This window comes from Cricetulus griseus, chromosome 3 (genome assembly GCF_003668045.3).
Source record: "Cricetulus griseus strain 17A/GY chromosome 3, alternate assembly CriGri-PICRH-1.0, whole genome shotgun sequence".
NCBI classification, from domain to species: Eukaryota; Metazoa; Chordata; class Mammalia; order Rodentia; family Cricetidae; genus Cricetulus; species Cricetulus griseus.
This window is the reverse complement of record NC_048596.1, coordinates 219,044,406-219,276,651: the sequence shown is the minus strand read 5'-3', so window position 1 is coordinate 219,276,651 and position 232,246 is coordinate 219,044,406. Positions and strand designations below refer to the sequence as shown.

The 232,246-nt window shown below is 39.1% G+C and overlaps 1 protein-coding gene and 1 long non-coding RNA gene across 3 annotated transcripts; one reads left to right on the top strand and one right to left on the bottom strand.

Moving 5' to 3' along the window:
- Positions 1-5,574: 5,574 nt before the first annotated feature.
- Cubn (cubilin) lies at positions 5,575-215,360 on the bottom strand. Of its 2 annotated transcripts, none has more exons than XM_027405242.2 (67): positions 215,245-215,360; positions 214,730-214,859; positions 213,688-213,783; positions 213,159-213,197; positions 210,886-210,987; positions 210,196-210,299; positions 205,793-205,919; positions 204,727-204,889; positions 202,518-202,649; positions 202,004-202,099; positions 199,495-199,613; positions 198,529-198,715; positions 197,311-197,423; positions 194,891-195,125; positions 187,112-187,293; positions 184,505-184,667; positions 183,509-183,699; positions 175,667-175,811; positions 174,699-174,874; positions 173,816-173,981; positions 173,087-173,303; positions 169,335-169,465; positions 161,800-161,989; positions 159,583-159,743; positions 158,789-158,970; positions 157,928-158,084; positions 157,176-157,363; positions 135,606-135,756; positions 118,489-118,670; positions 112,905-113,079; positions 111,190-111,359; positions 93,834-93,993; positions 91,742-91,855; positions 89,479-89,589; positions 88,112-88,240; positions 87,143-87,275; positions 83,202-83,407; positions 82,131-82,315; positions 80,728-80,923; positions 80,161-80,358; positions 76,649-76,795; positions 74,593-74,783; positions 74,277-74,460; positions 68,889-69,063; positions 67,700-67,878; positions 66,348-66,557; positions 65,584-65,724; positions 64,522-64,703; positions 56,894-57,065; positions 55,627-55,833; positions 53,058-53,207; positions 50,750-50,871; positions 49,929-50,154; positions 48,478-48,665; positions 43,182-43,338; positions 41,099-41,248; positions 37,372-37,572; positions 35,275-35,404; positions 31,036-31,253; positions 17,939-18,147; positions 14,409-14,571; positions 14,081-14,286; positions 11,641-11,785; positions 10,600-10,781; positions 9,237-9,402; positions 7,402-7,637; positions 5,575-6,025 (listed from the first exon to the last, which is right to left on the bottom strand). In XM_027405242.2, the coding sequence occupies exons 1-67, from the start codon at positions 215,355-215,357 to the stop codon at positions 5,918-5,920; spliced, it is 10,860 nt and encodes a 3,619-aa protein (XP_027261043.1). In that variant the 5' UTR covers positions 215,358-215,360; the 3' UTR covers positions 5,575-5,917. The 2 variants fall into 2 exon arrangements, with proteins under 2 accessions (XP_027261043.1, XP_035298709.1); XM_035442818.1 differs by having other exon boundaries at positions 201,974-202,099; positions 215,245-215,357.
- Positions 104,350-124,372, top strand: LOC113834627. Its single transcript, XR_003483294.2, has 3 exons — positions 104,350-104,899; positions 110,157-110,243; positions 122,329-124,372. It is a non-coding gene; the product is annotated as an uncharacterized LOC113834627 (long non-coding RNA).
- Positions 215,361-232,246: the final 16,886 nt, after the last annotated feature.

Sequence of the window (232,246 nt, the reverse complement as noted above, 5' to 3'; positions counted from 1 at the left end):
AATGGAAAGTAGCTTGTGTTGAGGGGTGGGAAGCTGAATACCGGGAAATCCAGAATTCAGTTATTCTCTTTGCCCTGCATCTTTCATTGCGGCTACCCTCCCACGGCGGGTTATTACCCTGAATTCCTCTTCATCTGTGGCTGGTGAAGGCATGAGGTCTGGATTATGATCCAGTTTCTGAGGACAAGAATTCGGTCAAAAGACGTGTCCTCAGCTGGAGGCTCACGGGTTTCTATATCTGCCTGTTTTGCCTCTGACCTTTGTCTTAAGCAACTGGAATCTCCCTAAGGGTTAGATGCTAACAGTAAATAAGCCTCAACCATGTCAGAGTTCCACCAGAAGATGAGGAGCCAGCTGCACCTGAATCTCCCCTACCATCGTTGTCTGAGAAGATCTGACACTGTGAACCAAAATAAATTCTCCCTCTATTAAAGTATTCCTGTCGGATGTTTTGTTACAGCGATGTGAAGATAACTAATACAAATTATGTCATTAAAATGTAAAATAAAAGAGCAGGTGGACAGCCTAATGAGGAATTATGAGGTTTGGGAGAGTCTGAAAAATAGTCTGGAAGTGGAAACCCAACCCTCTGGGTCTGTTAGTGTGCTCACCCACAAGGAAACTCTCTGAACCCAGTACTTACTTTGGGATGTGGCCCACGAAGCCCTTAAACTCACTGGGTTGCCAAGGCTGGCCTTGAGCTTGTGACAATCCTGCCTCTTAAGTGCTAAGATTTCAATAGTACATGATTTCTTCATCCTGCTTAACACCATTGGATTTTTCAATGGAGGAGCAAGAATGATGGCTCCATGGTTAAGGGGGCTTGCTGCTCTTTGAGAGGACTGAAATTTAGGTCCCAGCCCCATGTTGGGCAGCTCAGAGCAGCCTGTAACTCTAGCTATAGGGGATCAGATATCTTCTGGTGTCCAAAGTTACCAAGACACACACACACAGAGAGACACACACACAAATAGATAAATGCATCTTTAAAAACTTTCCAATGGATCTATGGCTGCAGATTAACTACCATATTTAATTAGTCATGACTAGTCCTTTGGGCTACATAGGAGACGCTTTTCCCCATGGTTACAGGGATTAGAATCTCCACTCTGTCACTGTGAGTCCATATTTGCTTTCTATTACTCATTTTTCTCATCTGTAAGGTGAGAGTGATGGTTCCTACTGTTCCAGTGAATTATATATGTCACATGGGGAATGTTTGTGCCTGGCACAGTGCAAGGGCTACACTAAAATTCTCTCCCTGGAACTACGTGGAAGACATCTGAAGAAATTCTTCCTGTTAACTAGAGTTTACGTAAAATAGGGACTTTTGAACAGTAAAACCCACATCTATGGCATTTTTTTATCTCAGACAGTCATGGCCTATTTGTCCACTGGATTGTTTGTCACAAGAATGCCTCAAGTCTCAACAGATTCCACTGAGCCTATCTTTCAGCATTTCTTTTGCTGTAATAAACACCATGACCAAAAGGAACTTCGGGAGGAGAGGGCTTATTTTATCTTACAATTCTCTGTAAGATAGGTCACAGTTCAGCAGAGAAGGAAGTCGAGGCAGGAACCTGGAGGCAGGAACTGAAGCACAGGGCATGGAGGAGTGCTGCTTACTGGCTTGCTCCTTATGGCCTGCTCAGCCTGCTTTCCTATGCTATCCAGGCCCACCTTCCCAGAGGTGCAACACTCACAATGAAGTGGGCCCCCATACCAATCATTAATCAAGAAAATGTCCCCACAGGCTTACCTACAGGGGATCTGCTGGCAGAATTTTCTCTCCCCGTAACTCTAACTTATGTCAGGTTGACAAAACAATCAACCATACAGGGCCCCATGAGACTCTATAAGCCTCTGAGATGGGTATCCCAACCAGTTCCTAGAGGCCAAACGGAGACACTCTAGCCAGACACTGCACTTTATCTTGGATATTAAAAGCAAGCTCAAGTTAGTTAATGGGGGAGGGAGATCAGAGGGCAGTGGAAGGCTGGTTCCCTCCAATACCACCTGCCTCAGACTATGACAAAAAAGGTTGGACCTCAGAGGAATGAATTAGAGAGCTGCTTCCAATTCTGTATGGCTGCTTATTGCTGGACTATGAGGAGGCAGGAAAAGGAAGTGGTGCTGGTGGTGATATCTTGTTTTCTGACCGGCTCCATCTCAGATAGGATGCTGTAAGTTCCCATTTTCCCCTCAAGTGAGTGGTTTATCTATGACCTTGGGATTTTCTCAGTTCTGTGAAAGCAGACACTTCCTTTTCTCTACATTTTATTTTACTTTTTGAACTACATCTGTATCTCTTTTGAGTTCCTTCAGAGCCACACAGTGTACAACTTTCCATTAACTCAAGATAAGGCTGCCTGCCACCACCTCGTGCCCATGCATTTTACATTTGGGCTTTGTGGTCTCCTCTGCCTGGGTTTTGGTTTATGGTAATGAAGCTTTAGAATGACACTCTGGGAATGAGAAGGGAAAAAAGTCCCTTGCCACTTTCTCTGAGGATCTGACTTAATGTAAGTTTCAGCTGATAGGAAAATTTAAGGCTGAGCATGGTAGCACATACCTGTAATCCAACACTTGGGAAGTTGTTTAGTTTGAAGTTACAGGACAGGCTGAGACCAACATCAGCTACATTTAAAGAGCCTTTAAAAATAATGGGAAAAAGAATAAGGAAAGGAGATGTGTGAGGGAAAAGCAGGGAAGATGAGAGGGAAAAGGATGTTGCAGGAGATTTGATCACACTTTGTGAAAGGTGCCTTCTGATTGGTTTAATAAAGAGCAGAATGGTAAGTAGCAAGGCAGGACTTCTGAGGAGAGAAAGGAACTGGAGAGCAATCTAGGATCATGAGCGACAACAGCGAAAGGCAGAACAAATCAGACATACAGAATGGGAGAGAGATAAAAGCCATGTGGCAGAATGTAGATTGATAGAAACAGGTTAATTTGAGTTATAAAAGCTATTTGGGAACAAGCCTAACTGAAAACCAAGCTTTCATAATTAATAATAAGTGTCCGTATCATTATTGGGAAGCTGGCAATTCTAAGAAAGTCTAATTCCAAAAGAATGAGGGAGGGAAGGAAACTGGAGAAGAGAGGAGGGGAGGGACACACAAGAACCCAGGAAAGTTGGAACTGGGAAGTCTGCATTATAGAGAGATATCAGCTGATAGAAAACTATGTCTGTCTTCATTTACTTCTCAGTGTGTTTAGTGTGTGTCACAGGGTAGAAATTCAATAAGCATTTATAAGTGAACAAATTATAAAGTAGAACCAGTGATGAGAGATGGGCATTTCCCAGAGAAAGCTAGCTTTATCTCACTTGGTGTCCACAAAGCAATGGTATCTGTAAGAGTGATTTCCACTCAGAGGGACCCACACTTTTCTAAGATGCATGCTAGCATGTCCAGGAAGTGTGACAATAGAATTAAAGAAAGCATACTCGATATTATCATGTATTTGGAAAGTTGAAAACTTATCTTTTAAAAAAAAAAGGAGGCACAGCTCTCCATCATTTCCAAGTCCAGGGCTACAGGGGTGCTTTTAGGTGGTCAGGCATAAGCTCTGTGTGCACAGCAAAAGGAAATGAACTCTGAGTTTTCAAAGGGTTCATCTCCTCGAAGATGGTTGTGCTTTTCTCCCTTTTTAGGGATGAATGCATGATCTTGCTCTTTCTTCTTAAATGCATTGCAAAGATGCAGAATGTGAAAAGGATTGCAGTCATGAGTGGCACATGTATGTCCTGAAAGTCAGATCCATCCGATGTATCATCATAGATGAATCACTTTTGATTTCTGGTCTTCTTGCAGTTGGTCCTTTGTTCCAGCTTGTCAAGGTCCTCTGAATTTGGTGTTATCCATTGTTTTACCATATTTCCAACACAGCATTATCCATAAACTGGAGATATATGCATAGCTAATGGAAGTAGGGCTTTTTAAGTTGATAATATTTCATCGATGCTGCTGTATGTTCTCTACAGAAACAAGTGCTTCAGTATTGGACTGTTAAAGTTAGATGAGGCAACACTCTCATTCAGTGCAGGTCTTAAAGACTTTACTTTGCATAGTTAACCTGTAGTAAGTTTCCTTCTGTGAAGTCATCTGCTCTGCTGGAGGCATGGAAAACTCCAGAAAGCCCTGGTTTTCATGCAGAAAGGAAGCTAGTAAGCACCTCCCTTAGATATTCATCTGGAAAATTAGGAGGTGACAACATGCTGTGGGGGTATTCTCATTCTTGACAAAGCCACATAGTGTACTTCGAAGCTAAGGCACTTGAGGTGATGGTACCTACAGGTGCCACACACCCGAAGACATCACATACAACTTCAACACATCTGTGATTTAGAAGTGTTCATATCAACCACTATTCACGGGCAAGCTGGCATATGCAAGGCTTTGTTTTGTGGGTCTGTGCAATTTTATAATTGATAATCATAAATGAAATTGTCTACAGTAAATGCTCTATATTGTTGACTTGACTTGAATAGAAATATGTAGAATATGTTTCAGAACTAGAACATGGTCCTTCTTAGAACATTATTTCTTTGAGAGTTTGCTTTTACTAACAACTTTTAAGCAGACAGGAACAACAAACTTTACAACCAAGTATTCATTGATTTCTTGCCACACAGTAGTAGCTTCAAATATAAAGGGAAATATGAAGTTGCTAAATAAAACACACACACAATAAGAACTAATGACCTGCGTGAGTTGAAGGTGTAACTGTAGGGCTAGAAATATGAAACATGTTTCTGTTATAGCAAGCGCAATGTGTGTAGTGTGACATGGAGGGCAGCAGGGCTCTCGTGGTGTGAAGAGAGCGTATGTAAGGTTAAAGAGACAAATAACTGCTGTGCGATGGGGATAAGGATTTTTTTTTTTGATAATTTAATGTGTTGTGATTTGAGTCTGACATGACCCAACAGGCTCATGGTTTTAAACAGTTGATTCCCATCTGGTGGAGCTGTTTGGAGGCTGCAGAACCTTTGGTACCCAGCTGGTGGCGCTGTTTAAAAGGCTGCGGAACCTTTGGTCTCCAGCTGGTGGTGCTGTTTCAGGAGGCCATAGAACCTTGGGCTGGAGGAACTGGGGCAGCAGGGCAGAATCTTGGAAGTGCTCTGCTTCCTGGTTTTCTGCAAAATAGGTGGTTTTGTACATGCTCCTACTGCCTGTTTTCAGTGTGATGAAAAGAAACCTTCTAAAACAGTGAGCTAAATAAACTCTTTCTTAAACAAATGTGTGAAGGAAGAAAGGAGTATCTTTAGTGTACGGAAGCACAACTGTGACAAATACCTGACAGATGCAACCCAGGTAAGAAAAGTTAACGGGGACATTCTAGTACTACAGAGCCATGAATAATAGTGAGTAGATGATATGCAGGGATTCAACAGCCGCATTAGCACAGAGTCCTGGGAGTCGTCACAGGGGAAGACCCGGCACAGCCAGAAATAGAAGCTGGAGAGCTCACGATGGAGAACAGTTTCAGAGGTCACAGAAAATTCTTCCACCCCAAGTCACAGTGAAAACCCACGTTGCAATGGGTTAAAAATGAAGACAACAGAGCTGTATATCATTTTCAGTAACATTTACTACCTTGACTTTGGCTTTTGAAAACAATGCATGTATTTGTATCAGCAGCTTTTTAAAATGTATATCAATATGCCCCGTTGTAAACTTCCACCCTTTAAAGAAGTTCTTAAAAGTTGTCAACTAAATGGGGCATCCAGTTAGAATGGTATATCCACCCAAAGTTATACTCTGTGTTCAGAACATCAAATGTACAAAATTGGTTCCACACTGTGTCTGGTAAAGTTCACAGAAGTTCAGTTCATGTTTGGGGGCTCAGGCAGGGATGGGGACGAGGAAGGCAGAGTTCTGGGCAGGGTGGCATCTGACGATTGGTCTCTCCCCATTCAGCTGTCCCACAATATCTCGAACCCCGACAGCTGTGTTGTATACTCGGCATGAAATCTGATGAAGACTTGATTTGATGAAGCTGTGAGGGGGGCTAGCCTAAGGTCCTAAAATTGAAGGAAGGGGGAGAGATTAGTTTTTAAACTGAACACATTTCTAGAAATGTCAGCCTACTTAAAGTATTACCTGTAGAAGCATCATAGAGTTTACATTCTGTAAGTCGTGATAGCAATAATGAATGCATTAATTAATACAAAAGAATGCTTCCAGGGACAGGAGGCTGAGAGGTGATGGGTGGGGAGGTAATGATGATAAAGCCCCATTTGTCTTTCATTTTCTAGATATCTGAACAATGGCGTGCCTCTACCACTGCATGAAGAGTATGCAGCCCATCACCCAGAAGCTAGCTACTGGAGGGGCATATGTGACCTGACATTTTATGCTAGTGTGTTAATTTTTTCTTTTATTCCTTTGCTTTATATTTTGGGTTAGCACTGTAAAATATTAAATAAATTGATAATGCCTTTCGTTTAATGAAATAAAGGGAAAAGTAATTACACATGGGAGGGAGTATATTTTGAAAGCACCAGCATACCCAGGTATATATTTAGATTTAATGTGACACTGGTCTACATGGGAGTCTTCTGCCTCCTAAAGGCCCAGTTCTCCTGCAACTACCAAGTACAGAGTACACTGTACTTCCTGCAGCACAGACTGTCCACTGCAGGATCAAATGGAGCTGAATGCTTAGAAGACACTGAACTACATGGGAGCCATACAAATATCAATTAAAAAAAAAGTGTATCTCTTGTTTTATCCTGGGCATAATAGTGACAGGGTGCCTTCTGGTCCCGAGATCAAAATTTCTCCCCAAGTAACTAACTTCCTGTGTGAAGATATAGTTAGCAAAATGTTTCCTAGAGCAGCAGCTGTAGTAGTGAAAAGCTGAGAGCAGAGGGTCTTTACTGAGTAACCTGGGCTTTACCCGGGTACTTAGAAAAACGATACACTGAAAATGTATCTAAATCCGTGGGGGTGTGGCAAGATATTAACAACAGATTGGTAAGTGACTAAACAGTATAAAATATGCATATATTTGTATGTAGTCAACGAAAAGTTCTGGTAGTAATAGGTAGCATTCTCAAGCTTTTAGATTTTTGATGTACTAACTGATATTCCGAAAAAATTTTACAACAAATTTTAAAATAATGTACACATTTTTAATTCTTTAGATTTCCAGTGATATAATGCTTTTCAAGTTTGATTCGAAGAATCATATAAATAAAGAGAAAAATTAGAAGCATAATGTCCTAATTCTATAGGTTTCTGCGGGGAGTGTAATGTAACATGTCTGCCACCAGATAGCGCTCATGGTCCCAAATAGAAAATCACTGTCTTCCAACTTTTTTTTTTTGCTTGTACCTATACTGTTACTGTCTATGTTTAAAAATCACATGTGAAAGTCTAATAATGCTTTACTCACTGCTCCACAGTACGGTCCAAACGATGGCGAGCTGGCATCTGGCCCATTATAGACAATGAGGTAGTTGTGGCCACAATCTCCTGGAGGGTTAATACTGACAAAAGGAAACCTGATGGTAACAGGTCTTCCAGAAGGAGCAAAGATGGACCATTCACAGTGAGTGTTGTTTGAGTAGCTGCCAGGGTAGCCAGGGCTGGTGAATATACCATCATCACCAAAAAGAGTCCCTCCACAGCCTGCAAGGAAGGAATAGAAAAAGGTCCTGTTTAGCAAAATGTAAACCATCCGGCCTGCTTTCCCACACATGCAGGCAATGGAAGGGACAGCTTTATCTTCTTACGGGGACAGAGAATCTGCAAAAGTATTCAGCCAACACAGAAACCCTCCTCTTGGGTGATAGCCCCTCCAGGCTCACTACCCCAGATATTCCTTTCTTAATGGTCTGTGACGTAAGGTGACTTCTCCTGGGACTGCCCCTTACTAACCTCAGGCTGGGAACAAGCTGGCAAACAACACAATAGTTACCCAGAGAATCAACTTTCTGAATGCTTTGAGAGTGCAGCAGGCTCCACAGCAGAGTAGGTAACCATGGCCAGGCAGCCAAAATCAAGTTCCATGTCGCACCCAGACTGATATTGCAGCTTAGATGCTACAAAAACCTGATTTTACCAGGCTCAAGTTGACCTAATCAACTTCTAAATCTGGTGTGATGCCTTTACCAGGGTCTTTTTCTGTGGGGCTCCTGTGTATAATAGCAACAGGATGCCTATTGGTCCCAGGACCAAAATTTCTCCCCAAGTAATCAGCTTCTTGGGCAAAGATAATAGCTATCAAAATGTTTCCTGGAGTGTGAGCTGTAGTAATGAAGAGCACACTTGAAGTCAAAGCTCTTTAGGTTTTGGTGCCGCTTTATTTGGTTTATTTGTTTATATGCCAAGGCTGCCATTAGACTTGACAAGAGGATCCAGAAGAAACTGCCTAGGGTAATTTTTTCAAGATCAGTTCTTACTAAGTAGGTCAGGATGGCCTCAAACATTATGACCACATTGCCTCAGCTTCCCAAGTGGAGGACTGCAGGCCAGGCCAGCATATTCATCACGTCCTCCTTTTGTCTTCAATTGGGCAGTTATTACTGAGCTGCCTTTGGGTGTAGAGACTTTGGTACTGTGATTATTGCATGGGATCCTTTCTTATGCCTGAGTACACTAAAAAGATTCCTTTTATGTTTCCATTTTGTAGGTTTTCAGCTATTACAGACCCTTCATAAAGGTATCCCTCCTTTCTTGAGCTAAATGTGCTCACATGACTTATATTTCCTGCTACTTAATAAATAGGCAACCAAACATTCAGGGAGATGGTTATTATCCAAAGAAGCAATTATGACACAGGACTGCCACCAAATGACAGGAACCGGGCAGGCCACAGATACTCATATGCGCACACCATCAGGAGCTTCTGTGTGCACACAGTGGGCTGCTCATACACACGTGGATATGTTCCTGATTCGGCCTTCTTGTAATTTCAGTCACTGAATTCCCCAAGAGAATTCCTTGGTGATCAAACCAGAAGAACAAGATAATGTTTATATGGGAATGTTTACAATGTTTACATCCTGAAGCCTTCTACATGTAAAATGCAGTCTTACATCATAGGAATGATATCATAATTGTAGGATTTTGAAAGATTAGAACTTTCAGTGTTAAAAATCTGAAATTTTTTCACAGAAAATCATCAGGTGCAGATCTAATGTGATAAAGACCTTTTAATCTGTAATCCTATTTCCTGTGGACACTTTAACTAGCCTCCGGCGGCTTCCCTCACAGTGAGTATCTTACCTGATGGAGAGGAGGTCCAGATAATGTCATATCCAGGTAAGGTGACTGAGGTATCGGTCTTAAACCTCAGATACAGTTCATTGCTCTGAGAGAAGACGGGGGATGGCAGTAGTGATCCACAGTACTTGTTAAGGAGCGGTGAACTTCCAGTGCTGCCATTTCGTACCTGTTGAAACCAGTCACTAGTTATCTCATCCATATTATTCCTGCTTCGGTTTATCATTAACCCATGAGGCAAGTCCAATAAGTGTTTTGTTTTGAGGACGGGCAAGCATATAAGTTGGAGCCTAACCCCTGACTAACAAACAGCATAGCTTTTCTCTCTTCATTCCTTCCCTCCTTCTCATTTCCTGCCATAGAAAGTATCCCATGAGGAAGACATGAGCTTTCCCTGGGAATTCACTCTTTGTTTCAGGATAGTGATTAGCAACAGATTTAGTTTAATTCTATATGGGAAGCTTTCCTACATATCAAGCCATTGGGGAGCTTGTGGGAGCTGAATCCATGTGCAAAGACCATCTCCTGGGACACCATTCTCCCCCAGGTTGAGGACCACACACAGGGGTGGGTGGGACAGGATGGTACAGAAACAAAACAGCTGGGGATGAGCTGGTGAGTAGAAAGACAGGAAATCTGTTAGCATTAAGAAGCAGCAAAAGCTGATGGAAAAGAATTATCAGAAGGGGCAGCATGAGCCTGAAAATTGTTTATCCCATGACGACCAGACAGTTCTGGAGACTTTATTTGGAATATAAAGCTAATCAAACACAGAAATTTTAACTACCCTGAGTTGATTAATATGCATGGCGTATGTGTTTGCAATATCATATTCTACCCCAACTATGTGCAGTTAAAATAGTGATTAAGCTTTTAAGGTCCTGATCAAAGAGGCAGTAGCAAAAGAAATAAATAAATCTTTGAGCAAGGTGTGGAGGTTGTAGACATCTTTCAGAGCCTTTTCTGTGTAGCTACACGGGAAGTTTTAGATTCAGTGTTGACAGACACTGGTGTGGCACCCATTTAATGGCCCTGGGAACCAATGTGTAAAAGCCTTCACACATAATTGGTGTTATCTGCACCTTAGTGTTCCCACTCATCCTGCAGATCAGAACTCTAACTTCCTTGAAGAACTCTTCTCTGTTCCCTTCCTGAATGGTGTTTCAAGTGACTATGACACTGTCACCCATACTCTACTTCCAGTACTGAAACTAGAATATGCTCAGTACACATTTATAGAATGAAAAACAATGATTAACTTAACAAAAGGAAGAGAGACATTGGATTAACATCATTATAGAAAAATTCTTAGGAATCCATCATCTTTTTACATCATCCATTTAAATTACATTCATATATATATTACCTCCAAGTAATCATGCTGACATTGTGTTGAGTCTTCCAGCTCAAACCAATAGAAAAAGAGGGAAATGGTGTGGTTCTGTGGGGCTCTGAGAATAATTATGCAGTCCAAGTTATTATCATATTCTTGAGGCCACCCAGGACTCTTCAGATTGCCAAATCCTTGGTTGTATTCTCTGTTGCAATCTAAGATAAAAACAATATTCATAATTAATGTGCACACCCACATATTTAGTGTTCTTTCATCTTAACAATTCAGTGTTTAAAGTCTACTGAATCTGAGCAAAGTTCAGAAGCTACTCCTGCCTCTTGGCTGATGTTTGAAAAAACTGGGACCTGAGAGATGCCAAGAATTTGAGAGATGCTGAGACTTGCATGTGCACAGTTGCAGTGCCATGTCTGGATAATGTGGAAGCCCCCATGTGAAAAGTGTGAAATGCAAGCACCCTTTGAAGAACATGCCAGCATCTTTTGGACTCTCCTACTCACATGGAGGAAGTCAGTGACTGACATTTAGACTTTTTCTAGACCCAAAAGTTCAACCTCCCAGACACTATCCACATAAGGATTTGCTTTGGTGAATTTTTAGTTCTGATACAATTCACATTTTTCATTTTACCATTTTTTGGTAAAATAAAAACCAGGAGTAACTATGTCTTTGAATCGAATTCTGCTTTAGTTTTAATTAAGTTCAAAACAGTCTTTACCGGAAATATTCTGTGCAAACGTTTCTTAGTCACCAAATGCAAGTAATTTCTTCATTAACCATGCTATTTATAAAATAATTTCCTAAGACAGAGTGATTCCCATCATTTTGGCCACACCAAAAATCACTGAACTGTGAACTTCAGCAAAGACCATGCTACTGGAGAAACCTTGAAAAGCTTGGTTTTCAATTGACTAAGTTAGGCCCAAGTCTCAGTTGAATCTTACTTCTGATGGGTATGTGTTACCTTAACAAAACCTAATGTATTCACACGAGTCAGTTCCAGCAATTCTTGTCATCAAATTTGCTTTTCCCATAAACAAGAAGTTTTCGGCTCACCTGCAATCTGATAGGTGAAATGCACTCTCGAGTTTGTGTTTAAAACTTCAGATTTGAAAACGACCTTTGCAGTCCTCCTTGAAGAATAAAATGCTGGCAAGGCTGTGAAGTTGGCACTGCAGAACTGAGTCACTGGACCATTTCTCTGAAATAAAACAGAAGCCACATTGCCTGAGATTTGGTTTCAGAAGAGGGTACCCAAACCAGATAGTAAACTGTATGTATCATGTGACTTCAGTATCCAGCCATGAGAAACAGCTCGTGTCTCAAGTGCCCTGCAACACTTGGCATTAGCAGTGTCCCACCTTCCTAAAGGGGTTGGAGGTAAGGAGCAGAGTTTCTGCTAAAACCATAAACAGATCACTTCTCTACAGAAAACAAGGTCGTTCCCTCTCAGCCATATCACGGAGAAAGCCTGTGTTTTGCTGGGAGCAGAGCAAGGCTGTGTGAGCACCCTACAGGTCTGTTACTCCAGCTTTTCCTAAAGTCTAGAGTTAAATTTAGATTAGCCTGAGCTAGTCGTACTCGATAGAGCATCCCCTTCCCTGTCATCCTGGGCAGTCAGTGCCTATAATAATGTCCCTGTTCTCTTTGGCAGCACTTTGGAGGCCTTGTTCCCTCTCAAATGCGTAGGGTAAATGTCTAATAATTTCTACAGATATAAGCAAGTACCCAAAGGCAGCACCCGGTAGCCCCTGTCATATTATGCATGTGGATGAAATACATGTGGTACATGGACTCTGAAGGCACATGCCCCAGCTCTGCTTCCAGACTCCTGTGATTGGTCTGTGCTCCTACACCTACCCTTAGCCTACTGTCTTCTGTATTGACCTCACCTTAAGTTTGTCTAATCTTTAACAGCATTGCTTAGCCCTCAATGTTTACATCCCAAGACTTTCAACTTTGTAGTATTATATGAATCTCAGGTTCTCCAGCAGCCTCATGAAGGCTTTCTTCACAGTTCACTGGGTGAAAGTGGTGTAGAGTGGTGGGGAGGGTCCTTCAGTGTTCTTCATGCTATCGTCTGTGGTGTCTTAGCTCACAGTAACCTTCTATGTCCTAGGTTTGCTCTGAGCCCTTAGAGGCTTTGAGTATTTTTATTCTCCTTTATTCATTCAGTTTGAGCATATTGTTCAGTGATGAGAAATACCTATTTCTCATCATTGAGACCCTTAGAGGCTTTGAGTATTTTTATAGACAGTGCATTAAACACCCTCACTTGTATGATTTGAAGCCAGTTCATCTGCTCTTGTACAGCTCAGTTCCCTCCATACACCTTTTATGTGCTGATGAGGAATTTGCCCTGATGAGGAATCTGCCCTGATCTCCCTTTTTCCAGCCTCATAAAGTGATGGGAAAATGAAAGACCTTTCACCCAAAGGGCCTCATTTTACTTGGCTCTAAATCCTTCTTGTGGGACTTCCACTGGGAAATAGGAACTCTGTGTTGACCACTGTCAGTGGGATGTCGCTAACCCAGTATCTCAACTACCTCAGGAGCCTAAGAATGACCTTGGTCTCTAGGATCTACATGGCACTCATCTGTTCTCTAGCATGTGCATCTCAGCCCCTCTACGCCAAGTCAAACTAGACTTTTGTCTCCCCATCAAGTTAGGGACATGTAAAAACCAGGGAACCTGGCTTTGTTATATAGAGGGCGTTGGAAACTCAGGAGGAGAGCTGTGTTACTGCCAGGTCTTAGGCACTTGAATATTGGCCTTCTGAGAGTAAACGAGTTAGCTGTTCACCTAACTACAGACACCATCCAAATGCTTCCCAATAGTTTCAGGGTATGAGCTCAGCCTATGAGCCCTGAATTTAAATATTTTTTTTTCTGGCCACCTTGTTACTCTCCTCGTTCCAACTATCTATCAAGGACATGACACTGCTCAAATCTCTGGGTCTTTCACACACCAGCTGTCTCATCATCTTTGCCCATGTGAAATTAAGACTGGGATATTTATCTCCTTGAGCCCAAACAGCTTCTGTTTCCCCTTTTTAATTCTCTCACATTACCATAAGTGTAGCAACATTCAGCCCAACGGACTCAGTTGATTTTCCTGTATCAGTTCACCTTGTATACACCCTGTTAGCCACAGATGTGGTTCTCCAGGTGTGGCCCATGGAGCTCTAGGATTGGTGGCAGAATACAAGACATGCTCATCACACTTTGATTAATGTGTGTTTCGTAGATAACTTGGTGTCTAAAGGGTGCCCTAGAAATGTGCATTTTTAACAAGATACCCAGATGACTCTTAGACAGGATATTTTGAAAGCCACTTTCCCACAGGACTACATTTAACTTTCTCAGTATGATGGAAAGGATGGCTTTGTCTCCTGCTGAAAACAATACAATTCTAGAAGTAACGGGACTTTATTCAGGTTGGCTTCATCACTTCCAGTGTTTGCAGATGTGACGGCCATTATCCTGAGCTCTTTACCTGTGGTGAATCTTGAAGTTCTAAGTAGTTCTCTGAGCAGTCTTGTGAGGTCAGCTGTAACTCCCACACAGTTATCTTAATCTGCTTGTGGGGAGGAGCCACAATGATCCAAGTACAGGTGGAATATGGACGTCTGATGTTTGACAAATGAGGCGATGAAACGTTTTGTGGGGTCAAAGTTGCAACATGTGTTCCCCCACAAGGCACTGAGGAGAGGAGAAAGGAAAAATACAGATATTTTAATCCTGTCTTATTACACATACCATCTTTAAAATCATGCTCTAGACTGGCCCACAGGAAATATTTCATTATGTGTCAAAATACTTACTGTCCACAAAGGTATATGTTGCATTAAATCCTTCTCTTTCAAAAGTTACGTCAGAGACAAACTGTAACGTAAGGAAGTTTCTCGAAGAGATAAAAGGTGCAGGTATTTGGGAACCACAAAATTTTCCACCTAAATCTGACGTCTCACTCCTGCCATCTGCAATCTGGAAGAAAAGGGAGTTTATAGTAGCTAATTAATAGAGGAATTGTTATTTTACACTAAGGTTACCATAGGTCAGCACTAAGGGTCTTTATATTGGTGTTCTTACAGACGGTCTTAATTTAGATTGATAATACTATAATGGCTTTCAATAAAAATCCAGTATGATGCCAAATATATTTTTCTCTAGGAAAAGTAGTATACAATTTAAAAAAAAATGTCCATGGGTTCCTCAGACCATCCCTAGTATTGTTATTCTGCCTGAATTATTACCAGAGGCACTTCCTGAGGCTTCCTGGATATGTAAGCTCTTATTTCTTCTCTTTACTCTCAAGATGTCACCCAGAGGTTGCTGCTAAATGAAATCAGACCAGGAGCTGTCTAACTGCTTCCTACTCTCTTAATACAAAGACCATGCTCATGATAACAGTTGTCCAGGCCTAATGGAATGGGCTCTTCTCCCACCTCAGACCTCATGGGTCTCTTTTCTGGATATCTTTTGTCTGAGCTCCTTGAGCATCCCAGGGTCAGTCCTGCTTCACAGCCAGCCATAGCATCTGCCTTCCTTTACTGGACCACTCTTCCCTGTATCTGCAGTCTTTTCTATGATTCCCTCAGGTCTTGCCTCCTATATCACCCACTGTGTTCCCAGACTTTAATAGTATGTAAGGCATAAACAATGTTTTATCAATACCTAGTAAGTGCTTTGATTATGCCTCCACTACCCTCCTGCCATGTTTCTTTTGTCTTATTGTTCCAGAGTACCATGGACAAAGTCGTTTATAAACAAATAAGTTGATTTGGACAGTTCTGGGGGCTGAGAAGTCTTCAGAATTCCAGGGCTGCCTCCAATGAAGACCTTCTTACCTTCTGACATGAAAGCATCATCTGAAGAGATAGCAGGGGCATGCCAGCTCTGCAATAGCTTCCTAGCTAGTCACACCATCCTAGGAACCCCACTGGCATGACTTCGTCTAACCCCAATTATATCTCAAAGCTCCCCCAATACCGTTAGCATGTGGATTTGAGGTTTGTGTTTCTAACACACAATCTAGGATGATATGCTCAAATCACAGCACACCCTTCCCCAGAATGTTCTCCCAAAGCCTTCTCTATCTCAACAAAGAGCTCAAGACTAAACTTTAGTCATGCCTAACTCTTCTCCATTCCCACTACTACAACTACACCTGCTTCTTTCCACCTCCTAAATACACCTGCATCAATGTCACATTGCCCTGTGCCTTTAGCACACGGCTCCCAAATCAGCTGCACAGAGCAGTCACAGAGTTCTCCAGCATGCTGCCCAGGTGCGTGATGACTGAGATTATGCTCTTGTTCTTCCTGCAAAGCTACACCTTGCACTTAACACAGAGTTTTCACTCTTTACCACTATCTGCAAGCCCTGGCCAATAAAGATGCTATGCCTTATCTCACATTCATCCCCTCACTGCCTCTGGCAGTCTCCTTCCTTGGTGGCATAATCTTTCTTGAAGGATTGATAACTCCTAACCATAGAGCCTCAGCTCCATAAGTCACCTCCTCAGAGAGGCCAACCCCACACAGTGCTACCCTCCTCCAGTATCATCCAGTTTTATTTTACTGCAATCGAACTGTATCCTATTTATTGCTTATTTGCTTTTAGTGGGCTCCCTCTCTGCGAGAATGTGAACTGCACAAGTAGAGGCATGGAGCTATGCTCAGAAGTTGTCCAGCACCAAGAACCATTCATGGCTCTCACAGCCTTTTACAAACACCCAAGGAAATAGTGATGTATTAGACGTCCCTCAAACCTTTTATTAAAACACAACATAGGTTTTACTTTTTGTTTATATTTCATCGATCTTAATTATACTTTAATAATGAGTTTCTGTGTTTGTGTAGCTCAGATATGAGCTCATAACAGAACCATATCAGATCAAAGATCTTAGAGCAGTGCTTCTCTGACATTGTTATAAAATGAAGATGATGAATTTCAAAATTAAAAGTTAAACTCACCACTAGATGGCACTGTCTCTCCTATATGAACAATTTCAATTTTTGCAGAGTGGAAAAGTAAGAGTTCTGCAATCTAACATACTCGATTTGCAGAAAGGAAGAGTTGCAAGTTTAGGAAAATGTACTTTTTCTGATAAAAAATGGAGTTTCATTACACACACTACGGTCTTCACGATCATCAAAAGTTTTTTTCACTTTTTCACTTTTGCATCATGTGCCTGGCTTGTGTTGGGTCTTTTGCCGGTTGAGGCATCTTGCCTACCCTTATTTTTGGTATTTTTAAGAAAAGGAAATCCCACAATCTCTATGCCTACTTGAAATAACCAAAGGGGGGAAATGGAAGTAAATTGGTCAATGACTCATTATATGACACTATGGGCAACACCCTAATATACATCGTTTTTATTCTCAAAGTAGCCTTGCAAAGCAGCTACTATTGTATGATTATTTTAAATTAAATTAAGTGACAAGAAATCATGTTAATTAAGAGTCTCATTTGGTAATAAAACTGGGTTTGAGTCAACCTATTATCTGCCTTCAAATTCTATTACTTTCCAGTAACCTAGGGAAGTGGGTTTTAAATAACATCTTAAGCTGTTCTGGTTACTTGGTCATTTTAAAGAAGGATTGAGTTTGAATTGACACACATCATACCACACTTTGTTATCTCTAGTTCCTCCTGAACTCCCTCGGATCAAGTGGCTTCTATCCCAATGTCTTATTAAAATGATTCTCATCCAGCGAAATAACTTTCTTCATCACAGACTCTCTTGGCTGGTAACCCAGCTTAACAGCACTGGCCACCCACACATCACTTAGAAAATCATCTTCCCTTGACTTCAGTGCATTGCACTGTTCCCCGATGTCACATGCTTTTCTCACTCATCTCTTTCCTTCCCCTCATCTTCTGTGGGACACTGCATCCCTGGGTACCTTTCCTAGAACTGAACGGGAGAATGGCTGTCTAGCTTCATGCTGTCTAAGGAAGCATGATTCTTTGAATTTTTTAGGAAGCTTTGGATGGCATCTACATAAATAGAAAAAGCATACCAATTAAGGAGTATTTCTTTTTGCATTCATATGTTATTTATACTGGGAATTGTCAAATTCCTTTGAGTATCTCATTCCATATGCCTATCTTCCCATTGATCACGCCTTTCAAGGCACTGAACAGTAGAAAGCTGAATCTTGAAGTGAATGTTAGAAGTCACTTGAAGTTTGAGTCATGATAACAAACATGAACTTGAATAGGAAACTCGAATCTGTACTGTATACTGAAGCCACTGTGAGCAACAGTGCTGCCATTTTGAATACTTCTAGATGGTAAGCAGGAACGCAGTGTTTTAGAATAGATTCTTATAGTGTAGCAGTCTTACCAGCACATAATCATAGTTGCAGCTTCCCTGTGCTGTTGCTGCCTCTAGAGAAAACTTAGTGAAGGTGAGATTAATGAGTTTGTTTTCAGGTGCAATTATGTACCATATGCAGTTTAGACCTTTGTCGTAGTATCCATTTGAATCAGAATCAGGAGAGACAAAGGTATTGTTGTCATCTGTCAGGTATCCACCACATCCATGGTGTGGTCCTGTGAAAACAAAGGCATAACAGTGTGCAGATGGACAAAAAGATCTTAACTTTCATGTGGAAGATTCGAAAAGGGGGGTTACATTTCCTATCATGTATTTGTGAACATTATCAAAAGGTTTCCAAGCATTGGCAGGGATGCACATGCATTTCTCAGCTTTTCTTGACTCCTTGCTTATTGTGGTCACTTGAAAGAAAATGGCCCCCAAAGGGAGTGGCACTATTAGGAGGTGTGGCCTTGTTAGAGGAAGTGTGTCTACTTCCTCTGGGGAGGCAGGCTTTGAGGTCTCATATATGCCCAAGCCAGGCCCAGTGAAAAGACCACTTCATGTTGCCTGCAAGTCAAGATGTAGAACACTCAGCTACTTCTCCAACAATATCTCTGCTTGTGTGCTACCATGTCCCACTGTGATGATAATTGACTAAATCTTTGAAAATATAAGCCACCCCAGTCAAATGTTTTTCCTATATAAGAGTTGCCATGGTCATGGTATCTCTTCACAGCAATAGAAACCCTAACTAAAACACTTACTCTCTTTTTATTCCGATCATCCACTGGGAGTTGCCTCCTTTTTTAGCATGTGTAGTTATCTGAGAGCAAGTATCCACATTAAGGTACATGCATGTGCCTCTCTGAAACTATTCATGTGATTTACTCAAGCTTTTCCCAACCTTGAAATACTCAATTTTCTGAAAATTGAGTATTTTGCATAACAAAGCTGGTGGAAAATGTGCACATGCCTGAGTTTTATGCTCTACTTTTGTGAACACTGCCAAAACTGAACATTGAATTTATGAAGATTTACCCAATACCTCTAAGAAAATTATCTCCCAACCCATTTTGCATTTAAATAGTCTGACAGAAAGAGGCTGTTAGCTCTGTAGTCTAGTTTACATTAAACTACCTTCTCTGTATTTTTTACTTTTCCAAAATCAAGTCATGAGGAGACTGGAGAACAAAAGAACTTCATTAGAGAAAAATTGCCCACACTTAAATTCAACAATTAGTAATACATAACCAATTACAGGACACAGAGTATTCTAATGATACCTTCATGAATACAGGGGGAAAGAATAGGAAACTGAATCCTCTGGATTTAGGCTCTGTCTACTCCACAGCCTAGTAGCTATATCAGAAATGACATAGGAAGAACATAAAATGAAGGAAAACTTACTAATAATTTCTAAGAAGGAGTTAGATTGAATTAAGCTCAAAGTAGCCACAGTAAAAATAACATTAGTGTTCAAATTGATGTTCTACAACTTGTGTTAGACACAAACACAGCTAACTTCCTCTGTCATTGCCTTCCATTTGTTTCACTCCAATTATTTCTCTACTATCAGTGAAAAGATTGCCCTCCACATTAGGGGGCATTAAGATGCTTTTGGACTTGACGAGAAGTAGAAACAATGGTAGCCTTCCTCATCTCCAACCACAAAGTACAGAGAGGTTTTCAGCACAGGCGCATGCCTTGGCAGGCCAGGCTGCCCTATCCACAGCTTCTGAGCCAGGTAAAGCTATAGAGTATTTGCATAGCCAGGTAATCACTGGCGTTGAAAAGCTTCCAAAGGCCTGACCCCTAATATATATGCATATATATATATATATATATATATATATATATATATATATATATATCAAAATGAATCTGAAACATAAGCACTGCACATAGCCACACTGTGTGATGCTGGTGGGTCAGGTCATGAAGCATGCTTGCAAAACACAGAGAGAACTGGAGCTTGAACAGCTTTTATCCTGTTATGGGCTGTTACATAAGGAAACCAATTAAGCTTATTGGCTTGCATAGCAGGGAGCAACAATTACATTATTAATGAAATGGAAAATATATGTTTATTTAATATTTCCTTAATACTCAAGAAAGTACACATAGCCTTGAAGTCCATAGAAGTAATAACGTATAAATAGTTATAATACCCTGAAGAGAATTAGATGCCCTAAAAGGGAAAGGAAAAAATTAATTTTGCAAGAAGTCACCGACTAGTTGCAATGAGGACATATAATGCTCCAGTACCATATTCAACTCAGGCCTGAGGGACGCATCGAATAAGAACATGTAGAGATACGATTGAGATCATCTAGTCTAGGCTGAAAGAAGCTCCTCATCAATGTTAAATGAAAAGTATGTGTAGGAAGACACAATTTTGTTATGAAAACCATAAAGCAAATGAAGAGACACAACAAGGCTCAGGACTAGGACATGAAAAACCTTTGATTTTATCCTATGGATGGTGGGGATCCACTTGAAAGCCTTTTTTGGTAAGATTTATTTTTATTCATATTTATTGTATGTGTGAGTGAAAGCTACATGTGTGCGCGTGCCTGTCAAGGCCTGCGGAGTGCATAGTTAGATATTTTGGAGCTGGAGATACAGGTTCTGTGAAGCGCCGCCCTCTGTGGATGTTTTGGATAAGCTTGAATCCTCTGGACAAGTAATAACCACTACTAAACTTCAGCTCCTTGAAAGGCTTTTTTGATCAGAAAAGTAGCAGTATCATTTGATGTGGAATTGTGTCTGATAGTAGCATAGTACACGTAAGGAGAAGTTGACTAGAGGTGGTAAGGCCAGTGGTGAGACCATTGCTGCAGAGTACAATCGGCAAGAGGCAGTGAAGAGTCGGAACTTAATATACATTACTCCTAATGTATCAGCTTCAAATATGAAATGTTACTTTGAGGAAGGTAACCTATAGGTTTTATTACTATTTGCATGTTAGTTATTGTCAAAAACTTCTTAATAAGCGAAGAACGATGAGGTGACTCTTCTCACAGTGAACGGCATTACACACACTTACCACTCAATAGCAGCAATAACACTACTAATGAAAGTAATGCCATAAGGTATAAGGTAGGTATTCCTAGAACAGAGATGGGCATGTGACTGCACACCCATAAATGATAAAAAATAAATGTTTTAGTTGTAAGTAACTGACATCTGAATGGCTGGCTACACAGTGCCACTGTTGTAATAACACACACACACACACACACACACACACAGAGAGAGAGAGAGAGAGAGAGAGAGAGAGGGAGGAGGGAGGGAGGGAGGGAGGGAGGGAGGGAGGGAGGGAGGGAGAGGGAGAGGGATAGGGAGAGGGAGAGAGAGAGAACTTTTTTGAGTTATCAAACTACTATAGAGAACAGAATTCATAAAATACAGAGAACAAATAAGATGGGAAGCTAGCATTACTTATTATTAAACAATATTATCAGATAACCCTGGCCAAAATAGCCAAGTAATTTAAAGAAAAATGATATTATATGAGTGGATAGAAGTTTGTAGTGTTTTGGAAATGCTAATTGTAGAAAGTGCCCCATTTTAGTATTTAAACATAGTGCAGCTTCCCCACATTTCAGATTCTCCTAAGGTAGATAGGAACTCAAATATGCATGTCTTTGGAGGCAAGCAACCAATAATCTTAGCAAAATGAAGATGCAATGTCAAAAAGTGCTATAACCACATTGCTGTGCCTAAATATCTATAGTCACAAGATATAATAGGATCTGTGACTGTGGAAGAGTTCCATATATTAAAATATCTCTATTTTCTGTAGTGGCATTTTGAAGTTCCTTTTCTTCTGATAAAGACATCATAACATTGTTCTGCTTAAACATCACAAATCCATCATCTTTTCCATTACCACATATGGTTCTACCATTTAGAAAGTGCTTATCCACCAGCACCTGCTTTAGCAGCTGTACTCTGTCAGAGCCACTTTGATGACCTGTACCAAAGAACAAATGTCACTGTAGCAGTCTATAGTAAATTGGAAACATTTAACTCAAAAGAGCGATTTCTCCAGAGAAAGAAAAGGTTTCGAGTGGGAGACCCTACTGGAGACTTAATCCCACATTCAGCAGAGAGATTCCAGCCAGATCTACTTAATTAACTCAGTAACTGAATCCTGAATGATTAAACTTCTGGGTGAAGCACAAGGCAGCATCAGTCTGATAAGAGAAAAAATAGCTGCCCTATCTAGGAGAAACATCTTAAGAGGCTTCAGTGGAGGGAGACAACTTAATAAAAAGTTATTGTGAGGACTGGCATTTTTGTGACTCACACTTTCCTGAGGCCTTTGGGATGCTATCTCTCTGTCCCTGGACTCTTTCTGCTCTAGAGGTTGGTGACCAGCTGCCGTTCAGATAATGATGACCCTGCCTTCAGCTTATTCCTGCTGCCTAGTACCATCTGTGGCTGGAGGTGGCAGCCAAAAAGCGCTGGAAGCATAACACAAATGCATCTAAAAATTGGTGCCCTAATAAAACAGGGCATGCCACGGTGGCTTATCTTCAACAACTCAGGCTTGAGCTTCACAATCCTAGTCTGGAGTAAAGCTCACTGTGACTTACACAGCTCCAGTATCAACTGATCCAGGCTTGTGAACTCACTTGAAAATTCAACATGGTTTCTTGATGAACCTGCTGTGCCTACTTCTCTAAAAGGGATTTCAGAGAAAACATACAGTACAACTTCATGATTAAAAACCTTCAGAAAACTCAAATTAGAAGGAAAGTTTCTCAATTTGACAAAGAATATCTGCACAACTTATAGCTATTAGCAAACTTTTAAAAAATTGTGTGCTTGTGTGTATGTGTGTTATGGTTCACACCTGTCGAGGCCAGAGACTAATGGCCAATGTCTTTCACATTGTTCTCCATATCTTGAGATAAAGCCCCGCACTGAGCCTGGAGCTCACTGATTCTGCTGTAGACTTAGAGTCATATAAAAAGGGGGTTTGGTGAGGAAAATGAAGCCATCTACTGTTGTTTACTTCTCTCCGCACATCAAGATAAATTTGTATGAGATATTCTTTGGTCTGTAAGTGTCATACCAGTTTAAAGGGAAGTAAAGAAAGAGATGAGTAATGTAATCTGTAAGGTAAGAGCTAAAATAAGTAACAGATCATGTGTGTAATAACACAAAAAGAAGAGTGATAAAAGGTGATTACTTTTTTGTTTGTTTGTTTGTTTTTCGAGGCAGGGTTTCTTTGTGTAGCTTTGGAGCCTGTCCTGGAACTAACTTTTGTAGATTGGGCTGGTCTCAAACTCACAGAGGTCTGCCTGCCTCCCGAGTGCAGGGATTAAAGGTGAGAGCCACCACTGCCCATGTGATTACTTTTTTTAAGAAGCAGGAGAAAAAGGAGCTGGAGAAGTGCAAAAGCACCTGCCACCAAGACTGAGTTCAATCCCCAGGACCCACATGGTGGCAGGACACCTGCAAAGTTCTCCTCTGATTTCCTGTGCACTGTAACACTCCATCCCTAAACACAGGCACACAGAATAAGTGAAAAATAAAATGCAATAAAAAGTTTAAAGGCAAGAAAGGATGGTTGAGGGAACACAGGATGAGACATGAAAAAATGGAAAAGAGCACAAAGGTTGAGGGAAAACTGACAACATCAGTCATTTCATTGCACACAAAATATTAAATGTTAAATTCCCCAATGGGAAGAAAAAACCAAACACCAAATATGCTCTTCAGGATAGAGAAAGGTTAGAAGTAAAGGGTCAATAAATGTGCTGTGAAAATATGTGCACATGTATAAATAAAGTTTTTAAACAAATGCCCTTTGGGCCCAAAAGAAAGGAAAAATGAAAATTATTATTAAGATGTTTTCAAAAGTTAATGTATAATAATATGAGCTAATCTCCCAGGATAGAGTAACTTTAGGCATGATTGCTCTTTATAGAATGCCTGGATCCCAGGGAGTGCCTTTCTCAACATCCCAAGATAAACCTACCAGTTAGAGCTGGGATTCCTTGACTGCCAAATGAATATGAAGGATTTTCCAGTTTAATCAACACTACAACCCTATAAAGTATTAGTGATGAGCATGCCCATTTTATAAATTAGAAAACCAAGACAGAGTAGCTAAGCACATTGTCCAAGGCCAAACTTGTTAGAATTATAAACTGGCTCTGATACTCCAAAGCTTATACACTATCCAGGACAGCCATTTTCACAGTTAGAATTATCATACTGAATTTTCAAGGACTCATTGACTTCTGGCTTTGAGTTTATCGAGCATAGAACTTGCTAAACTCACGATTTCATTCTTGCAATCATTGTCTGCCCAATAAGTAGATAGGGAATATTGTAAAAACAATGGAGGAATACATAGAACACAAACAGCTATTAGATGGATCTTTGCCTTCTAGTATATGGTTAGGAAGAGAATTTTTATAATTAAATCTATTTCTTGATTTATAAAGTTGTTGCTTTATTTTAAAACGTGTATATGCACACATACATATACATATATATATATACATTAGCAAAATGACTTTTAGCCTTGAGTTTTTTAGCCTGTTTTCAAAGACAACTTTTTTAATTTTCATGCCATATATTACTACATATTTCAGCAGAACAGCAGTAAAAAGATTACCAAAAGACACAAAATAATGACTATATAAGTCAGTATAACAGGTAGTCTCATAGTAAGGAACTGCTTCTTTTACAACAACAAATGATGCCAGCTCTATTACTTAAGGAATTTCAGTCTCTGAGTATTGGGATAGGATGTCAGTAGGTAGAACACATTCATTAACTTGTAGAATTCAGGACATATTGATAGGCATACTCCCTTTTTAAAGGGAATATGATTTAGCTGACTACTGACAATTATATAAGCAGAAGGTTTAAAAGGAAAACACTGTTTAAAGAAAAGCAAAGTCAATAGTCAGGCACTACTTGGATGTCATAAAATTGATGATGATATGAGGTGAAATTTATAAAATCAAATCCAACAGCCAACATTTTATAATAATAATTTAAATAAGGAAATGGAGATTTTGTTTTCATTAACATGTTATCTCATACTAAATATTTGGCTTATATTTTTTAACTTTCACTACCCTGGTGTCATGCTACTTGATGGTGACAGAGAGCCATTCCCTTCCTCTTGGAACTTCCTTAGTGACCTTGACAAGTCATTTAATTCCCTTGTGACTTAGTTCCCCTACTTTTAAACATGACTATTTGACAATTGTACCAATCAGGGTTATACCAATAGAATAAAATATCTAAATCCCTTTATGTCTTTCAGAACCCTGGGGTAAAAAACATCACTAAATTGGAGCCCATAATTTGGAGCTACTAATTTTTTGTCATACATATTTATTATCACTTATTAAAATATAGATAGACTCCCTTTATATCTGTGCTTAACTGTGTTTGGGCCTCACCTTTATGCCATACAAAGACAGCATGACAGATGTAACATTTTTCTATCAACACCAAAACGGTTGTTTTTACAATATATATTCATATCTATGAAATACATATATTTACTATATTTGAAGTCTAATTTTATTTATATGAATGTTAAATAAATCATATGTATTTAAATATCACATATTATAACATATTATATAATATGTGATTATGAATAGAAATATATAAATGTTATATATGTTTATGTTATAAATACACCATATATAAATATATAACTATTCTATGTGGTAGTATTATATAGCAATAGTAAAAAATTAATGTACCATTCAGGACGGGCATCTTATGATTTAAAAACAGAATCAAATGTAAAGATGAAAATAGCTTGGTTTCTAAAAAGCCATCTATCTTATTTGCTCAAGGACAGACAATCCTATTCTTCCAGACTTGGGGTGGATGTAGTTCTTCAGGGGGCAGGGAGGAGGGACACTGGACGTAGATGATATTGGAATATGTTTATTAAAACATTTTTCTTGCTTTATCTAATATTTAACTCCTTTCTCCTATGTGGTTCTATAAGGTTTTGATGAACTCTGCACTAGCTGCTTTCTTTATCCCAGTCACACATTCTAAGCTATGCAAATTCAAATGCTCTTTTCGGTGAGTCCCCAAAGAATAAGCTGCAGATACCCTTGTGTTTAGCTTTATCCTCAGGGGACAGCTAATCAACAGTGAAAACAAGCAGGCTTACAAGGGGCTGAAATGAGCTTAGTCTAGCTTTCTTTAAATGGGTTTATAGTTTCAGCTCATCTCATTCTTGGGCTTTGTAAAAGGAAGCAAATGACATTAAGAAACCAGACAAATAGCATCCCCTGGCTGCTTTCAAGTAATAACCCACCTTTGCTTCCCTGAGAGTCATATGAATAGTGATTTATCAAATTATTCAACTTATAACCCAGCTATCTGACTGCACTTGTCTTCTAGAAGTCGGGGCTGTTGGCAGCCTGTGTCCAGCTGCTCAGAGCCCCCCACATACACACACACACACACACACACACACACACACACACACACACACACACACACACACACATGCACACACACACACACACACACACACACACATGCACACACACATATTTTTAATGTCAGTGAATGTTTGAAAGTGCATTCTTTTATTGTCACACTAAAGAATTTCAGAGTGCCTCTCAGAGTTTAAACTTTACACCACAACTGGGAAGGCAAAATATAAACTAGAAGTGGAATTCTCAAGTGGGCATATAAGCATCTCCTCCATTTGCTGAGACCATGATCATCATTTCTGTGGCCCCAGGCTCCCTGCAACCTCTGGCTTTCATTTCCCCTTTGGAAGTCAACCATTTTTTTATCTCCCCACCTTATTTCCACCCCTCCCATTGTCTGCACTTCGCCCACATTTGAGAGATGTTTCCCAAGAATATGATAATAGGTCCAGAGACCAAACTCATTGGATCCAACAATATTGAGTCAGATCCAGTATCTCCAGAACTGGATGAAAGGGATTCCATTCTCTTCCCTGTAAAATAGCTTAACTCTATCAGTTGTGAATCAATTGTGAGAATAAATAGGTATGATATATAATATTGCATAATATATAATATCAGGCACATATAAATGTAATTTCAAAGTAGGCATAATTGACCTATTTATTCTTCAACTCATTCACACAGTCACTATTGATGGAGTAAAGTTTGTTTATGTCAGAGGCCTCTACAAGCCTTAGGATTTAATTAGAATTTAAGTTCTAATTTGACTTAAGTTATAAAACATACTTTAGGGCAGCTATAGTATGTTCCAGGAACTAATCTACTTTACCTCTAATTGATTCTTATGAAATAGAAAATGGTAATAGTTCAAGCTGATCTTCTTTGGTACATAAAAATTGAGCATAGAAGGTTAGGGTTTCTCTAAAGCTCCTTCACAGGCAGTGGTATGATGAGTCATCTGCATCCTGGGTACCTGAATCCTGCCAGGCACACAGCTCTTCCCCTTTAGCCACACTCCTGCCTTTGCTGACCTGTGATTCATTCTGTCCTGGCAGCACATGTGTTTTTGTATTCATGCTTTTCCCTCACAGCATCCCATGAGTTTGCCCTTAATGCTCTCTGACTCACCTCCACATGACTAATATGCCAGGTGAAGAGAGACAGATAGGGAGTGACTCCGATCCTGGGCATATTTGCTATGACCAACAGGAGGCAGGGAGCTTAAACATGTGATTCTGGTCATTGAGTCCCTGATGTAGTTTTTTTTTTTTTTTTTTTTTTTCCCCTAGGGACAGGGATTTCTCTCCTTGTACTGCCAGAACTCCCAAATTGTTTCAGGGGCTATTCATTGATTCCTATGTCCCCAAAACCTTTTGGGGCCAAGTTTAGTATTGTGCATTTAGAGGGTAAAAGTGAGAGCTAGGATGATGGCTGAGTAGATAAAAGTGCTTGCTATGCAAGCATGGGGCCTGGAGCTGGAACCTAATTACATATAGCTGCTGGGCTGACAAGGTGGCCTGCCTGCAATCACAGCCCTTGGGAAGACTGAGTCTAAAACAAGCTGGCTAGCTATACTAGCTACACTGGTAAGCTATGAGCCAATTGAGAGACCCTGTCTCAATGGAAAAGGTAAAGAGCTACTGAAGCACAGTCCTGCCTCAATCTTGGGCCTCCATATGAACACATATGTGGATATATATCATACCTGTACACCACACACACATTCACACAAACTGCTCAAGAAAAGAGAGGAGAAAAAGGAAATGGCAATGGTACTGAACATACACACCTAGCTCTGTACCTAGAAGATCTGTGTGTGACATAATGAGTAGTCATGAAAGACTCCATGAGACCCTTGGGTATGAGGTCAGTATAGTAAGAAATGGAGATCATGAGCTGTAAAAACACGTGTTTAAAGATGAAGTGTTTCATTTTTATGACGTGTAAGTTAGCCACAGCTGAGGTAAGCCCTACTGGCAAAGGAGAAGCTAAAACTAAAGCTATCAGTAAGTTACTAGGGAAAAGCAGAGTGTTTTCAATGTCAGTTCTGTCCTGTGGAGCTGACACACATCACCCAAGGCCACAGAAAGGGTGGGATTTCAGAGCCATTGGTGGGCTGATAAAGGATGAGCACTTGGTCCAGAAAAATGCTCATCTTTTTAGATAATTTCATTTTCCTGGGTCCTGGATGCTCAGCACAATCATTTCTCTGACTCCCCTCCTTTCACCATCAGTTACCCATGCTGTATTGACACTCACGGGAAATACGAGAAAATTTTATGTCATGGTTAGATGCCAGTTCCTGGTGCTGGCTTTGCCTTCACCTACCCTCACACTTGAACAACAATTCCGAAAAAGAAAGGAGTCTCAATTTCACCATCTATTTACTAATTACCCACTGTGGATAGCTCCCCCGGATTCCCTCAATCTACAAGAAATACGAATGTAGCAAGTGCACAGGGAGATGCTACACTGTCGCATAAGTACAGAAGCTGGTTTTACTGAATTTTTGGAAAATTAAAGCAGGTATGCATAAATTATCATCAACTGATCAACTGTAGAATCTAAACAGCAAAACTGCAAAAGCTGTACTAAGGGATCTAGTTGAGATAAAACTAAACAGAAATGTCAAGGGCTACAGTGGTCTCCTCTTTACATAAGTTATTTACCAAGGAAAGGGGTTGTTTTCCAGGCAGATCAATAGCCTTGGAAATCAACAGTCAGTCTGGTCCAGAGAGTAGCTGTCGCCTTACAGAAAAGATGGGGTGTTTTAAATGGATGAGGTGAAAGAGAAAGGTGTATGCTATTAGGCAAGCTGATCTTATTTTTTTTATTTTTTATTGAATCAGTAACGAAAGGATTGTAGAAACTCTAGAACTGCAATGATATTTGTTACTCCTTTTTCCTCACCACAAAACCAAACAAACAAACAAAGCTCTAAGTTATTTAGACTGGCCAATACACTTAGTGTGAGCTACAAAGCTTTGTAAGACCCAATTAAAACTTGTAATACCCAAGTTCTCACTGAAAAGTACAATTAATAATTAATTGTTTCCTGGATGGCTTCAAGTGGACAATGGCATTTATACAGATAGGAAAGTAGAAAAATTTTTCACATGAAGTACAATGGCAGCCCAATACATGAGATCCTTGGTGCAAAGTTAAAGTACCCAAAGGAAAGTGGCTTTTTCTTTTCAAATAGCCTTCAGTGTTTTTACATATCGCTTCCCCTATGCCAATCTAATAAGGCTACACTCTGAGTCCTGTGAGACTTTTTTTCAAGTCATTCTCGTGACAGCTGAAATGGGTAAGTGACAAAGCACCTTTCTCATGCAACTGTCACCATGTCTGCCGTTTATGAGGAGCTTAAGAAACATCAACGTCATTCTGATAACTTCCCTCCAGGAAAGCGTTAATGGGGCTGCAGAGATGGCTCTGTAGTCAAGATCTTGTGCTGTTCAATCACAAGAATCTGAGACACAGAGTTTGGATGCCAGCATCCACATGGTGCAGCTCACAGATACCCATAACTGCAGCTCCAAGTACCTTTGTCTGGCCTCTGAGAACATCAGCACATGCATGTGCATATATACTCATACAAACACATGCATACAGGCACACACATTAATAAATAAAATAATTTTTAAAAATAAATTCAGAAAAGCATGACATAGAAAATGTAGTTTAAAGTATTCTCTGTTTTCATGCCATAGAGGTGGTGGTGAATCAGGCCATGGGCAAAGAGAAAACCTTGGAAAAAAAGAGCCTAAATGATTTATTGTGACAAAGTCCTCCTATCTTTCTGAATCTTCTCAGAGAATGGGATTTGTTTGAAGACCTGTTAGATCTCAGAACATTAATCACAGCAATATTCAAGGGAAAATCAAAATACTTCTCAGAGTCAAATAAAAAAATTACACCACTTACACAATTAGTATAAAAAGAGAGCTGATTATTTTAAATGACTGACATTCCTGGGCTCACGCAGACAGATAATAATTATCTTTCATGTGCAGTGGCAATAAACTGAGCTTTTCATTTTATCCTCATACTTAGCCATCCTGCCATCTCACAATGACTCTGAGACCACCCTATCTGGGCCAAATGTTTTTTCAACCATCTCTTAGATATCTCTACTTATGTACATGACAGGCCCACCAGCTCCAAATCTGGCAAACTAAATACAGTGTTCTTCCTGTACTAAGAATAGACTTAGGTACCACCTGAGTAGACAAAGATAACATCGTCCAACAACTTGCCCTTAAGGCCACATCTTCATCTTGCATTCCCTTGTAATGTCCCAGCATGCTCCAAATGCTACATTTCTGAGGTATTTATCCTTCTAAAGACCTTTGGTACTTCAATTCTTTCTTTACCTCCATTCCCACTGTGCTAGTTAGAGCCTTGGCCATCTGGACTTCTATCCTAAGTTCCTCTTTCCTTCCTTAGGTTGTTGGGCTATTGAAGCATTCCTTTTTTACAGTCATAAAATTATTACATACATTCTCAAGACTCTACCACTCTAGTAATAAAGAAACCATAGTCAATGAGCCTTCCATTTGGGCTTCCTCTATGTTTAAGTAAAAATAATCTGGAATTAGCTGCAGGAGGGGATTAGATAAAGCAGAAAAGTAGGAATAACAAGAAAAAGAGTTTCATGTCTCAAATGCTCACCTAATGTCTCCCAGAAATACATTTCCCAACCTCTTGCAGTTTGAGAAGAATCTGTCTTGAACAGCAGGGTCAGGCTGTTATTGGTGCTCTTAATATTTTGTGGAATTCTGGAACCACAGAACGTTCCAAGAGACCGATTTCCAATGCTAGGACCATCAAAAACCTCTAGGTGGTCATTTTTGCAAAAGAAGGAGGGAGCCACATCAAAATTATTGAACCTGTAAAATACATCTGGTTATTACTTATGCCCTCTTTTGTATTCCCATAAAATTGTACCCATAGTTCTTTTAAAAAAATTAAAAAACATAAAACAAAAGACTGACAACACAGTATTCAGGCTTCACTTGGAAAGAAATCTCATAAGCAAGACATTACTGATGTATTCAAATGTGAAGCCAATATTTGCTGGGTAACTGTAATATACTAATAGCTGTGATAGGAGCTGGGGGTGTAAAGGTGAATAAAATATAGTTCTACATTTCAAGACAGTCTAGGCCTAGGTTCAAGTGAGGTCAATTTTTAGATAAGTTTTTTATTCTTTCACAATTCCATGCATACATAATATACTTTGATCATATCTTTCCCCATTGTTCTCTCACCTACCTCTCTCCTTCTGAATCCCTCCTGTTTCCAGCAATCATTTCACTATGTTCATATCTTTTTTGCTGTGCTCTATAGCATTTAACTAGAGTTGCATAAGTATGGGTGGGGGAGTTATTTCTTGAACAAGGGCAACTTACTGGTGGCTGCATCTTCAAGGAGCATGAATCCTTCCAGCATTTCTTACCATTTACCCACCTACACCTCCTAAGACTGAGTATTGACAAGTTGACCTGTGTTATCACCCTAATAATATGCTAGTTTTTTTTATCTCACCTAAAATATACTCTTCCTCTTTTTTTCTTGTGTTGTATGATAAGTGTCATTGCTGCCTTATTTTTTATTTATATAAATATATAAATATAAAATATATAAATATAAAATATAAAAAATATATAAAGAATGCTAAGACAAATGGAAGAAATTCTGGTTTATATAGCTTGATTGTGGTTCTTTCAGTCTCTTCTTTCCTTCTTTTAAAATGAAGTTTATAAAAACACCAAGGCAATAATATGATACAGCCAAATTACTGCATCTGGTATACAGCATGTCCTCAGTAAAATTAAGCTATGATTTTATAAAATAAGAATATGGAATAATTTGATTCTTATAAAATATGAAGTGGTGATAACAAGGAATGAACTATATTCTGTTGTGTCATTGGACTGATCTAAAAAAAAGTTCACACATCGATCACTGGATTTATGACTGGAGGCTCCTGACAGTCCCTGTCCTGCCTTTCTAGCACTGGGTAGGGATAACTGAATGTGCACACGCTGAAGGCTGGCGTGGACACAGGACTTGCCCTGGCTACAGAAATGCCAGCAGAGTAAGGTACTACTTGTTTTAATAAACATCCTTTCTGCTGCAGTGGGGATCACAGGAGCAAACACAAGAGTGAAGCTCCCTCCTGCCCTGGCCATTGAGTGAGCAAAGTTGGCCAAGTGTCTTGTCAGCTAGCCTGAAACTACTCATACCAAAGAGAAAGTAAAGTGTTAAACCAGCATGCCTCAGGCTGCTTTCCACCACATCCATCATTCCTGACAAATTCATCCTGCCTTTTCCTCTGATGGTCTTAGTTAATGTTTTATTCCAGACCTGTGCTCTGCCATAGTTTTTTGTTGTTGTTGTTGTTTGGATGGTTGGGTTTTATTTTTTGTTTGTTTGTTTTGTTTTTGAGACAGGATCCTGGGACTTGTAGAATAGACTAGGTTGAACTTGAACTCACAGAGATCAGCCTCCTCTGCTTCCCAAATGCTTTAAGTAACTATTCCTATATACTTGCAAAAGGAAGAAAACTTCATATGTACTTTTATCTCAGAACCATATGGTAGGCTTGGTTCTACTCTCTCAATAATTTTCACTAGGGGATTTAATGAACAGTATGGCAATATGGAATAATTATGAAATATCAAATAGCTAAACATTTCCTTTTTATGAACACTAAAACAACCCTGAGTCTTCCCCTAAAAGATTTTGGCTAGTTAGATGAATGTTTTCAAACAAATGATGAAGATCCAGGCCAAAAAAAATTTCTTGATCCCTTGCATCAAATCTAATATTTACTGTTATCTTTAAAAATGTTATGGCAAAACGATAGAAAGACAATGTCCAATGACATTTTTATTTATTTTTAATTGTTATTTTTGACAGATTTGATTTTATTAGGTAGAGACAAATATTTACTTTTTTTTTTTTTACCAAAGAAGAATCTAAAAAGAATGACAAAATCTGAGTTTTCAGGGGCACTCAAATCTGTCTTGACTTTCACCCCAAAAGCATGGAAAATCCTTAGAAAAGCCCATTTCCCCATGTGTGTCCAGCCCACTTTCAGAGCCTGTGTAGAAGGCTTTGTTTTACTAGTATGTACCCCTTCACAATCCATGTAACACTATCTGTTTCATAGAATGAAGGCTACTCAATGTACAATGTAAATAATTTGTCAAAAATGCAGAAAGACCTGTGACCATGGATCTCTAGGGTCAGGCTGGAAATGGAAACTTGTGTGTACATTTTATATACATATTATGTCTCTGTCAGTGATGATCTTGATGTTTCTCCTCCAAATTCCTATGCTGCAATCTTAACTCTGAGTTGACAGTGTTATAAAGTAAGGGCTCTTGGAGGTGACTGGGTTATGAGAGTGCAATCTTTGTGAACGGAATTGGTGTTCTTATGAATGAGTTCTGAGAATGCCCTCTGACCCTCCACCGCTGAAGGACAAGTCTGGCACAGCTAGGAGGAATATTCTTCTATGAGCCAGAAAGTGGATGGCCATGTGATGCTAAAACTGCCTATCTTGAACCTTCCAGAATCTAAAACAATGATAATGTTTGTTGTGTCAGTTGTCTCATGCCATGATGATACAGCAGCCTGTACATTGTATATATGTGAGAAGCAAACCCTACCACATGCAGCCTGGACAAGCTGTGACTATACTTCCATTCTGGGATGGGTAATTACTCTTCCTCCTAGTAGTCTGGTAAATTTTGTTCTTTTAATCCTAAAACTTACAGGACCTTTTTTCCTAGAGCACATTTTCTTCACAAATAATCTCAGGCGGGATTGACATGCTGTTTCTTCTTGAGGAGCTAAATCAGTTTGATGAGTCCTGCTTTATACTTCACGGACCCAATGGACATACAAAAAGCTAAATGTAAACTTCGGAGTTCATAGTCATCTGGGGAGAAGCTATCATTGGCAAATAGGGGACAGATAAGTAGCCATTGCCCCGGCTTGTCAAGCTTCTATGTGGAAAACTCTATACTGCCCATCAACTAGCCTTTCAGGTTTCCTATTACATGCTGAACATTTTAGGTATCAGTGAAATTGAAGAGATGGAAATAAACCATCTTAGGAGAAAGAAGCCTAACATGCTTCTGGACAATGGAGGCTGTATTCTCTTTACCAGTTTCACTTGCAATAAGTTAAATTAGAAATTAGAGAGATAATTTACTAGTGACTATATATATATATATATATATATATAATATATATATATATATCACATAAGGCAACAATTTAGAGTTGCTTTGATTCATAAATTAAAATAAACTTTGTGGGATAAAGTTTTATCTTCAAGAGACAAAGGGTGGTAAAATTACTCAGGACATGGCTTTGGAAGGACATTTGACGTGGGTCCAGATTTTCACTCTTCATTTAAATATGTGTTATTTTGAGGAAGCTGTGTGACCTTTTCCTAACACATATACAAGTATGCTTGCATATTTCTCACGACTGTTTTAACAGTACAATAAAACATTTGAGAAAAAAATTGAGCGATGCTTCTTGTGTATAATAAATGTTGAACAAATGGCAACCTTTTTTTCCCTAGTCTGTATCCTCTTTGATGGAAAGGAGGGATTGTAATTTGACAGCTATTATATGAAGCTCTGTTAAAACTGTTGAGAAGTTACAAGGACTGTTTTAACCATTCAAGTTCACATTGCAACCCCAAGCTCCCTGGATTGTGTAGAGGATTAGAAGACCACCTGGTTGGCTTTCCTGCCGTATGGAGCCCTTCTACTTTTCTCTAGATTCTAGCCAGGACACTGTGAGAACTCATACTCGCCATCAGTAAGGTAGCTTTCCTGTGATCAGAGCTGAAAGTGTTTCTTGAGGCAAATGTGTCTTACATACCTAAGCAGAATCACTCTGTTGCTTCTTACATAGATGGTGTAGACACAGTAGACATTGTTGGGGTAGTTGGTAGATGAGTCTGAAGGACTCCTAAGGAGCCCAATGGATTTATTGTAGATTCCACCACAGGCTGTAACAGAAGACAAGCAAAAGTGCACATAATGATTATTACTCATAACATGGGCAAATCTTTTGGGGCATAGTCTAATCTATTGTTTGCTAAAACAGCAAGAGTTATATTGATTGTTCTTTAGACAACCTCCACCTCCTTCACTGTGTTTATGAATCACCTTGAATTTCCTAGGCAGGAGAAAAAGGACAGGGAAGAAGTCTAAGAAAAAAAAACAGAATTAAAGCAACAAGAATGTACATTTCATATGTTGGGCTATGTCTGTCCCTTCACTCTAAATGACAGGTTGACAGAGAGATGGTACAGCAACAGGATTCTCAAATAAGGCAGGGAGAATTCCATGTGTGCTCTGTTCATAGAGCAAGACTGCAATGTAGAGACCCGAGTCAGCACAGGTCCTCTCAGGTAGAGACACAATGTCATACATGACATGTTAGAAGTCGGCTAGAGGTCAAATGCCTCACTCTTAGATTCTACAGTTTTGTATTTAGTTGTAAGATTAGTAAAGCTTTATACTTGCTCAAATTTGTGTTATTTATATTCAATAAACATGAGGACATTTGTCCCACTCCCTGCTCTAACTCCAGCCATTAACAGCCATAGCCCTTTGTTATACCCAGCAGTCAACAATGTAATCACCACAAAATGCAATGTTCCATTGTAACTAATGAGGTATCATTTTTCCATGGATTGTACCTAGCAAGGATCAGATGTTCCCACCTAATGACATATTCCCATGAGCATGTTTATTTGTTTTATAATCCTAAAATTATACGAAACTTTTATGTTTTGGTGATGTTTCTCTAGTTACCAATGAACACACTGTCCACTAACATATCACCAAGATTAGATACAATTTGTGGCTATTATTTAGGGCTTTTGTTTATTTGGTTTTGCCTCAACTCTGCCCATTCACAGGGCAGATTCTTTTCTGTGCCAAAAGTCTTCATACATTCCAGTCTCTGGACATAGCAGTCATAAGTTAAATGTCAGATGGGTAGAAACTGCTTTATTTCACTCATTGTCAATTACATGATCTCTGAAAACTTATCTGTGGCCAAACAACTTCTCCACACACTACTAAGAAGCCAGTAGCAACAACATTCTTTAAGTAAGTGACACTGAAAGGGGAATTGAACTGTGCTCACAAACTATACTTTAGGAAAATAAGGGGTAAAGGAGCAGAAGAATAGACATCAAGCAGTAGTTGAGAATACAACAAATCCCCTTCCTATTTATCCAGACTATGAAGGAATATGTTTTTCTATTTTATTGATGTAATCAGGCATAGGAAATACCACAGAATCACGATTCCTGGTTGCCAGGGGTCAGGAGCAAGACATCAGTGACTGAGAGTAAACCATGAGATTCTTTCTGTGCATAAATACATGTTTTGGTGTTCTCTGTAGATGGTCAGAATACTTTATTTGAAGACAAGCTACTTTATTTCCTACCATTAGCCATTCACGTGGCCATGCAAAGACAAAACAGACCCAGGAACAGTTTTGTGTTCTGGTTTCACTGAAGTGGCTGTGCTGGATAACATACTTACAAAACAAATCTCAATATTATGTTTTATTTTCAGATGGGGAAATGCCTATTTTTATATAATATATATTTAGTTTATGCATGTATGTTTGTGCCTTCATGTCTGTATGTGCATTACATGTAGATAGTGCCCACAGAGTCTAGAAGTGGGCATTGTGAGCCGCCATGTGAGTACTGGGAACCCAACCTTGCTTGAAAGAGCATCAAGTGCTTTATCCACAGAGCCATCTCTACAGTCCCAGTGGTTTATTTTTAAAAGAAAAAAATAACTACTTTTGTCTCATGTACCTAATTGATCATTTTTTTGCCCTAATGCCTCTGAATCTTTAAGTTGGTAACATATGATGAATCATAACAAAAATCTCCTTATGTGAATTACATAAGAAAAAATTCCAAATGACATTAGTATAGTTACTCACTGGTGACTCTGTAGGAAATCTTGAACCCAAAGTCCGTGGCATATGCATTAGAATAGAAGTTAAGCAATACTGGGCCATCCACAGTGAGGGGATGTAAGGCTTCAGAACCACATATGGTCGCAAGAGGAGTGGAAGACAGGTTGTGACCTTTGATGATGTGCAAGCCGTCATGATCACAGTTTCCAGTGATGGCTGAGCGATCTACACAGAGCACAGAATGACCAACATCAGAGCAGAAATGCTGTAGACACATGATGCTATAAACAGATAAAATACTACAATTCTGTAATTGATTCAGAAGATACAATCAAAATTAAGAGGTGGTTTTCTATATCAATATGTAACTTTAGTTCCAAGTGAAATAATATTATCCAAGAGATAAAACATGGACAGAAAAGAGAAAGCAGACAGAACTCCATAATAAGCAAATTCAGTTGTTACTCATAATTTCCTTTCTGTACAGAATCATTCTATTTATCTAGGAATTATAAACCAGAGGCAACTTGACTCCAAGGGGAGGTGTGGTGTCTGAAGATATTTTTGTCGCAATATTGGAGAATGAGTTAGAAGCCACGGAAGCTGTTAAACAGGCTTTAATACACTGGGACCATTCCCATACTCTGAGCCCTCCTACCACAAAAACAAAATATAAACTAACAAAAACAAACCCCCCCAAAAAAACCATGCAGCTCACAACGTCAACAGTACTGCTCTTGAGAGAAACTTTACGTAGAGTGACCATGAGCAGACCCATGAGAAATCCCTTGATGTTTCCTGAAAGCCCTTTCCAATGTTCATGAAAACATCAATTTCAGGGCTTCGGTGATTGTAAATTTGCATCAACACTGTCTTCTAATTTAAAGCAAAAGAGGTGCTTGATCTCCTCCCTTCCTGCAAGACAGCATAAAGCAGCTTTCAAAGGCATTAAGGGAATGTTTGCTGCTGTGTGCTTGTGTTTGTAGGTGAGCACTACTCTCCAAACGTCATGGGAGCACACTTACTGTAACCTGATTTTTAATAACATGAAACAGCATCATATGTAAGTATATAGCCCTCTAAGACATTTTACCAATGTATACATTAAGTTCTAATGTAAAAGTTACCAACCCATTCTCAATAAAACCCTTATGATCAATGAATTTTTCAAACCCTCTTGTGACTCTTGTGACTAAATACATTGTAAAAAAATCATCCTTGTGCATAAATATGTGAACAATTTATTTCAGTAGAACACGATTTTAGAGTTTGAGTTCTCAGAACTAAGGCAGGAATGTCTTTCAGGTTTCTCCAAGGGCTCTTTGGCAAGGTGTTCCAAGTTGACGCTCCCACAGCACTTTAAGGATGTGATGGTCTTCCAAATTCTACATTCTGACCGCACTACAGAGAGACCAATGTCCACTGACAATCAATGATTATCTCTTCTGCTCTTCATACTACAGTCGTAGCCCCGTGAGACTGCTTTCTGTGTATATTATTTCTTTATTCTGGACTTTTCACACAAAAGAATCATGGAATGTAATCTTTTGTGTTACATTTGTTTAATTTAGTCAACCACATTGACTTTAGAAATATCTTTAGTTAGCAAAAATGTAAAGTCACACAATGCAGGGAAACATTACCAATACTGGATTTGATTCTTGATCCACATTAGTTCAATGTGCCTGCTGTGCATGTATCCTTTCAGATTTGAAGATGCAGAAGCATCTTGACAGAATTACAAATTAATTACTGTCTATAAATATATGATTCATGAGAAAGGACAATTATGACCAAGAGTAGGTGAAAACACCCATCCACTTGAAGGGATTTTGATTCTTGTCTTCAAAATCATCTAGTGTGTATTATCATAGCCTGGCTTGAGCCAACCTTACTATTTATCTACCAACAGCCCTTACTCTTGAATTGGAAAGTGAGCAGAGAAGAAATGCATGTGCTTAGGAACCTTCCCACTGAGGAATCAGAAGTCGGGAGGTGAGATCACAGAACATAGATGAAGGGATACCCCATGTTGCTATTTCATAAAAGCAGAGCTGATTCTAATCTTACTACCTACTCACTCATTCAATATTGATTGAGTGCCTATTATGACTTGAAGAATTGCTTCTCTCACTGGATAGTTTCAGTGATTCTGATTGTAGATGTGTATGTTTACATGCATGTATGTAGAGCATAACTGCAAACGAATAAATTAAAAGCCATGAGCCTGACATAATGGCATAGGATTCCAGCTACTTGGGAGTCTGAAGCATATTGTAAGTCTGAGGCCATTAAGTCTATAGATCAAATTCATGGCCAACTTGAGAAGTTTATCCAGACTTTATCTCAAAACAAAAAGTGAAGTAGTCCTGGTGACTTAGTTCAGTGGTAGATCACTTGCCAATCTTGGTATGTATCCCTCAGTTTAATCTTCTCTGCTTGGGAAAAAAAACAGATACTATGTAAAATATAACAGGCTTCAGGTGCATTTTCTTTAATCAAATTTATGTGGTGCCTGTGTCTTTAAAGTTATTATTTTAGTTTTTCAGTTCTGGATGGATTATATTAAATGGCACTTTTGCTCTTTACAAACCAGAAGGAAGCCAGGCCTATGACCTCAGCTTCTCTTAAGACTGAGGCAGGAGTTATAGGCCTGTTTGATTTACATATGAGTTCAAGATCAGCTTGGGCAGTTCAGTGAGACCTGTTTTCAAACAAGAAGTATTGAGTGTGATTATAGCTTAGTTATAGGGTGCTTGCTGCTCCTGCTCAAAGTTCAGTCCTCAGTATGGAGATAAAAAAGATTTCTTTATTTGTAATTTTATTTGCATTTACATTAGTGTTCAGAACATGGTTATGTCTTCAAGTGGTGATTTTAGAAACTACCTACATCTCTCTCATTAATGGCATAATTATTTTTTGTTTGCTTGAAATAAATAGAATCTTTGGCTATCATCAAAAAACAAGAGATGATTAATAGTGAATATGTGAGTATTTAAACTAGTGAAACCATTATGAGAAAGAGGGCCTTCAAAAAGTTAAAAATAGACCTATACTATTCAGCAATTCCAATCCTGGGCATACACCCAGAGGAAATGAAGTCAGTGTGGTGAAGACCAATCTATTCTTCCATGTTTGTTAGAGAATTATTCATAATAGCCAAGACATGAAAATCAACTCAAGAGTTCTTCTCCTGATGAATAACGGGAATGACACACATAGACAGACTGCTGAATGAGAATAAACACAATGAAGTACTATTCTGTCTTCATGGAAAGGAAATACTGTAGTTCACAGCAATATGAATAAATTTCAAGGCATTATGCTAAATGAGAAAACCATGCACAGGAAAAACAAATAGCACATAATCTCATTTCTCTGTGAAATCTAAAACAGTTGAACTTGTAGAGTAGAACAGTGGTTACTATCTTAAAGGATGGGGAGATATCTATCAAAGATCATAATACTTACCCTTATTCTAGCAAAAGGAATAAATTCAGAAAATCTTCTGTACAACATGGAGATTATAATTAATAATGATGTGTTATCTATTTGAATATTTCTATGAGAATAGATTCTAGATGTTCTCACAATCAAAAATAGTATATTATTAGGTATTTTAACTAGCTGGGCATAACCATGAGGTAAGCTATCCTTATATCAAAATCTTTATCAAAGCCCTATATCAACACTGTAGATATATGCCTTTATCAGTTAAAATTAACTAATTTTTGGAAAAGAATAGACATACCTTCCAAATGGAAGGACACAAAGGTCAGGATGACCAGAGACTGAGGTTCAACATCTATGAAGTAGGTGCAGTTCATGTTGTTGTCATATGGCTTTGGAAAGTTTGGAGAGATAATGTCACCTCTGGATCCATTGAACCTACGTCCACATCCTACACAAGAATAAATAAATAAATAAATAAATAAATAAATAAATAAATAAATCATCAGGACATTCATTGTCATTCAGACCAACTATGACATAAAGAGAAAGACATAAGACTGCCATTTTCATGAAGTCTCCACAGAAAATTTCTCATAGTACTCCAAATGGAAGAGGAGCACCAAGAGAATAACTTAGATTTATAATTCTATTTAGGAACAAAATAAAAACTGATAAGAATATCATGAGGAATTTTAGATGCCAAGTAGTAGATATTTTGTTGCATAATACACTTCAAGTCTCAAAATATTTTTAAGAAGATAAATTATCAATATACACATATACACTTGCACACATATGCACAAGCACACACATGCACATGCAGTGTGCTATATCTCTGAGTATTACTTTATGTTTTATTTGAAAAATATTATACCAATCGCCTAAAGAGTTTGTAAAGTCTCCTTGTGGAACAGGGATGTATCCCCATTGCACAAACCGACTTCAGGGGTCCATTTTCCATGGAGGGATACTCTCTTAGCTTAGATACACAGGCGAGGCTCTAGGCCCTGCCCCAAATGACTGGACAGATTTTGATGATCTCTCATGGAAGGCCTCACCCTGCCTGGGGAGTGGATGAGGTTGTCAGTGCTGCGGGACATGGGAGGATGGGAGGGAGAGGGAACTGGGATTGATATGTAAAATAAGATTGAAAACATAATTAAATAAAAAGAGTTTTTAAAGTGTTTTCTAAATGTCTATTAGAAAAGAGTTATTCCCTTACAACTTTTAAATCTAAGCATAATAACAATGATCATTACTTTTAAAAGGCAGTTTAATATACTAGTCATGATATTTATCAGATTGTTGCATGAATCCAAGCTGCCCAAAATACAGATACAGAAGGCAGGGCAGTAGTACACATCTGTACTCCCAGCTGGAAACAGGCTTCAGGAGTAAAAGTTCAAGAAAAGCCTGGGCTGCACTGGAGCTTCGGGGCTGGCTTATGGCAATTTAGCTAGACACTGTGCCAAAACTTAAGAAGTAGGGAGGAAAGGGCTGGGAATATACTTCTAAAGTAGTGCTTTTCTAAAAAGCCCTAGGTTCAACTGCACTACTGCAGGCACTATTATCTCGCAATACTAAAGTGGCATTTGTTTTCATATACTTCTAGCTGATGTATGTCACCCTTTGGCAATAAATTATGACATAATTTTGACATGATTATGACATAAATTTATTGGCATATATGGCAATATATTATGAATAAAATATATCCTTTTACACTGAATCTCTCTCTCTCTCTCCCTCTCTCTCTCTCTCTCTCACGCACACACACACACACACACACACACACACACATCCACAGGTCATCTGAATACCCAGGCTATGTCAGAAGTTGACCATAATTACTCCCTATCCATCATCCTTGTTCTTTAATTCATGTCTGAAACATCTGTTTACTGCATTATTCCCTCCAATAATTTTCCCCAAGCTTTACCTTGAACATTGCTTTGCAAATAGTGTCCATCTGATTTAATTCAGCCAAATGCACAGGCCCCAGCATCTCAAGCTTGAAAACGGCTCCAGTTCCCATTAACCTCATTTGTGCTCAGCAGTCAGAGCAGTAGAGCCTTTTGGGGGTCATACTCAGTTGACCTGTCCTTGAACTCAGCTCCAATAGCACTGTAGTTCCCCCCAAACTGGTTTCAAAGTCCAGTTCATGCTACCTTTGCCTTCTCTATAATATAGACACATACAACCATGCCTGAATTTCACTGACTTTCGAAGGAAGGGTGTCCCTCCAGAATTAGGTAGCTCACTCATGTTTCTTCCCAGGATCCTTATCGAGCCAGTCTTGGTGGGGCTTGATTCCCACTGTTCCCCAAGGCAGTCTGAGGTACCTGCTCTTCCTCAATGGTTTAGACTCCAGTGTTACTTACGGCTTATGAAGGATGCAGAGAAGCCCTGGCCTGGCATCTCCTCAGACTGGAAGACAGCAGTGAACGTGTTTCCTGTTGTGACAATGGGACTAGGAGCCACATCCCCACAGCTTGTTGCCAACAGGGTATCGTTGGTCTTCAAGGTTCCTCCCCAGACCTGATGGGGTAAAAAAAAAAAAAAAATGACTTAATGCTGTCAAGTTTTTACCTGCCAATATTTTAACAGGTTTAGACTTGAATATAATTATATTCAATTCTATAGAAAAAAAGGAAGATAATTATATTCAATTCTATAGAAAAAGGGAAGATTAAATAAGTCACATGCAAATATGGAATATTTTCTTTGGAGAATGATTTGAAAGTTGGTTTTTAAGTCGTTTATTTCATCCTGGGTGCCCTAAGGAGGTTGTGTTTGGTTTTTGTAGAGGTGGACAGTAAAGTTTTCCTCCAATTGGTCAACTTTAGATAACCCTGCCTTCTACATGGGCTTTTGGCCATTAAAGTCTTGGATGGTCTGAAAGAAGTGACTAGAGTAAATGAGCGGAGGATGCTGTGCACAGTCTCAAATCTTCTAGTGGCTACAGGAATATACTGATCTCTCTTAAATTCTAACTAAGATCCCTATCTGATACTGGTGATTTGTGTTACCCTTTTGATTTTTGTCAGCCTTGCAATGAATTTATCAATTTTCTTGATTTTCCTATTGTATTCCTATTGTCAAGTTCATTAATTTCTATTTTCATCATTATTTTCTTGACTATATTGGCTTTGACTTTACTTTTAAAATGTACATGATGTCTTTATACCAGTTTACTCTTAAACCAAGTTTTTGCCATAATCTATATACTTGATTGGTCTTATTTTCTTTGATTTCCTTCTATGTGTTTTTAAAATTCCTTTGAGACATCTTCTTTGACCCATGGGTTATTTTTAGGTGTTAAATGTCAGTGTATTGTGTCATACGGTGTGTTTTGTCTTTGTCAAAAATCCTTTCTGAATTTTTAGTCCTGACCAATGACAGTTACAAAAGTGTGACCTGCCCTATGTCTACCTCCTGAGCCAACATGTTCCAGTCACTGAAGTGAGTTACTGTAAGGGATTCGTGCCCTGGTGGCCAAGTAGACTCTCATATAGAGGTGCATTCGTAGCCCAGGCACCTTCCTGGGGAGTCTTTTTCAGCAGCCCCTAGCTGGAGGCCTTCACAGGCACCTTTGCCAAGACCTCTTGTGAGGGGAAGGGAGAAAGTTGAAAATGCTTTAACTCAGTCCTCGGTATTTTCTGGTTTTTTGTTTTGTCTTGTTTTTTTGTTTTTGGGTTTTTTGTTTGTTTGTTTGTTTTTGGGCTCACACAGCTGTGATCCCCTTTCACCTCTGTGCTGACCTCTTGACCCTTTCCATGCATGAGGTGGGAGGAGCCCACACTTTTGCCCTTTTTACGTCTTGATTATGCCATTTCAGGAAGCAATTAATGGAAACTTGATTTCTATGCTCACTCTGGCTGGTTGTTTTAGCTGACTGCTTATTCTGATGTGTGGAAGGCAGGGCCTTTTCTACTGTCACTTTGTAGTTTCTACCATCAGAGAAATATATTCTCTGCAGTTTAGTTCTTTGATTTATTGAGGTTTTATTTTTTTTCTCAGTATGTGGTCTATCCTGGCATGTTACAAAGACATCCAAAATGTGCATCTGCCAGTTTTATCCTATTGCTTCACAGTTTCAGAGCTCCTTGCATCCTGGTACATTGTCTAGCTGGCTCCACTATGAGCTAGTGAGAGCAGAGTGTTGAAAACTTAACCCAGCTGAAGAGCTATCTTCATAGCACTACCAAGCTTTGCTTTTTGTGCTTCTGTCTCTATTGTTTCAAGAAAGAACATTTAGTCTCATTTTGTCTCGCTGGTAGACTGATTGTTCTATTCTCATGTAAGATGTCTCTTTTCTACAGCGATATATTAAAGCTTTGGATTCCATTTTAGCAGTTAATATAGTCATTACTGCTTTTTAAAAAATATTGTTTCCCTGATTTATGATTTTATATCCTTTTCTTTTAACCTACCTGTATGGTTGGATTTGAAGTGAGTTTGTTTCCACATGCATCATGTTTTAACTCCATTAATCTGTCTATTTTAATTGGTTAACTAGGTTATTTAAAACACACAAATTGGACTTCCACTTTTCTATTTGCATTCTGTTTTCTTCTTCTACTCTTTGATCCACTGTGTGCTTTTTCTTGATTTCCTAGATATCCCATGTTTAGTGAAATGTAGTGTTTTTCATAGGCCTTCATATCCTTTATGATATTTTTTTATTTTTCTGGGTGTTAAAACATACATATATAATTACTTAGGTCTACTCCAATATTCACACTGGGCCATTTTGAGGGGAGTGTTGAAATACAACCTCCACTTAGGTTCCTTTACCGCTTTCCATTGTCAGATATAAGCTTATATTCCATTATAAGCTTTTTTATAAATCACTAAATATAATTCATAAACATATATTCTATGTATAGGTATATTCTAAACAGATGCACACTTTCTACTCATTTCTTGATTCCTTCTTCTTTATGCTCCAAGGTTCCTTTCCATACCATTCTGTGTAGTTAGAGTAAGTTCCCTTAAACAATCTTTAATGGCAAGTACTTTGTGGATGTTTTCTTTTAGCTTGCTTTTGTAAGGGAATTTAAAAATTCCCCCTTGATATTAACAGCAATTTTCAAGATGCTAAATTTATTGTTGGCGATTCTTTTATTTTGGTACTTCATTATTTCTTTAACTATTGTCAGTTGAATTATTGTCTTTCCTTGTAGGACCGCAGTGGTATGAGTGTTGGATAGTTTGTTATTGTTCTGTTCATGATTTTTTAAGTCTATTTTCTCTTTATTGTTCCAAGGGGTAACTTCTGTTGTTCTGTCCTCAAATTTACTGATTCTGTTCTCTATCATTTCCACTTAACTATTCAGATTAAATAGTAAGTTGTTTCCGCTGTGTTTTTAGTTCTATAATTTGCATTTAGTTCTTTATCAGAACTGTTTCTTTGCCAAGATATTCTATTATTCATTTGGTTATGACAATGCTTTAAAGAGAACTTGTTTGTGATCCCTGAGGTACTTTTATGACCGCAGCATTGACATCTTTGTCACATACATCCATTATCTATTTCTCTCAGGGTTGACTTGATTATTTTTCCTTACTCCAGTTGTAATAGTCTTTGGTTTTTTCTTGTTGTGACCTAAACATTTTATCTATTATGCTAGTAAGCTCCGAGTTTTATTTTGAAGAGTGTTACCATGTTTATGTTCAGTATATAGTTTTGCATGCATTCTTGGGCTCTGTTTCTAATGGCAATTTGATTTTCTGAGTATCTGTAGTGTAATTTCCTTCACCTTGGTTTTTATGGTACTTTTGGGATGCTCCTAGTATTTTCTTTCTCTCTCTCTCTCTCTCTCTCTCTCTCTCTCTCTCTCTCTCTCTTTTTGAGACAAAGTCGAATGTGGATCAGGTGGTCCTTAAACTCGCTATGTAGCCAAGAATGAGCTTGACACTCTGATGCTCCTGCCTCTACCTCTGAAATGCTAGGATTTTAAGTGTGTAAAACCATGCCTAATCTAGTATAGTTAGTGCTTCCCAGGGGTACAGAGAGTCCTTCACCTGGTTTGGCTTCTGTGTATTTCTCCATCAAAGTAGGAGGGTTGAGTAGGATTTCCCTTAGGGTCTTTGGGAGGAGAAACATCTCTAATTTTGAGAACAAAGAGGGTTTTTGCATCTTTGACCATTCTGTCCATCTTCCCTCTTGTCTATATGACAAAGAAAAGAGTCCCTGACTTAGAGACACCAAGGACCTGCCCACTCCAGGTAGTTTGCTGTCACTGGGTCTCTTTTCTCATTACTTCCATCTATACAGAAGCATCCTTTGACATAAACAAGAGAGTCATAACACAGTTATCACAGTCTTGTCAATGGAAAGTCTTCCATTCAGTGAAATATAGTGTTTCTTCCATTATTTATTTTTGGCAATTGCCAATTGATATCATTTTCTTTTGGCACTGGGCTTGTACGACAGTTTCAGAGGGACTTCCATTCTACCCAGAGGAAGAACGATCCCGGTCAGTTTACCAGATTAACTTTTTCCCATTGAATAACTTATAAGATTTCATGTAAGTCTGCACACATCTTATGAAAAGAGAGCTCTCTTTATGGGAAAAAGCAATTAAGAGCAGTATATATTAACTCCATTTTATTATGTGCATATTTTGTAAGGATTAGATTTTCATTTAAATAAGATGAACAGATCAATGTGAAATAAAACAATTTGAGAGATAATATGAAATAATAATATTGATTTTAAAAAGGCATTTCCATTCAGTAGGTGAATACTTTTATATTCCCAAGTACTAGGTAGTTTTTATACTATTATGACATATTCTAATGTTTAATACAACCCTACTGAAGTAGGAATCATTCTCTTTATTTGCTAGTTAAATAATTTGAAGCTAAAGAATTAAATTAATTCATAAAAATACATATGGGTGACAAGTATGAAAGAGTTGAAAATATTTCTGGCTAATGGGACTTAGGCCAATGGGTCTTTCCACTAAAAGGCATAGTTTTGCAGTGATGCAATATACAAGATGCAATATAGATAGCACAGCTAAAGTGAACTTATGATATAGTTATGGTGGTGTCAATAGGAACTGAAAATCAGTGCTCTGTCAGCAGGAAAGCTGCCTTAGAGGTAAGCTCTTGTCTAACTTCCTGAACCATTATTTCTTAATTCAGGTCTCTCATGGTTGTTTCACAGTATGGGCTCTTAATATCTGGAACAAAGGTTGTCATTGACTACTTCAATATCCTGTCATTTTTATAGCATACATTAAATTTTCCTTGTGATGAGACCTTATGCTGTTTATACTCTATTTTCTTTTAGTAAAGCAAGACAAAAATAGGAGAGAGGGAGAGAAAAAGCAAGGATGGAAAGAAGAAAGGAAGGAAAGAATGGGGGAGGAAAGAAATGAAAGAGGAAAGGAAAAACTATCCATTAATGCTCATGACAATTTAAGAAGACCAGAGAAAAATATTTCCTTCATTTAGTCACTCTGCCCAGAGCAGAAGATAGAAGACTACAGGACAGCATCACTTTGTGTTTCAAACCTTATCTTTTAACAGTTGAGGTGTCTTGCTTCCACATCTAAGCAATTCAAGCAGTAAAACTGTACTCTTTGCACCTCAAGAAACAACTGAGTCCTCTGTAGCTGAAATGCTTACATTCACAAAACCAGTTAAAGAAACAAGCACACCAACCTTCACAAAGCTGTTCCCACACTGGCTGTCACTGCTGGGGATTCGGAAATTGCTGTCAAAGCTAATCTCCCAGTGTTTACTCTCATGCGTGATGGCTGTCCAGGAGCATCTGCTGTTCGTGGGGAATGGCTGAGGCCAATGAGGAGATTTGATTGTACCATTATCTGAATGGAATGTTCCACCACAACCTGGAAATTTTCCATTAAAAAAATAAGTCTTCAAGATAAAATATCAAATTTAGAAACCTAAGATGGCTAGAGAATATTTCTAAATGTGAGGACATAACTCAACTTTTCTTGTGTCTGACTTGTCTTTGGAGCAGAAACTAAATAGGAGCCCATAAATATGAAATACTTTAAAAACAGAAGGCTGTCACTGTTTTGGGATACCCGCACAACCCAGTTAAGGTGCTTGATCTGAGTCTTGTAGACTGGATCGATAGATTCCCCACTCTGATTCCAAACAAGTCATCTTTTCTACTTTCCTTGAGACTGCATAGCAGGTAGATAGATAGCCAGGCCACACTCACTCTATATTTTCTTACCACAAACAGATGTGAATACAGCTGTGTGATCTCTTGTAATTTTAGTTTACTACAGAAAACTAGAGAAAATGGCTTTTTTTTTAAACTGGGGAAAGTCATCTCACTAAGTAACCTGGCTCATATTGAAAGTGATTGACTGTTCTGAATAAATCACAGAAATACAAAGAAAGAAAATCTAGAATTATTGTCATAACCTTAACACACATACCTAAGAGATAACAAAGAAAAGTATTAACTAAGAACAGAGTGAAGTTAGATAAAGGGACATGGCCTCAGTCTTTTGCTTTTGAGGCAGTGGTTCATCTGTAACTCCCTGATGACTTCAAGAGCAGCTAGTGGTTTAATGAAGAGATGGAGGAGATTCTATAGAGATCTTCATATTAGTAAACTCTTCTACAAAGAACTGTTCTGTGAAGGTTAAGATTTACTAAAATCCTAACTATCCAATACAAATACTTGTAGCTTCTGAGAAGTTCCACAAAGTTCATATTTCATAGGTACAATGCTATTTTAACAAATCAAATCCATTATCTTTTAATTCAGTCTCAATTACAGCCTTTATTTTTTTCCTAAACCACAGATTTCCTCAAACTCCTCAATCAAACACTATGTCTCTAGGGACAACACACACACACACACACACACACACACACACACACACACACACACACACTGCATTTATATTGTATTATGAATTACAAATAATCTAGAGATAATGTTTTCTGGAGAACACTCATACACCATGCACAAGTACTGCATCATACTGTACAAGAAATTTTAGCACCTCTAGATTTTTCTATTAAGTGGAGTCCTGGAGCCCTTCAGTACTAAGGAATGACTATACTTTAAATTAGTTTTGAAAAATAAATGTTAAGTATAGAGGAGGTTTTCTGTTTGTTTGTTTTACCTAAGGTGCCTGTGTTCCATGTAGCATAAAATCCACGACTTTGCCCTAGACGGTTTGTGGTAAAAGTCACCACAAGCTTGTTAGAACCAGACTGTACTGGCCCAGGGACTGACCACCCGCAGTACCGTCCTATGATGGGTGATTCAGGGGAGCCACCATTCCTGATAGTAACCGTGTCTGCCGTGCAAGTTGGTTCATTCTCAAGATGAAAGTCACTAAATGTGAGCTGCAGAAGAGAAGAGACATGATAAGCAACCCTGAGCTGTAAAGGAGTTCATTTACCTCCAGCTTACAGAGTTTCTACAAACACTTTCATTTTGTCATGATTCTCATTGTTTTGTATCTATGACTCTTTATTTTCTCCTCTTCACTCTGTTTTCCTTGTTAAAAGTTCTCTTGTGAATTTAGAGTGTATTTTTTCCATGTAGTAGAGTCACTTGGGAGAACCCCAGCAACCTATTAAGTTAGGATGACACTTCTTGTCAATTCCTGGAGGCTGAATTAGCTTCTACACACACCTTTTTTTTAATTTGAGAAAAGAAAACAGTCTTCATTGATTATAGACTGGTAGATAACAATATCTGTATCTAATATCTAAACAAATAATTTTACAGAAAAAAGTTATCTGATTATAAAACCAAAGCCTACTCTAATCACTTATTTACAAATATAGATACACACACACACACACACACACACACGCACGCACGCACGCACGCACGCACGCACGCACGCACGTACGCACGCACGCACGCACGCACGCGCGCACACACACACACACATCATTTCCATGATCTAGTAATCCAGCTATAAGAACTCACAGTGATGATGTGCCCTTCTGGGGCTTCCAACAGCCATGAACATTGGGTCCATCTACCATAATTTTTTGGATAGTTAGGACTTGCGATCACTCCACTCTCACCTGTCTGTATTCCACCACAATCTGAAATGAGATTTGTAAACCGAAAATAAGAGAGAATAAAATACTGTCAAAGCCGAAATAATACTTAATGATAACCATCATACTTTCTGGTAAAAATGTAATCAGCCAATCAATTAATCAATAAATAAAAATCTGAATGAGAGCAAAGTTAGGGTGGAAGGATAGAAACAAATGAATTGAATCCCAAATAGTGTTCACCAAACAGAATTCCATAGTATAGACAGCCTCAACTTAGCAGAAAATAGGAGGTTGTCTTTACTGTGAATGGAGAGTAGTTAGCCACAGAATAGCTAACAATGTACTATAGACAAATGAAAAGACATTGACATTCCTGAGAACTCCAGACCATGGATACATATAGGTAAGCCTGAAGAAATGATCAAATTCATCATCATTTCATAACAAGCATTTATGTTTCAAAGAGCAGACTATTGTAGCAGGTTAAAAAGATGGTACAGGTCTATGACATCATATGATCTGCCTTTCAACATAAACAACACTGCTTCCTTGTCTGACTCTTCTTTCAATGGGGTGAAAAATCACCAATGGATTTAATGTTTGCACAAGAATATCATGTCTGAGCTTATTCCCTCCTTCAACCATGCATTTGGTTGTTGTGGAATAATCTTTTTGTACGCTGTGAAGATGTGTTTTTGCCAAGGCACCTTCTGATGACTTCAATAAGGAGATGGATGACCACTAAATAGGCATGTGGGACTTCTGAGGACAGAGAGCTCTGGGAAGAAAGAAGACAGAGGGGAATTGCCAGCCAGAAGTTGAAGAAGCAGGATGGGCAGTTCAGATTAAAGTTAAGCAAGCCACATGAAAGAAGATGGGTTAAAAGATAACAGGGGGTGCCAGTGAGGAGGCCTTGGAAATCTATGGGGCCTTTTGTAGTAGATCAGTACTTATCCTTACCATAGGAATGGACTTTGGGAGCCCACTCCACATAGAGGGATACTCTGTTAGTCTAGACACACGGGGGAGGGCCTAGGCCCTATCCCAAAGGATATGACAAACTCTGAAGGTTCCCCCATGGGGAGCAGAAAGGGGATGGGGTAGGTAGGGTGTTAGTGGGGCACAGCGGAGGAAGGGAGGGAGAGGGAACTGGGATTGACAAGTAAAACAATCCTGTTTCTAATTTAAATTTAAAAAATGGAGAAAAAACTACAAAAAAAGAGATATGGGTTAATTTAAGAGCTAATGGGACAAGACTAAGCTAAGGCCAAGCTTTCATAATTAATAATGTCTCTGTGTGATTTTATGAGCTGGTGGCCCAAAGGAAAATCTGCCTGCATTTGGTTATAATACGAAGAACAGTATGTAAGACTATAGCAAGATGTATGTTGCTTCACAGTCAAACTCAATAGAAAGAGAAGTGGGATTCTAAAATCTGTCCACAAGAAATACACTCAAACACAGAGGAGCAATGGCAAATGCAAAGTGTGGCAGACCGAGAGGGTTCTGAAGAAGACATGGACTTAGGCTGGGAATTAAGGTTTTGGAGACAACGCAGGAGAAGGAAGTATGACTTTAGACTTTCACAAAAGGAAACATTGTCACAAATCTGAAAGGATTGCCATGTTAGTGAAAGGAGGCAGAAAAACAAACAAAAAAAGAACAAGTTCTGGTAACCAAGACAAGCAGTTCTGTTACTGACCTTGGATTGAATTTCTATATATAAACACTGAATGTCACATATGCAGGCCTAACAAAATTATTAGAAATATGCAGTAATCTGAATAAAACATAAACTGTGACCATGTAGGATGTATCCTAAAATGTAAGAATGGTTTAAAAGAGAAAAATATGTCAATGTAAATTGGAGACCAAGCTTAGGGACCAAGTCAAACAATATAAAACAAAACAAAAAGACTGTAGTTTAAAGAAGACAAAATTGTCTACACAGAGAAACATAGGGATCAAAGTTGTAAAACTGTAAGACTATAGTAGGGTCCCTGGAATAAAGGCAAATATATATATATATATATATATATATATATATATATATATATACATATACATATATATATATTTATATTTATATATCCATAAAACTCTTTTCTTGGTATCAGTAACAGCTGGTTAAAAATTTAACCTGAAATATTTTACAGAAATTATCAATGAAACTATTCTATAGTAAGACATAAATCTATAAAACTATGTGTGATATCTTTCAGGCTTACCAGTAAAGGAGTATTCTATATTGAATCCAATATGTTCTTCACGCTCGTTGGTGACAAAGTGTATCCACACCTGGGAGTAGGGGATAACCAAGGGTACTGCTGGTGCTGACAGGCTGCAAAACTTCTCTATCAGGGGCCCGTCAGCATCACCTGGTCAAAATATTATGCCAACTGATGTTATTTACAGGGTTTCAGACAAATATCTTTAATTAATAAGAACAAATAATAAAAACAAAAAGCACTCCTTGATATATTTCCATCCTGGTAAAGTAGCAGACATTACAAAAGAATCTTTGTCAATTACACACAAAGAGTTCTCTGACACACTGTTTGGGTGTAGAGATGCCTTTGCTATTGGTGCCAATCTATGTCTTCAAAACAGCTTTCACTTTTCTAAACAGAAATGCAATCAACTCAATACCCCTTTTAGCTGTGTGCTTTGGAAGGGAGGAAGGGTGATAACAAATATACTCTTAGGAGAAAGGTGATGATTGCCCAAACTCTTCAAGATTCTTCACTGCATCTGATCATCTGAAATGAACAGAATATTCAGCACTCGGGCCAAGAACTGTCAGGGTTGAGTTGAACAAGTTTCATGAAGATTGCTTTTCCCAGAAATTTGATTAACATTTACAGAGTACCTGGAGAGTGCACACTTATCTGCTCCCTATTTATTCTGTCAGATGGACACCACTGACCTTATAAATCAATGAAAAATAGAGTATGTCTACTGTCTGGAAATCAGGAGCATGAAGAGAAGATCGAGTTTCACTGACTGAAATTGAATATTATGCAGCTGTCCTGCTTTATTCTATGAATGGCCTAACAACAGGTAGAGGTAGTGTTTAACAGCGTTTCACAGAAAGCATTCTCAAACAGCCACTTCCATGTTTATACCCATGGGCCTCAGAGAGTGGGGATGATTATCCTGCAAGAATCCCTGGTCTGTGACCCAAGATTATATCAAAGCCCTTCATAAAAGCCCTGCTTTCCATGTTCTCAAAGGAGGCCATCAGTGACTGCCAGGTCTTCTCAATGTTGGCCTCAGTGCAGGGTTGCTGTGATGCATCTCAGCACTACATTGTTTCATTTAAGGCTGCATAGAAATTATCTTTAAAAGTGTAGAGATGGAATGCATTGTGTAATCCATCTGATTTCTTAAATTTTATTTTATATGCTACTCATCCTGACGATACCACACTACTCTATCATTATTTTCTGCATAGACACAGCTGATTCTTTTTTTTTAAGATTTTACTTATTTATTATGTATACAACATTCTGCTTCCATATATATCTGCACACCAGAAGAGGGCATTTGGTCTCATAATGGATGGTTGTAAGCCACCATGTGGTTGCTGGGAATTGAACTCAGGACCTCTGGAAGAGCAGTCGGTGCTCTTAACCTCTGAGCCATCTCTCCAGCCCAACACAGCTGATTCTTTTTTTAAAAAAATTATTTATTAGTTCTAGTTAGGGAACAAGCTTATTTCAAGTCCCTTCTCCCTCTCCCTCCCCTCACCCCCAACCATTCTTCCCCATCCCCACACAGCTGATTCTTATTGCTGTTAGTATCATTTGTGTAGCCACACTAAGATTATTACTATTCTCCGTAATTTCCCCTATTTGTCTACCACCCAAAGGTTTATGAGAGACCTTTGTGGAATAACTTTCTCCCCTAAAATAAAAAGTGTCAAAATAACACAATGACTATAATAATATATACTATACTATATAATACATGCCTATATTATATATATTGTATATAGAAATACCACTGATTATTATAGTTGTCTACTTTCAGTTTTCTTTTCTTTAGCATTGGGTATTAAGGAGAACACAATCAACATTTGAAAGTACAGAACGCTATAATACTATTTTCCTCCTCTGTCTACTTATTTTCTTACTAGGAAGCATGCGTCAGTGTGACAATGGAGGAACAATCATTATATCATCTATGCTTCAACTCTAAGAAGGAACTGGAATCATCAACTGTCTATGAACACAAGGTTTTAAAAAATTCTTAAGAGAAGTATGGTTCATCAAATATACCTTCATCCTTTACTATCATGAAAAAAAAAAATGGGCAATGACTTTGAGGATAATTCCCCAAACAGCTCCCATGTGCTGCTCCACACTGGTACAATGTGGGAGGTTTCTAAACTTCTAAGGCCAAGTAAATAAATAAATAAATAAATAAATAAATAAACAAGCAAACAACCTCCTTATGAATCCTGCAAGTTCAGGAAATGACTGCTAGTGTCTGATCACACCAAGTTTAGTTTCTGAGGACTAGTGGGGTACAGTGATAGGACAGGGACTAGCTGGAACCCACTTGGGTGAGCCTCCCATACAGGAAACCTGAGATAGAAACTCCTTGCTAAGGCTCCACTTCACTCACAGTTCTTAGGTCACATTTCCTATCTGGGAACACAGGATTTCAGCTTTGCATTGACAAAGCTCCTTTGTAGCTTGTGTACTGAGATAGTAGCCATTTGACTTCTGCTGTTGTCTCCAGGAATAAGAATATGCAGATAAATGAGAAAACACATTCTTTGATTGAACTCACCCACTCGAAACTCAAGGACATCCAATGCACAGTCTTGATGACGTTCAAGAGAAAATGTTACAAAATGGATAACAATGGATGAATTTTCCCGATTTGGATTACTGAGAGTCCATTCACAGTCTAGGTTCTTTGCATAGTCACGGATTCCATTATAGCCGGGAGAAGTGAAGTTTCTCCCAGAGATACTTGGAAGAGATCCACCACACACTAAAGCAATACAGAGAGAGTAATAAGATCCATGCTGTAACAGACAATTTCAACAATCAAGGCACAATGAATGAAATAATAAATAGTGGGTTTGCTTTTCTAGATGTACTCAGGCTTACAGACAAAGGACATACAAACTGTAGGAAAAATGCCTATGGCTTCATGAAGGAAAGATATACAAAACAAATTTCCTTTATTTTGCTTCTGGAATGGAGAAGATGGCTGTGGTTTGGTTGTGTATCAATTTCTCCAAGTTTAGACATATTATTCATTCAATATTTAATTTAGAAAAATGCATAAACCACTGGTAGGTGATAGTGGCTTTTGATGAACAATTTTCTATTTGATCCAATAATTATTTGCATCAAATAAATAATATAACACTAGAGTGCCAACAAACCCACTCTTTCTTATATGGTAACGGATGTCTCCTAAACCAATAAAATAAACAATTTTTTAAAGATGTATTTACTTTCAATCTTCCTAAAATATCAAACCCTTAGATAATGGCACCAGACCATTATCTAAAAGGCAGAGGATGGTTATAATCCAGGCCACATGTTGCTTAATTTTGGGATAATCTATGCTAAATGCAGCCTGGCTTATTATTTTCACTGAATATACACATGTAAGTAGGTGAACAAAAAACAATAACATGTATTCAATTATCTGTGGAATTAATTACACTGTGGTACTGTTACCTAGGGAGTAGGTGTTTTCTTGAATATAAAATAATGAATCGGAGTCTGTGGGTTCAGATTCAGTCCTAGCAGTGGCATTATATAGAATCATGCTACAAAGTAATCTAATAAAATTTTGTTGTAAAAAAATCCAAAAAACTTTTTTTCTGAAACTGCATTTTTTTTTTTTCTGAAACACCCCACAAGGCAGATTTTCTGTTCACTCAAAAATGTTGCTCTTGTGTTGAAGATCCCAGGTATACTTTGACCACTGCAGAGAAAGCAGAAGGCTTGGCTGTTTGGGGCAGCCTTTGCGGGGGATGGGGGGGGCACTGAGTGAGTCTGACTGACGGAAGTGAGTTTGCAGCATCCTACATCACCTGCATCTTCACTGGAGGTATAGGAGGCACTGAAGCCTCCATATGGCCGGGATCCATCGGTGAAAAATAAGACCTTCATTGTGTTTCCAGTAGATCTGAACTCACTGGTTACATTCACACGACTGCACAGTTTCTGTAGTTGCGGTGAGTTACTTCTAATGCCATTGAATACCTGTTAGAAAAATAGTTTGACTTGTAGTTCTGCTGCAGTATCCCTCAGGAAATGACCATCTCAGCCCAGACTCACATCCTTCTAAAGAGATGGTAGTCAACAGCATAGAAATAGTCCTACGCCAGGACTATAAGTCGCTGAGCTGCCCCAAGCATATTTTTTTGGCTTTAGGGTCATGTTAAGAAAATGAAAGATTTATAAACGTCCTTCTGCCATGGGTCATGGATAAGAGGCTACTCTGCACTTGGCAAGTGGAGACCCTGCTCTATGTGTGAAGTAAATGTGCCTTATTTATAGTTCACAGAGTTTTCTGACATGCAGTTTTGTTAATTGTGCCTTGGAAGCTTTAACACACTTAAACTGAAAGTTAGCCTTAGATGATTTCAAATGTATAATCATTCATCCACTCTAAATACCTTGAGAAGTACTTTTAAATGATTTTTCTGTATTGTTGTTAATTAGGTGTACTTGTTCATATCTGGGTGTGGCTTTGTGCATGTGAGTACAGGTGTTTGTAGAAGCCAGGAGGCCAGGGCCATTGGATTTGACTGGAGTTGGAGATACAGGCAGCTGTGATTGCTCGAAGTGTGTGCTGGGAACTGAACTCCAGTCCTCGGCAATAGTAAGTAGTACATGTTCTTAACCACTGAGCCCCCTAAAAAGCAATTTAAAAAAATAAATCTATCTTTGTGTAAATATAATGGCTTTTTCTTGATACTTTATGGGTTCAAAGCTACATTCTTAGTCACTTGACTTAACTTTTTTTTTAGTTTTTATTTTTGAGATTATAATACAATTATAACAACTAATTGGTGTGTCCTTACTCATTTGACTTTTAAAAACTGTATTTTTACTGGTATCAAAATACAATCAATAGTTTTCGTTACAACTGGTAAAGTGTGACCGTTTCTGCACAAAGCCTTGTGAACGCTTTTCAGTGCTCAGAACCATTTCTAAAGAAATAGATAGCAATTTACTCGGTAATTGATATTCCTAATCTTTAAAAGGATTTGAATGGCTTACAATCGGAAATATCAGCCTAAAAGCTTTGAGGAAGTAGGACATGTTCTACTCCAAGGGATGCAAGCTTTACCTGTTAATGTAATTAATGACTGAACTTAGCTTTTTGGGGGTTTCTGGTTTAAAATGCCTTCCAGCTAAAGGACCAGAGGAAAGCTTTCCATCATTTCTTGTGCAGATACAAAGCCAGACTCTGCTGATTGCCTACTCAGATCATATTATCTGATCATCACCCTGCCTCTTCTTTTCAGGCACGGACTAGGACTCCATTTTCCAAATGCAGACAGTAGAATACAGAGATTTGTGGTTTGCAGGAATTCCAAGAACTAGGAATATTTGCATTTGTATTAAAATTCCAATATCAAACCACAAAGCAAAGCAACAAAAGACAATTCATATTTCATGCTGCTGTGAACAAGAACGGGTAATGAGTTCTCAGAATCGAAAGAAATTATAACCAAGTACAAGGCTGATGGGGCATGCTGTAGGCAATGATCAATGGCCTTTGCTGCCTCCTTACATATCTGACCCAGCATAGTACTGGAATGACTAGAACATGTGCAATCACCAGTCTATGGACTTCTTTCTCCAGTTAGAAGCAACCAGAGTGTGAGCTCCTGTCTTGCCCTCTAACATTTTTATGGTTAGAAACACAAGCCTCAGAAGACATAAGGGAGGAGCAGGCACATGACAGTCAAGCCAAGATATGAGCTGCTATGAGCAGGAACAAAATTGGACATTTTGTCTCATGACCCCACACACTGAGTGGCGCAGCCTTTCATTTCCTCCTTCTGAGTCATCAGATTGGTTGCTGGCTTTGGAGGACTTTCAAGTTCAGTCCAGCTGGGTGTGGTGTTCAACAAACAACAGTATGCTTTAAGCCTCCATGCCACTTGCAGATCTTAGGTTTTCTTTCCTTCTTTTTGGATAACCATTCAAGTACACAGAGAGTGGGCAAAAGCAATTCAAACACTTGCTTGGTATAAAGGGGGAAAGTAAACAGCACACATAAACATATTTTACAGAAATGGAATTTGGACATCCTCCTACAGAAATGAGAAAAGATCTGAAGCGGTGATATTTGCAGATTGCTAATTACTGGACAAGGTCTGTAATTAGTCACTTCCACAAAGTCCGGTTACCAGGTTCAAGTATGTGTGCAGAACTGCCCATCAGCTTTTGCACACTTTTTCTTAAATATGAATGATGACCAACCAGGGCTCTGGGGAAACATATAATATGAAACGCAGAGACCAATACAAATAGAGATGGAACCTGAAGGAAACAATATGAAACTTAATAGCAGTAATATGAAACTTTGAATTATGATTCTATAATAGTTTAATGTGTGCATTTAAATGGTTATGGCACAGCAGGACTTATATAAGTTCTCAAAAGTTATCATCTACATTCATGTCTTTAGGGAGTTACAATAGCATATGTCTCTCTCACACACATACGCACACACACAAAACAGGAAACTGACTAAGAAAGGAAATGTACAGCATCATGAAGCCAGGTGGCCAGGTCCAGAAGGGAATGAAGAGGCTACAAACATGATGGTACAGGGAAATCCCAAAACAATAGCTCCCATCAGGATTGCTGCAGATGGACAAGAATTTGCAGAAGGATACTGGTGTTAAAAATAGACATGTATGCCTTTGTGGTAGATGTGTAGAACAATTAGTGACTAACATCCATAAAACGTTACTGCTATTTGAAAAAGCAAAAGGAAATGTGGTCACAGCATATTGCCTGGCTTTACTTGAATGCAGTTTCCATAAGCAAAGGGCCACAACTGTGGAAGCTATGACATGTGTATTTTGTAGGAAAGTTGGCACAATATGGGAACTGTGGGTTCCCTTTGTGCACATCTCATGGGAGGGAGCTAGTTCCTCAGTTTCTCTAGTAGGATGTGGGTAGGTGATACCCTGTCAGGGCCCATAAAGATGGCTCTGCTTCATAGTGGCTCAAGGTCAGAGAGTTCAAAAATGTCCTTAGTAAGTCATAAGACCTAACTGTCTAAGGTGTAGCTACAGTAGGATGTCTGATCTTGGCCTTGGGTGTCTTATTTAAATAACAACAGATTTGGTATGAGGTGTGGTTACTCTTGCCCCTCAAGGCCAGATAATGAGAAATTGAATCTAAGGTGTGGTTACTGAATCCTTGGAGAATTGAGGAAGAAAGTCTGTTTGTTCCTATACATGATACAATGTTCTCCTTTTTGGTTAAGTTATTTAAGAATGGTGAAGAATAAACTCTGGGCATTCAGTATTCACTGAATTGCCCTCCTGACTCTATCCTGTGTCTCTGTCTTTATCAATCCACACTTCCCTTTCAGGTATGAACCAGGGGCAAGGTGGTTGGTTCCCACTGTAGCCCTGAAAACAGCCCCCCACAATTGGCACAGCAAATTGGGGCTAATACAGAGGGTGACCACAACACCCAAGACGAACTGAAGAGGTACAGAATAGGAAGTTTGGCTGGATAAAATGGCATAAATGCTACAAGAAATAGCTAGAACTTTGGAGAGTAGATGCATCTGGCTTCAATGATTAGAAGTGGAGAAATCACAGTTTTGCAATTTGTGACCACTAGTATCAATTTTATTTTGTTATTTGAGTTCTAAAACTGTGACTCATTTTATCTTTCCTATAGGTCATGTACAATCTATGGTGGTATAATTCCTAATAATCATTCAATTCAACATGGTTTAAATCACAGACATAATTTCAAAGGGCAAAAAGAAATCCTGTTAGCACATTCATGAAAATTTTAGTGATAGGTATGTAGAATATAAAAATTAGGTATTTTTTGTTTTTTAAGCTTTTAAGATACTGTTCACTAAGCTGCCATTATGTTTAATCAGAAAACATTTTAAATTAATATTCAAGGGAATTTATATTGCTTTGTTAAAACTACATAAAATTATACAGCAGCCAGAAAGGCATCTAATGCATAAAAGTATAGTACTCCTTCTTTGTTTATATACCCATGCAATAATAGGAAAACTATTTCTTTATAACTAGCAACTTTGGGCCACAAAATGGCTGAGTATTAAGGTGTCTACCACCAAGCCTTAACCTTCACACGAGTAATGTAGCATGTGCCCATCTATAAACATAAATACACAATAAAGATACAAATAAAATGTAATTTAAAAATTAACAATCCTGTGGTGAGCATGTAATTCAGTTGCTTAGAATGCACAGGACCTGGGTTCAATCCCCAGCACCATATAAGCAAATGTGTGGTGCGTTCCAGGAATTGTGGCAATCTGGACGTGGATCTGGAGAATGAGAAATTCAAGGTCATCCTCTGGTACATACTGAGCTCTAAGCCAGCCTGGGTTACTTGACATCTTGTCTCAAAAAACAAACAAACAAACAAAGAAAAACTGAGAAAAACAAGGAAAAAAATGAAAGAGAAAACAAAAATGTAACCCAGGGCTTCCTGGCTCTCAAATATATGAAAAACATACTGGTTCCATGCTGAGTACCTAGGAAAAACATTCCAGCACTTTAGCTATTAGAACTGAGACAATAATCCGAAGGTGCACTGAGGCAATTTTAGGGTAATAGAGAGTGATGAGGAGATGTCTTGGGAGGCTTTATCTTTGGGATTTACTATTCAGCAGCAAACAAACTGAAAATAAAAGTGCTTTTTGATTTTTTAAGGCCAACAAAGTTATTTCTACAACTCATTCGTTAAACCTTTATCTCCAGCAGTATAGAAGCCACTGGGCATTTCACTGAAGGAAACTGAGTTCTGGCCCTCAGAGCTGGCATGGAATGCTATGGCCAGGGAAAGGTGGGGTTTGCTTCATGCAGGGTCTTAGTGAGGTGGTGTGGATCAGTCACTAGAACAGAGATTCAAAGGAAGTGAAAAAGATAACCAAGCAGCCATATTGGAATGAACAATCTAGATAGAGGCCATAATTGACCGTTAAGGCCTGATGTTGGAGCCTGTTAGCATAATCAAGGGACAGAAGAGAAGCTAGGACAGCTGGGTCATAGGACATGGGGGCAGGTAAGGTAGAGGGATAGAAGACAGAGAACCAGCAGGTACTGTTTGACTGGGTGGGCCTTGTTAGGGTTTGGGATTCATCTGAATGAGATGAAAGATCATTGGAGGATTTTTTTCCTTTTTTAAAAATTTAATTAGAAAGAAAATTATTTTACATGTCAATCCCAGGTTACCAAAAAAACAAAACAAAACAACAAAAAAAAATCATTTGCCGGGCGTTGGTGGCACACGCCTTTAATCCCAACACTCGGGAGGCAGAGGCAGGCGGATCTCTGTGAGTTCGAGGCCAGCCTGGTCTCCAGAGTGAGTGCCAGGATAGGCTCCAAAGCTACACAGAGAAACCCTGTCTTGAAAAACAAAAAAAAAAAAAAAAAATGTCAATCCCAGGTCACTTTCCCTCCCCACCTTCCCTGCCCCCCCCCAACTAACACCCTACCTATCCCATACCCTATATGCTCCCAAGAGAGGGTGAGGCCTCCCATGGGGGTCCTCAAAGTCTGTCTTATTCTTTGGGATAGGGCCTAGGCCAACCCCCTTGTGTCTAGGCTCAGGGAGTATCCCTACATGTGAAATGGGCTCCCAAAGTTCATTCCTATGCTAGGGATAAGTACTGGTCCACTACAAGAGGTCCCATAGATTTCTAAGGTCTCCTCACTAACACCCACATTCAAGGGGCCTGGATCAGTCCCATGCTGGTTTCCCAGGTATCAGTCTGGGGACCAAGAGCTCTCCCTTGTTCAGGTCAGCTGTTTCTGTGGATTTCACCAGCCTGGTGTGGACCCCTTTGCTCATCAGTCCTCCTTCTCTGCAAATGGATTCCAGTTCAGTTCAAGGTTTAGCTGTGGGTGTCTGCTTCTACTTCCACCAGCTGTTGGATGAAGGCTATCCGATGTCATATAAATTAGTCATCAATCTCATTATCAGGAGAGGGCATTTAAGGTAGCCTCTCCTCTGTTGTTAGTTGGTGTTATCTTTGTAGCTCTCCAGACATTTCCCTAGTACCTGATTTCTCTTTAAACCTATAATGTCTCCCTCTATTATAGTATCTCTTATCTTCTCTCTTCTGCTCTTCCCTCAACTCAACCTCCCTGCCCTATCATGTCTTCCTCACCCCTCCTTTTCTCCCCTTCTCATTCTCCTAGTTCCCTTCCCCGCCTCCCAATTTGCTCAGGAGATCTTGTGAATTTTTCAAAGAGAAAGTGACATGATACAATGAAGCATTGTTTTTCCATTGCTTAGGATTGAACCCAGGATTTTACGCATGCCAGGCAAAGTTCTAAACTAGTATATACTCCTATCTTCAACACGATTCTGTTTAGATGGGAAACCATTATTCTGGTTGCTGTGCTGAGAATGTGGGAAGACAAGGCTAGAAGAAACAGACCAGCTGGAACGGATGGAACAGTCCAAGTGAAGAATGATGCAGTAGCAGTGGGTAGACAGATGTTAGAGCTGGATACTTTTTAAGGCAATGGCTCTCGTGTATAGATGGCTGTAGGTATTGTAACTCCAAAATAAGCATCAGGATTGTTTCCTTGAGCCATTGGAAATATTATTTACTAAGAAAGACTTAGGAGGCTAGGCATGGTGGCACATGCCTTTAATGTCAGCACTCAGGAAGAAGAAGCAGGTAGATCTCTGACTTTGAGGCTAGTCTGGTCTACAGAGCAAATTCTGGGACATTCAGGGTTACACATCGACACCCTGTCTTGAAAACAAAACAAAACAAAAAAGACTAAAGAAGGGAGCAGGATGGGTAAAGAAGTATACTAACATTAATTCCACTTGGTAGTCTATTAATCTACACATAGCTACATTGATAAGTACATATTTGTATGCATATATGTTGTACATACATATATGTTGACACACACACACACACACACACACACAATCAACACACACTTCCCAGTCAACAACATATTTGTTATTCATACTCATGGGTCTCATTTGCTTTCTTCAGCTGAGGGTAGCTAAGAATGCTGAGGGTATGCTCCTCACACCTGAAGTTGGCTACACCGAAGGCTTTCTACCTAGGGTCTCTCAATACCTCTGGCAGAGAATGAGATTATGTAGGACCACTCATCTACTTAAACCTCATCCATGCTTGTGCTGAGACTGATGGTTTGCCTATGTGCTTAGCGGTGATTTACTTATTCTCTTTTGTCATATTGCAATGATGGTTTGCTCTGAAAACTTAACCACCATTTAACCTTTGTGCACTCAGTGATGGATGAGAGTCTCTGAAAGCAGTATGTGGTGATTTTGTTCTATTTCAACTACCCAGAATTTTGTCTGAAATGTACTTACATAGGTGGTAATAGCTTGATTGAGTTTTCATATTACCACTTTCAGTGAATATACTCCAGACACAATGAAGCACAGTGCCCAGCCTGCAGAGAACACTTACTATGAGGTGCTCATTGTTGCAGGATGGATGGTTGCTCAGCCTCAAGTTGGTAAAGGTTAAGATAATCCTCCTGTTTTCTGGTACAGTAATTGTCCACTCGCAGATCCAGGCATGCAGGTTTGGGTTTGGGTAGTGGGGAGAAGTAAATGTTCCAGTTGTGCCACGTAAATCCCCACCACACACTGAAAGACAGAAAGAAAAAAAATAAATCAGAGTATCTCTTTTCACAAGAGATGCTTTTAAAAATTAGTTCTTAATGACCCATCGAGACAAAATTACTGGCCACATTTTTTTTTGTCTCCACATGTATGAGAATGTTCATCTGTATTCATTTCTTGACTTGTATTTACATCTGTATTCAGTTCTTGTCTCTGTTAATAGTTAACATTTGCTTCCATGGAAAACAGTCCACTGGCAGCACTTAAATTGTTATCAGAGCCCATGGTATATGAAAAAAAAACACAATAAATATAGCAAACTTAGGAAAGCTAAAGTCATTATTCTGTTTTTCTGTGGGACCTTTATTTCACCTGAGTTCATCAGGGCATTTAGGAATGTGAGTTCTTGATAGCTCTAGGACTTTACAATGCACCAGTTTCTCAAGATGGGTTTTATAGAGAAGCCATGTCTCCTCTCTGAATCTCTCATGATATAAGTTATTTTCCTTTGCAGCATTTATTCCTGCGGCAAGTTTTCATTAATTGGTGGCTGTTTATTAACATCTGGCTTTCAACTCCTCATAAGAGTCGAGAAGTTAGAATCACATTTTCTTTTTCTTTTTTTTCAAAGATTTTATTTTATTTATTATGAATACAACATTCTGCTTCCATGTATATCTGCACACCAGAAGAGGGCACCAGATCTCATAACAGATGGTTGTGAGCCATCATGTGGTTGCTGGGAATTGAACTCAGGACCTCTGGAAGAGCAGTCAGTGCTCTTAACCTCTGAGCCATCTCTCCAGCCCACATTTTCTTTTTCAAATTATTATGATATCAGTGCCTAGCACAGTGCCTATCCTCTAGGAGATCAGTATTTTTTCTAATAAGTCATTGAACTCACCTTCTCTGCTGGACTTAAACTGCAGCCTAAATCCTGAGGCAGTGACAGAGCCATCTGTAACAAACCTGACTAAAGCAACATTGCTAGAAGTTTCGATACTGCCAGGAATGGAGTTTCCACAATATCTGCCCAAAAGATTTCCTGCAAGAGGCAGATAATTAATTATGTACATTCTCAGGTGATTTATTTCTGTCAATGTTTACTTAAATTATTTTGCATGGACACAGAAAACTTAAGATAATCTTTTGTCTGTGAAGAAATGGCAACAACTGTTATGAAAATCATGAACAAAAAGCAATATATTCAAATATACGCAGATGTATAAAGAGTAGAGCCAATTAAGGTAAGTCTATCTCAGCCTAATGAGGAAGGCTGGTTTACATGGTTAAAGAAATAATCCAAGTGCCTCTTATACTGCTATATGATATGTACTGTCCTTCCCTCTCGTTATACTTCAGGAGACTCTTCCATTAACCACGTGTGGCACATTGGGGTCTCCACAGGAGGAGGATGGCGTCCCAGTACAAGGTTCTTTCAGTGTGCTCTCCAAGATGACTATAGGATAGCTATAGTGTTAATGAGTATCCATTGTAATCTGTTAGAATCATGGAAAAGAACTGCTGGTCTTGCACAGGGCCCATGAATCTGCATTTCTCTGGTGACATCAGATACACATTTGCCTTTCTCAGAAGCAAAGATATTTCAGAGGCTGAATAAATTGATTAAGAAGTAAACACCCCCAAAGAAAGCAGTATTTCACTGACCAAAGGTATGATTTTCCCAGATCTCCACAAAGTCTTTTGCACAGCCAGAGGATCTCTGAAGATTAAAATCTTCAAAATGGATGGTAAGATAGTGTCCTGGGAGGCCCCGCAGATGCCACTCACAAAACACATTGTTTGGATAGGAAAGGGTTGGATATCCAATGCTCTCGATGACTCCATTTTCCCCTGAGACTGTTCCTCCACACGGGGCTGCAAAACAAACATACGCAAATGATATTCTATTATGAATTATAGAATAAAACCAGTATAATTTAAAACTTTTAGGAGCCAAGTGAGCATTAACAAAAGTTGTAAAAATCTGAAAATATTTGCTTAAAGCTTTCCTAATATTTGAAATCTACACTGTGGATATAGAAAGAAAAATACCTCAAGCCTACTCAGTGTGAGAAATGGAAGATAACTATGGGATGCCACATTCTGTAACATCACATCCATTCTCCTGGGACAACATGTAAGAGCTATTACTTGTATGTAAATTTCATCCAGGAAGCAACTGGTAGGGTAAGAAGGCCTGCCTGGTACTCTCTCCTGCTGATTCCAAACACTGTCTGCAGTCTTCTGGAAGGTACAGTGGTTGACCAGTAACTGCTGGTGTCTACGTCTCTAGGTTAACTCTAATTACATACTGCATTGCAGTAAATATTCTCTTAGGGATTGAAAATTCTTATTATTTATCAGTTGGATGTGATGTCTAGATTAACCTACATACAATATACCTTAAGATATAAGGTAAATTGTACAGATTGAATATTGTTAAAACTAGACTTTCTGAGCTTTTGCTGGTTTACATATTTTCTGAGAGTTCAGACCCACCAGACACTAAATTATGTGATACGTGGTATTGTATACTTGAGTGAATCTGCAATATGTATGTTCATGGTTTATTTAAAAAAAAAAAAGACTCCAGGGGAATAATGTGCTTTTCATCGAGTAACTGGATTGGCATTAGAAATTCAGAAGAAAAAGGCTGGACCATTCCATGGATGCTTAGTGTTCTAAGTCATCATGCAAGTGCAGTTGTTGGACCACCAAGGAATTTTATTATTTGCAAGTATATTACTTACTTATTTCATGGTAAGAGATAGAAACAAAGCTTGATATAACTGAAAATACCTTTTATGTACAAGCTAGGAAAAATATAAAATACTAAAGTTTAAATAAAAATTACATTTTAACATAATATAAAATAACTTAAAACTGTGATGACATTGTGAGTTTATGCATAACCTTCTTCTTCTGGGTCTTAAAATTAGGCAGATGAGAGGTACGGTGTGGTTAAGCTTCAGTGTTTTCCCAAACCACTGTTTTCCTGTTTGAAAATAAAGCATTACCTATGGAATACTTGGCCTTGAATCCCATGTAGCTGGAACCACTTTCAGTGTGGAATTTCAGGTACATAAGTTCTCTTGAGGATACCCAACTACTAGGCAAGGAGTGCCCACACAATTTGGAAAGCACGTGTGCATTTGAGTCAGCTCCATCGCGTAATTCAAGGTAGCTCGAAGAACAGCTAGCAGAAAGAAACCATCGCATTTACAAAACCAGTTACTTGGACTTACATTGTTAGTCAAGACTTCTTTCTTCAAGCATTTTTAACTGGGAGATGGTTCTTTATATACTCTGTATTTGTCTTACAAACATAAGTCATTTAAGATGGACTATGGATCAGATGGACTCAACTAAAGTAGAGTTTGTCAGACATGTTACTTGAATATATTTCACATGAGAAAGATCAGCCTCTCTTGGAAGCCCCATGACTATGGCTACTGAGGGGCACAGCTTCACTCTCTATTCAAAAAGGAAGACAAGCTTTTACTAATGTTTCCTAATAAAGTCAAATTATAGAGTCCATGCTGCTCGTTTCTGGAAAAACATATCATATTCAATGCCAAAAGTGATGATCAGTAGCTCTGTTGTGACACACATTAATTCACATAAATATAGGAATATTTTAGATAAAAGAAAAAAGAAACTATAGATCTGTGTGTCGGCTTGTAATTTTGCTTTGTTTTCCCAGACTATGTAGTTTTCCTTGGTTGTCATCAGAGTCATACATGCTCTCTGAGTTGTGACCCTTCAAGAATCCTGATGCAAATGATCCTGGGAAAATGTGGAATGCTTGCTTCAGTGCTGTTTGTGGCACTGGTGGGTGGCCTCTAGTGTCACACCACACAAATTATTTGTTAATCAGGTATTTATTATCTGTGACACTCAATATGAAGCTGGAAAAATACTTATCTAATAGAGACTGTTTTTTCCCCCCCTGTGGGAGGAAGAACAAATGCCATCAATCTTAAACAGTCACCCCCAGGGTCTCTTGGAAGATGTGTTGAGAGTCAACATGGGAGTAGCTGCCAGGCAACGCTTTGAGGCTTCAGACATTTACTTATCGCTTTGTCTCTACATTTTTCTGGGCAGTGTGTACCCGCTGAGCAAAGAAGTAATAAATTGTCTTGGATGTGGCAGCTAAAAAAAATATTAACTTTGGGTTCTAGGAATATTAAAATGTAGGTGACCTACTTGGGTGTTTCTTCAATATTGAATTGATCTTCAAACTGAAGCTGTATACTTTTCCCAGAAGGTGCCTCTAAGATCCAAATGCATTCAACATTCTGGGGATAATTAGCAGGGTAGTTCGGGGAGGTCACATATCCATCAGAATCGGCACCATGGATGTAGATGTTGCCCCCACAGGCTGTCAAGAAACAGTTAAATCAGTCTACAGTCTGGAGAATAAGAACATATTCAGCTATACAATTGCTGTGTACAGTCAATTTGTCTTTATTTTTTTTCTTTCATCTGAATTAACTTCATGTTCTTTTTAAGCAAGTAAAATTTGACTTTCCTATAAAATGAGCTACCATGTATGTCCCTTTTTATTCTGTCAAACCCTCTATTCTGCTTTTTTCGTCAGGTCAAGTGTTTTGTTTTGAAATGTGTATGTGGGGGAGTTGCTTATTTGTTTTTTAATTTGATTTCATTTTTATTTTATTTGTATGGGTGTTTTGCCTACATGTGTATCTATGCACCACATGCATGCTTGATGCCATTTGAGGCCAGAAGAGAACATCAGATTCCCTGGAAATAGAGTTACAGACAGCTGTGAACTGTCATATGGGTGCTGGCAATTGAACCCAGGTCCTCTGAAAAAAGCAGTCAGCACAGCTAGTACTCTTAATCACTGACCCATATCTCTATCCCACTTGTTTGCTTTTTGAGATAGTTTCAGCTAAACCCTGCCTGTCTATGTCACCAAGGCTGCCTTGAAATGTTGAACTTCTTATATCCACCTCCCATGAGCTGGGATTATAGACAAAAACCAGGATGCCCACATCCAAATTGTCTATTCTGATTTTTAAAAAAATTATTTTTCATTAAAGCTAACAAAATGAGAATGTAAAGTATATGCAGCATAACACGAACACATAAACTGAAGTTCTCTGAGGTTGATGTTCTTGTTAGAACTTCCAGAATTGTGGAGCTGGACTGTTGTAGTCTGGAGTCAAATCAACTTGGGCTTTCTTTAGCCTCCTTAGTAGTCATTTATTGTTCACCTCTATTTGACCTAACATCCATTTTCATGGCTACTAGGAAAATCCTTTTGGAATATACTAGATCCCTAGCTTCACCAACCCAAAGGTTAAGAATGTCAGCATGAGCACCTGAGGCCAATAGAAATTTCCTTTCTTTGCTATGAGCCATATACCTGTTGTTCCAATCAATGTATTTGAAAAGTGCCTTGATCTAGGACTCTCTTTTGTTTTGTTACTATAAAAACTCCATGAAGTCGTTACCATTTTGGAACATAGCATTTGAGGATAACCTGATTCTGTCATCCCAGATTATGGGCAGTCATATATGGAATCCAAAAAAATATTCTTTATTCATTTTTATATGAGAGTTGTGTTTCTGCATCGATAAATACATACCCATCACTTAGATGACTGAGGAAGTATGCAAGCAACCATAACTTCCCATTGAAAGTTCAGATCAGTAAGCTTTCACTTACTGTAATCTCAATATGTTTAAAGTCAGGGGAACAGTCCTCACTGCTGGTGGGAGTGAAAACTTGTACAGCCATTTTGGAAATCAGTATGGCAGTTTCTAACAAAATTGGGAATCAATATACCTCAAGACCCAGTGGTACTATTCTTGGGCATTTACCCAAAGGACGCTCAATCATACCACAAGGACATTTGCTCAACAATGTTCACAGCAGCATTATTCTTAATAGCCAGAACCTGGAAACAATCCAGATGCCCTTCAATGGAAGAATGGATAAGGAAAATGTGGCACAATTTACACAATGGAGTACTACACAGAGGTAAAAAACAAAAAATGATGACCTCATGAAATTTTCAGGCAAATGAATGGAACTAGGAAAAAAAAAAACCATCCTGAGTGAGGTAACCCAGACCCAAAAAGACAAACATGGTATGTATTCACTCGTAAATGGATATCAGTTGTAAAGCAAAGGATAACCAGACTAAAGCACATAGCTCTAGAGAACAAGGTAACAAAAAGGACACCAGGAGGGATACATGGATCACCCTGGGAAGAGAAATTAGATGATATCTACAGGGCAAACTGGGGGCCTGGGATGGTAAAGGGGAGGGGGAAGGGGATGAGAATAGAAGGGAATGAAATGGCCTAGGAGGGGAGGGATGCAGTGGAAGAACAATGAAAAAGTTATCTTAATAGAGAGAGCCGCTATGGGCTTAGGGAGAAACCTGGTGCTAGGATAACTCCCAAGATTCTACAAGGATGACCCAACTAAGACTCCTAGAAATAGAAGAGAGAATGCCTGAACTGGCCTACCCCTGTAATCAGACTGATGAATACCCCAACTATCATCTTAGAGCCCTCACCCAGTCTTAAGTCTGTTGAGCAATCTGCTAGTTAACTTCTACAAACTTCAACAGCCATTCAAAGAATCTCTTGTTAAACTTCTCCCTTCTCCCTGTATCTTTGGATTCTCAGTACTACATGGAATTCTACTTGAGACAGAAAACAAATCATCTGAGGGTCGTGTCCCACTTTTAATGCCTCATTTGTTACTATTCAGATACTGTCAGCTCTTCCCATGGCACTCCTGTATTTCTGGATCGTGTTCCCTTCCCATCTGCCCCCTCTGGGATCTTACTGTATTTACATCTCCAACCCCTTCTTTCTCCTCCTCTCTCTCTTACTCCTTCCTCCATACATTGCTCATTCCTTCCTTTTGCTTTTCCTTCCTTCAAGCTTAACCAGCATGCTTATTTCACCCCTTGGTCTCCTGCAAGTTGTGTACTGAGAGATGTCTTCTTTATAATTATGGTATGACACCTATTGCATTTAACATGATCTCCTACATCTTCCTTCTTTCCATCCAAGTCCCTCAGCTTCTCAGACATTAAACTCTTCTTTTACTTCTGTCAGCATTCCTTCTCAGGCCATCCTGTGTGTCTCCCACCAGGGCTTCCGGACAGTGCTGGAGTGCCCTGGGAATCTTTCTGCAGGTCTTCCACTTTTTCCTTCAAAAGAATTTGTTGGCTGCCTCATAGCCTCACAGTTTAAACCACAACCCATGTTCTATCAGTCCAGGTTAGACCAATCTTCTCATCTCCTTTTTTCAACAGCCTGCCAGACATCTTCAGGGTATGAAATTGAGGACTTTCCGGACGAACATATGTCAGTCTGGCACCTTGTATGCACATAGCTGTTACTCAAACTCCTTCATCCTCTCTCTCCACTCCCACCTTCCAGCGACCCGAAAATCCACTAGATTCCTTACCTATAACATCTTTCAACATGGACTCTTTTCTACCTTCTTATTGACATTGCCTTACTTAGTTCAAGACACCTTCATCTGGGTTCTTCCTTTATTCCTCCAATCATGCAGCTATATTGATGTTTCTGTTCTGGTCAAGCCATGGCACTTTGTATTTAAACCTTTCAGTGTTTCAAACTAGTCTTTGGGTAGTTCCAATGGCCCTTAGCATCACCATGTAGATGTAGATGGTGGTTCATCACCATAATTATCTCCTTTTGACCCTATTCTCCAACATAGTAAATTCTTGAAAAACAGTGAATTAATGATACATAATTCTTTAGTAAAGTACAAATCTCTGCTCACTCCTTTCTTCTATGATTCCATCAGTTGGTTATATCTTCTCTGATGTGGAATGTCTTCTATATGTTGCAAATATGTGTTGCTTTTATTGGTAGATGAATAAAGCTGTTTGGGTCGATGGACAGGCAAAATATAGCTAGGGGGAATTTCAAACAAAGATGCAGAGAGAAGGAAGGTGGAGTTAGGGAGATGCTATATACCCACCAAAGGAGTAATATGCCAGAGCATTATTGGTAAGCCACAGCCTCGTGGCAGTACACAGATTAATAGAAGTGGGTTAATTTAATTGTGAGAGCTAGTCAGTATAAGCCTGGGCCATTGGCCAAAAAATTATAACTTCATTTGATCTTAATACTAAGGACAGTCATGTGTGTGAGGAAAGGCAGGGAGATGATAATGGCCACTAGTATAGATGCATGACTGGTGGGCCTAGAAAGGAACTAGGAAGAAAATACACTTAGTCCATCTGAACTGTCATAGAATTAAGGCTAATCCCAGCACTAACAAAGTAGGAAAGTGGGTCCTGCAGGAAGATCAAACCAGCCCATTCAAACCCACTATGAATCCCAACACGAAGGCAGGGATGTTAGAGAAAATGCCAACCTCGAACAGCCGCACAGCTGCCCTCAGAGCTGTTACCAGATCCCTGCATGCCAGCGCTTACTGCACTAGGAGGTGACTGAACACAATGCTTGTCTTGGGCCTTACATGAGTTATTAAATGCTTTGGGGGGGTGATGGATAGAGATTTTTATTTCCTTCTCTTTTCCCAAATGAAGAAATGATGTTGACATTCTGAATTTTCTCACATCTGAGATAATGTGCAATAAAACATAAGATTTCTCTTTGGCATGGTGGTACATGCTTATAATTCCAGGATTTGGGGTGTCAAGGTAGGTGGATCAGGGATTCAAGGTCACCTTCAGATACAGAAAGAATTCCCAGCTACCTTGGGCTACATGAGATCCTATTTCAAGCCACAGCAACAGCAGTAATAGCAACAACAAAAAACAAACAAACAAACAAACAAAAACCCAACTTCATTTTGATCAATGTGCCTTTTGAAGCATATTCAAGAATCTAGGATTAAGGTCACATAATCATTCATGATATTGAATTTGAGGGGAGAAGTGGAGATTTAGTTGTGCTGTTAACTCTCCACTGAGATTTAGTTAAATGTTATTAAAAAGGAAATGTCATAAAAAATGTAATTTACAGTAAAATTAAATACAATTATAATTAAGCATAACTAAGTAAGGGTAATTACATAAAGATTGCTGCTGCAATACAATGATAAATAAGTAATAACTAGATGAGTAATAGAATCGTAGACTGGTGTTCACTACAAAGGAAGAACACAGATGATGCTGAAGGGGGGTAATCAAAGCCTTTACTGTGCTACTGTAACTAAGTTTAACTTAGACATTTCATCATAGAAAGAGCTAAGTATTTCAGGGGCCCATTAAGATCAGTTCATTTTCTACACATGGAGAATTCACTTTGCCAATAATTGGAAAAAACAAAATAAGACAAAACCAACAACTTGGAAAACTCAAAGCCTCTTTTACTCACCTGTAGAGTATAAATGACTACACTGTACTTCCTTTAACAAGCATCATGCAGAATACTTAGTGTACGGCGCATGCTCTAAGTCCCAGGTTGATCATAGTCTGTTGTTCTTATTAATGCTACAACTTTTATGCTCAGAAAATTTGGCATTTTTTCAATAAAATCCATCTCAACAAATCAAGCAATCTCAGGAAAAAATTAGATATAATTCTCAGGGGAAGTACTTACCTAAACTCTTTGCCTCATATCTGATCTTAAATCCTTGCCCACCATTACTATTATCAGAAATGAACTGAACAAACATTTCATTATCTGAGGTGAACAGAGTTGATGGAGTATAAATTCCACAGAAACGACCGTTTCCTCCAGAAGGTCCCAAGGGTGGAGAATGGATGTCTGGCCCATTTCTTAGCTGGAAAGAGATTAAAATTGTGCAACATCCTTTATATTGCAAAAGAATGTTAAAGGTCCTACCAATTTGCATAAGAATGTTAAATTAAGTCTGCAGAGACAGTTAACCACAAGAGTAACAAGCATGACCTACCACCAAATAATCTCCCTGGCTGCAAGAAGAGTCTTTATTTTGAATCTGGAAAGGTTGCTCAAAATGAACAGCGATGGTCAGACCACTCTGGACCAGAACATGCCAGGAGCAGTTGAGATTGGGAAGATAGGTGTCTGGGTACTTGGGAGATGTGATAATCCCTCTGTCTGCATGCAAATATCCACCACAGCCTTCCCAAGAGGAAAAAGAAAGGTAGGTTATTTAAATGATGTTGACAATGAGGATTTTATACTTTTCTCCCCACCCCCCAACTGGGGATTTTTAAAATGTAAGCCACAGATGAGAAATTTGAAACTGGGATCAACGTAAAAGAAATGATTGGAGGCTCAACCACTAAATGAGCACACACTGTTGGATACTGGCATCGTTGTGGTTAAGATTTGAGTCATGGATAAAAGACCATTTACTTTCACAGAAACTGGCTTTCCAGAGGTGGAAGACATGTTAAAAACAAATGAATACTATGTGAAATAGTAGTAAGTTCAAGAAAGGAAAGTGAGGGGAAGATGCACTCTGTTGCTAGGGAAGTTAGAGGGGTAATATCTGAGCAGAGACCTGGATGGAATAAGGAATGAAACTGGGTGAGCTTAGAGAAGACAAACATTGCAATCCAGAAAACAGTGTAAAGGCTTGAAGTGGTAAGAGGGGCATCACTGGGACTCAGGCGAGATGAAGTAGCATGAGTATTCAGAAAGTAGCTTGATGAGCTTATATAAGAAGCAGAACAGACTTAATTCTGCTGCTTAAGAATGGAAAGGCTTTGGAGAGCATCTGTACATCTATCTATCTATCTATCTATCTATCTATCTATCTATCTATCTATCTATCTATCATCTATCTAGTAATCTACTGTCTGTCCATCTATCACCTATCAGTCAATCATCTATCTATTCATTTATCATTTATCTATCTGCTTGTTTGTCCAATGAGATGTGCTATTATCTATATTAGACCCTGGGAGTTGAGGAAGAGTGGTGAAGTAGGCCTTCAGTTGTCATTGTCAAGTACTAGGCAGCCTGTCAGCAAGTAAATGAAGAAACTTCATACAAGTTAAATTGCAGAGGTAGACATTTGTTTGAGCTCTAATTCCAAAGCTCACTTTTGATCCTCTGCACAGCCTGCTTCCACTGAGTGTAAGGTAGATCATTTTCCCATGATTGCTCCATCCTTATAAAAGCTATATCTAAACAGGAAAGGAACTACTAGATTAATTTTAATAGTAGGTTAAGAATCCATTTTAAAATTAAATTTTTTCATACATGACTATCTTTCAATATTCCATAGACAATTTCTTTAATGTTAATCTAGCTTAGCTTCAAGGTTATTATTAGACTTCATATGCTGTCAAGTATTGAGAAATCTCAGTGATATGACACATTAGAGCAGTTCATATACTATATCCATCCTCTGACTAATCAAGTCCTTATTTCAAGACCCACAGGCTCTTTCTATCACACTCAAAGCATTCATGAAGGTGTCTTCTGTATCACGTTTACTGGTTTATTTCTTAAGCTGGATACAGCATGTATCTATAGTTCTTTAGATGGACTATGGATATATATTCTCTTCCAGTTCTAACTCTTTCGCTTGTGTCTACCATGAGCACACCTCTCACAGATGTGGGAAGTGCCACTCAGACACTGGAGAGCAAGAGACACTCTTGTACAACTAGACAACTCTGGTTTGTATGAGGACTCGGTACCTAGCACCATGATGTAACAGGTACCTGTGACTTTTGATTTATAACTTGTGTCTTAGCATGAGAAAATGATTTGGGTGATTAGGGAGAAAATGGAGAGGAGAGGAGAGGGGAAGGGAGGGGAGGGGAGCAGAGGGGAGGGGAGAGGAGAGGAAGGGAAGGGAAGAGAAGGGAAGAGAAGGGAGAAAAGGGCAGAGGGAGAAATATAAGAAAGAGAGAAGAGGACACAAAGAATTGAGTGAAGAGAGAAGAAAGGTAGGGAGAAGAGAAAAGGGATGAAGAAGGGAGAGAGAAGAGTGGGGAGGAAATTAAATGGCAAATGTTTGGCCACATTACTCTTATGAAAGGAGGCGTTGAAGCCTGCTCCAGTGATGCTGGAGTCTGAGGTGAAGCGGATGTACATGTACTCTCCAGTTGACCGGATGGGCCCAGGAATATCTCTGCCACACAGAACAGCCAGCAGAGGGGATAAGTTATTGTCTCCTGTGACCAAAGAAGGAAAATGTCAGTGTAAAAATATGGTCTTAAGAATCCACTCCACCATCATTTGCAGCCCAGCCAAAACTCTAGTCATATGTTTTTCTCAGAACACCCAAGTGCCTAGGAGATAGTTGTGTTCTCAATAAGAGGACCAGCCAGCTTTACATCATCCTGGCTCCAGCTTGCCATGATCTGCCTGCCCTTTTCTTAACTCTTGTCAATAAAAACCTTTGGGACAAGTCTCTCCATCTTCCTAAACCTGGAGGCCATCTCTTCCTGGCACTAAAACTCAGAAAGAGAGGAGCTGAGGCTGAAAGGGATCAAGGCCATGTTTATATGAGTGGAAGTTAGAGGCTCTTGTCTATCTACTGTGATGGCTGAAGATAACTTTCCAAAGGAGAGAGAAAGACTGGTTCCTCAGCCTAGATCAGAGCTCATAGAGGTTGCTCACTGGGAGGTAAGGAAGCTTCATATGACCATTTCCCCAGCCCAGCGATGATTTTATTTTCGGTATTTTTTAAATTTTGTTTGCTTTGTGGTAACAGGACCATTGTTATGTGGAGGATGAGAAAAGATGGTCCCAGCAAGTGCTGTCCCCAGGAAGAGACACAAAAGGGAGTCAGGACAATGTGTGGCCCCATTTCCCTTTGCTGCCTTTGAATATACATGTCCACCAAACCACCTGTCAGCTGTCTCAACCAGAAGCTGAATGGGATAAAGGGGATTATAGCAGACTCGGAGGCCTTGGCTGGGAATATGATAAAGGCAGAAAATTGGCAGATTTTCAATCTTATAAAAAATAAGAGAATTTGAGACATGAGGAAATGTGCTCCTTTACACAACCAGCAACAAGTGTGTGTGTGTGTGTGTGTGTGTGTGTGTGTGTGTGTGTGTTTAAAATTCTAAGAAGTCAGTTTCTACTTTTATATAATTAACAATACACTGGCAATTATAAATATGAACTTTTACAAGAAGCTTGGAACAGAATTTTTGTTGACTTTCTGTAATTATCAAAGCAACAAAATTTTAGTCCATTTATGTCAATACGTGTTTTACTTCTCAGTAACTCTGGGCTTTATCTATTAATTTTATTTGTTGTCTAAGTACCACCCCAGACTGGTGAAACAATGCTTATCTTTCAGTTGCTATATAACTCATTAACTATAGTATTCTTCACTCATCTTTCTAGTCTCTAAATCTAATTTTGGAACATTTTGATAAACTTACAAATGCTAAACATTCCAATTTTAGTTCCAAAACCCATCTCTAAAGGGGAAATAAGTCTGGGAACCATAAACATCAAGTCTAGAAGACAGTTTGGTGTTCTCTAGGCCAGCCCAACTGTCTTAGAGATGTGGAAAAAGGTACTAAGATTATAAAAACCTGACATTTATTGAGCAGTTGCTATGAACCCTTTTAAGTGCCTTATATATGGTTTCTAATTTGTTTCCTTTACAAAAACAGTTAGGCAGGTGTTATTGTCATCATAGCCAGAGAAGGAGTCTTATGAGAGATGCAAGTTTGGTTTACCCTATGTAAGGGCACAGAAGTCAACAATGACACTAAACCTGGTAGATTAACTCTAGATACCCCAAACTTCCTCTACAAGATGAAACGTCTAGTGAGACTACAAGAAGTCTTTAGGAGAATGATTTGGTTTAAACAATTAAAAGGAATCCCAGCTGGGAGATTGGCTGAGTTATTTCCTAAGATTGCTGCAGGACCCTGTGCCATCTTCTGGCCATGTGCCAAGGATTCATGAGGACTGTCCAACTGCACATGATGTCTGTGTCACTGTTTTATGGTCAGGGAGCTTTGTATATTTGCTTCAGAATGACAAACATGACTACCAATCAGAAGCAAAATAACTAGTGGTGCAAAATCCAAATAAATAAAATAATAAGAAAGTAAATTTTAATTACATAGAATTTTAACACAGTGCAAGAGGACAAAATATCCAACAACTGACACATGTACTCAACATATGCTTTTTTTGAAGAAGGAAATAAACAGATAAAGAAGGAAGGAAGCTATAAGCCATCTTTTCATGGTCGTGAACAAAAGAAACCTATGTGCACCCCACTGATCTAAATGCTTTTGTTGTTTTCGCACAAAGCACAATTTCTGTGCTCTTTCAACTCACCCTATGAGCAAAAAAAAAAATAAAAAATAAAAAAAAATAAAAAAATGGATAGAACATGTCAGAAGTGTCTACTTAAAGGATTTTGTAGCTGCAAAATTCTTGGAATTTTGTTAGAATTTTACATTTATTGCCTTTTCAGATAGTCATAAAAAGCTGCTGGGGGAGAAAAGACCCCGGAAACAGCATTCATCTCTTTCACAGATGATAAAACAGGCTTGCTCAGGTCATTCAGGGTGTGTGCTTTAGAGTCCAGGTTTTCAAGTCAGGCGAGCTACTCCATTAATGCAGTTCCCTCCTGAAGATTTCTAAAAGCTTTCCGTTGTATTGTGAACACTCAGAGTCATGTGTGCTGGGATGCACCCATTTAATTACACTATAAAAATAAAAGTTAGTATCTACAGGGATGCCTTGATGTCAGGAAAGAGGAGATACTCTGGACATGTGCTGAAAGCCAATTGTTCACAGGACAGAAGGTCTGTGAGGGCATGATTGATTATTTCTTAGCGCCCAGTGTCAATAGATTGAGATGTGCATCTCCACCAAGCAATGTTTCTCACTGGGAGGTTTTTGTACAGCTGGGACTATAAGAAAGCAATTTCTTAAATATTACAATCAAACACCTTTGCTGATAATGGCAATCTGCGTTTCCAGGTGAGGCTGACATTGGTATTCTGGTGGCCACTGAGAAACACTGATATGGAGGATGTGACCTCCCAATTGTCCTTTTGTACTTAGTCGATGCAGAGTAGGAAAGGCAACTGCATGTATACTGTATAGTCTCAAGGTTCATCACGCTTCATCAATGTATAGCAACACCACAACATTCTCATTTCTAACTCTTCTACCCACAGATCCAGGAGAAATGGATACATTGCCTAACTTAGATACTTCTTAGTTTTAAATTTGTATCTTAAAGTCATAACTACAAATTTTCATTGTATCAATAAAATTTTAGTACAGCCTAGAATTCCAAACTGTGTCTCCCCTCAAAAGGCCTTTGTTTTCTCTGAGGAATGTGTTATCCCTGACACTTTGTGATAGGTAATACAGTATTCTTCCTACATTCTCTAGACATTGTAGCTATTTCTTCTATTTGATGGCTTTATTGGTTACAGTATCTATGAAATGCTGTACAAAATGTGGTGGAGCTAGTACACAAGCATAAAGACTACTAACTGTAACTGTGCATAATAATTTAAACAATGATTTCTACACGGTTTCTCACCATCTCTTATGATCAGCCTGTCATAGTCACACACTGGCTGAGATTCGATGTCCATGGAGATAATGTTGAGTTCCACAGTAGAATCAGGAGCATAGATGATCCATATACAGTCATCACGATTATCATACTCCCCTGGCCAGCCCGGGGAGAAAAAAAGGACAGGAGTATCTCCTGTCGTCATGTATCCTCCACAAGCACCTGTAGGGAAAAAAAAATCTTTAAGCCCTTGTCCTAGAAGTACTTCAAAAATTGCGGCACTCTGGGGCTGAGAAATATTACACAGTTAAAAGCACTTTCTACTCTTCCAGAAGATCTTTGTTGTGTTCCCAATACCCATGTCAGGCAGTTCATAACTACTGTGACTCCATCTCTAGGAAACTCAAACTCAACCTCTCTTCTGGCATGTTAGGGCACCAGTAAACACACACACACACACACACACACACACACACACACACACACACACACACACACACACACACACACACAGAGAAAGAGAGAGAGAGAGAGAGAGAGAGAGAGAGAGAGAGAGAGAGAGAGAGAGTCTTAGAAAGACCCCAAACACACCTGTAGCAATGGCAGGAATAACTCCAGGAGAAACATCTACTGCAAACCACTCCAGAAGGAATCCCTTCCCTGAGATGGTAGAGTCAGAAGAAAACTGGAATGTCATAGAGTTTCTACTGGAACTAATAGAGTCCAACAACTGGTTACTGCAGTAAGTGCCAATCAGGCGGGAATGGATGTCGATCCCATCATAAATCTGCATGTTAAAAAAAAACACAATAAAGCATTATAACTAGCCAATTATCTGCATTTTTCTTCATTAAAAGAGAAATTTAAAGGATAGTTTGTATTTTATAATTTTATCAGAGTAGAAAGAATTTCAAGAAAATGCTTTACTTCAGTTTAAAACAGAAAGTTACATTAAATGTATTGTTATACATAATTTAAGGTGTTCCATATAGCTCCATTTCAGAATTATCCTAATAAACATGCTTGTGAGCTATATCATATATAGTGGGCTTACAGTCAAATCTGTTGGTGGGAAAGTACAACCTATTGTAAAGAGGGTCTTACTCTAAGAGAGAAAAGAGTTAGTAACAAAGAAAGAACCACAGCTCATGGAGCTCCCCATATTCAAAATACTTAGCAAATCTATTCCATCTGCCTTAAAAATACTATCTTACCTATCTAGAGACATTTTATGATAATCTCCAAATAATTGTAAATAATTCATTGTAATAATCATAAAATCATCTACTAAGCTTATTTCTTTCAAATTATGTCCTAATTATTCCCACAGTTATTGGGTATCATGTCCCTAGTCATTGGCTTCTACTTTGAGTACTGAGCTTTCAAGAAGACTGATTGGATTGTGGCCTTACATGGAATTCACAGGGTAGCCAATGCATGGATGGAAAAGTCCATCATAGCTTCTCCATTTGTATTTTCTTATTTTTCTATCACCCTTTCAGGTTTCAAGACTGTATCATTAGAACAGACGACTCTCTCTGTCTTGGGAAGTCTGGTGCATCTGAGTATGCACTGTGCCCCCCTTCATCTCTTTCCACCTTAACACTGGGGCTTCCATCTACAGTAAAGATGTCTCTTAAAGTCTCAACTTGCTTCAAGAAAAACAGCAAAACAAGACAAACAAATAAAAGGACAAACAGGATGACAGGATAAAAGATAGAATACACACATAACTAGATCAAATAGCCATTTTTAGTTTAGACAAAGTCAATAAGGACATTATAATAATGCTTAAACCTCATTTTATATAAAACAGAAAATAACAAATATAATACAAATATCATTTTATACAGATGATAGTGAGGCAGCAGTTATGATATGATAGGACCATTACATATGTCTTTTATTTATTTAAGTAGGTATGAATTTGGACTTATTTTTGTCAATAGTATCCATCAAATATATAAACATCCTCCCCTCACAAAGAAACTCACCTTTAATTTGTCAAAATTGCAGTTGGATGTTGATTCCATGTCTATCTCCAAGATTCTAGCCCGGATAATTTGAGATGCGTTTACATTTACTGTCCATATGTAATTGGAATTATGGGGGTAACTTTCAGGCCATAAGGGAGATGCGATTTTCCCACGACTTCCCACAATATTATCATTGCCAAATACTAGGAGGGAAAACAGAGTTGTAAATCAGACCTACTTAGAATTGTCCTTTAATTAAATGAAAACAAAAAAAGAAACAAAAACAAAAAACAAAAACAAAGGGCAAGACTATTGGAAAGGATAGGCTTTTAATTGACTGGGATTTCTTTTCTGACCACTGAAAGAAATACTGCTTCCCTTTTGGTTTTCTGGGCTATTAGCTCCTGGAGAAGGATGACTTTTGAATGCAGCATTAGTTGGATGCAGGGTATGAAAAGAAGGGACAGCTTCCCATGAGAAAAGGACTTCCCTAACACCAGAGGACATGGGGAGTAGGAGTACCATCTCACACCTTAATTGTATTTTACCAATTTTGCTTTGTTTTATGAAAGAAAGAAATTTTTCTCTCCTTTTTAAAATTCTATATGTGAATCAACACAGAGAATAGCCAATTATGGGAAAAACTTGAGTTAAAGAATAAAAATAATTAATATTTTATCTGTATTGGAAGAACAGCCCATGTGTTTTATCTAACTGCTTAAGCTAACCCCAAAATAATTCTAAAGGTCTTAATTTTAAGAATAAATTTAAAAGAGCAAATGAAATATGTTTGATAGAACTTTATCTGCCGGGACCATATTAAAAGGCCCATTTGCATGATATCATAAACATTACTAGCAGGTGGAAATTGGAGCCTAAAAAGAAGACCCAAAGCATCAAGCACAATTTCCTTTTCTTTGAGTCAGCCATTCATAAATAGTTGGGTCTTTCTGGTATATTATTCTACAGTCTGAGAAATGAAACCTGAGTACAGGATTATTCTTAGTTAATACATTACCGAAACATTTGTCATCATTCCTAGTTTGTAGGATATATTCTGGAAGCCATTGTGGAAACAAGCCAACTTACTCTGATTGAACCTGCCCTGGAAGCCCATGCCATTGCCTGAGCCATCAGAGACAAATCTGATCCACAGAGTATGTCCCTTGATGGATGAGTAATTGCCAGGGATGGAGTTTCCACAGTATCGTCCCACCAAGCGGCCTGTGGCGTTCCCTTCTCTGATTTCCACAAAATCCTTGTTACAGTTTGGAGAGTTCTCCAACTGGAAGGACCTAATTTGGAAACAAACAAACAAAAATGAACAGAGTGAACTGATAGAATTAATTTGAGATTATCCTGACTTCAGTTTCCAGGGAACCAAACCCCTCTTCTGGCCCTAATGGGCCAAAGCAGTTCAATACTGAAAATGTTGGCTATCCCTCTTGAATAAGAAAAAGAAACTCAACTTCTTTCTTTATATGCTGAAATTAACAGTTTTCATATATGTTCTCAAAATGTTAGAAATAGAAAACTTTGAGATAAGCAAATGTAAAACAGTACTACTACCTATAAGGTAAGCAGTATAATTCAGGTTCAGTTTTATCACACTTGTGTGAACTATGCCAAAATTGTTTTACTCTGCTTCCGAGAAAAGAGAAAGCCCAATCCTCTTTCCTCTCAGAGGGTAACTCACCAGCCTTGCTCTCAAAGCATCCTACCATGGCATGGTGTGTGGTCCAGCAACCTTAGTACCTCCTGAAAGCTCATCTGAAATAAAGAATCTGGACCCCCCATGCTTTGTCTGGACATTTCTTTGCTTCCTGTACAGATCCTTTGCTTATGTAGTATAGTTTCAGATTTCGTTTCTAAGGGTCTTCTGTGTGCTCGAATGTGTCTCAAATTCTGTATGTGCTTCTTATGCTTCTCCTTCAGCTCTTTTTTTTTTTTTTTTTTTTTTTTTTTGCTGTTGGTTTTGTGCTATCTGGCTTGTTTGCTTTTATTTTACTTATAATTATTACTTTAGGCGACTGTATTCTAATGAGAGAAAAGAAGATGTGGATTTGGGTGGGTATGGAAGTGGGGATGATCCAGGAGGAGCTGGGGCCAGGAAACCAAAAATCAGAATATATTATATGAAAAAAATATTTTTCAATAAAAAACAGATGATTATATATTCCAGAAGTAGGGGGAGAATCTAGCCCTAAATAACAACTGACTCGATGTGAAATTTAGCACAACTCTGGTGATCTAAACACTTGCTAAAATTCTGACCAGTGATCCTGGAGATGACACAGGAAAGGTCTTTCCTAAATCAGATCGTCTTCCAGGGAGAAACAGCAGGGAAGGCTTTCCATCAGGAATTACAGCGGTGATACCTATAGGAACCCAACCAAACTTCTTATAAAAGCTTTATTCTTGGAAGTCTTTGTTTTAGGCTGGTACACTTTATAAGCAAATCTACCCTTTAGCTAAGAGCTGTCAGTAAAAATATAATGTGCAACAAAAATAATCTGCTTTCTGTTTCCCATTATCTCATTTCAGTCCTGCCACCAGAACCAACCGTTTCCTCAAAGCCTTCTGCTGGCATAAAGTACGATTTCTGTTCATTACTTTGAATATCTGTTTCTTAGAATAAATAAGTTTTATTTCTCCCCTCTCCTTTTCATTACAAATCCAACCATAATGCATCCATTTTTTCTCCCTGCTCAGTTTCACCACAGCATCCATAATCTAAACCCTCTGTTAGAACTTGATGCGTTCCAGATGCTTCTGACACACCCCAGGGAAGAGGACTAGTCCACATATGGAAGTAGTTTAGATCAGAGCAGAAGTAACTCCTAGGCCTTGCCAGGAAGTCTTTCTCATTACCATTAACACACAGCAAAAGCAGCTTGGAGTCTACAAAGGCCACTTTAACAATAAACTCAAGCCTGTGACACAAAGGAGTCAAACATCCCACAGGTGAGCAAGGAAACAACCGGGTCACTAAGAGTCCTCTATTCAGTAACTACATTTACTGTCTGTCAGCTGGGAAAATAGATGCCACTCTATGTCCTTGTTTGCTTTCTGTTGCTGTGACAGACACCATCACCAAAACTAACTTGAAAGGAAAGACTTGATTCAGCTTATAGGTTACAGTCCCTTATATGGGAAGATGTGGGTAGGGGTTCAGAGCAGGAACATGGAGGCAGGAACTGAAGGAAAGACCAAGAAGGGGCACTGCTTACAGCCTTGCACTCAGCTTACATTCAGCTGCCTTTCCGCTGGAGCTTAGGTCTACAGGGGGCTGGGGCTGCCCACATCAATTAGCAAGACAGTACCCGATAGACATGCTCACAGGCAGTTGAAGTTCCCTCTTCCCATTTTGACAACCAAAATAAGCACCCATGCTTTAGGATGTCTAGTGTGGGCCAAGGGAGCTTGTTACTGAAACACCACAGGAGATTCTTCAGACATAGCAAATACTGAAAGTCTTCACAGAACACTGAAATATCGTGGTCTTGAGCTATGTATTTTAAAATTTAGTACCCTTAACACTAACTGGGGTCCTTCAAGTTCATTAATGTCCTTCTAAGAATGGAGCGAATCTTTTGAGCCTTCAATTCACTAGCATATTGAAGCTGATTTTTCAATAAATTTGTCAGGAACCGAGAGCCTATGTGTATTAAATATCCCCAGTATCTAACCTAGTTCCTGGAACCATTGAACATCAGAGGGGTGAACAACATGGATATGGTAGAAGAGGGAGGAAAAGGCCAAAAAGGAGGTTCATATATTTGGCAAGTTATGAGGTACAAGTTCCATGGAGGATCTTGGACTTCATCACTGACACAGGAGAGCTCTTCTCTCGTCACTGTCTGTAAAGCACCCCTAGGGAAGGATTACGTGTCCACTGTGTGCTCCAGGTATTGATTAATATTTGCTGAAAAGAAGCACACATCATGTAGAGATTTTTATATGGATATTTACTTAATCTTTTTGTTGTTGTTGTTGTTCTTTTTTGAGGGAGGGTTTCTTTGTGGCTTTGGAGGCTATTCTCAAACTAGCTCTTGTAGACCAGGCTGGCCTCGAACCCACAGAAATCTGCCTGCCTCTGCCTCCCAAGTGCTGAGATTAAAGGCAAGCACCACCAATGTCTGGTTGTTTAATCTCTTATGGTATAAGAATTGTCCCAATTTTAGTGAAAATAAAGGTGATCGCAAATATTCCCCCATGGCAGTTAATAGTTGTATTGCCTTTCAGATGTAGGAAGCGTGTCTTGCTTAGCTCAATGTCACTTGCACCCTGAGGAGGCATGGTCTGACTGGTGAATTAAAGAAATCAATTTGAAAGATTTGAACTTGTCTCATTTTTAATCAGTTCTTGCTGCACAGATGGGCAACATGGAGGAATTTACATCCTTTTCAAAACAAAATCAGCAGCCAGATATTGCCAGGCATGCCTGTTATCCCTGCATGGCAAAGTGAGGCAGGAGATCACAAGTTTGGGGACATTGTGGGCTACACAGTGAGGACAATAGTAAGAAAGAATTAATGATTTCAACCTGACTCCAATAACAGGCAATATAGTATGATACATGACTTTGAACTCAAAATGTTAATTTAAATATTAATGTATCTTCAGTAAATAAATACTTGTTTGTTCTTTTCTTTCTTCTTTTCTTCTCTCTCTCTCTCTCTCTCTCTCTCTCTCTCTCTCTCTCTTTTAATTTTGTGAGACAGGGTCTGTATGTCATCCTGGCTGTCCTGGAGCATGCTGTGTAGACCAGGTTGGTCTCAAACTCAAAGAGATTTATTTGCCCGCCTCTGCCCCGGTGCTGGGATTAAAGGTGTGTACCACCACACCTGTCAATGGCTTCGACCAAGATTCTGATTACCCATCCTGTCAGTAACAGTGCTTCCTCCCTGCAGACTCACCAGCACTTTGCAGTGCTGGTACTTTGCAGCTTTTCCCTCTGAGGAGAGCACTGAAACACACTTGGGCTGTAACAGCCTCTCCTGGTCAACACACCCATGCAAAGGACTTACAGAAAGGACAGCTGCAGCTGGTTTCCAGGAGAGCTGACAATGTTCCAGATACATTCCAAATTAGGATGGTACTCCGCTGGGTAGTCGGGGCTGTTGAAGAAGCCATCAGCTATGTTGAAGGTTCCACCACAAGCTGGAAGGCAAAGAAACAAAGGGAGCTTCAGAGCAATGACCAAATGAAGGACACCACAAGATACAAGAGGAAGAGACTTGGAGCCATATGCAAAGGACATGGCACTTCCAACTCACATTAATAATCATTTTGTGTCACATATAATAATTGAGGGAAGATTCCAAAACCAGAAAACCAAGAGCTCTACAGTATGGTAGGCTAGAGGGGACCTTTTTCTAAAAGTTTTTCTCCATGTGAACTAGAAATGTAGGTTTAAAAGGACTTGTTTTTAATTCTGCAGCCACTTGGTTTTTATGGCCAGGGTGATTTTCAGGCTTGCCCTGGAAGAAAAGGTACTTTGCAGCTTTTCCCTCTGAGGAGAGCACTGAAACACACTTGGGTTGTAAGAGCCTCTCCTGGTCAAGAACCGCAGTGCTGGATGGCACTGTGTTCCTTTCCCACCCATGTGCCTCACTATACAGTGGACCTGTCAGTATCCAGACCTACCTGACCCTGCCATCAAATGCAGAAGAACAGAAGAATAACCGTGAAGCCGTGCATCCATATGAGCGCCCATCAAACTATCAGTCATGGATCACCTTGGCAAACACATTGCTGTGACCCTAGAGAACTGGTCTCTATGACTATATGGTGTAACTAAAGACACCCGGGTTTCCAGCCTATTCTCACTTGCAGATTTCATGGTTATGAGAATTTACACAACACTAAATTATAAAGAAAGCACTTGGGAAACTCCAGGAAACTGGCTCCCAACTTTAAACTAAAAGAGTCCTAAATAACCAACCAAAGATTTCTGCTCAACGCTACTAACCCTGCTGTTAATGCCTCTTACTCACCTGATGTTGACGCAGAATAGAGCGCATGGAAACCCTGAAACGTGGCGAAAGAATCAGAGACAAACCTCAGTGTCAGGGCATTGCCAAATGATATAATGGGACGGGGCAGGGAGGCACCACAGTAACGTCCTAAAGAATGAGAAGAGTGACAAGGAGGTGAGTAACGGCGCAGCAGGAGCCACAGGTATCTTTACCAGGCACATATAAGAAATCATAATGAGAACCATTTATATCAGAGTTCTGTTTGAGACAATGCCTAGTCACTAAAGATAAACTCTAGATACAAGTATAGCCAGGATAAATTATAAACCTGATTTTAAAAAAATAGAGGGGCAGAGGGAAAGCTGATATGACCAGACTTCAAATGTAACTCAAGTAAATATTTCCAACCAAGTAGGGACTTAGACTCTCAGTACATTGTCACAGAGAAGAGGAGAAAGTAGATCAGGTTACTTGGCTTCAATTCCTGGCTTGCCAGTTACTAGCTATGCAACCTGAGACAAATTACTTGGGGCTCTGTGACCCAGTTTCCCCATATTTAGAGGAGGGCATACTAGAAATAACTAAACCCGTGTCACAAGGATATAAAGAGTTACCACTTACAGAGTACTTAGAACAGTACTCCACAAGAGGTGGTTGGGTAAGTGTGTGTTATGTAACATATCCTTGTCTTTGGTACAATGTAATGGATTACTATCTCAGACAATACAATGAGAGATATGTCTTGTGTTCCATTATGGGCACAGAAATCAAAGCAGTCTCCTCAGACAGATCCTTTCCTCTGCAAGGGGGGAACACACCCATGGCAAAATGCTCATAGAGAAAGCTGAATGCATCTAAGGTTATTATTTTGTCTGAACCATTTTAAAAGCAATGTCGCACACATTTTAACTTTATTGGGATGTCTAACAAACAAATTGGTGAATTTTTAATTAAATCAATTAATTTAAAAATCTTTTCCTTCCTCTGGGAACAGAGGAAACATTCCCAATAGAATTTAAGAAGTATTTTAAAGTACTGACCAGAAATTTCTGAATTTTCTGTTTACTGATGAAATGGTCTTTGATCCACTACTGCTTCAGATTGTAATTTAGAATCCATGATGTGCACTTTAGAAACAAGCTAAAATATACAAACTATTTTTGAACATAAATGAGTTTCTTGAGCCCTACATTATCCTGCTTTCCTACTGTCTGATTATTCTTATGTGACTTCTGAGGCTCTTCATGCTTATTGGAAACACAGTAACTTTGAATGTCACCAAACACACACACACACACACACACACACACACACACACACACACACACACACACACACACACTACATGCCAAGACTACACATATAAATGACTGAGTCTCTGGTACCTCGGACAGGTGCATCATAGTCCTTGCCATCCAAAATTTCTAAAAAGTCCTCTGTACAATCTGTACCTCCTTGAAGTTGAAAGTGGCTAAAGGATAGGGCAATATGATTGACTGTAGAAAAAGAGAGAGAAGAGGGTTGGTTATTTAATAAGATACTGGCAAGCAGAACAGAGCGATTTTTGCCTCTGGTGCTTTCAGAGGAGAGTTTTCCAGCAGGGAAGCAAGGAATTTGGCAGCTTTGCACAGGGCTGGGGTGGGTAAACAGAGCTAAGGGCTCAGCCTCATGCTTAAAGGGCTTCCTTTGAAGAGTAGCAGAATCGATGCTTTTGAAAATGCCTGTAGAATCCCAAATGCCAGTCATGGTAAATCAGGTCTCTTGGGTAAGTTCATCCCAGAGCCTTTGGGAAATGTCTTGTCTTATTGGAAAATATAGCCATAGGCTTTTGTTTTGTTTTGTTTATCAGCCATTGTTGTGTTTCTCTCATATTTTCTCCACAGATTAGTTTTCTTAGATTCTGATTTTTTTTACTGAGATTCCTTCTGATTCCTTGTACAGAGACATCCTTCTTCCACAGGACATGCCTCCTAACACACTCAAGCTTATTTAGGGGTCACAACCAGTGCCCTAGAGCTTCTGAATCATCCATCAAGAAAGCTTTGAATCATGTAAGGAACAGCAAGTGCCTGGGTACATTTTCCTTTTGTTGTCCTTTCCAGCGTCCCTAATCTTCAGAAAGGGATCTTTTCCTGTTGCTGTCCTTGCAGTGAGAACTTTCATCTGAATGTTTTTACAGCTCATTAGAAAATAACCAGTAGGCACAAAGCTGCTGGGCTCAAGGCAGGGGGCTTGTCTTCCTCTGCTTTGTTGGGGCTCTACCCTCTCCATCTACAAAGACTAAGAATTACATCACTGTCTCCCACATCTCATGCATGGCCACACAATACTATCAATTTGTGAAATTTTATTTCACAATGAATAATAACTAAATTAAGTTTAATAATATTTAAGCCAGCTCTTTTGCAAATTATTTTATGCTAGGACCTGCTTAGCCTAAGGGACTGTACTATTTTCACACAGGTCATTAACTAGAGAGCAGAGCAGAAAACTTAATGGCTTTCCCACATTGTGTCTGAAACTTTAAAGGAGGGCAGGGTTCAAATGAAATGGGATTCATAATGGGACCAGGATCACTTTGATTAGAGCCATTCTGCCATCTCATTTTCTCTGCCTTAAAATATGGACAGACTACTACCATGTCAGGTAACAGAATTCTAAGATTCCATAAAGAAACTTAGGCACTTATTGAGTATTTCTGGGCTTGTTCTGGGATTTAATAAATATATACATAGCTGGAGAGACTGGATTTTGCTATTAATTTCCCCTTCAGTGATCAATAGCTTGTGACATCATATCCTCCGACCGTAAGGTATTTCTCCAAACCATATCCTTATTATTCACATATTCATTCAGCATCTACCAAGCTCAGCAATACATGCCAAGCGCTGTTTGTCTATTAATTACTTTTTCATGACCTCAATTTCATATGCCTGCCAGTACAGCAAAGATATACACAAATACTGTTTAACAGTGCTGGGGCCCAACCTAGTGTTCTGGGCATGATAGGTAGGAAGTATTCTAGGAGACACATCCTCAGTCCTTTGTCCTTTTCTGTTTGCTTGTTTGATTGTTTGTTTTTGAGACAAGAATTTCACTGATCCCAGAGTAACCTCCAACTGGATAAGAATAGAAGGTGACCTTGAACTTCTGGTTCTCCTATCTCAGTGTATGTTGGAATGACAAGCATGTACTACCACTCTCGATTCATGTAGTTCTGGGCATCAAACCAAGAGCTTCAGTGCTGATAGGCAGGTATTAAGCACACTAAGCTATACTTTGAGCTCTCCAGTCCTCAGATTTTCTAGAGACAAGGTCTCCATATATTACTCAGGCTGACCTTGAACTTACTGTTGAGAATAGACTGGTCTTCAACTCATAAAGTCTTCTGGATTAGCCTTCAGAGTGCTAGAATTACCACATCCAGCCTTAAAAAAAATCCCTTTAAATTAATATGAATCAGTTTTAAAATGTTTGCTTACTAGACTAGAAAATGACTGTTTCCATGCATTCCAGGAACCAGGACTTCCCCAAAAGAGGCCAGTTATCAAGTGTTACCATGGAAAAGGTAAGTTCTCCACTGACAGCCATGCCTCCCAAAGGTATCCCTTGCCCCATACTCTTCCCCTTTTTGTTTTTGTTACTTACATGGAGGTTGAGCTTCAATTATCCAGGTACAGTTTTGATTGTTTGGATATATATCAGGGAACAATGGAGAGGAAATAGTATCAGAAGAGTCGGTGATGATGTGCCCTCCACATTCTGGGAAGCACAAACATATATGTTATATACTTGTGATTTCTACCAAAGGCACCAAACAATTATTAGATAACTGAAAAATGTTCTTATTTCTACCATGCAGGCCAACAAAGCTCTCTGCCAGGGTAGCTGCACATAAACCATCAGATAATTAGAAAATACTTCACAGTTATAATATTTCTCAATGACAGGAAGTGGGGACATGACATAGAACAACACTTAAATGGTTGTGAATTGTCTGAATCAGTCAACCAATACTTTGGCCTTGATTCACTTACTCTGCTCCCTCATTAGTTTAAGAAGGGTAATTTGTTTACAAATGAGCTTTATTTTCGCTAGAAAGCACTCAGTTTATAAAAGTGACTGCAAGTTAACCAGAGAAGCTCAATGATCTGTGGAAACCAGGAGAGGAGAGTGTGGTACATTGTTGAGTGCCCAGTGTCCAGAGAGAGCAAGACTGAACCAAGACCTGGAGGAGGAGAAAAATAGTGCAGGGACTGGGCAGCCTGACATAGGAGAAGGGCCATATTTATACAGTCTTGATGGAAGCCTGTGAGGCTTAAACCATATTGCAAGCAGCACTGTAAAAGGGTCAGGGCAAGTTTGGGGACTGTAGTTAAAAGTTGGAGTGGCTTGGTTTTCATCTTCTAAGCCACACAGAGAAAGAACAGACACAAGGAGTCTCTGTGATCAGAGTACAACTCTTAAAAAGTTATTTGGGAAAAAAACAGAGCAAGAGTGGGTAAATCTGAGGGGGGCTGTTATAAAAGATCACATAGGGATGAGAGGGTGCTTTTATTTTGAAGCAACACTTAAGGGCATAACAAGGGTAAAGAAAAAAATGTTAAGTACTTCTTTTTCTTTGAAATCACTGGGAATGGTAGTCATGCACTCTCTTGTCTTGCTCCAATGTCTCTGACACTCTCCATTTAGGACTATTTACTAATACAACATCAGCAAATCTACTAGTATGAATGTTAATAGACACAGGCTAACTTTATTTGAGGTGAGGCCAGTGAGATGGTTCCATGGGTAAAGGCACTTGCCATCAAGCCTGCAGACATGAGTTCAATCCCTGAGAGCCACATGGTGAAAGGAAAGAACTGAGTCTCCCTAAGCTGTCGTCTGACCTCTACATGTACACCATAAACACGTGCAATTTTTTAATTAAAAAAGTTTTTGAAGTAAATGATCTGAGTAATCAAGATAAAAATCATGGCCACATTCAAACCAATTAATAACCCCTCCAAATTCTGGGTTCCTTCCATGTCTGACAATTTGATAAAGATTAATCTCTGACTCTCTCAGCCTAGATACACAGGGGAAGGACTAGGCCCTGCCCCAAATGATGTGACAGACTTTGATAATCCCCCATGGAAGGCCTCACTCTCCCTGGGGAGTGGGATGGGGGGTCAGGGGGAGCATGGGAGGATGGGAGGGAGAGGGAACTGGGATTGATATGTAAAATAAGATTGTTTCTAATTTAATTTTTTAAAAAGGGAACAGCCCCCCACCCAAAAAAAAAAGATTAATCTCTGAGAAAAATCTGGTGAAAGGCTTGAGAGAGAAAATTGAGAAGTGGTGACTTGAGGACAAAAACAATAGGAAACTAAGGGGTTCAGAAATGAAGAAAACCACTCTGTGGAGGCAGAGTCTAACTCTACATTACAAACAAGTCTTACAGTTGTATATCTCCTTGCGTAGGTGCTGGGTAAATTAATTTGGCTAATTCTTTTTTGTATATCGATAGTACTGTACCATTAAACGTTATTCTAAAAATACAGTGCTTAAGAAATGTACAGATCCTGAGACATCATCATAATTTAAGGTAGACAAAGATATGTAAAATTTATGAACAGCTACAATACTTGTAAGTCTTCCTATCTGAACATTTGCGTACTAAGTTGGAAACTCTGATCAGCTCCCGAAATCTGGTGTCATTAGAGCACTCCAAGGCTCAGGTGACCCACAGGATACTTGCCTTGTCTGAATTGAGCTCGGAAGCCCCTGCTCTGGCTGGAAGAGCCAGACTGGAATCTCACAAAGAGGCTGTTTCCAGAGGAGGTGATGGAGGTAGGTGGCTTCTGTCTTCCACACACATTGGCGACACGGGTATTTATGGAACTTGAGCCATCATATGTCTACAAAGATGGAAGACAGAAAACTCTCAATACTGCAAGTTTACATCTGTAAGGCCCATATTCTGTGGACCATCTGCATATCAATAAACCAGTGATTGCTTTGGTTGGATCTAGAACAATCGGTTTTATTTCATTTTCTTGTTGTAGAGTTCCAAGGGCATGTCTGAATATTTGGTCATTTCTAGAGACAATATACAGATTTCAGTGTGAGGTTTTCTGCTAACACCACTATTAACTCTGTAAGTTCTGACCTTCTCAGAGCCCTCCTTTTTCTCATGGCCATCAGTACATCCCTACAATGTGTATTGAAAATGTTTGATGCAAAGTTGAATAAAAAAGCAAAACAGGTGAGCGATAACGAGTAATGGTGTATTGCTAGAAATACAACATTCTTGGAACCCTTTGCTCCTCAGAGGCTCATAGACAATAAGCAAAAAAAAAATGGCAGAAGTTCTCTAATAATGTGAGTGGTACTAGCTTGGTTTAGGAAATTACCTCATCCAAAGACATGTACATCTCTGACCAATACTGTGCCGGAGCTCCTTTGACAGATCTGTGCCAGTGGAGTAAAGTTTACATTATATGTGCTCCAAATTTCTGCATCATTCTGTAAAACTGGAGCTTACACATCTGTTTGGTGCTCTAAGCTAATGTGAATTCTTGAACACCTTTATGCATAAACGGGGGGCGAATGAGTCTCTTATGTTTGCATGGTAAGACTTGCTACGGCTAAAGTACATACTCTGTCAGAAACTGGATTGAGCCTTTCTCATGCGATCCTTCCAGCCATGTTCTCTACCTACATCTTTATCAGCAAATTCATAGACAGTTTTAGTTATGTATAAGTTACGTAATACCCAAGAGGGAACAAGTCACTCTGAGTCAGAAAACTTGATTTTAGGGTCTAGAATTGAAATTCTTACTTTGCCCAATATAAGATATTTGTTGAACAGGGTAGATATATTGCTATAAAGGGAGTGAGTATCTGAAATAAATTAAATTATGACCAGTTCATTCAAAACTAATTGCCATTTATATTTTGCTAGAAAAATTGGGGGAGATAAGAGAATATTCAGGGACCTAAAGTAAGGGAGGTATTCACAAGTAACTTGGAAAATCTAGTCATGACTATAATCAGAATTCTATTAAAGAAGCAGGCTTGGGAGGGCATACTGAATTGATTTGTGCAAGCACCGGAGTCAGATGGCAATAGGATTTCAATCCTCAGAGAAAGGGAGCAGGGTTTTACAGTAGTTAATACAAAATAAGTCTGGTTCCAGAATAACACTTCTTTCTCCCTCCCACTTCATCATCTAATGTTCACATTTTAAACCCAAACATTCAGAAAATGAAACTTTAAAAATGATTTTTATTGAACAAACAGTGGCAGAACACTAAATGATGTTATGCCAATTCAAAATATGATTTTCAGTTATGATCCGTTTGACCAGTCACTTATTTTCTATAGCGAGTGTTCAGCCATAGGACATCTGTGTCACACCTTCTCCCCTAAGCTCAGGGTATATTCAGAAAGAGGGTGGCAAATATGACTGTGAAAGCAGAGGATGGGGAGGGCTGCCATAGAGCGGTGTCTTCTGGACATGACTTGGTCTTTGCATCCATGAACTCACACAGCTGTGGTTGCCTGCACAAGACTTGCACATGATCAAGGGAGCCAATATCCCAACATGGATAAGGGAGGGACTCAAGAGGCTCCACCCCCTAGCTGAGAGGCTACTGGCAGCTGATGACTGATGGAAAAGGATGGGTCAGTTTTCATCCGTGATGTGGACCTTGTTTGTGCTCCAATGTATAACTCTATACTCATGTGTGTATGCGTGGCCATATTCTCACTGGCTATTGTCAGGCCAAAAACTAAATAAATAAATAACCTCTAATTCCCCCAATCCAAAAGGCACTCCAAATATCCATGAATGAGCCCAGCCTGCACTAAAGGAGGATTTCTGAGGGTTAGATAAAAGATAGAATTCTTCAGAACTTGTGAAGCAGGTTCCTGTCTACCAAAAGGAGCCATTTCCATTACCTCTGGCAGATGGGACACATGGCTACCTGTGCTGCCCATCAGAATATCAAAGCTCATGCTGGCCTCCAGACTCCTTCAGTATCATATGGACCTGTTATATATTTTAAAGTGCATGCTAGCATTCTATCCCTTCCCACCCCCTATTCTACCCTACCCTACCCTACCCTACTCTACCCTACCCTAAATTCCCCCAGCTACCCATTCTCCTTAAAACCTTTCTATCCTCAGTATGTTTTCTTTATGCTTTGCCCTGTTTCTCTCACTATGTTTTCTCTGTTCTCTATTCCCTGCTATTTCCTATTCTCTTGTTGTCTTCTGTTCATGTTTAATCTGCTTCTTTCTCTCTCTGTTCTGGATTCTTCCAGATGCTTCTGGCTGTTCTCTTTCTTATGTCTATAATAAAAACCTTCTTCTTCACCATACCATGATTTCATCTTGTATCTTGTATCCATCTTGTCAGTTTTTATACAGTTATTAAGCAAACAAACAGACAAAGGGCTTGAAGTTGGGAGTGGGTTGAGAGGAGGGACCTAGGAGGAGGAAGAAGCCTGAAGGATGATTATGACCAAAATAAATTGTTTACATGTATAAAAATTCAGATAAATAAATATAGATAAATATTGTTTGATATGATTGCTTCTTTTAGACAAACAATGTATAAGCCATCACATATATACCTTTTAATTTGTTCTATTTCTTAAACTCTGGTAAAGTATTAGGTTCTATGAAGTATGTACTAACTCCCAAAAGAATAGGAACTTTAACCTTTTCCAAGACCATACTTAAAAAGGAAAATGTTCTAGTTTTATTTCTGCTGCTGTGATACAATACCCTGACAACAATTTAGGGAAGAAAGGGGGTTATTTCAGTTTATAATTCCAGCTTACAGTCTATCATTTTGGGGAAGTCATGGCAGGAACCTCAAACAGCTAATCACATCACGTCACATTCATGAAAAGAGCACAGCCCCTTCCTTGCCTGTGTTCAGCTTGATTACTCTTATACAGTTCAGGACCTTTTCCCTAGGGAATGGTGCCACCTAAAGTGGGCTTGTGCCTATATCAATTAAGTTGAACCCCTAGTAAACATGCTCACAGACCAAACCAATGTAACAATCTCTCCTTGAGACTCTCTTCCCAGGTCATTCTTGTCCTTGAACTGAAGTTATGTACTAAGAGCATATCAAATGTGTGTGTGTGTGTGTGTGTGTGTGTGTGTGTGTGTGTGTGTGTGTGTGTGTGTGTGTGTGTGTGTGTGTGTGTGTGTGTGTGTGCGCGCGCGCGCGCGCGCGCGTGCGCATGTGTTATAATTTTACAAGCACGACTACAAATGTCCCAAGTCACTCTCGAACAACATGTGATTCTTTTTAAATAAAGAAAGTGGAATAAGTGTGCTTATTATGAAATTATGCCCTATCCAAAAGAAGTTAGTTAGTAGCTTATCCAAGATCACACAGCAAGTGAGCATGAGTCTTCACTCACCAAGTTCTACATCACATTGCTTCTTTTTAAAAACACTTGTGATAGCTGACTTATTGTCATGTGCTGGTTTCAGCAGAATTTGGAAGACTGCAGTAGGAGATCATAAATTCAAGCCTACCCTGGACTATAATAGTAAGATACTGGCTTTAAAAAATAAATAATTTATGCATACTTAATTATCATTTTGTAAAACTTCAAAGCCTCAGACTAGCAGTAAGACAGCGTTTTAAAATTGCACATGAAATATCAATTCTACTTGAGAGTGCTTTCAACATTTGCAGTATTAAGACAACATTCTCACATTTTAAATTTTAATTTGCAAAGTTACAAGGAAACACTGCAAGAAAGAAAATATGAGAAATTCTGTTTCTGCTTATTTAAAGGTCTACTGTCATGAAACTATCAATATGTATGGTCCCTTATTTCTACTTAGCTCCCAAAGTAGAGCTAGCAAATTGTGTCACGACTGGATATATGCATAATATATTCATATCCTAAGTAATTCTGAAGTCTGCTGCCAAGACTAGGCTTGGGAATTGATTTTTCAACCCACTATTTAAGTAGATTAACATCAGAACAGTATACACATAAGACAACACTCTCGACTTACGCTTTTCTTCTTGGTGACACTAATGAAGTAAGATTTTTTGAAGCTGGATCCACAAAAGACAACACCACCACCATGTTCATGGCCTCTAGCTAGCACAGCTCGCAATAACCCCAGGCAGAGCTGGCTAAATGGTAAACATCTCTATGGAAAAGGGGGTCCTTTTCAAAGGACTGGGGATGGGGTAAAATTACAAGTTCTACCATACACATTTACTAAGCCAGAAGGTAATTTTAGTATGTAAAAAGAAAGAGAAAGTACACAACCTGGCATGTAATGGCCAGTAAATATGAGATGTATAAATCTCAAACATATGTCAGTTTATAGTTTCTCAGAACAGAGGGCTGAGTTGAGAAAAAATTTAAGTTAAGAAAAAGCTGCCTTTTCCTTCATGAGGTGGATTATAAAAACAAAACAAAACAATAAAGCAGGCTCAACAGTAGGAAGCTCTTCACAAGGGGTAGAGGCCCCCTGTGGCTGCTGTTATGTCAGGTTTACTATTTTCTGGGCCCAAGGAGTGATGGCAAGGGTATTGTTACAGGGCACAGCCAACCTCACACACTCAGCTCCCAGGTGCCTTTCCCTCAAACTGTGAGAGAAGAAGAAAGGATAAGGTGTGCCGAGGGCTTTGAGCTTATCCCACAGCCCAGAGTATCCCAGAAACAGAACTATTTGCAATGTCTAATCTCTTTCTATACCCCAGCCCTAGCCAGAAACAAGAACTGAGCTAACGGATTGGGAATTTTCATATTTGACATTTCAATATCATCAGATTTGAGTAAATGTCAACCATTGTCAGGTTAATACATGTCTCCCTTGTCATATAGCAAGTGGCATTAGGGAAAAAAATCAAGTGAGAGACTAACATCGCTTCCTGATGACATTTACAGTTCTGGGAGGAGGGGCTCTATGTTCAGCATCTTACAGAGTGGCCATTTGAGAAAACACAATGACGGTCTTTTAATTTACTGTGTATAATGTGTCGATGAAAAATATTCATTGTTGATGAACTGTATTGAAACATTAATAGCAGAATTGTTAAGAGGGAAAGACAATCTTATTTAGCAAAGCATAGTTATAAACTTCAATGTGGGACTAAAATAATGGAGGTGATGTTTCATGTCTTAGGGGACAAGTTGATTGCTTCCGAATCATTGTTCAGCCACTTACTCTGTGAAATGGAACTAATATTAGTCTTTATCAAATATTATTTGTGAGAGTTGAAAGAATTAAGTAAAAAGAATTAAGAGAATTCCTGGTATACTGTTTGTGAGCAGGTAGCTATTAAATAGCACAAATCTTCATGGCAGAGCATTTTACATCTCTCTTCTATCTCCCAGCCCAGTGGATCAGTATGCTGTCAACCTTCTCTGATGTATCTTTTGAGTCCATTTCTTCTCATGCCTAGAGGCTCCCTCTGGGTGTTTTAGTATTTGGATCTTGCCTTGATCACTTTTTTTCTGCTTTGGCTTTGTGTCATCTTTCAATTCAGTCTCCCAGCGACTGCCATTGTGCCATGTGCTGTCTCTAAAGTGTGAAGCCAAATACAAAAGGCAAACCGAACATCCTTATAGGTCTGTGGACTACATCAGATAAGTAGTCACTGGTGGCTACACTTGAGAACTGAAGAATACATGATTGATGTGGATGCCAGCAACAATGCTTTAGCCTGGAGGACCCCCCTGCTATGATTAAACAGCTCATGACCGCCTGATGGAAATATCAGTCACTCCTTATGGCCCAAAGCTCATGACTGCAGGGCAAAAATGAACTTCAACTTTGGCAGTAAGACATCTTTTACTTCTAAAACTTCCAAGTTGAGCTTTCCATGAAGAGAAGCAGGGAATGTGTAAGTATTTTCTTTCCATTTGTGGCACTATACTTATTGTCTCTGTAGCTTATTTGAAAATCTTTTGGGAAAAAGCAAAATAATGCAATTACAGCCTAACAAAATGTGTTAAGTGAGGCCTGGTGAGATGGCTCAGCAGGTAAAAACAGCTGCAGACAAGCCTGGTGACTGGAGTTTGATCCCTGGGACCCACTTACATGAAGGAAGGAGAGAAGTGATTCAGACAAGTTTTTCCTGACCTCCATATGCATACACACATGCACATAAACTGTATTTTAAAAGTTAATTTCGTTAGGATGATATATTGAAGACTTAAAAATAGTTATATATCTTAAAATTTAAGTATTTAAATACAAAGGGGGCTTTTGTGATTTAATAATGATAGTGAGCAAAGAGCTGAGGATCCTGAATTCAGTTCTGTGTTCCTAAGGTCTACAATGTAAAAAGACAACTAAGAACTTTAACATAGTGTGACTAACCATATAAGAAGTAGTGGCAATGGGAGACTAAGTAGTAACAGCAGAATGCAAGTATGGGGCACTGGTAAGTACCATATGTATGTGTGTGTGTGTGTGTGTGTGTGTGTGTGTGTGTGTGTGTGTGTGTGTGTGTGTGTATGTGGTGTTAGTTCTTCTAATGGTCTCATTATGCAGTTTGCAAACTTGAGACTTAGAAAATGTAAGTGATTTGAAATCAAACAGTTACTAGCAGCACAGAACAGTATAAATCCTGTCTTCCTGACATCTTACTGATTATCATTAAAGCAAGGGGAAAGGTAAAATCAAGTTACATTCATTCAATTCAAATATTAAGATGCCAGAATTCTGTGAAGCTAGGTTGAGATCCCCATGGCCTTTTGGAAAGATAATCGTTGAAACTTCCTGATCATCTAAAACTGCAATAAAGCATCCTTTGGAGTTTTGATCTTGGCTGTCAACTTGACTTTATCTTAAATTAACTAAAAGCCGATCATCTGGGCACATGTGTGAGGGGTTTTGCTTGGTTGGATTGTTTGAGGTGGAAGCCACCCTCCTCTGGGTCATTTGAGGTCTGAAGACTCACTCAAATTCTGGATTTTACCTGGCAGAAGCTCACATAAAAGACAAGGAAGACAGAAGCTTCTGCCTTCTGCTCGCTTGCCCTCACTCTCACTGGAAAATTCATCTCTCCTGTTCCTTTAGGAATCCTTATGGATATGGGGACATTTTAGGAAGTCTTGTGTTGGGTTCCTATGGATTTCAGTGTTCTGTCATGCATTCCATTCTGCTAAGAGGTACCTACCACATTTCCAGCATGGCTAATTCAGCAAGGTGTCTAATAAATAGTCCAGTGTCTAGGCTAATAAATAAATCTAAAAGTTATATCCCTGACTGCTAAACCTCCTGTGCTCTTGGATTTGGGTGCACTAGCAACTGTGTATTTCCCTTCTCAGGCCTGATCATGGATATCTAGCCCAGCTTCTTCTCTCGATGCCACCCTGACTTCATTTGGCCACCTGGTCCTCTGGCATCCCAGGTCTCCTGCTTCAAGTGCTTTGAATCTTAACAAGGTGAAAGAGATGTGTAGGAGGGGAACACACTCAGGTAGTAAAAGAATTAATTAATAACTGTCAGGTCCAAAGGAAACCAATTCCCCAAACTTCAGAAGGCACTCCAAAGATCCAGAATTGAGCTCAACCTGGACTGTGGGAGGATTTCTGGGGGTTAGCTAAAAACTGGTTCCCTTCTACCAGAAAGAATCATTTCCCTTACCTCTAGCAGGAGGGTCACATGAATCTCCTATTAACATATACCTCTTGCACCTCTCAGCACAATCAAGGTCCATGTTAGCTTCCAGGTTCCCTCAGTCCCCACTTACAAGTACTTGTTAAACATTTCAATGCTCTGTGCCAGTCTCCTGGCCCATCCCTCCCCTACTTAGAACCTGGCTGTTTGCACTATTCTAGGCCCCTGCTCCAGCTATTCTCACTATGCTTTCCTATTCTCTACCCACTGCTAATTTCCCCTCTCTTGCAGATAGCACTTGTCATGTCCAAGTCTGCTGGCCATGTTCAGTCTACTTCTTTCTACCCCTGCTCTGGACTCATAGATGCCTCTGGATATTTTCTCTCTCCTGTGCACAGTAAAACCATCCCATATCACGGAGTGGTTATGTCATTCATTTATACAATATCAAGGTACAAAATCAACTTTGAGAACAGAGAACTCGTGAACCACCCTCTCATGTTATATATGGTAGCATAGCCGCTAATGGAATTCCCAGCTTCAGATCTGGCTCCAAGATAAAGGAAGTACTAAATGACAAAGAAGGGGAGTCCCTCAGGACATTGTCCATGCTGTTAGTCACAAATATAGCCAGGGAAGGATATGGAAACATGAGTCCTTGCAGGCGCTTTTCTTGAGGGGAGAGAGAAAGGAAGCAGGACTTCCTGGGCGGTGACATTTCCCAGTACACTGCTCTGACACAGCTTCACATCTCAGTTCAGGACTCCTGCTCTTGGCCTGTTGTTCTGCACCATCCCTATCTGACTCATGCTTCACATTTTCGGAAGCCTATGAGATGTAAAAACATGCAGTGTCTGCGAACCGTGACTTTAGAGACCCCTGAAAAAGGAAGCATTTAAAGAGACCCTGAGCCAAAATGAACGCAAAACATGGTAAATACCCTGACCCAGGAGCTGAGAGCTATGGCTTCAACTCAACTCCTTCCTTTGCTTTGTCACAGCTACTGGAGATTGGTTTGGCATGGGCATGGAAATGGCTAAGAAGGTTATCAAAAGTGAGTCACAAAGCAAACATTTCAAAGACCTTACTCAAGCAGCTCAGGGCAAACTAAGATGTTTGATGGGGATAACGGAGGAAGGGGAGAAGGGAAATAAGAAGGGAGAGAGAAAAGAAGGGGGGACTAAGGAGGAGGGGAGAGGAAGGAAGGGTGACTAGCCTGGATTCATTTGTAAAACAGTAAATATTTAAAGAAGGCCCTTTCCCTTTGTCTCTCTGAAGCCCCAGTCATCTGTTATTCCTGCTTCCCTTTGGCTCCTTTTGAGAGACATATCATGGACTACATGACAAAAAAAAAAATAGTAAGACAAATTATGGGTGCTGGATTAGGTGCCTGCCCTGTTGCACACTGGGTGTTGAACACCAAGCTCTGCTGCCTTGGAGTGGGGCTGGGGGATCTGGGTTGTTTCCATTCAGCTCAGACACTTGGCTTTCTTTCTCTTAGATAGGCACCAAAAGCTTCAGAACAGAACAAAACCAAACCAGTTGGGGTTCACATGCCCCCTGAGGCCCAGCTGTTTGTCTTAGTGTATCCTCCCTGCAAATAAGAGGCAGGATGGGCCTGAGCTCTGCTTGCTTTTTATCTGCACTGATTCTCACAAGGCAGACATTCCATTGCGATGAGCAAAGAGGCTGCTGGAAACAGAGGTCTGCCTCCAGGGGCCCTGGGTGCCCCTCAGCTGCCCTCCCTCCTCCCTCTCCCTTCCTGCCTCTTCCCTCCTCCCTCCCTCATGTTGAGCCCAACCATTTTCTCCCAGATCAATAAGAACATGCAGACCCAAAGCATCTAATGCTCACCAGAGAAATTCTAATGAAGCAATTAAAGTGGCAGTTAGAGGTCACTTTAACACATAGCCTTCAGGACAGAAAACATGATGGAGCTACTTTCTCCTGCTGAACACATAAAGTCACTCCCCAGCTAGCAGCTCCTACCACTGCCTAACTCATGCTTTATCATTCCCCTAACCAGAGGAGAGTTAAGTTCAGGGGGCTGGAAATCAGGTCAACAGAAAGCATAAACATGCTACCAAATTTGTTGACACCCAACTCCTATCCTACCTTTCAGTTCAGCTCTGTGTGGTACCCTCATCATTTTTTTTTTATTAGTTCAAATTAGGAACAAGCTTGCTTCACATGTCAATCCCTTCTCCTTCTCCCTCCCCTCCTCGCAACCCCCCACCGGCTCCCCAATCCATACCCCCCTCCACTCCCCAGGGAGGGAAAGGCCCTCCATGGGGGCTCCCCAAAGTCCACCACATCATCCTGGGCCAGGCCTGGGCCCTCCCCTATGTGTCCAGACTGAGAGCATCCTCTAATGTGGGATGGGCTCTCAAAGTCCCTTCTTACACCAGGGAAAAATACTGATCCACTACCAAGGGTCCCATAGAGTCCTGAGGCCTCCTCATTAACATCCACATTCAGGGGTCTGAATCATTCCTGTGCTGGCCTCCCACACAGCAGTCTGGTGTCCATGTGCTCCCTCTTGGTCAGGCCAGCTGTTTCTGTGGGTTTCACCAACCTGGTCTGACCCCTTTGATCTTCATTCCTCCCTCTAGACAACTGGCTTTCAGAGTTCAATTCAGTGTATAGCTGTGGGTGTCTGCCCATGCTTCCATCAGCCATAGAATTTTTAAAATAAATTGGTTTCCCTCTGCTTTTTATTCTAGTATTATGAAATTCTAGAAAATCCACCTGGGCCATGTTTTCTAAGTCCTCATGCCGTTCAGAATAATAAAGTTCTACATCAATAACAGTGCCAGGAGTGAGCGGATTGCAGCACAATCCACAGGTGTCCTAGGCACATCTTAAATGCACTGATCCCAGCAGGAGGACAGATGGCAAAGACTCATTCGCTCACTACTCACCATTGGTCTATTACGGATTCTTGCATCACACTGCTGCCTTTGGGTGCAGACTGCTCTGGGTTGCATGAGAGGAGGTGGGCAGTGTTTATTACTTTATTACCTTAGTTAATTGTGCATACCAGGGATAAACATTTGACAGAAACCACTAAAGGGAGGCCATGTTTAACTTGGCCCATGGCTCTATTTTTAATTTTTAATTTGTTTCCTCTGCATGCTGACGTTTGGGCCCACCCTACCTTCTAGATGAGCTGCTATCTGTGTATACGGAGGGAGGAGAAAGGTGAGTGCCACTCAAACCCCATGGACTTGCATTCCAGAGACTGAACTTGAGAGGTCCTGTGAGTCAGATTTGACATGATGCTGTCCTTACTGTCCATTGCACCCACCTTTCCCTCTTTGTACTCACGAAGGCAAGTTTAGTCTGGATGCTCTTCCCTAGCCTTTCAGGATCCCAGAGTCCTCAGGACATTGAGAAAAAGAGAGAGAGAGGGAGAGAGAGAGAGAGAGAGAGAGAGAGAGAGAGAGAGAGAGAGAGAGAGAGAGAGAGAGAGAGAGAGAGAGAGAGAGAGAGAGAGAGAGAGAGAGAGAGAGAGAGAGAGAGAGAGAGAGGCCATACTCAACACCAAGGCCCTAGCAGTGGATGCACATAATCAGAACCTAACAATGAATGAATGAATGAATGAATGAGCCAACCAATCTGATTGTCAGTCAATGGAATCTAGACCTCCTGATTTCTAACCAAGGACATTTCATACTCCCTATTTACATTTCTAACATTTTTTTTCTTTCAGTGATAATTCAAGTCCAGGTTCATCAGAAATATAAGTCAACTTTTATATTTTATCGAAATACTTATTCTTACTTTAGGGAGTATGATTAGGGAGGGCTTCCTTTGTGTACTGCACCTTGACCCAGATCCTATTAGTCTCTTTCTTAAGGGGATTTTTAAGGAGATAACACTAAATGATTTGTAGTCTGTCCTGACTTCAGCATTCTGTATCTTTATTAACTCTATGACTGTTGATGTTTCCACTATAATCATCCTAATTGCTACATTTTCCACAAAAACAGCATGACTTGTTCCATTTACAGTTTACCATGGTGTTGATGGCACACTTGAGCTTTGCTAAAGATGCCCTGAATACAACCATTATTAAAAGCATCATTGGCTGCTGCTTTTCCCCCTTTGCTAATGACTCTGAGCAACAAGATCAAGAAATTACCTTTGGTGTCTCCAACATGAATGATTGGCTTTGTATGGGCTTCAGCTACAGAGATTCTTGTGCAAGATATTGGACATCAAGGTGCATTTCACATCCAGTGTCCATCTGGCCATAAAGACAAATGGCTGGGATCTCAATGCTGGCCTTCATGAATCCTTGGACAACTCACTGTATCTTGCAGCCAAGCTTCCAGCCTCAGCAGAGCATTGCCCTGCCTGGTTCCAAACCTCTGCAGATATCCTGTTCCCCTAATCCAGTGTACTTGGTGACTGTGTGCAGCAGATGTCTTTCCCAACTTACCTATATGCCTTTTTCATACTTAGTTACCTTGTTGTAAAGGTGATTTCTAAATTATATAAGGATGACTTAGCTTATATAAATCTTGTGCCACTAACAACATAAATGTATAAATCAGAAAAAAAAAATAGGTCATGTGTTCTAACTTCTCATTCTAATAATGTACAATTGTAGGACCCATCAGGGTCATTGCATTAGTTAATTTTGTGTCAGTGACATAACATCTGACAGGGCCAGCTGAAGGGAGGGAGGACTTAACCTGGCTAATGGTTTCACGGTCACTTTAGCTCATCATAACAGAAAGAGCATGGTGGTGGAGGGGCTCCGATTCTGGTGGTAAGAGCATGTGAACTGGATAACTCACACAGAATACCACAAAGTATAACATTCGCATGGATGTTATAGTAACCTACTTCTTCCAGCCCACCCCAACACCCAAAGTCTCCACAGCCCTCCAAATGGCACTACAAGCTAAAATCAAGTGCTGAAATTATTAACCTTTGGGGCAATACCTCAGATTCAAACCATAATACTGTGTGTCAAGACTGTATTGATAACAGGCTACAACAATTTCTTTGTCTCTTACATTTGGCTGCTCTTTTTTCACAAGCATCTCATCTTTATTATATATATATATATATATATATATATATATATATATATATATTCAGAGAGTTTTCCTATGACTTTTAAAATAATTTTCTATTGGTTACTTTTATCCATGGGTTATTACCTTTCATCCTTCCATGTCATTTATGTCTATGATTCCATGGAGCACTCAAGAAGTCCTGTACTTTCTATCCTGATGTGATCTAGAGTCTTCCACCATTGCACACACTGACCTTTTCCTTACAAGGCTATCAAACCCAGTGACTCTGTTTCCATCCTTCTTATACTGTCATTTCTGCTGAATGTGACACCTTTGGTCACCCATTCCTTACTTTCAGCTTTGCTCTAGGTCTCTCTATGACCAGTCTCTCTGGTTCTTCTCCTATGTCCCTGGTATTCTACTCAGTTCCTGTCCTCTGAGCTTTCCTTTGCCCCTTGAATGGTGATGTGACCCCTGTTCTCTTATAAGTGACTACACTTAGTCCCACAACTTCAAGAACCCCCCAATTAGAAATACATATACAATTACATAAATATCCCCAATTAAGACCCCTACCTTGACCACTGAACTCAAGCTCTGAACTCTATAGGTAGCCATTAAACACAAAAGCTTCCAATCAAACCCAGATTGCTTAACTCTTTATTCAGTGAAAGGCATTGTCATTCACCTGTTCTGCACCCCACCCTCTATTGCCCACTCACCTTCCACCATATAATTGGCCCATGGGTTTTTCAACATAACAGGTCACTAGTATGAATGGTCCCTTCTTTCCATTCCTAAGACAACTACCCAGAATAAGACTTTACCACTCAATCATTTCCCACTGATTCTCAATGGTCTTTATTGAATCTTTTTCTTTTTCTCATTCTTTACAATGCTCATTGTAAAATATAGCCCTGAGTAGGTTATTCCTCTGTAATGTGGGAAAATTTACTGAATCTACCTATAAGATAATTTCATTTTCTTTTTAACTAGAGCTTGGAAAAGGATTCGACTTGGATGGCTTCTGTTGGCTTTGGTCTTCATGCTTCTTCACGACTGTCTATACTCCAGGCACAAATCTTTGCCTTTTCTGTTCTAACATCCATTTGCCATTTTCCTACCCATCCTTCTCTGGCAGCCTCCCTTACCGCTTGCCTCACTGCACACTCTCTGTCACTTAACTGTCACCTCCAGTGTAAAAGATTTTCCAGCTTCCAGAAACAAATGAGTCACTCCCTGCTGCTTTCTTGTGATTATTACGGCAGTGTGCTGAGTCTTGGGTACACCAAGGTAGAATTCCATTAGGAAGATTCATAAACTGCATCTAAGGAGTTTTAGGCCCAGTGTCAAAGATGAGGAGCCTCCCAGCTTGTTGCTAAGCCCATTTACCCTTCTAATATTGCATGCTGCCTCTTCTCCTGCTCATTGAACATGCCTGTCTGAAATCACATGACCCAGCAGTAACAGAAGCATGCATGCTGAAGGCCACAGTCAAAAGTTCTCTTTGACAGCAAGCACGTCATTCCACATTTTTTCAAATAACCCAAGACAAATATGGCATAGACCACCCTTATTAACCTAGTCCATTCAATGAGACTAAAGCTGAATGCTAAACTCTTCTCAAGCAGCACAGCTAGTAATGACCACATCTGGGCTAGACCCAGCTTCATTAAACTAGAAAGCCAGATCTCTGAGCCACTGTACTACAGTGACACTCAGCATTGGTGCAGCTCACTAGTTATATCATAACTCGTCAAGTGCTTCGGGATTTCTGCTTCTCAGCACCCTTCTGCCCACAGCCTAGGCTATTCCAGCTGTTTCATACTGAGAATGTGTTCAGAGGATCATATGCTGTGTTCTGATGCCTCTGCCAAGCGGAATCCCTCCCAAAATCCGTCTGTCAATTTACTTGTGCGCCCCCATCCTCTGATGAGACCACATTTGAGGTTTTGTTTCCTCTTGCCCATTTTCTCCTGCCATGGTTGGTTAAGCCAAGCCCTGTTATGCATGGAGATATGTCAGTAGTTAACACAAACTTTTATCTGTATATTTGTCCGAAAGGTCCATGGAAAAAACATTTCATGAGCACAGAAAGGAAAAACACACCCAAGTTGGGTGTGCCTTTAACCTGGGCTTTTGACCTGATCATACACTGTATATTGAGCTCTAGGGATCACAGAATATGCCATGGAGCAGCTGTATCTCCACTTGTCTACACTGTGGGTGCTAAAGGAAGAGGAAGTGGAGAGGTGCCTGTTGTCCTTGTCTATGGGTAGACAGTATGCTTCCAACCCATCCTAACTTCTACCAAAGACCCTTCTCTGATTCTGTATTTACTCATGTTTTGCATGTAAAGAAATTTTGCAAGCCTATAGAGTTTCTTTCTTTAGGCAGAACTTACAATTCCATTTGCTTTTTGTTTGTTGGCTTGCTTCTGATTGTTGCTGTAGAAAGTCAGCATTTAGTCTACAGGATTCTCAAAGATAGTCTTTCTACACCCCTCCCCTTGCTTTTAGTTTTTCTTAAGTAAACATGCCTTTCTATTTATTCTGCTTGTGAATTTAGGTAATTCTGTCATGTTCTTTTCTCTCTTCTAGGATCTTTTTCTATGCATCTCTAACATGTCTGAGCCCTCTTCCTATTTTAGTCTTCTGTTCACCTATGCCTTTCTTGTATTCATTATTCTGACTTGTCTTCCAGTTCATCATTTCTCACTTATTAGTTAATCTAATTTTTCCAAACATCCTTATCCTGGAGTCTTTAGATAGTGTGGGTTTTTTTGGGGGGGGCGTCTAAAATTTTCACTTTGCTCTTTTTATGGCTGTAATGTGGCTTTGTATAGTTTTCAATTCTTTACTAAAATATTTTAGTTTGATTTTTATCTTCAGGAGCTTAGTGTCTGGTGACCTCAGTATTGGGCATGTCATCAACTTTGTTTCTGTTACCCATTGTTCTGCTGTGTCTCATTTACACCTTCAACAGGCTGCTGGATACAGCACATGAGAACATACAGAGGGTGTAGGATGATTCTCTCTCCCCTTAAAGAAAACTCTACATTGCTTTCCCAGTGCCCATACCTGAACATATAAACAATACAAGTTTTGCTGTCCTTTATTTTGAGGTTTGTGGGGACAACACAGATGACTTGAAGCTGGGAAGCAGTCACTGTAGAGGCTATTGCACCTTTATTTTACTTAGGGAATAAAGTTTTTTTTTCAGAATCTGTACCTAACTGGGCTCTGAGCTCATTGTCATCATTGCTCTTGAAGCCCCACAAGTACTGCTGACCTTTTTTGAATGGTCAAAACCCTTATGGGCAAAGACTGTTCGAAATTCTGTGTTCACATTTCACATATTAAATGAGACATTGCTACATTCAGAAAGCTGTTTTTAAATGTCATCCAATTTTAAATATTCTTTTCCAGGAGAGTTGGTCCAAATTAGCATTAAGGAGAATGGATGTCCTATGTATATTACCTTGCCCACTTGGATTCTGAAGGCTTGGTTAGAGGGTAAGTATACAGTCATGAGTCCAATGAACTTTTTCTAATGATCCAACCTTGTAAAATAAAACTTAAAATGCACACTTAATGATTTTGAAACATGGAAAAACTTTTGGAATTTCTTGAGTCACATTCAAAAGAAACTAAAATAGGAAGATCCACTAACCAAGAAAGCTTGGTTTACATTAGTGTGAGTTACCTAGAAACAAATGGAACATGGAAAATCTTTTGCTGGAAAAATCAGTAACCAAAACTTTTTTAAAGTGCAAAGCTGAAGAACACTTCATTCATTCTTACATTAACTACATAGTATTCATTTCAAGTCAGAAAGCTTTAGTTGTTGGTAGCTGCAACAACTCTTTATCATTAAACCCACTAATAGCTGCATCCCTTTCTGTTCCCCAGTCTCCCAGCCTGTTTGGTTCTATCAGAGTATTGTTTTGTTCAAGTAGAAAACTGAAAAAATCTGATCATGAGAAAAGACTGTTTAGGAACCACAGAAGCTTAATGATAACCCATCTAAATTAGTAATGATGACTCTCCAAATGGGCTTCCCTGATCTAGTTTGTGGCCAGTCATGCCCATAAGGAGGCTTTGTAGAAATTCCTGTTTACACACACACACACACACACACACACACACACACACACACACACACTTTTCCAAGATAATGGACTGAGATAGGGCTATTGAAGCTATTTTTTTATATGAAGCAAAAATCAAAATAAAACCTAAAATGCTAGAGTGGGGATGCAGCTGCTGAACAAGCCTCCACATCATCTACCTCCTGGTCAGATTTTAAGCAAAACAAAGAAACAAACAGAAATACAATGTCCTTATATTTAAAATTGCTAGGAATTGGCTCTCCTATAACCTGACTCTGAAAACATCCAGCATATTCTCAATATTCGCTCACATTGCAATAGTAACAATGTTTGAAATTTGTGCCACTTACCATAATACAGGAATCTGTTGCTTCAAGGTCAAAGTCAGTGATGTTGAAGAGCACCCGGTAATGTTTTTCAACTTGAATAGCCCAAGAACACTCAGTATTAGCTTTGTAGCCATTTGGGTAATTTGGAGAGTGAATCTCTCCTCTGGGAACCTGGAAAATCCCTCCACAACCTGCAAGAAGGACACCCAGTTCAGTTATGACAGGAATTCCTGTGATATAAAACTGTAAGTCACCTGGTTCTAACACCACAGATGATCAGAATCCTATGTGACTTCACTACTGTATCGGTTCTATGCTAAAACTTTAATGAACTAAATATCAACGTTAATTCATTCATCCCAAGATAAATAATAGGCCATGGATAATATGAATAAAATACTTTAAATACTATAAATATTGCTGTCAAAGTTAATTAAAATAATAATGTTGGCTGAGGGTATAATTCATTTGGTAGTGTTTGCCTAGCATGCACAAGAACCTAGTTTCAAATCCCAAAACTGCATAAATTGTGCATAGCCATGCATCCTATAACGCCAGTATTCCAGAAGTGGAGACAGGAGGATCAGAATTTCCAAGTTATTTGTTACTATATGGAAAGTTTGAGATCAGCATGGTCATGTCTCAAAAAAAATTAAAAATGACAGCAAAAATAATACAGATGAATTCATGCTTTCACAAACTACAAGGTATCCCTTTGTTGTTCTCTAAAACATCACATACTCTAAGAATCATCCTTGCCTTTGAAATGTTAGATAGTCTAGTTGCATATAATGTTATAGATTAATTACTATCTGCCTTTGAAATTGTTAATACTCCAGATAGAATACATTACTTAAGATGTGTTTAATTCCATAATGTTATCAAATATCTGTTAATGAAAAGTCTATCAATGTAAACTATTGTTCTTTGGATTTATGATAATACCAACAACTGGCAGGTAATTTCAGCACTTTTTGCTGGCAGTGGGACTAACCTGAATGTTCTACATATAAATTAATAGGTAATTCACTCTAAGAGAGATTTCACATAGCTCCACACTGCCTTGGTGTTAAGAAAGTGGCCTAAGGATCTCTGCACTAGCATACAGCAATGGGACCTTGGGAAAGTCATTGAGCTCTCTAAGCTTCCTTCCCCTTCCCTGTTTGTCAGATGAGGGTATACAATAGATTTCCCTCACAGTGTAAATTGTAAAGATTAAATAAAATAACACTCATTAGGTAGAAAAGTACCTGAGATATAGTAACCATTCTACAAACACCACTAACCCCAGCAATCATGTTAAAGAAATGTGATATAATGTGTAATGTAAAAATCTGAAACAAGCAATTTATTTTGACAACCTAAGATCTTGGGCAGAAAATCACTGTCTCAACACTTAATTTTGGATTTGACACATTCAGTGCTTATTTCTTTTGACATTTGCTAAGGATCCAAAGTCTACTCTATGGCATGAGGTAACTGGATGCTTGCTAATGTTTAGATGTGACCTGGGGAATATAAACCACCACTATTCTGCTCTTACATGGACTGGCCTACTTATATTCTGAGAAAGGTAAACCCCACCATGATTTTTAAGGAAGAGTATATATCAAAGCAACACTGGCTACTGAAGAAGTTACAAAGTCATTGGGGTATAACTCTCATGCCTTCTTCCAATAATTTTGTAAAATTCAAATTCAGCTCAAATGCCTCCAGGATATCTCTTTATTACTTACCTCCAGGGACTGCTCGCCATGAAGCATTGAAACCTCTCCCGTTTATACTGCTGTCAGTATTAAATCGGATTGCTAGTTCATTGTCAGTGCTGAAGAGTTGCATGGGGTTTGCCGATGGTGTTCTGGAACACAACTGAGCTATTCTTGGAGAGTGAAAATCAAGGCCTGTATAGATCTAACAAGGTGCAGAAAAGGACGTTAGTTAAAAGATCCAGCCAGGCATTTCAACTCTGTCTTGAGCTGCTGTTTTGCAACAACTCTTAGAATCTATTATGATTAGAGATTGCTCTCAGTCTCCCTGGGTGAGATGAACTATAAATTTGAACTGAGTGTTTATAGGCACCCATTCTGCTTCAGGAAGACAAAATTTCAATCACCCATAAAATACCTATTTGCTTCATTAGATTCAATAGTCAAGTTAGAACAGATAGATTATTCCAGCCTTTTCCCTGTTTTCTTTCTTCTTTTTCGTGTATCTGAATTCTTGCTTTCTCTGACAGAGACATTGCATATAGTACGGTATAAAGACATATTTTCTAAGTCTTATAAGTCTCAGGAGAAAGTTGGTTTTGTTTATAAATATTGAGCTCACTGAAGGCTTTTGATTTTCTAGTTAAAATTCCATCTACCCTGAAAATTGAATGTTTATTAGGATTAGGAATCAAACATAGCAGGTTTGCTTCCTCAAAAGGAATCAAATACAACCTGCAGAAGTGTACTCTGGACATCACAGGAGTGACGTGGAATCTCCCACACCTGCTCTAAAGAGTGCAGCCAGGATTTCCCACCTCCCATGTGGAAACCCTCTAAGTCTGTCTCACATGACTGCAGCCGACCCATGTACCCCCAAGTTTGCCCGACTGTATGTCTGACTGGAATCCCACAACTCAGGGGCACATTCTGCTGGCAAGTGTTTCCTTTCCTCAGCCCTACCTCCAGGCGAACTCATATGCCAGACACTCCTTATCTGGGAGTGAGGGGACAAAACAACTTAAAGAGAAGACACTGGCATCCCTACTCCCATCTTCAAAGTCTTCTCAATGTTGCTTTGTAGAAGACAGATCACTTTGGGTGACAGTTTTCAAGGGTAATGATGTCTGAGTCCTTCACAGCAGCCAGGAAGGCATCTCTGGGTGATACCTCGATGGGCAACAACCCCTCACCTCTCCAAGCTGGGCCTCTTTCCTCTGCTCTTCTGCACCCCTCCCTCACCTTGCCCCCACTTCATGCTCACCCTCAAGCCCTCAGCTGACTGATAGGGAATTCACTCAAGAGTTCCCTGGGGAGAGAGTGAGAACAAGAAACCCACTTTGGAAGAGGAGTATATGACTTGAATTTATAATGATTTCTTTGTCTGATTATCTCCACAACCCCACACCCTCCCACCCCCAGCCAGGCAAGAACTGCTAAAGAAAAAGAAACTTCTGTTCCCCAGAGGGCTGAGCACAAAGCACAGTAATTGCAAAGGAATGAGGCAGGCAATTGCTCTGGGCTCATTTTCATTAGGAGGAACTAATGTTTGCTGTTGGTGAGGCCCTGAAGATGCCATGAAAAGCCCAGCTTTGGAAAGAGCCTCCATTGTTGGCTCTTTCCATGTATGCACATGTGAACAGAAGCTCATCTTGTTAAGAAACTCTTTCTGTCCTTCCTACCTCAGCCCAGAGCACAGTCCCCACCAAGCACATGCAGCTAGCAGCATGTGTTCCTAATCTGAGGAGCGCAACAAGCAGCATGTATTCCCAGAGAACACTGCACTGGTGCTAAGTGCTGACAAAGAAACTTACAAGTCGGCAAAATAATCTTTATTTTCCCTGTCCATGTATCCCCTTGAGATCACAAACATAATGGGTATGAGTTGGCTAGGCCTAGAAGCCTCCAAAAGAATAAACACTGCCACTTCGGACATTCTTTGCCTCCCCTGGCTCCGGGCTCAGCTCACAAATGACCATTGCTGAGAGGCCCTGCCTCTGCAAGCTGCCCACACCAAGCAATTGTCTTTTTTATTGTACCAGGGTGGGGATTTCCTCTCCAGGCTCTGCACAGAGCTTTCTTGGAGACCGAAACAAAATCAGCCTGGGATTTCCATAACCAAAACAACAGGATGGCGGTTTTTGGTTCCCATAAATAAAACTGATAGTTAGCACATGGTCAAAGTGGGAAAGGATGGAAAGAATTTCAGGGCGTGATTCATTCCACTCCAGCTTGTGACTAAATGCTGTGGGGGCAAGCGATGGTACGCCGATCAGAGATTAATGTGTGTTTTTAGCAAATGCCCAGGATGGGGAGTATTTCAAAGCCTGTAGTTTTAATCTGTTCTGAACATTGCTTTCTGCTCTGTTAGCTCCATTTATTCTGAAGATCAAGTCAGCATTCTGGAGTTATGAGTAGCTCTAGGGCTGTTGCTTTGTTCAACTGGCCACTTTGTGGACAATGATTCTTTAAAGGAGAGGTGGTAAAATTCAGTGGATCCCAGGCAGTCCAGTGTCTAGTGACAGTAAGTCCTACTTGGCTGTGCTCAGTAGGACAGGAAATGTGAATGTGCAAGTTGAGAAAGTTAGCTTTGTTTCTGGAGTACACACCCATCTGGGTAACAGATTTAAAAACCTACTGTCAATGTATTATCAGTGACTAAGGAAAGAAAATTAAAAAAAAAAAAATTCTTCTCAAGCTGATATCAGGGCTAACTCACTAAAAAACTGAACATTGGTAGAGAAATGAAAAAAGTTTGTGAACGAAAGGCCAAGGAGTTACTCTTTATAGCCTCTGAACCTTGACACAGTCTTTCAAACTGTGCTCCTAGTAGAAGTTGGGAGCCCACAAAATTGTCAGCTTGTCCTAATAAACATTCCCAAGCAGGCTGCCACCTCTTGTCACAGACATTTTTGATCTGGCATAGGTCTGCCTACCTCTAAGAGTGCTGCTTGCTGCCTGGAGTCTCTCATTTTGAGTGCTGCTTGAGGCCGCTTACAGAGGACACCCCTTGTCTATGCTTTCTCACATAATGGATGTGACAAGACCCAAAGCACAATGAATCCATTTACATTTTGCCAAGTGGGCACCAATCACATGTACTCTGGAATACTAAGATGAAGGGCTTGGAACCTGGAACCGTGTGCAATGCTGCGGAGAATCAGCTGCCAACCCTTTGTAAGTGTTAAGGGTTTTATGCAATCAAATAGTATCCTTGTTGGTAGAGAAATGACTTGAGCATCCCGTGGATCCTTCTTCAAGCTTTAAGGGTGAATTTTGGGGGGCACCTTGTTCTTACCACAGAGAGGGGTATGGATTTGACCCAAGGCCTCCCAGTTTTGGACCTGACTCCCTTTCTCTCACTGCCTCCTTGTAGAGGGAACTGAGGGGCTGAATGTAATTCCGCGTGACTGTACCCACTAGGGCTTGAGAACTCCATTTCTTCTTACCAAGTAACTTTTAAGGGTTAAAGTTTTCCTATAAAGCCCTCTTTGCTATTTTCAATCTTCACTTTATCTGAGCTTGCAGAGAGCAGTGAGTGGTAACTGGATTCATGGATTTATTTCATAGTAGGCCTTCCATTTGTGGAGGAGAGTTCTCGCTGGAGAAAACTATATCAAGATTAATATATGGAAAACAGCAGTTGCCAAAGGAAACCTTGAAACTCTTCCCCTCCTAGCTGTATAGAAGAGATCCTGCCCAAGGAAAGCCCAGGATATACTAAAGGGCCCAGCCCCCTGCTTTGGCAGCCATGACAGGCTGCAGAAAAGACCCAGCAAGACATAGGCCTCTGACTGAGCAGCATGTGCTGAGCTCTCCACCTTGCCTGACCTTGCACTATGCACTAGGAAGCCAGATAGCCTCCATGTGGCAAGGAACCAATCAGAAGTCAGCTGGTGGGCTCTGGATGTGCTTTACTGATAATAGTGGAATGCAGAGGGATGGCCTTTAGGAATAGCCACCGTCCTGCAGCTGCAACTGACCAATCAACTCAGGACAGGTTGCCCAATCCCAGAGGTGCACCAATCCTGAGACTGTTGGTATGTAACTCACAGACCCCAGCATACTCCCCTTGTTCTACCCCAATATATTCCCTGCTCCACTGCTGCTCAAGGTCCTCCTGCTTTACACGTTGTGTCAGATGGATGAGGGAACCTGAGTATACTCGTAAAATTAAAGACTCTTTGCTTTTGCATCAGGTCTGGTCTCATGGTGGTTTGGGGGGGTTCAGAGTCTGGGCACAACAGGCACAACAATACAAATGAGGGAGAGGCTTGAGCTGCATACATGGCCAAAGAAGTTGATGAGCACTGAGGCACGCTACTCTCAAGGGCATGCTTTCCCTCAGCTCACTAGCCCAGTCTCATTTCCCTTTCTTAAAAACTGTCTCTATGTCTATGTATAACCATGTATCCCTGGTCTACTTCATTACCCTGGGACACATGAAACTGGAAACTTCATCAGGTACCATCCATGCCTATAACAGCCACCATCCAGGCAGTCATAGAAAAGGCCATGAATGTGAGATGTGATTTGACAACTCCTAATATGTGGACAGAGTCCTCCTCGTCTTGCATGAGACTATTCACATCCAATGTGGATGTGGTTGTGTACAATCATTGTGACCCAAATGTGTGTTGTTACCACATGTCAGTCAGAGTTGTGGATGCTTTTGCTCATTCACGAACATCGGGTGCTTACTCTTTGCCAGGCATTTGGCACTATGAATACAGGGGGGCAGGGAGGGAATAAACCAAATGCCCAGCCTCATGAATTCTACATGTTATTAGCTGTATAATGACGTGAAATAGTTGTACCCATAGCTGAGGTGATGGAGAATTTGTGTATGTCTGGAAACCATTCAATTTGCTGATATATTCGGAAGTTGATTATTACAAACTAAGGCCCCAAATTCTCAAAGGTTGCATTAATTTCTCTGAGATAAATTCTTGAAGTAGCATTGGAAAGTCCTTATCTACAAAGGCCTTTTTGTAGATAAAGGCCACACTAAGTGACTTAAAAGACAGTCCCTCTGTAGCAGCTGCAGCTGTATCTCTAGCAGAACAGTGGCCAGAACCCCAGGTGGTAGCTGTGAAAGCAATACACCTGTGGTCAGTGTGCTGGGGCCCATCTTCCCACTGACTTCCAAATGCAGAATTCATTCTCTAAGGGAGATTCCTCAGACCAGGAGTAGAAGTGAGGGCTGCTAAAAATCCCAAGCACAGTCTTTATCAACAGGGATCACAGAAAGGGACCAATGAATCAGCTTCCTCTCCATCCCTAAAAGGGACCAAAACCAACTTGTCCACTGCAGCTCGGCTCCTTCCTTCCATGGGCAACCCTTTTCCAGTTCTTTTCTAACATTGTGCCCCAATTGCTGCTGGCTCTCCTTACCTCCTAGTGAACCAGCCCCAGCCAAGGCCCCCAGGCACTACTAGGAGAGAGATCCAACTGGCATATTAATCCCATATGTGTGCTAACATTATCCACAGAGAGGAGATACTTGTTAGAATGTCTAAGAATAGAACAGGGCTAGCCACTGGAATGAATGTAGGCTCTCTCCAGTTTTACCCTAGATTTTGTAATATACTGAAAAAACAATTTGACTTCCTACCTCCAGGGTGTCATAGTTGCAGTTTGAGTGATATTCCACATCAAAATCATGGATGGTGAGCTGAATGATATTCCCTGGGGCCACATGAATGTTCCAGATACACTCCTTGTCGGGAGGATAGCCGTTAGGGTACCCAGGGCTGCTGAAAGATCCTGTGTCTCCAGACATCTCCCCACCACAGCCTGTTGAACACAAAAAGCTTAGTTAGTGCAAAGTGGCCAGAAAATATTTAAACTTTCATCTCATCAAAGGTGACAGAGGATGTACAATGCCTCCTATAGGAGAAAAGTTACAATAAAGTTTAATTTTGCCATCACAAAGCAGTAAGAAGGGTGTAGGTATAGCTTAAGTGGTAAAACACATGCTTAGGTTATACAACGCCCTGGCTTTAATCGCTAGTAAAAAAGGCAAGCGAGGGAAATCGTAGTTATTAAATTTATTCTTTTGAGATAATGATTATTTTATTTCTATAATAATGCCGAGTTCTTATTCCTACCACATCCAGATTTTTTTTTATTAGCTTTAGGTGAAAAGACCTAGGAGGAAGACAATGGGTTCTGGGAGTCAGGGTCCTGAGTCAACAGCAGAATTTCAAATCTATAAAGGACCTGATTGTAGCCAGGCATGGTGGTGCATGTCTGCAGTCCCAGCAGGGGAGGTGGAGATGGGATCAGGAGGGACAAGGTCAACCTCAGTTCCATAGCAAGTTGAGCCCAGCCTCTGTAACACTGTGAGACTGAAGCAGGAGGGAGGGAGCCACTGATTCTGGGTCAAAGTTCCTAAAGTGCAAGCTAGCACCTTCTCCGTATGCTTTTCTCCTTTTTCCACTTGAAACTTTTATTCCCAGACTTTAAACCTGTAGCTCAAGGCAATACCTTTCCTAAGTCTTATAATGTTTCACCTTTTATTTTGGGGGAAGAGGGGAGGGAATCCCATTTTGAAAAAAATCTATTTAAAACTAAACATTGATATTTTAGACTGTGGAGAATGGTCTAAAAATCAGCATAATCAAAGATTAGGAACTATTTTTCCTACTGTAAAACACACTGAAAATATTCCTGAAACTAAAACCAGCATAGCTTACACAGTTCTTCAGAATGTCTGCTCAACTCTAGGGGGCACCAGTCACAGTCTATTTGCTCTAGAAATTGGTACTTCGTGAGCTAAGGGCAGCAACACTGCGGCCTGTGTTATGTTCAAACATGGATCTTACCCTAAATTACAAGTGAGTGAAGCCATTCTGTTTACATGCTAGGGTTCTTGAAAACCATTTTATCAAATAAATAACCCAATGAGAAAGTCCTTTGGGAGAAGAAGCTGGGAGCATCTTTATTTAGATTGAGTCCATCAGCCAATCAAATCCATTATTTTAAATTAGTCGACCCATCTAAGCCTTTGCATCACATTTTCTCATTGTCCCAATTGTTTTAGGTTTCCTTGTAAATTTCTCTGCACCTAGCAGGATAGTAACACCGTGACCTGTCACTGCATACTGGGATGATGATATCAATTTCTTGACTCCAGTGTGGCTTTGAAAGCCATATTTACAGCCCTGTGGATCCACAGTACCCTCTCCTACAGTTCAAGACCAATAATAAGCAAGGTTTGTTTAATAATAGGAATAAAATATTGCTTTTAAGTTTATCATTTTATGCTCCCATCAATAGTGAGTGAGGGTGTGTGTGTGTTTGAAGAGAAATTCTAATATTTTCATTTTACCCTGTTAGGAAAATGTGGTTATGGAAAAAAATAAGAGAGACTATTGAAACTTGAAAATTCTGTCAAATTCTGTTTTTTTCTTTATGTTCTCATTACTTCTGTATTTTACCGTATTAAAAGGTAGTAGATTTGACTTCAAAGTACATATCAAATATAAATTAAAATATGGAATTTAGTAACATTTATGGCTGAAGCCATAAATGTCTAGAAAATAAAATCAATTCTGATAATTATGTTAGAGACATGATGACATATTTGTTATTCTAAATTTCAAAAAAGCAAAATAGTTTTCCAGTTGCCTCCATGAACAAGTTGCCTGCTTGTTCACTTACTGAATGAGTTATTACTAGGTATATGCCTTAGGAGAAACATTGCTGCAGGGAACAAGTTCATTTAATCTCTTAGAAAACAAATCCATGAACATACATTTTTAGGATTAGTCACTATTAAACATTATTGCTTTTTCTTTCATTTATAAAGATTAATTTCAATAAGTTTTTATTTAAAAAACAAGTGAGTTTTTTTTTAAATATACTTTATTGATTAGCTTTTCAAAGCAGGACGGGAGCCAAGAATCCGATATTATCTCAGTGCCCAGTGAGGGGGCAGGATGTTAGTATCCTGCTAGGTGCAAAGGAATTTACAAGGAAACCTACAACAATTGGAAAACACAATGGGAAAATGTAATGCAGAGGCTTAAGTGAGTCAACTTTGATTTTAAAATAATGGATATGATTGGCTGATGGGCTCAACCTAAAGGCAGAGATGTGATATATGAGCTCCCAGCTCCTTCTCTCAAAGGGCTTTCTCATTGGGTTGTTTATTTGATAAAATGGTTATCAAGAACCCTAGCATGTAAACAGAATGGCTTCACTCACTTGTAATTTAGGGAAATTGCCTTTTTTTGAACATAGCACAGGCCCCAGTGTTGCCCTAGCTCAGGAAGTATGAATTTCTAGAGTAAGTAGACTGTGAATGGTGCCCTCAAGAGTTTTTATACATTTTTTTTTTTTTTGGTTTTGTATTTTGTTTTTTATTTTGAGATAGGGTTTCATTATGTACTCTTGGCTAGCCTGGAACTCACTATGTAGACTAGGCTGGCCTCATAAAGATTTGTCTGCCTCTCTGAGTGCTGGGATCAAAGGTGTGCTCCACTAAGCCTGCCCTTAAATAGTATCAATACCAACAAGAATGAATGAATGATCATGTCATAGTTTGTTAGATTGATGACATTGGGTTTGAGACTTAACATCATAGGAAGGGATTAGAAAGAGAACACTGAAGATGAAAAAATTAGTGACTACCAACAGTTACCTGGAAATAACATAGGAGGTGATTCCAGACTACCAATACCCTTTGTGTACTCATGCTGTGTTTGTGGTTGAGCGAATAACAAAATATAGAAGAAATAGGGAGGTTCTTAATAACTTGAAATTTGTGACTAAAATAGATGAAAGTTGATTTAGGAAAAGCATGCCAGGGCTCCACATGGAGAATGTGACAACATGACAAAAATGTCAACTAATGAGAGAACAAGAGCATGACATAAATGTTTCCAGAGTTTCAAATTTAGTAGAACAGTGATGTGACTGCTTGTAGTTTGTCCAAGTTTGTCATGGGGAGAAGAATATTTGTAACTGTTTAATTAACATCTAGGTCAAACCATTTTGGAAACAGTCTAGTACATGGGTTAAATGTGGGTTGTGGCATTAGACAAAGTGGGCTTCAATTCTGCTATGATGCTTCATGGATAATTTACTATCTCTAATCTCCAGATCATCTTTCGAATATTAGTCCTTAACTCATGGAGTTGTTATATGGGTTAATAAAAGAGTCAAAATAAGGTTTCTGGTAAAGTGTCTTCAATAGGACAATTGCTTGACAATACTATGTATTGTCTCCTAGCAAGAACTTTCTAGACACAAGAACACACTAAAAAATTTTGGGTCTAGGAGTAAAATTATTGGCTAATAATTTAGCTACCAATAGAGAAAAGATGCAAAATTCATTGTTCATTAAGTTACATGCTTTTAAAACCTGCTCATATGTAGGAAAAATTGTCAGATATTCTGATGCGTGCACACCTCCTCCCCCTCTAATTCTGTGTTGTCTCCATGACAGAGAGACAGTGCTGTAGTGCTGTAAGGACCACAATGGACACTACCCTCATGGCTGCTCTACTCACTGACTAAAAGAATTACCACAGCAACCTGGATAAAGGAAGCAGAGCAAAATCTTGTCATTGACTTTAAGGCAAATCTGACACTGTCTAGTATGTTAATGTCATAGACAGTCATTGAACAGGACTACAATAGAGTTTTGAAGCCACTCACACGTTTCTCCAGTTTTAAACAGTTGATCTTTAGAAAACCTTTACCAGTGACTGATAATCTGTTTGATTTTATTCTCCTCCAAATCCCAGTCATCAGCTGAAAGGAAGCATTAACCTTATCAGCAGGAAGCACATTGCCCTACAGCGCTCTCAACAAGGAAAAGTTGAAAGCTGTTGCTAAGTCTATTTGGATAGATAATTTAAAATTCTGTTGGTGAAATAACTCACCTAATACTGTTTGTGTTTTGTCTAGAATAAGCTATGAGTTATTAAGTTGTAGCACAAAAATATTGTAAGGGTCTCCTATGTGTATTCTGTCTTAAGCCAATTATGATCAGTTTTCAGTTCATCTTCTTGTGCCCCAGGATCACTCAAACTGTCATCTCTTCACATGTGGTGTTTTCCTAACACTATAATCCAGACGCCAATTTGTCAGGAGAAATGCCGGTATGAAACAAATATGGCCAAAGCCTATATGGCCTCCCACTAATGCTGGAGGAAAAGGAACTGAGAAGCCAGCTTCCTGGGTAGCCTCACACTCCATGCTCTACTTCCTGAGGGGCATGCTTGAGAGAAATCAGCAGTTGATGGTACAAAGCCTGAGAGCTGAGTGCAGTAAAAAATGACAGCTACAATAAAAACAAATGTTAAACACAACAAAATGAGAAGGTTCACATACTCAACTGGATATTGATTTATAATTTAATAGTCTTTCTGTGACCTAAAAATGAAGATTTTTGTTCTATAGTACCTTGAAATGGGCTCATCGGTCAGGTCAATTTACTTCCATCACATAAAAAGGCCTCTGCCTCTGCCTGTATTTGCCTGACTCACCTCTGGTTTGTTTTACTGAAGCTGATTTTATTTAAAACACATAAGCACAAAAGCTTGAAGGGTATCCATGGAAGAGCCTATTTTATTCTCTGTACTGGAATTTAAAAACTCATGGCTTATGTCAGGTACAACAGGTACAGTATTAGGAGAGTTCTGTTAAGAACAGAACTTTCAGTTATCTTCAAAAGAAAGCAAGTTCAGCAACAGCCAAAAAGGATGAGAAAGAAGGGCAGGAAAGAACTGGGGCAAACTAGGGATTTGGCAGGGGTGGTTTGATGGTAATTAGCAATGAAAAGTTGGGAATTTAGGGAGGGTCCAAACTGTGACAAGGTAACGTATTTCCTAGTTCTCTTGTTCTACTTCAGTCCATAGTCATTCTAGCTTGTGTGCTCGTTCTCACAGATAAACGCTAACTCATAAATATTCCCTAGAAATTAATCTACAGATTGTAAAGTTCTGGTCAGTCCTGACAAATTTGGAAGATTATCTTTGCCTGTGACTTGAAAGACAATAAATTTGAGATATTCCTAAGGAAAATCAGGGAATAAGAAGACAGAAACAAAGAAACAGACAAAGCCACAGAAGAAGAGTTATCCAAAGTCATGGAACAGAACATCCTGGAGTAAGTAGAGTTATTTCCCAGATTTGTGTCCACCAGGAACCTGGGCATGAGACAGGCAGGTCTTTGCTATGTTATCACCTCACAAAGAAGTTACTAGATTAGGGTGCGCTGAAATCTAACATGATTGATATCCTCGTGAGAAGAAACAAAGTGAACTCAACACTGAGAGGAGGCAATCATATAAAGTTAGAAGTGCCAGTTGAGGTCATAGCTGCTATAAGCCATGAAAATCAAGAATTTCCAGCAGACAACAGAAGCTTGGAAAGGAAGGAGGATTCTTCTCCAGGGTACTGTTTTGTGGAATGGCCTTGCCAATACCTTGAGTTTAGATCTGTGCCTTCTAGAGTAAAGTAATAAATTCCTTTTGTCTTGAGCCACCTACTCTGGGTACTTTATTGCAATAGCCTGTGAAGCTAATAAATCTCAATCCTTTGCTCATAAACAGGGCAACCAAACTCCCAAGCAGGCATGAGGTGGCATCGGCTCTGGGTGTCACGTGGGAAGGACGGTGTTGTGTGAGTTTTCCTCCCTCATCTTGGACTGACTTCCTATTTACCTTCTTGGATATTAGATGATGGTTAGATGAGGATGAGGTTAGAAATAGAAAAGATCTACCATGGAGGAATCCAGCCACAGACACTGGGTCTATCACCACATTAGGGGGAAACAAGGAGTTAAAACAATGACTTAAAAAAAGATTTAAGAAGTCATTATGAGATGGAAAATTTCATCCTCTGTGTGAATCTCACTCCTACTCTGCACTTAGTAATAATACATTTTGACTGACATATATATATATATATGTATATATATATATATATATGTGTGTTGTGTGTGTGTGTGTGTGTATGTGTGTGTATATATATGTATATATATGTGATATATATATATATATATATATATATATATATGAGAAAGAGATGGAAGTTAACTGTTTTTAATACTAGAGACCAAAACCAAATCAAAGAAACCCATATCATAAAGTGTGTGACTTGGACAAAAGAAAAATATCAGAAGTTCAAAATCAATGCTACCTATAGCTATAAAATGACAGGATCACTATGTGATTCATGATATGCAAGATTAAGCCAACAGCAGCATCTATCTAGGATGCCCTGGGTCTGAATATTGAAGTTCTTCACCTTAGTACACCAGTAAAAGAAATGAATCTAGGCTGACCATACTTTATATAAAGTTTAATTTCCTGTCCATAAGGATAAACATCTTTCATTTTATCCCAGACAAGTATATCCAGTCTCATCATCTTTTCATTGTGATGAACTGTACCCTTTTCCTTCCAATCTACTCATTTCCATTTTGAATTTCTAGTCAGATTGGAAATGTTTTCCCAGTAGAAATTCTCTGCTTACAGTTCTCTAGGATAAATCAATTCATCGATTATACTCATTCTATCTATCTCTATCATCTATCTCGTCTCTATCTCTCAGACAGTTTTGAAACCATTTAACATTTCTAAACAAGTGTATATAAAATATCTGCAAAGGATATGAAGTCAAGGAAATGGAATAAATGTCTTCCAAAATAAAAGGCCATACATCAGGCTACTAATAGCAACATCACAAAACCCTGGGAGCAGGCAAAGATGGAGGAATCATGCCCTCATGCATTTGCAAGTTCAATACTCACACTTCTATTTTAAAGTATTTATAACCTTCAATTATTCAATATCATTGTGTTGGGCAACTTTTTCTAGGGAGAAGTTCAAGGATCCTCCAGGGCTCTGCCTCACCCCTTTCTGTCCAATTCGGCCTTTCTCTTTGCCCTCAATTCTCAAGCTTTGCTCCACAGGGAGGTTGTCCCACACCAGAAAATGCACAAAAACAGGCAGTGCCATGTTGACGGTGTTGATACCACCACAGACATAGTCAAAGAGAGGCCACCACCTTACAGTTGGACTGAAGTTCAACACTGCTGTCCCCTACGAGGGAACTTTGGAGACAGACATACAGAAGGGGAAAGGCCATGAAAGACAGCAACAGAGATTGTGGTTACAGGGACCCATGAGCCCAAGACCATTTTCTGTTAATATTACATCCAGGGCTATAGTAAGCCAGCCAGTCCGACAGCCAGCCAGCCAAGGTCCCTCTCTAAAGCGAAGCAAAACAGCCAAGTCAGCAAAATCCTCACACACTTCATCATCTATGCTGAGCCAATCCAGTCCCTTCTGAAGACAGCTTCCACTACTCTCACTGTAAGGTAACTCCTCCTCGTAAGCTATTTTCCATCAGTTGTGTGGTGATTCCAACAGAACATTATGGAAATGGACCAGGACAGGACTGAAGCACAGCTCAGTGGTAGAGCACATGTTAGCAAGCATGAGTGTGACCGATGCACTGAGAGAAGACATTGTGTGGAAAGGTGGACAAACCCCAGTGAGTTTGCACTAGTCCTTTGCCTGACAGTGTGCTAAGACCTCACCACAGAACCCCATATTTTATTGCTACTTGAACTGAAAGACAAAATGAATAGTGTAATTTTGTGGGGAACTCTTCAAAAACTAGAACATAACTTACATGGGGGAAGATTCCACAAATTTCTTTTAACATGTTTACTGTTATCGAATGCTTTTTTAAACGCTAGCTACTGGCAGGCTCTGAATTTCCTTATATTATAGTGTAATGTCACTTTTTCACAATGAAACTTGTCGGAGAAATTGTTGATTTCAGACAGCAAGCAACTACTTAAAGCACAGACTTTGGTGTCAGATGCCAAAGGTTTCTTTGTTCTGATACCACCGTCTCTGGACTTCTGAGTCTGAGTTAATTACTGAAGTTCTTGAAGGTGCATTTCTCAGCCATTTCCTCTACAATATGAGACAATGTTGCTTCTTTCACAGAATTATTAGAATTAAAGAAAAAGACCAAGAGTAAGAATAAGTGAAATGCCAGTAAAGTCAGTGTTCCAAGTATTTAATCACATTTTAACGACTTTCACAGGCCAATATAGTTTCTTTTGTCATAATTAGTAACTTAAGATAGATTTACTGACTGAGAGGTGGCTCTACAGGCAAAGGTCTGCTGGCAACTAACATGGTGGAAAGAGAGAGCTGACTCTCATAAGCTGACCTCTGACCTCCACATGCCTACTATGGTGTGTACACTTATACACTACACACATAAATAAATGGATACTATAAATAAATTAAATGTTTAAAAATTCCCAAAGACAGGCTTAGTTATTCTTAGGTGGTAAAACCTACATTGCTTAGTCTATATGATGAGAAGAAAAATCATTAGAAACAAAGTGTTATTTATGTATCACTCATTACATATATACACAATATAAAATTCTACTAACTTCTACAGTATCATTTCTGTCCTACACCACAGACTGTCTTTACTTGGTGAAAGGAAGATGACTTGTTTTGCCCAGTTCACAGTGATATTTACATAAAAGCAATCACACTTAATGGTGAAAAAAAATGGATTAAAAATTAATGTTCCATACTGAACATAAAGACTATTATGTGTGATTTTGGTCATTTGTATTTGTTACAATATTTGAAGTTGAAAATAAGTAACCCGTAGCTTCCTTTTCCACATTGTATAAAAAAACTGGAATCTCTCAGGAAAAAATATGCAATTGCTATCAAGGATATTGTTGCTAGGAAACCAGAACACAAATAGAAGATTTGTGGAAACTCTCCCTTTGGCCCCAAATCAAGGAGAATTCTAAATTGTGCAATATATGATCTTGGAAGTTCATGATTGTTTGCAGGTTATTTTTTTCCATTTTATAATGGTTTGAATGAGCAGCAGTGGAAATAGAGCTCAGATGTTTTCAAACAGTAGCGATGTGGGAATGGGGATAGAAGGTGCTAAAGGCCCTGGGTACAGACTCAGAGCCAACATTAGTTGAAGGTCAACAGTGTGTGTGTGTGTGTGTGTGTGTGTGTGTGTGTGTGTGTGTTTACCACTGTTGTCAAGGAGGCAAAAAAGTCATGGTTTAGATTTTCCACTCATTGTGAAAGATCTGCACGTTTGCCATTACTTCTGATCACACTACTCACAATGAAAACTCTTGAGCCTAAGGCCAAACAAGCTGCAGGACTTTTTTTGAGTGAATTATTCCAAAAGCAGTGTTATTGGGAAACAGATTTGATTGTTGTCTGTTTTTGAGATGAGATTGCTCTAATATTGTCGGGACTAATCTCAAATCATGAGCTCAAGTGAGTTCTTGCTCAGCCTCCTAAATATCTGGAAATACACACAGGCACCACTGTCTGTCTTGATAAACAGATTTTTAAAATTAGCAACATTCATTTGTTTTGAATAAAGATACAACTGAGAATTCGCCAAAATAAAAAATCAGCTATGGCATCATAATCAAATCTCCGACCTTTGTTCTATACTAATGTAGTATTCATTTCTAATCTTCACCTCTAAAAATATTTTAGAGTACCACAAAAACAGAAGTCTAAAATATCAAAGTGGGCAAAATACAAACACAGGTTTGCATTATGTGTATAGTATGTATAAATCTGAGGGGAAATTTTAGTGAGCCGATAGACAACTACCTTTGGATATGAACACAACTAGTGGCTCTTCCTTTGCTTTTTCTCAAACCCCTGTCGAAACCAAACAGAATTTATGTGACAGCACACAATAACCATAAAATAATGACAGGATTCCATCTCTTTTCTCATCTTTCCAATCATTTTTGCTTGAAGATTTGGTACTCGAGCGAGGTGTACCTTGATCATAACTGAGGCTCCTTTACAGATAGAAAAGCACGTGTATTCTCACTTCTCTCTGTGATGTTTTATTTGTCACAGCTTAGCAAGTAATGACACCGTGAAAGTAATTCCACCACCAACTGAAAGGAAGGGCCCTCCCAGAGCGGGTGTGATGCACAGGCCAGTTTTGTTGATTACGGTCTTTGCTGATCACAATTCATGATACCACTTTGATTGCAAACACCTAACCATGAATAAACAAGACTCAAGACAGATGCAAAAGAGTAATCATGAAATAATTTAACAGGTCCCCAAACAATGTTCAAACATGAAAATGTAGATCTGATGTCCAGGCTATAGCTTTGAAGGACATATCAGGGAAAGAGAAAGCAGCAGGTGGTTCTGCCCAGCAATTATTACAGTGCTGATGGTGTCACCTCCTGCTTCTTTGCTTCTTTGCTAAGTAAGGACTCAGCAGATCAGTAACTCTCCTTGACCCTTAGCCTGTTTACTTTGCAAATCTGTATCCTTCTCTTTCAGTAGCCATGGTCCACACAAGTTCCCCTCAAGTCCCCTTTGTCGCCATTTCTACAATTTCTCCAACTGTAATCTCCTTCCCTGACATCTTCCACTCCCTGCTTTTAAAACAATGGTAGTGGGCTGGGGAGATGACTCAGTGGTTAAAACACTTGCATGAGGACTGGATTTTGGATACTTAGAAACACACATTAAGAAGGCCAGATGGGGGCTGGAGAGATGGCTCAAATTTGTTAAGAGCACTGGCTGCTCTTCCAGAGGTCCTGAGTTCAATTTTCAGCACTCACATGGTGGCTCACAACCATATAAATAATGAGGTGCCCTCTTCTGGAATGCAGGTGTACATGCAGGCAGAACACTATATACACGATAAATAAATCTTAAAAAAAAAAAAAAAAAAAAAAAAAAAAGGCCAGCTAGGCACAGTGGCCCACTTGCATTTCTAGCCCCTGAGGAAGAGACAGGATCTCCAAAACAAGTTGATTAGCAAGAACAGATACATGAACAGATACATCAGTCAGCTCTAGGTTTGATTGAGGACCCTACGTCAGTGGATAAGGTGGAAGAGCAATGCAGGATTATTCCCAACATCAGCCTCAGTCCTCCATATCCAAGGCCTCCAGGACTATCCACATGGATAGTCACACCTTCATGCATATCATAGGATATGGCGTTTAAACTGTTTTTCAAAGTTCCTTCCTTACTGGATTGTATATACTTAGGGACAAAGACTAATTTAGAAGTCTTGGTCATAAAAAAAACAAAACAAAACAAAACAAAGCAAAACAAAGCCATCATGTTTATGGTGCTGAATTCACCAGAGATTTACCACATCATCTTTCTGCCCTGGACCCTTACCTAACTTTGACAGACACACAGACAATGGCCTGAGGGACACTTCTTCCGATCATTTTACAGGATCTTGAATTCTGCATGCTCAAATTGGAACTCATATTTCCATAGAAGTACAGTCTCCTTTCAGGGTCCCTGTCTATGGTTGCTGGTGGCAACAAGCACCAGGTGATGTACTGTGGAGACATTGGACTGACTAAGACCCTCTCTTCATTGCATGGACTCATAGGCATCTAATCAGGCATCATGTCTGCCTATCCCAGTTTCTGCACACCTCCTAATAAGCTGCTGTCTTAACCTCTGTTCCAGTTCTTCCTCCCTGCTCTGTTATTATAGTTCCCCTACAGTCACTCTATCTCTGTCTCTTTGTGTGCATTTCTGTATCCTCTTATCTATATAATATTTTTTTTTTTAGTTTCAGGTTGTATTTTTATGTGCATGGGTGTTTTGCCTGCAGGTATGTGCCTGACAGCTACAGAGGTTAGAGAGCACTGAATCCACTGAACCTGCAGTTACAGACTGTCATGAGTTGCCCTGTGGGTGCTGAGAACTGAACCCAGGTGCTCTCTTAATTCAGGCCATTGTCTCTGTGTGCCTGTGAAATTCCAACTACCTATATTATTATTTCAAAATGTACATCAGTGAAGTCACTACATTTCCCTATATACCTATTATCCTAGTGCTCAAAATAAAATCCATTTCTGGTGATTAGGGATCAGTGAGCAAAGCAACAGAGTATTGCCTAGCATGTTCAAAACCTTGAAATCCATCCCTAGCAACAACAACAAAAAACAAACAAACAAAAAACCTATCTGTGGTCTTTTTTCTGGTGGCAGCAAAAATTGTAAGTTTTTGCACTTGTCTTTTATCAGTTGGATAGCGAGTCCCACCCTAATTTCTATCATGTGCTTTGCTTAGTGTTTCTCAACCTTCTGTTGTTCATTATCCCTATGGAGCCTTTTAAGATTTTTTCTAATTTTTCATCTATGGCATTTAATACCGAGATGTTTTAACTATCGTCAGTGTACTGCATGTGCCTGTGCTGCGTTAGGATGCTGTTATCTATATATTCTAAAGAATAAGACTGTTTTCTTTTTAAAACAGGGATCATATATGCGGTGTGCCATCCCTCTGCAACTAGCTGCAGAGCTCAGCTAATTCACTCTAAGAAACTGAACACCCAGCATCCATGTTTGTAAGAAAAAAATAACAGAATCACAACAGTTAAAACTTGAGTGCTCCCAGAAGACCAGCTCACAATTCCAAGTCACCAAAACAAATAAAAGTGTCAAATTAGAAGGAATTCCCCCTGAGAGACCAGAAATAGCCACAAGCTATTGACCAAGAGTTGGAATGAGGTTTGAAAAGAATCATGGCCTACCCTATGGGGGTTCCTGGCTAGCATTCAGAAAGTAAACTTTGGAGAAGCCCTTGGTGCAGGGGTTGAATTTACAGTTAACCAATGGAGAGTCTTGAAAAATGTTTTAAAATGTTCCCCCAAACCAATTTCTGAAAACTCTTGGGTCCCAGAAATCTCATTAACAACTAAAAAGAAAATAGAATGGAGTGGCCCCCATCTGAGAGGATGATGTCATCTCTCTCCCCAAAGAAAAGGCCACACTTTCCTTTGTGGAAGTCCATGGTGACATGGTGACATCACCTCCTGCTCACATGGCACTTAGCTCTTCCCCTGCTGGCTCCCTAGCAGAAGTGCCTGCAGCCTTTACAAATGTCACTCTCTGTGCACAAAGCTCCTTGACCTTGTTTGTATGCTGCCAAGTGAGAAGGGGTCTCCGGGAGCCGGCAGGGAAAGAGCGGAGGGGTGTGTGCAGCTGGCTGGGAGCGCCTATTCACACAACTTATGGGAAGTTCTATACACCCTTCAGCATCCCAGACCGAGGCTCCCAGGATGGAATTCAGCTTCTGAACAATGCTGTCAATGCTGCATTCTGAGAACCGATTAGCCAGGCAGGGCGGCCGTGGCCATTTCTTTATTTTTAGGGTGGGATTCTCTTTGAAGATCTGCATAAAAGGCACTGCAGTGTGGGCTTTATCATGCAACCACAGAGGCACTTTCAAAATGCACCCACAGAGAAAGCGCGCTTGTAGATCCATTTTCTTAAAGTAAATAGAAGATTTGTGCTGTTGACGAAAAGGAATCCTGGGTAAACGGATTTATTTATTACTGAGCAAAATGAATGAAGTGTGTAGGGTTCCTGAGCCACAGTATTCAGGAAATGATGTCATTGTCAATGCTGGGCTCTGCAAGCTTTGTTGAGAGCTCTTATAGCATAGTCTGGATTGGAGTCAGTGGGGAAAGGGCTTCCTGTGTCTTGATTCTAATGGAAAGAGGAGAGAACTTTAACATCACCCATCCTGGCCAGGTGAGGAAGAGATGCTTAGGGCCAGGTCATGCTAGGGATCTTGAACTCTAACTCTAAGCACAAGCCCAGAGGGACAATGCAGAATTGTCTTTGATTTTTGTATGCTGATGTGTTATATGCATTCATGCACACACAAACACATATAAGAGTATCAGTGTTGCATGCAAAGACTGAGAGTTAGATGCTGCAGGATGAATTTCAGTCAAGGATGGGCAGCACAAACCTGGGTAGCCCCACAGATTATGTCACCAGGTGACATTGTAGCATTTTCAGTGTGTGTGTGTGTGTGTGTGTGTGACAGAGAGAGAGAGAGAGAGAGAGAGAGAGAGAGAGAGAGAGAGAGAGAGAGAGCACTACACTGTGATGCTCCCCATGATGAAATGGACTAGCATTGTAGTGCTTGAAACATGCCCTTGTTGTTTAGTGATGGTGACTATGTTTAGTTTGCATTTTGTATTGTATTGCATTTTGTAAGTTCCACAATTTGTCATGCTTCTCTGTCCTTGGGGATTCTATCCCAGATCTGTTTTTATGAAGAATAAAATATTGGCATGTTGGAAGACACTGTGGCCCCTATGGTTTGAGTTTGTGCCTTATAGGTCCAGCTTGTGGTAGCCACTGCTCAGCTTTCTAGCCTCCTCTAGTGTTTGACTTTGATTCTAACCACCTGTGACCATCTTGCTCCCCCTGCATCCTTGTATCACTGGGTCATTCCTTTCTCTTCCCTATTTGGCCAGATAGCATCTGCTTATTTTTCAGGTTTTAGTTCAGAGGTTGCAATTTCATAGAAGACTTGCCTGCCTGCCTGCCTGTCCTAATAGCATCCAATCTCCTATGTGTTCCCTCAACCTTTGCCAGATTTAAGTGTGCATATTCATTTGCATGCTTAATATTTTCCCTTTCTTGTAATGGTGTTGGGAACTGAACAATTTCAGTGTGTGCACATAGATCTGTGTCCCTAGTCATAGCATGGTATCTGGTATGAAAACATCCCCCAATACCCATAGCTTTAATAAATGGAAGAACAACAGTTTGCAATTTTTGTCTTTAGGTTTAATCTAATAGATAATCAGGGTATCACTTCCAGTGAAGGCCTCCTGCCTGACTTACTCTGTTGACTCCTCCTCTCAAGCCATGTCAAATTACATGGTTCAGATACAGGACATAAGACATACAAGTATGGCATCATGATAACATGTGACTTCAATTAATTTTGTGTTGATTTAAACTGTTGACAGTCTCCTTCCAAAAGATTATTGTCAACTCCCATTTATATATAGTGGGCAGTACAGAGTTAATTTTTTCCCCAAGTTTTGGTCCTAACTAGTAACATACTGTTGCATAACTCTGGCTCTGAGTTTAGCCAATTTTCAGCAAATGGGGAAATTTTTTTGCAATAGTAAACAGGAAAAGAGAATAGACAGAGGGTGTCTTTGACTCTCTTAAAAACAGACAGATTTCAAATAGAAGTGAAAGAAAAATCTTGGCTCAACAAAACGGTAGAGTTTTCAGCATAGGACTTGGCATGTTGGTTAGAAGAACCCACTGATACAGTAAGCTGGGTGTAGCTGGTAACGACCATCCATCCCATCACACACTTTAGGGTGGCCTCTAGCCAGTGTGACTAGAGCCTGCAGGGGAGGGCCAGCAGCCTCTTGAATAAAGAGATCAGCTAGCAAAAGCACTGCCCCCAACTCTCTCTGCCTCCCTTTCTCTCTCTCTCCCTCTCTCTTCTCTTTCCTCTCTCCCCCTCCCCCTCCCCTTTCCCCCATCTCTCTCATCTCTCTCATCTCTCTCTCTCTCTCTCTCTCTCTCTCTCTCTCTCTTTCTTTCTATTTGTTTATGTGTGCATTTACTTATGCACGCTCATGCCAGGGATGTATACTGTATACACATGCCGGTAGAGGTCTGAGTACAATACTAAAGTGAGAATTTGGTCCTTAGGGACTTCCAACCTTTTGTTTGAGACAAGGTCTCTCATCAATCTAGAATTCTGCCAAGTAGGCTAGGCTAGCTGGTCAGTGAGCTCCAAGGTTCTGCTCATCCTCACCTCCTATCTTTTCATCACTGGGATTACAAAAGCATGCTATTGTGTTTGGCTTGGGTTCAGGGATTTAACTACATTCTCATACTTGTGAGATAAGCACTTTACCAACTAAGACATCTCACTGGTCCTTTCCACTGATTTTAACAGAAGGATTAGAGTTTAGGCATCTGCTAGACTTCTGGTGTAGCATTGTAGTTCTATATCTCTTCAATTTACTGAAATTGACCATGAGTCCTAACACCATGGTTAAATGATTGGAAATTACTGCTCTGATGCTCTTTGGGAAGTTGGATTATCCTAGCTCAATAGCTTTTAAATCTTAATCACCAGGAAGATCAATTAAGATACTGTTCTGGGCCGAGTTTCAGTTTATGATCCAGTCGGTCTAGGGGAGGGGCTAAGAATTTGCATTTCTGTAAAGTTCCTTGCTCTGCTACTGTTACTGGGAACCACGTTTTGAAATCATTGCTCTGGGACCATCCATCTGACTCACAGGAGATCAAGTTTCAAGACTCATCTGTCTTGTTAATAATGACTTTTAAAGAAGCAATTATCTCTGCCTGCTTCCTCAACCACTTGTTTGCAGGTGGGCTTCAGTGTATCCCTACTCCATTTAGCAGAACAAGGCATGAGCCTGGACTCTTACATCCAGCTCAGTTATCTGCTGTTCCTCTCATCCCAGCCCTTCCTTTTTTCCTTTTCTGATTGTTCTGACTCCCATTCGTTACAGTATACTGATCATTCTATCTCTGACAAATGTTAAGGTGAGCCTTAGGTTTCTTTTTTGTCTACTGCACCTGGGGGACTTCCATGCCACTTTGTAATGTGTCTGTTCTAAGGCAGATTGTTATACCACCTGCTCAAGCAGTTGTCAGAATCGCTTCTATGTTAACCATTTCTTCTCAGAACCCTAGCAAAAATTTAACTCCTCATATTCCACAAATATCTCAATAAGTTATCTTAATCCTAGCTCTAGCTACTACGTCGCTTTCATTATTTGTTGATGCTACTGTTTCCAAGGATAGAATTGATAAGGAAACAGTTCTTGGCCAAATAACAGTTATTAATACAACCAAGATCAGCACACAACTTACCATGAACAAACCACTGCATCTTAAATCCTTCGTTCGGTGTAATAACCCCATCTGTATAGAACAGCACATGAAGCTTGGAGCCTGTGGTGGCCCCTGATGGGGGAATACCTTCTCCACAGTATCGTCCTATCCTTTGTGGTCCATCATAGAGCTGAAACCAAAGAGAAATTTCACAAAGTAAACATACTGCACATATTTTTTGTTATTGTTATTTTTGTTTCTTTGTTTGTTTTCAAGGAGAAGGGCTACCTTAGTGACACAGATGCACACTGGGTTCAAAAGTTAAAGGCAAATCTGCTCTCATGGGTTATTATAAGATTTAAAGATTAATTGCCTAGACAGTGTTTGAGAGGATTGGATTAGTAAACCCAATAAATGTGAAAATTAAACTACTAATTTTGGTTTTATATTAACCTGTCAAGTTTAATTAAAACCCAGAATAGGGAACTAGGCTGACCCTGAATTAGCTATGCAACTAACAATGAACTTCTGCCTCTCCTGATTCTATCTCTCCAAGTCTGGGATGACAGGTGTGCCGGACCAAGGTTGATACTGTGTTGGGATCAAACCCAGGACTTTGTGCATGCTAGGCAATCCCTAGACCAACTAAACTACATTCCCAGCACCAAGTGAGAACTTTTACCAGCAACAAAAATATGTCAATGATGTCTTCATTGCAATTCTGCTGTTCATTTGGAAGATGGCTTCTGAGTTTTGTTAGTATAAATATCTGATACTTTAAAGGTTTCTGTTAAAATTCCCAATAAGGATTCCAAAAAGTATACTTTTTGTTGTTTTGTAATATTATTAAATTTCTTACCAGAAAGTTTGTACCAAACTAAAATCATACATAAAATTAAGACATAAAATCATGTCTTTATAGACATGTTTCTTCCGTGAGAGTTTATTAAATTTGACAGTTGTTATTTTTACTTCTTTTTTCTTTTATAAATATTCTACTTTAAAAAATAATGTAAAACAAAAAATTTCATACAATATATTCTGATTGCTGTTCCCCTCCTCCATTTCCTCCCTTATCCTCCCCACTTCCACACCTATCCAACTCCAAGCTCTCTCTCTCTCTTTAGAAAACAGGCCAACTATTAACAAATGAACCAGAATTTTAAAAAAGTGCAAGAGAAACACACACACACACAAAAAAAAAAAACATAAAATTGGAAATACTAACGCTAAGAATGAAAAACTGCTTCTGCAATTATTGTCATTTTGTTAGGCTGAGTATTATAAGACTAAAGCCTTTTGGATTCCCCCCACACGTCTAATGGGAATTTACATTTCTTCCCTTGGAGTTTTCTGCTCAGGTCATTGCCCATCATTCCATGGACATATTTCTACAGACTTCTTGTAGTCTCATTCAATAACCATATCACGACATAGAGATAGATAAACAGGTATCTGATTTAAAGCTTAACAAATATAAAAACCCATTTTTCTCTTTTTATTTAGTGATGAGCACAGCATCACTTCTTACCCCTCCCTTCCTAGTGATGGGCACAGTATCATCTTGCCCCTACTGACTGTGAGTTTCCTTAGGGAGCAGGCCACCCCTGGATTTCCTTTCCCTCTGCTAGAAGTGGAGCTTTACAAGGGTGGATTCCAGTACAGATCCAGTGAATGGACACTCTGGTTTCTACCACTAGTGCATTTACTTAACCTGTACTGCTACTTCCGTATACTTATAAGAATTTGAATCATACAATTGTAAATATCAGTCTAATAATTTCGTGCAGTAAAAGGATCACTTTGAAGTCATTTTGCAGAGTGGGGACCTAGGAGTCATCTTGTTTAGGCTTATAACAAATCATGATTTCTGAATGATGGCCTATCTCATCAAATTCTCAACCACTTGTTCATCATGTTTGGGAGTTGTGGGGAAGGTCTGCAGAGATTTAAAATGGGAACCAGAGCCCAACATGCCACTCACCACTTGGTAATAACCCATGAGTTTTAAGTAAACAAATAAGATAGTATTCATTTCTCAGGTTTATTATTTTACCTTTTTCTTCTTTTTTTTTTATAAATACTCTTACTTTAAAAACTTACATTTCTTATTGGGTTTCTAGTATACTATATTACTAACTAGTTTTATGTAAACTTGAGATAGCCTAGAGTCATTTGGGAAGATATACCCTCAATTAAGAAAACACTCTCCAGCAATTCCAATCCTAGGCATATACCCGAAAGAAGCACATTCATATAACAAGGACATCTGTTCAACCATGTTCATAGTAACATTATTTGTCATAGCCAGAAACTGGAAGCAGCCTAGATGCCCCTCAACCAAAGAATGGATAGAGAAATTGTGGTACATTTACACAGTGGAGTACTACTCAGCAGAAAAAAACAATGGAATCTTGAAATTTGCAGGAAAATGGATGGAATTCAAAGAAACCATTCTGAGCGAGGTAACCCAATCACAAAAAGACAAACATGATATGTACTCACTCATATGTGGACCTGCTTTATGATACATAGTAGTGACCATGCTTTATCAGAGCTGTTTTTAATGATGTTGCTCAGAATGGTTTCCTCCCAGATGATGACTGAGAAACTAATTTAAAAAAAATGGTGCCAAGTACCACAAGAGTAACAGAACTGTGCTGTTTTCTGGGATTTTGTTTTTTACTTTGTTGTTGTTGTTGTTGTTGTTGTTTGTTTGTTTGTTTTTTGTTTTTGTTTGTTTTTTAAAATGGAGTGTGCTGGATGTCTCTACAATTTTGTTCAAAGGACTGCAGAACCTGGAAAAGCTGTTACTGCTATTGATACATAACATATTGCCATTATTGCTCTTTTTATATACATATATGTATATATATATATATGCTAATTGAAACTCAAATATGTGATGAATCCAAGGTGTTTCAGTGAGTGCTCACCTGTGCATGCAAATTTGATTTCATCTTTAGTAAGTAGTAAAGTTATATGCTTGCCAAAAAAAAAAATAAGTGACACACTGGAAGACAAATGTCACACAATTTCAATTTTATGTGTAACCTAGAAATGATGAACTTATGGGAACAGAGAGCAGAATTGTGGCTATTAGGCTTCAATGTGGGTCTTTTAACAATGGGGAAATGATTGGTTTAAGGATATAAAACTGCAGTTGGACAAGAGGCATGGACTCTCTGAAGTCTTGAGGTCTACTGAGAGCATGATAAATATGGTTGATAACAATATGCTATATTTTAAAAGTTGTGAGATAGTATACTTTAAGTGTTCTCAAAACAAAAATGATGAATATGTGTGATATAACATGTTAATTGGTTTAATTTAGCCATGCCATTGTGAACATGCTGTATTCTGTATCATAATTGTGCATGACTTTATTTATGAGCTAAATAAATGAATGAAAAAAAAAGAAAAAGAAAACACCCTCACCAGACTGGCTTCTTGGTAACCCTAGGGAGGGAGCATTTTCTTGATTAATGATGTGGGAGGGGGCAGCTGACAGTGGGTGGTGCAATCCCTGTGCTGGTGGTCCTGGGTGCTATAACAAAGCAGGCTGAGAAATCCATGAAGAGCAAGCCAGCAAGCATCATTCCTTCATGGATATGGAACTGCAAGTTTGAAATGACCCTTTACTCCCCAGGTTGCTTTTGGACATGGTGTTTACTTCAGTAATAGAAGCTTTGAGAATGCTACATATTGACAAAAACCAGATGAAAGATGGAGAGTGAAAGAAAGGAAGGGAGAGAGAGAGAGAGAGAGAGAGAGAGAGAGAGAGAGAGAGAGAGAGAGAGAGAGAGAAGAAAGAAAAAGAAAGAAAGAAAGAAAGAAAGAAAGAAAGAAAGAAAGAAAGAAAGAAAAAAGAAAGAAAACACAACAAGAAAATCAGAAAAGAAGAAACAAAAGCCAAATCCCTTCATTCTGTCCCCCCTGCAAGCTGGAGGCAGGGGCAAGGGGACCCAGGCTGCACTGGGAGTGCTCCCCAGTTACTGTCTCATTGCAGAATATTTTTCTCAGCTTCAGAGTTTCCATCAATTTTAATGCATGAAGTCTACTTTGAAACTGGATACAAAAATAAATACACTGTCTCCAAATACTGACATAATAAACAAGTCTTTCAGCCTAGAGTCTTTAAACCTAAGAGATTCTAACTTTGGATTGTGGTTTAGTGACCAAAGCTGAAATTACTTCATCTTTAACCTGCAAAACTTAAGGTAAACTCCTTTATAACCATATGAACCCTCAACCTGGTGGATTGTAATAAGCACTGGATAGCAGCAAGCTGAGGAACATAGTGTGATTCCATACAAGGCCATTATATATTATAATAAAATATAAAGCATTGTTTTTCTCTATAATTCAACAGGGTTAAGAGCTGTGTCCTTTTATGAGATGTAGAGGAAAATTTTTCTTCTCTTTAATGGGATTTTTTTTCACTAAAGAAGATCCCCTAAATGCCAGAAGCCAGTGGTCTTAAAGTTGTGTTTTGTGCATGGGACTAGACGGGGCATGTGGCCAAGGAGGATGGGATGTGGGAACCCCGATGAATGATAACTAAGTGTCTGGGAAGAAAGGAATGATACATTACAATAAACATCAAGTGGACATATTTGAAAATCCCTAAATAAAATGTCAGATAAATTAATGAACTAATTAGTGCACAACAATACTTCTACTAAAGAGAGGGGGGAACCCACCCCATTCCCTCAGTCTTATGCCCTTTTAACATTTACATTTAATTAAATCAGATTTTTTGTTTATATTCACACAGATGGCTAATGTCACCTCCGCAATTCATTCCTGAGTAAACTCACCACACAAAAAGTAACAGTCATTTTTCAAAGTACACAAATACCAGTCACCATGGAAACCAGTTGGTGTCTTGCTGCTTTTGATTCTGTTTTCAGTGCAGAATGTTAACCACAGGACATTCCAGCTGTGACTCATAGCCACGACCAGAACTTGCTGGTTTGGGCCTGGTAAAAACCATGATTTCTGCTTTCATCAAGCCTGGGATCTACTCCACAGAACCACCAAGAAGTTCTAAGTAGGAAACTAAAACTTCTGGGTGAGACTTCCTCACCTTGAATATGAGTTCTAATTTGTATCACTAAAAGACTCTTTAAAAAAAAATACTTGAAATGATTCTCACTTTGTCACTTTGGCCATCAAACACTTTTCAAATATGAAATTGTGTATCATAAGGACTTCTGTGGTCAATCTTTTCAGTTTTTCTTTTAGGAACACAATTCATGTATAATGTTTATAGTTCAAGCATCCCTCACCTCCACTCACACAACAGAAATCTCTACACTTCTTAGGACACACAGAGAAGAGGGAATTCCTTGGCCAGGCCACACTTCCCAGCATGCTGGGCTACTAGGTTACTTCCTCTGTGTGGTTGAAAATCTGGTGCAAACATGAAGACCATTAGCAAGTTCAGACTCCAGTTACAATATGAAATGATTTAGGGGCCCCTCTCAATATTAAGGGTCCCAAAAGCAGATGATGAAGTACTGAAGTCATATACAGCATATCAACATCTGACAGAGATAGTCCAATTATTGTGATATTAGGGCTTCTTAAAATTTTATTTTGTTTATTATTGCATGTTTCTGTATGATACATGTGCATGAGTGCAGGTATACAAATGAAACATCATGCATGTGGAGGTTAGACAAAAGCTTTCAGAAACCTATTTTCTCTTTGCATCATGTGGGTTCTGGGAATTGAAGTCAGCTCTTCAGGTATTCACAGCAAGAGCCTTTTACCTGATGATCCATCCCACTGACCCACTTAAGATAGTTTGCTTGTTTTTTTAAATTTGTTTTATTGCATGTGTATATGTGTGGATGATGTTTGTATGGGGTCATGTGTGTTGATGCACTTCTGGAGGTCAGAGGACGAGGTTGAGGGATTAATTCTCCCCTCCCACCACCGTATCTAGGATCAAACTCAAGTTGCCACCCTTTTAGAGGCAGGTGCCTTCACTTGCTGAACCATCTCACTGGCCCTGGAGATTAAAGTACCCTGCTTTTAGGCATGGTGGCACACACCTTTAATCCCAGTACTTGGAAGGCAGAGGTAGGTGGATCTCTATGAGTTTGAGGTCAGCCTTGTCTACATAGTGGGTTCCAGGATAGCCAGGGTTATATAGAGAGATCCTATATTAAAAAACAAACAAACAAACAAAAAACAACCAACCAACCAACAAACAAACAAACAAAAACAGTCCCCTGGCTTTGTGGGCACTCTCAGAATCACTGAAAATCAGGTTCTAAGTGAACAAAGCCTCATGCAACATGCTCTGACCACAGCAGCCTCCCCCTCTTCACTAATTCCAAGAACTCTCAGGAGCGTGTTCTTCAAGACTCTTGGTCTTCAAGGGTCTCCTCTTTGACTTGTTTTATGATGCTCTTTGGTAACTTTGAAAATGTGTGACTATAATGAATGAAAGTGGTATTTAAATATCTGCCACATATGAGTAGATCAGCAGATAGACATTTTCCTAAATCTTTTAGAATGGGAATGTGACAATTGAAGCAGTCCTTTCTACTTCAGATTAACAGAGAATTCATTCTTTATGTATTATTTTTCCTTTCCTTTTTACTCCCCCCCCCCCGATCTGGAAGCTCAAATCCAGCATCTTACCAATGCTAGGCACATACTGTACCATCACACCACAACCACAATCAAAAGTATTGTTTTCTTATTTTCTTGAAGTGTGTCTAGAAGTAAACTTCACTTTTCTCTATTGCAGAAGATTAATTTTAAGACAGAGAAAGCAAAGTAGGCCTTTCTTGAATAATACCATTAAAACTGGAGTAATTTTGGGAAAATCTAGTCCCATCCTATTATACATAAATCTTGAAACTTTCAAGGACAACTCCTTCAGATATGGACATGGAGCTGAAATCATTTATCTGCTGTGAAGAAGAATTTTCAGATGTAGTGGATATTTCCCTTTCTCTATATAAAGGGAGACTCTAGTCAATGCAAGGAAGCTTATAAAACTCCTGAGAAGGGGCTCCTACATAGGCTTTTGAAGTTAAGTTAATTGATGGAAACAGTCAAGTCATTTCCTTTTCAGGACAGCCATAGTCAACGTGATCAGAGTCAGGCATAGTCCAGCTATAGGAATTTTGCTTAGCACACAGTCTGGAGGAAATTGCTTAACTTTTAGAATCTAAACTTTCTTTATGAATGTGTACTTTTGGAATCACATGGTTCTTATAGCTTTGTGACAAATGACAAGGCCTGACATATAGAGTATGCTTGAAATTTTCTTCAACTTTTGGTTAGATATAAAGGGAATAAAATTAGGTTTTTTTTTTTTTTCTAAAGAAATCACCAAATAGTGGCTTTGCAAAATGAAATACGAGTCTAGACAGCTGAGGCTGACTCATGTTTAGCACTTAGAATGGTCACTGTCGAAGAAGACAGGGAAGAAATGAATCAAGCCTGAAGATGGATTGCCCTTTCTTGCATCGTGTTACTGTGACAACCTCGGTTTGAGTGGACACTGCAGCCATCCCTGCCATTCTGGGTGTAGAGTGAGCTGCAAATCATCCCGTGTGTGGTGAAGGAAGAGAAGTGTGTGTGCAGGAGTGGAAGAAGTGTGGTCCATCACGTAGGGGATAGCCCAATAAGAAAGAGGACATCAGAAGTTGCTGAGGCTAGCATGATGAGGTGAGAAGAGGCTAGGCAAGCTGATGGAAAAAGTGCTTTTCCTTATTTTAGTGACCTTTCTGCTATCTACCCTGCAGCTCCTGCTGGCCTTGGAACGAAAGGGTTGGGGCTGCTGAATTCTTGAAACACCTGTTCACCCCACACCGCGAAAAGAACCTGTAGAATGCCTATGGCATCGACTCATTATTTTTCCAGTGCTGAAGATGATCCCAAGGTGTTGTGCAGGCTGGGAAAGTACTCCATCTCCGAGCTGCATCTCACATCTGAAGCACAAGAATAATCCTAATGGATGTTGTTAAGTTTTACACACATTTTCCTAGTAAGCATGAGACCTTTATAGGTTGCTTTAAATTTGAAGGGTTTGGGTATGTTTCTGTAATTCTGCCAAAGGAAAATCACAGGGTTGGATGCAAAGTTGTCATCAGAAATAGGAAAAACCCAGGGTGAGTCGGGGATATATCACTGAGCTGCAGAAAGTAAATTAGGCAAATGTTGAAGAAGGCTGACAGTGTAGGATACACCTAAGACTGCTCCACCATGGTTCTTTGGAGGCTTGGTGCCTCTCCTAACGTGCAGCTACTCACTCTTAGTGTACTGATGTCCGAGGCTCACATACATCTCCTCACTACAGAAAAAGCCATGCTGCCATGTGCTGTCAGGGTGGGGCAGGAAATGTGAAATACTCATCTAAAGTCAATGATTACTCATAATGCCAGACTTTGCATGCGAGTGAGAGACCAGCAGAACACCACATTCCGAGTTATTTTGTACCACTTTGAATTAGAGGTTTATCTGAAATCCAAATGGCCTGTCTGTGGGCTGGTTGGTCTCAATCTACTCTTACTGTATTTAGAGTTTTAAGTCCTGCTTTCTACGAATCACTTACATCAGAAGCCAAAAAGCTTGATTTTGGTTCTTTTGCTGTATTTTTTGCTTGCTTTGCTTTATTTTTTTAATCAGTGTCTAACCATGGATTTAGGCTAACATTTAACTATATAGATGTTTATCTCAGAATTGTTTAGAAAAGTGAAAATTGACAGGATACTAAATGTCCCACAGCAGGCTGCACTGTGGTAATGGGATGAGAACATGGAAAATAACAAACATAATAGATATGTCCCATAGAAAAATGTCATAATAAAGTAATGCATGAGATAATCTATGAATATTAAAATAGAACAAACATAAAAAGAGAACAGGAAATATTGAATATTATTAGTAGTGGTATAGCTTGATTTTTTGTTTTCTCTAGGCTTTCCTATGTTTTCTCAATCTCCTGCAATGACTGTGTGTTCTTTTTTGATTAGATAAATTTATTTTTAATGCATTATTTTGGGGAACTATCGACATCATAATATAAATACATCTTGGTAATGTTTTCCCTACACTAGAATTCCACACTCCTCTCAGTTGTCAGACACCCAGCTGGCCCACTAAAAATATTCTGCTATTTTCATATCTCAAAGTTTCTGCACTCAGGATCAAACATCAGCATTGCTGTCCTAAAAAGTTGTTATGGAAAGCTGTCTGTTCCAGCATTATCTCAAAACCATTTTTGTCCTGATTATTTCCTTTTTCATGGTAACAAACTTTTTTATTATTAATTATTATAATTCATTAAAAATTAGTAGTCCAGGGGCTAAACAGTTTCAATAAATATTGTTTTTTATAGCAACTGATGAAGCAATGCGTGCTCAATTCCCTCCCCAGGGAGAAGGGAAAGGCTTTGAAAGCCAAGAATACTCTCCTGTGAATATATAAATGGTTAATTCCATAAGCTGCAGCCTTCCTCCTGCCAAGTATCTTGCCATAGTGAAACACTAAGCGCTCTAAAAATATATTATTGTGTCTTCTAAAAATCTCTGCATCTGCTGCAGATGAACTCTGGGACAGAGAAAAGTCTAGTTGATAGAAAAAACGTGAAATCATAGAGCCTTGAGCCTTAGAGACTTAAAGTGCTTGCACCTGCCTCTTTCCCCAAGTTGCCACAGGAGAAAGAGGAAAGCTGTTAAATAAGAACTGAAAGTAAAATGTCCTTACAGGTTCTTAACATGAGAAAAGAAAGCAGAGGGGCACTATGGAGGGGGTCCTGCAAGATAAGCTAAAATGGTTATGAAAATGTAGTGATTATTCTACATGCCAACCAAAAAAGCTAATGTATGTTGTATATATGTATTATAACACCTATAATGCTGTAATTGGAAATCTCCCTCATTTTAAAAAGTAAACCCAAATCCACAACTGGGATTCATAATATTTGAAATTCAGCCTTGTGACCAGCACCTCCCCACTCATGCAGTGTGCCTGCAAGCCTGAGAGCAGGCTTCTCTGCTTTTCTGCCTTTGGCCTGAGTGTGGAAAAATAAAAAAAGAGGCGGGGACATACCACGAGGGAACTGTTGTAGGAAATAATTTCAAGCTGTGAGCACATAAGAAGATTTTTAAGTGGCTCAAAGGTAGTTCAGGAAATTGATAGGTTTAGTCCTTAGTCATCTATAGTCTTGCTTCAAATCTGAGATGATATGGAGAGCAGAAACCATAGCTCTTTTAACCCAAGGGCAGGCTGTCTTTTGAGGGCTGGTGCCTCTGCATTAATCGCTTGAAAGTTTTTCATCATGAGGATGATCAGAAAAGAGCAGCTTTCCTCCTTTCCCTAAAGACACAAGTTTTATGCAGCATTCTGACTTTAAACCAATCCTCCTGCCTCTGGAGTGCTGGGGTTATAGGTATATGCCATCAGACACCATTCCCTACCCCCAAAAAACAATTTGGATCACATTAAAATAAAGATATCTTAAATTTTTAATTTTTTTTTAAATCACATTTTACCCAGGGAATTTTGGGTCAACATTTTGTGTAAGACACGTCTTGGATTGCTTTATGATGTAAGAGAGCAAAGCCTCGTTGCTATACTTCTCAAAAGTTCTGAAAGTAGATGATCCTAGCAGAGGGCTGGCATCTCACAGCTGGTGACAAGAAGAAAACTGAAGGACTGGCATACAGCTGCTGCTTACACTTGCTTGTGAGTGGCAGGTGGCCTACTCACTTCTCTGAGCCATAAGCAGAATGCTGAAGTCCTAGAAGTGGACTTCCTCTAAAGGACAATTCTAGGAAATGTGACTCATCTACTCAGGAAGTGAGCAAGGAGGAGCCCTGCAGATCAAAGAGAGGCAGCCCCATTGCTGCTCACACAGAGTCTCCTTTGCTACTCTGCTTTGCTCCAACCAGGAAGTGAGATTTTAATTACCAGGCTGCTCAGATTCACACAGAGGAGCCCTGTGGCCTTTGTAAGAAAGTGGAAAGGCAGAGGGAGGGAGCCCTGGTCTCCACACATGGGGACACTCCTGTGTTCAACTCTGTGGCCTGGGTGTGTAAGTATGTATGTGGAGGACCTTTTCATGAGAATGTGGGTCTCAGTCCACATGTGTGTTGCTGTGTGGAGGCCAGAGATCAACACTGGGTGCTTCAATTGTTCTCTATATTTTGAAACAAAGTTTCTTCCCAATTTAACTGGGTTGGCTGACCAGACCCAGGGACCCTCCTGTTTCCTCACCCGGATCCCCCAGGGCTGGGATTACAGAGATGTGAGGTGTGATGTCACATCCAGGTTTCTATAGAGGAATCTGAACTCAGGTCCTCATGCTTGTATGACAATCACTTTAGTAACTGAAACAACTCCTCAGGTCTCAGCTGTAGCTCTTTACTTAGTATAAAAGGCTCCAGAGGGCAAACGATACTTTGTGAGATTCTGTTCATGCTAGCATAACAATACACTGTTTATGGGCATGTGTTCTCTGCCGGGCATTAGTCTAGGTTAAAATGCCTAGCAGCTCTGGAATGAAGACAGTATTGCTGTCTCTACCATGGAGTTGTGCAGGTGTAATAATTCAGAATCATGAAAGTCATCAACTAGTCAAGGAAAAATGTTATTGTTTTCTTCACCAAAATTTTCTTTCTACAAAAATTGTTAGGTTGTAACAAAAGTCCTCATTCTCTGTTAAGGGATTACAAAGAACAATATGGTTTTTTGAGCTGTAATGACAGTTTCCAAATCTTCTAGTGTGTTAATGAAATCTCCTTTCTTCATTGTTTTTTCTCAGAGCTTCAGTTAGATACATGGGTTAGAATAGAGTGTTGTCATCTATGTATCCTTTGTGAAAAGTGCCATCACAAAGAAGCTGGCTGCAGACAGAAGGCAAGAGGAAAGGGACGAAACCTGAAGAGGGGTGGTTAATTCCCTCCGCCTGCAGGATGGATGCTCTGTTAATGCCTGTGGTTCAGGAGCATCGCTTCCATTAGTGCCAGTAACAACAGGCAGCATTTGTTTGTTGGGTGCTGGGCTCTGTTCTCATTCTCCATGCTTCTTAGCTCATTTACTCTGATTGCTCCATTTTACCGAAGAAATTGAGGCACATAGAATCTGAACAACTTACCCAAGGTTCCCCAAGCTTAGGTTTAAATCCAGGTTCACTGGCTCTAGAATCTTCTTTCTGAATGAGCATGCTCCACTGAGCAGCATGGAAAAGGACCGAGCAGGACAGTATAGAGCCCAATGCCTATGTGTCACTTCTGGCAAAGGAATATTTGAAGAAAACTGCTTTGTTCTCAGCACCACACAGCAATCAGCAGTTTCAACTGATTTAATTATGCCTGCTCAAACAGATTTGACTCTGGTAATGTGCTCTTCAACAGCACGAGAAAGAACTATTTCCAATAATATTTTCATGGAGAACTAAAAGAAGACTGTTATTTATCTTGAAACCATAATTTCTGGATACCCAGCAATTGCTCTGGAGGCCTGCATGGAAGCGGTTATGCAGTCATGCAGCCTGTAGCAATGCACAAATACAAACAGCTTTTCTCACTTCCCTTGCTAGAGAGGTTATGAAAAAAAAAATAACCGGATAACGGAATTCTGCCTTTAAACAGATTCCAAGAAAGAAGAAGAAGCCAAAGACCTAAGCAGAGCTGAACAGGTGGGGTAAGGGGACATGGAAGTTTTATAGGCAGCCCAAGTGAACTGTGGGAGCTGTTGTACAGCCCCACCCTGGGCCTCTGGCAGGGTGTGGGGGAGACAGACTTCACTAGGCTGAGCTGCCTGTCAGCTGGAGGAACACAGGTGGGATTTTCAAGAAAGGATGTTATAATAAGGGTGGAAACATCTTCCTCAAATGTCCTGAGAAGACTTTGAATGGCCAAGAACAATTGATAAGATTTCTCCAGGAGTATGGGTAAAGAACAGTCAAGAAAGCAATTCTAGAGCGTTCTTAAAATTCCTCGATTTGAACATTTTCTCCACAGCAATGCGAGACTTGGCCCTGTTGCTCTCATTTTCCACAGCAAGCCCCCTAATAGAGCTCCATATTATTCAAATAGCCAGAATCATCTTTAAAAATGTTGATCTCAAACCAGCATGGCAGCACTTGGCTGTAATTCCAACACTTAGAAGGCTGAGAGAAGAGAATTTTAGGAGTTCAAGGCCAACCCTGGCTCAAACCTCAAGCCACACACATATTCATATAAAGAAAATATTATGATATTAAGAATATCTATCTGAATATGCTATTTCCCTGATCAGGCCCTTGAGAGACTTGCTGTTTGTAAAAAGAACATTGAAATTCTTGGCCTTCCCACGGACACCCTGTAGGCCCCTGTGATCTACCTTCAGATCTGCAGATACAGCTTTTCCTTGTTAATCCTGAACCTTTCTGATACCTGGGTACCCTTCCTCCTTGGGTTTGCCTTCCCTGATCCTCAGAAGAGCTTGGTTGCTTTCCTGTCTGATGCCTTCAGAGCACCCATCATTCAGCTTCCTCTCTCAACAAGTAACACAGCCTATGGTAGAATCTTTATTGTGTGATATGTTAACATCTGTTTCATCCATTACGACACAAAAAAACTAATGATAAACAGCTATATCTCCACAGTCTAAGAGTCTAAAATATATCCTACTGTCTGAATGGTGAACAGTAAGATAGTGACAGCTTGAAGAAGTAGAAGAACCAGGGAAAAGCAAAATAACCAGCTCTACTGAATTGTGTTTGACTCAGCAATTCCCTAATTCACTACAACACAAAGCTCCTGTTTGTGAATCATCTACCAACTTCTGTAGCATATAGCTATGTGGGTACCCTGAATTGACTTCCCCACTGTCTGTGTTCATGAATCACCATATGGAAAACTGAGAGTACCTGTTATGACTCTGATGTGATTGAGAAATAAACACTGTAGCATGAAGCACCAGCAAGTCTACGTGAATTCTCCACAAATGCAGCTAGCACTGCATTGGATAATTTCAGTACCATGTGATTTACAGTTGTGGAATGGGAAATATTGCTTAGGACTTAGATATTGGGAATATGGTGTCAAACTGGAGCATTCAGAAACATTGGTGATGAGTTCTTTATTTCAAATGCATTGTTTTGCAATAGAAAGTTTCCATGGTATAGTGGTTATTTTGCAATTGAAAAGAGGACATGAGAGTGAAATATATGACATAAACATCTGGTGAGTAGGTTTGACAGCAGTAGGGATTTGGCAAGAGATGAAAGAGATTTTACACACTGGAGAGAAATGTGAGAGAATTGCATTTGATACAAGGCACTGTCATAAGCAGAAGAATCTGAAACTTTCTTAAGTTGAAAAGGAAAAGGGACAAAAAGGATGGGGATGGAAGAGTATTCTGGCTGGTAGTATATCAGCTTGACACAAGCTACAGTCATCTGAAAGGAAGAAACCTCAATTGAGAAAATATCTCCATAAGATCTGGCTGTAAGACATTTTCTTAATTAGTGATTGATGGGGAAAGCCCAGACCATTGTGGATGGGGCCATCCCTGGGCTGGTGGTCATGGGTTCTATAAGAAATCAGACTGAGCAAGCCAGTAATCAGTACCCTACATGGCCTCTACATCAGCTCCTGCCTCCAGGATCCTGCCCTGTTTGAGTTCCTCCATGACTTCTTTCAGTGGTGAACAGTGCTATGGTAGGCAAAAACCCTCTTTCATTCTCAAGTTGTTTTGGTCATGGTCTTTCATCACAGCAGTAGAAACCCCAAGACAAAAACTACAGTGGCAAAGATGCCAAATAGGAAAAGTATAGTCATCAAAATTCAGAGTTAGAATACAAGCATTGCACTAGCAAGCTGACATCGTTTATGTGATGTGGTAGCTGTAATAACATCATTCTAAGGCCTTCTGAGAATACACATACTCCTGTAGCCATGGGAAAGTAAGATTCACTTTAATGAGAAGTATTTAATTGTACACAAAGGTAGAAATACTAAGATGCCTAACAGAACACTTGTAACTTCCAAGTAGAGCTTTGAAATCACTATCAGTCATGACAGAGTGGGCTACAGTGATCTCTAGTGCTGGTCAAAGGCTTGTGGGGCTTTGTATGCTGGAATACTTCTGGATTCAGGTGAAATCTGAGGTAGGGTCTTGGAAAACGCTTCTTTATAAAATAATATCTCTAGTTGATTTTGGAATGCAGTTAGATATAATGGCCAGTTTAAAATGTAATTTTTTAAATCAATAGAGACAACATTTCTTTAAAGTTCTGTCTTATCTACTATATCTGTCTGTCTGTCTGTCTGTCTGTCTGTCTGTCTGTCTATCTATCTATGTGTGTGTGCACATGTGTGAGAACTCTGTGCTTACTTGAGGTGGCCATAATTGAGTATCAGGTGTCCTTTATTATTCTCTGCCTTTTGTTTGAGACGGGTCTCCCACTGAACCTGAGGTTCAGGTTTTTTCTCAGCTAGGCTGCAAGCCAGCAAACCCTGGCGATCTTCCCCAGCAGTCTTCCACCTCTTCTTCTCATGGCATTACAGGTAAGCTGTGGGATCTGAACTCTGGCTCTCATGTTTGTGCTCAAGTGCTCTTAACCACTAAGTCACCTCCCCACTTCCTAGACTGTGTTCTCTACAAAGGAAACATGTTAACACCACACTGGTGCAGCCAAATGATTTGCAGAAATGGCAACTGGAAGACCAATCAGCCATGTGGGCACTTGTAGGATATCTTGGTTTGACAAAACAATAGGATTTGTTGAATTATTTACATGCTTATTTCTCAGAAAGTGAAGACAAGTGCTATTCTGGATGTACTGCTGCTGTAAAAGGAGTAGTTGTTGTGGAAGTGACAGAACACTGGAGCCAAGTGATGAGTTGTCCATAAGAACTGAGAATAGCTGAATACGTCAGTTGTGAACCTAAGATTTGGATGACTCGGATTTCAAAGTGAGATAGAAGGCCATCTATCTCAAGATAGGTCAAGAGAAAAAGAGTATTTTTTAAATGGGAGGACTAGAGACAGAAAAGAAAATTCCAAGTAAGTGACATATTATTAAAAATTAAATTATACCTATGAGTCAGAAATGACATGGGAGTGGGGGATTAGCAAAAGGGGAAGACTCTGAAGAAATCGACCAACCTATGAAGTTTTCTGACTATCCATATGAGCTTGTGTACAAACCAGCTCAGCACTGTGGTCTATTGTAACTGGGAAAAGGGTCCTAGTTTTTAAATCTATGGTTAGAGTAAGCACAGGATGACTGAGTTGACTAGGCGATGCCTTCAGATAACTAGGAGCTTGACACAGTGGAGGGAGATGAGAGTTTGATTCTGAAACTGGAGGAAGAGACATAGAATTTCAGTTCAGGAGATAGGTGAGCTACTCGAAACAAATCTCTCTACAAGTCTCTCCAGGAATAAGTGGACTCTCTTCTGTAGTACTTACTCATTACAGAAAGAATTTGTCATCTTGGTGAATTCTTGGTTGTTGTAAAATATCTTAGAGTGACAGCAGAATCATGACCCTGCTCAGAATGTTTGCCATTGCTTACAGACACCACATGTGAGGATGGCTGCTTACACCACCTCGAGAGTTGCCCATGTGTATGTAAGCTGGACCCACACCTTTGCTGCTAAGTATTAAACACTGAGCCACTGATGGGAAGCGCTTGAGGTTAGTACATTCTGCATCGTCATGACTTCAGTGTTTATGCTGAAGCTGCAAGGAGAAGGATGTAGAAATGCTGCAGAGCTTTCGGAGAAAAGGGGGACTAGATGGGAACAGCCACAGAGCAGCAACAGAGCTTCACAAAAGGAAAGAGGATGGAGACAGAGTTCACTCTTGGGCCTTGCCGGGCTCCTGGGCTCTCCTGTGTGGCCTATGCCTCTGCAATCCCACAGCAAACATTACTAATCCTTTTGCCTGCCTTACAGGTCAGTGAGACATACCTGTCGTGACTATGGTGCAAAAAAAAGAATGCTAGAAAAACTGCCCAAGTTCTATAGGAAGCGTCCTTCAGTTTGCAAAATATAGAACAGTTTTGTTCTGATACCGCACAAATGAATAAGATTGACAGGAATTTCAGCCGATATTCTATATTAGACACTGAAAGTAGTTTCAGCATATACAAATAAATTATAATTATTATAATAAAAGACCATTTCTGTGAAAGACATGATAAAACAGCATCTATCCCTCTTGACAACAGTGTCAGAACAGTAGATGTGAGGGACCCATGGGCATTTCCACATAATTTCTGTGAAGGTAACAGAGAGTTAGGAAAGAGCATATATGATTTGTAAAGAAGTGTTGCAGCCAATGGCACTGACCCAAGGCACAGTGCCTGGTGTTCAGCATACCTGCCTCTTATTACTTTGTTACTATGGGAAACTCGCATCTATATAACTCTTCTTACATGTAAAATGAGAACGTTCCCTGTGTTACCTAGCTATAATACATGCTTAGTAAATAGTAGCTATTATTATAACCTAGTTTTTAAATAGTGATAGCCCCCAAGTATTCAACAATATATCCATTTAAACTAAAACCAGTGTATTAGAATATTTGAAACAGGTGCCACCGTGTGTGCCATTTTTATCAATTCTTTTCATAAAATATATTCTGATTATTTTCCTTTGCCTCATTTCCTCCTAGATCCTCCTCACCTCCTCATTATTCCAACTCCTTATCAATTATTTTTGAAGCAGTTGTAATGCCCATAAGTAATGGATATGAATAATGTTCTAAAGAGTAATGAATGTGGATTTAGGGGGATCATGACGTGAAGAAATTCCCAGACATTTAAACATAACTTACTAATAGTAATGCCCTTTGGGACTCTTTTAAACTGTATGAGCTTGGGTGAATGAAACTTACAAGCCACAAGGCTTATCAGCTCTAACAATTCACCTAAGAAGCATTATAGGTCTTGATGTAATTTGGGTAGTAATAAGCCTCATGTAACTTCTGCCTATAATACTGGGAACATTTTAACCAGATAACATCCTCTCAGGGAAGGCATCTCTGTCCAGGTTAATGGGGGTTTCTATCCAATTCTGGGGCCACATTTAGGACACCCTGGCATGCAAAAGAACAAGTAGAGAGGGTCTCCCATGAAAGCTTGCCACATGAGGACCAGTTAGAGAAATGTAGGAGAGGGTTAGAGAAAAGAACCCAGTCACTCACTTTCTGCACAGTATGTCTCCGCATGGCTTCTCAGCCATCTGCCTCCTGCTAATCTACAACACAGCCCTGTTCAATCACACTAATCTTCCAATGAACTGTCTAAGTCCTCACCTCCCTGGACTACTCTGACTACACCTTCCATAATCTCTCTTTGTTTCACTGAGCCAACCCCCTTTCTCTGTCTTCTTCTCACCATTGACTCCCCTTACCACCATTGACCTAACGCCTTTAACACCTGCCAGGGGCATTTACATTAGAGTGCTGATTTCTCCCAAATCTACTGCTTCTGCCAGTATCCTCAGTCAACTATTAGAAATGTCTTCTAATATGAAATGAAGTCACGTTATGAAACACAGACTGATTCCTTGAGATTGACTTCATATAGCTGCATGAGCAATGCCCACCTTCCCTGTACTCCCACTGAGATCTCATTTCTAAGCCATGTGTTTTGTTTTGGCCAGAGGATAAAATAATAAAGGGTAGGTTCCTTTCCCAGTGAGGTTTGGGCTGGACCTAATCCAGTCTTTTTATAGTTTCAGTTTTATTACTTCAAAATAGCTGATTTCTGAGCCCAGTAATTGTCACTCAATAGGGGATTGGCTAAGTCACTTGAAGGGAAAAAAAAAAAAAGCTTTAACTAGAAATTATTAAAATAATGCAGGCTAGAGATTTTCTGCTTGTGGCTTTTTTTCTCCTTAAATGGTTGGGTTTTTGAATTTTCCATCACAGGCCAGCCTCTGCAGCTATGGCTCTAGTCTTGCCCCTTGGCTTATAGCAATGGAAAAGAATCTCTTCCCTCTGGCAATAGTGTCATTCTTTGGAAGGCTTTTCTGAACTTCTGTTTCTCATTCTGTCTTTCTGCACTTTCACCATCAATGTTGCACAAGAGAAATGGCGTGCCTGGAACATGACAGGCACACCATCACAAGGGCCTCTAATGAGTTGTTTTGTAGCTGTTGGAAAAGTATTCTTATTCAAGTTTTCAAACACCTCTAAAAATTACCTGGGGAGATGTTTTGTTACCATTGTACCCCCCAGGCATGTCCAAAGAAGTGGGTGTAGTTCCTGGAAATGTTCATTTCATTTCCTCCCTACTCTTCCTCCCAAATAAAGATCTGTCCATTCACTTCTCTTTAGCTCTCTGCACTGTAACATCTCAGATTATAACCATGGTGCCCACTTAGCACAGTGTTTGTTACACACCCAACATTTGACTTCTGATGCATGTTGTGGTTGGTGCTCAAAGCTGTGGGACTGGACTGAATGTATAGGAATTTACAAAAAGATTAGTGTGGAATTCAGCTCTTTCTCATTAATTACTAACTATCACTGAACTACAGTTGAAATATGGCTGTGACAATTTAATCTCAGTTTTGTAAATTTGTGCAAAGTCTCATTGAAAGGTAAGGACTTAGTCAAAGTAAATATCAAACAGCCAGTACTTTAAGAAGTCACAAGTTTAGGATGGGATGAGAGTTCTAACTGGTAAAACTTGCAATTTAAATCATGAATAAAATCTTATATGTAGAGAAAAGTATACTTCAGTTGTGTAATCGAAACAAGGTAGTTTCTGAGCTCCTGGAGGCATCTGCCTTGAGGGGAAGTTAAGTGGATCTTAAAGCCATTGACAAGCCAGCCATGATTTGTTCCTATAATCACCACATTTCGATGGTGGAGGCAACAAAAATAGGCTCTCAAGGCCAACTTTGGCTACCCAGCAAGTTTGAGGCTAACCTGACCTACAGCAGGAGACCCTGTTCTGAAACCTAAAAGCCAAACAACAACAAATGCCATTAGAACTTCATGCTTATAAATTTGCTGTGCAATGCGTCCTATTTTCTTAGGGAAACTAGTAGCTTTGTAATATGTAAATACTATTTCTACATACTTTATTTTTTTTGTCTACATATAAGATGGGGGGTATTTTATGTTTGCTTGATTGTTCTCTTTTTTACTGTGACAGAATCTTATTATTATGTCTCAGGTTGGCCTCAGGCTGACATTCCTCCTGCCCCAATCTCCCAAGTGCTAAGATTACAGATATGAATCACCACACCTGGGTAAAGTTTTATTTGATTTTTGATGTTGTTGTTGTTAATCCAAAAGAACTTTCCCCCAAACAAAGGAATCTCCTTATGTTCTTGACTTCAAGCAAGAGTCTCTCAAAAAAAAAAAAAAAAGAAAGAAAAGAAAAAAAAGAAAGAAACATGTTCCTTCTTTGTTTTTAAAGCTAATGAAGTTTTTAAAGCTAATGGAAAAGGCATGGTGATCTCAAACAACAGTATAATCACATTAGTCTTTAGTAAAATTGGTGAAAGAGAGTTAAGTAAGTTTGCAAAGGTTGTTTCCCTGGAATATGGTCTCAGCTTACAAGTGCAAGCTAGGGAAATCTTTGAAGGTGAGACTTCTAAACTTCACAAATCATGTGTATTTCTAACAAGTATTGAACCAGAGACTTTGCACATTCCAGGCAAGCACTCTTCCACTTTAAAAAACCTACACTAAATCATATAGTTGATGGAAAACTTGGGGAAATGGCCTATATAGACAGAGTGGGTCCCTGTCACTTCAGAAAAGATTTCCAGTGAGCAGCACATGTGGACACAGCAGTGTGTCATGTGTTAACAGCAAAGAGGGAAATAAAAGTAATGTGTCAGCTGACTCAACAAGTGATGCTATTAACCATAGAAAATAGATGTCAAATATATGCCAATTGTTTAAATGATATGGTCATATGACACATGAGACTATAAACCAAGATCTAAATTAATATTCACTAATGTGGATATTAATACTAAAAAAACCAGAATAAGTGTCTTCCTAATTTTTAAAATCTATAATTTCAAAAGTTGCACATACAAGTCATTAGAAAATCTTTCTTAAATGAAATTTCCCATGAATAAAAATAGCAAATTTTCTAATTCAAATAAAAAATAATAAAAAAATACCAGATAACCTCATATCCTACATTGCCTCATATTCTACATTTAATACCAAAGCAACTCCTACTGCATAAGTTTGACAAAGAAATTTGAATTAATGTTACAGATGGCTATTTTCATAATAAATAAAACTTCTATTTTGCAAATGGAATATTGACTTGAGTGAACTTAAATTTTAAAATATAAAAATGATACTTAGTATCAGGAGAATCAGATATTAAACACAGTCAAACATTTTCGCTTATGTATAGAGATCAAACATGAAAACAACAAATAAGGTAATAATTTTAGGTTAAGGTTAAAATTGGTGCAATGGAAGACATGAAACACACCCATTCATATAACACTGGTTGTTGGTGTATTACAGACACAAAGGGCACCATTAGGGATTTGATTCTGAAAAGTATGAAGAACTTCTAGCATAGGTTTTTTGTTTTTTGTTTTTTTACTTGATATGAAGATAGAATTATTTATTGAGCTTCAGAACACTTACCTCTAAATAATCCAGGGAGCAGTTTACATGCTCTTCTACATCAAATTCCAGAAATGTGTAGTTCACAGTATTGCCTGTTGTTGCTTGGATAGTCCAGTTACATCGCTGATTAAGGTCATAGGGCTTTGGATGATTTATGCTCTCCAAGATGCCATAGGTTTTATTCACTATTACTACATTGTCACATGCTGGGAAACAAAACAGCCATAAATGTTAAGAACAACTTCCAAATCTGTCATAATGTCTCTGATATCTATCTATCTATCTATATGTCTATCTAATCTATCTATACATATATGTATCATATATATATATATATATATATATATATATGATTCCTGTTTAAGATGACATCAAGATTTTCCCACTTTCCCTCTGGATTAATAAATATATATGTATACATGGCATGTCATTTTTATGCTGAAGGAGTCTCCACTCAGAATAATGTGAAATAATATTTAGGTGAACTGAAGCATTGAAATGTCATGAAAACGGAACAGCTACATTAAAATAGACATTAGTTCTTATACATTGTTTGACAAATAACGTGGCTCTACTCTGATCTCTCTGCTGCATTTAGAAACATGTAGTGAGTCTTCTTTGCTTCTGTTTTCTACCTATAACATTTGTGTATCAATTTTTCCTTCCAATGACTCCAAAGTTTTCACATAAGAACCAAAGACTAATTTCAAAGGCTCAAACCACTGGTTAACATTATCTGGGGGTTCTCTGCTGCTGGAATTTGTACTTACTCTGCGAGTATTTTACTTCAAAGCCACGTCCTTGCTGACCTTCATCTGTCCTCAGTTTCAACAATATGCTGTCTCTACTGGAACGGATGGGAGCTGGTGTGATGTCTCCACAGAGTTTACTTATCAGATGGGAGTTGGTACTTGGCCCATCGTACACCTTTAATAAGACATTTTGCACATCAGATGGTCAAGGTTATGAACATAAAGGACTTTTCAATAAAGAAATGGGGACAAAATATATGTATTCTTTAGCAAAAGAATAATTGTAAATTATATCAATGTGTCTCTAGACTTGGGCAATGAACTGAAATGTGCAACAGTAAGTAAGTGAACTGAGAATGAAACCTGAACATGCAAAATGGAAATTCAGTACAAACTTTGAGACCATAAGTCATATGTCTTGCTTTTTTTTATTCTAAAATGTGTAATGTGTGAAATTTCAGCCCATTTTCTTTTACAGAATCCTAGAGGAACACAGTGAATTGCAGGAACTATAGAAAGACATAGCTACATGAGTTTACTATCTACTCTAATTCACCTCAATAAGTTTTCAACACATATAAAAAGTCATATAGATATGGTCAGGGTAAAGTCCATAACTAATCAGGATATTTTTATCAAAGCTTTATGGCTTATAGTAAAATACCTTAAATAATTAATGCATCAAGTCATTCAGTACATTCTGTGTAGAAGGCTGCCATTTTTCCACATCTCTTTAAGGTTTTACTTTGTTTAAATCTTTTATGTGAATTCCCCTCTTAAATCTTGCTGCTTTTTGAATCTTAAAAATATTTTTTAAATGCATCTTGTGTACTGAGTAAGAGGGGAGCATCAAACGGCACAGAGACTCATTATACATACGGCCAAGTAATCCAGAGAGCAGTTGGGGTGATGCTCCAGGTGAAAGTCTTGGAATTCCAGCAGGAAAGGACTGCCATGGCTGGCTTCCAGCCACCAGTAGCACTCAGAGCTGTGGTAGTAGGGCATCGGGTAGTTGGGGGATGTGAACAACCCTGTGGAAGTGGTGAGTTTGCCTCCACAGCCTGCAGAGGGGAAAAGTGAATGAAACATGGCCTTTTCTTCCTGAAAGATTAACCGTGGCTCAATCATCCTGCAGCTACTCTGGCTCTTCTTTGTATGCCGACCTCTCCAATGCTGGGGATAGAGCTCAGAGCTGGGGATAGAGCTCAGAGCCTCACACATGGTAAGCATGAGCTTTACCACCTCAGTCTCACACCTCAGGCCTTTGGCTTTCAGAGACAAGAACTCATTTTGTAGTCTAGGCTGGCCTCAAACTTGGGGTCCTCCTGCCTCTGCCTCCCGGGGTCTGGGATTACAGGAGTTTGCCACCACGCGCAACCTGTGTTCCTCTTCAAAGCATCTCAGAACATATCATGTAAAGTTCTGCTTCACATTGACAGACTTTCTTTTTTTCTAGTCAAGACAAATGCTTGATACAATTTCCTGGGGAACTAGAACTTTACTCTTCCTTCAAAATATATGCTGCTGTTAATCCAAAGACATTTATGATGTTGTAATTTATTATAAAGAATGATGAAAGTTAACTAGGAAAATTGACAAGTGGTGACGGCTTGACAATGAAGAAACCAATCAGTTTGGCTTCTCCAATAAAAATCCAGGTCTTTGCTACTTACCTGTTGACGATCCAACCCAGGAAGCTGAGAAACCTCTCTGTGTGTATGTGCTGTCAGTCTTAAACTTTAGCCATAGCTTGTTACTGTGAGAGATGATTAGAGGAGGCAAAACTGAGCCACAGTATCTTCCAAGGAGTGGTGAAGTTTCATAGCCTCCATCTCTGTGACAGGTACAGAAATGAAAATGGATTAAGTTACAGTTTGCAACATACAATAAACACACAACTTAACTCAAAGTATGGGGATGCAGATGAACTGCCAATCTCCTCAGCTAGCATCTCCTAGACACTACTTTAAACAACATAAGGTCAAGTTCTCAGGTCTTATTCTTTACTGACTAAACTTTGAATGACTTCGTAAAGTGTATCTGTTACTTATGGCATCTTTACACCAGTTGCAGAGGCAATGTATTTGACATTCACCTTATCAAAGCCTCTGGCAAATAGATCAGAGAATGAAGAATATAGAACCAGTTATCCACAGTATAAACCAATATTTTTAATTTTAAAGAAATATTACATATTTGATACTGATTTAGAAGTCTTCAAGATATAATATAACATATTGGTAATAGTTGGGAAAATTGTAGAAATTATCTTCCTAAGAAGTTTGGAGGATTTTAGATCTTTAGGTATTTTCTTTAAAAAGATGATTCATTGAATGTTAACTCCAAGTGCTTAGTTGCTATAAATTAAGAAAATTAAGCTGAGTATGAAAGTTTACACCTATAATCATAGCTCAGTAGGCTGAGTCAGGAGGATTTCTGTGAGTTTGAGGTCAGCCTGGACTATCTAGTGAATTCTGAACCACCTCAGGCTACAGAATGAGACTCTTAAACTCCCCCTTCTGTCAAAGAAAATTATGTTATTTTAGCATGATATGGTTCAATTATAATTTGTTAATTTAGTATCTCACTTTATAGCAAAGAATAAAATTTATAATAAAGTATTGAAAGATTCCAAGTTCGAAGGGCAACTAAAATACTTGATACAGTTGTTTACCAAAATGATCAGCCTAATATTACTTAATGTAATGATACAAGAGTATAATAGGTAGATATATACTAATATACCACTGCCAGTGATAGAATTTTTTAAAAATACATTTATTCAGAATACAAATAGTAAAAGAAAATTTCAAGCACTGAAATCCACAGTTTTTGACTTATTTAAAAACAAGGTAAGGTTGCTATTATACCAGCGATTCTAGTGATATAATTAGATTAAATAAAGAGCAAAGACCCTAATCCTTAGACTGGTTTTACATAAAGAATGAAGGTACTTCACTATGATGGTAGGTGTTGACCATCAACTTGACACAACCCAGAATCATCTGGCATAGGCATCTTAATGAGGCTACTGGGTTGGCTTGTGGCCATGTCTGTGGGGGTGTTGTCTTCATTTAATTAACCAAGATGGGAAGAATCAGCCACTGTAAGTGACATAATTCCCTAGACAGGGGTTTCTGAACTATATGACACAGAGAAATGGAGCAGAGCACAATAATGAAGTAATCTAGTAAGAAGTGTGCATGCATTTGTTTCTTTTTGCTCGACTGTGGGTATGATGTGACTAGCTGAGTTCCTGGAACCTTGCTCACCTGCTATGACAGACTAGAACCTGAACTTGTGTGCTACAATAAAGCCTTCCTCACCTAAGTTCCTTTTGGTCAAGATATTTTATCACAGCAATGGAAACAAAAGTAGATTTCAACAATAGTGAGTATCATATTTTATGGAGTAGTAGTATATCTATTTCCTTCCTAAATAAAATCTGAAGTTTATTCCAAAGTATTCCTGATGTAAGAATTTGAAATAACTATTGGGGGTGGAGAAGATGGCTCAGTAGTTAAGATTACTTATTGCTCTTACAGAGGACCAGAGTTCAATTCCAAGTATTCACAACAGAGAGCTCACAACCACCTGCAACTCCAGAGGCTCCAGCATCCTCTTCTGGCCTCTACAGGCACCACACATCCATACACACAGCCACACTCACACACATGAATGTAAACATAATTTAATCAAGAAAGTCAATCTCAAACAATCATCAAATCTTATACAATTTCTCCTTTTCTTCTATATCACGCTTAAAAGGACAAATTTCATGTTGTAATAAAGAATGTATAAGATAACTTTACAAAACTTTCCATGTTTCCTTTAATCTTTTCTGGGATTATTGATGAAAATAAAGGTTATAATGAAATAAAAGCCCATACCTGATTTCCACAAAGTCGATACAATTTTTCCCCACTTTGTTCTCCAACATGAAGCTTGTAAAATTCAATGCAATCTGTTGATTGAAGCCCACTGTGATCCTGTAGGTGCAATCCAAGTTATTGAAGTAATTTTTGGGGAAATTCGGGGAGGTGAGTGTCCCAGAGTTATCTGTATAGTCTTGTAAGCACACTGTGAAAAGAGAGAAATGAAAAACATTATACATTTGCATATATCCAGTAATGTGTCCTGCATTAATTTGTGTCCCTGTACTTGAATTTCAGTAGTATTTTCTTAATGCTCATTTTGAAATAATGTTTTTAAAATTTCAGATGCAATCAAGTACTAAATCTTAACAATGTAGCAGACATAGTAACATATTTTGAGAGGATAACACTTTCAGTCCTAGAAGTGTTACAATTTTTCTAATTCATGTAAATTACCATAAACATTAAAATTAGGTTAAACTATGCAGATATCAGGGAGTTTAGAAATAATTCAGTTCTGTACTTCTCTTCATAATTTTCCTTTATAAATGTGTGTATTTATGAGAGGTATGGAAGCCAGAGCTAGGTGTGGTAAGACACATCTGCCATTAAGGGGACCTTCCATCAAAGCCTGTCTCGGGTACAGACATACTATGGAAACAAGCAAGCCATTCATCTCCTGATCTCAGCTCTCTCATTTCCATGATGGTGATGATTACTAACTTTGGGTATTGTTTTAAGACAATGAGATGATGCAGCTAACGTGTCCACCTTACCATAAATATATGACAATAATCATCATTATATTCCAAAATAGAATGGGCCTAAGTAAAGTATAATTTTGAAGAGTATGTTTAATTATTACCATCAAATAATTAGCAACCTTCCTGGAAGGCTGCATCCTAACTAAACAGCAACTGCTCCAGTGTGTTTGAATTTTGCCTGTTCAGTGTCTTCAGACTCTGCTCAATAAACAACCCATCACTCCCTTATTCTCTTACAATCTGAGACGTCTTACAAAGAAAGTTTAGTTTAACTGTGATGTAGGAGAGAACGAGCTATTATGTTTTATTCCAAGTGAAATAAATGCTGAGGCTGTATAGTTACATTTTCCCAATTGTGCCATATATTCATCCAGGTGGGGGGAAGATGATTGGTATTGGGAACACAATGACACACGTAAAATGTTATAGGCTCTACTATCTATGTGGGTCCCATGAAGTAATAAATATTTATCAAATATTTGAGCTTATTCTAAAAATCAAGGCTTAATTAATTGAGAAGACACACAGTTATAGTTTACCCAAAAAGGGTAGGCAAGAAAGGAGCCAGTGAATGAAGGTAAAGGGGAGGAAGAAAAGATGATGGGGATGAGAGAGAATGATACAAGTAATGGGAAGAGGCTTATCCTAAATGCTCCATACCAGTTATGAATATTACTAGTCGAAATTAATCAAACTAATGGGCTGTAAATTGAATTTAAGACACAGTGTCCCTTAAGTGACACAACTGATAAACCCATGAGTCCACACACAGTTTCTAGTGTTAGCCAGTTATTCATATATTTAAAGTAAATCATCTCTCTAATTAGAAAGCAAACTAGCTAATATTCACCCAAAGAAACTAGAAAAAGAAAAGCAAACAGGACTTGAGGGCCATCTGCTATGAGGACTGCTGTAGTGAGTCTGTCTAGGTGGGCAACTGTGTGTCCTTTTCTTTGTCCCACCTGTACTCTGGATCTGAGGAAATCCCTATGCAAAAGAAGACAGAAGACCCCCACTCTATAGTCAAAGAGAAGACTAGCTCCATGCCCCATCTACCAGAACTTTTGAACAAGCTCTCAGGAGAAACAAATTAAATAAATATCACAATAAAAGAAATACATAGATGAGAACTGAAATCAAGTCAAGTGGGATAGAAATAAAGAGTGAAAGAGGAAGACTCGTTATAGAGTCTCCAATCGGTAAAAGACCAGTCTCACAGAAACAGAGCAGATAAACTTGACAAATTTGCTCACAGCCACAAACTGCCATAATTGACTGGAAAGAAAAAAGAGCTTCTGTGGCCTCAATCCATCAAAGAAATTCAATCTGTCATTAAAAACCATTCTACAAAGAAAACAGTGTACAGTTTATAGTCCCTGTTGACAGTCAAGCAAGTTAAGGGAATATTTACCCACGATGATTTGAGTGAAAATGTAAAAGTCAACACTAGGAACTTTAAAATAGTTCTCATAAAAATAGAAAAAGTATGAATAGACAGCAAGTAAAAGTATATTTATGGAATGAAGACAGTTTGAGATGTCTTGTAATCCCAAATTATTCTATAAATTTAATATGATTTCATTAAAAAATGATAAAAAGCAAAAGGCTGTTTCTACAATGTGCATGGTAATGGAGAGTTTCTAAGGTCACCAAAAGAAAATTTTTGAAAAGGATATGTCATTGTAGAAATCTCCCCTCCACATCTTTATAGAGCAGGAGCCTATAATGTTATGTAATGGACTGTCCTTTCTCTATAAAGCCCCATGTGGACACCATGGCCTTCCAGAAGCACTGACATGATACACATGGCCAACTGCTGCCTGCAGTGACTTAAAGGGAATTCTGGGGAGGGGTAGAGTTGGGGGAGATAGGGTCAAGACACTTCCTTGCACAGCTGAATATTGTTTTCCTAAATGAATGGTCTTGGAAACTTAACTTAGACCATACTGAGAAATTAAGATGAATCGCAGACCTAAAAGCTCAAGCTATAAAACTTTTAAAAGACACATAGAGGAATTCCTCATAATTTTGACAAGCAAACATTTCCTAGATAAGAAACAGAAGCCCATTAGCCATAAAAGGACAAAGATTTTTCCATGCAAAAGAACAGATTCTGTGCACACCCTGTAAGAAGATAGGTTCGGTGCCATCTGCCTTTTCTTTGTCCTCACAGATGACCTGTCAGATGGTCATGAATACAAGCACAGCAACTATTATAGAACTGTGTGGGTATCAGCAATCCCATTTTAAATCTGGCAAGGCCAAGGCCTTTACATGCATAATATGATTCGTGAGACTCTGTGTATGCATGTTCATGGGTGCATGTATTTATGTACATGAGAGGGCCAAAGGTCAATGCCAATGTTTCCTTCATCACTTCTCCACCTTAATTTTTTGAAATAGGGTCTGTCTCTGAACCCAAAGCTCACCGATTCTGCTAGGCTGGCTGTCCAGCAGACTCCAGGAATCCTTCGCCTTCCCAGCAATGAGGTCATAGGTGCATGAGATCACATTCATGCCTGGCTTTTTTTTTTTTTTTCATAGATGGCAGGGATCTCAGCTCAAGCAGGCACTATATCACTGAGCTATCCTTCCAGCCTACCAAAATGTAATTTTTATATTGAATGTCTCATTTTATTTTTTTATATACTGTGAAACAACATAGACCTCCCCTCTAGTTAAAGAGGTGTGGAAGAGGACTGAGACTGTTTGAGATTAAGTTTTAAAATTCTTTTAGTTTGGACACAAGATAAAATTTGAACTCTTCAAGTCCTGAATTATTTAATAATCCCTAGTTTGTTTTTTGTGTATGTGCACAAGTGTGTACTTGTGTGGAGGTACACTTTCGTGTGTGTGTGGGGGCGGTGGTGGTGGTGGTTATTGCAGAGGCATAGGTTGACTGTCAGATGTCTTCTTCCATCACTTCTTCACTTAGTTTTTGAGAAAGAGTCCCTTATTTAACCTAAGCTTGCGCTTTGTGCTAGCCATAACTCTCTGAATCTGGCTTGTCCACACCCTCCAGCACTGAGATGACAGGTGTAGACCACCAGTCGTAGCTTTACTTTTTACATGGTACCTGGGGTTTGAACTCAGGTCCTCATGCTTACGCAACAGGCACTTTGCCTGTTGATCCACCTCCCCAGTCCTGTAATTCCTAGTTTTTCTACAGAGGAAATGTCACCCTAGACTAGTAAGGGACTAAAAAAATATGACAATTAAGCACTGTTTTCATTCTAAGGACCAACATATAGGTGATTACTCATGCACAGGCATGCATGTGCACACACAAACCCAGAAGAGAAGTGCTAGGCTATTTGTACACACAAACATAAGAAAACATTTAAGATTTATGAGATGGAACTAGTTTAGAGATTAATAGATTTGAAAAAAAATAACATCCCAAAAATATCTGAGCATGTAATTTCAGACTGAGGTACACAAGCAAGGAAGGCCTGAAACTTTCACAAGGTGTTCCAGTCAAGCTGGCACTAACAATGGACGGACTCTCTTTGGCCTTACTTTCAGTCTACAGTGAACAGGATCTTCAAACATGAGCACAAGCCATGCCATTCTGTAATAGTTTTTTTTTAAAAAAAAAAAAACTATAAAGATGAATTAAATTAGACCCACTTGAATTGCTCAGTAAAAGTTTACTCTAGACCTTAATCAGAATTTCTGATTGAACTCTGATAGCTGAGTTTATAACAAGACAACCTCCTCTTCCTGAGGATTTTTTAAAAATGACCATTAGAGTCTGAGAATGTTGTTCTTTACCACATTGAAATTTTAAAAATAGAAACAGAATGCTCTCTGCCCATTTCTTGGAATAAATTCCCTATGGTCTTCTTGCTATTATTTCTTAACTTCATGCATTCTCTTTCTGGGTTCATTTCAAGGTGACTGGTGAAAACTAGCACTAAATACTCACTGAGGTATAAGAGGGAACGAGATGGGTGGCAAATCCCAATGGATTCACCTTTTTATATTTATATTTGTTCATGATATTGTTCTTTGGATCAGGCTTGGCTACATCTCCGCATAATTGTGAAGCTCTTCTCTTTGCAAAAAGTATGAAACATTCACCACAGTTTTACTGTGGCCCTGTAGTGAATGACAATGGAAATGGACTATGTAGTGAAACCTGGTTCTTTAGTGTGGCTCTTAAACAAGTGAGCTATTTTTCTTAGATGACAGATTCAACATTCTAGATTGCTATCTCCCTCATTCAAAGATTAATTAGGCTAGACTGTGCTTTGTACTTTCCTGACACATCATAAAAATAAAATTCAATCATGCCTACTGAAAGTTTTAGACATATTTCATGACAAGTTGCTCAACTTTGTATGGAAACTCTGATACTTTCCACTCTTTTGTTTTCATCCAACTCCACATTTTTAATGAATGAATCAGGAATAGTTTGAAAAATAAAGGAGTAACTGTTAAATAACCATCATTTAATCTTAAAGTTTAAGTTCATTTCTGCTCTTATTTATACTTGTAAGTTTCTTTCTTATTAGTTCTATATTTGATCAGTGGATGAGTAATAGATGTTAATATGTATATGATTGCAACTTAAATGGTAAAGTATACCATTTGTATTATTTCAATATTTAAATATTTTCTACTTCATGAGAGTAAATGCTGAAAGTTATAATTGGTGGTGAGGAGTTTTGATGAGTTTCTACCGAACACTGTTATTTTTGTTATATCTTTTGTTTTTATCTGCCCTGGCACATTTGAATGAGAACTGCAGCAAAATGCTTAGGGAGGGAGTCAGAGTACGACTCCTTCCTCCCAAACACATATTTAAGGGCTGACATCATGGTATTATTGCAGGAACTATACAGATGGAAGTGTAACTGGACTCAAATCAGGAAATTTTGACTCTATCAAATGACAGCAGGACAGATTGAGCGGGAAACATCTGTGGGCTGTTCTAAGAAACTAGACATCAGCAGTTCAAACTATCATCATCACTCAAAACATGAATTCTGCCAGAGGAATAAAATAGCCTACAGGCCAGTGATTGGGTGTCCTATGGTGCTTTTATCTGACATGATTTCAGTATACAGAACATACCCAGAAAAAAAAAAGACAATCCTCACCTCTGTCCTTCCAGCCAACAGCTCATTTCACCAAGGCTGGGAGCACTAGCCAACTGCCTGGCCACCACTCACTTAACCTCTGTTCCCATCTCTTGAACCAGCTGTTACCATACCACAGGGCTGGCCTCAGCAGGTCATGCCATCCAGCCACCCAAATGACTTTCTGGGACCCATCATCCAATTGCTATTTCAAATGGTGTGACTGTGTTAACCAGTCCTATGAGTACATCCAGCAAAAAGCAGACACACAATGAACAACCAAAGGGCAGAGATAATGTGCTCCCTTAACTGTGACTTCAGCTCAGTTAAAACCAAGCGGGGGTTGGAGTAATGACTAACACAGGGGGAAGCAGGGCAGAGGATCTTTGCAGTTGCTCCTTCAGTGTCTTCTTTTCTAACACTTGGTTTTTTTCCCCTCTCATTTCTTCCCTTTCCTTTGTTCTTCTATGTTAGAGGGGTTTGGGAGAGATTGAGCTCAGCCATGCATTCTGAGCATGCACTGTAGTTGAGCATACTCCAAACTCTGGTCTCCCTATCAGTTTCCTTCCTGCTTAGCTTACTTTGTTGAGTTTTTCCTGCATCATATCTTTCTGAGCAATTTCACTAAGTTTTACATTTGTCATCCTCCTTCCTAGTTTCTGTTAATGGCTCTCAGCTGTCACTTCCCTTCATACTGCCTTCTAAGCTGGTGTGGTGTTAACACAAGCATTTCAGTCATTACAGACCTATGTTTCATTTTGTATACTATTATGAAGATCTCCATGATATTTTCAAGAGGCACTGCCTGAATTGTGTGTTATTTAAAATACAATGAGTTTATTCATGCAGCAAATTAAAATTATATTTATAGAGGATTAGAACCAGAAAACATTTCCAAGATCATCACATCTAATCTTTTAATTACACAGATGAGAAAATTGTGCCTCCCAAAGCTCAAATGACTTATTCCAAATCTAATATTCACTGTGGTTTAGGGCCAAACATATGAGAGAGATGTAGCTATAGAAGTATGCACACACACTGTAATTTGCTGAGAAATCCACTTTGGTCTTTGACTGTTAACCACCTGAATAAGGCCCAGTTAAAAATGTCTATTACACAACACACTATATTTTAAATCCTTGGGCTTTGACACCCAGGTGCTTGGGCTGGATAACGTACTATCTGCTAGAGTGAGTTCCACCAGAAATGCACATACACAAGTCTTGTGCACTCTCAATTACTAAAGCCAAGCTTCCACAACACAGAAGTTGAACTACTTTTGCCTGGATTAAGGTACAGTGACCAAACTCCCTGGAGGAGAAGAAAGTGAAAAGCTGGCTAGGGACTAGGGTGAGAGAACTTTTTCTTTATTATACGAGTAAGAGCTGTAGAAAAGAGCACCTCAAAGATGGCTGGACACAAGACTCCCAGAAAGAATATGTCCAGCCCTAGAAATGTGCAATGCTTGGAAAGTAGAGGTACCATGTACCTGCTATGGAAATGCACTTATGCTACTTTACTCCGTCGAGTATCTTTCTAAGTTTGCTCTAAAAATTAAGGGCCAGAATCCCTAAAAAGGCACAGAGCTCAGATAGTGTGGGATTACCCTATTTTTAATAAGGTTGATATTGGATTTATACTTTATTTCAGGTATTTCTGTGTTTTAGACATTAGATATCATTTGCAATAAAAATGTTACCTGATGATGCATTAAATGCTTCATACTTTATTGAAAATCCTTCGTGTGAAAGAGCAGAGTCGGACACAAACATCAACTTTATTGAATGGGAACTGCTAGTAAGAGAAGGTGGGATGGATTTTCCACAATATCTGTTGCAAACAAAGAAAGAAGAGATAAACAGATTTTTAGACACATAGTATATTTGAACTAATATTCCAAAACTTTAGGACATGTAAAGATGATAATGGGTTATTATCTATTTCCTATCAACCTCGAAACCAAATACATTTCAGTAACAGCAAAAACACACGTGTTCATGATTCCCTAACTGAAAGAGTTGTATGTCCAGCTGAGTGCCTTGACATAAATGGGAAGTTAAGCAGGGGCAGCATTAGCCTGCTGGTATCATATTAAGAAACTCATTCATGGAACTGTGATAAAAGGAATCTCTAATCCAGCACAAGCCCCAGTCAGTCCTGTCACTCAGGGGCATCATGACTTTGGGCACATAGCTCAATTGCTCTGCCTCACTTTCTCTGTCTATTTCACACAGTTCTTAACATCTTTATCAGTCGGTATACTTTACATAACATTGAAAACAGTGTCTGGATAGTGACCTCTGGTGTAAGCTGCCAACTGTCTTAAAACAGCTAGCTTGTGGAAAGGTAAAGGTATAATTAGTAAACCATGTCATTGTTCCTGCATAACAAAGGAAGTTTACTCAGAAAGTCTATTCTAGTAATACGTAAAACACAACTACAGTAAATGACATTATGCCATGATATTTTATCTTGATAAACATGTGTAAGAAGAAAAGGCTAGAAAAATAGAAATCTTAAACCAATGCATGCTTGGGACCAAAGAGAAAAAATAATATGGGACAAAAATAAGCTAAATTGTTGAATATGAGAAGTACTAGAATTGAAGAAGTTTGATGTAGACTAGCATTTTAGTATCAACAGAGAATCACCATCTTAATAAGAATGAAGGCAGATAAATTAATAAATACATGTGCACACATGACCTTGTATCCTAAATAGGAACATGATCATTAAAGTTCATTCCCCTCAGCAAAAATTGCATTTTTGTCACGGTGAAAAGTACCCAGGTATTACTTTAAAAAAAGAAAAAGAAAAAAGTCAAATGATGGAAGACTGAGGTGAGACGCAAAAGAGGGCGAGAAGCAGTAAAGACAGAAGGAAGAAATGTAGAGACTAACTTAAAAAGGGAAAATTTTTACAAAGTTAATAGATAAAAAGAAAAGAATATATGACAAGAAATTTGAAAAGAAGCAATGAGAGGAGGCTGGAGAGATGGCTCAGCAGTTATGTCCACTGTCTGCTCTTCTAAAGGATATGGATTCAATTCCCAGCATCTACATAGAGGTTAGTAACTGTATGTAACTCCAGTTCCAGAGGATCCAATTCTGGTCTCTGTGGGCACCACTCATGTGATACAAAGACATACATACAGCCAATAAACTGATATAAATAAACACTTAAAAAGCAATCAGAATAACTCTGCTTTCAACACAAACGTAATAATGGAGACTGGGTTTAATTTTGCACTACAAATTCTGAAACTGTGGGGGAAATATGTAAGTTGCTCTCAAGACACAATAGCAAATGAGGGGGGAAATCCTCAAGGACAGGAAATAAATGAATTAAAAGGGAAACTGGAAAGGACCAACTTTGGTTCAAGTGACTTAATATTACAGGACAAAATCCAAAAATATTTTTACAAGAATGTATAATGGTTGGTGCCTAAAACATATAATTAAAAATTCTTAACAACCTATCAAGTGTCAAGTACAAAAAGAAACAGGAAACTGTAACTCATAATGAGGGAGAATTATCAACTAAAACATAGCATGTACTTACATAATCACTGAATGAGTAAAGATGTTAAAATAATTACAAGTATATCACAAAGATTTAGAAGGTTTCGAAAAATCAATGCATAGATAGATGTACAGACTCTGCATAGTTATGTGGTACTAAATGCTGGGAAACATGAATATGCATATGCAGACAAATTAAATAAATAAAAACAACTCAAAGTGTGTTAAAGAGTTAATGTGGGAAGTGAAGTGACAAGTAAAAACACATTATGATATGAGTCTGGACAAATTTCTATAGAAATGACCTCAAAAGCACAGGCAAGCCAAGACAGACAGATGCGATTCTAGCAACCTACAAAGCCTCTGTATAGCTAGGAACCCAGCAGAATGCAGATTCAGCCCATAGAATGGGCATTACTGGCAAACTATACATTGGAGAAACAGTTAATATTCAAGATATATGAGGAATACAAACCACTTAGTAATGACAACAGGAAACAAATAATCTGACCAAAAAATAAAGGGCAAATTATTTTGGGCATTATCCCTAACAAGACATAGAACGAGTCATGAATCTATGAAAAAAGGGAGTGTTATTTACTCATTAACAAGGAAATGAAAACTCAAGAACACAATGATATATTATCACTGTCTTAGTTACTGTTCAATTGCTGTTAAGAAACATCATGACCAAGGCAACTCTTACAAAAGAAAGCATTTAATTGGGAGCTTGGTCACAGCTGCAGAGTTAGTTCATTCTTACCATGGCAGGAACAGTCAGCACGGTACTAGAGTAGTAGCTAAGTGCTTTACACCCTGGTCCACAGACAGCAGGCACAGAGAAACAAAACCCTGAAACCTCAAATCAAAGCCCACTCCTAGTGACTGATGCCTCTCCTCCAACAAGGCCACACCCTGTAATCCTTCCCAGACAGCTCCACTAATTGAGAACCAAGCATTCAAACATAGGAGCCTATAGAGCTATTCTCATTCAAACTCTGTCACAGACTCATCCTGTTATGATGGCTGTTATAAATAAGAGATTTTGTTGTTGTTGGAAATGTAGAGAAAAAAATAATACTCATGCATTGTTAGTGAGAATGTGAATGAACCATTGTGGAAAGCTATATAGGAATTCTTCAGAAGTTAAAAATGTAACTATCTTATGGTCAGGTGATCTTACTACTGAGACTGTATCTGAAGGGAATTAAAGCAGGATGTTGAAGAGGTAACTGCACTCTTATGTTTATTACTGTTTTATACACAATAGCAAAGATGTTGAAACACTCTGTGCCCACCATAGATAAATGAATAATGAATAAAAATTGTGGTGCATTTATATATATCATAGAACACTATTACACTATTTTACAAGGAATGCAATCTTCCCATTCAGAACAAAATAGGTAAATTCAGAGGACATTAATTAAACTAAATAATGCAGGCATAGAATTAGTAGTACCACATAATATCACTGATATATGGATTCTTAAAAGGTAATGAAATGGAGCTTATCAGAGCCTAAGGATAACTGGGAAAGAAGGAAAGATGTTGGTAAAAGTCATGTAGAAAGGAGAGAACATCCCAAGATATCTATTACATGGCAAGGTGACTATAGTTGATGACATATCATGTCTTTAAAAATACACACCAGGTGGGTATTTTGTGTTAGTACCCGTGAAACAATGACTATGATAAATCATGTATTTGTCAATAAGGTAGGCCTTACTAGTCCATGCACTTTATTTCAAAATATAACTGTATGTAAGGTCAAAATAGGTTGCCAGAGAATACACACACACACACACACACACACACACACACACACACACAAAACCCAACAACAATGTAAGTGCAGAACTGACTTTGTTCATATGTGCACAAAAAGTCTATATGTTATACTTCAGCATAAACAACCGAAAATTCTTACCTCCCAAGAGATGTCTGGGCAACAGTGTCATAAACTTCCAAGTAGTCATTTGTGCAATTGTAATGAAACTCCAGAGAAAATGAATCGAATGTCAAACGAATCAGGTTGCCTTGCTGGACTACTATATGCCAAATACAATTTACACCACTTGGGTAGATATCTGGATAACCAGGGCTTTCAATGGTTCCCATTGCTGCTGTTAGAACTTCTCCACATTCTGCAAAAATAATAACAATAACAATAATCACAACAGTTAATGAATAAGGTACACAGGTCCCAAAATAAAATGTGCTTATAATATAGAAGAAAGGGTATGCGATAGATAGGGTTTTAGTTGGGGGGTGGTAGGGGAGGACGGGAGGGAGAAGGGAACTGGGATTGTCATGTAAAACAATCTTGTTTCTAATTCAAATAAAAAATGATAAAAAAAGCACATAAGAAAACTGTTGCTTTTTATCTGCCATGTATGATAGCTTAGTCTTCTCTTTTATTAGTGAATACATGATAACTATTGTTAAGTATTTGTTGAAAGTGTAGTCTTTGTTTTTAAGTGTACTTCATAATTATTCACAGAATAATTGATTTTATATAATTCATTTATTGTATGAAATTGTTTTTCCAGAGGTGGAGATTGAACCCAGAGCCCTACACACATAGACACACATCCCTAGTTTAACTGCCCATTTATTCTGATAGCAGCATAAAAGGGGGAGAGAGACATGCTCCTACCTAAATTCTCAGTACTGTACTTAGCCGTGAAGCCACGATTTTCCATAGAAGAACTTTTCACAAATGTGACATAGATAGCATTATGCACAGATGTATACAAGGATGGTATGTTTGTGCCACAAAACTTCTCATTTCCAGGAGAACTTAAGACAGAACTGCCACCAACCTAAGGAAAAGTAGATATAGCCAAATTAATTTTTATGAAATATCTATTTTGGAAAACTGTCGCCCTTGGTGGTGATGCTATCAGCAATCAATAAGTGTGTGGTGGTGATGGTGGAGTGTAGAATCAGTCTCTTTTGGGGACTATGAGTAGAACAAGTCTTATTTCTTGTTTCCATTAAGGGTGGATTTTATTCTTGCATCATTGCTCTAACAAGAGTTTCCAGAACAGTGCTGAGCAGAAATGATAAGACGACATGCCTGTCTTTCATCCAATCTCAGAGGTGAAGCATTTAGTACCTCCATCACTGTATATGATGGTATCTGTACATTTTTGGTGCTTATATCAAATTAAGAAAGTTCCTCTTTCCACAGTTTTTAAAACTGTTTTTATTATAAGAAGCAGGTAGATTCTGTCAAGTGGTGGGTTTTTTTGCATTTTATTGAGTGAATAGATTGTCTTTTCTTTTATTGACACTGTTATATTCTGTACTATAATGTTCACTGATTTTTAGGACATAATAATAAATTCTACACATGCTAGGAAAAATCCCCTTCATCATGGTATATAATCATGTACATATTGTATTCTATTAAGTAGCATTCTGCTAGGAAACTTCATGTCTATATTTATGAGATATTGGTCTGTATAAGCAATGGACCTTTTCATATAAACAGCATATAATGCCTTTAGTAAAATTCAATGGTACTTCACTCTTACCTCAATATAGTCAGTATCACAGGGGGAATTTCCAATCTGGAAGTCAGTGAAGTTGAGGAGAACAATCTGTTTTGGTGGTTGGGAGATGGTCCACCTACAGGTTCTTTGTCCAGGATATGCATTAGGATGAAAAGGTGAGCGAATGACTCCTTCTCCTGTTAATTCACCCCCACAAGCTATAAATGGAAAAATGATAACCATATTTTCTTAGAAATAGAGAATTCTTGTCCTCAATTTCATTAAAAATCTAACTCTGCTTAAAGAAACATCAGAATGCGACACTTATTTGGGAATATTTTCTGTGTCATTCAAGAACATATAATAACTAAAATAAACTAAAAATTTAAATGTTAGAATAATATAAATTTGACATTAATAAACAAGTAATAAGGAACACTAAGGGGCTAGAAGGAGGCTAGTAGTTAAAAGCACTGGTTGCTTTTAGAGGACCTGGGTTTGATTCCCAGAACCCATGTGTCAGCTTATATCCAGCTTTAATTCCAACCCCGGGGGATCTGACACCTCTTCTGGACTCTGAGAGCATCAGGCACACATGCTGTGCCCAGTCATTCATGTAGACAAAAATCCCATTCACATAAAAGAGTAAAATAATTTAAAAATAGATAGGGATGAAAACATGTCTCAGTCACTAAAGTGCTTGCTACATATGCATGAATTCTGTTCCACCCATGAAGTTTGGTACAATGGTGTGTGTGCAATTCCAGCTCTAGGGTGGTAGGGGATGGGGAGAGCACAGAGCTAGAGTTCACTGCCCAGTCAATCTAGCTGAATCATAGAGTTCTAGGTTCGTTGTGGTGTGGGGAACCCTGTCTCAATAAGGTGGAAAAGAATTAAAGAAGAGATTCAATATCAATGTGTTGTCCTCTATGGGCACAACACACACACACACACACACACACACACACACACACACACACACACAAACAAGAAAACAGAAGTTTTCTTACCAACTTTATATTCAGCTCTGAAACTTGCTTTCTGAACTAAAGCATCTATTCTCAGCCTGATCCAGACTTTGTTAGATATTGATCTAATGGGTGGAAGGGTTGCATTGCCACAGACCTTTTCAAGTAAGTTGTTGTGGTCTCCAACCTAAGCAGAAAAGTAAACAAGAATTTGTACTGCTAATCAGGAAAGTCACATTAGTAGTCAGGCAGCATTTGGAGCCTATTCAATGGCACATCCAAACAAAAAAAAGCTTAATTTAGGTAGTGTCTATATAATATTTAGAACTAGCACAAACTAGTGGTACTAAATATTGATAAAAATCTTTAGCTAATACAGTCCATAACTACATAATTCTTAAAATGTGATAATATTTTCCACAATATCATAGAGGAAATAAATCTGTAACTGCAGAGTTTCCCCAAACAACAAAAGCGAAGAGTATAGCATATCAAAAGATGAAAGTTCAACAAATCTGCAATTAAAGGAATAAACTGTTCATTACAAAAGAAAAAGTCAGGAGGAATGATGAGGAATGAGACATACAGAGAGAGGTAGAGAGAGAGAGCCTAGAGAATCAACACACACACAAAAAAACAAATAAAACCATTAAAAGAAAATGTAAAAACCAACAGTAAAACCTAATAATTAAAATACAAAAGGAAGCAGAATCATCAATAAATTGAAGAACAGCTTTTTAATAGGAGGGTTGAGAATAGGGATACTGAAGGCAAATTTTAGATAAATGAGAAAATCAAAAATATGTCTAAGTATACAAAAATAAAAATTATAAACATTACAAATACAGAGTCTAAGAAACATACAATGAATTAACTACAATTCTGTGTACAGTTCTTTGCCAGTCTTTGAATGTTCATGATAGATTATTTTCATAAAATTATATAAATTTCTAAAGGATCTGAAGAAAAGGAAAACAGGAATATTGCACCACGGGCAAGTGGAGCATCACTGCCCGCTTCCTTTACCCCACCTTCCCTGAGAAGGAAGCACCATGAGAAGATGGTGTATATTTGCCAAGTCCCTCTTGACCTTTAAGGAACAGATAATTCCCACATATCACTTGTTCAAAGGCCCCCAGGTATGGCACAACTTTCTACTATCAAATTCTAACATAAACAGTAAAAAAATAAAAACTATGGATCAATTTCACTTATTAATATACATACAAAATCTAAACAGAGTTCTAGAAAAATAAATTTACAGACCACTGCCTCAGTGGGTAAAGGCACTGGTGCCAAGCCTGAGGACCCAAGTTTGATTCCCCAGGACTGACGTGGTAGAAGCAGAGAATCCGTTCCTGTAAGCCATCCTTCCTTCCCACATGGGTGCTGTAGTGCAACTCCCAACATATACACAAACAAATAAATACATGTAATAAAAATTAAGTCAGTACAGTGGCCACAAACTGTGTCAATGGCTCAGTTCATGTCCCCACCTGTCACTGACCTCCTGACTTAATAACCTTAGCAAGTTACTACATCTAAGCCCAGACAATGAGATGGAAAGGAACCTGTGAGACAGCAGTGAAATTTCCCAAGACTCTGGTAATAAAACATCAACTAAAGAAGAACTCCTGTTATTTCTGATATTTCTAAAGGTGGGACCCTGGAGAGTCTCCCCGCAGTTGGGAATTGTACAAAGAATATACAAGAGACTCTAGTTCCATGAAATTATTCTGGAGGATGGAGCACCCCAATACTAATCTACTCTCAATCAGCACGTCAAGGTCTCTGCAAGCAGCGGGCCCTATGCTGGCAGAATGCCCTAGGATGAACTTAAGACAGGTACAGATACTCTCTGAAGCTGTGGCAAAAGTGATGTCCGTGCAGGGGCAGGGCTCAGTACAGTCCCTTAATCTGTGCTAAACACAGTGGGCACTGTAACTAGGCATTTGGGAAAACATGAGGGCATCTTTTTTTTATCTATTATTCTGATGTTGGTGGGTGCATGACCCGTATAGAATAGTTAAGATTCATGCCACTAGAGAGTTTGAAAGGTAACAGTCACACCACTAGAGAGTCTGAAAGGTGACAGTCACACACAAGGATTCTCTAACATCCTGTGTGATTTTCACTTAAGTGAAACTTTTCCTGTCGAGCAGAAAATCTCGTCCAGTTTTATGTATATAACATAAAGTACTTTTAGAAATTTATAATATTCACAATTTTCCAGGATGACTAGTAGAATACAAATGAAAAAAGTAGTTTTTTTCTTCCTTCCTGATAGCTACCAAGAGGATCTCACTTTTCATAGGTAGCAGTCACCGGCCTGCATCCACATTGGCCTGCATTTACTCAGGAGAATTCCTGGAAGTGTAGGAGGCAAACAGCTGACTATGTTCTATCTTAGACGGAAGCTTGTCCAGGCACCTCACATATAGCAATAAATGTGGTTTTAATTTTGTTGCCTTAATTTTACTCCTTAATGTTTTTTAATATAATGTGTAGAAATCTGTATAGATAGAATTTCATTTCAGAATAGTAAAATAATAATAAGTTGTTATAGTAGAAAAGCTCTCTGTGCGTAGGGAGGTAAGGAGTCCTCAAGAGACATGTTTTTTAGGCTGAAGTCAGTGAGAATTATTTAGATTTAGGGTAGGGGGTAGTAAAGGGAAGATTGGTGGGAATATTTTGACATTGTTCCTCTCATCCAAAACTGGTAGAAGTACAAAGGTCTGAAAGGGTACCGGTCAATATACATCACAGTATTATACCGCAAACGCTATCGTAAGAACATCTGAGATGCAGACCGATTTGTATGTGGATCCATAGCCAAGGATGTTCTGAGAAGATAAGAACTAAAACTATTTTAAAGGCTCGGCCACATGAAGTAATCACATGCTGTTCCACTGCGTCAGGCTTATTCCAGTTCCTTACTCTAAGCTCTTGACATCTGTAGCACAAATTTCTTAGACTGAAGTCAAGTTATGCTATTTGACCAAACAGAAAGTCTCAGAGGGAAGAGAAAGTGTCCTTTAAGTATCTTGCAAAAACAAAACAACCAAGCAAACAAAACAAAGCCTCCTGCATGCAGGTGCTTACAGTCAGTATTTGACAAATTCCAATTGGTCAGTTAATGTGAAAGTGTGTAATCTAACCGTTCGGTCTTCAGCAGGGACAGCACACACACTATAGTTCTTGAAGACTAAAATACATGAAATACGAGGAAGATAGTGCCCTGTCCTCTAATCCCTCGGGTTCTATTTGCTTCCTCTGTGATCATTGTCTCTCATTTCTATTCGTCCATTACAAGATGACAAGAAGGAAGGAAAACATCAGAGCAAGCTAAAGTGGGCTGGTCCCCGGGGTCCTGATTAGTGAAACTCAAGGACATTAGCAAGGGGAATGCAGCTGCCATCCAGATGTCATAAGAGGAACTTACTGGCCTCAAGGGCATTCAACCTGGAAGGTGCAATTGATTTTGGATGTGTTTCTCTCCTTGTGGAAGGAAGCATTATTAATTCTGAAAACCTGGACTCTTCCTGGATCCCAGGCATAGCAGTTCTTTAACCACCACATTTTAAACAGAGATAGTGGAATAAAACCTATCAAATGCTCTAAGTGACCCCAAATTCATTTGTAGTTAATATCCTAGCACTTGTAAATTCATATTCTCATCCGAAAACAAACAAAACCCCCTCTTTGTGCTTGGAAACTAGAAGAAATGATTTCGTCTTCATGATCACTGGCTTCTTTTATGTGAGAGGACTGAATATCTGTTCTCTGCATGAGACTTGCCATGTCTCCCGATGGAGCACTAACACTTAATCCTTCCCATGACTGTGAGCTTCACCACAGGAATTGCTCAGTCCTGAGGAATTCGAGTAGATAAAATGAACCTATTTCCTCCAGTGCTGGGATTACAAATGTGTGTCACCACACAGTTTAGGGATCCAACTTGGGCCCTTATGCTTGCAAAGTAAGTTCTCCACTAACTGAGTATTGCTGTCTGCCTCTCAAGGATTTATTTATTCATTTTGTAAATGCTGAATGTCAGAACCCCAGATCCCCAGAATATAGTGAGTAACCCAGGCTATTTAGCTTATGAAGTACTGCAAATGGCATTTATAGGTTGAACTAGCTCCTAAAGAAAAAAACTACCCATTAAAACCTGAGTTCTTATAAAGGAACTATTTCCTGTACAGAGAGCTAAGATTAACTGGGCTGCAAAACATAATTCATATGAAATTTTAAGTGCCAGCTGTAGAGCTGAGTAAGCAGCAGACTTTGACATCTGGAATAGATCAGGTCTCCAAGCCAAGCCTTAATGCACGTGTGCATTCTCTGTGTGCTGACTATCTCGATTTGTTTTTACACTTCAAATTCTAGAATCCATTTAGGTATGAAAGCTTAATTCAAAGCAAAGCAAATATGCTAAAACTAGGAGGTTTGCCCCATCCAAGGGCTGAAAACAAAATCTAACCATATGGTAACATTAAATGTGTTAACACACTCTCCGTGAATTGAATGGCAGGCTGATCGACAACTTGGTGACAGAGGGACTTGATCTTAAAAACAATGTTCAGCTAATACAGGTGAAAAGGAAAAGGACTGCGGCTTCACCCCAAATAAAAGAATGATATACAAGGGATAGAAGATGAGTGACATCAGGCATGGCCTAATTATATTACTATCATCATCATTATTATTGGCCAATGATTTTTATTCTTCATCAGCATGTTTGACCACTTTGTGGCCAGCATTTCAGCATTTTAAGAACAATCAAGATTTCATAAAATAGTATTGGTTCCAAAATCTCTATCAATAAAATTATCAGATTTTAAAATTTACTTTCTAAAATCAAGAAAATGCAACCTATTTTTCCTAGAGCATCTTCTCTCCTGATTCTAAACCACAGCATGCACACTTCCCTTTGTCTTTCCCATCATTCTCATAGTTGTTTTGTAGTGACTACTCACTGGTAGGCACAGTGCTAAGAGCCTACTAATAGTCTTCCTGGGCTCTCAGAAAACAACCCAACCTTTTTATTACAGCTTGTATGGCCCTGAGGGATTAATGCTTGCCTAATTCATTTCTTTTCTTTTTTATGATTCTAGTCCTGGTTTTTCTTTTTTAGTTTATCATATTTTATATCATTCAGTCTCTATATGGCATCCCCTTTCTCTTGGATATTTGTGTTGCCAACTCCCCACCTGTAGACCCAGGGAAGTTATTTCAGACCAGTTGTAGTAGAGATGAAGTCAAGAGATCCATACTTTCCTTCATCTCACTCCTTTATAATATTTTTAATTTTTTGTCATAAATACAGAATTTATTTCAATGTCTATGGGGAGTGGAGGAAGCCCCAAACAAGTAAAGTCCTGAGTGAATGTGGGCTGTTGACATGGATGTGGCCATGTCAAGGATGTTAGTCTCAGACCCACAGGAAAGTGGCAAAGCCTTATCCCTGGGATGAGGCTCAGAGGGATGGCAAAGCCTTGCTCTGGACTATGTGCAGATGTTGATAGTGTGTGAAGAGAATATCCACCATAGCTTTCTCTATGTGGATATCTATGGCCTGAAGGCTGCTCTCCTATAGAGACTATTCCTACTGAGGTCAGCTAAACCTGACTCCTTGTTCACTGGTATATAATAGTTCTGCTTTCTTGTTTATTTTGTATATAATTGCACACCTCCTGTTCAGCTGTATGCAATAACCCTGCTTTTCTGCCCAACTGTACATAATTACTAAGTTATGCTTCTGGGAGACTTCATTTTCTCCATCAGAGAGTACAGCACACCTGATGCCAGCTCTTCTGTACATTGGTGTGTTTGCTTTCTTTCATTCTCTCCCCATCCCCATCAGATCTGGCCCTTGAGGCTGTGCAAGGATGCAGCACATTTCTAAGAAGGAAGATTCTTCCCAGAAACCCTTCTGTTTCTCTAGAAGGCACACCCTTCCATCCCACCAGCCTCTCCTATAATGATCCATTTCCAGTTTCCCTAAGTGGAGTGTGGGGTATATGGTTTGAAATATAAGTGGGGTATAAAATTCCATTCCTTTCCCTCCATAGCCTATTTTAAGACTCAGCCTTAATGTCATATACTATAGACATTCTTACTCAGCCTACAATTTTTCTGAAATAAAAATTTAAACTTTCATTACTACCTCCTGTGTCCTTCATTCAGAGTAGTCCTGATGGCGTAAGCCACTTATGAAATATTAATGAGACATGGCTTTGTGTTGCAGAAAGATGTTTCTGTCTCATCCATTGTACTGTTCTATACAATTTAAAAGCTCTCTTAGGTGAGAACAAATTACTCAAAAGTTAATCTTCCTTTGAACTCATCTTTTTGTAATCATGTCACACTAACCATGGGTGAAATACGTTTTTAGAAGTAGAAAATTTAGTTGCGATATGTATGTCTGTGTGTGCATGCATGTGTGTGCATGTATGCTTGCCTGTGTGTGTGCATGCACATGTGTGTGAATGTGTTTCTGTTTAAGATAGCAATGTTCTTTTATAATTTCCATCAAATTATATGAGGTTGTACACACATCAGAATGTAAATACTTATATGGCTGGCCATGTAAGAGTCTTGCTGGCTGATTCTGAACTGATAAGATTGGGGCAAAAGTGAAAATTTGGTCTAGGAAACCTTATTTTTTATAATACTTTGTAATAACCTTTAAGGCTTTTCCTTGTTACTTTTCTTGATTTTATTCTCACAAAGGTTAGAGAAATAAATGAGGCATCTTACTTAAGTAGGAACTGAAGTACTTCAAGAACTGCCCAGAGTTACACTGACCTCTAACAACAGAACTGAAGTAATAATTTAGATCATTTAACCCAGTCCCATTCTAACTACAACGTATTCAGCCACTCTGCTCTACAAAATTAAGTTGTTAAGGGCCAGTTTTGTGATTTTTCCCCCCACAAAAATTTAAAGGAGTTTTCTAGATGGGTAGAAATTCATGAAGAGTATTCATCAAAAACACAGAGAATCTGTCATTCTAGATGTGCTGACAGATACTATAGCGAACAGAAGAACCTCTTCAAGAATACACAGAAACTCTGCAGAGTCCCTTAATATCACAGTGATGCTTGTACTTGTCTTAGACAACTACTGTGCCTACCTACACAGTCTCCTGAGACTTGAGAGTAGGGTGTGGGACTCACAGAGCCATCCTCTCTAGGGAAGTCTAAGCTCCTCCTGTGGTTAAAGGCACACTATTACAAATCTGTTCTTGCAAGAGACCAGTGTGACTCCTAAATTCAAACTGCTACCCACTAAACAATTGTGGGCAGGTAACTTAACTTCCCTAAGCCTTGGATTACTGAGATTAAAACGGAAGGATGTGAGGATTTAATGAGTTACCATAACTCTGTGTCAAGACTGGCTGGGCAAGATGAGCAAATATCTGACTCTCTCTATGTTGTGATGTCTGTCATATAAAATTGCTCTAGGAAATCTATCTGAAATTCGAATCCTATCAGTAAATCTAGTTATCTTCACTCACATGCATGTGCCTTGGTGATTAGAGCTCCATTGAACAGCTTATAACTTAGCACTGTCATGAGTTTCTAGTTTCAACTCTCCTTTTAGTGCTTCCCTGGCTCCCTTATCAAGCTCTTTTTTTTTTTTTTTACCTTCTTAGGTCTATGTTAGACAGATTCTTTTAGATGCCCTATCACACTTGTTCTTGAACTCTCACTTCACCTGGCAGCTTCCACTCCCCAAGATGCTGGTTCAGAGCCATTTCTGACAAGCCCTCTGGTGATCTAGATGCACGGGGCTTGACAGCCATTTGAAGACTACCACTCTACAGAATGGGAAAGTTGTAATGAGTGCCCCAGAAGGGAAAGTGGGTGGAAAGGTTACCTCGATGTAAGTGTGAGGACAGCCCAACTGGCTCTCCAGCTCCACATGGGTAAAGCTGATATCTATTTTCTCTCCTTCGGGCTGTGTGATGAGATAGACACACTGTCTGTTGCGATTGAAAGGTCCAGTCAAGGGAGGAAGGAGAAGCTCACCCTCAGTGCTTGTGTAGTTTCCACCACAGTTCAGATCCGCTGAGGAAAACAAAGGAGGGAAGGAATGGTCATGGGGATGACATTCCTCTGACTTGATATATTAGATTCAATTTTCAAAACTATAGCTCATGCCTACATCTAAATACCCACCCTGCTTTGTATACTATGTGTAAGTCCATGCCACTCATTATAAGGTTATATATGTGTGTGTGCATAACTGTGTATTTAGCCTGAAGTCAAAAGAATGGGAGAAGGGGACCAATGAGAATCCTTACTATTTTTGCTGATACAGAGATATACAAGGTATTTACCCCATGAGTTCTCACTGAGAACACAATAATAGGTGTCAAAAACAAAATTCTCTAAAGAAGATCATAGAGAATTTCATTTTTGTTCTTTGTTTCCAGGCATGAATGTAACTGAAAGCATCATATCTAGGTGTATGGAAGCAAACTCTAAGAACTGGAAGAGCTTCCTGGAAGTTGGTTTCTGTGCACTGGACTTGATCCAAGAATGAAGCTAGATGCTTCTCAAACAGGCTGCACTGTTCTCATGAACAATATTACACACAACAAAACAGGTAAAGCTACTAGGGAACTGAAGTTCTGAATTTGTTACAATTATGGATCCCTTAATATCAATTCCATTATTGAAGGGTTAAGGGTTACTATAGTACTTAACATTGTGGAGATAAAGAATGAATCTAAAGTGGTATGAGAAATTCTCATGAAGGAATGTCACTAATCTAGGAAAACCTTTATTTTAGGCATTGCCACAGCAAACAGCTGAGACCATAGCACCATACTCCCAGTGTACAGTCAGTCTGCATGGGCAGGATACTTACAGGGTGTGGTTAGATAGGTGATGTGGAAACCTTTGTCAGTAATGTCAGCATCAGAATGGAAATGAATTCTGGCAGCAGGGCCTGTAGTCTGGAGCGGTGGGGTAGACAGAGAAGTGCAGAATTTCCCAAGAACAGGGTCATGTTGGAAAGGACCATCTCGAATCTAAAACAAAAGAACAGGCCATTATGTTGGAAGTAGCCTGGTTCTCACTAACCAAGATGCTTGGGACATAAGCTTCAGAAAAAACCTGCCATTTAGGTATGACAGCAAGGCAGAGCAATCTAAAGTACTGGATTAACAAAATCTATCATTTAGGAAGCTTCCCTGTCATATACATAGCTAACACACAGTCAGTGTTTGGTGAAGAATGTGTCTTCATGGTCCTGTCAAATGCCTCATCTACTGCTGGAATTTCAACTCTGGGCCAACATACATGCTTTGGATTTTTTAAATGATTATTTAAAAGTTAGTGTTTTCTTTCATGGTTCCCTGTCCCCTAAATTAAGAAATCTTGGTAATTTAGAAGAAGAAAATGAGTATTTCAAAGGAAATAGGAGATTGAATAGAGTGATGTGAACTGATCTGCCACTTGGGTGAGTACACGGGTGTGAAGAGATGCAGGTGGGGGAGAATAAGCACAATAGTGCTTTAAAAGCACAGCTGTGATGGTCATCAGCACTGTTTACAGCAGCACACTGTATGCCAACTGTGCAAACTTACAAACTCTTTTCCTATGTTCTCATGTGTGTGAATTCTGTGCTTGTGAGAGTGTGTGTGTGAGTTATAGGTACAGGTGTATGTATACACACTCACGTGTGTGTGTGTGTGTGTGTGTGTGTGTGTGTGTGTGTGTGTGTGCATGGAGGTATGTGTGTGTATCTATAAGCATGCATGTGTACTGTGGGCCAGAGGATTCTTATGCAGGTTGGAGGACAACATTCATGAAGTAGTTCTCCCCTTCCATTGTCAGATCTGGTAATAAAACTCAGGTCCTCAGGGTTACTGGACAAGTGCTTTTACCAGCTGAAACATTTCACCCATCCAAACTCTAAAGAGGTTACATCCACAGTGTAACCTCAACTCAATGGTTTCCTCCTCTCCTCTCCTCTCCTCTCCTCTCCTCTCCTCTCCTCTCCTCTCCTCTCCTCTCCTCTCCTCTCCTCTCCCCTCCTCTCCTCTCCTTTCTTCTCCTCTCCTCTCCCTTTCCCTCCTTTCCTATCCTCTCTTCTCCCCCATCTGTCCCCCTCATCTCCATTTTTTTTTTAGTAGGACTGAGGCTTGAACCTAGGGTCTTGTGTGATCTTCATTCCTTAAAAACCCTTGTTGGCTTTTTATGCATTGAATAAACATGACTACTCAATAATTTTAACATATTTACAAAAATCTATGTTATATGTAACACCAAGGAGTGAATGATCTGAAGAATATTCCCATATGGTCAATTTCATTTGCTCAAATTAATTTTTCCATTGACACAAATTTATAGGGAAATGCTATTTTTTTTTTTTTTACTTTTAACTAGTTCCTTGAAACACTGATGAGGAATGAGAGGGAGTTCAAAATTGTCCGAATGACTGATACTTTCTATAATGTGGTGTTCAGGAATTAATATATAAGAATAAAAAGGCTTTAATCTTAATTTGATAGGATTTATTGAATATTAATTCCACAATAACTCACTTTTTACTGCCAGCTTTTAAAAGGATATTTTGCTAAGACTTTCCAAGGAGAAGCTGATCCTTGAGTCATCCCCAAAGGTTTCTAATCCATTATTACCACTGCTAATGACTAATGACTTCAACTTTGGAGACCTGCTTGGCAGCTGCATCCTTCATCCTTTATGAATAATTTCACAGCACTCCATCCTTCTCTAATGGGCTGAGAAAGGCTCACTATCTCTTTAGCAGTGCTGTAGGATATTGAGATTTACAGTGACAATAGTACAGGAAGCACCTAAGAACTCAATCTCCTTAGTGACCTTTCCAGTCTACAAGTGGAGAGCAACGTTTTTGATGTATCTAATTATGTACAGAATTTGAATGTAACAGGCCCTTTCCTCCTCTATATGGTAAGGTTTTGCTAATGGGATAGAGCAGACTGACTCTGCTCCTCTCAAGGGTGAGTTTCAACATTTTCCAGTGAGATTTAACACTGACAACCCTTCCCTTAGAATCATTATGGGCCACCAAAATCAAGTGGCAAGACACCCTGAGGGCTTGCTTGGACAATTAAAAATTAGAATCTTTGTTGGAGAAGACAGTCATTGCTCAGGATTTATTCTCACTTCAGGAGCCTGAATCTCTAGTTAGGGATGGGGAAGGCAAGACAGGTTCTTCCACACTCAAGACAGACCTAGAAATGGACCAACAAACTAGTCTGATTGAGATTAAAGATTTAGCATCAGCTGCCTAAGTATTAGTAACAAACCTGGGCCATCCATGGGCATCATTAACCCGTATCCTGAGTTTTAATCAAACCATACCAAGGCCTCTCTAAATGTAGGTTTCTTTTCTTTTCTTTTCTTTTCTTTTCTTTTCTTTTCTTTTCTTTTCTTTCTTTCTTTCTTTCTTTCTTTCTTTCTTTCTTTCTTTCTTTCTTTCTTTTACCTCCAAATAATCTTTACTGCAGTCATTGTGGTTCTCCAGGCTCAAAGTCCCAAAGGTAAATGTTATCAAGGATCCAGGACTGACTAGAATGTGCCAGACACAATCTCTTCCTGGAGGGTAGTTTCCAGGATATCCCGGAGATGTTATAGAACCATAATCACCAGTCAGTGTGCCGCCACACTCTGAAATAAAAAGGAAAATGACCAAGTTTGTATGTGAGCTAAATTCACACAGATTTCTCATAGACTGATGTCAGAAGGCAAGATCTTTTACATAACTATGAAGAAATTAGGTTGGGAGGCCCTCATAAATTACACAGTCTTTGGAGCTGCCCTCTTTAATGCTATAAATCTACTACAAACTGATAAGTAAACAAGTCATCCATGCAGGAACTCTGTACCTACAGAATTTTGTATGGTTATGTGATTTAAAACACAGAGCTGAGCTTTCTGAGACATAAATAATGTGAATATAGATTTAGTTCTTTACCCTAGAAGATTAGTTTCTATATATTAACTCTAAAAATTCTGGAACTTCTGTCAGCCCCTACATCTTTCAACAAACCAGAACACTTTATATTTCAAAATAGTTAAGGAACACATAATTTTCTTTTGAGAAGGATCTTCGTATACTATGACAAATTATTTATATTTTTATATTATACAATCATAAATAGTCTTATAGAAATCATATATAAATTATAAAATAAATACATTGTTCATTTTATAAATGAAGACATTTAAATGTACAGGGTGATTAAGTCACTGTCTCAGGAATGAAGCAGGTAGGGCACTGAATTGGGTTTCCTGGCGACATTTCCATCGCACCACACCAATGTTAGGAAGAACTCTTTCTCTTTAATAGTCACATTTATTCAATAAAGAACTTGTGGTGGCTAGTAAGGAATGTCACTATATAATCAAAAAGTAGAAATAATCTAGACTTTGATAAATATACCTTAAGAAAGAAATGAACTAATGTGACATTTTAAGTACGTAAAATAAGATATTCATGTAACTATACATACTACTAAGACAAAGCTTTTATAACCAAAGCAAAACCTGAAAAAAATATTTATACGGTTTCCATTGCTCCTCACAGGGAACATCCAAGTTCAGAGAAAGTACATTTTGTAAAACTTAACTTAGAAATCTATTATGAGTATAAAACTTCTTAACTCCTAAAGTAATATAATCAATGTAAAATTTTAAAGATCAAATGCAGATGTAATATATAACAGTTCTCACCCATAACATAGAAACTTTCAAAAAAGAGTAGTAATACGGGGAGAGAGTACACTGTAAAGATTTCAGTGTCTCTTGAACACATTGGAAAATGTCCAGGATCTCTGCTACTACTCAGCTAAAGTTTCTTGACTCTCAAGAGATAAAGGTCCAAACTATTTAAAACCAAATTGCTAGACTGGCTGTGAGAAATAGTCACTATCCCACATTATTATAAGTATATAGGATGGTCTGACCACTGCAAATAAGTATGTCACATAAAATAGCAAAACCTTATGCATGCTTTTTTACTGGTCAATCCCAAAGGCACAGTGGCAAAGTTGGAATAAGGCCAATATATAAGGTATTTGTTGTAGCAGTGGGGGGAGATGGAACAGGAGAATAAAGAGAAGAGGGAGATGAGGAATGGAATACAAGGAAAGACAGCTAAAATTAAGGACCAATTAGGGAGTAGTATAGAAACTTGATACAATAGAAGCTTCCTAGTGTGTGTGTGTGTGTGTGTGTGTGTGTGTGTGTGTGTGTGTGTGTAGGAGATCTAAATGAAATCACCAAATAACTCAGGAGACAGAGCCAAAAGTGAACATGTCTTGTCACCAAATGAAGATTCTAGTATTGGGATTGGATTACATCTAATTGAACTGTTGGTCAAAGGGGTCCTACAGAGTCCCAATCAACCCAGGCTGTTGACAAAACTGTAGGTTGCTCTACACAAATTATGCAAAGGTCCTATTGATAAAGATAGTCCCTACACAGCTAATTGAACATGGGAAAGTTGAGCTGGTGCCTACATAGAGCTTCCTCCTCTATGTTCTAGCATCTTTAATATGGGAAAGGTACTCTAAAAGCTACAAAAAGAGAAATGTAAACACCAAGCCAGCCACAAACCCTTTGATCTACACTGATGTCCTGACTGCAAGATATGCTAGGACAATAGTAGCACAAAGCTGCTAACTGATTTCACTTAAAGCACTCTACATGAGATGCAACCCATACCCATCACTGCTTAGGAGACCAAGAACCAGAGAATAGATGGACCAGAGACTTAGGGGAAAACCAATTACTACTGTCCTTAAAAAAGAAAAGCAAAAAAAGCACCAATAAAATGACTCCTATTAACATTCTTCTAAACTCATAGATCAATACTTGCTCAACCATCATCAGAGAAACTTTTTCCTGCAGCCAGTGGGAACAAATACTGAGACCCACAACAAGACATTATGCAGAGAGTTAGAGAACTTAGAACATTCAGCCATATATTGGATATCTCAATCAAATCCTTCTCCTCGGGGCTCAGGGAACCCCATGGAAGGAAAGGCAGAAATAATCCAAGAGTTAGACAGGATGGAGACACCAAGAAAATATGGCTCTCTAAGTTAACATTATGAAAGATCATATGAACTCACAGAGACCGAGGAAGCGTGTGCAGGGCCTGCATGGATCTGCACCAGGTCCTCTGCATACATATTATTGTTTCAAGTTTAGTGGGTGTTTGGGGGGGATTACTGAGTGTACAAATGAGTGAGTCTATATCTTGTGCCTTTTCTTGGTTCTTTTCAGTCTGTTTGTCTTGTTGAAGACAATTTTAATTTTTTTGCTGAGTTAATTTGTGTTTTATCACATCATCACATCACACCATATAACATCATAACATATTATATTATATTATGAAGTCTGATTTCTTGTGAGAGGCAGAAAGGGAGTGTCTCTAGATGGAAGGGAAGAAGGAGAGGAACTAAGAAGAGTAAAGGGGAAACTGTAATCAGGATATATGAATATCAATAAATGAAAAGCTAAATACAAGAAAAAATTAAAATGTGCTATTTGCAACAGTGAAATCTTTACATTGTAAGTGATTTTTTAACATTATATTGGACACAGCAGAAGACAGGACCTTGTATACCTAGACATTCCAAAAATTCCAAAAGAAAGTAAACAAATGAATCAAGCTAAAAAAAAAAATGGAAGGAAGAACTCATTGGAAGGAGAAAGGAATGCAAGAATAAGAAAGTAGTGAAGTACAGTCATAACCTTTTATATATTGAGAGGTGACAGGGATATTAGAAGGCAAGACATGGCAACCTAAGTATTACAATTGACTTTCCAGACAGAAACTACAGAGGACAGAGACAATGAAAGAGCAGATTTGAAGGCTCTTCTGAAGTAGAAAGGAAACTTAAACTCTTATGTATGGTAATACTCTTCTAGGGTGAGAGTATAAAAGTGACTGACTATTGGTCCAACAAATACTGATGCCATGTATTAAAGGGTGTGCTTGAAGATGAAGTAAAATAAGCCTATATAGAATGCAAATTTCTCTCTACTTGAAAGAGATGTAATTTTACATACAGAAAAATCCCTAAAGACTCCACCAAAAATAGTTAGATCAATAAAGTAAGCTAATAAACTAATTCATGAAGGCTACAGGTTATTCATTAACAATGCACATATTAATAATGAATTATCCAAAATAAGAGATATTTTAAAATACCATTCAAAATAGCATCAAGAAGTGATTCACCTCATGAGGAATTTAACTAAAGATGTGGAAATATCTATAGATTGAAAACTATAAAATACTGCTATATGAAATTGAGTAAAATATAAATGCAAAGATATACATTCAAAAAAGAATATTATTTTAAAACTGCATGGGACCCAAGGTGATCTACAAAGTCAATGTCACCTTCTTCAGATTTCCAATGCTATTTTTCATAGAAACAGAAAATCTGTCTTGTAATTCATCCAAACTACAAAGACTCCAAGTGAGCAAAACAATCTTGAGTAAGAACAAAGCTGGAGACATCACAGCACTTGTTAAAAAATACAAAGCAGCTCTAATCAAAGCTATATTAGGAATATGTAAACAGACACCTAGTTCTATGTATTAGAATAGAAAACACAAAAATAAATCTGTTTCTTACTCAGCTGAGTTTAGAAAAAGGTGCTAGGAGCAATCAATAGAGAAAAGATAGCCTGCATTATAAATGTTGATTGAGCGGGGTCTTCACTTGCAGAAAATTGAACTTGACCATTATTTCATATCTTATAGAAATACAAACTCAAAATGGACTAATTACTTAAATATATGGACTGACCCTGTAAAACCACTAAGATCCATATATTAGATCTGAATAACAATTAATTTTGGACATGACTCCAAAAACACACAGGCAACAAAAATCTACGGTTAGTAGGAAAAAGTGATACGTCACAAAATGTTTCTGCATACCAAAAGAATCAATCAACAGGCTGAGGAGAGGGCCTGGAAGAGGAATTAAACATCAATAATCCATATCTTATAGGCTGGTGTGGAGTTGATGGCCAAAAGAGAAAAGGAACACCAACAACAGCAAGAAAAAAAAAAACCAGGAACTAGAATGGCCATTGTCAGGAGGACACCAGGCAGCAAGTGCAGTAAGTTACACTACAGGCTCAACTCTGGACCTCTAATGCTCATCATGGCAGCCATAGTTAGCACATCATGATGTAATCGACATTTGCTCAGAGAGCAGTTCTTTGACATTCTCACTACATACAGAAGGAAAACGAAATATAAATATTTGAAATAACTAGAAAACGAAAATCAAATAAAATATATTAAGCAAAGTTGTCAGAACAAAATAAATGAGCACTATAATCGCAGCTTGGCATCTCAGTGCAGGTCTCCGCATCAGTAGAGCAAACACCTTAAGTCACTGGAGAAATAAAATATTTGAACAAAGCTACTGACCAAATTGACAAAGTTAACGTATATAGATGGCCATATCCAATTATTGCAAAATACATGTTTTTTCCTCACCATGTTGGAAATACCAAAATAAAAACCTTAGTCCATGAAGCAAATTCCAAACACTTGATACATTGCTTCATTACTAAGTGACCACACTGGTAATTAATGGTCACTGATAAATCAAAATAAAAATAGGAAAATGTCTTAAACTCTAAAAATATACATCAAAACCTCTGAATAAAGATAAACCAGAGTAAAATGCTTCACTTCATTGCATACATTAACAAGTATGTTTTTTTTTTTTGCATGTGAGTATGTAATGTACATGTGTGTATGTGTTTGCAGAGGTCAGGGCTTGACTTCAGGTGTTTTTCTCATCACACACCACCTTACATATCTAGGCAAGCCTTCTCATTTGAACCTAGAGTCTGCTAATCTGGTTCATCTAGCTAACCAGCCTACTCTGAGGATCAACTTTCTCCACCTCTCAAGTGCTGGGGTTTCAGGCAGGTTGTCATTCTTGCCTTGTAATTTCATAGCAAGCACTCTACCCACTAAGCCTCTCCTCAGCCCCTGAATTGTATTTTTAAAGGCTAGAAACCACTTTCCAAACCTTGTAAGTCACGACCTCAGGAAAATTATGAAAGCAACAGCAAGTTAAGCTTTCTAAATGTAAGAAAGAGAAAAAGTTCACCTTCAATATAAGTAGGTTTGAGATGAATTCAACACACTAAAGTGGCAGAAGTAATACAATGTGACTTTAAAGAATTGGCTACAGCCTTCAGCACCTGCCTGCCTTTGTTGTAGGGCTTTCTCTGAGGGATGGCAATAGACATAAAAGAACTCCTATTATAGGGGCAACGGCCTGACAGAACTCTCATCTGAAAAGAAAATATTGTTGCCCATGTGACAAAGGCTGTTTTCCTTAGTTCTGGGGCTCAAACCCAGGGCCTTACATTTCAGACAAGAGCTTGATTTATGAAGCTTAAGTGATCAATTTTGACTATGTAGACCACATGCACCTTCAGAGAATTACAGAATTAGCTGACACCTTTCCAAAGTTCAGGCCCACAAAATAAGCTGATTAGGATTCCATAACCCTGAATTTTTGAGTCATATACACTACATAGTAATTGGAATAGGAGAAAATACCCTTGGTATGATAAAAGTCACCTACAAAAATTTATATTTAATATTGTATTCAATGAAAAAAATACTGAATGTTTACCCGATGTAGTCAGGAAAAAGACAAAAAACACTCTACTCCCTACTTTCTCTTAGCACCGTATTACAGGTTTTAGCCAAGGCAATAACTAAAGGAAAATATGTAAGAGTTCAAAAAATATGAAAGATTAATAATATCCCTTCTCACAGATGACATTATGGTGCATGAAAAATAGAAAAGAATCTTTGGAAGATTTAGAACTTAAACTGAAATCTATGAAACTCTACCATGGGGACCATAGCAGCATGAAACAATTATGGGACAAACAATCACATTCTGAATGGATTTAATAACTGCTTCATAAAAGGCAATACAGATTTGATGGGTTTTGGTGACCATCACCCCAGCAGCCCCACTGAGGACTCCACCTCTATGACTTAATGAATTGGACTTATTGAATTATTAAAAAGAAAAGAAGAGAAAAGAAAAGAAAAGAACATGCTCGTCTGTCCTCCTTCTCTGCAACTGGATTTCAGTTCAGTTCAAGGTTTAGCTGTGGGTGTCTGCTTCTATTTCCACCAGCTGCTGGATGAAGGCTATACCATGGCATATGAATTAGTCATCAAACTCATTATCAGAAGAGGGCATTTAAAGTAGCCACTTCTCTATTGCTTAGATTGTTGGTGTCATCTTTGTAGCTTTCCAGACATTTCCCTAGTGCCTGATTTCTCTTTAAACCTATAATGCCTCCCTCTATTATATTATCTCTTATCTTGCTCTCTTCTGTTCTTCCCCCAACTCAGCCTCCCTGACCCATCATGTCTAGGAGGATGGATGAGCATAGGGGTCCATACCAGGCTGTTGAAACCCACAGAAACAGCTGTCCTGAACAAGGAAGAGCTCTTGGTCCCCAGACTATAGCTGGGAAACTAGCATGGGACTGATCCAGACCCCTTGAATGTGGGTGTCAGTGAGGGGACCTTGGGAATCTATGGGGCCCCAAGTAGTAGATCAGTATTTGTCCCTAGCATAGGAATGGACTCTGGGAACCCATCCCACATGGAGGGATACCCCCTAAGCCTAGACACGAGGGGGTGGGCCTAGGCCCTATCCCAAAGGATATGACAGACTCTGAAGACCCCCTATGGAAGGCCTCAACCCCCCTGGGGAGCAGAAAGCATATGGGATAGGTAGGGTGTTAGTGTGTGGGGGGGAGGCAGGAGAGAAGGGGAGGGAGAGGAACCTGGGATTAATATGTAAAATAATCTTCTTTCTAATTAAAATAAAAAAGAAGAAGAAGAAGAAGAAGAAAAGAATGACATGGTGGACCTGAGAGAAATTAGGGGGAAGTACATTAAAAGTAAATTGTATTCAGTTCTGAAACAGTTAACACAAATATTATATTAAAACAACCCCAAAAAACTCTGTCCAGTAATTTAATAAGGACCTCATTACTACTCATGTATTTTAAACTTTGCAGCACATACCAATTTTTCTGTTCTTAAATTCAAAATCAAGTTCATTCTAAAATTATTAGTTCTTAAAATAGTTGTCTAAAATGTTGAATTATTTCTAGGTCCTCAAATTGTCACAATATAATGAAAATTTGTTTTGCTTCTTCCTCATGTTACACTCACCCGGTTGCTTTGCCTCCCACCTTGCTGCAAAGCCTCTCCCATGCCTTATGGATTCAGAGTAGAGATGAAAATAGAGAGCATTGCCGCTGCTGTGGACCCGCTGTGGGGGCCTGGAGCCACAGTATCTCCCCAGTGGGAAAGAGGCTGAGGAATCTCCATCGTGGATCTGAAGAAACTCTCGGGGACAGTTATTTGATGATTCTAAGTCAAAAAATGTGAAAGTGATATGCAGAACCTGGAAGAACATAAAAGCATTTCCATGTTAATGCTAAATTGTTTCTTCCACTAGCTAGCAAGCATTTACATAAAGAGATAGAGCCATGGAGCCCTAGTTACTCTCCAAGTGTGCAGCAAGTCTACATGTAAAGGGCTGACTTTAAAAGCACTCAAACCAAATTTTAATTCATATAGAAATATGAAAAGGTCTCTGAGGAGATGGAAATGCTATTTACCCTAATTGATTCATTATATGTTGTAAGCATCATCAATTGATCACAATCATATTGTGTTTAACAAAAAAATGTACTAACACTGTAAATCAACTTGGAAAACTCATAATGAAATAAACAGAGATTGAACTGACTAATCTATCAAGTGTATGGTCAAGAGTGTTTGTAAATAAATAAAAAAGGGAAATGGTCATTTGGAAAAAAAATACACCATAATTGCAAATGTCTGAGATTCACATTCCTGAGATTTTACCCTGAACCCCTGAAGAACCTGTAGAATGTATTCACCCCCATCCCATATTGAGTCCACAGGGGTCTCAGGTTTTCAGCCTAGACTAAGACTCAAATGTGGGGTAAGGAGGCCTGGGGAAGGTCTTCAGGGGCTGGAAACCATCGAAGTGCAAACAGCCCAGAGAGGAAAACAGGAAAAGGGTAGTGTTTAAAGTACTAAGCACAAAAGTAGAACAGAGTGAACAAGTGCACATTTTGAATGTCATAAAATACAAAAGATTTTAAATTGATAGCCCTATTTTAACATAAACATGGGCCTTCGAAAAGAAGGCTGTCAGATTTAATTTTCACCAGAATCTAAAATCACAATAGTCTTCATCTAGGATAAATAATTTCAAGATGTTTTGAAAATTCTGTTAGAATATTTTAATGTTTCCTCTCATTATATTATTTTCTAACTTGAAGAAATTGAAATGGAAATCAAATAAATATTAGTTGTTTATGTTTTCTATTCTACTATATATAAACAACATATGTAAATATATAAAAAAGAATACAAAAAATTATATCAGAAAAAATGGGATACATTTTCTTAAAAATGGTAATATACATATGAAATTTTTCACATAAAATCTTTTCCTTGGAAAAATATATTTTCAATGTCAGGAAATGGAATTCACTAGAACTAAATGGAAGGAAGGAAATTCACACAGCATACCCAGTGGGAAACTTTTCTGGAATTTATTCTATTGTGAAATGACCAAGCTACAACTGGCTGTCCTTCCTTAAGGAAAAATAATATTTTCTCACCCTCACACAATGTTCCCTATAGCATTATTTGCTGGGGAAATTTAATGAGATTTCAAGGGTGAATATTACCTAGTAAGGAATAGAGTAAGTCTAATAATTGCTTTAAAAGAAATACCTTGGAAATCTGAGTATTCAGGAATGGTAAAAATAAAAATCATGGGCTCAGATTGTAGTTTTAAGTGTTCATGTAGGGGCTCAGAGTCATGAACTTTGGAATCAGTTGGCCTGAGGACATTTCTTTTTCTTTCTTTTTTTTTTAAATGCTATTTAAGAAACCACATATCTAGACAAATGTCTCAAATGCTCTAGGCTCTCTTTCTGCATGTATAAAATGGGTTAACAATTCCTAGCTTTAGAGTTTAAAGTACATGGATGGATAAGGAACATATGGTATCAAACATAGATTGAATACTTCCTAAGGAAGTCATCTTAATACCAGTTGCCACCATTTCATGACAGTCCACTGAGGTCTGTGGGCATCTTCAAATACTACTTTTGCAGTAAGAGTATGGTATTACAGATCAACTACAGATCTAACTACAGCTAGAGCACCAATGTTGGGAATCCTTCCTTACCAGAGTACACAAACAAACAAAACACAATGGACTCTACAACCAAACTTTACTGGGATATTTATCTATTCCTCTTATAAACTAGGTAGCATTAAAAAAAAAGGCTTCTCTTATTTTCTGTTATTTCAACTGTAAAATAAAGATTATTTATTTAAATTAATATATATGAAGTTAGAGAAAGATGAACAAAGTGCCTAGCCCAAAGTCCAGCACTCACCAAATATTCAATATATGAGAGCTGAATTATCATCATAAATACATTTATGTGTATGTATACACATGATTATATATGTCACATATATCGAATTTTTAAATGTACAAATGAAATCTGCTTATGGATAACAATTACTATGTTTACCTTTTCCTCATCAGTCCTGACAACCCAGAAACAGTTAACATCATAAACATGAGTATCATTAGGGCTCTGGTAGGCAAAATTTCCTTGTGTCCCTGAGAGGATCCCTCCACAAGCTGAAAAAAAAAAAAAGATGAACTATGTTTTTCATTGATTCTCAAAAGGAAGAGGCCAGGCATCTTCCACTCTGAAATTTCCTCTCCTCTGATCCCTATCAGTTGACATCAAGCCACACCCCACCTTGTATCCACAGTCCATTTCATACCCATCACCTTGTCTGCAAACTTCACTAGACTCCTTTATTTTCTTTGGCTGCCATTCTCCAAACCTTGGTGAACTAAACTTTATCCCGTGACTCAATCACAGTATTAGTTCTGCCATCTCATGCCCCCTTCCAGCTGTTCCACAGCAGGCTTAGCTCCCTGATTATACAGTGAGCAGACAAATTGAGACAATATTTTATGCTTTGATATTTTATCATTGCCCTAAACATGCAGTGAGACCTCAGTGAATGCACTGATTCCAAGGCAGGAGTAAGAAGAGAGAGAGGGTAGAGTAGTTAAAGGAGCCCTGGAGGAGGAGTCTAAGTGTGCTGCCTGAGTAATAGATGCATCTGGATGGGAAATAAAGGAGGGATTTCTGGAGGTCATAAGGAGAAATAGCCCAAATAAAAGAACATAGTGATAATACTCATGGGGTCCATGGAGTCAAATAGCAAAGAAAAATTGCCTGGCTTGAATGAATTTCTAGGGAACTAGAGAAAAACATGGTGATATGGATAAAATGAAGGTTGTTCATGGAAGATTAATGAAAAAACAACCTAAACCTTGATTGATTAGATGATGAAGAACCAATGCATCCACAAATAGGAGAATGATAAATAAAGTAGAAGGGTATTCAGTGAACATTAGATGCCTGCTATGCAGGAAGTGGCCCCCTAGAAAACCGAAAGGGAAGGTCCCGAGTATATGGTACATTCTGAAAGAATATAACAAACATGAAAAACACTAACAATATTTTTGAAGAAAATGTTTCTTGTTTAAAACGAGGCTTATAAACATCCACCTTGTGGATTCTATGTTATTTCTGCAAAGAGAAATCTATGTTTTAACACCTAAACTGGTAAGAAGTCAGGTTACATTGGAAAATATGCAAAAGGCATATTGGCAGACGATGTCCCTAAGCTGAGGGTATCTGTGGTTGAAGGGATGTCTTCCATACCTCTCTGGGGTGTCTGGCAGTAATACCCAGTCCAGGAGCTTGTGCAGTCACAAGTGAAGCCATTGATACCATCGATACAGGTGCCTCCATTCAAACAGGGGCTGCTCACACACTCATTAATGTTTTCTGTGCAGTTGGTTCCAGACCAGCCTGAGTCACACTTACAGAAATAACCAGATACTGTTTCCTAAGGAGAAAATAAATGCATCATACTATAAAACAAATGGACAGACTACATAACAGAACCAAACCAAATCATGAAAAGTAACAGCATGAGGTATATATTTAACAAGAATTAAACTATAGCATATATTCTCCAGTAGAGAAATTCATTAATTACTAAGTACAATTAGTCATACTTATTCCCATAAAATATATAGTTTGCTTAATATTCTGAATAAAAGATAAGTCATGGCTAAGATATAGCTCAAAGTTATAAAGGGCTTAGTGGTTTTGTAAGGGCCAGGATTCGATCCCCAGTACCCATATCAGGCAGTTCACAACTGCCTCTAATTCTAGTTCTAGGAAACATGATGCCTTCTTGCCTCTGCAGACAACTACATGCACACGATGCACACTAGTCCATGCAAGGGCACACATATACACACAAAAATGAATACATCGCCGGGCATTGGTGGCGCACGCCTCCCAGCACTCGGGAAGCAGAGGCAGGTGGATCTCTGTGAGTTCCAGACCAGCCTGGTCTACAAGAGCTTGTTCCAGGACAGCCTCCAAAGCCACAGAGAAACCCTGTCTCGAAAAACCAAAAAAAAAAAAAAAAATGAATACATCTATAAAAATCAACTTATTGGTTTTCCTGGGAACCAAAGTTACTACCTATCTGTAATCTGTCAATGAGAGACCTTACGATAAAGTTTGAATCGTTATCTTTAAACTTATGAATCATACAAATTAAATAGTGATTATTTGCAAGTTTTTAATCTCCCCAGGAGGAGCAAGACTCACTATGCACTGTCCATGTACACACGGATGACTTGAGCAAATATTACTGAGGGGTACACATCCATTTGGCCCAAAACCATTTCCTGTATATCCCGGAAGACAGGTGCAGAGAGGCAAAAACCCTGTTCAGAAATAAAAATGGATATGTAAGTGCAGGGATCCTTGTTTCAGAGACTGTCATGAAACTCAACTCTGGTGTCTAGACAAGAATCCATCGAGGTCAAATGGATCTATTCCTACAGTCAGGTAAGAGAAAGAAAGAGGAGAAAAGATGAAATCTTTGTTTCCCCATTTTATCTTAAAGCACTCCAGGTTTCTAATTTCATATATACATATATATGTATATATATATGATATATATATATATATGTTTGCAGTCATGCTATCATTTCATATGACTGATGATCTAGAGCTACATAAAGATAAGAAGGGAAGGTGAAAAGGAAGCTGGGATTTCTTCATCAGGAAGAGATGCTTAGTAGAAAATAAGAGTTTTATGGCAACAGTGTCTGCTGCAAGCGATATACATCTGTATGTGTCTACACTTAAAGAGAGATTGCTCAGTCCTCTAGACAAACCTATAAACAGATACTGCTATAAATATTTGTATTTTTTACAGATAAAAACAGACCATTTGCAGATTGTTCTAACCAAGAACACAAAGTGTGAATGTAAGAGTCAAGAGTCAAGAGAAACTTTAAGGGTGTGGCCCCAGGTGCTGCACAGGATTAGCACACAATGGGCAGCTTTCATATTCTAGGCACATACACATGCAGACTACACCTATATACTATTTCATTGAAAAATGAAATATAAGGCATTCAAAGGAATTTTTCAGTGAAATCACAGATTAAAATAATATAGTAACACAATCAACAAAATGCAAACACCAATGTTTCTTCAACAGTTTTTCCAAGCTCTTTGCTTCCATGTTAGAAAATTCAAGCAATGACAGTCTAAACAGTCAAAGGAAGAAGTTGGTCAAAAGAGCAAAATGATTGAATCTTTCAGTATCACTAATAATTATGACATGAATGAGATAAAAGCTAAAGATGATATTAGAACATGTGTGAATATATATGCTCATCTATATGTGCACATTAAATGTGCATTAGTAAAAATAAAAATGAAAATTTGAAAAATCAAGGAATGATATATATTATTTAATAGAAGAGGTTAAGTCTATCCATTTGGACAAAAATAGTCTAGGTTTCCATTTGGTGCATAAGTGAACAATAAATTCTAAAACTGTCAAAGATCTGGATGTAGCAAAAGAAAACATAAGAAGAACACAACTAGATGATTTTTAAAGAGTTCAGTAGGAAAGAACTTCTCAACATGATGCCAACACAAGAAAAATAAGGAAACTGATTTATTCTTTGGCTATGAAATTCTTAAGCTTCTAAATAGAAAATAACAGGGCAAAGCTATGAGAACAACATGATATGCAGAAAGTACTGGGAAGATGATTTCCTTAGTATAAATGAAAATTGCAAATTAATAAGAAAGCAGATGAGCATGTAAAAATAGAAAAGGTGATCAATAAAAATGTGAACATTATTATTCATTAGTCACACAAATGCACAGTTTAAAAGAAATAAGCAATAAGCTAGGTACCAGTGGCACTCACCTTTAATCTCTGTACTTAGAAGGCAGAGGCAGGGGGATCTCTGTGAGTCTGAGTCCAGTCTGGTCTACAGAGTGAGTTAGTTCTAGGACAACCAGGGCTACACACAGAGAAACCTTGTCTCAAACAAACAAACAAACAAACAAAAGAACAATTAACTGTTGGCTATAAAATGTATCAAGCCAAAAAATGATAGCTGTGATTGTCAGAGCTGGGGTACATAAACCTTTCACTAGCTGTTGGCTGGGACATACAATGATACAATTCTCAGAGCGGTGTGTTGTTGCATAGATGAGCTGGCCCTCTTTTATGCAGTACCACACCAACTATACAGTAAGATTCACTTCCCCTTTCCTAGAAGTAAACTCCTTCTTTTAGCTGGATTCATGATGATTGAAATAAATGCTATATATTCTCTGCTGTCAGGTGTTGCCAGATGGCAAATTCCAGCCAATGGCACAGAAATAAGGGTCAAAAAGAAAGTGGCATGTCCTTCCCTTTCTCCATCCTGTTTACAAATCATGAATTGATTATTTGGATTAATTAACATGGGAAACAAATTCTAGACAAAGTAGATCATTCAAGGATACCAGATTGTTTCCATTTCAACATGTATAGGGTTTGGAGATGGGTTGGATTTTTGTTGGAAGGTAAAAATAAGAATTTTGACAGTTGTAAATGGTAGTTCATGCTTATAACATCAGCACTTGGGAGGCTGAGGCTGGAGGATTGTATGATTTCAAGGTCAGCTGGGCTACAGAGTGAGACTTTTCTCTCCCCCAAAGGCATTTCAAGGAGAAAAAGAAAACCACTTATTTTTAGAATATTGAATTGTTGAGAGGGTTTGACTGAAACATCCAAGGACAAAGAGGGGAGAGTGATTACCAAGAGATGAGGAGCAGGACGCATCTGGGTGGCAGCCTCCGTTATTGATCAAGCAGATGTCCAAGGGCGTGCACTGTCTCCCGTCACCACTGAAACCTGACCAAAGCACACAGAGGCTGAGAATCAATGTCAAGAACTTCTTCGAGACTAGTTCTATATTATACTAGAGGACAGCCAGAATGACCTCTTTCCACAAGAAAAAGGAAACTAACAAGTATGATGTCTGTGAATCTAATCTGTGAGCAGTTCACAAGTGCATGCATTAAATAAATACATATGTATGGTAACACAGGAGTGCATTTCCCCATCCTGTGTTTTCTCACTGTTTGCTGTTGCTGCTGGCATTGCTTTCTATTCCTTTCTCACATTGCTGTACTATTGCATGCTGAGTATACCCCTTACATTAAACATTCTAGACCTTTCCTTTCCTTTTCTTAGAAATCATTCTAAAGCAAGCACAGATTCTATTTTAAGTGTATTGGCAGGGGTGGCATCAGGAAGCCCAGTGCAGTACCTGGTGGGCAGTTCCCACAGGTGAAAGATCCAGGCGTGTTCTGACAGGGGACAAATGGAGCCATAGAGCAGCCTCCATTGTTTATGTCACATTCATTGATATCGTGACATTCATAACCATTTCCTTGCCAGCCTAGAAAAAATATTGAGAATATTTGCAAGATTAGCACTGTCAACTTAACAAGGAAGAAATACAGATAGTTAAGACATCCACAAAATAGTTCTGGGTTGGCAACATGGCTCAGTAGTTAAAGATGCTTACCACTAAGGCTATCATCTGAGTTCAATCCCTGGAACACACATGCTAGAAGGAGAGAACTAACTCCAATTTTTCCTCTGACCTCAATAAGAATGTTATGGAATATACTCTAAACACAAGTTAATCAATTAATATTTAAATATTTAAAGAATGATAAAAATTAATGAAGAAAATTTTGTTCTATGCAAAACTATAGATTAAGATGAGAGATTCCTAACAGGTTGCCCAAAAATTATTCTAAATGTATAAAATCTAATTCTGACAAGGTGGTGGGTAAAATGGGGTTCTCCTGTAGACTATTGATTGGATATTAGTAAAAATATGAATTGCTTAAAACTGTGCCCATGTTTCTACAAGAAAGAGTCATCTTTAGATAATTGTGTTGTAGTCAATCATGATAACATTACTATTATTCTCATGATTCATTATCATAATAATCATGTTTAAATGTCTTCAAATCTTTAGCATGCTTATAATGTTGGATCTAAGTGAGGTAACCCTTCTTATACTGACAAGGAAATTATCATGTCTGAGGATGGATAGGTTGGAAGTGTACTCTGCCTCTAATGGTGACCTTCAAGACATGGTACCTTGCTTCCCTTTTTTACGGGCATTCTTGTAGTTCCTTACATTTGTAAGCAGCATGTAGAAAAGACTTGGGGAAAATGTAGTGATTAAAAACAAACAAAAAAAATGCTTTCAATTTCTTTCCAATAAGTTTCTGTTTCTGGCTGTTTTCTTCAAATAAGAAAAAGAAGAATTAAGCAAATGCTGCCTGTTCTCTAATTTAAACCATCTGTTTCTCTGATTTCTATCACTTAAAGATTGTCATCATAAATTACCTTCAAGAATTCAGCTATTTGCAAGTTTTGCCCCACAAGAGATAGGGGGAGTCCTTCCTTCTCCTTAGCTTTGCTAGTTCTAAACCAGCACCATGCAGGCACTCACTGAACTACACTGAAAGCACTAGGTGTGCAAGTGCCTTGGTGTGACAGTGACAGGATGCACTGGCAGCTCAGCTCAGATCGAGGGCCAGGCAGACCTGGATCTGGATCTGTCCTACTGCAAGCTTTGTGTACTTGGAGAAGTTATTTAATCTCTTCAAGCCTCAACTCCTCATATATAAAACGTAAACAGTCCTCTTACCATGATTTGGCATTTGTTGTAGCTGTAGAACTGTAACACTTGGCTGCATTTAAAGGGTGCTTTAATGGCATTTGCATGAAAGAATAGCTGTTGTTATGATCTTCCATCTATGAGCCACTCTCTAAGTCTATCCAGGAGTAGAAAGTGGTCCTACAAGCTCCCTGAGGTCTGGGTCACAGCTAACCTACATTCCAGCACAGTGCTTTGTTCATGGCACACATCCTACAAATCTGTGCCAAGTGGTATTAGTGATCATGTGTCATTAAAAGAGGAAGCATGGGATTCAAACTTGGGCCTTCTCTGAGTACCAGGTTCAGATTCTTCAGCAACTCAACACAATGGCTTCCCTTAAAGATTCTGTTCTCAGGCCTGAGAAAACTGACTACCTCTCTTATTGCAAGGATATGGAATATTCAAGGACACACAAAAGCAAGAATTACTGGTTTATAGTGGAGACACAAAATAATCAAGGAATTTAGCCAAATTTACAAATAGCTGGTTAGTAGAAGTGGGGTTATAGTGCATGGCTTTTAACCACTGGTCTAGCCAGCTGACAGTCACCACGTGCAAGATTAGACCCTTCAAATTCTATGTCTAGTTGTGCTCCAAGGTAGGATGTCAGCACTCTGACATGTCTCCCGGATCCACCAGGGACCTGCTCTAGCAATGATATGATCTTGAGTAGGACATGTAGCTAACACTTCTAAAAAAAGGATCTTCTTATCTATCATTAGTAGAGGGAAATTGATTCTGGTACTTTGTCTGTGTGGTATTCAGAGCCTAGCATGTGTCACTAAGAATGTACCTTTTGGGCAGGCCCCACAATAGAAAGAGCCTGGGGTGTTGAAACACTGCACATGGTCTGCACAAGGTGAAGGCTGGAGGCTGCATTCATCTTTGTCCTCTGTGCAGGCGATGCCATTTGGTGCCGTTGTCCACCCAGCATCACAGATGCAGCTAAATTTTGGCTGGCAGGAAAACAATAAAGTAAGTAAACAACTAGGAAGAAGAGAGAATCTCACCCAACCCCAAACTGTTTATTGGCTAACATTCATTTCCATCAGGCCAGCTGAATGGGTTCTTTTCCTTCCCATATGATTTAAGCATTTAAACTAGACCATGGAGAAGAGAACATCTTTATTTCAGAATAAGAGGATCCTATAATTTATCCCCAAGATGCCCAGGAGAGAGCAACAATAATCAAGAGCTATAATTAAAGTCAATGAACTCAGCTTTGTTTTTAAAGGTATAAACACCAAGTAGGCACAGACTTAGGACAATCATTTCCTTTTTGAAAATTCCTTCTCTTCCCCTACCTCTCCCTTCATTCCTTCCCCTACTGCCCTACTGATAGAAGGAACTTCTATCACACAATAAATCTCAAAATAAATTAAGAATAAATAACTAAAATTCTTATACAAAATAAAACTGGCCAGGCTAACCTGAGCATTAGGCATACAGGACCCAGAGCACAGAGGGACACCAAAGATAGAAACCCATAAAGTCTGCACCACTCATGGGGGGAGGAGGGACTCAAGGCCAGAACAATCAAGACATAAGCTGCTTTGTCAAGACAGCCTGTAAGGTCTGCATGTCTCATCACTGTTAGACCCACAGGTTAGGTGCCATGCCTCATGGAGAGACTCATGAAGGAATAATAAGTTTCATAATTTTTGTGATGGACTTATTTTCTATTTTCTGAGTCCAGTTTTCTGTGTATGACATCTCCCTCCTTTCCTGTATGCGTCCTGTTAAGGGATGGAAGTGATTTCACCTCTACAGTCCCTCCCAGCTCCGTGCTGGTACAGAGTCACCAACAGGATGTGGGAAGACCAGGGCTTCCACACGGAGCACTGAGGGAAAAGACACACCTGTCCATGTTGCACGCGCTCCAAGTCCTCACAGATGCCATGCTTACAGAGCTGCTTAGAGCCCTGTTCACAGTCATTGTATTTGGATGCACACTGGGGTCCATACGTATCAGGCGTGCATTCACATCTGTTGGTTACACAAGAGCACAGTGTCAGGGCTTGCGTTTTTATTACAAAAAGCTGTCTATTAGCATCAGTAAGAAATGTCCACATTGCAAACCAATACTGTTAATGATAAACCAGCACTGCAGCTTTGTCAGCTGCAGCCTTGGAATAAAATTCTCCAGTTCCCCAAGCAGAGCATTGAGTGAACATGTTATCTTTGCAAATCAACTTAGAGAATCACCACTCAGTTTCACCCATCGTTTACAGACATCTGACCTTTGAAAGTACTGTTTGATGAGTTGAGATTAAAAGAATTTATTGCTGTAACTCCATGAAACATTGAGCATTTCTTATACACATTTAAGCATTTGACTCATTGTTAAATATGTTTCTGTCTGATCCATATATTTGACGTGTAAAAAAAAATCAGAACCAATCATTACAAGTTTTTCTAAATGTATTTCCCATGTAAGAGAATGTTTGGGAACACCTGGGACTTAGTGACACAGATTTAAATTCTGAACAAACATATTCACTGTTCGCTTCTGACTACTACTAATTCAAGACCCTTCTAAAGGCATTCCTCTCTAGCAAGTACTCTTAGGTGTGTTTCTCTCACAGCTAAGGACTTAATCACTGGACAATTGCTTAAGGTGGCAGAGCATATTGTGGTCATGCACCCGAGGGCAACCCTCTCTCCTTGGTTCCCACTGCCTTCTGCCTAACTATTATCACTTGGAGATGAGTGTACACTAAACTTAGACTCTTTTTAACCACATACAATGTATACTTCTTTCATATAAATTTAGATTATAAAGAGGAGGAAGAGGTGGAAAATAAACCAAGTAAACTACAGGCTTCCTTGTCATGATCTTCAAAGGCAAATTCTTTAATCTTATTTTTACAGATATGCATTGCCTACAGCTACAGAGCTAATATCTGAGAGAAGCCAAATAAAAACCCAAGTCTGTTTTACTCCAGCTCCATTATTTTTCCATGCCACCTTTATGTTCTCATGAATAAAGTAAATATGAAGACTTTACAATTATGCTTTTTTAATATAACAGTATTTGCATGTAAAGTATGTTTTCAAAGTGACTCAGTATGGCTTTTGAAGGAAAAGGGTAAATCATCGTACAAATACCTGTGAAGCAATAATAAAAGCCATATGTATTTTACAACCACCTTACCAATATTCCTGCCTTTGAGATAAATTCCTTTTAAATTTTATTTATTGTGTGTGTATATGATGTGTGGGTTTGAGTGTGGGTATGGGCATACCACAGTGTGTGTATTGAGATCAGGAGTCAATTTTCTTCTGTCATAGGATTCAGGGATCCTATAAGGTCATCACTTTTTTTCCTCAGCAATATGTCTAACTGCTGAGCCCTTCATTACTAGTTCTTGCAAAAGTCTTTTATATTTAGTTTTATTCTAGGTGAATAAAACTAGGCTTTCCAGTCCTGAGGAACTATAAATGCACCAGTCAATTGAGAAGATGCCAAATATCCTTCCATAGCCTTAGATAACCTGTTTTAGAGTCCATGGCTCAATATCAGTATACTGAGTAACTGAAAGAGATAATAAATTTAATACTTAACTAACAGGATTATGCTTTACAATCTACCAATGATATGGAGATAAAATAAGATATACCAAATCAGCTTCGTATGCCTGGGGAACAAACACAGCATGTTTTCTTCCTAGAAAGCATAGTAGAGCTATAAGCTAAGTGCATATACCATCTACCGATGTCTATATGTCAGACATCAAGAGCTGTGTTACACATAAAGCAAGTCAGGAAACAATCAGAAGCAACGTTTACAATGAAGATGAAACAATAACACGAGGAAGGGAAAACCCGTCTTTCTATTAGCTCGCATAGTAGCTGGAGGCAGGACTCAAGCCACAAGAATTAGTGCAAGCAGATAGTTTTACCTCATCCTACTCTCACCCCTCTAAAGAAGAATTTTTACGAAAAAAAAAATTGACAAAAAAACAGGGATCCCCAATTCATCAGGACTTGCATAGTGCCTCATCTTCTCAAAGGTATTTATAATTATGCATTATTAATCTTGTTAAGATTAATTGTTAAGAATTCCATTTCCCCCAACTAAATTGACTCACAGAGTTTTTTTTTTTTTAACTTGAGGTGGTGCCAGCTCTGCCCACCACACCCACACTCTGCAGATCCAGATCATTCAACAGCAGCTTGTGTTTTCCTTATCAAACCCATGCAGCGGTTTCCCAAAGGGGTTTCTAACCTCAATGAAACTACTGATTATTAAGCATTTTAACCTCACATAATTAGCAGAATTCAATAAATGGTTAAGTGTTCACTGTTTTATTACATGCTGATTCACAAAGTAATAACTAGATTTTACACTCATGAGCATTACATACCCTATTTTATTCCTTCAAGGTATTACTTAAGGATAGGGAAATGGCTTAGCCAGTGAATTGTTTGTCTTGTAAGCATGATTCCATGCCCAGAATCAATTTTTTTAAAAAAGGTTTAGGCACAGTTTCTTGTGCCTGTAATCTTGGTCTGGGGGCAGGAGAGTCTTGCTGAACAGTCAGCCTAATCTACATGGCGTTTTCCAATTCAATGAGAGACTCTGCCTCAAAAAACAAGATGAGGGGCTAGAGAGATGACTTGCTGATCTTCCAGAGTACCTAGGTTTGATTCCCAGCATCCACAAGGCAGTTCACAATCATCTGTAACTCCAAATACAGGGATAAAATTCCTCTTTGGCCTTTGTGGGCACCAGGTATGCATGGTAGTGCACAGACAAACATATAGACAAAGCACCCAGGCACATAACATGAAATAATAATAAAACTTACAAAAAGAAACCAAGGTGGATGGCACCTGAGGAGAGACACCTGGGGTTGTTCTCTGGCTTCCATATACATGGGTGTTCACTTGTGAACAGCCATGTATGCATACTTTACACAGAAACACACACACACACACACACACACACACATATACACACACACATACACACACATTATGGGACACACCTGAATTCATGTGCTTAAGATACACGTACTTAAGTGGAATTCCCAGGGTCTCATAAACTATTCTCATACCAAGAAGAGGGCATGGCTAAATGTTCTGCCCTCTAAGGCTCCTCAGCAAAGCAATGAAGGGTAGAGACTAGAGGCAATAAACAGCCCAGAGTCACAAGAAGTCCCTGTGCTCTCCTTTACACTGGGAACAAGAAGTCTAATACTATCTTGCAAAGGGACACTACCAACGAGAAAACGCTCCCAACAAATAAACTTTTTATCTCCCTTTCTCCTTTCCCTGCCACTCACTCTCTCATTCTCTCCCTCTTCCTCTCACCTTTCCTTGTGTGTATCTTATCCTTAACACGCAATGGAGAGTTTTGAATTGTGTAGGCTACAGGCTCCCACCTCCTTTCCACTTTAATAGGGGTAGAAATAAAAATAAAAATGCTCTGTAAAGCAACAGCAGTGGCTTGTGTGGATGGCTCCTGTTCCACCCACACAATCTTCACTTTATTGGCACAGAATACACCAAATGACAGTGATGATTAAGGAAGATTGGAATCCTATCTAATCTATAGAATATTACTAGATACTATATGTGGTAGGAGGAGTCAGGTTGGGACAATTGTCACTAATATCTCCAAGTGGAATTTCTGCTTGATAGATACCCATAAACAGAAACCATGAAATGATGCTCTCAAGAGAATCAGCTGGAGCCAGCAGGTGAATGACAGCAGCGACATCAGCGTCTTTCAGTTAGATCCAAAGTCTAAATAGCAAAGTCCTCAAATGAGTTCACTGGCTGTTCCTTCAAAGACGTGGCTTTTGTTAATGCCTCAGCTCATGGTGCCCCATGGTAAGGCCTCTCAGATCACATAGTGTTAGACTTAAGGTAGAGGTCATTGCAGGTTTTGCATAATAATTGAATTTATAAACATGTCTAGCAGAAGTTTGCATGAGTGGAGTTTATTAACCTAGATTAAGCCTTTATCGCTCTGATCCTTGCTCAGGAATCAGCTCAGCTTGCACCATGCTCTGCTGACTGCTCTGTGGCAGTCATAGTGGCCTTCTTTCTCAGAGATGCTGCCAAAATGATTTCTTCATGGGGTGAAAGGTTTTTATTCATTTGAGCAAAAATATCTATGGATATGTTCAATAGAAGTCAAGTAATTCCTATGAGACACCTAGTTTTTCTGGTACTATAGATATTAATTTTGATACTTTTATTATTTGGTGTTCTTCTCCTTCAGAAATACAGGTGACATTTTCAAGAAAGTTACCTGAAACTCCCCACTGTATTCACACAGGTGGATCCAGTCTGGCAGCCAAAGGGTGTTCCCGAGTAAATCGCACACTCATTAACATCATCTGAGCAGAAAAGACCCTGCAGAGATGTAAAGAACTCAGTCAGGTGCCATAGGACATGGGCTTTTATGAAATAATATTTACATAATATATATAATGACTTAATGTGGGTGGTAACTCCTTGGTAAGGCCAAAAACAATATTACTAATATTAACCTTGGGCTAAGAGTCCTCTAGAGTTCAGATTGGACCCAGTGGAACCAAGGAGCTCCTCACAAGTGAGAGCACAGTGGCCACACAAGGAGAATTCTTTGATAGAGGAGTCCTGGGACAGTTACTTAGTGATCTTTGTGTTGATGTCTGCTAGTAGTGTTCTCATTAACGCTATGCTCTCCAGTGCTGACCTGCTGAAGTCAATGCTAACAGCCCTACCACGCCCTACCTTTTACTTATCCATTTGAGAGAGCTGCTCTAGATGGCCCGGGACTAAGTGGGTTAAATAGTCAACTTTCCCTCCATTTGGCACAATTCATTCTGACCCTGGAGATCACAGAATCCCAGAAACTGGTGGATAATTATGTCTGTCTGAATGAGTTCAAAGACACCGATGCTGACTCACCTGCCTGCAGTTCTTTGATTTTTAAGTCAAAGACAACGTGACTCACCTCCCACTGCGGAGGGCAGATACAGAAAAAGGAGTTGTGCAGATTGACGCAGGTGCCACCATTGCGGCAGGGATTACTACTGCAAACCTTCCTCTCGACATTCTGAAAAACAACAGGGCAGCAAAGTCAGTGAGAGAATGGTACTTGTTCTCAGCACACAGTACAGGGCAGGCTTCAGTTCGGGTGAGGGCTTCTTCCAGACTTCCTCCAATGACTCACATTCCCCTTCAAGTCATTTCTCTTGTGAAAATATCAATCGTGCCCATTTTCCTTAACACTACAGATTTTAGACATGGATGGAGAGATGACTCCCTGTTCCTTTGATGCATCCATCATTCATCTGAGAAATGCATGCTACTAGATAAGAATAAAGCTTTCAAGTGAGGATGTCAGAATGGATGTTCCTATTGCACTAAGAAAATAAAGTGGAAATTTCCATCCTTTTGCTTAGTGGTCTTATCTCAGTTACCTCTTGATAAGCCTTTGAAAGCTGATCATCTTTTATTACCACCCCTCCTGCCATTGACTCAGATGACTGAACTCTTTTCTCTCCAAGCCCCTTTGTTTGAAATGTGGCCAGCAAAGATACACCTTCTGCCCTCTGCTCACCTGACTGCCTTTAGACCAGCACTACAAACAAGCCTACCTTTGTCCACACAGAGGTAGATCCCACAAGGGGATCTCACCCTTTGTCAACTACCACTTTTGGTTCTGTACAATTTGTGAAGACTTGGGGGTGCAGAGGTAACTGCTTCATGGAGGACAAGTAATGATGTAGTCAGGGTAATTTACTATATTGGCTTTAGTAAAATTCTGTTTAAAACAGGGACAGAGTGTTCATTGTATCCATACACATGTATAGCCAAAGGCTCAGAGCAAATCGACTTGGGTCTGTGGATAAATTCAGAGCTAGATCAGCAGCTGGCCCAACGCTCTTTCCTGCACAGCACATTCTTCCTCTGCCCTTGTCCTGAATACAGGACTACGTGTGTGTCTCTACGTTTTGAACTCTGCTTTCTTCCCTCGTTTGATTTGTCTTTGTTTCAGAACCACAATGAGTTGTGTCCATTAAAGGATCAACGGACATTATTAAGAACATTTGCTACAAACTTAGGAGTCTTCTGGTGAACAAAAGCAATGCTGTCCAGGGATTAAAATGCCAGAGATTGTGGGGATCCAGCTGGGAGGGAAATCAGCTAACCGTTAGGAGGAAGACAATGGAGAGCAGCTGTGCTGTCCATGGAGCCCTTGTCCTATCCAAAAGCAGAAAGAAACCGACATTTGAAATCACTAAAAACTTGTCCTGGGTGCTGGGGGAGGGGACAACAGAACCTCATTCTAATCATAATCTTTGGTTCTTGATCAGTAGTGAAATTTGGAAGCACTGTAGGAGTTAGGAAACCCCCATACTGCTTTGCTCCACAGCACTCACTGTTCATTCAACTGTGCACAGCTTTTCCCTGAAGTGATGGAGGCTGAGGTACAATCCATTGTCAGTGGTAAAAAGGGAGCATGAACCTGTTCATCAAACTTAACTCCCAAAGTAGGAGACAATGCTTGAATCACCATGGAAATAAATTGTGATGATTAGAGCAGATACTATTAATTGGAAATTGCAATTAATTCTATACATTTGAGGGGGAAAGAAGGTTATGGTTTCAACAGAAGCCTTAGTCATTTACCTGCGAGGAAGGTGAATGGCATAAACTCACATAGTTAGGCCTACCTACACATGGCAAAGTTAGAGGGTATTTGCTCTGGGAAGTGCTTCAAGCTGAAGCACTTGTTTTAAGGAAACTAAGAACATTGTGCACACCCCCGGGGTTTGCAACTCAATGTGAAGAGGCTATGTGGCTTTTTGAGCCCCAGTTATTGATGATAACTGGGAAATCCCTAGCTGCCTAAGAGTACACAAGTAAGGCCACAGCAGCATGGCTAAAAGAGGGCAGTTAAGGGAGGGGCCTGAGGACTGTGAACTCCTAGGGGACATAAGTTGGAACAGGAATCAAACAATGGGAAATCAAGCCTTTGATACTGACCATCTATCCCTTACAATAAGACTACTGGCTTGTTATTTATTTATGTATTTAGATTTTCTTTTTAGGCAAGGTCACACTATGAATCCCAAGCTGGTTTTAACTCACTCCATACTCCAATCTCTCAATCCTCCTGCTCAATCTCCTGAGCACTAGGGTTACAGTGGAGTAACAGCCATTTCTGCCTTAGAAAAGATGTTTATATATTTTCAGTGAATGTCTAGTCACAGGACTTACCTGCTGCAATCTCTGAAAATTTCTCTCAAGATCCACAAGCTGTAGAAGAGAATGCATCAATTAGCTAGTGCAGACATTTCACATGTGATGTTGACCTTTGTGCTTCTCCCTTGGGACTCTGCTTTGTTTCCCCTCCTTATTTCCCTCCTTTCCGGGATTCCTTTTCATCCTATTCTCTCTGCCCCCCCCACCCCGAGTAAATTTTTAAAGGTCTGATAAGCTGACTCACTGCTTCTTTCACACAGTGATTGTAGCACAAACGGCAGTGATAACCCCCTCCATCAGTAAGGATGGCGCTATCGCTATCAGGACGCCAGCAAAGCCAAGCCTTGCAAAAAGTCCCCGTCGTAGCACTTACTGCCTTCTGTCTGCCACCACTCCTTACCCTTCAATTACATTTCTACCCTTTAACCCCAAAGTTCAAAATTACATTATAAATATCTAAAGGTGGAATGGAGTTGATACATCACCTGAAAAGTGCACTACTTACTAAGCAAGAACTCATTTGCTCTTACGGTGTGTGCCTTACCTTGGAGTTAAGTTGGTGGACTTGACTAAGTAAATTCTGAGGAAGACCAGTTGCATTCCTCTTTAAGTCTAAAATGTCATCTTTGTTTCTCTGAATCTAATTTTAAAAAGAAATGAAGAACAAGGAGATGAATAACAGTAGGGAAAGAACATTTCCATCTTACAAGAGCAAGCATTAAAGCCTTGTCTATTATAAGTCCCAGAGCAATGCCACACAGAATAATAATTAGACCAAAATAGGTATGCACAATCCCATTGACTCTCTTCTATAGCAATATACCAATGCTGTTTCTAGATGCATTCCCATGATATTCTAATATTGTAGGGTGCTTATTATTAAGAAGCACGGTAGCTGGAGATATAGCTCAATGATAGAGAGCTTGCCTAATACATAAAAATTGCGGGTTCAGTCCCCAATACCACAACAATGTATCGTTTTGGATGAGACTTTTTGAATTTTAAATCTTGCCTCAATCATTTATTGTGTGTCTTTTGGATATTAAAAATTGGTTTAATCACACTTGTAGCTCATGAGTGGAGTAATAATGAATGCCTTCATGGGGGAAGTCCTGAGAGTCAAACCATACAACACACAACCAGTGTGTGACCCAGTCACAGCTCTAAAAGCTGGCTCTAACATGATGGATGACATACAGCATGCTGTCCTCAATACTGAGAACTGAAAACACTCAACAGCATGGGAGTGAGTGACCCCTCTGATGTGGCAAAGGCGCTGCTGAACATATCTGCGCTTGCCTCGGGTCCACTCCACATTTCCCTCCCCAGCAGAGGAACTGTGTTTTTTTTTTTCTTTCTGTATCTGCCTGGACTGTGGAGTCCAACCCTGCACAGTGAGCCTCTCCTTTTGGCATGGATCCCTCTCTCCCCACCATGAAGCCTTCATACAGCTTCTTTCTAAGAACTTGTCTTCCAGTTGTGCTCTCTATGCTCAAGACTCAAGGTGCTGACTAATACTGAGTTGGACAACTAAGTTATAGCAGGTGGACATACAAAGCAACATCTATATTTTTCCAGTGCATTACCTGATGTATACATTCACCAAGGTCTTCATTGTTTAATTTGACTTTTCCCAGGGATCCAGTTCTAAATTCAATGTTTTGAGCAGAGCTTGTAAGAAACACTAAGTTTCCACCCTCTGTGGTCATTCGTGGCCTATACAATTCAACGAGAGAATTTATCAGTAATTAGCACATCTAGTTTTAAATTTTAAGCCAGTTTCTGGCTAAATAACAATAGACTTTCTATATCTTCACCTTGCATTCCACCCGGCCAAAACTTCTCTGTCTATCATTCATTCTCTGAGAATTTCTTAATGATCATTTCCAGGAATTGCAGATGTGACTCATTTGCAAGTGGGCAAAGAATAATTGTGAATAAGAAACAATTCCTTATACTAGCACCACTCTTCTCCCTCTTGGCTTATCACCATCATTGCTTTCCTCCAGAAACACTGCACTCCTGCTTCTCTGGTTACTTGTGACAGACAGCAAGGACATACCCCAGTCCATTAGTAGAAATGAGCCGAGAGTCTACTTACTGGTGAAGATCAGCTATCCTTTTCTGTTGCTTCTGCTTAGGTTCTCCGGTTGTGCCATGTAATTTGGCTATCATCAATAAAGTAACAAAACCCCAGAGAAAATGTGGGGACATGTTTCTCACCAGCCTCCCAGCTCGCCAGGCAAGAGGGAGACCACTCCAGCCAACTGAGTCTGGGAATTTGAGAGCGGCAAACTGGAGGCTGTACTTTGATCAGTGGAATATTCTTTAACTTTCCGGGCTTTCCAAGAAGGCTTAAGTTATTTTGTCCTTCCTGAGGAATGTCAATGATCTTAGATCTCCAGTACTGTTCAACTCGCAAGGGGTCAAAATCTATCTTAAGTGATGTACAACTTAATCAGTATTTGTTTAACCTTTGAAACAGTAACCAGCAGCTTTGGAAAGATCCACGGGAAGAATCCTTGCTTGGAAGACGCTCCGCTTTTGGCAAATAGTGGTGGAGAAATAGAATTTCTGCAAAAAGAAAATTTTTTTTTAGCACATACCATGCATAAATGTTACTGCTAAATGCTCTTCAAAGACCAAAATTTAAGAACTAAAACTATAAGAACTAATAGCAGAAAACAGGGGGAAAACAATGCCTCTGAATGTGGAATCATTTCTTGTCCCAGAACAACAAAAATAAGAGCAGTAAAAGGAAAAGGAAACCAGAAAAGAGTCTATGTCAAAATTCAAAGCTGTTGCACACCAGCAAAGACACTTTCCAAGAGAATTAAAAGGTGACTTGTGAGGGAACTACCTTTCATCAGTGGGAAGCTACTGTGGAGGTGCTTTGGCTCTGGGAAATAATCCCTACCCATGTTCCTGTAACTCTAATTAAACTCAGCAGGGCGCATCCACAGAAAGGCATGGAAATAGGAAGGGGGCTTGTTAGGAAGAAGGGGCTCAGTGAGAAGAAGATAGGAGAGGGCAGTGGGGGTGAGTTTGACCAAAATGCAGCATGCACATATATGAAATTGCCACAGAAGAAATAAAAATATTTTAAAGTCACTCAAAGAATTGGAGGAAATATTTGGAAACCATAAATAACAAAAGATTAATATCCAGTATTTAAAAATATATCCCACAATTCAACAGCAAAACAAACAACACAATTTTTTAAAAAGAACAAAGGAGCATCCCCTCAGAAAAGACTTACAAACATTCACAAAGATACAGTTGACATCTATACTCACTGGGGGAATCCAAAACAAAACCACAATGAGCTATAACTTCATCATTTGGCTGTATCCAAAACCACCCAGAACTGAAATGTTTCCAGAACTACTAGAACCTAAGACCCTTTTTAAGAAGTGGATTATTTCAGGATTAGGCCTTTGGTTAAAACCACAACGTTTGTGGGACATGACTAGAAAAAATGAGAGAGTAGCAAAAAGTTTGAATAAGTCAAATATTTTTTTTGGCAAAAGAGAAAAATAAAATTATCAGAGATGGAGCCAAAGAAGTGGGTATGTCTTATGCTATTGCTACAATGAGGGGATGTAGCCTTTGCTGTTGCTACAGTTCTGGGCTCACTATGTGCCAATCTCTATGTTGGAATTTACATGGGTTCTATCAATTCACCCTTATGACAGACAGGAAATTTTTTTTCCTAGAGGTTAATTTCTTTAGACCTTTACTACTGCCTCCTAATTTTACCCTTAGTTAATTGGATTTTATTTCACTGAGCTGGTATTTCTAGAAGACTTATGTTATGTGAGACTGTATTATGCATTGGGAAATGTCTGTTAATGAAAGGAACTTTAATTCTGGGGTAAGAAGACAAAAAAGAATGCAAAGAAATAAATGTACAGACTACTCTCAAATAAAATAAGTAGGATAAAAGGGTGATAAGGCATAAAGATACTGGAGGAAAAGGACATACCTACCATATGTGCCCTGAGGAGGTGGCACTCAGGGAATCTCCTGAAAACTGTTGACACCCACTAGTATCTGTGAATCCCAATCTCTGGGTCCCAGGACTGTTGACTTTTCCTCTTCTACTAAGACATATAGACTGGCTACAGAATCTACTACTCAGCTTCCACACTGGGCTGGACTCTCTTTCAGCTGAATTACACAGTTTGACAGCATAGGCCATGCATGTCCCTCTCTGATTCTGTGTGGAAACTACAAGAACTACTTGGAATTGTAAAGGGCGTGTTATATTGTATTTAGAGAGGTCCTGATTAGTTACTGATGCACTCTAACCGCTCACGAACACACAGTAAAACATATACAAAAACAAATTTGAAATTTGAGGAACAACCACATTAAAAACTCAACTCTAAAGATACCTCTTGGTAATTACCATTGTATTGATTAATGTGCACATAATTAAATGGATGCTCTGTGGTCAGGGATGATTGCACAGCACAGTATACAACATACTTTGTCTATATTATTCAGATATTTACTACTTTTATTTTGGTTTTAAAGCCTTCCAAATTTCTCCTGCATATTTGGGTGTTGCTATCTTGCTTTGTTTTTTGAGACATGGTCTCACAATGTGACCTGCTGCCTTCACATCTGAGATGTTCCTACTCAAACACAGCAAATGCTGACATTACTACTATATGACCATGGGCAGAACTGTATAACCTTTAGTTTTTCATTCATTCACTAACCAGTGTGCTTTTAGAGTTTAGCCCTTTGGTTGGTTTTGCCATGGATTGCATTCTCTTTATTATAGATGAGCATTTCATTGTATTTCATGCCTCTGCTTGCCTATCTAGTCATCAGCCAAACTGAATGGGTTCCAGTTCAGCATTATCATAAATAAAACAATTATAAACATTTTGGAAGGTCTGTGTGTCAATGCGCATTTTTCATTTCTTTCTGGTAAATCTTAAAGGTGATTGCTGAGACATGGTAAATGGTTACAGCTTTATTAGTATATATGAAGCTATTTTTTTTAGAACCTCCGGATTATGTTCAAGTGCTCCAGTTGTTCCACATTCTGCCCATCACTTGGCATTGTTGGTGTTTAACTTCTAGCCATTTTAGTTAGTATGCACTGGTATCTCATTATGATTGAAGTGGTAGTTTCCTAATGATTGGAGATATTATAAATCTTTTTATTATTTTTGTCATTTGTACATCTTATTTGGTCATTTGTCTGTTCAAATCTTTTGTCTGCCTTTAATTATAATACAGTTACATCATTTCCCCTTCTGCTTTCCTACCTTCAAATCCTGCCATGTTCTTCCTGTAATGTTTCTTGTATGTGTGTTTTCAAGGCTGACAATTTGCTATTAGATAACCAATGTTATTTGAGAGTTAACATATCTAAATTCAAATCTTTACAAATACATATCTTGCAAGTATTTTCTCACAACCTGTATAAAACTATTTGTTTAAGAGTATTTCTCAAGTAATAAGCTATAAATGAAATAAAAAAGACTTATAGTAGGTGGTTCCAGATTGTATCATTCAATATGAAAATACAGAAAAGACAAAATTATATTAATTGAAACAAATCAGGAGTTGTTCCAAAGTTGGGTGGAAGGCATTGTCAGTAAGAAAACATGAGGGAACATTTATGATAAATAATAAATACTTGATACCTTGTTTGTATGATTTATAGAATTGCATGTTGACAATAGATGACCTCTTATGAGTGTAAGCTATTACTTTTTAAAATGACTTAAAATGATTTGTCTTACATTTATAAATGCCACTGTATTTACAATGCTTTCCATTGCTATGATAAATCATAAACCATAACCAAAGCAATAGAAAGAAGGGTTTACTTGAGCTTGTGGTTCCAGATGGACAAATGTCCATCCACATTATGGTGGGTAAGCATGGCAGCAGGCATGCATGGAGGCTGGAGCAGCAAGCTGGGAGCTCACATCTTGAACTGCAAGCAGAGAGAAGAACTGGCCATAGTAGGAATCTTCAAACTCTCAAAGCCTGCCTCCAGTACTTTTTTCACCAAGGCTACACTTCATAAACCTCTCCAAACCGTGAGAGCAACTGAGGAAGAAGTGTCCAAATATGTGGGTCCATTGGAGACAGTCTCATTCAAACCACCAAGCCACCATACAAAAGGATGATAAAATACTGATGTTAGTACTGAATGCTATGAAAAGCACCCAGTAGCTTTCTCATAAATAATAACAGATAAATGTTACACAATGACCCAATGCTTGAAGTTTAACCACTGGCACAGAGATAAGAGGGAAGTTTGACAATGGAAACTATTCGGCAAGTTTGGATAATGATAAGACAGGCTTGTGTTTTCCTGTACAAAGGACAATTCCAACTCTGTAGGTCTAAACAAACCTATTTCTTGATTTGCTTTTCTGAAACATCCTTGACACAGCAGATGTTTCTAGTGCCAAAGTCTCATGTATAGTCTTAATTAAAAACTTCCTCTTTTACTGCATTTTCCCATTTTTCTAATGTGCTCATTATTCAACAAGGCAAAAATCTTTACTCTAATTCCAATCTAGGTCTGTGACTCTTAATCATCTTTTATGTTAGGAAAAAAAAAAAAAAAAACTAGACAAATTCTTTCAAGGTCTGGCTGACCTTTGATGAGGAGTTGGGGATTTTACATCCAACTCATTGACTCAGCTTTTCCTCAAATCAATAGGTAAGTCAGACTCTCTGTTTCAAATGACACTGGAAGCAATATAAAAATCAATCACTCACTCTGGGACATTATCACTCATTCTGTTCCCTTGCTGTATGCAGAGTTCTTCAGCAAAAGCAAAACCCTTTTACAATGTATGACCTTTAGAACGACCTTCTCTCCACAACCATGCAACTCCAGCTTTGCCTAACTAACAAAGCCCCTGTCTACTCCCAAATTCAGAATGCATTTACTAAAGGTCCACACATGCCTTTCCGTATCAGTCACCTTCCTGAAGCTACAAATTTAGTATAAAATAAGGGGAAGTAGCTTTCCTCCAAAGGCTCACATTTAGACAGTAGCATACAGCTGATAGGGAAAAGCCTGTGTTCCGAGGCTCATCTCCCAGGTTCATGGTCCCCTCTCAGTTTTTCAACACGTTTTCATGTAGCAGAAAAGGGATCACGGCACTGAAGGGTCATAAAACTGCCCAGCACACTTAGTATCTGGTATGTAAGAACTGTTCACTCCGTATGCAGTGCTGCTATCATGTCATATATTAATAAGGTTTATTCCTCACTCTCCACCCTCTCTCAGGTTTAGGTTCCTTAAAGCAAAACAAACAGATGAGTAGACTATCAACAAAATACAGAACTCGTGGTTGTTCATATTTTACTGTGAGGAAACATTAGGTACAATTAGGAGTGCATGATCTCCTTATGTAGTGAATTCCAAAAGACAACCATTCATTGTGGACTCTGAGTGAAGAAAATAGCTGAGCTGGAGATAGGAGAGTAGAACAAAGGTCAATTGCTGTCTGAAGACAAGGCACAGAGGATCCGGAAAGTAGATAACAACTCCACCTTAGGAGATAGAAAGCAAGATTAACTTCAGTCCAAGTGTCTGCAAGAACAGTCAGGCTAAACAGGAGTCTCAAAAACAGGATGGAGCAGACTTTTCACCAGGGTGCTAGCAGCTGGGTCCTTGAATGAGGAAGATTTGCTTTAGGAGCTACTAAATACTGGGGAGTGGAACTGATTGTGAGATTTGTTGCCTAAAACACCCAAGAATTCCCCCCATCTTTAATCTTTAATCTTTAATCCCCCCATCTAACATCTTTAATCCATTAAAATAAAATGATTAGGCCTGACCAGGTTCTTAATGGTATTTGTTGTACTCTCAACAAACACTCACTGGTCTCTATTCTCTTTCATGTCTTTAGCCAAGTATATGCAAATGTATTTTGCTTTGTCAAAGATACCAGGTGCTATATGGAGCTTGGGTGGAATCTGCTGCTCCATCAGAATGGTCAGTGTGTCACTAATAAATCAATAGTTTATCATTTCTTAAACTCTGCTCCCATTCTCACCTCTGGCCTCACCTTCTTGGAGTTTTAGTCCCACAGTCTTTCTTATAGATGTCTCAGTCCACTTTTCATTCTTCCCAAGTGGAGTGTTACTAATCTAAATGACTTTCTCTTTTCTCTGGTCTTTAAGTTTCCCAAGATCTTGGCACAATGTTGGCTTTTTTTCTGTGACACCACTTCATCTCCTTTTATGTTCTAAACTCTCACTTCTGCCTCTACTTTTTAATCTTAATCTTTCACAAATGAAAATCCTATGGGGTCATCAAGAGTGTACATGAGAGTAAATATCAACACACAAGAACTTCACAGGAGGGGGATTTGGGGTCAAGAAAGGGCCATTGTAATGAGAACATATTAAGGACAGACAACATATACACAAATTCCAGACACACCCCATACACACCATCCCACACCATAAATCATTATTAGAATATAGTGGAGGGGTGAGGTAATTGATGGCTAAGAAAGGGCAGGGCAAGTTTAGCTAGAAGCTCATTTAAGTCTAAAAGAATTAAGTATCTCTTCAGGAAAAGTCATGGGATTTGAAGTTTCAGAGAGAGAAATGGGGGACAAAAAGCTTTCAGGGGGGATACAAAAGTTCTAGAAAGCTGGTGTATGTCTGTGTAGAAGATGAAATTTTAATATGGTAAGGAAGTCATATCAGGGAGGACCTTTCTTCGCCCCCTACCCCCAGACAGGGTTTCTCTGTGGTTTTGGAGGCTGTCCTGGACCTAGCTCTCGTAGACCAGCCTGGTCTCGAACTCACAGAAATCTTCCTGCCTCTGCCTCCCAAGTGCTGGGATTAAAGTGGATTGCACCACCACTGCCCGGCAGGACCTTTCTTTAATTGCCATTTAATGAGCCTAGCTCTGAAAGGATGGATAACTATGAGAGTTTTCCAGGGAAGCATTGGGCAAGATCATGTTTGCTTCTTACTGTATCTCTGCTTAGAGAAGTCTAGGCTCCAGGGTTGGGAGGCTAGAGCACAGGGAAAGAGACAAAGAGGCTGTGGCTGTAGTGGTGGATGAGCTAATGACAGACCACAGGAAAGATATTTTAGCAATAATATATATTGAAAAAAACCCAGATCATATTCCCTCAGAAGTATTGGGAAGGTAACATTCATGCTTTGTACTTGATTAATTAGAAGATTAGGGTGTCATTAAACAACTAAGAGAGTCAGAGGAAGTTTGTAAAAGGAAAGATCCATCCAAGAAACAGATGGGAGGAACTTCTACCCCTTAGCTGCCTTACAGCCTCCCTTTCTGCCTCTCACGTAACATGGGGATAGCAAAGAGCTACAAGTGGCCTCGGCCAGAACCTTGTTACTCCAGTGTACCAGTTGAGCCCAACTCAGGCTCAAAAATCCCTGTTTCTACTGTGAGTTACTGAATCAAACTTTTCCCTCTAAAGACACACACATTCATCATCATGCAAGTAACTGTACTTATATTTCTGTTTTTCTCAGACCACTCTTCAAAGTTCTTGCAACTCTACCTCTTTGCCTTCTGTGGTTCTACTTTTTAAGAAAATATTTATTTTTTTATCCTAAATCTTTCATTTTATAACTTGTTAATAGAAGTAGTATTTTCTATGCATTAAAAAAAATAGTGAGAGCTCCAGTAGCTGATGGAAGCAGAAATAGAGATTCACACACAGCTAGGCACTGAGCCGAACTCCTGGAATCCAGTTGTAGACAGGGAGGAGTGATGAGCAAAGGGGTCAAGACCATGTTGGGGAAACCTAAAGAAACAGCTGATCTGAGCAAGTGGGAGCTCATCGACTCTAGATTGACAACTGGGGAACCTGCACAAGACCAAAATAGGCCCTCTGAACATGGGTGTCAGTTGGGGGGGGGGTAAGGGGGTTAGGCAATCTATGGGGCCTCTGGCAGTGGAACCAGTGTTTATCTCTAGAGTATAAATGGACTTTGGGAGCCCATTCCCTATGAGAGGATACTCTCTTAGCCTAGATACATGGGGGAGGGCCTTGGTCCTGCCCCAAATGATGTGATTGACTTTGATGATTCCCCCATGGGAGGCCTCAACCTCTCTGAGGAGTGGCTGTGGGGTGGGATGGGGAGATGGTGGGGGGATGGGGGGACAGGAGGGAGAGGGAACTGGGATTTTTATGTAAAACAAGATTGTTTTTAATTTAAATTAAAAAATTAATTTAAAAAATCTGAGAGCCGATTTTTGACAATTTCTTTTGTTTCTCATGGAAGTTCAGCTCTAAGTTCTTTGTCTCCTGTGTGCAAGTCTGTCTATCTAGATTTATTTCATGTGAGTATTGTTCTCCAGGACTCACTGAACCTTCTCTGAACACTTCAAACTCAGCTTAAGATAGTAGAGAGAGGATGACAAGCTCCAAGTCCATTGGTGGTGTTTATAATTACCCAGGGTTATCAGAGGACAAGGCGGAAATTTCATGGGAATATTAAATGCTAATTTCGAAGGCATTTTGCTTGAGGCATCCACTTCTGCAGAAAAAAAGGGAACCTTTTAATTTGCTTACCAGAATCAAGAAGGTTTACTGGAGATTTCACTACAGAGTATACACTCCGTTACAAACTCTTTCTCCTCAGAGTCTTGGAGATTACCTAATGGGCATATTAGTATATGTCTGAAAACTGCTATTTTATACCCAAATGATGTGATTGACTTTGATGATTCCCTCAGATAGTCCTATGAGCTCTATACAAATTCTATTATCTTACAGTCATAACAGATACTCACTGATGATACATAAAGCCCTCAAAATAAGGGAAGTTTCCAAAAAAGTAAACTTTATGGACTTCTTTAGCTTAAAGTTGCCGTGCAAATTACGGAGCAATAGTGAAGGTGCATTATATAGACAGGTATGACAACATGGAACAGATTGTGCCCCGGGCAGACTGTCAGGCAAACAACATGCTTCACAATGGGAAAGATGCTGAAAGCCAAGCATGAGAAGACTAAGACAGTAGTGTTCACTTGGTTCAGCAGTGTCATCTCAGAAAAGTGAGTAAAGGAGACATGGGAAGCAGGCTTATATGCCAGGTTGAAGAACATTGGTTGAACCTTCTGATATCACAAGGAGCTGCTCAGGCAGCATGGATGCTGCAGTCCCTATGCGAGATTTCTGACACACACATGAATTTATCTGGAGAGCTTTGTCTGTGTGGAAGCCACGAAAACAATGTGTTCAGATGGAGGGCAGCTTGAAGTAGTTGACAAGATCCTCATAGCCCTGGGAGAGTTTCCATTACCTTTTATTCCTACAATTCAACTTGGGTGTGTTTTTTTTAGTCCATTTTCATATCCATTTAAAATATTACAACTAACCAGGATTTCAGTCTTTAAATGAAGTATTTGTGACTAGAATGATCTCTTTTAACTTTTAAAAGAGTTAACTCATTGTCTTTTTTTAGGGCTATGTAATTGTTTCAAAACTACATTTATGGGGCTAGAGAGATGGCTGAGCAGTTAAGAGCTCTTGTTGCTCTTCCAAAGGGCCTGGGTTCAAATCTCAGCACTGTGTTGCAAGGCTTCAAATCCAGGGGATCTAATGGCTCTTATAGGTTCCATGGCAACTCAGACACATATAGACACACATGCATGCATACATAACTAAATGTAAAACTTTAAAAACCCTATGTTTATACATGCCACTGTAGTGATTTTTTTAAGCAAAATTTCTTTGCAATACAGCATTGATCCATTGTCTTCATTTTCCACGTAAGATAATATGAAATAATTATAGAAAAGCATTTAGCTTAAAATTCCCCATTTGCTTACTTTCTGGGAAGTGCAATTTCACCTACAAAAGGAACAAATCCTCTCTTGTGTTGAGCTGAGTCTTGAGTCATGGAATATAATGCCTGCATTTGTTCTCCATGCTCATTACTATAGTGACCATAATTATCACCAGGGAAAATAAAAAAAGATGCACAAGTTAATCACTACATGTGAATAATTCAGTGTTGGCAGGGATGGTCCCTAGCAAGTAGACTGTTACATATTATTGAGTGTTGATATACTTTTGGTTTTTTTAACCCATAATAATCCTGCCAAAAAAATTACAAGGATAATCCAAAAACTCCTAATTAGAGAGGAAAAGGAAGAAAATAAAGTTTGGGTATCAAACACTGGGGTGTTGATGGCATGTGTGATAACATGCCATGTACTATAAGCTTCCTCAGTTAACATGTTCCAGAAACATAAACATGTCCTGGCAGTCTCCCATTACTGTGAGTAAGGAATTTCTTACAAACAGAGCATAGGGCAAAATAAATGGTAAGTAAATGCAAAAGCCAGCTGAAAATAACAGCTCTGTACCTGCTGCCACACCTGGAGGTAGAGCACTTCCTAGGGAACCAGTCAAAGCTGGATGAAGGTGTGTAGTAATAAGGTAAGGGTTATCTCTGGTAGAGACATCCATGGATTCCCCATAATAGTCCCTTCCCTACCAACTAAAAAAGGATAAAATTGGATTTTTTTTTTACCCAAATTCTCACAATGGAGTGAGAATAGGTACCATTTATACTATAATTGAAGATGCCTGCACCTAGACTCCATTGTGAATGACTAAGTGAAGGCAGTAACACAGTGGATGTGATTTTTTTCAAAGAGGGTAAAGTAAACATTTTCAACAAATGTGACATTTGATGATAGGAGGCAAGTGAATGAGAGTGTCTCTATGGAGGGATCACATGTCACTGGTCCTGGGCCCTCCTCAGACCTCCTGTGATTTTAATTAAGAAGATACACAAAAACATGACACACAGAGGCACCTCTATCTCAGAGGAAGCTTTACTTGGCCTATGTGATTTATGATGGGGGTGACTTAACAAGGCCAACACTTTCCAAAGGCCTGTCATTGTCAGGGGACTTGTTAATTGAAGTGCAGCACCAACCCATGGGAAGATTTAAGGTGTTGTCATTAAGGGCAGGAGAAAGGATGGGATGACCTCACCTCTAAGTCTTTTCCAGTATCATTATTCTAAGATCTATATAAAACAAAGCCTTTGCCCCTTTGGATGTTTTCTTTATGGTGGCTTGGTCTATATTTATTACTGAGGCACTGCTAAATCAGGCTTTGTCAACAGTTCCTAGACTATGTTTAGAAGAGTCATAAACAATCCTCTAAGGCTTGTACACAATTCTGGAATTAAACATTTTTTCCAATAGCATCAGCTTGTCTCTCCTGTGTTGGTTGACTAATAGAATTATTAAAAACTTCCCCAAGTCATGAAAGAAATTACAGTGATGATACCCAGCACATTCATATTCAAGTCAGGTAAAAGAGACAATTATTTATTAGGCACCTACTGCCATCAGCTGAGAAAGGTGCCATGAGTACAGAACTGGGAAAGATGCAGCCTTTGTCCTCTAGGGAAAATTTCTAGGAGACGGGGGTTGTATTCTGTGAAACCACAATGTAAATGAAGCTGAAACTTAACTAGCTTTCTCAGCATCTGGCATATCTTGTTTTTGTCATGTCTTTCTCATTCAAATTGTGATTGTCCCTGATTTCAGATTATTATATGTTATGAGACTCTGGATCCTATTTTATTGTTGTAATTTCGAGATGAACTCTTCCTATAATCCAGAGTAGCCTGGAACTTCCTTTGTAGGCCAGACTGGCCCCAAACCTGTAATCCTCCTGTCCCAGCCTGCCAAGTGTTGCATTTAAAGGCATACACCACCATACAACTGGGTCCCACTTTAATCTTTATTTTAGCAGGTGATTTGTACATTTATGTTCACCGTAGTTAGCTTACATTTGTGAGCTGTTATTCTGATGACAGTTTACTTTGTAGGGCTTTTTTATTTTGGTCTGCTTGCTTTATCTGGTCCTGATACAGTCTCAATGGTCCATTGATGCTACTGCTTTAAAGTAGCAACTTCCTTGGCCAGGATAACCTGGTGACTTTGATAGACAAGAGTGTATGACCCATAGTGAGGAAGACTTCCAGGGTCAGGCATCTCTGTGGTCTGATCCCTTTGACAGTACCATTGGCTGATAACCCTTGAGCAGATGTAGGATCTGAGATCTGGCAGGGAGGTGGAGAGCTGTGCTTGGATGTTTCTCCATGGGGCTTCGGACATTCTGGTAGCAGATGATGCCATTATCTTGGTGTTATGAACAAGATGAAGTTCTATCTGGAATGTGGTGAGCCTCCCCAGCTGCCTTCTGTTTCTAGGGTGTATTATGGGGACCACTGACACTGAGTCACCCCTTTTCTGTGTGGCAGAGATGCCAGAAGACATCTTGTAACTGTCATTCCTCTAGCCATGGGAACGAATGCCAGCTTGTGTTTCTCTTCCCATCTGCAGAGTTCTGCTACCTCTCGTTTTATTATGTAATTACATTTACACATAGTCTGAAATCATACTGAGAGAGAAACAAGGATAAATTTGCACTCTCTTGTCAAGCCTAGAAACCAAAACACAGTATTTTAAGATTTGTTTCTATCTGTACATATTCCCTAAAGCAAAAGGATATCCTAGAGGTTATTTTTATGGTCATGTGTTCCAAACTGAAGTAAATTTGGCTACCTGAAGATGGAAAAAGTGACAGTAACAGGCTCTAAGTTTAAACTTCATATTGTGATACCCCCTCTGTAGCTTTGATTCCATTTCCACTATAGTCATATCCATTCAGCAAACACTTGAGTATTTTCTGTGTGACAGTGCTACCAGGTACATAGTAGTGGAGGCAAGTGTTAAAAAACATCTTCACTGTAGGCTGAGGAGCTGGCTCAGTGAATGAAGAAGTGCTTGCTGCACAAGCACAAGGACCTGAGTTCAGATCCTCACCACCCACATTTTAAAAGGCCAACATGTGTGTCTGTGACCCCAGTGTTGGGGAGTAGGTAGTCAAAATGATAAGCTCCAATTTCACTGAGAGACCCAGTCTCAAAATACAAGGTATAGAGTGGCAGAGGAAGATGCCTGATGATGAACTCTATCTATGCACACATACACAACCCACGGAGATCTTCACTCTCATGGCAGCTTATATTCTTTGGAGCATAAGGCATCTCTGTTCATCAGTGTTTTCTTGAATGGACACTTTTACCTGAAGCTGACAAACAGATACCTAAGGGCAAAGGAAGTGACCAGGACCTTGGTATATGGGGTATGAACTTGTTGGCTAGAATTAACATAGCATAAAGGGAACTTCTGAAGTCATGAAAACTGATTTTAGAATAAAAATGTTTAGGTTTTTGTCTCTTGCTAAATTTGATGTGACAGCTTCCATCCCAGTTGAGAAATACCTAGCATGAAGATTCTAGAAATGCCCGATCTGGACTCATTTGAATGTCATCAGCAACGAGGAGTTTAAAAAAGGATGAGACTCTCTGAGAAACAAGTGGTTTCGACAATGAGAGACAGTCTAAATCTCCTAGGACAGTTACAAGTGCAGCTCAGACCCACCCTCTTTCTGCCTCTCCCCCTCTAGATGATCTCATCTAATTACAGAGCCAACCCAACTAAACAACCACTTCCACTCATGATTTCAATCCTTCCTAGTATGAACAGACACCAAATGCCACCCAAACGCAGAGGGAGTACACTATGAAACCATGTACACGGAAGCGAAGACAGTCTATGGCTGAAGAGGAGAGAGTCCTCTGGGGACAACAGCCTCTCTTGTAGTTTTTGTAAAATTTTCCATGCACCCTTTTATAAGAGTTTTTGGAAACTTTAGGAATCAGCTATGCTGTATTTGAGGGAAGTATTGGATGCGGTGAAAGTCAGACTCGGGGCCAGCAAGATGACTCCGCTACCAAGCCTGGTGACGTGAGGACTCACATGGCAGGAGAGAACAGATTCCTGCCAAGTTGTCCTCTGACCTTTATGTGCATGCCATGGAATGTGTATGTACTCAAGAATACACATAAAGACACAATAAATACATATGATCAAGTTGTTTAGAAACTAAAAGAAGACTCAGAAGCTATGGTAAATACAAAACAAATTTATTTGAGTACAGGGGGAAGGAGATGGCAAAACAGCTTTCTGCATGTTTTTCTTGAGCAAATGCCTTTAAAGCTAAGAGAAGCTAGAGAGGGTAAGAAGGGCAGCAGGGGTGTAAGTAAAATATTTTTATATGCATATATCAAAATATCACAATGAATTCCACTATACTGGAGAATTCCTACATGCTTTAACAGAGGCAGCACCCCAATGGAGTGTTGACTGTACAGTACATAGGCCCTCACTATCCCATTTCCTTTTGAGGCTTCAGAATTTAACTATGCTCTAAAGTTAGTAGAAAATCCCAGAAATAACCCAAAAGTTACAAAAAAAAAAAAAAAAGGCAGAGAAACACTATCTAGCATGTACTCCTTACTTAAGAATTTCTTCTCCACATGTAATGGTGCACACATTTGAACTCAGCACTCAAGAGGCAGAGACACGTGGATCTATGTGAGTTCAAGGCTAGCCTGCTCTACAGAGTGAGTGCCAGGACAGCCAGCGCTGTTACACAGAGAAACCTTGTCTCAAAATAATAAAAAAAAAGAAAAAAAGAAAGAAAGAAAGGAACAAAGGAAGGAAGGAAGGAAGGAAGGAAGGAAGGAAGGAAGGAAGGAAGGAAGGGAAAAGAATTTCTTTTCTCACCAGTGAGGGGGAAAAGGAATCTCAATATTCAAGAGACACTAGAGAATGCCTCAACATTCTGGCATTCTGGACAAAAGCAGTCAATTTAGAAATAATGTGTAAAGCTTACAAGCAATACTTTTAAAAAATATTTCTAAGTAAGTTTGCTGTCGTCCAGGTCAACAGAGCACTAGAATTCTAATTCTCCAAGAATCTCATCAATCAATACTTAGTATAAAGATTATATTTTTGTATTTTACAATTGAAAATGAAATTAGAAACAAAATAACAAAAAATAGTCATATCTGATTAGATACATATATCAGAGCTCTAAAATTCTGGATATTATACTATTTGCCTAAAATCTAAGGAGTTTCTCTGATAAGTTAGGCTGGGATGCTGAAATCTGCCTGTGTATGGATCAAGTCCTGCTTGGACACCACTCAGCATTGCCTGAAGTCTCCCCCGGGGCCATTGAGGAGGTTCTGATAACTATGTTCAAGGTTAGCTTCCTATTAGGAATCCACAGAAACAGACTCTCTCCTCATTGAGGGTGGTCTCTCAAACAGACTCATGACTTTTCTTTCATAAGGATGTTGGGTTCCAGGGTACCATGGTGGATTCTACCTTAAGAGCAAATGCTGACTCCAATAGGATTTCTTAGAGACTCTATATTCACCTCCAAGTGACTGGCCCTTGCTTCCTGAGTTTTAACATAGAGGTCATAAAGATGCAACTAATATGTACTAAGAAACAGAATTTTCTTTGGATATTTATTATTTTATATATCTGTCCTTAAATACTATTTTATTTTTCCTTTTGAGCCCTGGCTGTCCTAGAACTCACCATGTGGACCAGGCTGGCCTTGAACTCACAGAGATCCATCTGCCTCTGCCTCTCTAGTTTTGGGATTCAAGGTGTACATCATGTCCAGCTGAATATTTTAATTCTTGAGGTAAATTAACTAGGATAAATTGACACTAAATTTTAAAAACTCACAAAAAGATGATATACTTCGAATAGTAATTGTATATTTTGAAGAACATACAGATCTGTAATAAATTATCCCAAAAGTCCCAGAGATAGAAATAGTAACACTCAGGGAAAATATTCTTTTATTAGAAATTTCAGATCTTTAGTAGCAAAGAGGGAAAATGGTGCCAAGAGTTTGACTGTTATAATCTGAAGTGGGAATATGTATGTGGTGTTTATTGTAACCATGTAAAGGGTTCTTCCAAATGACATCTTACAGGTATATGCTAGACATAGTTGACGAATGAGGAAAAAAAAATCAGACCAGGGATTCTTGTCAAATTGACATGAGAACTGTATACAAAGTGAGCAAAGGCAGTAAATGTTGACAGGAAAGATGAACTAGTCAAGAGGCCCAAAGGTCAGGTTTTGAGAATAATTCAAACCATCATAATTGAAGCCTTTGAGAGACTGCTCAGCCTGTGACCTTCACTCCAAGTTCAAAGCTATAGGCAATGGTGCTTAAAAGTTACATAATTAAAACAGCTCCCAGATGAAGGGCAAATTCCATGGAAATTCTTCTTTATCTTTCACTCAAGGTTACAAGGATGCTGAGCTCACTGTCACTAAGGTACAATGCCAGCACAAGCCATACTTCTGTTAGCAACATAAACAACATGGGATAACACATTTGAATATTCAATGTCAGCTCAAAACATTGATGATTTGATTTGACTTGGCTTGTGGAAACTTCATGATTCTACATAATGATGCTGTCAAAACAAAACAGTAGGCAAAATAACTGGTTTGGCTGGAGATACAATAATGCATCATTTAGCACATGTGTGATGCTGGCTGAACAGTGACTGCTGCTTTATTGGGTGCTAAGCTAACTAAACTAAACCAATTTTAATTCTCCATAGTTTCATTTCTCCTACCTCAGAATTCCCCGAGCTAACATGCTGATCTGAATAAGGTTCAGATTTAAGCCAAAGACAGGATGTAATTTCTTTGAGAGAATCCTACCCTCTAACTATGCAACTAGAGCTGTCTGCATTGGACTCTGTACCACCCATCATTATATGGGTGCTTAGCAGGCGTACAGACTGTTACAGCAACTGGAAACCTTCCCCAACAAATAAATTTAGCTCTTTAAAAACCCAGATTGGTCTAGGAGTGTACTTCAGTTGCTCACATTTGCCTCATATTCATGCCATCAACTAGGCACATCCTCCTCAAAAGCCAGGTGTGGTAGTACAAACCTTGTAATCCCAACTTCAAAGAAGGATGGGGTAGTACCATATAGAAAAGGTGGCAAGTTTTCCTTCTACAACCTTTCTGCCACATAAGCTGTAATGACAGACAAATGTAATCTAAAGGCTGACAAAGGAAAAAACCACTCTGGTAATAGCAAACTAGAAGGAAGGAAGGAAGTATGTGTAAATGAAGACAGAACAATGAGTTCTTATCTTCAGATTCAGATTAAAGAAGAGGCCAG

Coding starts and splice junctions, on each gene's coding strand:
- Cubn (XM_035442818.1), bottom strand. CDS start 215,357: ATGTCCCCACATTTTCTCTGGGGTTTTGTTACTTTATTGATGATAGCC. Junction 213,784..214,729: donor TTGGTGAATGTATACATCAG/GTAATGCACTGG, acceptor TTTTAAAATTAG/ATTCAGAGAAACAAAGATGA. Junction 175,812..183,508: donor GTCCTCACACTTACATCGAG/GTAACCTTTCCA, acceptor TTTTCTGCTTAG/GTTGGAGACCACAACAACTT.